Source organism: Hordeum vulgare, chromosome 3H (assembly GCF_904849725.1).
Source record: "Hordeum vulgare subsp. vulgare chromosome 3H, MorexV3_pseudomolecules_assembly, whole genome shotgun sequence".
NCBI lineage: Eukaryota > Viridiplantae > Streptophyta > Magnoliopsida > Poales > Poaceae > Hordeum > Hordeum vulgare.
This window is the reverse complement of record NC_058520.1, coordinates 402,580,151-402,868,508: the sequence shown is the minus strand read 5'-3', so window position 1 is coordinate 402,868,508 and position 288,358 is coordinate 402,580,151. Positions and strand designations below refer to the sequence as shown.

The window sequence follows — 288,358 nt, the reverse complement described above, 5'->3', positions numbered from 1 at the left end:
GCTCTGGCAGCCTTCTTACAAAGATCTCTCAACCCGCCTCAGGCCTAAGCCAAGGCTTATATTGGTCATGTATGTATGAGTCACCGTTTTCCTGACCCGACCCAATAGGGCGGGTCATACCGCAGGTAATATCCCCAACAATCACCGTTTGCGATTAATGCATCACATACATTTTCGTCAAAGGGTCTCTCATTGTAGTGTCGCGTTTGGACCATCCTATAGTAGTGTTGGCAAGATATGGGTAGCCCAAGATGGCGTTGTAGGGCGGGCCTATGTGACGCACGTCGAAGTCGATGAACTATGTGTCGTATTTCATGGGTGTGCCGAAGGTGACAGGAATTCGCACTTGCTCTAAAGGTAGAGTGGATCCGTGAGTCACACCGAAGAACATCCTCATGGGCATCAGCGCTCATAGGGCACCGGAAGCTGGTCTAAGGTGTCGATGGAGAGGACATTGAGGCATGCACCTCCGTTGATGGGTATCTTGGTGACGCCGATGTTGTTGATGGTGAGAGTGCACACCATATATACAGTGCCCACATCCCTTGTGGACTTGGTGTGGTCCTTGGAGTCGCAGGTGACCGTGTACTGTGACCACTTGAGGGGCCTTGGGGCCTTGGGGCCCGGGACAACGTTCACGTCAAAAGACAACTTCTTGAGATGGCGGTTCGAGGTTGGAGCCTAGGATCCACCAAGGATTCATGCCATCTCGTGAGGCTCCTGGTGTTGGAAATATTCCCTAGAGGCAATAATAAATTAGTTATTATCATATTTCCTTGTTCATGATAACCATTTATTATCCGTGCTATAATTGTATTGATTGGAAACTCAAGTACATGTGTGGATACATAGACAACACTGTGTCCCTAGTGAGCGTCTACTGGACTAGCTCGATGATCAAAGATGGCTAAGGTTTCCTAGCCATAGACATGAGTTATAATTTGATAACGGGATCACATCATTAGGAGAATGACGTGATGGACAAGACGCAAAACTTAAGCATAGCATTTGATCGTATCTAGTCTATTGTTGCTGCTTTCTGCATGTCAATGTATCTGTTCCTATGACCATGAGATCATGAAACTCACCAACACCAGAGGAATGCCTTGTGTGTATCAAACGTCACAACGTAACTGAGTGACTATAAATATGCTCTACAGTTATCTCCGAGGGTGTTTGTGGAGTTGGCATGGATCAAGACTAGGATTTGTCCCTCCGTATGACTGGGAGGTATCTCGGGGCCCACTCGGCAATACAACATGACAATGAGCTTGCAAGCAATGCGACTAAGGAGTTAGTCATGGGATCTTATATTATGGAACGAGTAAAGAGACTTTGCGGTAACGAGATTGAACTAGGTATGGAGATATCGGCGATCGAATCTCGGGCAAGTAATATACTGATGGACAAAGGGAACTGCATACGGGATTAAATGAATCCTTGACATCATGGTTCGACTGATAAAGTTCTTTGTAGAATATTGATACGTCTCCAACGTATATATACTTCTTGATTGTTCCATGGTGTTATATTATCATTCTTGGATGTTTTGGAATCATTTTATAGCAACTTTATATCATTTTTTGACGTAGTGCCTACTACTAGTTGTTGTTTTTTGCTTGTTTTTTACTTCACAGAAAATCAATATCAAATGGAGTCCAAATGTCACTAAACTTTTTGTAGATTTTTTTCTACCCAGGAAACATCCAGAGGAGCAAAGAACCACCACAAAGGAGGCCCAGGCTACCCACTAGGCCCGAGGGCATGCCTGCCCCCCTGGGGCGGCTTGGTACCTAGTGGGCACCTCGTGGCCCATCTTGGCATGATTCCAATGCCAAAAATTCCTATATAGAGAGAAACCGACAAAAATAACCCTAGATGAGAAGTTCCACCGCCGCAAGCCTCTCGCACCCTGCCGGAGGGGGAAATCATCTCCGGTGGCCATCTTCATCATCTTGGCACAGGCCATGATGAGGAGGGAGTAGTCCACCCTCAGGGTTGAGGGTTTGTACCAGTAGCTATGTGTTTAATCTCTCTCTCTCTCTCATTTCTTGAGATGTCATGATCTTGATATATCACGGGCCTTGTTAATATAGTTGGATCATATGGTGTTTGTACCATGCTATTGTTGTGATGAATTGAGTCTTTCACTTTAAGATCTCATTATGTTGGATTGAATGTTAAGGTTTGAGATCACATGATATACGTCTTGCATGCAGATACCCGTAGTGACATTGGTGTATTCAAGTGATTCACTTGATATATATTGTGGCATCAACTCGCAGATCCCCGAGGAGACATTGGGGTAATCTAGAATATTGGTTAATTGCATGTTTTGATACTATGTTCTCCGATAGAAATCTTGTTGTGCTACTTGAAGTTCTTTGTGTTGGATTGAGTATTATGAATATGAATTTGTCATGGTGCTTTTTTAGTATGAACTCTTGATAAATTGATAGGAAAGGATAACTTGTTATCTTAGTATGAGCTCTTGGAAAGATTGATCGAAAAGAATAACTTTGAGGTGGTTTCGTACCCTATAAATGATTTCTTCTATGTTCTTCGCTAGATAGGAACTTTGGAGTGATTCTTCATCGCACGTTGAGGGATTGTTATGTGATCCAATTATACTAGCATTCTTGAGAGATTGCACTGGCAAAAGTACGAACCCTAGGCCTCATTTTCAAACATTGCAATACGGGTTATGCTCATTTTTGTTACTTGCTACCTTGCTATCACCATCTCTTTGTCGAACTAGTGCACCTATACAATTTACCATTGTATTTGGTGTGTTGGGGACATAAGAGACTTTTTATTATTTGGTTCTAGGGTTATTTGAGAGAGACCATCTTCATCCTACGCCTCCCAAAGACTGATAAACCTTAGGTAATCCACTTGAGGGAAATTTGCTACTATCCTACAAAACTCCGTGCTTGGAGGACCAACATGAGTCTACAAGAACAAGTTGTGTAGTAGAGATCAAATATGTAGGAACCAATATGGGCATCTAGGTCCCGCTATTGATTATTGATCGTAGAGGTATCCCGGTCATGTCTGCATAGTTCTCGAACCCGCAGGGTCTGCACACTCAATGTTCTATGACGATATAGATATAGTTGAGTTATTGTGTTGGTGATGGAAGGTTGTTTGGAGTCCCGAATGAGATTCCGGACATCACAAGGAGCCCCGAAATAGTCCGGAGGTAAAGATTTATATATGGGAATTCATATTTTTGCTACCGGAAAAGTTTGAGGTCTTTTCGGTATTGTACCAGGAAGCTTCTAGAAGGTTTCGAAAACTTCAGGAGTAGTCCGGAAGTCCACAAATGGTTCGACCACGTCCCAAGGGTTTGCATGGGCCAAGGGGAGGTGCCCTCGCCATATTGGGCCGGGCGGACAATTCCCTCAAGGCCCATGCAGTTGGGAAAGGTGGAAAGTCCACTTTGTATGGAAGGAAACGAGTGTAGGAAATATGCCCTAGAGGCAATGATAAATTAGTTATTATTATCTTTCCTTGCTCATAGTAATCGTTTATTATCCATTCCAGAATTGTATTAATTGGAAACTCAAATACATGTGTGGATACATAGACAACACACTGTCCCTAGTGAGCCTCTAGTTGACTAGTTCGTTGATCAAAGATGGTCAAGGTTTCCTGACCATAGGCAAGTGTAGTCACTTGATAACGGGATCACATCATTAGGAGAATCATGTGATGGACAAGACCCAAACTATGAACGTAACATATTAATCGTGTCATTTCATTACTATTGTTTTCTGCGTGTCAAGTATTTGTTCCTATGACCATGAGATCCCATAACTCACTGGCACCAGAGGAATACCTTGTGTGCATCAAACGTCGCAACGTAACTGCGTGGCTATAAAGGTGCTCTACAAGTATCTCCGAAGGTGTCCGTTTAGTTAGTATGGATCAGGACTGGGATTTGTCACTCCTTGTGACGGAGAGGTATCTCGGGGCCCAATCAGTAATACAACATCACACACAAGCCATGCAAGCAATGTGACTAAGTGTAAGTCACGGGATCATGTATTACGGAACGATTAAAGAGTCTTGCCGGTAACGAGATTGAAATAGATATGCGGATACCAATGATCATATCTCGGGCAAGTAACATACCGAAGGACAAAGGGAATGACATACGAGATTATATGAATCCTTGACACTGAGGTTCAACCGATAAGATCTTCGGAGAATATGTAGGATCCAGTATGGGCAACCAGGTCCCGCTATTGGATATTGACCGAGGAGTACCTTGGAGCATGTCTACATAGTTCTCGAACCTGCAGGGTCTGCACACTTCAGGTTCGATGATGTTTTAGTATAGTTGAGTTATATGCGTGGTTACCGAATGTTGTTCGGAGTACCAGATGAGATCACGGACGTCACGACGGTTTCCTGAATTGTCCGGAGACGAATATTGATATATAGGATGACTTCATTTGGTTACCGGAAATTTTCGGGCATTATCGAGAATGTATCGGAAGTGAAGAATGGGTTCCGGAAGTTCACCGGGAGGGGGGCAACCCTCCCGGGGGAAGCCCAAAGGGCTTATGGGTGGTGCACCAGACCTTAGTGGGCTGGTGGGACAGCCCAAGAAGGCCTATGCGCCGTAGAGAAAAAACGAAAGAAAGAAGAAAAAAAGAAAAGGTGGGAAGGTAAAGAAGGACTCCACTTTCCAGTCCTATTTTGAGTAGGATTGGAGTAGGAGTCCTACTCCCCTCTTGGCCGGCGCTCCCTTGGGGACTTGGTCCCCAAGACAAGTCTCCTCCCCCTCCGTCCTATATATAGTGGTGATTTAGGGCTGATTTGAGACAACTTTTTGCCACGTGCAACTCAGATCTAGACACCATAGTTTTACCTCTAGATCGTATTTCTACGGAGCTTGGGCGGAGCCCTGCAGGAGTAGATCCTTCACCACCACCGGAGCGCCATCACGCTGTCGGAGAACTCATCTACTTCTCCGTCTTGCTTGCTGGATCAAGAAGGCCGAGATCATCGTCGAGCTGTACGTGTGCTGAACGCGGAGGTGCCGTCCGTTCGGCACTAGATCGTGAGACGGATCGCAAGACGATTCGTGCAACGGATCTAGAGACGGTTCGTGGGACGGATCGCGGGACGGTTCGTGGGACGGATCGCGGGACGGTTCGTTGGACGGTTCGTGGGGCGGATCGAGGGACGTGAGGACATTCCACTACATCAACCGCGTTTCTTAACGCTTCCTGTTGTGCGATTTACAAGGGTACGTAGATCCAAATCTCCTCTCGTAGATGGACATCACCATGATAGGTCTTCATGTGTGTAGGAAATTTTTTGTTTCCCATGCAACGTTCCCCAGCAGTGGCATCTTGAGCTAGGTTCATGCGTAGATGTTATCTCGAGTAGAACAGAAAGGGTTTTGTGGACGGCGATGTTCATTTGCTGCCCTCCTTAGTTTTTTCTCGATTCGGCGGTATTCTTGGATTGAAGCGGCCCGGACCGACATTATTCGTATGCTTATGAAAGACTGGTTTCATCGCTTGACATGCAACCTCGTTGCATAAAGATGACTGACGGGTGTTGCTTTCTTCAACTTAAGTTGAATTGGTTTTGACCGAGACGGTCCTTGGAGAGGTTAAATAGCAATTTGCACATCTCTGTTGTGGTTTTTGCGTAAGTAAGATGTGATCTACTAGATACCCATAGCAGCCACGTAAACATGCAACAACAAATTAGAGGACGTCTAACTTGTTTTTGCAGGGTATGCTTGTGATATGATATGGCCAATGACGTGATGTGATATATTGGATGTATGCAATGATCATGTTGTAATAGTTAATATCGACTTGCACGTCGATGGTACGGCAACCGGCAGGAGCCATAGGGTTGTCTTTAAACTAATGTTTGTGTTTGCAGATGCGTTTACTATATTGCTAGGACGTAGCTTTAGTAGTAATAGCATAATTAGCACGACAACCCCGATGGCGACACGTTGATGGAGATTATGGTGTGGCGCCAGTGACAAGAAGATCGTGCCGGTGCTTTGGTGATGGAGATCAAGAAGCACATGATGATGGCCATATCATGTCACTTATGAATTGCATGTGATGTTAGTTAATCCTTTTATGCACCTTATTTTTCTTAGAAAACGACGGTAGCATTATGAGGTGATCTCTCACTAAAATTTCAAGACGAAATTGTGTTCCCCCCGACTGTGAACCGTTGCTACAGCTCGTCGTTTCGAGACACCACGTAATGATCGGGTGTGATAGACTCAACGTCGACATACAATGGGTGCAAAACAATTGCACACGCAGAACACTCGGGTTAAACTTGACGAGCCTAGCATGTGCATACATGGCCTCGGAACACAAGATACCGAAAGGTCAAGAATGAATCGTGTAACTGATATGATTAGCATAGCGATGCTTACCACTGAAACTATTCTCAACTCACGTGATGATCGGACTTGAGTTAGTGGATTCGGATCATGTACCACTCAAATTACTAGAGAGATGTACTTTTTGAGGGGAGTTCTTAAGTAATATGATTAATTGAACTAATTATCATGAACATAGTCTAATGGTCTTTGCGAATTATGATGTAGCTTACGCTATAGCTCTACTGTTTTTATATGTTCCTAGAGAAAATTTAGTTGAAAGTTGATAGTAGCAACTTTGCGGAATGAGTTCGTAAAACCGAGGATTTTCATCATTGCTACGTAGAAGGCTTATGTCCTTAATGCACCACTCGGTGTGCTGCACCTCGAGCATTGTCTGTGGATGTTGCGAACATCTGACATACACGTTTTGATGACTACGAGATAGTTCAGTGCGTAATACTTAATGGCTTAGAAGCAAGGCGCCGAAGACGTTTTGAAACGTCGGGGAACATAAGAGATATTCTAGGAAGTGAAATTGAGATTTCATGCTCGTGCCCTTGTTGAGAGGTGTGAGACCTCCGACAAGATTCTTTGTCTATAAAGTAAAGGAGAAAAGCTCAATCGTTGAGCATGTTCTCAGATTGTCTCAGTACAACAATCGCTTGAATCAAGTGGGAGTTGATCTTCTAGATGAGATAGTGATGGTTCTTCAAAGTCACTGCCACTAAGATGCTAAAGCTTCGTGATTAACTACAACATATCAAGGATAGATATGATGATCCTTGAGTGATTTGTAATGTTTGACACTGCAAAAGTAGAAATCCAGAAGGAGCATCAATTGTTGACGGTTAGTAAAACCACTAGTTTCTAAAAGGGCAAGGGTTAGAAGGGATACTTCATGAAACGGCAAACCAGTTGCTGCTCTAATGAAGAAACCCAAGATTGAACCCAAACCCGAGACTAAGTGCTTCTATTATGAGGGGAACAGTCACTGAGGCGGAGCTACCCTAGATACTTGGTAGATAAGAAGGCTGGCAAAGTCGACAGAAGTATATTTTTGATATACATGATATTGATGTGTACTTTAATAGTACTCCGAGTAGCACAAGGGTATTGGAAACCGGCTCGGTTGCTAAGTGATTAGTAACTCGAAATAATAGCTACAGTATAAACGGGGAGTAGCTAAAGGCGAGGTGACGATAAGTGTTGGAAGTGTTTCCAAGGTTGATGTGATCAAACATCGCACGCTCCCTCTATCATCGGGATTGGTGGTAAAACCTAAATAATTATAATTTGGTGTTTGCGTTGATCATGAACATGATTGGATCGTGTTTATTGCAATTCGATTATTCATTTAAAGAGAATAAAAGTTATTCTATTTGCTTGAATAATTACCCTCAATGGTTTACTGAATCTCGATCATAGTGTTACACATGTTCATAATATTGGTGACAAAAGATACAAAGTAATAATGATAGTACCACTTAGTTGTGGCACCGCTACTTGAGTCATGTTGGTATAAATGCATTAAGAAGGTCCATAGAAATGGATTGTTTGGACTCACTTGATTTTGAATCACTTGAGACATGCAAATCATACCACATGAAACAAGAGAGTAACTTGTTGGGAGTAATAAATTTTTGATGTGTGCAGTCCAATTAGTGCTGAGGCACGCAGTGGATATCGCTATGTTCTTACTTCACTGACGATTTGAGTAGATACAAGAGTATTTACTTGATGAATCACAAGTCCGAAAGATTGAAAAGTTCAAAGCTATTTCAAAGTGAAGATAGTCGTGACAAGAGGATAAGCAGTCTACGATATGATCATAGAGATGAATATCTGAGTTACGAGTTTTGGTACGCAGTTAAGACAATGTGGAAATTGTTTCACAGTTCATGCCACCTAGAACACCATAGTGCGATAATGTGTCTAAACGTCATAGCAGCGCCTATTGGATATAGCGCATATTATGATGTCTCTTATTGAATTACCACTATCGTTTATGGGTTATGCATGACAGACAACCGCATTCACTTTAAATAGGGCACCGCGTATTTCCGTTGAGATGACACAGTATACTATGGTTTGGAGAAGCCTGAGTTGTCGTTTCTTAAAAGTTTGGGGCTGCGACACTTATGTGAAAAAGTTTCAGTCTAATAATCTCGAACCCAAAGCGGATAAATGCATCTTCATGGGATATCCAAAATAGTTGGATACATCTCCTATCTTAGATCCGGAAGCAAAGTATTTGTTTCTAGAAATGGGTCCTTTCTTGAGAAAAGGTTTCTCTCGAAAGAATTGAGTGGGAGGGTGGTGGAACTTGATGAGGTTAGTGAAACTGTCACTTCAACGAGTGTGCAGCAAGGCGCATGAAGATGTTCCTGTGGCGCCTACACCAATTGAAGTGGAAACTCATGATGGTGATCATTGAGCTTTGGATCAAGTTACTACAAACCTCGTAGGTCGACAAGGTCACATACTACTACAGAGTGGTACGGTAACCGTGTCTTGGAGGTCATGTTTTTGAACAACAATGAACCTACGAGCTATGGAGAAGCGATGGTGGGCCCGAATTCTGACAAATGGCTGGAGGCCATGAAATCCGAGAGAGGATCCATGTAGAGTTTGGAAGAACTACTTGATGGTCGTAGGACTATTGAATAAAGATGGATCTTTAAAAGGAAGACATACGATGATGGTGACTGTTCACCATTGGGGAAAGCTCCACTTGTCGCAAAGATGTTTCTGACAAGATCAAAGAGTTGACTATGATGAGACTTTCTCACTCGTAGCGATGCTAAAAGTCTATTGGAATTATGTTAGTAGTTGTTGCATTATTTATGAAATATTGCGCATAGGAAATCAAAACATTGTTTCCTCGACAGTTTCCTTGAGGAAAGATTGTATGTGATACAACCAGAAGGTTTTGTCAATCCTCAGGATACTAACAAGTATGCAAGCACCAGCAATCCTTTTATGGACTGGTTCAAGCATCTCAGAGTTGGAATATACGATTTGATGAGATGATCAAAGCTTTTGGGTTTGTGCAAGGTTTATGAGAAACTTGTATTTCCAAATAAGTGAGTGGGAGCACTATAGAATTTCTGATAAAGTATATGTGGTTGACATATTGTTGATTGGAAGTACTATAGAATTTCTAAAAAGCATAAAGGTTGTTTGAAAGGGGTTTTTTCAAAGGAAGACCTGGATGGAGCTACTTGAACATTGAGCATCAAGATCTATGGAGATAGATCAAAGTGCTAAGCAGAACTTTCAAATGAAATGCATGCCTTGACAAGTTTTTGAAGGAGTTCAAAATAGATCAGCAAAGATGGATTTCTTGGCTATGTTGTAAGGTGTGAATATGAGTAAGACTCAAAAGCCATACCACGGCAGAAGAAAGAGAAAGGACGAAGGTCATCCCGTATGACTTAGCCATAGACTCTACAGTATGCCATGCTATGTACCGCACCTCATGTGTGCCTTGCCACAAGTCTATTAAGAGGTACACAGAGTGATCCAGGATTGAATCACTGAACATCGGTCAAAGTTATCCTTAGTAACTAATGGACTAAGGAATTTTTCTCGGTTATGGAGGTGGTTGAAGAGTTCGTCGTAAAGGGTTACGTTAATACAAGCTTTGACACTAATCCGAATAACTATGAGTAGTAAAACGGATTCGTATAGTAGAGAAGATATTTTGAGTATTTCCGAATAGCACGTAGTAGCAGCATCTATAAGATGACATAAAGATTTGTAAAGCACACAAGGATCTGAAAGTTTCAGAACCGTTGACTAAAACCTCTCTCACAAGCAAGACGTGGTCAGACCCCAGAACTATATGGGTGTTGGGTTCGTTAAAATCACATGGTGATGTGAACTAGATTATTGACTCTAGTGCAAGTGGGAGACTGTTGGAAATATGCCCTAGAGGCAATGATAAATTAGTTATTATTATATTTCCTTGTTCATAATAATCGTTTATTATCCATGCTAGAATTGTATTGATTGGAAACTCAAATACATGTGTGGATACATAGACAACACATTGTCCCTAGTGAGCCTCTAGTTGACTAGTTCGTTGGTCAAAGATGGTCAAGGTTTCCTGACCATACGCAAGTGTTGTCACTTGATAACGGGATAAAATCATTAGGAGAATCATGTGATGGACAAGACCCAAACTATGAACATAGCATATTGATCGTGTCGTTTTATTGCTATTGTTTTCTACGTGTCAAGTATTTGTTCCTATGACCATGAGATCATATAACTCACTGGCACCGGAGGAATACCTTGTGTGCATCAAACGTCGCAACGTAACTGGGTGACTATAAAGGTGCTCTACATGTATCTCCAAAGGTGTCCGTTGAGTTAGTATGGATCATGACTGGGATTTGTCACTCCGTGTGACGGAGAGGTATCTTGGGGCCCACTCGGTAATACAACATCACACACAAGCCTTGCAAGCAATGTGACTAAGTGTAAGTCACGGGATCTTGTATTACGAAACGAGTAAAGAGACTTGCCGGTAACGAGATTGAAATAGGTATGCGGATACCGACAATCGTATCTCGGGCAAGTAACATACCGAAGGACAAAGGGAATGACATACGAGATTATATGGATCCTAGACACTGAGGTTCAACCGATAAAGTCTTCGGAGAATATGTAGGATCCAATATGGGCATCCAGGTCCCGCTATTGTATATTGACCGAGGAGTACCTCGGGGCATGTCTACATAGTTCTCGAACCTGCAGGGTATGCACACTTAATGTTCGGCGTTGTTTTAGTATAGTTGAATTATATGCGTGGTTACCGAATGTTGTTCGGAGTCTCGGATGAGATCACAGATGTCACGAGGGTTTCCGGAATGGTCCGGAGACGGAGATTAATATATAGGATGACTTCATTTGGTTACCGGAAAGTTTTCGAGCATTACCGGGAATGTATCGAGAGTGACGAATGGGTTCCGGAAGTTCACCGGGAGGTGGGGGGAAACCCTCCCTGGGGAAGCCCAAAGGACTTATGGGTGGCACACCAGCCCTTAGTGGGCTGGTGAGACAGCCAAAGAAGGCCTATGCACCATAGAGAAAAAAACAAAGAAAGAAAAAAAAGGTGGGGAAGGAAGAGAAGGACTCCATTTTCCAATACTATTTTAAGTAGGATTGGAGTAGGAGTCCTACTCCCCTCTTGGCCGGCGCCCCATTGGGGACTTGGTCCTCAAGGCAAGTCTGCTCCCCCTCCCTCCTATATATAGCGGTGATTTAGGGCTGATTTGAGACAACTTCTTACCACGTGCAACTCAGATCTAGACACCATTGTTTTACCTCTAGATCGTATTTCTGCGGAGCTCGGGCGGAGCCCTGCAGGAGTAGATCCTTCACCACCACCAGAGCGCCGTCACGCTGCCGGAAAACTCATCTACTTCTCCATCTAGCTTGCTGGATCAAGAAGGCCGAGATCATCGTCGAGCTGTACGTGTGCTGAACACGGAGGTGCCGACCATTCGGCACTAGATTGTGAGACGGATCGCAAGACGATTCGTGCAACAAATCGCGAGACGGTTTATGGGACGGATCACGGGACGGTTGTGGGACGGATCGCGGGATGGTTCATGGGACAGTTCACGGGGCGGATCGAGGGATGTGAGGACGTTCCACTACATCAACCGCATTCCTTAACGCTTCCTGTTGTGCGATCTACAAGGGTACATAGATCCAAATCTCCTCTCATAGATGGACATCACCATGATAGGTCTTCGTGTGCGTAGGAAATTTTTTGTTTCCCATGCAACATTCTCCAACAAGGAGGAGGACTAGGATTCCACCTCCTCCCACCTTGGCTGTGCCCTAGGGCTTGGGGAGTTGTTCCCCACACCCCTCCACCTATATATAGAGGGGAGGGGCGCCCCAAGAGGACACATGAAGCCCATGGCACCCTCTCTCTCCCTAGATCGTTTTCTCCTCCGTTTGCGGTTTCGGTAGCGCTCGACGTAGCCATGCCGGAATAGCACCACCACCACCGGCACCATGTCATCGTGTTGCTGGAGAACTCAACTACTATTTAAACCATGCTCGTTGGATCGAGGTGGTTAAGGCGTCATCAAGCTGTACGTGTGGTGAATGCGGATGCGTTTACCATTGGCACTTGATCGAGACATTCGTGATTGGATCGTGAATCAGATCGTGCTTGGATCGGGAAGACGTTCGACTACATCAACCGCGTTTCTCAATGCTTCCGCTTAGCAATGTACAATGGTATGTATATGCACTCTCCCTTTCAAAGTTTTTGATCTCCATGGACTCATCTTGGTGAGCGTAGGAATTTTTTGTTTCCCATGCAAAGTTCCCCAACACCTGGTAGGCCCCAGCATCCTCATCTGACAAGTTGTCATTGTTGGCATTGGGGCGCGGAGGAATGATGTTGGACTAAGGGTCGGCACGGCGCGGCTTGTACCGCGAGCCTTTGAGATTTTTGTTGCAGTCGTTGCCGCTCTTCTTATTGCTATGGTATCCATAGTGGTCGCCACCACGGCCACCGCCACGACCTATGCAATGACTATTGTGGTTGGGGCGGAGGCGATGCCCTTGATCACGAAGCAACCTGAGCTCGTGGCAGTCCTCGGTGTTGTGGGAGTTCATGTTGTGGTAGGCGCAGAAAGGCTTCTTGGAGGCTTCACCATAGTCACACCCACGCTTGTGCTCGGGCTCCATTTGCAAGCACAACACAACCCTTGCTCTTGTAGTCCATGATCTTGGCCTTGGCGGCATCAGTGGCGGTGTACGGGTCATTGTGGACTAAGAGACGACCCTCTTCAGCCTTCGTGCACTTGTCGGTGAGGTCGAGCAATGTGGCTACCGTGTCGAGCTCGTCACTGATGGCTAGGTTGTCACGCATCTTGACGTTCGTGACACCCATGGAGAACACACAGACGATGGCGGCATCTGATGCCCACAAAATCTTGTTTCGCACCTGGCTAAAGCACTGGATGTATTTGCCGAGGGTCTCGCCTGGTTGTTGGCACACGACATGCAGATCATTGAGGTTGAGGGCTCGCTCGTACGTGCCCTTGAAGTTGGAGACGAACTGCGCGCACAACCTGGACCACGAGGGGATGGAGCCCTTGGGAAGGTTCATCAGCCATGTGCGTGCCGCATCCTTGAGGGCCATGAGTAACCAGTTCGCCATAACTGTGTCATCGCCGCTGATGGCCAAGATGCTGATGGCGTAGATCTATCGGAACTTTGTGGGGTTTTGGGTGCAGTCATAGCATGGAGGCAGCTCCGTCTTGATTGGTGTGGGCTACAACACCCGACGCAACTCCTGGGTGAACGCATGGCACCCTCCGTTGCTGGAGCGCGTGCCACCGGCGAGAGTGGCATGTTTTTAACACTCTATCGCCACAATGTCTTTAAGGGTGCAATACGGGCGCTCACGACGCCTTTTCAGGAGCATGCGCACGTCGGGCTGTATGGGATGTACGATCCTCCAGCTAGGATCCTCATGGGGTGGTGATGATGCTCCGTCGAACGGCACAAGTGCAAGAGCACCAGGGCGCCGCCCGTCGTCCTCGCCGGGCGGTGGTTGAGGAGGAGGAGGTATGTCATGCTCTACCCTTGCGACATGCGAGGGCGATGGAGGCAGGGAGTGGCTCAGAGCCGGAGCATCTCCCACAGTGTTGACTAGCTCGGTGATGCACGTCAACCATGCATCATAGCCAGCCTCCATGGGGCGGTAGCCGAGCAGCTCACGTGGCATGAGGAGCTCGGCTTGTTGAGCCAGTGGGTTGCGTCGGCCATGGGAGGACTCCTTGGTGGTGCGTGCATGCGGTGGAGGCGACTGCATGGATGTATGGGCAGAGGAGGCCCGTGCCTCCACGGCCGCGGGCTCGGTGGTGGTTCCCGCGTGCGTGTGACGATCCGTGTTGACGATGGGCTCGGTGCGGACTATCTCAGCTCTGCGTGCATACCTCTCGCGACGCGCCTCGGTCATGTCGGCTGAGAGCGAAACAAAGGATGAAGATGCACACGCGGCTCCCCTACATGGCGCGCCAAATGTCGGAAGTTGGTTTTTTGCCTAGAGGAACACTGGGGAACTAGGAGCACCTACAACCACGCTTCTCTCCTATGGCCAAGATACGCACATTGAACACAAGAAGGACATCGGAGTTACCCCGGTTCGGGCCACCCTGTGGTGTAAAACCCTAGTCCTGCCTTATGTGTTGTCTTTGTTGGGTTGCACAAGCATTACAAGCTGCGAGGAAGAAGAAGCACTCTTTCGAGGGAATAAATAGGGACTCAATCTTCTTCTCTCTCTATAGTGACTATATGCCCCTCTTATCAATGCCATGGGCCTATATTCCCAAAATATTAGCGGGAAAAGGGCAACTAGAGGGCGGGCATTTGAAGGGGGAAAATCAGCAGTATGTCGTGACAAAGGTGGTCTTCGTTCTACCAAAGGGGTCGTCCATGACGCGCCCGTGGGGTCACCTATAATGTCCTTCCTGGCGACCAGTGTCACCTTAGTCTCCTTGAACTAATTGGGTAAGTGTTGGAAGTCGTTTTCCGGGGTGATAACTGCTTGCCATCCTTTTATCATGAAAGTATATCACCCACGTGGTGGGCGATCATTGTGTGTCGAATCTGGAATAACCCCTTCAAGTGGAGGGCCTCATGGGAAGCAGCCTCGCGACGGATACCTAGAGAGGCATCTTGCTGCTGATGTAAGAGTTTCTGATGAGTCCCTCGTAAAGAGACGTGGATTCTCATGAAGCAGAGTCTCGAGTGGAGGCCTCCGGAGTCTTCCAGTGGGCTAAGCGCCACACTAGGACCTCTTCCATGGATGACTTGGTCGTGTGTAACGCCCAAGATGCGGTCCTATCCTTATTTTGGCACGAGGGCCTCGACAGAGATAGAAACACATCTCGTCGTTTTGCAAGAATGGATATCGTTACAAGTACATGTAATAAAAAGATAAGTATATGGAATTCTCTTACACTCGCCACAAGCTACATCAAAGTCACATAATACAACAACATAATCAATCGTCATGAAGAAGTGCAGGGTCCATCTACGGATGAAAACTAACAATAAACGAACGACGTCATTCCTTGCTATCACAGGCTGCCATCGTGGAACCCATTCTAGATGGATGAAGAAGAAGAAGAAGAAACTCCAAATAGCACAATCAGCACGCTCACGTCAAAGTACCTCTTTACATGTACCTGCAACTCGTGGTGTAGTAATCTATGAGCCATAGGGACTCAACAATCTCATTTCCAAAGGTATCAAGACTAGCAAGCTTAATGGGTGAGGTATGGTTAACGCTTGAGGCTGTAGCAAGCGACTAAGCATTTATTTGGTGGCTAACTTATGAGTACAAGAGTAAAAAAGGGGGATGATCTACACACAGCGGACGTGAACTATTGATGATCAAATGAATGATCCTGAACACCTACTTACATCAGACATAACCCCATCGTGTCCTCGATCAGAGAAGGAGATCACGAAAGAGACAGTCACGGTTACACACTCAGTTGGGAAGTTTTTAATTAACTTTAGTGCAAGATATCCAGAACCGGACCTTAATCAAAGTTTCCATGTTGCCACATAACCACGGGCACGACTTTCCGAAACATTTAACCCTACACGGGTGCTCCAACTAGTCCATCACAAACTACCACACACTGCAAGGGAATAACCTCGATGAGGGAAACCCGTGATCTCCTCGGGTTCCTATTGGAAAACCTCAACCTCAAGATAACCCAAAGCATCCTCGGAATCCCTTGCACAAGACGCTCAAGATAGGTAAAACAAGTCCAGCAAGGCCGCCCGGCGTGTCGGCGATCCCGATAGGAGCCGCGTATCTCGTTCTCAGGACACGACGGATGAGCACTACGTACGGTGGCCGGAAAGATATCCCCCGAGTTGCCTGGCTGGTCCCGCAAGTGGCTCTGTTTGGGACCAACACCAACAACACTGCCCCCCTTTACTATGTTGAATTACTCCTCGGGTAGCGCTAACTCCCTATGCGCCACATTAATACTAGTATTATTATGTTGGGAAAATATAGTACCAAGGTTGAGCCTTGCCAGATGAGTTTTATCTCAAAATGAAAGTCAAGGGGGTCCCCATAACAACCCCAAGCATGTTAGGAGCACTCATTTATGGAACATAACACCTGTAGCCGAATCTAAGGCGACAAAGGTGGAACAAAACACCAGGCTAGAAGGTCAAGCCTTCCACCTTTTACCAAGTATATAGGTGCATTAGTTTAAATATCATTAATATGGTGATATAACAAGGAACCCATGTTAGCACATGGAATCAACTACACTTGCAACTAGAAACGCTATCCAATGGTTAAGCAAGCAGTAACATAGCAAATCAGTGGTTTGCTAGGTTGTAGAAAGGTTGAAGGTTTTCATAGCAATGTTCGGAGCCTGACATTTAACAGGTGGTAGGCAACGACACATAACGAAAGAAACGAGACAACTAGCATGGCAATGATAGTAATGGTATGTAGGGAAATGATCATCTTGACTGAGATCCCGCTTGGAAGAAGAACGACTCCGTGAAGCAGACGAACCGACGTAGTCGAACGGATCCTCACATTCCGACACTCTTGCGGTACTCTATCGAGACGAAGCAAACCGAAAACAAGAATTAACACACGGCAACACCACCACAAAAGCGTTTAGGTACAAGGCAATAATAAATGTTGTTAAACATGGCAAGGGGTGAAGCACAAATGATCTATCTATCTAGGCATTCTAAATGAGGCCAGACACGACCTATAGCATCTCCGAAGCAACCCCACACGTTAAATTCTAAATCTGTCCAGGTTTGTCCTAATCACATTTTATGTTTTTTGAACAGCAAAACAGAGTGGTTCACGTGATTCTACTCGTCGTTCTAGTCCATGTACATATATGGCTCACGTTATTCTACTCGTCGTTCTAGTCCATTTACATATATGGCTCATCTCCAACGGAGCTACAGTTAATTAACTACGAACTAAACCGTTTCTATCACGTCGACACGCAAACTGAAGCAAACAACACAACTAACACCTTCAAATATGAATGCACGTTGGAAAAATATTATTCTACACAAAATTCTACACGTTCTACATATATAATTTGTCGCGATCCGACGCACGGTTTAAAAACTACGGGCGTTTGAAAATATGCATTTCCCTAAAATCCGTGGTAATTGAAAAAAACGAAGGACGTTAAAAAAGCTCTACTCGGGCCGAATTGACCTAATGGGCCTAACACGGGCATGGGCACAAAATTACTAAGAGAAGCCTAGGGCGGAATATACAGGTGTGTAGGGGCTCACCTCGGGCCGAGGCCCGGCTGGAGAGGCGGCGGCTGGGCAGGTCGGGCTAGATCTAGCACAATAGGTCTGGCGGAGGCGCTGGGCCACGGACGGGGCGAGTAGCTGGGCCGGCTGTTGGGCCATGTGCGAGCGAGGCCCACTATAGGCAACGGGGCGTTAGCGAGCGGCAACCTTGCCCGATCAAGATCGGATCGAGGAGAGGGAGCAGCTCCTGCTACCTGGCAATGGGGGGTGAGGCTGGTGCTCCGGTCGGCAGGGACTGGCGGCGGCGGGAGGCGGCCGAGGCCGGAGGCAACGGTGGACATCGGCGGCGGCTAAAGGCCGCGGGGCGCGGCGACCTGCGGGCTCCGGCACTGCAGCAGCTCGGGAGGAGCTCGGACATGGGGGAGATCGAGGCTGTTGCGCCTAGATGGGCCCGACTGTGTTAGAGAGGCTAGGTGAGGAAGAGAGGTGTGAGCAATGAACGGACGAGAGAGACTTGCAGGGTTAGGGAGGCCCCGAGGGCAACAGAATAGAAGGGCAATCTTATGGAGCGTCGGTCTCGGGCTGTCACAACTCTCGTACACTAACAAGAGATCTCGCCCCGGTATCTAAGGGGAAGAGGAAGAAATAGAGCAAATGATGAATCTTAGTTGCTTCTTTGACAAACGAGTGAAACCAATGAATCTTTAAGGTTGCAAAGAGATGAAGAATGATAAGAGAAACAAACAAGAATTCAAACAAAATTGGCAGCACTTCGGTAGGGAAGAGGGCAAAATTTAATAAGATGGAAAGATCTTGGGAAGATTCACAACAGACCAACTAAATTGGTAAGCAAGGAAAGAAAATGATCTTGACAACCTGAGATGATTGATTGAAGAGAGTAACACCACATCAACTCCGGAACAAGAGAATAGAAACCTGAGCATTGGAAAGAAAAGCATGGAGAATAAAATGGCACATCTACCACAATTGAACTAGAAGAGCACCCTTAGAAAGAATAATTGAATGGAGTTGTTGGAAAACCAACAACGAAAATAACAAGCTTGTCGTGGGCTTATGGAAACCATCTCAAATAATGAGGTGACAACCAACTACTAGCGGGAACAATGAATGCTTGGAAGCAACAAGATATGCAAACTTCTTACACCAAGAGGAAACATAGAGGACTTGGATCAATGATAATTACCATAATAGGAACAATCCTTAGGAAAATCTTTAGGTGAAATCCAATCCAAGATAGCTCAATGAAGAAATCATGGGTTGCAAATACCTCATGATCAAAGAATTGGTGGTTTTACATATCTCATTCTTTAAATAACTCCCTTCGAGGCTCCTCCACTAACAAGAATGCTATAACACCACCAGAAAGGATAAAGGAGGAAGAATTGCTCTATGAAATGCAGAGAAAGAATACTTGAGGTTCTCCAACAAGAATCTTGAAGAACACATTGAGAATGAAGAGATCATAATCTGCCTAACAGAAAACTTCAACAAGGCACCGGAATAATTGAGAGACAAACGAAGATAGAACAATTGAGAAAAACTTGAGAATGGAAGCTTAAAGGTGAGAACGTAGAAATCTTCTGAAATGATGACCTTTGGAGGATCGTGAATGAAAACAAATCTAAAATGCACCGGATAGCAAGAAAGGGATAACTCATGATTGGAAATGATTGGAAAGAATAGCACCAAGCTGAAATGACAATCTCACAAGAATGAAGCAAGATTTGGGAAAAACACTCCTCCGGTCTTCCAAGCTGAAAATGATGGCAAGAAGCACCACCAAGAATAAATGAGACACTCCGGAATGATGACAAGGAAAGGTTGAGCCAACGATGAAAAATAAATTTGAAGTGATCTCGGAGAAGGAATATGACTGATGGAATCCATACTTTTGTCACACTTGAAAAGATTTAGAGATCTCCGGAAAATATTAGAAGAGTCAAGTAAGATCCTGGGAAAGAACATGTGGGTTAAGGGCCCACTCAAGGAAACCAACGTTGAAACAATTGACCAGAAAGAGAGATTGCACCTGTACAATTGAAAACTCGATGATGTGAGAACCTGACATAATTGAAAGGATTGAAAACAAGAAGATTCTGAGATATCTTCAACACTCCGGATAGAACAGAGATGGATGAACAAGAAGAGAGGCTTGATAAGAATTTTCAACAGGGGAATCATTGAAAGGACAAAAAGAATATGATGAACTCTGAAAGGTTGAATTGAATCCACGGGAGAAGAAAAACAAGAATGAAGAATGATGACCTGAAACCTCTGAAAATCTTCAAAATGGATCACCGGATACGACACGGAAGAGAAGATAGCGGAAGCAACAGTGAAATGAAATGCACTTGGATGATAATTGGATCATTGAATAAAAAGGGAGGGAGGGCGGGGAAATATAATAACAACCTTGAAGAGATGAGACGAACTCCGGAAAGAAATGAGAGATTGAGCTTGGAAAATTGGGGAGGATAGAATTGACTTGAAGAGAAGCACACCGAATGAAAAGAATTGACATGATGACTCCGGTTGAGTAGAATTTAAAGACAACTTGATTGAGAACAAGAATTTGCATTCCCATAAAAATATGAGAACACCTCTTGGAAAGTTATGAATCCCTATTTGACATCGAAGCAACTCGAATTACCATACTCCAACAAAACAAAGGATGAGGCTTATGAAACAAGCCAGAACAAATTCATGACAGAGATCCGTTTGAGAAAATTTTATTTCGGGGATTTTATTCCGTTTGGACTCCGTTCCAAAATCAGATCTGTAAAGAGCCAAAAACACTGAAAAAACAGGAACTGGCACTTGGCACTGAATTAATAAGTTAGTCCCAAAAAAGATATAAAAGGTACATAAAACATCCAAAGATGACAAGATAACAGCATGAAACCATCAAAAATTATAGATACGTTTGAGACGTATCAAGCATCCCCAAGCTTAACTCCTGCTCGTCCTCGAGTAGGGAAGTGATAAAGAATGATTTTTTTATGCTTTCATGCTACCTAGCATACATGTCCTTTGTAACTCCTCTTATGTGACGAGAATGTTCAGATCCATTAGATTCAAAACAATAGTTTTCTATTGACGTGGAAGCAATAATAATTCAAGCAAACCAGCAAGGTAATCATGAACTTTCAAAATAACAAGGCCAAAAGAAAGTTATCCCTACAAAAGCATATAGTCTCGCTATGCTCTATCATCATTGCACAACGAATTTAAATCATGCACAAACCCGGTATTGGCCAAGTAATTGTTTCACACCTTTACTTTCTCAAACCTTTTCAACTCTCACTCAATACATGAGCGTGAGCCATGGTTTTAGCACTATAAGTGGTGTGGAGTGTGGTGGAGGTTGCAAGACAAAAAAGGAGAAGATGGTCACATTAACTAGGCATATCAATGAGCTGTGGAGATGCTCATCAATAGATATCAATGTGAATGAGTAGGGATTGCCATAAAAATGACGCACTAGAGCTAAGAGTATGTGAAATCTCTTAAAGAAAACTAGTGGGTGTGCATCCAACTTTCTTGCTCACGAAGACCTAAGGCAATTTTGAGGAATCCTATCATTGGAATATACAAGCCAAGTTATACAATGAAAATTTCCCACTAGCTATATGGTGGTGACGAAACGAGAGACTCTCCATCATGAAGATCATGGTGCTTAATATGCACAAGTGTGGAAAGGTGGTAGCATTGTCCTTTCTCTCTTTTTCTCTCATATTTTTTTGGTGGGCTCTTTGGCCTCTTTTTTTTGGTGGGCATCTTTGGCCACTTTTATTTCCTCAAATGGGACAATGCTCCATCAATGATGATCATCACACTTTCAACTCAAAACTTAGAGCAACGATGACTCTATATGGAATGCCTTCGGTTGTGTACCGTGACAATGATCTAGCATGGCATAGACATTAATGGAAACATCATGCTCGCTATCTTACGATCATGCAATGGCAATGTAGACGTGGTGGCACATGTCATGGTGGTAGTTTAATGGCAATATATCTCGGAATGACTTTGAAAAAAAACCATAGTAGGTTGGTATGGTGGCTGTTTTGAGGGAAGCTAATGGTGGGTTTTGTGCACCGGCAAAAGTTGCACGGCACTAAGAAGATAGTGATTGTGGAAGGTGAAGGTGCATCTAAACCATGGACTCAACATTAGTCATGAAGAACTCATATACTTGTTGCAAAAGTTTTATTAGTAATCGAAATACAGCATTTAACGCATACTCCTAGGGGAAGGGTTAATAGGTATAAACCATCGCGCGATCCCGACCGCCAAAGGATGACAATCAAAAGACTAATCATGCTCAGATTTCATCACATAGAGGTTCACCATACGTGCATGCTACGGGAATCACTAACTTCAACACAAGTATTTCTAGATCCATAACACCTTACTAGCATAACTTCAATATTACCACAACCACAACTCAAAACCAATTGAGATGAATCAAACTTCTCTAACTATTCAATGCACATGAAGGTGGAAGTTTTCGTATCCCTTTGGATAACTACCCCTTTTGAGACTACTTTCAAAGCATAGATCAACTACCAAGCCACACACCGCTGTGCTCTAAAAGATATAAGTGAAGCACATAGAGCAAAAGTATCTAGCTCAAAAGATATAAGTGAAGCACAAGTGAGCTGAATTGTCTACCAAAGGATATAAGTGAAGCTCGACAAAATCACGGTGAGTGCATGTATCACTCTCTAGGTGTGCAGCAAGGATGATTGTGACAGACACAAAAAAGACTCCTACGATACAAGACGCTCCAAGCAAAAACACATAACATGTGGTGAATAAAAATATAGCCCCAAGTAACGTTACCGATGGATTGAAGACGAGAGAGGGGATGCCTTCCCGGGGCATCCCCAAGCTTAGGCTTATACGGCATCCTTGAATCTCTTGGGGTGCCTTGGGCATCCCCAAGCTTGAGATCTTGTCACTCTTTATTTTTTTTGTCCATAAGAACTTCACCCAAAACGTGAAAACTTCACAACACGAAACTTAAACAGAAACTCATGATAAAATTAATATAAGAAAGCAAACCACCACTTCCTTAGGTACTGCAGCAAACTTAAATTCTACTTATACTGATGTTGGGTTACTGTATCTTCAATCTTCCATGGCTAATACCCCCCGATACTATCCATAGTTTCATCGAAATAAGCAACCAACACAACAAAAACATAATCTGTTAACAGCAGACCAGTCTGTAGCAATCTGTATATTTCGTATAATTCTGGCACTTCAAAACTTCTGAACAATTACGACAGTCTGAAGAATTTGCATAGCAATCAGCAGAAAAAAGAATCAACTCAAAAACTCTTACAGAAAAAAAATGAAAATTCTTTTCGTGAGCAGAAAGTTTCTGTCTTTTCCAGCATGACCAAACGATCATCCCCAAGGCTAATCATAACGGTTTTGCTTGGCACAAACGCAAAAACAAACACAAAAAACACAATCATAACAGAATTATGAAAGTGTGGAAAACACAAAACAGAAATAAAAAGGATAGATTCGTTGGGTTACCCCAACAAGCGCTTTTGTTTAACGCCCTTAGCTAGGCAAAAAGTGATGGAATCACGTATAGTCATCTTTGGTGCTCAAACCATAGGTAGCCCTCATCATAGATTCATAAGGCAATCTTATTTTCTTTCTAGGAAAGTGCTCCATGCCCTTCTTTAAAGGAAATTGAAATCTAATATTCCCTTCCTTCATATCGATGATAGCACCAATAGTCCTTAGGAAAGGTCTACCAAGAATAATGGGACATGAAGGATTGCAATCTATGTCAAGTACAATGAAATCCACGGGTACATAGTTCTTATTTGCAACAATAAGAACATCATCGATCCTTCCCATGGGTTTCTTGACAGTAGAATCCGCAAGATGCAAATTTAGAGAACACTCTTCAATCTCATGAAAACCAAGAATATCACATAAAGACATTGGAATCGCGGAAACACTAGCACCCAAATCACACAAAGCATTGCACTCATAGTTTTTGATCTTGATTTTGATAGTAGGTTCCCACTCATCATGAAGTTTTCTAGGTATAGAGACTTCTAATTCGAGCTTCTCTTGAAGAGATTTCATCATAGCATCTACGATATGCGCGGTAAAGGCTTTGCTTTGGCTATAAGCCTGTGGAGAGTTTGCAATGGATTGCATCAAAGAAATGAATTCAAACAAGGAACAATTATCATAATTGAATTCCTTGAAATCCAAAGTGGGAGTTTCATTACTACCCAAAATTTTGATTTCTTCTACTCCACTCTCCACACCTTTATCATCAAGATATGTGGACTCCGAATCATTGGGGCGTTTTTCAACCAAAGTGGATTCATATCCAGCCCCTTCATCAATATGTTTGACATGCGAAAACAAAGATTCAAGAGGAGACACACCAAGCACTTTAAGATCTTCGTGATTTGCATCATAAACGCACCCTTTTAAACCATTCATGCTTAGCGCGAATTTGGGCAGTTCTTTCTTTGCTCTCATTCATGGAGACACGCATAGCTTTCAAAGTTTCATCCAAGTTGACCTTGGGAGGAGAACATCTAACTTTCAAAGCATCAATATCACAAGACATCCTATCAACGCTCTTAGCCAAATCGTCTATTTTGAGTAGTTTTCCCTCTATGGACGCATTGAAAATCTTTTGAGAGTTGATGAACTCTTTGATATTACTCTCTAAATCAGAGGGTAATTTGTTGTGATTTCCATAAGTGTTGTTGTAGGAATGGCCATAATTGTTAGAGGAGTTACTAGGAAAAGGCCTAGGAACATAGTTTCCTCTAAAAGCATTGTTATTGCCAAAATTGTTCCTGCCAACAAAATTCATGTCCAAACTAGCGTTGCTACTCTCAATCAAAGAAGATAGTTGCACGTCATTAGGATCTACAGTAGCGTTTCTACAAGCAACCAAATTCATCAACTCGCCCATCTTAGCACTAAGCGAGTTAATTTCTTCTATAGCGTGTACCTTTTTGCTAGCAGGTGACCTTTCAGTGTGCCACTGAGAGTAGTTGGTCATGATATTGTCTAGGAGTTTTGTAGCGTCTCCTAATGTGATTTCCATGAACGTTCCACCTGAGGCGGAGTCCAAGATATTGCGAGAAGCGAAATTCAAGCCAGCGTAAAAGATTTGTATAATCATCCACAAACTCAAGCCATGAGCGGGACAATTTCTAATCATAAGCTTCATCCTCTCTCAAGATTGTGCAACGTGTTCATGATCAAGTTGCTTGAAATTCATGATATCATTACGTAAGGAGATGATCTTAGCCGGCGGAAAATACTTGGATATGTAAGCATCTTTGCACTTATCCCAAGAATCGATACTATTTGTAGGCAAAGAAGAAAACCAAGTTTTTGCGCGATCTCGCAACGAGAAAGGAAAAAAAAGCTTCAACTTAATCACGTCATTATCCACATCTCTTTTCTTTTGCATATCGTAAAGCTCAATGAAGGTATTGAGATGGGATGCGGCATCTTCACTAGGAAGGCCAGAGAATTGCTCTTTCATAACAAGATTCAGCAAAGCTGCGTTGATTTCATACAATTCCGCACTAGTGGCGGGAGCAATCGGAGTACTAATAAAATCATTATTATTAGTGCTCGTTAAGTCGCAAAGTTTGGTGTTTTCAGCCATGATGACTTCAACAAACAAACACGCACACAAGCAAGCAAGAAAACCGGCAAAGGAAAACGGCAAAGGCAAAAGAAAACGAAGAAGGAGAAAGGCAAATGAAAACGGCAAAAGTGAAGTGGGGGAGAGGAAAACGAGAGGCAACTGGCAAAAAAGTAAATGCAAGAGATGAGTTTGTGAGACCTACTTGGATAGATCTCTCCTTCCCTAGCAACAGCGCCAAAAATACTTCTGCTACTGCAACAAAAGACCTTCCAACGGCGCCTGAAACATGCTATGACACCAGGAATCCTTCTGCTACGGCTACGCCTTAAGGGACTTCCTAGGCAAATATGCAAAGGATTTCCCCCGTGGCCTTGGAGCCTTGCGTTGGTGTTCCCTCGAAGCGGAAAGGGTGATGTAGCGCAGCGGTGGTAAGTATTTCCCTCAGTTTGAGAACCAAGATATCGATCAAGTGAAGGAGTATCACAAGTGCATGCACAAACACAAAAAGCTTGCTCCCAACGCTATGAAGGGGTTGTCAATCCCTTATAGATTGTTCGCCAAGTGACAACTGAAAGCAACTAAGTAACAAAGCAAAGTAAAAGCGAAAGTGGAAACGATAGGTGTGGATAGACCCGGGGGCCATAGTGTTCACTAGTGGCTTCTCTCATGAAAGCAAGTAGACGGTGAGTGAACAAATTACTGTCGAGCAATTGATAGAACCGCGCAAAGTCGTGACGTCATCTATGGCAATGATTATATCTATAGGCATCACGTCCAAAACAAGTAGACCGATACTTTCTGCATCTACTACTATTACTCCACACGTCGGCCGCTATCCAGCATGCATCTAGTGTATTAAGTCCAAAAGAACATAGTAACGCCTTAAGCAAGATAACATGATGTAGATGGACAATCTCATATCTACAACAAAGCCCACCTTGTTACCCTTGATGGCAACTACACGATGTGTGCCTTGCTGCCCTTGGGAAAGGTCACCACACGGTAAGAACCCATGACCAAGCACTTCTCCCATTGCAAGAATCATAGATATAGTTGGCCAAACAAAACCCAAGACTCGGAGAGACTTACAAGGATATCAAATCATGCATATAAGAAATCAGCAAAAACTCAAATATATATCATAGATAATCTGATCACAAATACACAATTCATAGGATCTCGACAAACACACCGCCAAAGAGGATTACATCGGATAGATCTCCATGAAGATCATGGAGAACTTTGTATTGAAGATCCAAGAGAGAGAAGAAGCCATCTAGCTACTAACTATGGACCCGTAGGTCTGAAGTGAACTACTCACGAGTCATTGGAGGGGCGATGATGTTGATGTAGAAGCCCTCCAACCTCAAAGTCCCCTCCGGCAGGGCACTGGGAAGGGTCTCCAGATGAGATATCGCGGAAACGGAAGCTTGCGGCGGCGGAAAAGTATTTTCGTGGATCCCTTGATTTTTTCCTGTATTTTACGGAATATATAGGCGAAGGAGCTAGGTGAGGGGGGCGCCAGGGAGGCCACAAGCCTGCTGGCTGCCGCCCCCCCCCCCCCCCTGGTGGCGGATAGGGGGCTTGTTGGCCCCCTGTAGCCCTCCTGGCTTGGCCCTCAAGCCCCCTGATCTTCTTCCGTTCGGGAAAAATTTATTTTGGGGATTTTATTCCGTTTGGACTCCTTTCCAAAATCAGATCTGTAAAGAGCCAAAAACACAGAAAAAATAGGAACTAGCACTTGGCACTGAATTAATAAGTTAGTCCCAAAAGAGATATAAAAGGTACATAAAACATCCAAAGATGACAAGATAACAGCATGAAACCATCAAAAATTATAGATACGTTTGAGACGTATCAAGCATCTGTCTCGGGCTGTCACACCGTGGTACCATGGTTCCACTGGACCGACAAATTCTATTATGTTAACATTGTTGAGAGATTGCACTAGTGAAAGTATGACACCTAGGCTTTATTTCCAAGCATCACAATACCGTTTATGCTCACTTATATTACTTGTTACCTTGTTGTTTTTAATTATTCAGATTATAAAAAAATATGTCTACTATCCATACTACACTTGTATCACCATCTCTTCACCGAACTGGTGAACCTATACAATTTGCCATTGTATTGGGTGTGTTGGGGACACAAGAGATTTCTTGTATTGGATTAGAGGGTTGTTTGATAGATACCATCTTCATCCTACACCTCCCATGGATCGATAAACCTTAGGTCATGCACTTGAGGGAAATTTCCTGTTGTCCTACAAAACTCTGCACTAGGAGGCCCAAAGACGTCTACCAGAATAAATTTGCATAGTAGACATCAACAGGCCACACCATCAAGGTCGTCAACATCGACGACTTCACTCAGGCCATGTCACAAGTTAAGTGGTCCATCGCCAACGCCTATGGTTCAACCATCGTCGATCTCTTCAAAGGACCCGCCACTGATCTTCTGCACCTCATGGTCATGGATTTGTGATCCTTGTATGCCATCGAGCCCCTTTTGTCATTTCTGAAGGTAACGTTCTACGGTGGTGGCATGGGTCCTTAGCTCCAAAGATATCTCATCGACCAAGAGAAGGGCACATACTATGGCTCTTACAAGGGGAAACATCCCATATGCGACATCGGGGAGTGCACCCTAGGCACCACAAATTCCAAGTGGAAGGAGCCCATCCATATCAAGTGAGGCAACATCCTATGAGAATATCATACTTTTTCTAGCTAGCCCCCCCCCTTACCCAGTTTTGTAGTAGCTTTTTCCATGCGACAACCATGGAGTGTTTAGTTGAGCATTCTTCAAGTTTTCAAGCAAATTCCTTGCTTTTCTGTATCTGGTTGTTAGGTTGGTTGGATTGAGCATTTTTCTAGTTTTCAACGGCTATATTTGGTTGTTAGAGTGAGCATAAATGCCTTGTTTCTTTCACTTATTCACAATGTGATGTTCATTATGTGCAAGTATGAACTGTGTGGTTGAATTTCATCAATACCACCTATTATGCCTAGTGTTGTTAACCAGTCGCCTTAACTTCTGATTTAAACATTTATGTCTTGTTTGTGTGTGTTTGGTTGTTAGGTTGGCTGAAATGAGCATTTGTCTAGTTTTAAAGTAGATGCCTTGCTTTTCTGTATCTAGTTATTAGGTTGGTTGCAGTGAGCATTTGTCTAGTTTTCAAGTAGATGCCTTGATTTTGTGTATCTGGTTATTAGGTTGGTTGCACTGAGCATTTGTCCAGTTTCCAATGGTTATATTTGGTTGTTATAGTGAGCATATATGCCTTGTTTATTTCAAGAAGATACCTTATATATTTGGTTGATGTTAAGCCTGTTGTACTTATCATGACTTTCCGTGTACTTTCATAGGACAACAATAGGAGTGGTCGATGTTTTCCATCGAGCTTTTTTTCATCCCTCAGCTTATACTCCATATGTTCCATAACATAGTGCATATTGATTTTTTCAATAGTCAAACTTTGCAAACTATGAACAAATTTGTAGAGAATACTATTTATATATACCACACCAAAATGTAGACAATATCAATGTAAATTTTGTGATGTATCTAATGAAATGGATATGGAATTCTAGATATATATGTGTTTCTCTACAAACTTGGTCAAAGTTAATAAATGTTGACTTCCCAAAGGCTTGATAAATGTTGACTTCCCAAAATGTTTGTACGCAACGAATTCTGAAACTGCATTTTAGCTTCTAATATTGACTTGTTGCTTGTAGGTACATATGCCCTTGGTAAAGATCCACGCCTGGACCCTTTTGCGTGTAGGGCAATGAAATATTCATGAGCCAGCATCAAGTGAGGAAACTGATAAGGATTGTTAAAGAAAATAGAGGAACAATGCCAATTAGACTATATGTTTATGTTCTATCCAACACAACAGTGAGCTGTATGATGGTAACCACAAACTTTGTAGCCTTCTGTTAGTACTGCCCATAATGAGTTGTCACGCAACAATGTGTGGATCTTTTTCTTTTGTAGTGGTTCCCAAAGCAGCTTACTCAAGATTACCTCAGAACGCACATTATTGGTGGACATGCCACTAGTAAAAAATGGCCCATTTGTCCCGGTTCCAGAGGCCCATTAGCCCCGGTTCTTGAACCGGGACTAAATGGTCGGGACTAAAGACCATAACCCTTAGTCCCGGTTCCCTTACAAACCGGGACCGAAGGGTCTCCACGTGGCCTCTGCGGGTAGCCCAGGCAGGGTTCTTTAGTCTCGGTTGGTCACACCAACCGGGACAACATGGCATCCACGCGTCATCATCTGGCCGGAGCTGGTTTTTTGGTTTTTTACTTAATGGGGGGAGGGCTGGGTTTGGGGGGGTGGAGCGTTAATTCAGTGGTTTCATATTGGGTTAGCTAGCTAATAGAGAGAAGTGTCCTTTGTTTCAACATGCTTGGTCGAACAACAAGTTTTCGTATATCTATCCGACGCTATTACATATATACAATATAACATCTTTTACAATTAATCAAAAACATCATCTAATTAAGATCCAATGACAAATCCACATGGCATTCTCTGTCTTTAGGTATGACGTGGTCAACAAAGAATCCCGCCAATTCCTCTTGAATTGTTCGTATGCGATCATATGGTAGGAGTTGATCCGGCATCTCGCAGATCTAATTTAAAGAAGGGGGTCAATAGATGCATATATATGAATAAAACTTAACACAATTGTGAATATTATTTATGTACTTGTAATTGTTTCTCACAGAAGACCCGCTCAGAGGTCGAGTGGCGAATGAACTCGCATACGTAGTATGCACATAAAACAGTGTCTTTTTTCTGGTACATACACTTTACGAGAATAGAGTTCAATCAAACTGATAAGCAAGCATGGTAATGATGTATTGATGAAAATTTGAATCAATTAGAGATGCGCGGAACTAGCTACTACTACTTACTTTAGGGTGCGTAAATCGCAACTCTTTGTTTAGACCGGGAACCATATTGGCGAAATTCGTCCAAACCCTGCCAAGCAAAGAAAATGATTACTTGATATCAGGAAATTAATGAAAGTTGCATGCCGATATGGTCTCGATATATTGACTGGACTTACTTCTTGAGCATTGCAGTAATGTCCTCATAATCCTCTTTGGCTTTATGTCTCGAGTCTAAGACATTTACTACTACCCTGCCAACATCAATGGATAGCAGAATAAAGTGGTCTCTGCGCACGCATATATAACTCATCAATTACATTATTTAATTAACCTCGAGTAAGCAAAACAGAGTTTACAGCAACACTTACTTGAAGTTGTAAGGAAAGACTATTTCCACTTCTTTTTGATGTATAAGGAACGAGTTTAGCAAGTTCTCCTCGGTCTCTTTGATTGAGTTTCGTACTGTCAGTTCATTTACGGCATTTGTGCTAATGAACCCAACATCGATGATTCCTGCTTTTTTTAGTTCGACGATCTTCAATCTGCATAATATATATAGTGAGGATAATTATATATACATGAAATGAACAAGCTGAGCTAGATACTTAACTATAGAACGAATACTTACAGACAGTAGGAAGCCATGAGTTGTTTGTCGAGGGCCAGTTGATTGTATAACTGAAATAACTCCTCAAATTGAATAGTAATCATGGAAAGTCCAATGAATTCATGCTTCGGTTTCACTGCCACATACATAGCTTTTTTCCCAGACTCCCTGCAGGTTTTCATGTACCACTCATGCAATCTGTGCATCATCGTTGTTAGAGAAGGATGACCAGGTTTGACAAGAGGCTTCCCATGCACGTATTTATATTGCTCTTTTGTTACATCATCCCCCAAGTAATCATCAGGATTGGTACCAGGCACCATCTCCGGATGATTACCAACGACGATATCAAGCTCGGGAATTGCTTTCCCACTTCTTCGTTTTGCTAAACTTGCATCACTAGAAGTAGTTCCCGACCGCACCGCTTGTGCGTATGTCTTTTTAAGAATGCGGTCATAGTTGTAATCCGGCAAAGGAGATGGTGGACGCTGCAGTTGATTGATAGTGCGCTCCACTGTCACCGGATCTAGCTTCTCCTTTGGAGGTGGAGTTTTCTTTGCAACATGGGCCCTCAATTCGGCACGACATATCTCCTCGTTTTCCTCCTTGGTCCTCTCATATGGTAACTTTTCCAGAGGCTTGAGAGATGGACCGAATTTCCAGCCTCTGCTTGTACTGCTAGCCGCCGGAGAGAAGGAGGCGTATCTCTTCCGCTTGAGATAAGGAGGCGGACTGCTCTAATGCGCCGAACGAGCCAGAGCAGCGGCGTTTGTCTTCCGACGTTGCCCACGAGTGAAAGGAGGAGGCGGACTGTTCTGACGCGCCGGAGTAGGCGAAGGAGGAGGCGAAGTGGCCTCACACGTCGGAGGAGCTGGGGAAGGAGGCGGAGTGCCCTGATCACTCACCGGAGGAGGAGGAGGAGGAGGGGGAGGAGGCGGAGTGCCCTGACTCGTCGGAGGAGGAGGAAGAGGCGGAGGCGTCCAGTTTGGAAGCTTGATGAACTCCTTCTACCATCAACATGTACTCCCCAGAGCACGAACCAGCTGAATCTCCCCATCACCTATAGGGTGGTCAAGCTCGAGCTCCTCAAAATTCTCCATTACTTGATCGACCATCACAACAACATAGCAATGTGGAATCGGAAGGCAGTGAAAAGTTCTGTTGGGTTGAGGAGGTTCAACAAAGCCGACAGCCGCCATGAAAGTGAGGTTCCGACATTTCATCATAATCTCACAACGTTGAGCCTCCGTGATAGTATCCATGGGGGAGTTAGGAGCCGTGAAGTCATGCTGAACGGGCTCCGTGGAAGCCATGCTGCTTCTCCGCTGAGATGGTGGGGTGCCTTCCAGGATAGCTTCGTGCCGCTGAGATGGTTGACCGGCAGCTCGCTGGCTCTCAAGTTCGTCTAGCTTTTGCAGTCTTGCCTTGATCTGTTGCATGTCGCTCAGCTCCGCTTTCCTCTTTCTCTCCCGGCTTTTGTAACCGCTTGCGTTTGGGAAACCCAAACTTCCACGGAACGGAGCCTGGTGTGCCTCGTGTTCGTCCAGGGTGCTCAGCATTCCCTAGGGCCTTAGTCAGCTCGTTATTCTCTCTGTTTGGAATGAACGTCCCTTCCTGCACTGCAGCGATACACTTCTGAAGCTTGATCATGGGTATTTCAAGTTGCTCATCCGTCCAATGGAACTTCCCTATTTCAGGATCCAAAGTTCCCCCAACCCCGAAGAACCAAGTCCTTGAACGCTCTGGCCAGTTCAATGTACCCCTTTAGCAATCAGGTCATTCTCAACTTTATCCCAGAATGGTCCGGCTTTGAGGTAGCCACCTGACCCCGTGTGATTGTGATACTGCTTCTTTGCGGCATTGTTCTTGTTTGTCTCTGTCATTTTCTTACTCTTCTCTGATGACTTGTATGCCACAAATGCGGGCCAGTGATCTCTTATCTTCTCAAATCGGCCGACGAATTTTGGAGTCTTCCCTTTGTCGACAAACATTGATTTCAAATCATTCCTCCACTTCCCAAATAGATGTTCCATCTTCTTAAGAGCACACGCCTTGACAAGTGGCTCTATAACTGGCTTATTCAGATCTTCCTCTGGCACTAGGGTGAAATTTTCCTTCAGCGCGGTCAAAAGATCATCATTCTGCCTATCGGTGACATAATCACCTTCAGGGATGTCGTCGCCCTTAGGCTTTTTCCACTGCTTGACGCAGATCGGGAGTTGTCCCTAACAATAGCTCCGAAGTGAGCAGAAAATGCGTGATTATTCAGCTTGGGTTAAATCGGTAGGACATCGGCCGCGATTGCTGTGATTGTGAACTTTTCATCCATGCACAACCTTCTCTTAGGGCCTCGTCTCTTTACCGAAGTTTGGCTCGATCCGGAGGGCTATAAAAGAAGAAAGAATGAAGTGTTAATATATGTACATACCTTCGGGCTTAATTAATATATATACCTCGCCGGACTTTGCAACATCTCCCTCCTCCGTTCGGTCATCGGAGCCGTCATCATGGTCTCCTTCTTCCTCCGGCCTTCGGTCATCGGAGCCATCATGATCATGTCCTTCCTCCTCCATTGTTAGATCATACGAGCCATCATCCTCTCCTTCCAGACCATCAGTGTCGTTGAGATACGACAAATAATCACCGAGCATTATCTCCCCCAACAACTGTTCTCTTTGATCCATATACTTTCTGCAAATAATCACCGAGCATTATCTCCCCCAACAACTTTTTATCAGTATAATGAAATTTAATATATTAAGATTTTGTTAAATCTCAGGTACCTCAAATATTTCAAAGCTAGCAACATACAGATATAAAACAACATCGGTCGATCTGGCGAGCTACATTAAAAAACATAATTTCTATCTTTCTTATATTATCCGTTTAGTGCTACATGACTAGAATAGATAACTTTTTCTCTTTCACCTACAAAAATGTCCTTTAAAAATTCCATTTGATATGTATTTTTTTAGACTTTGGCATGTGCCTCCCTGGCGTCGGATGATACTGTCTGGATGCTGCACCATTGGGAACTTTTGTCGAACCGAAGAATCATGCTTTGTACGTTACTACACTTGCACGTTACAAGATATTATTATTGTTCAACTCTCCCATTGCAATGCACGGGCATGCTTACTAGTGATATATAATGCAATAGATATCAAGAGGCAAAAAGTTTTTCTTTCAGTTACAACCAATAATAATCTTAATACATCTCGAATTTCATCTCGAATACATCTCTAGTATAATCTATATATGAACAAAATTTGTATGAACAGCCGTATGCACGGACGGCAGCAGCGACAAGAAAAGCACACGCAGAGGAGGAGCTCACCGAGGCTGACAGGCTCGGGGCGGCGACAACGATGGGCTTGGGGCGGCGACGACAACGGGCTCGGGGCGGCGATGATGACGGGCTCGGGGCGACGGCGATAAGCTCATGGGCGGCGACGTCGACGTGCTCGGGGCGTCGACGGCGGTGAGGAGGACTGGATCGGGGGCGGCAGCGACGGCGACGTGCTCAGGGCGACGGTGACGGGCTCGGGGACGGCGGCGACGATGATGACGAGGACTGGATCGGGGGTGGCGACGACGAGGACTAGCTCGGGGGGCGGCGGCGAGCAATGGGAGAGTTTTGAGGGAAATTTCGACAACTCCCGCCTATATGTGTCTGTCCCGGTTGGTGGCCCGAACCAGCACCAATACCACCCTTTCGTCCCGGTTGAATCCGCAAACCGGGACTAAAGGTCAATTTTCAGTTGCCAAATATCGGGGAAGAAGATACCTTTACTCCCGCTTTGCGGAACCAACTGCGACGAAAGAGTGCCATTTGTCCCGGTTTGTTCCACCAACTGACACTAAGGTCCTTTTCTGGTCCCGGTTTGTGCCACAAACCTACACGAAAGGCCCGTGCCTCGCACAGCCTTGGGGCAGTTAGATGTTTAGTCCCACCTCGCTACCCGAGCGAGAAGTTTGGTGGTTTATAAGCACTTCTGCGCACACTGTCTTGAGCTCCTCTCATATGCAGGCTCTGGGCCTAAACTGTCACTAGTTGTTGGGCTTTGTGCGGGCCTGAGTCCTGGCCCAGCTGTCTAGTTGGGTTTCTAATCGTATTCAGGCCGTGGTGGCCCATTAGTTGACATTTTTTTAAAGAATATAGTTTTTTGTTCCTACTTACTCTTTTTCAGTGATTCTTTCATTTTTTTGGAATTATTTGAACTCCAGACTTTTTGTGTGTTCAAAATGCACCATTCAAAGCCACATCATCAACTTTCAACTATTTCTAACTTCATTTAGTATTTTTCATGCATTTATTGAATTTTTTTTGAGCTAAATGACCCAGAAATTGAAAAGCACTACAAATGAACTCTAAAAATGTTGAAAGTTGGCATGGTATCATCATTTCACTCACATAGCATGTGCTAAAAAGTTGAGAGGGTTGCGGCAAAAACTGGACGCACTTCATGTACAAATCGGACAATATCTTTCGAAGTATGAGGGTTTCATACGAAAACTCATCTATTACAAAAAGGGATTTCAGTTTTTGGAATTATTTGAACTCCAGACCTTTTGTGTGTTCAAAATGCACCATTCAAAGCCACATCGTCAATTTTCAACTATTTCTGACTTCATTTGGTATTTTTCATGCATTTATTGAATTTGTTCTGAGCTAAATGACCCAGAAATTGAAAAGCACTACAAATGAACTCTGAAAATGTTGAAAGTTGGCATGGTATCATCATTTCACCCACATAGCATGTGCTAAAAAGTTCAGAGGGTTGCGGCAAAAACTGGACGCACTTCGTGTACAAATCGGACAATCTCTTTCGAAGTATGAGGGTTTCATACGAAAACTCATCTGTTACAAAAAGGATTTCATTTTTTGGATTTATTTGAACTCCATACCTTTTGCGTGTTCAAAATGCACCATTCAAAGCCACATCATCAATTTTCAACTATTTCTGACTTCATTTGGTATTTTTCATGCATTTATTGATTTTTTGAGCTAAATGACCCAGAAATTGAAAAGCACTACAAATGAACTCTGAAAATGTTGAAAGTTGGCATGGTATCATCATTTCACCCACATAGCATGTGCTAAAAATTTGAGAGGGTTGCGGCAAAAACTGGACGCACTTCGTGTACAAATCAGACAATCTCTTTCGAAGTATGAGGGTTTCATACGAAAACTCATCTATTACAAAAAGGGATTTCGTTTTTTGGAATTATTTGAACTCTAAAACCTTTTGTGTGTTCAAAATGCACCATTCAAAGCCACATCATCAATTTTCAACTATTTCTCACTTCATTTGGTATTTTTCATGCATTTATTGATTTTTTTAGCTAAATAACCCAGAAATGAAAAGCACTACAAATGAACTCTGAAAATGTTGAAACTTGGCATGGTATCATCATTTCACCCACATAGCATGTGCTAAAAAGTTGAGAGGGTTGCGGCAAAAACTGGACGCACTTCGTGTACAAATCGGACAATATCTTTCGAAGTATCAAGGTTTCATACGAAAACTCATCTGTTACAAAAGGGATTTCATTTTTTGGAATTATTTGAACTCCACACCTTTTTTGTGTTGAAAATGCACCATTCAAAGCCATATCATCAATTTTCAGCTATTTCTGACTTCATTTGGTATTTTTCATGCATTTATTGATATATTTTTTAGCTAAATGACCCAGAAATTGGAAAGCACTACAAATGAACTCTGAATAGGTTGAAAGTTGGCATGGTATCATCATTTCACCCACATAGCATTTTGTGTTTGCGCCAAGTAAGACCTTTGGGATGGTCTACGGTGTTTGCAATTTAATTTTGCTGAAAAAACAGAAACTTTCGACCTCAGTCCAAGAATTTCTTAAATTCACTAGAACGTGCTTTTGATATCAATTTTTTACACAAGATTCATATACAATTTAGCCAGATTGTCCTAATTTTTCATAATTTTTGGAGTTACATAAGTATTCGAATTATACATATTACTTCTGACTATTCTGTTTTTGACAGATTCTGTTTTCTTTGTGTTCTTTGCTTATATCGATGTATCTATGGGTTGTATCGGGGGGTATGAACCATGGTGAAGTTTGAATACAGTAAATATTACACCAATATGAATAAAGAATTAGTTCACAACACCATACCTAAAGTGGTGACGAGTAAAGAAAGGGCTAAATAACCATTCAAATTTGGAAACTCTATATAATGGCACAAACAGAAACTAGACATATATAAATTGGTCCAAGCGGTACATAATAATACATGCAAGCAGTACATAATAATATCTAGCATACATATATATACAAGTGTTCGTTGTTCTGAACACTACTCGTCTGAATCTGAATCTAAATCAGATTCTCCCAAAGCTGGTTCTTCGAGGTGACGATGACCATATCTCACAGTACTAATCTTGTGGTACAACTTGTATGCAACGTATGCATCTTTTGCTGCATACTCAAGGTTGATAGGGTCAAGTAGGGTCTGCCCCCACTCCTTCTGCTGAGACTTCAGGAAAGCCTTCTTCATATCATGGTACTCCTCGTCGATCAAGGCGACTGCCATATCATCCATCGAAGTCCTCTGATAATCAAGCTGGAATAGGCCTTGGATATCAATGTGGCACGCAGCTGGTATCTCAATACCAAAGTTATGCCTCATATTCGTCAGGTCGTTCGTTATGTCAACGCTAGTGAAACGTATGCCACTGCGAAGGAAGTCCATGAGTTCTGGACAATGCTTGTCACTACTGCAACATCAACAAATTAAAATGAAACAAATGTTACATACTGCTGCAACAAGGAAAAATGTTTCAATACAACTAAATAGAAACTTATCATAACGATTCAAATGGAACAGATTGCTATTCTATGCAATTTTCATATCCTATGAATTGATCTTTATAGGATTCCAATATTGTAACATATTGCTATCCAATGCAATTTTCATATCCTATGAATTGATCAAGAAACCCTCAATTAACTATCCAGTGGAACACATAAAGAAACTTCATATTGCTATCCAATGGAACCTAGAGAGATCAATATATGCAATTTTCATAACCTTTGGATCAAAGAAAGCCTCAAAACTTACCAATGAAAAATTGTTTCACTACAACTAAAGAGAAATTAATCTTTATAGGATTCCAAAGTTGTAACATATTGCTATCCTATGCAATTTTCATATCCTATGAATTGATCAAGAAACCCTCAATTAACTATATATCCAATGGAACATATATAGAAACTGCATATTGCTATCCAATGGAACCTAGGGAGATCAATATATGCAATTTTCATAACCTTGGATCAAAGAAAGCCTATGTTGTAATATATCCAATGGAACCTAGGGAGATCAATATACTATCCAATGGAACCTAGGGAGATCAATATATCCAATGTTGTAACACATATTGCTATCCTATGCAATTTTCATATCCTTGGATCAAATGGAACCTAGAGAAGATCGATACATGCAATTTTCATAACCTTGGATCAAAGAAAGACACAAAACTTACCTCGCCCATTGGAAGATCAAGACATGTTGTTTGAAACACAGCTGGATGACGGCAACACCTTGATGGTTGGGCGTGAACTCCAGATCAAGCCCCAAGAACACCTCATGCTCCGCCGCGGCGTCAACCCACTCCCGGAACCGTGACAGAAAATTTGGCACCACCCTGCTATCGTTCGTGTACCCGACCCTGAGCCAGGTCGTGCCATGTGCGAGAACCTCTCCGATTAGATATGTCATGGTGGAAGCAGAATAGAAGAAGTGAGGGGAAGAACAGAGGAAGAAGAAGAACAGAGGAGAGGAGAAGAACAGAGAATGGCGGTAGGCTCTACTTCGGTTGCAGTTTTCATCGCTGGAAACGAAGCGGGAGGGCGAACCGTTTGGACCTTTAGTCCCGGGTTGGACGACAAACCGGCACTAAAGGGGTGATTCAAAGGGCCGCCACCCCGGTTTGATCCACCAACCGAGACTAAACGAAGATATGAATGGTTGTAGGAACGCACACCACCACACCTTAGTCTCGGTTTGATCCACCAATCGGCACTAAAGGGTATACGAACGGTTGCCGCCCTATTAATCCTAGTTCTTGACTGGAACCGAGACAAAAGGGGTGAGACGAACCGGGACCAATGTCCCACGATGCACGGCCGACGCCCTGGCCTCACGAACTGGGACCAATGTCACCATAGGAACCGGTTCGTATGTGAACCGGGACTAATAGGATTTCAGGACCTAGACCAAAGCCCTTATTTCTACTAGTGCGCAATGAAGGTTAAAATATATCATTAAGACTACAATGAGTATCGAAAAGTCCTAATGAAGAGAGTGAAGGATGGGCGGACGACCATCACTGGGGGCAGGCATAGAGTCATGTGTGTGTTAGGCATGCAGGAGGGCACAATATGTAAATTCTGCTTCACCTTCTCCAGCAACCAGAATATCTTCCATCTCTCTCTTTACCATCTTTAATACAACAGTGGTTCCATCATTCTTTATTTATCCCTTCTATAGTTTCCCTTTTTTGGCGAATTGATGCTTTTGTAGTTCTTGAGTATATGTACATGTGAATCAAATTATGCATTAGTTATTCTACCTATATATAAACATGGTTCGATATGAAATAAATAATTTCCCAGTTTTAAATTTAAATTCAGTGAATTATGAATGTGATAACCAACAAGTATAGGGGATCGCAACAGTTTTCGAGGGTAGAGTATTGAACCCAAATTTATTGATTCGACTCAAGGGGAAGCCAAAGAATATTCTCAAGTATTAGCAGTTGAGTTGTCAATTCAACCACACCTGCAAGATTTAGTATCTGCAGAAAAGTATCAGTAGCAAAGTAGGGTGATAGCAGCAGTAGCAATAGTAACTAGTAGCAGCAAAGTGACAGCAGTGGCAGCAAAGTAACAGCAGTAGCAACAGAGTAACAGTAGCAGCGGTGACAGCAGTAGCAGCAAAGTAACGTAGCAAGGACCTTCGTATGTGAACCGGGACTAATAGGATTTCAGGACCTAGACCAAAGCCCTCTTTTCTACTAGTGTGCAATGAAGGTTAAAATATATCATTCAGACTACAATGAGTATCGAAAAGTCCTAATGAAGAGAGTGCAGGATGGGCGGACGACCATCACTAGGGGCAGACATAGAGTCATGTGTGTGTTAGGCATGGAGGAGGGCACAATATGTGAATTCTGCTTCACCTTCTCCAGCAACCAGAATATCTTCTGGCTCTCTCTTTACCATCTTTAATACAATAGTGGTTCCATCATTCTTTATTTATCCCTTCTATAGTTTTCCTTTTTTGGCGAATTGATGCTTTTGTAGTTCTTGAGTATATGTACATGTGAATCAAATTATGCATTAGTTATTCAACCTATATTTAAACATGGTTCGATGTGAAATAAATAATTTCCCAGTTTTAAATTTAAATTAAGTGAATTATGAATGTGATAACCCACAAGTATAGGGGATCGCAACAGTTTTCGAGGGTAGAGTATTCAACCCAAATTTATTGATTCGACTCAAGGGGAAGCCAAAGAATATTCTCAAGTATTAGCAGTTGAGTTGTCAATTCAACCACACTTGAAAGATTTAGTATCTGCAACAAAGTATCAGTAGCAAAGTAGGGTGATAGCAGCAGTAGCAACAGTAACCAGTAGTGGCAAAGTGACAGCAGTAGCAGCAAAGTAACAGCAGTAGCGGTGACAGGAGTAGCAACAAAGTAACGTAGCAAGGACCAGTAGGAAAAGACTCGTAGGCATTGGCTCGTTGATGGATGATTATGCCGGATGTTCGTTACTCCTGGCGGGATCTAGACTGGCCCTCTTTTCTACCAGTGTGCAATGAAGGTTAAAATATATCATTGAGACTACAATGAGTATCGAAAAGTCCTAATGAAGAGAGTGAAGGATGGGCGGACAACCATCACTAGGGGCAGGCATAGAGTCATGTGTGCGTTAGGCATGGAGGAGGGCACAATATGTGAATTATTCTTCACTTTCTCCAGCAATCAGAATATCTTCCGGCTCTCTCTTTACCATCTTTAATACAACAGTGGCTCCATCATTCTTTATTTATCCCTTCTATAGTTTTCCTTTTTTGGTGAATTGAAGCTTTTGTAGTTCTTGAGTATATGTACATGTGAATCAAATTATGCATTAGTTTTTCTACCTATATTTAAATATGGCTCGATATGAAATAAATAATTTCCCAGTTTTAAATTTAAATTAAGTAAATTATGAATGTGATAACCCACAAGTATAGGGGGTCGCAATAGTTTTCGAGGGTAGAGTATTCAACCCAAATTTATTGATTCGACTCAAGGGGAAGCCAAAGAATATTCTCAAGTATTAGTTACTCCTGGCGGGATCTAGACTGGCCCCACATATCAATACTAGTCTTTTCTGCGCACTTTGTCCTCACTGATGCGCACCCAGGATCAACTTCCCGGTCAGTCACCCATACTAGAACTACTCCAAGCCGAGCACGCTTAACTTGGGAGTTCTGTTCGAATGGGCTCCCAGAAAAGAAGGAATTCCTTATTGATATGAGTAGTCTATAATCTCTAATATGCCAAGCTATCACATACACCACCACTCAGAGGAACCGACGTCCTCGTCGGGCCACAGGAGCGTTCCCTCTTGGTACAAACGTCTGTTCATCCAGTCCAGTACATGTACCATGCCGTGTGCCACGACGGGTCACAAACGTCATGAATAACATGACCGCACACCTGTCCGCAGACATCCGTGTAACCGCGAGGGTCGGCTCTGATACCAAACTTGTAACGCCCCGGACACACCCGCCGGCGGTCGTTACTCCTGGCGGGATCTAGACTGGCCCCACATATCAATACTAGTCTTTTTTGTGCACTTTGTCCTCACTCATGCGCACCCGGTATTAACTTCCCGGTCGGTCACCCATCCTAGAACTACTCCAAGCCGAGCATGCTTAACTTGGGAGTTCTGTTCGAATGGGCTCCCGAAAAAGAAAGAATTCCTTATTGATATGAGTAGTCTATCATCCCTAATATGCCAGGCTATCACAGGATACTACGGGATATTAAGGTTCTCCTTTTAATAAAGAACTGGACCAACGCATTAACACTTGGTGAATACATGATCTCTGGGAGTGGTTCCGGCTATTGTCACTCCGGGGTTGCCGGGTCATAACACATAGTAGGTGACTACAACTTGCAAGATAGGATCAAGAACACACATATATTGGCGACAACATAATAGGTTCAGATCTGAAATCATGGCACTCGGGCCCTAGTGACAAGCATTACGCATGGCAAAGTAGTAGCAACATCAATCTCAGAACATAGTGGATACTAGGGATCAATCCTCGTCAAAACTAACTCGATTACATGATAGATCTCATCCAACCCATCACCGTCCAGCAAGCCTATGATGAGATTACTCACGAACGGTGAAGAGCATCATGGGATTGGCGATGAATGAAGGTTGATGATGACGATGCCGATGATCTCCCTTCTCCGGAACCCAAAACGGACTCCAGATCTGCCCTCCAAATGAAGAACATGACGTGGCGGCGCCTCCGTATCGTAAAATGCGATGAACTCTTATCCTTGATTTTTTTTTTCCGGGCGAGACGGACTAAATAGATCTGAGATTGGACGCGGTGGAGCGTTGTGGGCCCCACAAGCCTGCCAGGCGTGGCCAGCGGGGCGCGCCTGGTGGGCTTGTGGGCTCCACGCTCCACTTCCTCCGCTGATTCTTGCGCCAGTATTTTTTATATACTCCACAAAAATTATACGTAAATTTGTAGGTCATTCCGAGAACTTTTATTTCTGCGCAAAAACAACACCATGGCAATTTTGCTGAAAACAGCGTTAGTCCGGGTTAGTTCCATTCAAATCATGCAAATTAGAGTCCAAAACAAAGGCAAAAGAGTTTGTAAAAGTAGATACGATGGAGACATATCAACTCCCCCAAGCTTAAAACCTTGCTTGTCCTCAAGCAACTCAGTTGACAAACTGAGAGAGAAAGAAAAACTTTGACAAACTCTATTTGATCTTGTTGTTGCAACTATGTCTAACTCATAACCAGAATTTCAGCAAGATCACCAGTTAACCACATAAGCAAGTGACACAAAGGTCTCACGGTAAACTAATATCAATGGCATAATCAGCTAACGAGCAAATAATAATGAGTTTCAAATACCAACACTTCAATCAAAACAAGCAAGAAGCAAGATTAATAGGTGGTATCTCGCTAGCTCTTTCTGAGACCGCAAAACATAAACGCAGAGCACTTTCAAAGATCAAGGGCTGACTAAACATTGTAATTCATAGCAATGAAGATCCATTCATAGTCATACTCAATATCAATCAAAAGAAAAGCATAAAAATGACAGAGGTGCTCTCTAATTGGTGCTTATAAAAGAGGAGGATGACTCGACAGGAAAATAAATAGACAGGCCATTCGCAGAGGGAAGCATTGATTTGCAGAGGTGCCACAGCTCAAGCTTTGAATATAGATATAATAATTTTGGGTGGCATGCTTTCATTGTCAATGCAATGACTAAGAGTTTTCACCATCTTCCACGCTACACATGCTATAGGCGGTTCCCAAATAGAAAAGTAAAGTTTTGACCCCCCCCCCACCACCACCGATCAATCACACTCCACGACTAGCCGAATCCTCGGGTGCCGTCCATACCAACATCAATCCAGGGGGAGTTTTGTTTGAAATTATCTTTTCGATTTGAGCATGGAACTGGTAATTCCAATTACCGGCCCCTTTCTCATGAATGATAGTGAATAAACACATATCAAGGATACCACGCCTAGCATGGAAGATACTGATAGCCCCCTGTCACCACATGAGCGGTTCGGGCATGCAAAATAGATTATTTCTTGAAGGTTTAGAGGGTGGCACATGCAAATTTACTTGGAACGGCAGGTAGATATCGCATATAGGTAGGTATGGTGTACTCATATGGAACAACTTTGGGTTTATGGAAGTGGATGCACAAGCAGTATTCCCGCTTAGTACAAGTGAAGGCTAGCAAAAGACTGGGAAGCGACCAACTAGAGACAGACAACAGTCATCAAAATGCATTGAGATTACCTAACATTGAATGCAAGCATGAGTAGGAGATAAATCACCATGAACATGAATATCATAGAGGCTATGTTGAATTTGTTTCAACTACATGCGTGAACATGCATCAAGTCAAGTCACTTGAATCATTCAAAGGAGGATACCATCCTATCATACTACATCATAGTCATCTCTAAATTCATGTTGGCAACCAAGACAAACCATTATAAGCTCCTAGCTAATTAAGCATGGCATCAGAAACTATGGTCTCTAAGTTTTCATTGCGAAACATGTCTCTCTCACAACAACGCTGAATCAGGAACGATGAGCTAGTCATATTTACAAAAACAAAATAGATCGAGTTCATACCAGCTTTTCCAGGCTCAGTCACTTCATCATATATCATCATTATTCCTTTCACTTGCACGATAAAATGATGTGAACAATAAGAGTGCTCATGCATTGGACTAAGCTGGAATCTGCAAGCAAACACAAAGGAGAAGACAAAGTAATATGGCTCTTTGACAGATAAACGGGTATGCATGCGAGAGCCACTAAACATTGTAACCATGGTCTTCTACCTTGACCCAAAGAAAAAGAAAACTATTTACACGGGAAAGCTCCCAACAAGCAAAAGAAGAAAAAGAAAATCTTTTTGGGTTTTCTCAAACTAGACAGACACACGAAAAGAAAACGAGAAAAAGAAAATAAACTAGCATGGATGATACAGTGACAAAGTGTGAACTTGTTTTGATGATATTATGGATTATATCGGGGGGTATAAGTCATTGAGAACTTAGAATATAGTACCTCATAAAATAAGTAAATGTGAATCAATTTATAATATAAATGAAAGTTTATGATTTGCCTATTGTACTAACGGATCTCACGAGGTTTCTGTTGAGTTTTTGTGCCGAAGTTTTCAAGTTCTAGGTGATACAATGATGGATAAAGGAATAAGGAGTAGCAATACCCTAAGCTTGGGAATGCCCAAGGAACCACAAGGTAATATTAAAGGAAGACCCAAGCACCTAAACTTGGGGATACCCCGGAAGGCATCCCCTCTTTCATCTCCATTCCATTGGTATGTCACTTGGGGCTACATTTTTATTCATCACATGATATGTGTTTTGCTTGGAGAGTCGTGTATTATAGTATTTTATTTTGGTTTCTCACAATCATTGTTTTTTGTACACACATATTTGATACAGACACATGTTCATCATCATTTGTTAGAATACTCTATGTGCTTCACTTATATCTTTTGAGCTTGGCAGTTGCTCTAGTGCTTCACTTATATCTTTTAGAGCACTGCGACATTTAAATTTTATAGAAATAATTGTACTTTCATGCTTCAATTTAATATTTTTGGGAGTCTGTCAAATACTAATGGTAATATGTACGTGTTATAAGACTAGTCAATAAGGATAGGTATTCAAGGAGGATATGATAGAAACTTTCATGTAGCTCACTAAAGGAGGACTGTTGGTTAACTATATTGATGTAGTAATACGAAAGGACATGGATACATGATTGTTTGTTAGTAGAAATATTGTTATTAAAGCGTGTTATTGATTACTCATCTAAATATTGATTATGACATGATGATGATCTGTGAGCGTTCTTATCTCTGAATGAAATCCTATGTGTTCTTTAGGTTGGAGGCACGCGATGGTTAATTCCTACCAACCTTCTACCTAGGGGTATGCGATATTACTTTGCTTTGAGGATCTAATAAGGCTTTGCAATAAGTATATGAGTTCTTTATGACTAATGTGAATCCATGGATATGCGCACTCTCACCGTTCCATAGTTGCTAGCCTCTTCAGTACCGTGCATTTCCCGTTCTCGCCTCGAGGATTGGTGTAGTTTTTGCCGATGCATTCAAACCCCGTGATATGATACACTCCATCGCACATAAGCCACCGTATATCTTCTTGAAAACATCGACCATACCTACCTATCATGGCATTTCCATAGCCATTCCGAGATATATTGTCATGCAACTTCCACCGTTCCGTCACATGAGTTGTGTGTTCATCATCATATTGCTTTGCATGATCATGTAGCTGGCATAGTATTTGTGGCAAAGCCACTGTTCATCATTACCTACATGTTATGCTAGATTATTGCACATCCTGGTACACTGCCAAAGACATTCATATAGAGTCATCCTGTTGGGGAACGTTGCATGGGAAACAAAAAAAATCCTAAGAACACAAAGACCTATCATGGTGATGATCATCTACGAGAGGGAGATCGGATCCACGTACCCTTGTAGATCGCTAAGCGAGAAGCATTAAGAAACGCGGTTGATGTAGTGGAACGTCTTCGCGATCCAAATCGCCGCCGTCCCACGATCTGTCCTAATCTAGCACCGAACAGACGGCACCTCCGCATTCAGCACACGTACAGCTCGATGACAATCTCCACCTTCTTGATCCAACAAGGGAGATGAACAGGTAGCTGAATTCTCCGGCAGCACGATGGCGTGGCGGTGATGATGGTGGCGCTACTCCGAGAGAGCTTCGTCGTGCCGTACCGATCTAGCTATGATGTGTCACAGAGTAGTGGAGGGAGAGAGGTTTGCACAACCGTGCCGAAGGTAGCTGAAGTGCGACCGTGCCAACGGCGATCTCATCAACCTTGGAACTGTTTCCCACGCACATCGTTACTTCATCCTTCGCCAGCCTTCATTTATACCGCAGTTCCTGTTTTGAGTTGCAAATGTGAGCAACATAACCGATATTAAATACCCACACACTACTACGAGAGCTAGTGAGGTACACATCAATAACATGTATGTCATATATACCTTGTTTGGCGTTGGCCATCTTCTTATTGACCAGATACTTAGGACAACTGCGCTTCCAATGACCAGTCCCCTTGCAATAATAGCACTCGGTTTCCGGCTTAGGTCCAGCCTTGGGTTTCATCGTCGGAGGGGCAACAGCCTTGCCACTCTTCTTGGAGTTACCCTTCTTGCCTTTGTCGTTTTTTTGAAACTAGTGGTCTTATTGACCATCAACACTTGATGTTCTTTCTGGATTTTTGACTCAACGACTTTCAGCATCGCAAATAACTTGCCGGGTGACTTATTCATCCCTTGCATGTTATAGTTCAACACGAAGCTCTTATATGTAGGTGTTAGTGACTGAAGAATTATGTCAGCGATAGCTTCTTGCGGGAGTTCAATCCCCAGCTCAGCTAGATGGTTAGAGTGCCCAGACATTTTGAGCACATGGTCACTAACAGACGAACTCTCTTCCATTTTGCAAGCATAGAACTTATCGGAGGTCTCATACCTCTCGATCCGAGCATTCTTATCAAAGATAAACTTCAACTCCTGGAACATCTCATATGCTCCATGACGTTCAAAACGTCTTTGAAGTCCCGGTTCTAAGACATACAAAACTGCACATTGAACTAGTGAGTAGTCATCCTTACGTGCTTGCCAATTGTTCAAAACATCTTGGTCTGCCGTAGCGGGTGGTGCATTGCCTAGCGCTGCACCAAGCACATATTGCTTTTCGCCAGCTTGGAGGATAAGCCTCAGATTGTGATTACAGTCAACAAAGTTGCTTCCATCATCCTTGAGCTTAGCTTTCTCTAGGAACGTATTAAAATTCAAGGTTGTTACTGCGCGAGCCATTGATCTATAACATAAAATTTTACAAAGATTACTTAGACTATGTTCAAGACAATTGAGTTTAGCTAATCATATTACTAATAAACTCCCACTCAAATAGACATCCCTCTAGTCATTCGAGTGTCGCATGATCCAAATTCACTAACTTAAGTCCGATCATCACGTGAGTTGAGTATAGTTTCAGTGGTGAACATCTCCATGTTGATCATATCAACTATATGATTCATGCTCGACCTTTCGGTCTCTTGTGTTCCGAGGCCATGTATGTACATGCTAGGCTCGTCAAGTTTAACCCGAGTGTCCCGTGTGTGCAACTATTTTGCACCCGTTGTATGTGAACATTGAGTCTATCACACCCGATCATCACGTGGTGTCTCGAAACGACGAACTATCGCAGCAGTGCACAGTCGGGGAGAACACAATTTTATCTTGAAATTTAGTGAGGGATCACCTTATAATGCTACCGTCGTCCTAAGAAAAATAAGATGCATAAAAGGATTAGCACCACAAGCAAATCATAAGTGACATGATATGGCCATGATCTTGTGCTTCTTGATCTCCATCACCAAAATAGTGGCATGATCTTCATCGTCACCGGTGTCGCACCATGATCTTCATCATTATGATCTCCATCATTATGCCGCCATCGAGGTTGTCGTGCTATATATGCTATTACTACTAAAGCTACTACCTAGCAATATAGTAAACGCATCTGCAAGCACAAACGTTAGTTTAAAGGTAACCCTATGGCTCCTGTCGGTTGCCGTAGCATCGACTTGCATGTCGATATTTAACTATTACAACTTGATCATCTCATACATCCAATATATCATATCATGTCTTTGTCCACATCACATCACATGCATACCCTGCAAAAACAAGTGAGACGTCCTCTAATTTGTTGTTGCATGTTTTACGTGGCTGCTATGGGTATCTAGTATGATCGCATCTTACTTACGCAAAGCCACAATGATGATATGCAAATTGCTATTTAACCATCTCCAAGGACCGCCTCGGTCAAATCTGATTCAACTAAAGTTGAAGAAACACACACCTGCCAGTCATCTTTATGCAAAAAGTTGCATGCTGTCGAAGAAACCGGTCTCTCGTAAGCGTACGAGTAAGGTTGGTCTGGGCCGCTTCAATCCAACAATACCACCGAATCAAGAAAAGACTAAGGAGGGCAGCAAATTGAACATCAACGCCCACAAACTCTTTTGTGTTCTACTCTAAATATCATCTACGCATGAACCTAGCTCATGATACCACTATTGGGGAACGTTGCATGGGAAACAAAAAAATTCCTACGCAAACAAGACCTATCATGGTGATGATCATCTACGAGAGAGAGATCGGATCCACATACCCTTGTAGATCGCTAAGCGGGAAGCATTAAGAAATGTGGTTGATGTAGTGGGACGTCTTCGCGATCCAAATCGCCGCCATCCCATGATCCGTCCCGATCTAGCACCGAACGAACGGCACCTCCGTGTTCAGCACACGGACAGCTCAATGACGATCTCCGCCATATTGATCCAGCAAGAGAGACGAAGAGGTAGCTGAATTCTCCTTCAACACGACGGTGTGGCGGTGATGATGGTGGAGCTACTGCGGCAGTGCTTCGTCGTGCCGTACCGATCTAGCTACGATGTATCATGAAGTAGTAGAGGGAGAGAGGTTTGCACAAAGGCTTGAGGTGTAAAAACCCTCTCAAACCTCCACTATATATAGGAGGAACAAGAGGGAGGCTGCCTCGCCTCCTACTCCAAGTAGGAGGGCTCGGGCGAGTGATGAGGACATCAACACCATTGTTACAACCACAGCCCCAGCTACTATACATATTGGACCAGTTACTAGAGCTCGTGCACACCAATTGAATTACCATGTACTTTCGTTTCTTGGGAATACTTCTAATGTTCATGACCATATGATGTTGCCTAAGTTAGGTACTTTTGTTGTGCTCATGAATGAAGGACCTAGCATGGGCAAGAAGGATATTTGTTGGAGCGGGATCAAGCATGGAGAAGAAGGTGCACGCAGGAGAGAACAATGGAGCTTCCACTCGTGATTTTCGCACTCTAAAGCCACCATAAGGAGAGCATGAAGCCTTTGGACGAAATATTCAATACGCCACTTTATAAATTTCGTCCATAGGCTATTACAGGTGTTGCGCCACCTTATTTTTGGGCTAGGCCCATGTAATTTCGAAATACCATAGTATAGTTTGTTTATAGAGTCTGTATGCATGGGGAAACCGAGTTTAGGGCTGTTTTCGGACCCCTCCTCCAAGGGTCACGAAATGCCTCTATTCCCTCATATATACAGCCCTTAGACTTGGGTTTTGTTTAGATTACAAGTTCGCCATAGCTGCAACTTCGCGTTCTTCGTTTGTGTTCTATGACCAGAAAAAGGCGTCACAGTACCCCACCTTCATCAATAAAGCTTTCCTCTTATATTCGCAATATCTTGATTGCCTCTTGGTTTCTTGCTTGTTCTTCGTTTGCGTACAGGAAACAGACCTTCGTGGTCAGGTTGATCATGCTCCTGCGTGGTCAATAACCTCTCGGAGTTGCTTTAATGATTGCTAAGGCGCAACGTCCTCACACGTTCGTAGTCGGATCGTCAAAGTCTACTCCACCAAAATGATACCCACGATCTCATCGAAAGACAGGGACAACTTCACCTCTATCAAGTGGTATCAGATTTCCACATTGCTTGGTGAGATTTTACCAGTTTTTCGTAGTTAGATCGCATTTGTTCTTCATACCTATCGTCCACCAAAAAGCCAAAAAAATAAGGTTAGATCATCATATCCGAACCAATCTGAGCCTTTGCATAGTCTTTTCAGTAGTTTGCTTAGTTGAATTTGTTGTTACATCGTCGTGTTGAGTTGCTGATCTTAGTGTCTTGTTCTTTAGAGTTTCGACTTCTGTTCAAAGGATTGTCACGCCGCCACCGCACCGTATTTCATCGCTGCCATATACCACCTCCACGCTACCATCATCGTTGCTGCCATATACCACCACCACGTTGACTGGCACTCTTTGGCAATAGCTAGACGAATGTTGATTCTGTAACAACAGACCTTCCTCGGCAACAGCGCTAGAAAAATGCTGACTGGCACTCCCTGGCAACGAAACTAGAAGAATGTTGTTGATGGCCCACCAGCGCGTGGGTTCGCAGCAGTTTTTGAGGGTAGAGTATTTGACCCAAATTTGTTGATTCGCCAACAGGAGGTGAGAGGATACTCTCGAGTATTAGCAGCTGAATTTGTCTGATTCAACCGCAACTGAAAGATTAGTATCTGCAAGAAAAGTAGTAGCACCAAAGTAACGAGTAATAGCAGTGGCAAGGAACAGCAGTAGTGACAGCAGTAGCAAGTAGCAACAGTACCAAGCGACAGTAGCAGCAGAGCAAGACAAGTAACAGCGGCAGCAACAGTAGTAACATCAGTAGCAACAGTGGTAACAGCAGTAGCAACAAAGCAAGACAAGTAACAGCAGCAGTGGGACAAACTCGTAGGCAATGGGTAGGTGATTTGTTTGGATGATATTCATCATGCAACAGTTATAACATGGAGAGATATGTGGCTAGCTCCCGTTCGTCAATGTGATGTAGGCATGCATTCCGTGTGTCGTCATACGTGCTTAGGGAAAAGAACTTGCATGACATCTATTGTCCATCCCTCCCGTGGCAGCGGGGTCCAAAAGGAAACTACGGGATATTAAGGTTCTCCTTTCAATAAAGAACCGGATCAACGCATTAGCACTTGGTGAACACATGAACTCCTCAAACTATGGTCATCACCGGGAGTGGTTCCGGTTATTGTCACTCCGGGGTTGCTGGATCATAACACATAGTAGGTAACTACAACTTGCAAGATCGGTTCTAAAACACAAATATATTGGTGGCAACATAATAATTTCAGATCTGAAATCATGGCACTCGGGCCCTGGTGACAAGCATTAAGCATGGAAAAGTAGTAGCAACATCAATCTTAGAACATAGTGGATACTAGGGATCAATCCACGTCAAAACTAACTCGATTACATGATAGATCACATCCTACTCATCACCGTCCAGCGAGCCTATGAATAGATTACTCACAAACGACGAAGAGCTTCATGGAATTGGAGAGGGAAGAAGGTTCATGATGACGATGGCGACGATTTCCCCTCTCCGGAGCCCAAAATGGACTCCAGATCTGCCCTCCAGATGAAGAACAGGTTGTGGCGGCGCCTCCGTATCGTAAACGCGGAAAAATCTTCTCTCTTGATTTTTTCTGGGACGAAAGTGAACTTATAGAGCTAAGATTGGGGGCGGCAGAGCCACGTGGGCCCCACAAGCTTGCCATCCGCCACCATGGGGTGGCGGCTACAGGGCTTGTGATCCGCTGGCCCACCCCCTCAAGTGGATCTTTGCGTAGGTATTTTTCATATTTTCCAAAAATATTCCCCGTAAATTTTCAGGACGTTGTGAGAACTTTGATTTCTGCACAAAAACAACACCAAGGCAATTCTGCTGAAAACAGCATGAGTCCAGGTTAGTTCCATTCAAATCATGCAAATTAGAGTCCAAAATAAGGGCAAAAGAGTTTGGAAAAGTAGATACGATGGAGACGTATCAACTCCCCCAAGCTTAAAACCTTGCTTGTCCTCAAGAAACTCAGTTGACAAACTGAGAGAGAAAGAAAAACTTTGACAAACTCTGTTTGATCTTGTTGTTGCAACTAATAACCGGAATTTCAGCAAGATCACAAGTTAACCACATAAGCAAGTGACACAAAGGTCTCACGGTAAACTAATATCAATGGCATAATCAGCTAACAAGCAAATAATAATGAGTTTCAAATACCAACACTTCAATCAAAACAAGCATGAAGCAATATGAATAGGTGGTATCTCGCTAGCTCTTTCTGAGACCGCAAAACATAAATGCAGAGCACTTTCAAAGATCAAGGGCTGACTAAACATTGTAATTCATAGCAACGAAGATCCAGCCATAGTCATACTCAATATCAATCAAAATCAAAGCATAAAAATGACAGAGGTGCTCTCTAATTGGTGGTTATAAAAGAGGAGGATGACTCGACGGGAAAATAAATAGACACGCCCTTCACAGAGGGAAGCATTGATTTGTAGAGGTGCGAGAGCTCAAGCTTTGAAAAGAGAGATAATAATTTTGGGTGGCATGCTTTCATTGTCAATGCAATGACCAAGAGTTCTCAATATCTTCCATGCTACTCATGCTATAGGCGGTTCCCAAACAGAAAATTTAAAGTTTTAACTCCCCCACCACCAATCAATCACACTTCACGGCTAGCCGAATCCTCAGGTACCGTCCATACTAACATCAATCCGGTGGGAGTCTTGTTTTACAGTTATGTTTTGATTTAAGCGTGGAACTGGACATTCCAATTACCGGCCCCTTTCTCGTGAATGACAGTGAATAAACACATGTCGAGGATAACACTCCTAGCATGGAAGATACCAATAGCCCCACTATCACCACATGAGCGGTTCGGGCATGCAAAACAGATTATTTGTTGAAGGTTTAGATAGTGGCACATGCAAATTTACTTGGAACGGCAGGTAGATACCGCAAATAGGTGGTTATGGTGGACTCTCATGGAAAAAGTTTTGGGTTTGTGGAGGTGGATGCACAAGCAGTATTCCGCTTAGTACAAGTGAAGGCTGGCAAAAGACTGGGAAGCGACCAACTAGAGAGCGACAACAGTCATCAAGATGCAATGAGTTTGACTAACATTGAATGCAAGCATGAACAGGAGATAAATCACCAAGAACACGAACATCATAGAGGCTATGTTGATTTTGTTTCAACTACATGCATGAACATGCGCCAAGTCAGGCCACTTGAATCATTCAAAGGAGAATACCATCCTATCATACTACATCATAGTCATCTCAAAATCTATGTTGGCATTCAAGACAAACCATTATAAGCTCCTGGCTAAGTAAGCATGGCATCAGAAATTATGATCTCTAAGTTGTCATTGCAAACATGGTTCTCTCACAACAAAGCTGAATCTGGGATGACAAGCTAGTCATATTTACAAAAACAAAATAGATAGAGTTCATACCAGCTTTTCAGTCTCAGTCACTTCATCATATATCATTATTATTGCCTTTCACTTGCACGATCGAACGATGTGAACAATAATAAGAGCGCTCGTGCATTGGACTAAGCTGAATCTACAGGCAAACACAAAGGAGAAGACAAAGTAATATGGCTCTTTGAAAGCTAAACAGGTATGCATGCAAGAACCACTAAACATTGTAACCAATATCTTCTACCTTGACCCAAAGAAAAAGGAAACTATTTACACGGGAAAGCTCCCAACAAACAAAAAATAAAGAAAAATATTTTGGGTTTTCTCAAAAGGACACAAACAAGAAAATGAAAATAAACTAGCATGGATGATATAGTGGCAAAGTGTAAACACCCGCTAACAAAGTGAAAGCATAAGCATGAATGTAAAGTCGGTGTGAACACGTACTCCCCCAAGCTTAGGCTTTTGTCCTAGCTTTGTCTACTCCCATGGTGGGAAATAACCAGCTACAGGATACTCTGGAGCAGACAGTGGATGTCACTGTTGTGTGAGCTCCTCTGGCTCCCACTGATAATCTGGCGTCTGGTACTCGACTGGCGGCTCGGGCACGGGCACCTGTGGTTGGGCCAAGCCCCAATATCCGTAGATGTCCGAGGGCATAATAGTGTACCTGCCTGCATGAAGATCGAACAAAGAAGGAGCAGGCAAAGTAATAGTCTCTCGAGTACCCTGACTAAATACCAGGTTGTAAATCATCCGTCTACTAGCATCTCTATCTAGAAAATCATGGCGAACCATGTTGTCAAAATCCAGATATTTCTAAGGGAGAAGCATATCTCCTTCCTCTCCCAGTCTAATGGGTATCTCCAGGTGTCTGGCAAGACGGGTAGCATAGATACCTCCATAGACGACACCCTTGGAACGGTTGGTGTTCAACCGCTGGGCTACTATAGCACCTAGGTTGTAAGTCTTATCATTATAAAGGCCTTCGCGCAAAACCGCAAGGTCTGGAGAACTAAGTGATCCAGCCTCCCCACGGCCAATCAAACATTTTCCCACAAATAGTGAGAAGTACCGAAGCACGGGAAAATGTATGCTAGCAATTCTAGCGTGGGACACTCCTCTCTCCTCTCCAAGAGAAATAGTACCAATGAAATCCAACAAGTCCCATGGACGAGGGTCACGGATATCCCCAACATAATGTAATTTGCATACATTGCAGAAATCCTGTAGTGTCATGCACTGCAGAACATTGTATATCATGAACTCAACCATGGGAGGATTCTTCCTCGGATAAAAGTTGAAGCTTTGAACGAAAATATTGGTGAGGAGGAGGTATTGTGAGCACTTATCTTCAACGAACGCAGTGAGACCTGCGTTCTCCACCAAGTAATAAAAGTCTTCATAAAGCCCAGCGGCGCGCAAAAAATCATCACTTGGCCACTCGCACGCTCGAACTTCTGTGACTTCAGGGACTACGTACTTGGGGTGGTTCTTCTCATCCTTCTTGGGGTTACGAATTGAGGAGCCTCTCAAGAACCTCCTCATCTTTTCCTTTTTCTAGCTCTGAAAAATTCTGAAATTTTTAGACGCTTAGAAAGAAAAGTGAATAAAGATTAACCCAACTTGTAGAAACTACTCCTACTAGTGCCTAGAGTCCATATCATGCGCTAAAACTACTTGGGACCAACTAAAATCAACATTTCTAGCTCAAGAACAGGGTCACCAAGGCAGCAAGAATACGCGAAGGATAAAGCACTAGAGCAAAAAATAATTGGACCAATGGAGGAGTCACCTACCAAGGAGTAATTTCCCCAAAACGGTTCGGAGAATGGTGCTTTGAGAAAAGAGATCGAAAATCACAGCCAAATGAGCAAGAACACGGGTTTGAGCTGCGAAACAATTTTTTTCTGGAGGTGGAAGAAGAGGATGGGAGCTGGAATGAGTGGAGGGGGTCCCTGTGGGCCCCACAAGCTTGCTAGCCGCCACCAGGGGGTGGCGGTGGCAGGGCTTGTGGCCCACTGGTCTGGGCCCCAGGCCTGCTCTCACGCCCAGTATTTTTCAAATATTCCAGAAAAAATCATACTAAATTTTCAGGACCATCGGAGAATTTTATTTTCGAGGTATTTTTCTCCGGGACGCTAAAACACAAAACAGGAAAAGCTAAACTAAACCTATCATTTTTCTTCTAAGCAACATAAAATGAAAGCTCAAAACAGAGGTAGCTGACTCTTTGATTCATCCATTTCATGGTCATCGAAAGAAATCCGTCAATGGGGTTGATCAAGTCCTCATGACAAAAACCTTCTCGAATCGCAAGAGAGAACGGAGGATTTTCAAATAGCTACTAAGTCACCTCAATGGGGATATGTATCTCCCCAGCAAGCAAATCATACTTCATCTTGACACGAGGAATAGGGCATTCAAAGCTCCCAATAAGAATCGATGAAGTCTTTTCGATAGCTTTGATGCAATGTACTTGATATCGTTTCTTCGGAAAGTGCACTGTGTGCTCATTACCGTTGACATGGAAAGTGACATTGCCTTTGTTGCAATCTATAACAGCCCCTGCCGTGTTTAAAAAGGGTCTTCCGAGGATGACAGCCATGGCATCGTCCTCGGGAATATCCAAGATAACAAAGTCTGTTAAGATAGTGGTATTAGCAACCACAACAGGCACATCCTCGCAAATGTCGATAGGGAAAGCAGTTGATTTGTCGGCCATTTGCAGAGAAATTTCAGTAGGTGTCAACTTATCCAATTCAAGTCTACGATAAAGAGAGAGCGGCATAACACTAACACCGGCTCCAAGGTCACATAAGGCAGTTCTTACGTAGTTTCTTTTAATGGAGCAAGGTATAGTGGGCACTCCGGGATCACCAAGTTTCTTAGGAGTTCCACCTTTGAAAGTGTAGTTGGCAAGCATGGTGGAGATCTCAAGATCTGGTATCTTCCGTTTATTAGTCACGATATCTTTCATGTACTTGGCATACAGAGACATCTTGAGCATTTCAGTTAACCGCATCTGCAGAAAGACGGGTCTTATCATCTCAACGAAGCGCTCAAAATCCTCATCATCCTTTTTCTTGGATGGCTTAGGAGGAAAGGGCATAGATCTCTGAACCCATGGCTCCCTTTCTTTACCATGCTTCCTAGCACTGAAGTCATTCTTATCGTATCTCTTAGGTTGTGGGTTATCAGGATTAACCGTAGGTTCAATCTCCACATCCTCAACATTGCTAGGTTGAGCATTATTATGAACATCACTGTCCATATTGTCACCAGGTTCATGTTCATCACCAGATTGTGTTTCTGCATCAGACGCAGAAATATCATTAGGTTCTTTAGGTGTGACAGTATTTGGTGAACTGGCACGTAGGTTTCTATCATCCTTCTTCTTCTCCTTAGGACGACTGGGTATATCAGCATTGATTCCTTGAGAATATTGATCAATTCTCTTAGGATGACCTTCAGGATACAAAGGTTCCTGAGTCATTTTGTCTCCTCTAGTAATGACTTTGACAGAGTTGTCATTTAATTCATTGAGGAGGTCATTTTGAGCTTTAAGTACTTGTTCTACCTGAGTAGTAATCATAGAGGCATGTTTACTCAGAAGCTTCATATCATTGACATTTCTGTCTACACAAGCACTTAAATGGCTAAGCATATGAGCACTTTGTTCCAAATGTCTGCTAACATAATCATTGAAAGTCTGTTGTTTGGCAACAAAGTTGTCAAATTCATCAAAGCATAGGCCAGCAGGTTTATCAAATGGAATATCACTCTCGTCAAACCTACACAAAGAATTCACTTCTACTACTTGTATCGGGTTATCGAGACCATGGATCTCTTCGATAGGTGGTAGATTTTTTACATCTTCAGATCTAATGCCTTTCTCTTGCATAGATTTCTTGGCTTATTGCATATCTCCGGGACTGAGGAATAGAATACCCCTTTTCTTAGGAGTTGGCTTAGGAGGTGGTTCGGGAATAGTCCAAGCATTATCATTGATCAAGATGTTATTCAGTAGGGTCTCAGCTTGTTCTACAGTTCGTTCCCTAAAAACACAACCGGGACAACTATCTAGGTGGTCTCTAGAAGCATCGATTGGTCCATTATAGAAGATATCAAGTATCTCATTCTTCTTAAGAGGGTGATCAGGCAAAGCATTCTGTAGCTGGACGAGCCTCCCCCAAGCTTGTGGGAGAATCTCTTCTTGGAGTTGAGCAAAGTTGTATATTTCCTGCAAGGCAGCTTGCTTCTTATGGGCAGGGAAATATTTCTCACAAAAGTAATAGATCGTATCGTGGGGACTACTCACACATCCAGGAGCAAGAGAGGTGAACCAGGCTTTAGCGTCATCCTTTAGAGAGAAAGGAAACAGCTTAAGGATATAGTACTGGCGGATCTTCTCCTCACTAGTGAAAAGGGTGGCTATATCGTGTAGTTCGGTAAGATGGGCTACGACTTTCTCAAACTCATAACCATGGAAAGGATCAGATTCGGCTAGAGAGATTATCTCAGGATCGACAGAGAATTCATAATCCGTATCGGTGATAAAGATAGGTGAAGTGGCAAACTTCGGGTCATATTTCATCCTAGCTTTCAGAGATTTTTCCTTCCACTTGAGAAGTAATTTCTCAGCGTCATAGGCATCCTTACACGCAAGAAAATCCTCATCTATCTCTCCCTCCATAACATAACCCTCAGGTACATCAGGCAATTCATATCTAGGAGAGCTAGATCTAGCAGGAGCTAAAGCAGGTTCTATCTCAATAGTATCGGTAGTTTCAAAAGCATCACGAGCATTGGCAGTAACTCTAGCATAGTATCAAGCATAGTATCTCTAGCAGTACCAGGCATAGCATCTCTAGCAGTATCATCATAAGCATCATCAAGCACAGGCGACATATCAAGATTTCTAGCAGGAGGTGATGTCGCAAACTTACTCATAACTGAAAGTGAATCAAGTGCAGAGCTAGATGGCAATTCCCTACCTCCCCTCGTAGTTGAGGACAAGACTTTGGTTTTTGGATCCTTCAGATTCTTCATAGTGATCAGCAGATATAAATCCCAAGTAACTCAGAGAATATAGCAATACCTCCCCGGCAACGACAGCAGAAAAATGCTGATTGACACTCTCTCGTAATAGCTAGACGGATGCTGATTCTGTAACAACAGACCTTCCCCGGCAACGGCGCCAGAAAAATGCTGACTGGCACTCCCCGGCAACGAAACTAGAAGAATATTGTTGACGGCCCACCAGCGCGTGGGTTCGTAGCAGTTTTCGAGGGTAGAGTATTCGACCCAAATTTGTTTATTCGCCAACAGGAGGTGAGAGGATACTCTCGAGTATTAGCAGCCGAATTTGTCTGATTCAACCGCACCTGAAAGATTAGTATCTACAAGCAAAGTAGTAGCACCAAAGTAACGAGTAATAGCAGTGGCAAGGAACAGCAGTAGTGACAACAGTAGCAAGTAGCAACAGTAGAAAGCGACAGTACCAGCAGAGCAAGACAAGTAACAGCAGCAACAACAGTAGTAACATCAGTAGCAACAGTGGTAACAGCAGTAGCAACAAAGCAAGACAAGTAACAGCAGCAGTGGGACAAACTCGTAGGCAATGGGTCGGTGATTTGTTTGGATGTTATTCATCATGCAACAGTTATAACATGGAGAGATATGTGGCTAGCTCCCGTTCGTCAATGTGATGTAGGCATGCATTCCGTGTGTCGTCATACGTGCTTAGGGAAAAGAACTTGCATGACAGCTATTGTCCATCCCTCCCGTGGCAGTGGGGTCCAAAAGGAAACTACGGGATATTAAGGTTCTCCTTTTAATAAAGAACCAGACCAAAGCATTAGCACTTGGTAAACACATGAAGTCCTCAAACTATGGTCATCACCAGGAGTGGTTCCGGTTATTGTCACTCCGGGGTTGCCGGATCATAACACATAGTAGGTAACTACAACTTGCAAGATCGGATCTAAAACACACATATATTGGTGGCAACATAATAATTTCAGATCTGAAATCATGGCACTTGGGCCCTAGTGACAAGCATTAAGCATGGCAAAGTAGTAGCAACATCAATCTCAGAACATAGTGGATACTAAGGATCAATCCCCGTCAAAACTAACTCGATTACATGATAGATCTCATCCTACTCATCACCGCCCAGCGAGCCTACGAATAGATTACTCACGAACAATGAAGAGCTTCATGGAATTGGAGAGGGAAGAAGGTTGATGATGATGATGGCGAAGATTTCCCCTCTCCAGAGCCCAAAACGGACTCCAGATCTGCCCTCCAGATGAAGAACAGGTTGTGGTGGCGCCTCCGTATCGTAAACGCGACGAAATCTTCTCTCTTGATTTTTTCTGGGACGAAAGTGAACTTATAGAGCTGGGATTGGGGGCGGCAGAGCCAAGTGGGCCCCACAAGTTTGCCATCCGCCGCCAGGGGGTGGCGGCTACAGGGCTTGTGGCCCACTGGCGCACCCCCTCAGGTGGATATTTACGCATGTATTTTTCATATTTTCCAAAAATATTCCCCATAAATTTTCAGGACGTTCTGAGAACTTTGATTTCTGCACAAAAATAACACCAAGGCAATTCTGCTGAAAACAGCGTCAGTCCAGGTTAGTTCCATTCAAATCATGCAAATTAGAGTCCAAAACAAGGGCAAAAGAGTTTGGAAAACTAGATACAATGGAGACGTATCACATGCCACCATTATCATTGCTGCCATATACCACCACCATATACCCACCACAATCCTAGTTTCTTTTTTCTTAGGTTAATTTCGAGATCTATTTGATTTCGCTTCCGCGTTTCCTTACCTGAGTAGGTTTCGAAAAAAAAGAGTGTGGCACGCTTTCGAGAGCACTTTTTAGGAAAAAAAATTGAGGGGTGAAATTTATTTCCCTATCGTTTTATTAGGCTTTTTAGAGAGTTTTGAGATACTCGCCATCATAAAGATTTTTGTCGTAATTTTGAAATAAAAATAAAATTACTCCAGAATTGCTCCAGAAATAAAAACAATTGTCAATTTTTTTTCGTGCCTATCCTGTTTTTGGTGCTTCGGAAGAGTTTTGAGACACTCGCCATTATAGTGATTTTCTGAAGAAGAAAAAAGCGCAGAAAAATAAGAGCGCAAAAAAAGAGAGAATTTTTTTTCAGAGTGGCTCTTCCCTTGATTAGTACGTGTTGGTGTGACTTCATTGGTGTTCTAGGCTCACGTCTCTAGTACGGTCTAGCCTAGGACCAGCACAGTACCGTCGTTGAGCGTCTTTTCAATTTTGCATCTCTGAACTGATTATTGCTGACCATTCTTACTACCATATTATAAGCCTTCCCAGCTCCACATACATCTACATCATGTGTTTGACACCACGTGGCAATCGCTCTATCCAAGCTTTGAGAGTTTTGACTACACCGGTTGCCGATCGCCACCTGCTGCTGGGTAAGAATTGGTAAGAAATTGAGATTTGCTTGACGGATTTGTGACACATGACCACCACCATCACCACTTCCTAGTAGTCTGTAGGTTCATATCCTCTGTGTTCCTATTGCTGCTAACCATGCCAGGATCACACGACGAGGAGATCGACTGGGAGAACCTGACCTACCGGGAGCTCCATGATAAATTTCAGCAAATGATGTCAGAGCACGTACAGGATTTCGTGACCACCTTTGGAGAGGCCATGGACAAGCTCGAAGGTATGGAGAAGAAATTCGACACCAAGATGAATGCCAAGTTTAATAAGGTGCTTGCCCGTTTACCACCAGCAGTTGCAGCTTCTGTCCCTCTTCAACCACAACCACAACGGCTACGAGCGCGACGTGTGCCTGTCGGCCATGTGTAGAATTTTGGTGTTGTTGCTACTGCTGCTGCTGCTGCTCCTCCAGCTGCTACTACCGATGTTTCTATAACTGAGCAGAATGAGGATTATGATGATGATTATGATGGTGATTACGATGATGAGGGAGAGGTTGCTCCAGTTCAGCCCCAGGAAGAACAACCACCACGACAAGACGCCAGTCGTCCACATGGATACAATCGCACTGGTAGGGATGCACCACACCCTCAGGTACGGGATCATGACCATCTCCCTAAACTTAAATTGAATATTCCTACTTCTGATGGTCGATATGTTCCTCATATATATCTTACTTGGGAGTTAGAAATAGAGCAATGTTTTACATGCTTGCAATTTCCTGAAGATAGACGTGTTGCTGCTGTTGTTTGTTCTTTCACTAGTTTTGCTTGTGTTTGGTGGTCTGAATATTATCAAATACATCATGCTAATATTCCAATTACTTGGGCTGCTTTGAAAACTGCTATGTGTACTCATTGGGTTCCACCATATTATCAACTTGAATTACTTCAAAACTTACAACGTTTAAGACAAGGAAAAAAGTCTGTAGAAGAATATTATTAGGAATTACAAACTGGAATGATTAGATGTGGTATTGTTGAGGACAATGAAGCTATGCTTGCACGTTTTATGGGTGGATTAAATACAGATATTCAAACTATTCTAGAATATAAGGATTATAACACTATCACTCGTTTATTCCATCTTGCTTGCAAAGCTGAACGTGAAGTGCAGGATCGACACGCATTGGCGAGAACTAATTTTTCTGCAAGTCGCACTTCCTCATGGATGCCACGAACCACATCTACTTCCACACGCCCTCTTACATCAACACCGCCTGCTTCAGCCGCCAATTCCACCAGAGATACCAGGAAACATGCCCCTGCCCCACGTTTCGTCAATAGCACACCTTCCGGGCCCGCACAGAGCTCTTCTTCATCCATGGCATCCACAGGGCAAACGAATGGGGTTATTTGTCATCGTTGCAAGGGTGGAGGTCATTATGCGAGAGAGTGCCCATCCAAGCGCGTGATGATTATTACTGAGGATGGTGGATATGACTCCGCTAGTGATTATGACGAGGAGACTCTGACTCTTATTGCAAGTGAAGAACGAGGTGTTGATGATACTGAACAAGAGACACACTACATGGCTGCTGACTACGCTGACAGGTATGAAAGCTTAGTTGCTCAACGTGTTTTAAGTGTGCAGGTAACACAAGCTGAGCAAAATCAGAGGTACAACTTGTTCCATACAAAGAGCGTTGTAAAGGAACATTCTGTTCGTGTCATCATTGATGGAGGGAGTTGCAACAACTTAGCTAGCATGGAGATGGTGAAGAAGTTGTATCTCACCAGCAGACCACATCCTCATCCTTATTACATCCAGTGGTTCAACGATAGTGGCAAGGTTAAAGTAACACGTACTGTTCGTGTGCATTTTAGCATTGCTACATATTCTGATTTTGTTGATTGTGATGTGGTACCCATGCAATCATGTTTCATTTTACTTGGTAGACCATGGAATTTTGATAAAAATTATGTACACCATGATAGAACAAATCAGTATACTCTTATTCATAAGGATCAAAATATAACTTTGTTTCCTATGTCTCCTGAACATATTATGAAAGATGACATTGCTAGAGCTAGTAAAGCAATACAGTTCTACATAAGAGTGAAAATCAGATTGTAGCAAAGGAATTTGAGCAACACAATAAGCCTACTAAATCATCATCTAGTGTTGCATCTGAAATCAAACTGAAGAGTGGTTGTTTACTTGCCACTAAATCTGATATTACTGATTTGGATATTACTACATCTGTTTGCTATGCTTTCATATGCAAAGAGGTATTATTTTCATTTGAGGACATGCCACCCTCTTTGCCTCCTGATGTCATTAACATTTGCAGGAGTTCGCTAACGTCTTTCCACAAGACATGCCACTGGGATTACCACCTATTAGAGGGATTGAGCATCAGATTGACTTAATTCCCGATGCATCACTACCCAACCGGGCACCATACCGTACCAATCCAAAGGAGACGAAGGAGATTATGCGTCAAGTACAGGAGCTGCTCGACAAAGGTTATATACATGAATCTCTTAGTCCTTGTGTTGTTCCTATTATTCTAGTGCTGAAAAAGGATGGTACATCGCGTATGTGTGTTGATTGTAGAGGCATTAATAATATAACTATTCGTTATCGTCATCCTATTCCTAGACTAGATGATATGCTTGATGAATTAAGTGGCTCTACAAATTTCTCCAAAGTTGATTTGCGTAGTGGATACCATCAAATTCGCATGAAATTGGGAGATGAATGCAAAACGGCATTTGAAACTAAGTTTGGATTATATGAGTGGTTAGTTATGCCTTTTGGATTGACTAATGCACTTAGCACTTTCATGAGATTAATGAATGAGGTTTTACGTGCTTTCATTGGACGATTTGTGGTAGTCTACTTTGATGATATACTGATTTATAGTAGATCTTTGGAGGAACACTTGGATCATTTGTGTGTTGTTTTTACTGCTCTACGTGATGCACGTCTATTTGGTAACCTTGGGAAGTGCACCTTTTGCACTGACCGAGTATCTTTTCTTGGCTATGTTGTTACTCCACAGGGAATTGAAGTTGATAAAGCCAAGATTGAAGCTATTGAGAGTTGGCTGCAGCCCAAAACGGTCACACAAGTGAGGAGTTTCCTTGGACTCGCCGGGTTTTATAGGCGTTGTTGAGAGATTTCAGCACCATTGCTGCACCTCTCAATGAGCTTACAAAAAAGAATGTGCCTTATTCTTGGAGTACAGCACAGGAAGAAGCCTTCACGGTTTTGAAAGATAAGTTAACTCATGCTCCTTTACTCCAACTTCCTGATTTTAATAAGACTTTCGATCTTCAATGTGATGCTAGTGGAATTGGATTAGGAGGTGTGTTATTACAAGATGGTAAACCTGTTGCATACTCTTCTAAAAAATTAAGTGGGCCAAGTTTGAATTATTCTACTTATGATAAGGAATTCTATGCTCTTGTTCGGACTTTCGAAACATGGCAACATTATTTATGGCCCAAAGAATTTGCCATACATTCTGATCATGAATCTTTGAAACATATTAAAACTCAAGCAAAACTGAACCGTAGACATGCTAAATGGGTTGAATTCATTGAGACTTTTCTGTACGTCATTAAACACAAGAAGGGTAAAGAAAATGTTATTGCTGATGCTTTTTCTCGTCGTTATACTATGCTTTCACAACTTGACTTTAAAATATTTTGTTTGGAGACCATCAAAGATCAATATGTGCATGATGCTGATTTCAAAGATGTATTGGAAAATTGTAAAGAAGGGAGAACATGGAACAAGTTCATCATTAATAATGGATTTTTTGTTTCATGCTAACAAGATATGCATTCCAGCTAGCTCCGTTCATCTTTTGTTGTTACAGGAGACGCATGGAGGAGGATTGATGGGACACTTTGGCGTAAAGAAGACGGAGAACGTACTTGCTACAAATTTCTTTTGGCCAAGGATGCGACGGGATGTTGAGCGTTTTGTTGCTCGCTGCACGACATGTCAAAAAGCTAAGTCACGACTCAATCCTCATGGTTTATATATGCCTTTGCATGTACCTAGTGTTCCTTGGGAGGATATATCTATGGACTTTGTTTTAGGTTTACCTCGAACAAAGAAGGGGAGGGATAGCATATTTGTTGTCGTGGACAGATTTTCAAAAATGGCACACTTTATACCATGTCATAAAAGTGATGATGCCGCTAATGTGGCTGATTTGTTCTTTCGTGAAATTATTCGCTTGCATGGTGTGCCAAATACGATTGTTTCAGATCATGATGCTAAATTTCTTAGCCACTTTTGGTGATGTTTATGGGCTAAGTTGCGAGAAAATTCTTTTTTAGTACTACATGTCACCCCCAAACTGAAGGACAAATTGAAGTAGTCAATGGATCTTTGTCTACTATGCTTAGGGATGTTTTGAAGAACAATCTAAAACTGTGGGAAGAATGCTTGCCTCATATTGAATTTGCTTATAATCGTTCGCTGCATTCTACTACAAAGATGTGTCCTTTTGAAGTTGTGTATGGTTTCCTACCTCGTGCACCTATTGATTTGTTACCTCGTGCACCTATTGATTTGTTACCTCTTGCATCTTCGGAGAAGGTTAATTTTGATGCTAAAGAACGTGCTGATTTGATATTAAACATGCATGAGTTAAGTAAGGAAAACATTGAGCGCATGAATGCTAAATATAAACTTGCTGGAGATAAGGGTAGAAAACATGTGTCTTTGCACCTGGAGATCTTGTTTGGTTGCATTTGCGTAAGGATAGGTTTCCTGATTTGCGCAAGTCAAAACTAATGTCACGTGTTGATGGTCCTTTCAAAGTGTTAGAGAAAATAAATCATAATGCATATAGACTTGAGTTGCGTGCAGATTTTGGGGTTAGTCCCACTTTTAGCATTGCAGATTTGAAGCCATATTTGGGTGAGGAAGATGAGATTTCGTCGAGGACGACTTTAGTTCAAGAAGGGGAGAATGATGAGGACATCAACACCATTGTTACAACCACAGCCCCAACTGCTATACATACTGGACCAGTTACTAGAGCTCGTGCACGCCAATTGAATTACCAGGTACTTTCGTTTCTTGGGAATACTTTTAATGTTCAAGAACATATGATGCTGGCTAAGTTAGATACTTTTGTTCTGCTCATGAATAAAGGACCTAGCATGGACAAGAAGGATATCCGTTGGAGTGGATCAAGCATGGAGAAGAAGGTGCACGCGCGGGAGAGAACAATGGAGCTTCCACTCGTGATTTTCGCACTCTAAAGCCACCATAAGGAGAGCATGAAGGCTTTGGACGAAATATTCAAGACGCCACTTTATAAATTTCGTCCATAGGCTATTATAGGTGTTGCGCCACCTCATTTTTGGGTCAGGCCCATGTAATTTCGAAATACCATAATATAGGCTATTTTTAGAGTCCGTATGTGTTGGGAAACCAAGTTTAGGGTTGTTTTCGGACCCCTCCTCCAAGGGTCACGAAATTCCCTCATATATACAGCCCTTAGGGCACCGTTGATACTTGGATTCTGTTCAGATTACAAGTTCGCCATAGCTGCAACTTCGCGTTCTTCGTTTGTGTTCTACGACCAGACAAAGGCATCACAGAACCCCACCTTCATCAATAAAGCTTTCCTCTTATATTCGCAATATCTTGATTGCATCTTGGTTTCTTGCTTGTTCTTCATTTTCGTGCAGCAAACAGTCCTTCGTGGTTAGGTTGATCATGCTCCGACATGGTCAATAACCTCTCGGAGTTGGTTTAGTGATTGCTAAGGCGCGACGTCCTCACACGTTCGTAGTCGGATCGTCAAAGTCTACTCCACCAAAACGATACCCACGATCTCATCGAAACACAGGGACAACTTCGCCTCTATCAGCAAGCCAAGGAGGAAGGTCTCCTCCTCCAATTCGGTTTGGTGGAGGAGTGCTTTCCTTCTTGTCCACCTCCTCTCCTTTCTTTCCTTTCCTTTTTTTGCTTCAGCCAAAATAGTCCTATTGGGCTGCCCTCACCATTCCACTAAGTGCTAGTGCACCACCCATGGGCCTATTAGGTCCTCTCCCGGGTGGGTGGACCCTCCAGGTAAAACCCTGGAACCCATTCGTCACTCCCGGTACTTTACCGGTAATGCCCGAAATCTTTTCGGAAGCCAAATGCAACAATACTATATATCAATCTTCGTTTCTGGACCATTACGGAGACACTCGTGACGTCCGAGATCTCATCCGGGACTCCGAACAACATTCGGTTACCAACATCAATAATTTAACTATATCGAAAATGTCACCGAACCTTAAGTGTGTAGACCCTGCGGGTTCGAGAACTATGTAGACATGACCGAGACACTCCCCGGCCAATATCCAATAGCAGGACCTCGACGTCCATATTGGATCCTACATATTCTATGAAGATCTTATCGGTTGAACCTCTATGTCAAGGATTCACACATGCATTTATGTTTCCATTCAATAAAATTATAGCATGGATAATAAACGATTATCTTGAAACCAGAAATATAATTATTATTATTTTATTATTGCCTCTAGGGCATATTTCCAACAACTATTTGTGGCAAAGTCATCGTTCGTCATTACCTACATGTTATGCTAGATTATTGCACATCCTGGTACACTGCCAAAGACATTCATATAGAGTCATCTTGTATAGTAGTTTTTCATATCGAGTTGTAAGTAAATAAAAGTATGATGATCATCATTATTATGACATTATTTCAGTGAGGAAAGGATGATGGAGACTATGATTCCCCCACAAGCGGGGATGAGACTCAAGACAAAAAATAGAAAAAAAGTGAAAAAAAAGATAAAAGGAGAAAAAGAAAGGAAAAAAGAAAAAAGAAAAATTTAAAACACGAACATATTTTAAACTACCACACAAAATTTGAAAAGAAATATTTTTTTGAAATTTTTGAACAGTTTTTCGAACTGATGAGAATTGTGGAAACGTAAACCTTTTTTAAAATCGGTGAACATATTTCAAAAACGGGATTTTTTTTAAATCTGAATGTTTTCTAAAAAGTAATGAATTTTTTAACAAAAACATTCCGAATAATTTTTGAAAGACAAGAACAAAATTCAAAAACACAAATATTATTTGAATTTGAGAACAACTTTGAAAACAAATCATTTTTTGAGAAATCTTGGAAATTTGAACCAAAACACCTCGAACATTTTTTTGGAAAAACACGAGCAATTTTTGGAAATGCCAAATATTTATGTTTTCTCAAATTTCCTACGATTTTTCGGATACGTGAACATTTTTTTAAATAAACCTGAAAAAGAAAATGATTTTTTTCAAAAAGGAAGAACACCCCGCGTGTGCATCAATGTGATGCATGGAGCCATACTATTAAATAACAATCCAAGCAAAGTGCCAAAGTAGTTGCTAAGTGCTACAAAATCTAGTGGCTTGGAAGTCGTGGTTATGAAACCGAATCCGTTAGTATGGAACATTGTCTTTTTAAGTAAAAACCCTAGTATATGAAAGAAACAAAAATGTGATTTTGTTCTTGTGGAATAAGAAGCCCTCGTATCATGGAACCTTCTAGAAGGTTCCTAAAATTGGATACGGTTAGTGTTCTATAAAAATTACCCCTTTTCCCCACCCACCCGTCCCGGGTCGGCCCCGCACGTGATGGGGAGGGAACCCTAGCCGTCGTCGGCCTCCTTTCCTCCTCCCGCCCCTTCCTTCCCCGTCACCACCACACTGTGCGCCCCGGCAAAGCCTGGCCAGCACCAGTGACGGCGGGCCTCCTCGCCCCCTCGCGTGTGGCGCCGGTGTGGGCCGCTTCCACGGGCCAAGGCGTCGTGTTTGTAGGTTGCGGTAGGTCCCCTTCCAACGACCAACGACTTGTGGCTTCCATGGCGCGTTGGGTTGCTAGCTGGAGGGGCGTGTTTGCTGCTACCTACGACCGATCTGGCGCTAGGAGCTATGTGCGGCGCAAGGCCCTCGGCCGCTACGGGGCGTGGACAGCGGTGGCGGCCGACCATGGTGGCCCGATGATGTTTGATGGCGACGGGTGTTGCTGACGGCTACTGGATCTCCCGGGGTGGCCGGGCGTGTTTGGGCAGGCGGCGATGGACGTTGTGGATCTGATTCGGGGGCTCGTCCATCTGTCGTCTTGTGGGCAACACGGGTTGTGGTGGTGCAGGCCAACAGTTGTCGGTGGCTTCGGGTGTCGGTGGTGGTACGGCATGGTGGTGTGCCCTGTAGGGAGGGTCCGATAGTATGGCCGTGGTGATCGGCTTAACCGGGGTACGGGTGGAGCAGGTCAGTTGGGGCGGCAACACTCTGTGGTGGTCATGCCCCATCGGTGGCGCAGCATGGCAGATGTGATCTTCCTTCTCCTCGGTCGAGAATGGCTATGATCAAGAGCGTGTTCTTGGGAGGATATAATCGGGGGACAAGGCATGTCGGAGTTGCTGCTCCATGTAGGTAAGATTGGGCTCGATCCGATATGTACCCGCGGTCAGCGATGTCCCTTCCTCCGTGGGTACGGTGGTCGTTGTTCGTGGTCGGGACTTCACTGTACCGCTGGGCAACACGGAGTCGAGGGCCAAAGACATGGCGTTGTCTGAGTGTGCTCAGCGACGACCGTCGGGAATCATGGAGGTGTGTCTCCCCTAGTCCATTGGGATTTGCACGGGACACAGGGCTAAGCCCCTACTGTGGTGGCGTCGGCCCAGCTATGTAGGCTCATGCCGGGCTAGGAATGAAAGATGTGGACTTTCGCTCTTCCTACCGTGGCTGGTACTCTGTGGTGTGGGTGGTGGGTGAGGTCTTGGACTTGGATGCCGGAGCGGCGGCTTCTGATGGAGGTTTGCATGGTTAGCTCTCTGGCGGGCGCCATGTCGACAGTTGTGGCTTCCTTCTTGGTCGTGCGGGCGAGGAGAGAGGTAGCAGTTGGTGGCTTGGGCACGTCCTCTGCTAGACATCACCCAGATCTGGATCTGGGGTCTGGGCATACCGCGCTTGCCCTAGGGCCTCGGTGGCTTAGGATGGGGTGCCGAGCGAAAGCTCCGCGGTTTTGCACCGGCGACGGTGACGCTTGCGGGCGCCTTTCTCTTCTTGAAGACGTCACCGTGGATCTCCTCGCTGCATCAGAGTTCCGGGTGAAGATCCTTGCCCGATGGGGCTAGGCAGCGACGACGCTCTGCACCGTTCTCTCTCTTGGGAACGTTGTTTAGGAGGTTAGGCGCCCTAGCGTGTTGCGTTATTGTGCTCCATTTTCCCTGTGTTCTTTTTCGGTAGCGTAGTTGCTTGTCTTCTTCGCGATTCGGGTAGCCTAAGATCTGCTTTGTAAAAGGATCATCTCATCACCATCTATCGCTCGTCCGTGTACCTCATTCGGTTTGTGCCTTTATTTTTTTTAAAGCACAAAAGCCTTTGAGAGAGAGCAGATGCGGATTATGAAGTGTGTACGCGAAACTGAGCAAGGCCATCGCGTCCCTCGCTCGCTCCACTGTGTGAAGGGCCGGCAGTTTAATGCAAAGCGTGTTACATAGGAAATCATGCAAAATCCATTGACCCTACCAAATTTTCCACGTACGTGAAAAATAGTAAAACGAGGAATCTATTAGGCCCTGTTGGAAACCACAATAGATTATGAAGATAGATTATATAATTTGATTTATAAAAAAAATCTAGGTCGATATATTTGGACGCCAAATTATATAAACTGTAATCTAGATTTTTCCATTGCATAATGACCTGTCTGGTCTGCGCGCTCGCTGAGAAAAAAAAAGGAGGAGGGTGGCGGTGGCAAAAATTAGTAATTACCTTCAACTTTACAAGGATAATGGGTCATTAGCAATTCATAATCTGACTTTAACTGTGGTAAAGTAGTTTGTGAGTTTTTAATAATCTATCAATCTAGTTTTTATAATCTACAACATAATTTATCATGTTTGAAGACAGTATAGATTATAAAAACTGAATTATTATAATGTGAGTAGTTTCAAACAGGACCTTAAAGATGCTCTTACGCCACGGAGCCACGAGTAAAGAGATGCCCAAGTGCATCGAGCAGCTCTCCTAGGATGTGTTGTGCGCAGCATTTTTTTTTCTCAAATACGTACGAGTGTGCGTATCATATATTAAAGAAGAAAAAGGAAGACTCCCTCCACATTGTTAGATACAAAGGTATTTACATGTAGCTCAATGCCACATCAGGATGTATATGACGTTAGTGTCCACTTGTTTCATATATGTCATCCACTTAAAAAGGCTCATATGGTGTTCATGAAAATCCAATAAAATTAAGTGGACTAATTGGACAACCCATCAAAGCCCAGGATGCCAACGGCTGACCATTTGTTGTTTGCATCTTTTCTCAAACACAACTCCAATTTCACATCCTAGGCCTTGTCCACGTCGTTGTCGTCGAGCTAGAGAGCTAGCGGCTGGCCTGTTGCAGCTGCACGACGCCGCGCACCAGCCGCCTAATGTTGACTGCGAACTGGGTGACTGCGGGCAGGGGGCTATGGATTGTGGGCTAGGTGCGGTGGCGCCGGGAACAACATGCACTCTCACCTTTCACTTGTATCAAGCTCGAAGGCTTGACCAATGGTGAGTTTGGAGACACCCGTCTTCCCTGCACCCATTCCCTTTCTCTTCGTCGTTGGCTTAGTTGCTCTCCAAGGAGCGGTGCTACACGCCGGCGCCACCGGTGCTTTCACCCTCGACCGACCGTTGTCCAGCAGCTAAAGGTCGCTGGTGTCCACGAATGGCAGGTTGGCGTTGGGATTTTTTCACCCAGGTACGTGCAACAATCTCACATAGTAGCTAGGATCGTCTTCGTATTTCAAAGACATCGCGGGATGCAACTGATGGCTAACCATTGTTTGTTTGGTGAAATGTGTGACCACACATGGGCGTCAGATAAGCCACGTAAACGTTAACCGAACAATGACAAAATTCCATATAAGAAATTGTGGACAGTGCAGACAAGTCTCGTAATGCCCAACAAACTGTCCATTTACATCTTGAATGCCACATCATTATGTAAGTGTTTTGTACTACTCGCTACTATCCATGATATCAACCCAGCTACAAACTCCCAACAGGTCGGCCTACTTTCAATCTCACGGCTCACCTCGTATGCATTGCAGCATGTGCCATGTAGAGGATGTTGCACGAGATAAATACACATAAAGTCATTGTATTCAAGTCAAAAGCACAATGCAATCATTGGATTTTAAAATACGTTCATTATGCTCATTGTGTACGTGTTGAGATGACTATACGGTTACTGATTGTCGTATAGTTTTGTATTCTGTTGAGTTGACCGATCAAACATCATTGACAATTTTATGAAAAACCCTCGAATTGTTCCCACCACCTCCACTTCCTCGACCACGAAACCGATGCTGCGCGTCCCCGAGCGCGAGGCATTTCGACGCGCCGAGCAGGGCGACCGCACGGAGGTACGGGTCAGGACAGGGCTTGGAGCGGCCCTCGCCGCAATCCTCGCCGGCGACGACGAGCTGGAAGAAGTCCGCAAGCCCGAGGATCCCGTTGGTGACTGTGCGCCTGCTTCTCGGCGAAGAAGGCGTCGAGCCGCGCCTGCAGCCAGTCCGGGAACAGGAAGCGACCGATGTGGGGCGCGCCGCCGTTGAAGGCCAGGCCCTGCAGCAGGTCCGAGAAGGCGTGGTGGTGGACCGGATCGGACACGCACAGCTTGGGACACGCAGTTCCTCGTCAGGAAGCGGCGCCCAGGAACTCCAAAGTGCTTGTTTCAGACTTCCACTGCCTCTGAATATAATCGTGGTTCTCGTGAGAGGAACAGAAACACATGACTAGCCACATTGCATAGCAATGTGTAGAGCATGGAAATTCTCACATTCTTTCCAGATAATTGCCTAAAGATTACCTTTGACTCTTTAATGCTACTCGACTTGCCAACAATTATGATAAGAATTTAGACCCTGTTTGAAACAATTCAGATTATATAATTCAGTTTTTATAACCTATTCTATCTCCAAACATGACAGATTATGGTGTAGGTTACAAAAACTAGATGAACAGATTATTAAACACTCATAATTTATTCTACCCCAGGTAAAATCAGATTATGGATTGCTAATGACCCATTATCTTCGTAAAGTTGGAGATAATTACATTCCTGCCACCGTCATCCCCTCTTTTTAAAAAAGCAAAGGATACAAATGTCATTATGTAATGTAAAATCTGAATTACAGTTTATATAATCTGACCTCCAAACATGTCCACATAGATTATTTTTATAAACCAGATTTTATAATTTATCTTTATAATTCAAATTATTATAATCTATTATGGTTCCAAACAGGACCTTACTTGGAGTACATTGAACTCACACTGATCAAAATTTGCTGCTATTGTTACTGTGTTGATCACTGAACTTCTTGATCTGTTGTGTTGATAACAGTACTTCTTGACCTGTTGTGTTGATCAGCAGTTCCTCCTACTCAATTATCATTTTTTACCATTGTTTTTGTGTTCAGTTACCATTGTTGCTGTCTTAACCGAACCTGAATTCAGTTACCACTGTTGGTAACTGAACCTGAATTCTTCTTCTCTCTAGAATTACCGTCGATCTGCAGCTCTTGGTCTGTTGTTGCCCTTGCCATGCTGATCTATTGTTCATCTGTTGTTTTTTGTGCCAGTTAACAGAGGAGGCAATGACAGCCGCCACTGCTGCCAATCAACAAAGGAGGTTAGGATAGCTGGGCGAGGTGACGAGGTGGGGCGTCGCAGATTGGCAGCCGTCGGGATCGCTGGGGCCGGAGAAGGGGAGGAGGACAAAGCAGAGGGGGGCGGGGCGTGATTAACAGGGGCGGCGAGGTGGGCTCAGGGGGGCAGCGCAGATTGAAGCGGCGGCGCGGGTGGGTGCGCAGGGCGCTGGGCCCTGCGGCGGCTGCCGGCGGTGGCTGGAGCTCGTTCCTGCCGCACGCGATGGTGGAAGGAAGAAGAGGCAATGGTGATTTGCAGGGACTTTAAGATCGCAAGGTTTATTTTGCAAAACAAAAATGAACTAATCTATGGACATATTTTTTTTATGAGCTTTGCTACATCTACGTAAGTTTTTAACGTAAACTTACGTTTAAGATGATATGGTGTGAGTTGGTTGGAAGATAAAAACAACGCAGGCCCACACCTGAAAATCAGGGGCCGGTGATTGGTTAAGGAAGTAAGGAACGTAAGTTTACGTTAGTTAAACTTACGTAGATATAGCATTTTTGTTTTTTATTCACCCACTGATAGGTGGGTCCCACATGACATACAGACTATTTGACCGGTCAACATTGCTTATGTGGATAGGTTGACCAGTCAAGAGTCAATTGACAGAGTAGAGAGCTATACGGTGAGTCAGTGACCGTATAATCATTTCAGCAAGTATATAATGACCATAATGAGTGTATTTTAAAGTTCAATGACCGTAATGTGTTTTGGACTCAAATACAGTGTGTGCGAGTATATTTATCTCATGTTGCACCATCGAAAACGATCGTGTTGCCATATGGAGAGAGGTTTATATGGGATTTAATTTGGAAGTCGAAGGTTCCACCCACTGTGAAGAATTGCGCTTGGAGGTTGATCACTGATACTTTGCCAACATGGAATAATAGACACAAACGGACCCTGGAAACATGCAGCACGTGTCCAATTTGTGGATGGGGGAGTGAGGATAATTTTCACCCTTTCGTTGTTTGCACGCGTGCAAAGGAGTTGTGGACATCCATGTCTAATGTCTGGGATATACCTAAGGTACGATCTGTTCAGAATGTTGGGAAAGAGTGGCTTTTTCAACTAGTGAACCCCATGACTCCTAGCCAAAGATGTAAGGTGTTAATGCTAATCTGGAGGATATGGTTCATCAGAAATGAGATTGTGCATGACAAACAACCCCCCGCCGGTGGAAGCCTCTAAAACCTTTTTGCTCAGCTACTATGATTCTGTGTATGATCTGCTTGCCCCACGCCAGTCACTAATTAGTTTGGTATTCCACCTGGCCTGTTGTCGCATGCTCCTGCAAATTCACTGATCCCGTGGACAAAACCACCCGATGGCTGGTGCAAACTCAATACTGCTGGTTCCTTTTCTTCAAATTCTGCTGGTTCGGATATGATACTAAGGAACCATGAAGGGAGTATTGTGTTCTCAGCCACGAGAAGCCTTGGTGTGTGCAGAGATGAGTTGGAAGCTGAACTACATGCAATAATGGAAGGATTATCATCAGCCCTGCAGAGAGTGAATCAGCCCTTGCTTGTGGAAACTGATTCTTATTCGGCCTACAAGATAATCAAGAGCTTGGAATGTGACAGATCTGCTTATGCGCCTCTAGTTAGAGAGATTAAGCTAAATTTGTCATTTTGTGAAACTTGTGTTACTCATGCCACCTGTAATCAGAATAAAGTTGGCAGGAGTCTTGCTAGTTTTGGTCGGATAGAAGGTAGAACGATGACCTGGATTGAATCCGGGCCACCTGCTGTTCTTGAGCTAGTCACTGCTGATTGTAATCATGTGTTGGTCTGAGTAATACAAATGTTTTTCCTGCAAAAAAAAAACTGTCGTGTTGCGGTGTGTCAGCATTTTCCGTGGCAAACTGTGCCGACATCTTGCAGATGGAAATCGGCGTCCCGGCCAGCGCAAACACAATGAGAAGTGGAATCCACCAAACCCGTTTATAAGCACGGTTGAAAGTACAACGCACACACGGACACACTTGTAACCACACGATAGTACAAAGCTTGATCGTAGCTTTCAGAACAGCAAACTCGCGAAATTAAATAAATGCACCTGCTTCAGTAGCCAGTACCCCTACGCCAAGTAGTAGTAGTAGCAGTCTTCAACGAAACCCAAACCGCGGTATAAATACGGAAATGCTGAGGCCAGGCAATGCCCTGCCCGGGCGCGCCTACTGGCCGGCGGCAAAGGCCTCGACGGGGAAGGTCTTGGTGACGCCGGCGAGGCTCCTGAAGACGATCTTGCCGGTGGGCGGATCGTCGACAGTGATCTCGTTGACCGGCGGCCACAGCATGAGCTCCTTGGCCTTGACACCCTTGAGCTTCTTGATGCATTTGGTCTTGACGTAGCCGGTGATCTCCACGTCGTAGCTCACCTGCTTGCTCACCATCTTAAAACGGTGCTCCACCTTCTTCTGCTGCGCGATCCACATGTAGCCGGTGGCGCGCACGAAGCCGACCTCGATGACGTCCGCCAGAGGCAGCAGGCCCAGCGGCAGCCCGAACTCCTCCAGCAGCGACGTGGCCAGCTTCAGGCCTTCCTCGTGCCCCTTCTTCACCATTGCTCCCTCCCTCTCGGCCATGGCTAGCTGCTAACTTCGCTAATTAGGTGGTCTTGCTAGCTCGCTCGCGTCGTGTGTGCTTCTGTCTGAGGTTGCGTTGCATCCGTTGGGGATTTATAAGGTTTGGAGAAGCAGGTGGCATGACCAAATGAGTCATGTCACGGACTCTGTATCCTCGAATTCATCGTTGGGTTTTAGGAGTCTAGCTTTAGCAGGAGGAGGTTCGGCGTGATGATCATGGCGAAGGGAGGGATCGTGTTGTCCACTTCTGTGTGTTGCGACTTGAAATGTTTGCTTTGTGGAGTCCGAAGAGCCGGCAACGCGCGAGTGTGGTATTTCGTTCCCCTTAAGAAATTGCACAATGGCTGACAGACTGACAATGAGACGCTGTGAGGCTACAAAATGGACCGTTGCTACTCCATTGGCCAGTTTTGCACCGTGAGAACTGTTGGGATAATTCAGTTTCGCAAATAACGCTGCCATGACAGCCGTTTTCACTGCCATGGCAGCCAAAGTCGCTAGGTGTCATTTCTCTTCAGTAGTTTCAGTTTCCAGTTAAGATTTCTGTTAGCTGCAGGAGAGCACGTTTCAAGTGCACGTTAGCTATATTAGCAGACTTATCCTTGCGTCGCAACGGAAGAGAAAAAAAATTATAATATTTTCGTGACCATGAAAATATTTTGCTGCATCACCTATATCATTTTGGCAAACATTTTATTCTATTTCATTTGCTTTTTAATACATAAACATTTAAAAAATTCATGAACACTGTTTTATTTTCCTGACATTTGTTTTCGAAATGCAAACATTTTTTTGAAAAATAAGAACAGTTTCTGAAACAAAAACATATTAAGATTTATTGAAAAATTCTCATGCTTTAAATTTTAGGAATTTTTTTGAAGTACCAAAATATTTAAAGGATAAAAAATGGAAATGTAAGAGAGAAAAAAACGAATTTTGAAAACAGGCTGCCCGCACATGGGCCGGCCCAAATGGAAAAGAGGAAAAGAAAGATTTGTTATGATCATGTTTTGAATAATTTCCTTCTCAATGTACCTTTGAGAAATTTTACTTGTGAGAAATTTACAACAATATCTTTATATCAATGATTGTATAAAATTAAGCAAGCCTTTGTTGTTATTAGTATGATGCAAGTTTTGTATTACTTTGTTGCATTTTTCCTAGTTCATCTAGTAATTATTTCTAGTATTACTTGTGTTTTGTTTTCCTTATATATGATGTTTAACTTGTTGTGATTGATTTTCTTGTTAATTTTTAGTGTTATCTAATTACTGCAGCTTCTATTTTGATTTTCTAGGAGCATGGGTATGGGATTAGTGTATCTTCTTATTTAATTTTTGTGAATCTTTGAGAGTTCAATTTAACCGTATTGTCTTAAAAAAATCCCCAAGGCTATTGTTTCAAGGTTGAAGAGATTTGTTGATGTACCTGTTAATGCATTTGTCACTCTGGAAGCTATGGATGAGGGTGTGCATGTGATTACTCCATCTTCATACTCTATGTGCAAGCAAGATGGGAGGATGGTGATTGAGAACACTACTTTCAACAAGTTCATTTTAGCTGCTTCTCTTGTTAAGGACAATGTTGTTGTGATCACATTCAAGGAGAACAACGACCACTTAGTAAGCATTGTGTTTCGATGGATTATCTAGGTGCAAGTGTTGGTGGTAGGAGGAATGACAATTTGTGGTTCTCCGCTCGATCTTTTGGATGCCTAACGTCTTACTTATGTGTAAGTATATATGAAACTTCCTGTCGAACTATGTTCGGATCCTTTGTTATGTATGAATGTATCTTAAGTTATGTACTGCTGGATTGTAATGATAACTTATGCTTGGTACTCCGTCCATTCACTTATACAAGACCACTATAAAAAATACATTCTCTATGCATATAAGGCCACAAATGCTAACTGAGGCAAAAAAAATTGATATTTCCTCGTATTAACACTTGTTTAATGCTTGCATGTATATAGTCATAATGACGTTTAGCTACTTTCTTATCATTCCTTCCTTGTATGCATGCAGCACATTAATGATCCCGGTTAAGGAAAACAAAATTTGGCTTGCAAAATAGTCATTCATTATACCTTGATACTTGTAATTTGAGTTTGTGACCTTGTATAAGGGAATGGAGGGAGTACTATATTTTTGTGTAATGTTTTTATTGGATGAATTGGGTAGCAATGAAATGTATTTTATCTGCCATTTTCTAATGGTTTTTCATGTTGGTAACTGTTTCTATCACTTTTTTATGTTTATTTTTGGGTGGCCAACTTTTTATTATTGATCTTTTATATAAATCATATCAATAGTTGATTAGTGCCACCCTACAATTTTGGTGCTTTCTTTGTTAGTTCAATTTTTGGTGTTACCTCAGAGCGTTTTCCTCTTTTTTGGATACAAATTTCTTATAAATCTATAATTTTAAAAAAAGATTGAAAAACTTTGTAATCTGGAAGAAGGTTTTATTTAGCTTAGCATTTTTTCAATTCTTTTGATTTCTCAAAGTCTTTTTTGCTTAGTATTTTGTTAAAGGAGCAACGTATTTGCAACATTTACATTACGATCTTTCTAAAAAAAAACCCTACTAATTCATTATTTGAATATGAGTCATTCCTTTTATGCTTTAAGATTCATGTTTTATTTTCTCATTAAATTTTTTTGATTCCTTTTTTGGGATGTCTCGTATGTGGAAAGGTATCTCTATGGTGATGTGAGCGTTTTACCAAAATCCTTCCCTCCTTTCTTTGTGCTCTAGCGGATCCATACCTCCTCTCCACCGGACGTTTCCTCCTCTCTAGCGACTAGCCCCTTGTTCCTGGGAGTCCACCTTCACCAGATTCGTGCTCTACATAGATCCTGGCTCCTTGCTTCTCGATTCTGCAGTTTTTCCAGGTTGGTTCTCCTCCTTTCAGTAATGAACCAGTTGCTTGTGTTTTCAAACCATATGAATCAGCCTGCACATTCGGGTATTTTGGTTATTTTGGTTCGGGTAGTTCGGTTTATGGGTAATTCGGATATTTGAAAATGGGAACCAAAATTATTTCTGTCAAAAAAAATACCTGAACCCAAAACTACCCAAAATTTCGGTTCATGTAATTCAGGTACCCAAAACACGTAAAATATTCTGAGCATACATCAACTTTTGATATGAATAACTCGAATAGTATGGGTGTTTTTGATAATATGAGTATTTTAGTTAGTATGGATAACAAGTTAGTGTACTAATAGCATGAAAATTTTGGACAGTATGAATAATTTGGGTAGTATGGGTATTTCGGGTTTTCCACACTAAACCCGAACCCTAACCCGAAAACCGAATAGTCAAGAAATGAGAACCGAACCCTTACCGATAACCGAATTACCTCACAATTGGGGTAATTCGGTTCGGTTCAGGTTCGGGTAGCGGGTTCGGATACCCAAACGCCCAAGGTGACATAGGAATTAATGTTCTCCGCTGCAAATATGTACAAGTGTGCTCATTAATTGAACTCGTTTTAGGTAGTTTTCATGGCAAGAACCATTTGATTTCATGGTTGATTCCTGCAGTTGGCTTATCTACAGCTCCAAACACTACTTGAATCTGGAAATTTGTCATCAGCCAATTTCTTTGTCGTCTGCTGGGTGATGGCAAAGATCTTCTTTGCCGTGAGGTTCAACAAAACAGACGGCAAAGATATGGCTGATGATAAAGGGTCTTTTTGCCATCAACCAAATCTTTGTCATCTGCCAGCGGATGGCAAAGAAGGGCAAGGCAAACCGCAAAGGGCACATACCCCCCCCCACTTTGTCGTCCGCTAGCAGACGACAAAGAAGGGGCAGACAAACGGCAAAGGCAATTCCCTAACGGCTGACGCCACCCCCGCCCCCACCCCTCTTTGCCGCCGCAGATGGCAAAGAGGCTCCTAAGCCAATGCTCGTTACCCCCTAGCCCAGACCCCTCTCTCTCTTGTCCCCCCCGCTCTTTCTCTCTCTTTGTGTCCACCCACACGTGCCTCCCCTCACCACCTCCCCGATCCCCTTCTCCTCCACCACCACATCACCCGCACGCGCACAACCCCGGTGCCCCACCGCCCCCGCGCTCTACCCTGCCACCTCGTCGTCGCACCGTCCCGCCACCTCACGCGCAACCCCGGCGCCCCTTCCCCGCCACCTTGCAGGTGACCGGCGCGCGCGCAGCCCCGTTGCCCCACCGCCCCCACGCTATGCCCCACCACCTTGCAACTACCCTGCCCCGCCACCTCGCGCGCAGACTCAGCACCCCTGCCCCGACACCTCCCCGTCGCTCGGTGCGTGCGCAGCCCCGGCGCCCCACCGCCCCGCGCTCTGCCCCGTCACCTCGCCACCGACCTTCCCCCGCCACCTGGCGCGCAGCCCTGGCGCCCCATCGCCCCGGCGCCTCCGCGCTTTGCCGGGCCGGCGCCCCACCGGCCTGGCGCCCCCACGCTTTGTTGGCCCGGAGCCCTGGCGCCCCCCACCCCGGTGAGTTTTTTCTTCTATTTTTCAATTTTTTTCTGTTTAATTTTTAGGTTATACTAGACTTAGTGGTAGGTTATATTAGATTAGATTTTTCTGTTTAAGTGTTAGGTTATATTAGATTTAGTGGTAGGTTATTTTTTTCTGTTTAGTGGTAGGTTATATTAAGGAGTAGAAAAAAGATGAAGAAGAAAAGAAGAATAAGTAGAAGAAGGAATAAGAAGAGGAGGAGGAGGAAGAGGAGAAGAGGAGGAGGAGAAGAGCAGAAGAAAGTGTTGGAAATATGCCCTAGAGGCAATAATAAATTGGTTATTATTATATTTCTTTATTCATGATAATCGTTTATTATCCATGCTAGAATTGTATTGATTGGAAACTCAAATACATGTGTGGATACATAGACAACACACTATCCCTAGTGATCCTCTAGTTGACTAGCTCGATGCAAGCTTTGACACTAATCCGAATAACTATGAGTAGTAAACCGGATTCGTATAGTGGAACAGTCATTTGGAATAGTTCCAAATGGTGCGTGGTAGCAGCATCTATAGGACATACAGATTTGTAAAGCACACATGGATCTGAAAGGTTCAGACCCATTGACTAAAACCTCTCTCACAAACAAGGTATGATCAAACCTCATAACTATATGGGTGTTAGATTCCTTGCAATCACATAGTGATGTGAACTAGATTATTGACTCTAGTGCAAGTGGGAGACTATTGGAAATATGCCCTAGAGGCAATAATAAATTGATTATTATTATATTTCTTTATTCATGATAATCTTTTATTACCCATGCTAGAATTGTATTGATTGGAAACTCAAATACATGTGTGGATACATAGACAACACACTGTCCCTAGTGAGCCTCTAGTTGACTAGCTCGTCGATCAAAGATGGCCAAGGTTTCCTGGCCATTGGCAAGTGTTGTCACTTGATAACGGGATCACATCATTAGGAGAATGATGTGATGGAAAGACCCAAAACTATAAACGTAGCATATGATCGTGCAGTTTATTGCTACAGTTTTTTGCATGTCAATGTATCAGTTCCTATGACGATGAAATCATGTAACTCCCGGACACCGGAGGAATACCTTGTGTCTATCAAACGTCGCAACGTAACTGGGTGAATGTAAAGGTGCTCTACTGGTATCTCCAAAGGTGTTTGCTGGGTTGGCATGGATCAAGACTCGGATTTGTCACTCCATGTGACACAGAGGTATCTCTGGGACCACTCGGTAATACAACATCACAACAAGCCTTGAAAGCAACGTGACTAAGGAATTAGTTACGGGATCTTGTATTACGGAACGATTAAAGAGACTTGCCGGTAACGGGGTTGAACTAGGTATCGAGATACCGACAATCGAATCTCGGGCAAGTAACATACCGAAGGACAAAGGGAACAACATACAGGATTAACTGGATCCTTGACATAGAGGTTCAATCGATAGAGATATTCGTATAATATGTGGGAGCCAATACGTACATCCAGGTGCCGCTATTGGTTATTGACCGGAGAGTGTCTCAGGTCATATTTGCACAGTTCTCGAACCCGCAGGGTGTGCACACTTAAGGTTCGGTGACGTTCCGGTATGGTTGAGTTATATGTGTTGGTGACCGAAGTTTTGTCCGGAGTCCCGGATGAGATCCTGGACGTCACGAGGAGTTCCGGAATTGTCCGGAAATGAAGATTGATATATAGGAAGTTGGTATTTGGATTCCGGAAGGTTTTTGGGCATTGCCGCAGTGTACAGGGAGTGGCGAATGGGTTCCGGGGGCCCACTGGGTGGGCCCACAACGCCCCAAGGGGTCCACATGGGTTTATTGGATGCGTAATAAGTCTTATTGGGCTTACAAGTCATCCAAGGAAAGCCCATGAGGAAAAAGGTGGAAAATCCAAAAGAGGTGGGAAATTAAGGAAGGAGTCCTAATCCAAGTGGGATTGGAGGATGACTCCTCCCTCCTCCACTTCGGTCGAGGCAAGGAGGCTCTCCTTGAGCTTCAAGCCTAGACCCTCCCTCCTCCTATATATACTAGAGGGTTTAGGTATTTTTGAGACATAACTTTGCTACGTGCAACCCTAAACCTCTACTTCGTAGTTCTTCCTCTAGATCGGTTTTCTGCGGAGATCGGGTGGAGCCCTGCAGGAATAGATCACCACCACCATCGGAGCACCGTCACGCTGCCGGGGAACTCATCTACATCCCCGTATCTCTTGCTGGATCTAGAAGGCGGAGATCGACATCGAGTTGTACGTGTGCGGAACGCGAAGGTGTCGTCCGTTCGACACTTGATCGGGACGGATTTTGGGACGGATCATCAGACGGTTCATGGGATGGTTCGTGGGACGGATCGTGAAGACGTACCACTAAATCAACCACGTTTATTAACACTTCCGCTTAGCGATCTATAAGGGTATGTGGATCCGATCTCCCTCTCGTAGATGATCATCACCATGATAGATCTTCATGTGCGTAGAAAATTTTGTTTCCCATGCTACGTTCCCCAACAGTGGTATCAGAGCTAGGTTCATGTGTAGATGATATCTCGAGTAGAACACAAAAGAGTTTGTGGTCGTTGATGTTTAATTTTCTGCCCTCCTTAGTCTTTTCTTGATTCGACGGTATTGTCGGATTGAAGAGGCCCGGACCAACCTTACTCGTACGCTTATGACAGACTGGTTTCATCGACTAACATGCAACATGTTGCATAAAGATGACTGGCGGGTCTCTGTTTCTTAAATTTTAGTTGAATCGGATTTGACCGAGGCGGTCCTTGGAGAAGGTTAAATAGAAATTTGCATATCACCGTTGTGGCTTTGCGTAAGTAAGATGCGATCATACTAGATACCCATAGCAGCCACGTAAAACATGCAACAACAAATTAGAGGACGTCTAACTTGTTTTTGCAGGGTATGCATGTGATGTGATATGGCCAAAGACATGATATGATATATTGGATGAATGAGATGATCATGTTGTAATAGTTAAATATCGACTTGCACGTCGCTGCTACGGCAACCGGCAGGAGCCATAGGGTTGTCTTTAAACTAGTGTTTGTGCTTGCAGATGTGTTTACTATATTGCTAGGTAGTAGCTTTAGTAGTAATAGCATAGATAGCAAGACAACCTCGGTGGCGGCACAATGATAAAGATCATGATGATGGAGATCATGGTGTGGCTCCGGTGACGATGAAGATCATGACGGTGCTTTGGTGATGGAGATCAAGAAGCACAAGATCATAGCCATATCATGTCACTTATGATTTGCATGTGATGTTAATCCTTTTATGCACCTAATTTTGCTTAGAATGACGGTAGCATTATAAGGTGATCCCTCACTAAAATTTCAAGATAAAATTGTGTTCTCCTCAACTGTGCACCGTTGCGACAGTTCGTCGTTTCGAGACACCACGTGAGGATAGGGTGTGATAGACTCAACGTTCACATACAACGGGTGCAAAACAGTTGCACACGCGGAACACTCGGGTTAAACTTGACAAGCCTAGCATGTACAGACATGGCCTCGGAACACAAGAGACCGAAAGGTTGAGCATGAATCATATAGTTAATATGATCAACATGAAGATGTTCACCACTCAAACTATACTCAACTCACATGATGATCAGACTTGAGTTAGTGGATTTGGATCATGCACCACTCGAATGACTAGAGGGATGTCTATTTTAGTGGGAGTTATTAGTAATATGATTAGCTAAACTCAATTATCATGAACATAGTCAAAAGGTATTTGCAAATAATGTTGTAGCTTGCGTTGTACCTCTACTAATTTTTATATGTTCCTAGAGAAAATTTAGTTGAAAGATGATAGTAGCAATTATGCGGACTGGGTCCGTAAACTGAGGATTGTCCTCATTGCTATGCAGAAGGCTTATGTACTTAATGCACCGCTCGGTGTGCTGAACCTCGAGCGTCGTGTGTGGATGTTTCGAACATCCGACATACACATATTTGATGACTACGTGATAGTTCAGTGTGTAATGCTTAATGGCTTAGAATTGAGGCGCCAAAGACGTTTTGAACATCACGGAGCATATGAGATGTTCCAAGAGATGAAATTGGGATTTAATGCTCGTGCCCTTGTTGAGAGGTATGAGACCTCCGACAAGATTATTTGTGTACAAAGTAAGGGAGAAAAGCTCAATCGTTGAGCATGTGCTCAGATTGTCTGAGTGCTACAATCGCTTGAATCGAGTGCGAGTTGATCTTCCAGATGAGATAGTGATGGTTCTCCAAAAGTCACTGCCACCAAGCTACTAGAGTTTCGTGATGAACTATAACATATCAAGGATAGATATGATGATCCTTGAGCTATTCGCAATGTTTGACACTGCGAAAGTAGAAATCAAGTAGGAGCATCAATTGTTGATGGTTAGTAAAACCACTAGTTTCAAGGAAGGCAATGGCAAGAAGGGATACTCCATGAAACAGCAAACCAGTTGCTGCTCTAGTGAAGAAACCGAAGGTTGAACCCAAACCCGAGACTAAGTGCTTATGTTATAAGGGGAACGATCACTAAGGCGGAACAACACTAGAAACTTGGTAAATGAGAAGGCTGGCAAAGTTGGCAAAAGTATATTGGATATACGAGAGATTGATGTGTACTTTACTAGTACTCCTAGTAGCACGGGGGTATTAGATATTGGTTCGGTTGCTAAGTGTTAGTAACTCTAAATAAAAGCTACGGAATAAATGAAGACTAGCTAAAGGCGAGGTGACGATATGTCTTGGAAGTGTTTCCAAGGTTGATGTGATCAAACATCCCACACTCCCTCTACCATCGGGATTAGTGTTAAACCTAAATAATTGTTATTTGGTATTTGCGTTGAGCATGAACATGATTAGATTGTGTGTATTGCAATACGATTATTCATTTAAAGAGAATTATTCTATTTTCTTGAATAAATACCTTCAATGGTTTATTGAATCTCGGTTGTAGTGATACACGTGTGCAGAACGCGGAGGTGTCGTCCGTTCGACACTTGATCGGGACGGATCGCGAGACGGTTTGTGGGACGGTTCATGGGACGGATCGTGAAGACGTACCACTACATCAACTGTGTTTATTAACGCTTCCACTTAGCGATCTACAAGGGTATGTGGATCCGATCTCCCTCTTGTAGATGATCATCACCATGATAGGTCTTCGTGTGCGTAGGATTTTTTTTGTTTCCCATGCAACGTTCCCCAACAGTGGCATCATGAGCTAGGTTCATGCATAGATGTAATCTCGAGTAGAACACAAAAGGTTTTGTGGGCGTTGATGTTCGATTTGGTGCCATCCTTAGTATTTTCTAGATTCAGCGGTATTGTTGGATTGAAGCGGCCCGGAACAACCTTACGCGTACGCTTACGAGAGACCGGTTTCATCGACTAATAGGCAACTTGTTGTATAAAGATGACTGACAGGTGTCTGTTTCTTCAACTTTAGTTGAATTGGATTTGACCGAGGCGGTCCTTGGAGAAGGTTAGATATCAATTTGCACATCACCGTTGTGGTTTTGCGTAAGTAAGATGCGATCATACTAGATACCCATAGCAGCCACGTAAAACAAGCAACAACAAATTAGAGGACGTCTAACTTGTTTTTGCAGAGTATGCATGTGATGTGATATGGCGAAAGACATGATGTTATATATTGGATGTATGAGATGATCATGTTGTAATAGTTAAATATCGACTTGCACGTCGATGCTACGAGAACTGGCAGGAGCCATAGGGTTGCCTTTAAACTAACGTTTGTGCTTGCAGATGCATTTACTATATTGCTAGGATTGTAGCTTTAGTAGTAATAGCATAGATAGCACGACAACGTCGATGGCGGCACGATGATGGAGATCATGGTTTGGCGCTGGTGACGATGAAGATCATGTCGGTGCTTTGGTTATGGAGATCAAGAAGCACAAGATCATGGCCATATCATGTCACTTATGAATTGCATGTGATGTTAATCCTTTTATGCACCTTATCTTTCTTAGAACGATGGTAGCATTATAAGGTGATACCTCACTAAAATTTCAAGATAAAATTGTGTTCTCCCCGACTGTGCACCGTTGCGACAATTCGTCGTTTCGAGACACCACGTGATGATCGTGTGTGATAGACTCAACGTTCACATACAACGGGTCCAAAACAGTTGCACACGCGGAACACTCGGGTTAAATTTGACGAGCCTAGAAGACATGGCCTTGGAACACAAGAGACCGAAAGGTCGAGCGTGAACCATATAGTTGATATGATCAACATGGAGATGTTCACCGCTGAAACTATACTCAACTCATGTGATGATCGGACTTGAGTTAGTGGATTTGGATCATGCGCCACTCGAATGACTAGAGGGATGTCTATTTGAGTGGGAGTTCTTAAGTAATATGATTAATTGAACTAATTATCATCAGCATAGTCTAAATGTCTTTCCAAATTATGTTGTAGCTTGCGTTCTAGCTCTACTGTTTTTATATGTTCCTAGAGAAAATTTAGTTGAAAGATGATAGTAGCAATTTTGCAGACTGAATCCGTAAACTGAGGGTTGTCCTCATTGCTGCGCAGAAGTCTTATGTCCTTAATGCACTGCTTGGTGTGCTGCACCTCGAGCGTCATTTGTGGATGTTGCGAACATCTGGCATGCACGTTTTTTATGACTACGTGATAGTTCAGTGCGTCATACTTAACGGCTTAGAATTGAGGCATTGAAGACGTTTTGAATGTCAGGGAACATATGAGATGTTCTAAGATATGAAATTGGGATTTCATGCTCGTGCCCTTGTTGAGAGGTAGGAGACCTCCGACACGATTCTTTGTCTACAAAATAAAGTAGAAAAGCTCCATCGTTGAGCAAGTGCTCACATTGTCTGAGTACAACAATCGCTTGAATCAAGTGGGAGTTAATCTTCCAGATGAGAGAGTGATGGTTCTCCAAAGTCACTGCCACCAAGCTACTAGAGCTTCGTGATCAACTATAGCATATCAAGGATAGATATGATGATCCTTGAGCGATTCACGATGTTTGACACTGCGAAAGTAGAAATCAAGTAGGAGCATCAATTCTTGATGGTTAGTAAAACCACTAGTTTCAATAAGGGCAAGGGCTAGAAGGGATACTTGATGAAACAGCAAACCAGTTGCTTCTCTAATGAAGAAACCCAAGGTTGAACCCAAACCCGAGACTAAGTGCTTCGGTTATGAGGGGAACGATCAGTGAGGCAGAAATACCCTAGATACTTGGTAGATGAGAAGGCTGGCAAAGTCGACAAAAGTATATTTGATATACATGATATTGATGTGTACTTTACTAGTACTCCTAGTAGCACGAGGGTATTAGATACCGGTTCAGTTGCTAAGTGTTAGTAACTCGAAATAAAAGCTAAGGAATAACGGAGACGAGCTAAAGGCGAGGTGACGATATGTGTTGGAATTGTTTCCAAGGTTGATGTGATCAAACATCGCACACTCCCTCTACCATCGGGATTAGTGTTAAAACTAAATAATTGTTATTTGGTGTTTGCGTTGAGCATGAACATGATTAGATCGTGTATATTGCAATACGATTATTCATTTAAAGAGAATAATGGTTATTCTATTTGCTTGAATAAATACCTTCAATGGTTTATTGAATCTCGATTATAGTGATAGACATGTTCATAATACTGATACCAAAAGATACAAAGTAGTAATGATAGTACCACTTACTAGTGGCACTGCCGCTTGAGTCATGTTGGTATAAAATGCATGAAGAAGCTCCATGCAGATGGATCTTGGTACTTACTCATTTTTGAAAATTTTGAGACATGCAAACCATGCCTATTGGTATAAATGCATGAAGAAACTCCATGCAGATGGATCGTTTGGACTCACTTGATTTTGAATCACTTGAGGCATGCAAATCATATACATGGGCAAGATGACTGAAGGCCTCGTTTTTTCGGTGAGATGGAACAAGAAAGTAACTTGCTGGAAGTAATACATTTTGATGTATGCAGTCCAATGAGTGCTGAGGCACGCAGTGGAGATCATTATGTTCTTACTTCACTGACGATTTGAGTAGATACATGAGTATTTGCTTGATGAATCACAAGTCTTAAATATTGAAAAGTTCAAGTTGTTTCAGAGTGAAGATCATCGTGACAAGAAGACAAAATGTCTATGATATGATCATAGAGATGAATATTTGAGTTGTGAGTTTTGGTACACAGTTAAGACAATGTGGAAATTGTTTCGCAATTCATGCCACCTAGAACACCATAGTGTGATGGTGTGTCCGAACGTCATAGCCACGCCCTATTGGATATAGCGCATACTATGATGTCTCTTATCGAAATCACTATCGTTTTGGGTTAGGCATTAGAGACAATCGCATTCACTTTAAATAGGGCACCACGTAATTTCATTGAGATGACACCGTATGAACTATGGTGTGGAGAAACCTAAGCTGTCGTTTCTTGAAAGTTTGGGGCTACGACGCTTATGTGAAAAGGTTTCAGTCTGATAATCTCGAACCCAAAGCGGATAAATGCATCTTCATATGATACCCAAAACAGTTGGGTACATCTCCTATCTCAGATCCGGAAGCAAAGTGTTTGTTTCTAGAAACGCGTCTTTCTCGAGGAAAAGTTTCTCTTGAAAGAATTGAGTGGGAGCATGGTGGAAACTTGATGAGGTTATTGAACCGTCACTTCAACCAATGTGTAGCAGGGCGCAGGAAGTTGTTCCTGTGGCTCCTACACCAATTGAAGTGGAAGCTAATGATAGTGATCATGAAACTTTGGATCAAATTACTACAAACCTCATAAGTCGACAAGGTCACATACTTCTATAGAGTGGTGCGGTAACCCTGTCTTGGAGGTCATGTTGTTGGACAAAAATGAACCTACGAGCTATGGAGAAGGGATGGTGGGCCCGGATTCCGGCAAATGGGTGGAGGCCATGAAATCCAAGAGAGGGTCCATGTATGAAAACAAAGTGTAGACATTGGAAGAACTATTTGATGGTCGTAAGACTGTTAAGTACAAACGGATCTTTAAAAGGAAGACTGACGATGATGGTGAAAAGTCACCATTAAGAAAAGCTCGACTTGTCGCAAAGATGTTTCCGACAAGTTCAAAGAGTTCACTATGATGAGACTTTCTCACTCATAGCGATGTTAAAAGTTTGTTGGAATTATGTTAGCAGTTGCTGCATTATTTATGAAATATTGCACATAGGAGGTGAAAACATTGTTTCCTCGACGGTTTCCTTGAGGAAAGGTTGTATGTGATACAACCAGAAGGTTTTGTCGATCCTAAGGATGCTAACAAGTATGCAAGCTCCAGCGATTCTTCTATGGACTAGTGCAAGCATCTCGGAGTTGGAATATACGCTTTGATCAGATGATCAAAGCTTTTGGATTTATACAAGGTTTATGAGAAACTTGTATTTCCAAAGAAGTGAGTGGGAGCACTATAGAATTTCTGATAAGTATATGTGGTTGACATATTGTTGATCGGAAATAATGTTGAATTTCCGGAAGCATAAAGGGTTGTTTGAAAGGTGTTTTTCAAAGGAAAACCTGGATTAAGCTACTAGAACATTGTGCATCAAGATCTATGGCGATAGATCAAGACGCTTAATAAGAACTTTCAACGAAATGCATGCCTTGACATGTTTTCGAAGGAGTTCAAAATAGATCAGCAAAGAAGGAGTTCTTGGCTGTGTTGCAAGGTGTGAATTTGAGTAAGACTCAAAACCCGAGAACAACAGAAGAAAGAGAAAGGACGAAGGTCATCCCCTATGCCTTATCCGTAGGCTCTAAAGTATGCCATGTTGTATACTGCACCTCATGTGTGTCTTGCCATGAGTATGTCAAGGAGTACAAAAGTGATCCACAATGGATTACTGGACAGCGGTCAAAGTATCCTTAGTAACTACTGGACTAAGGATTTTTTTTCTCGATTATGGAGGTGATTGAAGAGTTCGTCGTAAAGGGTTACGTCGGTGCAAGCTTTGACACTAATCCGAATAACTATGAGTAGTAAACAGGATTCGTATAGTGGAGCAGTCATTTGGAATAGTTCCAAATGGTGCGTGGTAGGAGCATCTATAGGACATAGAGATTTGTAAAGCACACATGTATCTGAAAGGTTCAGACCCATTGACTAAAACCCATCTCACAAACAAGGTATGATCAAACCCCATAACTGTATGGGTGTTAGATTCCTTGCAATCACATAGTGATGTGAACTAGATTATTGACTCTAGTGCAAGTGGGAGACTATTGGAAATATGCCCTAGAGGCAATAATAAATTGGTTATTATTATATTTCTTTATTCTTGATAATCGTTTATTATCCATGCTAGAATTGTATTGATTGGAAACTCAAATACATGTGTGGATACATAGACAACACACTGTCCCTAGTGAGCCTCTAGTTGACTAGCTCGTTGATCTAAGATGGTCAAGGTTTCCTGGCCATTGGCAAGTGTTGTCACTTGATAACAGGATCAAATCATTAGGAGAATGATGTGATGGACAAGACCCAAAACTATAAACGTAGCACATGATCGTGTCAGTTTATTGCTACTATTTTCTGCATGTCAATGTATCAGTTCCTATGACCATGAAATCATGCAACTCCCGGACACCGAAGGAATACCTTGTGTGTATCAAACATCGCAACTTAACTGGGTGAATATAACGGTGCTCTACAGGTATCTCCAAAAATTTCTGTTGGGTTGGCATGGATCAAGACTGGGATTTGTCACTCAGTGTGACGGAGAGGTATCTCGGGGCCCACTCGGTAATACAACATCACAACAAGCCTTGAAAGCAATGTGACTAAGGAGTTAGTTACGGGATCTTCTATTATGGAACGATTAAAGAGACTTGCCGGTAACGAGGTTGAACTAGGTATGGAGATACCGACGATCGAATCTCGGGCAAGTAACATACCGAAGGGCAAAGGGAACAGCATACGGGATTAACTGAATCCTTGACATAGAGGTTCAAGCGATAGAGATCTTCGTAGAATATGTGCGAGCCAATATGGACATCCAGGTCCCGCTATTGGTTATTGACTGGAGAGTGTCTCAGGTCATGTTTGCATAGTTCTCGAACCCACTGGGTGTGCACACTTAAGGTTCGGTGACGTTTCAGTATGGTTGAGTTATATGTGTTGGTGACCGAAGTTTTGTTCGGAGTCCCGAATGAGATCCCTGACGTCACGAGGACTTCCGGAATGGTCCGAAACGAAGATTGATATATAGGAAGTTGGTATTTGGATTCCGGAAGGTTTTTGGGCATTGCCGGCAGTGTACCGGGAGTGACGAATGGGTTCCGGGGGCCCACTGGGTGGGCCCACAATGCCCCAAGGGGTCCACATGGGTTTATTGGCTGCGTAATAAGGCTTATTGGGCTGACAACTCATCCAAGGAAAGCCCATGAGGACAAAGGTGGAAAATCCAAAAGAGGTGGGAAATTAAGGAAGGAGTCCTAATCCAAGTGGGATTGGAAGAGGACTCCTCCCTCCTCCACTTCAGTCGAGACAAGGAGGCTCTCCTTGAGCCTCAAGCCTAGCTCCTCCCTCCTCCTATATATACTAGAGTGTTTAGGTCTTTTTGATACATAACTTTGCCACGTGCAACCCTAAACCTCTACTGTACTTGTGCGGAACGTAGAGGTGCCGTCCGTTCGACACTTGATCGGGACGGATCGTGGGACGGATCGTGAGACAGTTCGTGGGACGGATCATGATACGGTTCGTGGGACGGATCGTGAAGACGTACCACTACATCAAGCGCGTTTTTGATGCTTCCGCTTAGTGTTCTACAAGGTTATGTGGATTCGATCTCCCTCTTGTAGATGATCATCACCATGATAGGTCTTCGTGTGCGTAGAAATTTTTGTTTCCCATGCTAATTTCCCCAACAGAAAGAAGAGGAAAAAGGAAAAGAAGAAGAAGAAGAGGAGGAGGAGGAGGAGGAGAAGGAAAGAAGAAGAAGAAGAAGTAGAAGAAGAGGAGAAGAAGAAGAAGAAGAAGAGGATAAGGAAATAAGAAGAAGAAGAAGAGGAACTGTCAATGCTTTATGTGAAGTGTTGTCATTAGTAATATTATTTTGTCATAGTTTGAACTGTGAATGCTTCATGTGATGTGATGTTCTAAAAAAATTCACTCGGTAAAATTTACAGGCTTTGTGTTATTTCATCTCCTTGGAGTCATCGTCATTGAAGACTTGGTTCCGTGATCACGCCATTGTTTGACTACTTCCTCTATAGCCGAGGGTGGGCTACGAATCCACCTTCACCTCCTACGCTCTTTTAATCATGTCAGTAGATTTCATTTTCATGCTAAGTCGTGTAACCTAGGCGTCTCACGCCCGAAAGGTTGCATCGATAAATATGCATTCAGTTGCATATTTATCACTGTAACTCATTCGGATTGTCCAACGATTTTGACGGACAGCACGAGTATGTGTAGAGTGAGTATGTTCTCCAGGCTCTACCCAATTCCAAGACAAAATTTCGGTAGCGCCTCCCCGTTGTTCTATGGATGCACATTCTCTTGGATTTTTGTCGAGACGTGTATTTGGGGAATAGTGGGGACGTGCTGCTGAAATTTTGTCTCGGAATGGGGTAGAGCATGGAGAACGTAGTCACTCTACACATACTCGGGTGGGATTAGGACCTATCTTTACCTATTAACAGGTAGGTTGCATGGACGTAATAAAATTAACAAACTAGATTAACTGATGAATATACATGCTAAATTATATATATATATATATGTATGTATGTATGTATGTATGTATATATATATATCGTGTCTTTAGTAGCTAGGCATGATGAGTGATCGTGCGTGAATGTACACCGATCACACTAGTCACAAAGAGATGACCAAAGAATGGTTTGTAAAAACCAGTGAGTTTGTGAAAGACGCATTTGCAAATGGCCAAGAAACAAACTGGTGCCCCTGTCCTGGGTGCGACAACTATAAAAAGCGGACAGAGATTGAAATGATTAAATACATGCACATGAGGGGTTTTAGGCCTAATTATATGGCGTGGACAATTCATGGTGAGTCTAGACGACGCACCAGAGCTGAGGTGGTTCATCGTTGCACCGACGAGCATGGTACCGAGATCGACAACATGGTGCAAGACTTTGATGATGCTCAAGATTCGGACGATGAGATGGAGGAATCAACAAAGGCCTTCTACGAAATCTTGGGGTCTTCAAAACGTCTTCTCCACGAGCACACCGAGCTTTCTTAGTTGGATACCATTGCACAAGTAATGGCTCTTGAGGCTCAGTTCAACTTGGGAAGGGAATGCTATGACATGATGATGACACTATTTGGACGCTTTCTACCAAAGGCCATGTCATTCGTGCAAACCTGTAACAGTCGGACAAAATACTCCGTGTACTTAAGATGCCCTATGAGAAGATACATGCATGTGAGAAAGGATGTGCCTTATTTAGGAAGGAGTATGCGGACTTGGACTATTGTCGCATTTGCAAGTCTTCGAATTATGTTGTGGTAGACAACGGTATGTGTGAGAAGAGCCATACCGAAATCCCAGTTAATGTTCTTTGGTATATGCCAATCATACCAAGGCTTCAATGTTTTTTCATGGTCGAAGAGATGACCAGACAGATGACATGGCACAAATTGGGCAAAAGAACCGAACTAGATGCAGATGAGAATAAGATGGCGGTACACACATCACATGGGGAAGTGTGGAACGGCTTTGATGCATTACATCTGGATAAAGTGGCAGATCCAAGGCATCCTCGAGTCTGCATCGCCACAGATGGGTTCAATCCTTTTGGTATGACGGCAACCCAATACAGTTGTTGGCATGTATTTGTTATTCCACTCAATCTCCCCCTGGACAGATTATGCAAAGAAAGAATATATTCCTGACATTGATAATTCCAGTGCCCAACTATCCGGGGAAGAATATGAATGTGTACATGCAGCTACTTAAGGATGCATTGCAAGAATCTTGGGATAATGGGGTCAAGACATATGACGCCGCTAGAAAAGAAAACTTCAAAATGCATGTCTCGTACATGTACTCGATGCATGACTTACCGGCGTATGCACTATTCTCTCGATGGTGTGTCCATGGAAGGTTCTCGTGCCCCATGTGCAAGGAAGCTCTTCAGTTTCATTGGTTGCAGCAGGGTCGGAAGTATTCTTGCTTTGACTTGCATAGACAGTTCTTGGATCCTCACCATTATTTCAGAAAAGACAAGAAGAACTTTACCAAAGGTAAAGTTGTCAAAACATCAGCACCACCTGTGTTGATAGGCCAACAGATCCTGGATTAGTTAAACACTCTCGAGCCTAATATAGAGCGTCCAAGGTTTTTCAAGGGGCATAATTCAGAACATGTGTGGACTCACCAGCCATGTTTGTGGGATCTGCCTTACTTCAAAGACCTCCTTCCACACAACATCGACATGATGCACACTAAAAAAGAATCAAAGAAAACATATTTGGTACATTTTTCGGCATAGAGGGCAAGGTAAAGGATAATCCTAAGGCTAGAGTCGATCAAGAAACTCTATGTCATAGACCATTAAAAACATGCGCCAATCGAAAGGAAATCAGAATTGGTCGAAGCCAATGGCCTGGTTCAATCTTGGAAGACTAGACTTGAGGGTAATTATCTTATGGGTAAAAATGCACTTGATGTTCCCTGATGAGTATGCAACGAATCTAAAGAGGGGAGCGAGTCTTGAAAAATTGAAAATATTTGGTCTCAAGAGTCATGATTGGCACATATGGCTTGAGCGGGTAATGTCGATGATGTTACGTGGCTTTATACCTGAGGATGAATGGCTAGTACTCGCAGAGCTGAGCTAATTCTTCCGTGTTCTTTGTGCGAAAGAACCATCTCCTGTCGTGGTAGATGACATGGAGGAGTTGGCACCGGAGTTGCTCTGCAAGTTAGAGAAGATCTTTCCACCGGACTTCTTTAATCCAATGCAACATTTGATTTTACATCTCCCGACCGAGGCAAGATTGGGTGGGCCCATGCAAAACCGTTGGTGCTTTGCAATTGAGAGGATGCAGAAGATGCTTCGAGCTAAATGTAGAAATAAACGTAAAATTGAAGCATCGATGGCCGACGCATTCATTACTGGCAAGGTGGCAAACTTCGTGATAGCACACTACTAAGCCAAAAATCATCATTTGCATAATCCGAAGCCTCGGTACAATGATGGTGACCCTAAAAAGGTGGATCCAATCTCAGCCTATTCAAAGGGAAGCTCGCACCAGCCGGCGCTTCGAAACCAATAGCGTTGCATGTCGAAGAATTGTGGACCATTTCATTGTATATCTTCAACAACCTAACAGAAGTGCGGCCGTATATCGAGTAAGTTCTCGGTACATTTTGATTCCTTTGAACTGCTCTTATTCCCGGATTTCGATACAGTCGATACGTCGCCAAATTCTCAGATGGAGAGGTCATCCAAATTGATTTCGTCGAAGAGTATGAGCTTATGGCAAAGCATGGAGGTGGCTATCCCGGTTTGATCTCTTGGTTCAAACAAACAGTAATTATCAATAATGGACCATTTCATTTCTTGGTCTAATTTGCGGATAATGCAACAATCATTTCGTACTAAACTTGTAGGCTAATTCAGAGTCTATGGACGCCAAATTGAGACAAGATGCCAATGGTTTTGACTTCATTTGAGAAATATAACATCAACGGGTATCGCTTTCATACCTTTGGCAAAGAGATAACTATGCCCGACCGGAAATCTACAAATTGTGGTGTCTCTGCTATCGGCGAAGGAGGTACCAAGTATTATGGAAGAGTTGAAGCAATTTCTGAACTTAAATTCTATGGTGAAAATCCATCGAACGTCGTAGTCTTCAAATGTTATTGGTTCCAACCGAAGGAGACTAGAAGGACTCATGAGCATATAGGGCTAGTCGAAATCAAGCAAAGCACCCATTTAGATGTTCCCGATTTCTATAATACGGCTCAATAGGCGACCCAAGTTTTCTATCTACCGTGGGCCTGCCAAACTAATAAGAATCTGAATGGTTGGGATGTTGTTTATGAAGTGTCGCCATATGCTAGACCACCTCCCCCATATCAAGAGAATTATGAACCTCACATTAACCCACACACATATGACAAAGAATTCTTCCAAAAAACATGTCTTTCAAAGAAATGTTTCACGAGCCGTTGTACTTCACCCCAGAACATGGAAGTAGACACCGAGAGTGAATCTGAACTCACCCTTTAGCCGGAACCAACAAACTAGAACTAGAAGAGGTTACTACTGTGGATGACATGTCAATGCTTGACCGATTACAGAAAGGCCTTCCACAAGTTGATGTTGGTGAACCCGATGAGCACGTCATTCATGAAGACACACGTGATAGTGACGATGATGATGCATTTATTGATCCAGGCTATTATTAGTTTGTATGCATCCCAACTTAAATTATATATGTACATATTATTATTCATATGAGGTATTTAATTTTTTATGTTGTACTGATTTCTTTTACTCTTTATCATGGCTGGTGTCGAAAGATGGTGGGCACGGGTCTAGAATGCTCGGCGGCTCACGCGAGGGGTACTTCCATTCCACCCCAGTCTCTGTGTAGAATCTTGGCAAACAGTCTGGGGACACACGCGGGTGCTTATTCTTCGGTGTTGTTACCCACCGGGAGAGGAGGTCGAGCAGGTGGGAAGAATGCGAAGGCTACACGACGTGGCCGTGGGAGAGGTAGAAAGACTACTACGCCGTCCTCGCCGCCACCCCTAGCTGATTCACCCGAGCATAGGACTACTATGGTGGAACCGTTTTAGGTGGAGGGTACAGTAACCCTGGTCCAGGACCCTTGGGTCGACGGGCATTAGACCCGTGAGACTCCGGTTCCTAAGGCTTCGGCCCACGAGACTCCTGTACCAAGGTCTACATCCCAGGAGACTCCCGCCCCACAGGCTTCGGCCAACGCGGAGACGTCCGGATGGGATACCTGGCCGGATCGGACCGAGGGGGCGAGTAGCCATTCTAATGGAGGCGGGGAGGCCGGTGATGAGTCTACCGATAGTGAGGGCGAGGTGGTTGAGGGGGTCACAGTGTATGAGCATGGTAGTACATGTCTCCCAGTCGTGTCGGCGGCCCGCGTGCAGAGGCCATGGATTAGGCCTGAAGGGGAGAAGTAAGTGCATTTACTCTTTTTGCAACCTTTTCCTTCAAGTTTCTTCAAATATCTAATGTGTTGGTCTTGTCATACTTTAGGTGTTGGGATCACCCCCTTGGAGTCCGAAAGACGAACACCGTCCTTGGTGTGCTTTGCCGGGAAAATTTCCCGGGGATTGTAACATTGTCCGGTGAGGGTGAGCTTCCTACACTAGGATTTACCTAGGAGAACTACGAGGCTGCCCAGGCCCCGTCGGAGGATATTATCGATGGTGTCATGTGCCACACGAGGGCCGAGATGGTGATCAACAGATTTTGGGTAATTTCTCCTTTTACACAATCTAAAATTAACAATATAGCTAGTTATTGTACTAATCAATGTTGCCTTGTTTGATTGCAAACCTTCTACAAGTGTGAAGAGGGATATGAGGAGGCGGCGGCCAACATTATCGAGGCCGAGTGCAAGCGGATATTACACAACTTACGCCACGAGCCTCGGCCGTGGGCTATTCGATACTACTACGCCATGCATGGTGTTAAGAAGGACAAGAAGTTGTGCCGTGAAAAGTATCTGAAGAAGGAGCAGTAACTGAAGGTAATTACCTATTCTTAAAGCCTTGTACGTAGTTTTATTGATTTGATTCATAGGCGTACCGCTCAAATTTCTCCTTAATAACATATAGGTGCCCCCGAGATGGTGTGTGGATTAGATGGATTGTTGGGAGGCATTGGTGGATGAGTGGTGCACACGCCAATGGCTAGCCGTCCACGATAATGCGAAGGACCGGCGTGGCCAAATGGTTGGCATGCCACACTATCAAGGCAACACCAACTTATTTCAGTTCGGACGGAATTGGGTATGTGGTTTTCTTCATGATTCATGCAATTCAGTCTTCATGCTAGCTTGAACCCTTTACTAATAATTTGTTCCTCTCTTTTAGGCGCATCACAATAAGACGGAGGTGCCACATTTGTACGACCTCTATGGCATGGCCCATACTGCCTCCTACAAGAAGGCCAAGGCATTCTCCAAGTACGACCTCGATCATTGAGAGAATTTCACCAACATCTCCTCCCACCACAAGCTTGGGAGATACAAGGACGAGGGGAAGAAGAGGAGAGAGGAGGACTTTAACCTGAGTCAGGAACCTTTGGATCCAGAGCTGGTGATGATATCTGGTGGCGGGAGGCCCCATGGCTCGATAGCCAGTGGAGATGGACTAATACATTGTCCTCTCACTCTCCCGGAGATCAAGGCGCGCCAGACGAGCTCCTGTCGTGAGATAAGGCCTCGTCCACAGCGAGTCAATCTCACCATCGAGGTTAGTTATATGGAGAATGTGTGTGTGGCCATCGATGATTACAATGCTAACAAGGAGTGGTGTTGCAGGCTGCTCTTCAGAAAGAGAGAGTGGCAACCCAGACGCTTCTGGAGGAGATGGACCGGGCCACGAAGGAGAACACGACTTGGTTTGAAGGAGGAGAGGGCATGGAATGAGGTGGCTAACCGATTCATGTACGATCTCCTTGTGGTAAGTTTCTTTTTCACATTAGCCAAATCGTGCATGTAATGTCCGTTTCATTACTAACTGATATGACTAACCCTTGAAAACCAAATGTCCAGTCTATGTGCCTCCAGGACGGCCAGACCCCTCCGCCGATGCTGGACATTTCAGGGGTTGGAATGGTGAGTTTCATTTCAATGCTCATTAGTTACTAGTATGAACATTTGAGTGTCATCATGTTAAGGAGACATTGCAAAATATATTTGGTGCAAAATAACTCCCGAGTCGCATCCCACACATCTTCTCCACGACAACCTTCTCCAAGTGAACCTAGCCATAAAAACCCCCATGATTCACATCCTTGATGACGACGATGGTAAGTTTTCCATAGTGTTGTGTGGCATACTTAGCTCATAACTTAGCTAATTATCTTTCTTCTTCTCGTTTTATTCTCCAAAATGCATACCTAGCTCATTATCCTCCAAAATGACATAATTAGCTTATTTAGTTCATTTATGACATAATTAGCTTAGTTATGTCAAAAATAGCACAAGAACCTTGGTTAGCTCATAACTTAGCGTATCTTCCTCCAATATGACATAATAAGCTCAAAATAACATAAGTAATCATCTTCACCTTCTTCTTCTCCTTTTTCTTTTTCTTCTCCTTCTTCTAGTCTTCTTCTCCTCCTACTTCTTCTTCTAGTTTTATTCTCCAAAATGGTATACTTAGCTAATTATCCTCTAATATGACATAATTAGCTTATTTAGTTCATTTATGACATAATTAGCTTAGTTAGGTCCAAATAGCACAAGAACCTTGGATAGGTCATAACTTAGCGTAACTTCCTCCAAAATGAGATAATAAGCTCAAAACAAGATAAGTAATCATCTCCACCTTCTTCTTCCTTTTCTCCTCCTTCTTCTAGTCTTATCCTCCTCCTCATCCTTGTGCTTCTAGTTTTATTCTCCAAAATGATATACTTAGCTAATTATCCTCCAAAATGACATAAATAGCTTCTTAAGTTCATTTATGACATAAGTAGCTTAGTTAGGTCGAAATAGCACAAGAACCTTGGTTAGCTCATAACTTAGTGTATATTCCTCCAAAATTACACAATAAGCTCAAAACAAGATAAGTAATCATCTTCACCTTCTTCTTCTCCTTCTTCTTTTTCTCCTCCTTCTAGTCTTCTCCTCCTCATTTTCTTCTTCTAGTTTTATACTCCTAAATGAAATACTTAGTTAATTATCCTCTAAAATGACATAATTAGCTTATTTAGTCCATTTATGACATAATTAGCTTATTTAGTCCATTTATGACATAATTAGCTTAGTTAGGTCAAAAATAGCAAAAGAACCTTAGTTAGCTCGTAACTTAGCGTATATTCCTCCAAAATGAGATAATAATCTAAAAATAACATAAGTAATCATCTTCACTTTCTTCTTCTCCCTCTTCTTCTTTTTCTCCTCCTTCTAGTCTTCTCCTCCTCCTCCTTCTTCTAGTTTTATTCTCTGAAATGATATACTTAGCTAATTATCCTCCAAAAGGACATAATTAGCTTATTTACTTCATTTATGACATAATTAGCTTAGTTAGGTCGAAAATAGCACAATAACCTTGGTTAGTTCATAACTTAGTGCATCTTTCTCCAAAATGACATAATAAGCTCAAAACAAGATAATTAATCATCGTCACCTTCTTCTTCTCCTTCTTCTAGTCTTCTCCTCCTCCTCCCCCTTCCTCTTCTTCTAGTTTTATTCTACAAAATGACATCCTTAGCTAATTATCCTCCAAAATGACAAAATTAGCTTATTTAGTTCATTTATGACATACTTAGCTTGGTTAGGTCAAAAATAGCACAAGAACCTTTGTTAGCTCATAACTTAGCGTATCTTCCTCCAAAATGACATAATAAGCTCAAAATAACATAAGTAATCATCTTCTCCTTATTCTTCTTTTTATCCTCCTTCTTGTAGTTTCTACTCCTCCTCCACCTTCTTCTTCTAGTTTTATTCTCCAAAATGACATACTTAGCTAATTATTCTCTAAAATGACATAATTAGCTTATTTAGTTCATTTATGACATAATTAGCTTAGTTAGGTTAAAAATAGCACAAGAACCATGGTTAGCAAGTAACTTAGTGTATCTTCCTCCAAAATGACATAATAAGCTCAAAACAAGATGAGTAATCATCTTCACCTTCTTCTTGTCCTTCCTCTTGTTTTTCTCCTCCTTCTTCCAGTCTTCTCCTCCTCCTCCTTCTTCCTCTTCTAGTTTTATTCTCCAAAATGACATACTTAGCTAATTATCCTCCAAAATAACATAATTAGCTTTATTTAGTTCATTTATGACATAATTAGCTTAGTTAGGTCAAAAATTGCACAAGAACCTTGATTAGCACATAACTTAGCGTATCTTCCTCCAAAATGACATAATAAGCTCAAAATAACATAAGTAATCATCTTCACCTTCTTCTTCTCCTTCTTCTTCTTTTTCTCCTCCTTCTTCTAGTATTCTCCTCCTCCTTCTTCTTCTAGTTTTATTCTCCAAAATTACATACTTAGCTAATTATCCTCTAAAATTACATAATTAGCTTAGTTAGGTCAAAAATAGCACATCTTAGCACATAATTATCCTCTAAAAAACAAGAACCTTGGTTAGCTCATAACTTAGCACATCTTCCTCCAAAATAACATAATAAGCTCAAAATAACATAAGTAATCATCTTCACCTTCTTCTTTTTTTTCCTCCTTCTAGTCTTCTCCCCCTCCTACTTCTTCTAGTTTTATTCTCCAAAATGACATACTTAGCTAATTATCCTCCAAAATGACAAAATTAGCTTATTTAGTTTATTTATGACATAATTAGCTTAGTTAGGTCAAAAATAGCACAAGAACCTTGCTTAGCTCATAACTTAGCATATTTTTTCCAAAATGACATAATAAGCTCAAAATAACATAAGTAATCATCTTCACCTTCTTCTTGTCCTTCTTTTTCTCTTCCTTCTAGTATTCTCCTCCTCCTCCTTCTTCTAGTTTTATTCTCCATAATGACATAGTTTGCTAATTATCCTCTAAAATGACATAATTATCTTATTTAGTTCATTTATGACATAATTAGCTTAGTTAGGTCGAAAATAGCACAAGAACCTTGGTTTGCTCATAACTTAGCACATCTTCCTCCAAAATGACATAATAAGCTCAAAATAACATAAGTAATCATCTTCACCTTCTTCTTATCCTTCTTCTTCTTCTTCTTCTTCTCCTCCTTCTAGTCTTCACCTCCTTGTTCTTCTTCTTCTTCTAGTTTTATTCTCCAAAATGACATACTTAGCTAATTATCCTCCAAAATGACATATTTAGCTTATTTAGTTCATTTATGACATAGTTAGCTAATTATCCTCCAAAATGACATACTTAGCTAATTATCCTCCAAACATGCAACTCAAACCAATCATGATCATCAACCAACCTATAGGACAAAACGGATCTACTCAAACATCGTAGGATAGCCATACATTATTGGGAAATAATATATAGAGTCGAGCACCATATTTAAGTAAATATTACAGCAGGGAGAAGGGGTGTTACACCGCTGCATAGAAGGGGGGAGAGTTGGTGATGACAGCGGCGAAGTTGTTGGTGTAGATCGTTGTCACGATGATGGCCCCGGTGGTGTTCCGGTGCCACCGGGATAGAGGGGAAGAGAGCCCCCCCTTCTTATTATTCCTTGGCCTCCCCCTAGACAGGGGGAGGGTTTCCTCTCTGGTCCTTGGCCTCCATGGAGGCGGAGGGGCTAGAGCCCCTCCAAGATTGGATCTCTCTCTCTGTTTCTTTCCGTTTATGCGTTCCAGATTCTATCGTTTCATCGTTTCTTATATTCTCAAAGATTCGTAACTCAGATTGGTCTGAAATTTGAACACGATTTTTATCCGGATAATAGCTTTCTTGCGGCGAAAGAAGGGCACCAACCGCCTTACGGGGTCCTACCCCTAGTTCGCGCCCCTATGGCTTGTGGGCCCCTCGATCACCGCCTTCTGTTGATTCCACTTCCCAAAATTCACATATATTTGAAAACAAATCTCCGTAAGTTTTTATCCCGTTTGGACTTCGTTTGATATGGCTTTTCTGCGAAATAAAAAACATGCAACAAACAAGAACTCGCACTAGGCATTGGATCAATATGTTAGTCCCAAAAATAGTATAAAAAGTTGCCAAAAGTATATGAAAAGATTGTTATAAAACAATCAAAAATTATGGATATGACGGAGACGTATCAGCATCCCCAAGCTTAATTCTTGTTCGTCCTCGAGTAGGTAAATGATAAAAAAGACACTTTTTGATGTGGAATGCTACCTAGCATAATCTTTATCATATAATCTAACCATGACATGAATATCAAGATACGAGTGATTCAAAGCAATAGTCTATCATTTGACATTAAGACAATAATACTTCAAGCATACTAATAAAGCAATCATGTCTTCTCAAAATATCATGGCTACAAGAAAGTTATCCCTACAAAATCGTATAGTCTGGCTATGTTCCATCTTCATCACACAAAGTATTAAATAATGCACAACCTCGGTTTTAGCGAAGCAATTGTTTCATACTTTAGTATTCTCAAACTTTTTCAACTTTCACGCAATACATGAGCGTGATCCATGGGTATAGCACTATAGGTGTAATAGAATATGGTGGAGGTTGTGGAGAACACAAAAAGAAGGACATAGTCTTACAACAACTAGGCGTACCAATAGGCTATGGAGATTCCCATCAATAGATATCAATGTGAGTGGGTAAGGATTGCCATGCAACGGCTGCACTAGAGCTAGAAGTGTTTGAAAGCTCAAAAAGAAACTAAGTGGGTGTGCATCCAACTCGCTTGCTCACAAAGACCTAGGGCAATTTGAGGAAGCCCATCACTGCAATATACAAGCCAAGTTCTATAATGAAAAATTCCCACTCGTATATGAAAGAGACAATATAGGAGACTCTCTATCATGAAGATCATGGTGCTACTTTCAAGCACAAGTGTGGAAAAAGGAATAGTAGCATTGCCCCTTCTCTCTTTTCTCTCATTTTTTTTATATTTATTTTCTCCTTTTTTGGTGAGCTTCTTTGGCCTTTTTTTATTTGGGGTTCTTTGGCTCTTTTATTTTTCATAAAGTCCGGAGACTCATCCCAATGAGGGAATCATAGCTTCCATCATCCTTTTCTCACATGGGACAATGCTCTAATAATGATGATCATGACACTTTTATTTACTTACAACTCAAGAATTACAACTCGATATTAGAGCAAAATATGACTCTATATGAATGCCTCCGATAGTGTACCGGGATGTGCAATGATCTAGCGTAGCAATGATATCATAAAAATGGACAAGCCATGAAAACATCATGCTAGCTATCTTACGATTATGCAAATCAATATGACAATGATGGTGCATGTCATAATAAACGGAACAATGGAAGTTGCATGGAAATATATCTTGATATGGATATGGAAATGCCATAATAGGTAGGTATGGTGGCTGTTCTGAGGAAGGTATATGGTGGCTATTTTGAGGAAGGTGGGTTTAATGAACCAACGAAAGTTGCACGGTACTAGAGAGGCTAGCAAATGTGGAAGGCTGAGAGTGCGTATAATCCATGGACTCAACATTAGTCACAAAGAACTCACATAGTTATTGCAAAAAGTTATTAGTCATTGAAACAAGGCACTACACGCATGCTCCTAGGGGAAGGGTTGGTAGGATTTAACCATCGCGTGATCCCGACCTCCACACAAAGGATGACAATCAATAAATAAATAATGCTCCGACTTCTACGGTTCACCATACGTGCATGCTACGAGAATCACAAACTTTAACACAAATATTTCTACCAATATACAATTACTCACTAGCATGACTCTAATATCACCATCTTTATATCGGAAAACTATTGCAAGGAATCAAACATATCATACTTAGTGATCTACAAGTGTTATGTAGGATTTTATGACTAACCATGTGGATGACCAACTCCTGTTAACTCTCTAAGCAGATATAAGTGAAGCATGAGAGTTTAATTCTTTCTACAAAAGACATGCCCACGCACTAACAAATATAAGTGAAGCAAAAGAGCATTCTACAAATGGTGGTTTTCTATGTGTAGAGAAACAGGCAATCCAAACTTCAGATGATATAAGTGAAGCACATGAAGCATTCTATAAAGCCATACTCAAAAGATATAAGTGGTGTGAAAAGAGCCTTCTATAAATAAACCAAGGAATTTATCATACCAGCATGGTGCATTATTAAAAGAAAAATAAAAAGCACACAACACTCCAAGATTTACGCATATCATGTGACGAATAAAAATATAGCTCCAAGTAAAATTACCGACGGTTGTTAGAAGAAAGAGGGGATGCCTTCCGGGGCATCCCCAAGCTTAGTTTCTTGGGAGTCCTTGAATATTACCTTGGGGTGCCTCGAGCATCCCCAAGCTTAGGCTCTTACCACTCGTTATTCCATTATCCATCGTGATCTCACCCAAAACTTGAAAAATTCAATCACACAAAACTTAACAAAACCCTCGAGAGATCTGTTAGTAATGGTAAAGCAAATTACATCTTTAAGTACTATTTCCAACCAATTCATATTTTGTTTTTGCATTGTATCTACTGTAATATAACTTTTCCAGGGCATATACCACCGATACAATCAATAGTTTCATCAAAACGAGCAAAACAATGCATCGAAAACAGAATCTGTCAAAACAGGACAGTGTGTAGTAATGTGTACATTCACCATACTTCTGTAACTCTAACCATTCTGAAAAATTAGGAAAAAATAAAAAATTGCATAGTAGTAATGTATAAAAATCTTACAAACTTTTGACATTCGAGTAAAAAATTCAAATTCACGCACTACAACCATAGATTTTGTTTTTGCACTCCACACACCAAACAAGCAATCTAATCATCCTAAAGGCAAATCTTGACACATTATTTTTATAATACAATGGATTTATACAAGGGGTAATTATTTTTGTTCAAAAGTTTCTGTAATTAAGATTCACAAGGTTTCCATGGGCATGAACAAAGTTCAAGGCATGCTCCCATTTTAACTATGCTCGTCTCTCTCACTTTCACTTTTATTTTTGAAAAAGTTTTAGGTTCCCCTATTTTTTAACTATATAAAAGCATACAACAGAATAAAATGACTCTATGAAACATTCGGGTTGTATCACTGGCAGCGCTTTCTTTAAAGCCATTAATCTAGGCATAAAGTGCTCAAGTAATTGATCCACCCGAATCCCAAGGTATATCAAAACCAATTTTAATTAACAATGATTTGTAATTTAGTAGTGAGCACAAAGTAACATATATCACACAAAAACAAAGTCTAACTCTCTTCCTATGCATCGGCATGTCACAAAAGAACAATTCATGCACACAAAGTAAAAGCCAATGCATAGTATAACAATTTCTTGCAATTTTATCGTATTGGAAACATAGAGAGGTGGAGATGCAGTTCTTCTCTCATAATAATTGCAAGTAGGAGCAGAAAGCACATGCATATTATATCTATCAAAATCATCATGTGTAATTGTAAAAGGCAACCCATCTATATAATCCTTAATAAGTGCGAACTTCTCCAATACAGAGTAGTTGGGATAATTCAAAAAGATAATAGGACTATCATGTGTGGGTGCAATAGCAACAACTTCATTCTTAACATAAGGAACTATAGCAAGTTCATCTCCATAATCATCATTCATATTTGCATCATGGCCACAAGCATAGCAAGAATCAAGTTCATCAAAAGGGATATTTCAAATGAATCCATGGGATCATAGCAATTACATAGCATTCGTTCATCGCTAAGCACGAAGGGAAATTAAACAATGTATGAGTTGAAGAGTTACTCTCATTAGATGGTGGGCACGGGTAGCTAATCCGCTCTTCCTCCTTTTGTTCTTCGCTCTCCTCCTCATATTTTTCATCCAATGAGCTCATAGTGTCATCAGTTTATTATTACATAGATTTCTGCAAAATATTAGTCTCCTCTTGGACAGCGTATGAGTCCTCAATATATGGCTTAACATAAGCATTAGAAGCATAGTTTTCATAGCAATATTTAAGTATGGCAAAACTTTCAGATTTGTAAAGAGTAGCATCATACTTTTCAATCAAAGAAGCAATTTCATAGGCACCCTTAAACGCAACAAATTCTTCAATTTTCTCAATATCATAGTAATTATAAACACCATTGGCATAAGAAGATACGACTACATTATCCTAAAACTCACATTGATAGGGAAGGTGTTTTTTAGGGTCTTCGGAACAACAAGTACAATCATAAATTTCACATAAATTCCAAGCATAGCATTGCAAAGTATTAATATGATGCCATAAAATTTTCCCTTTTTGAGATAAGCGGTGTCACACATAATAAGCATGCTCATTTAATGATTTTCCCTCAACTAAGCTAGTTGGGGTTTCAGCACGAGCACAAATGGATCGAAGATGACCCAAGTAATATGCTTTAGTTGTACGGAACACTAGTGGTTCCTCAACTTTTGGAGCAGCAAGTACATCTCTTTTTTTGGTATTTTGCGTTTCCTACTCATAACTAAAGATAGAAAACAAGCTAAACAACAAATAAAATCTACTTGGTGATAAAGCAAACAAGCACACACGAGACTATTCACCCCACGCTATTGCTCCGCGGCAACGACGCCAGAAAAAGGTCTTGATAACCCACAAGTATAGGGGATTAATTGTAGCCTTTCTCTATAAGTAAGAGTTTCGAACCCAACGAGGAGCTAAAGGTAGAACAAATATTCCCTCAAGTTCTATCGACCACCGATACAACTCTACACACGCTTAATGTTCGCTTTACCTAGAACAAGTATGAAACTAGAAGTACTTTGTAGGCATGATAGGATAGGTTTGCAAGAAAATAAAGAACACGTAAATAAAAACTATAGGCTTCTAAGATAAAGAAACAACTAAGTTGGTCTTAGTAGAGATCTTTTTGTCACAGGAAGGTTATTTGTACCTAGGCAATTGATAACTAGACCGGTAATCATCATTGCAATTTTATATGAGGGAGAGGCATAAGCTAACATATTTTCTATACTTGGATCATATGCACTTATGATTGGAACTCTAGCAAGAATCTGTAACTACTAAATATCATTAAGGTAAAACCCAACCATAGCATTATAAGGTATCAAGTCCTCTTTACTCCCATATGCAACAACCCACCTACTCGGGTTTATGCTTCTGTCACTCAAGCAACCCACCATAGGCAAATCATGAACACATTGCAACACCCTACAGCGAGGATCCCTCACGCTTTCCCGACACGGAGAGCACCATAGGACAACACCAATAATAAAACATGCAACTCAAACCAATCATGATCATCAATCAACCCATAGGACAAACGGATCTACTCAAACATCATAGGATAGCCATACATCATTGGGAATTAATATATAGCATTGAGCACCATATTTGAGTAGAGATTACAGCGGGGAGAAGGGGTGTTACACTGCTGCATAGAAGGGGAGAGAGTTGGTGATGATGGCAGTGAAGTTGTTGGTGTAGATCGTCGACACGATGATAGCCTCGGCGGCATTCCGGTGCCATCGAGAGAGAGCCGCACTCCTTCTTATTCTTCCTTGGCCTCCACCTAGATGGGAGGAGGGTTTCCCCTCGGGTCCTTGGCCTCCATGGCGCCCCACTGAGATTGGATATCTCTCTGTGTTTATTTTTGTTTCTGCGTTATTCTACGTTCCAGATTCTGGCGTTTCATCGTTTCTTATATTTCCGGAGATGCGTAAATCTGATTGGGTTGAAATTTAAACACATTTTTATCCGGATATTAGCTTTCTTGTGGCGAAAGAAGGACACCAATCGCCTTACGGGGTGGCCACAAGACAGCGCGGCACACCCTACCCCCTAGGTCGCGCCCCTATGGCTTGTGGGCTCCTCGGGCACCGCCTTCTATTTATTCCACTTCCCAAAATTCACATATATTCCAGAAAAAATCTCCGTAAGTTTTTATCCCGTTTGGACTTTGTTTGATATGGATTTTCTACAAAACAGAAAACATGCAACAAACACGAACTCGCACTGGGCACTGGAACAATATGTTAGTCCCAAAAATAGTATAAAAAGTTGCCAAAAGTATAAACTTATAGAATATTGGCATGAAACAATCAAAAATTATAGATACGACGGAGACGTATCGTTAGCTCATGACTTAGTGTATCTTCCTTCAAAATGACGTAATAAGCTCAAAATAAGATAAATAATCATCTTCACCTTCTGCTCCTCCTCCTCCTTCTTCTTCTAGTCTTCTCCTCCTCCTCCTCCTCCTCCTTCTAGTTTTATTCTCCAAAATGACATACTTAGCTAATTGTCCTCTAAAATGACATAATTATCTTATTTAGTTCATTTATGACATAATTAGCTTAGTTAGGTCAAAAATGAAACCAAGAACCTTGGTTAGCTCATAACTTCGCGTATCTTCCTCCAAAATGACATAATAAGCTCAAAATAAGATAAGTAATCATCTTCACCTTCTTCTTCTCCTCCTTCTTCTTCTTCTTCTCCTTCTTCATCTGGTCTTCTCGTCCTCCTCCTCCTCCTTCTCATAGTTTTATTCTCCAAAATGATATACTTAGCTAATTATCCTCTAAAATGGCATAATTAGCTTATTTAGTTCATTTATGACATAATTAGTTAGGTCAAGAATAGCACAAGAACTTTGGTTAGCTCATAACTTAGCGTATCTTCCTCCAAAATGACATAATAAGCTCAAAATAAGATAAGTAATCATCTTCACCTTCTTCTTCTCCTTGTTCTTCTTCTTCTCCTTCTTCTTCTCCTTCTTCTTCTCCTTCTTCTTCTTGTCTTCTCCTCCTTCTTCTCTTTCTCCTCCTTCTTGTACTTCTCCTCCTCCTTCTTCTTCTTTTTCTTCTTCTAGTTTTCTTCTTCTTTTTCTTCTTCTTTTTATAGTTTTCTTCTTCTTCTAGTTTTATTTTTCTTCTTCTTCTAACTTTCTTGTTTTCATTTTGCAGATTTGATTCACTTCACGGAAGGTGACATTCATGGAAGCCAGCACTGATGGACTGCTACTGTTTATTTTCTATTTTGATTTGTATTGATAAAGAGTGTGAAACTATGTGTATGTATGGAGATAAGATAAGTATGTGTATGTATGATGATTGAAACTATGTGTGTGTATTTGTAGCTAGCCTATTGGTTGTCTTGCTCTTATATGATGTTCGATACATGGCTTATATGTTGCTTATATGATATGTGTATTTTGTAACTTTGTGTCAGTGTTATAAATTATATATATCATATGTGTATTTTTAAAATGCAGGGAAATATCTAAAAGCAAACAAAACAGTGGTAATGCTAGGGGGTTTTTGTTGGGGAACATCGCATGGGAAACAAAAAATTTCCTACGCGCACGAAGACCTATCATGGTGATGTCCATCTACGAGAGGGGATATTTGATCTACATACCCTTGTAGATCGCACAACAGAAGCGTTAGTGAACGCGGTTGATGTAGTGGAACGTCCTCACGTCCCTCGATCCGCCCCGCGAACCGTCCCGCGATCAGTCCCACGATCTAGTGCCGAATGGACGGTACCTCCGCGTTCAGCACACGTACAGCTCGACGATGATCTCGGCCTTCTTGATCCAGCAAGAGAGACGGAGAGGTAGATGAGTTCTCCGGCAGAGTGACGGCGCTCCCGAGGTTGGTGGTGATCTAATCTCAACAGGGCTCCGCCCGAGCTCCGCAGAAACGCGATCTAGAGGTAAAACCGTGGAGATATGTGGTCGGGTTGCCGTGGCAAAGTTGTCTCAAATCAGCCGTAAAACCTCCGTATATATAGGAGGAAGAGGGGGAGCCTTGCCTTGGGTTCCAAGGACCCCCAAGGGGTTCGGCCGAGCCAAGGGGGGGAGTCCTCCCCTTCCAAACCGAATCCAACTAGGTTTGGAAGGAGGAGTCCTTCCCCCTTTTCCCACCTCCTCTTTTTTTTCTTTTTCTCTTTGATTTTCTCCCTCTAGCGCATAGGGCCTTCTTGGGTTGTCCCACCAGCCCACTAAGGGCTGGTGCGCCACCCCCAAGGCCTATGGGCTTCCCCGGGGTGGGCTCCCCCCCCCCCCCGGTGAACACCCGGAACCCATTCGTCATTCCCGGTACATTCCCGGTAACTCCGAAAACCTTCCGGTAATCAAATGAGGTCATCCTATATATCAATCTTCGTTTCCGGACCATTCCGGAAACCCTCGTGACGTCCGTGATCTCATCCGGGACTCCGAACAACATTCGGTAACCAACCATATAACTCAAATACGCATAAAACAACGTCGAACCTTAAGTGTGCAGACCGTGCGGGTTCAAGAACTATGTAGACATGACCCGAGTGACTCCTCGGTCAATATCCAATAGCGGGACCTGGATGCCCATATTGGATCCTACCTATTCTACGAAGATCTTATCGTTTGAACCTCAGTGCCAAGGATTCATATAATCCCGTATGACATTCCCTTTGTCCTTCGGTATGTTACTTGCCCGAGATTCGATCGTCAGTATCCGCATACCTATTTCAATCTCGTTTACTGGCAAGTCTCTTTACTCGTTCCGTAATACAAGATACCGCAATTTACACTAAGTCACATTGCTTGCAAGGCTTGTGTGTGATGTTGTATTACCGAGTGGGCCCCGAGATACCTCTCCGTCATACGGAGTGACAAATCCCAGTCTTGATCCATACTAACTCAACGAACACCTTCGGAGATACCTGTAGAGCATCTTTATAGTCACCCAGTTACGTTGCGACGTTTGATACACACAAAGAATTCCTCCGGTGTCAGTGAGTTATATGATCTCATGGTCAGAGGAACAAATACTTGACACGCAGAAAACAGTAGCAACAAAATGACACGATCAACATGCTACGTCTATTAGTTTGGGTCTAGTCCATCACATGATTCTCCTAATGATGTGATCCCGTTATCAAGTGACAACACTTGCCTATGGTCAGGAAACCTTGACCATCTTTGATCAACGAGCTAGTCAACTAGAGGCTTACTAGGGACAGTGTTTTGTCTATGTATCCACACATGCACTGTGTTTCCAATCAATACAATTATAGCATGGATAATAAATGATTATCATGAACAAAGAAATATAATAATAACTAATTTATTATTGCCTCTAGGGCATATTTCCAACAGTCTCCCACTTGCAATAGAGTCAATAATCTAGTTCACATCACCATGTGATTCCAACGAATCCAACACCCATATAATTATGGGGTCTGATCACATCTTGCTCGTGAGAGAGGTTTTAGTCACGGTTCTGAAACTTTCAGATCCGTGTGTTCTTTACAAATCTTTATGTCATCTTATAGATGCTGCTACTATGTTCTATTCGGAAATACTCCAAATATCTACTCTACTATACGAATCCGTTTCACTACTCATAGTTATTCTGATTAGTGTCAAAGCTTGCATCGACGTAAACCTTTACGACGAACTTCTTAACCACCTCCATAATCGAGAAAAATTCCTTAGTCCATCAGTTACTAAGGATAAATTTTGACCACTGCTAGTGGTTCAATCATGGATCACTCTCTGTACCTCTCAACAAACTTTGAGTCAAGGCACACATCAGGTGCGGTACCCAGCATGGCATACTTCAGATACTACGGCCAAGGCATAGAAGACGACCTTCGTCTATTCTCTTTATTCTGCCGGGGTCGGGTGTTGAGTCTTACTCAAATTCACACCTTACAACGCAACCAAGAACTCCTTCTTTGCTGATCTATTTTGAACTCCTTCAAAAACTTGTCAAGGCATGCATCTTGTTGAAACTTCTATCAAGCGCTTTCGATCTATCTCCATAGATCTTTGATGCTCAACGTTCAAGTAGCGCAATCCAGGTATTCCTTTGAAAACTCCTTTCAAACAACCTTGTATGCTTTACAGAAATTCTACATTACTTCTGATCCACAATATGTCAACCACATATACTTATCAAAAATTCTATAGTGCTCCCACTCACTTATTTGGAAATACAAGTTTCTCATAAACCTTGTACAAACCCAAAATCTTTGATCATGTCATCAAAGTGTATATTCCAACTCCGAGATGCTTGCACCAGTCCATTGAAGGATCGCTGGAGCTTGCATACTTGCTAGTATCTTTAGGATCGACAAAACCTCCTGGTTGTATCACATACAATGTTTGCTCAAGGAAACCGTCGAGGAAACAATGTTTTGACATCCTATGTGCAATATTTCATAAATAATGCATCAACTACTAACATAATTCTAACAGACTTTTAGCATCGTTACGAGTGAGAAAGTCTCATCATAGTCAACTGTTTGATCTCGTCGGAAACATCTTTGCGACAAGTCGAGCTTTTCTTAATAGTGACTTATCACCATCGTCGTCTGTCTTCCTTTTAAAGATCCATCTTTACTCAATAGTCCTACGACCATCAAGTAGTTCTTCCAAAGTCTACACTTTGTTTTCATACATGGATCCTCTCTCGGATTTCAAGGCCTCCAGCCATTTGTCGGAATCCGAGCCCACCATCGCTTCTCCACAGCTCGTAGGTTCATTATTGTTCAACAACATGACCTCCAAGACAGGGTTACCATACCACTCTGTAGTAGTACACGACCTTGTCGACCTACGAGGTTTGTAGTAACTTGATCCGAAGCTCATTGATCACCATCATCAGCTTCCACTTCAATTGGTGTAGGCGCCACAGGAACAACTTCCTGTGCCCTGCTACACACTAGTCGAAGTGATGGTTCAATAACCTCATCAAGTTCTATCACCCTCCCACTCAATTCTTTCGAGAGAAACCTTTCCTCGAGAAAGGATCCGTTTCTAGAAACAAACACTTTGCTTTCGGATCTGAGATAGGAGATGTACCCAACTGTTTTGGATATCCTGTGAAGATGCATTTATCCGCTTTGGGTTCGAGCTTATCAGACTGAAACTTTTTCACATAAGTGTCGAAACCCCAAACTTTCAAGAAACGACAGTTTAGATTTCTCTAAACCTCAGTCTATACTGTGTCATCTCAACGGAAATACGCGGTGCCCTATTTAAAGTGAATGCGGTTGTCTCTAATGCATAACCCATAAATGTAGTGGTAATTCGATAAGAGACATCGTAGCATGCACCATACCAAATAGTGCGTGGCTATGACGTTCAGACACATCATCACACTATGATGTTCCAGGTGGCATGAACTGCGAAACAATTTCCACATTGTCTTAACTGCGTACCAAAACTCGTAACTCAGATATTCATTTCTATGATCATATCGTAGACAGTTTATCCTTTTGTTACGACGAACTTCACTCTGAAACAGAATTGAACTTTTCAATATTTCAGACTTGTGATTCATTAAGCAAATACTCTTGTATCTGCTCAAATCTTCATTGAAGTAAGAACATAATGATATCCATTGCGTGCCTCAGCACCCATTGGACTGCATACATCAAAATGTATCACTTCCAACAAGTTACTATCTTGTTTCATCTCAATGAAAAACAAGGCCTTGCTCATGTGGTATGATTTGCATGTCACTAGTGATTCAAAATCAAGTGAGTATAAAGATCCATCAGCATGGAGCCTCTTCATGCAATTTATACCAACATCACTCAAGCGGCAGTGCCACAAGTAAGTGGTACTATCATCATTACCTCGTGTCTTTTGGCACCAATATCATGAACATGTGTAACACTACGATCGAGATTCAATAAACCATTGAAGGTGATTATTCAAGCAAATAGAGTAACCATTATTCTCTTTAAATGAATAATCGTATTGCAATAAACACGATCTAATCATGTTCATGCTTAACGCAAGCACCAAATAAAAATTATTTAGGTTTAACACCAATCCCGATGGTAGAGGGAGCGTGCGACGTTTTGATCATATCAATCTTGGAAACACTTCCAACACGTATCGTCACCTCGCCTTTAGCTAGTCTCCGTTTATGCCGTAGCTATCATTTCGTGTTACTAATCACTTAGCAACCGAACCGGTATCCAATACCCTCGTGCTACTAGGAGTACTAGTAAAGTACACATCAATATCATGTATATCAAATATACTTATTTCGACTTTTGCCAGCCTTCTTATCTACCAAGTATCTAGAGTTGCTCCGCCTCAGTGACTGTTCCCCTCATTACAGAAGCACTTAGCCTCGGGTTTGGGTTTAATCTTGGGTCTCTTCATTAGTGCAGCAACTGTTTTGCCGTTTCACGAAGTATCCCTTCTAGCCCTTGCCTTTCTTGAAACTTATTGGTTTTACTAACCATCAACTATTGATGCTCCTTCTTGATTTCTACTTTCGTAGTGTTAAACATCGCGAATCGCTCAAGGATCATCGTATCTATCCTTGATATGTTATAGTTCATCACGAAGCTCTCACAGCTTGGTGGCAGTGACTTTGGAGAACCATCACTATCTCATCTGGAAGATTAACTCCCACTTGATTCAAGCGATTGTCGTACTCACACAATCTGAGCACATGCTCAACGATTGAGTTTTTCTCCTTTACTTTGTGGACAAAGAATCTTGTCGGAGGTCTCGTACCTCTTAACAAGGGCACAAGCATGAAATCACAATTTCATCTCTTTAGAACATCACTTATGTTCCGTGACGTTTCAAAACGTCTTCGGCGCCTTGCTTCTAAGCCATTAAGTATTTTGCACTAAACTATCATGTAGCCATCAGAAACGTGTATGTGGATGTTCATAGCATCTACAGACGACGCTTGAGGTGCAGCACACCGAGTGGTGCATTAAGGACATAAGCCTTCTGCGCAGCAACAAGGACAATCCTGTGCAAAGTTTCCTACTATCAACTTTCGACTAAATTTTCTCTAGTAACATACAAAAAACAGTAGAGCTTTAGACCATGTTCATGACAATTAGTTCAATTAATCATATTACTTAAGAACTCCCACTCAAAAAGTACATCTCTCTACTCATTTGAGTGGTACATGATCCAAATCCACTATCCCAAGTCCGATCATCACGTGAGTCGAGAATAGTTTCAGTGGTAAACATCTCTATGCTAATCATATCAACTATACGATTCATGCTCGGCCTTTCGGTCTCATGTGTTCCGAGGCCATGTCTGCACATTCTAGGCTCGTGAAGGTTAACCCGAGTGTTCCGCGTGTGCAACTGTTTTGCACCCGTTGTATGTGAACGTTGAGTCTATCACACCCGATCATCATGTGGTGTCTCGAAACGAAGAACTGTCGCAACGATGCACAGTCGGGGAGAACACAATTTCGTCTTGAAATTTTAGTGAGAGATCACCTCATAATGCTACCGTCGTTCTAAGCAAGATAAGGTGCATAAAGGATTAACATCACATGCCATTCATAAGTGACATGATATGGCCATCATCATGTGCTTCTTGATCTCCATCACCAAAGCACCGGCACGATCTTCTTGTCACCGGCGTCACACCATGATCTCCATCATCATGATCTCCATCAACGTGTCGCCATCGGGGTTGTCGTGCTACTCATGCTATTACTACTAAAGCTGCGTCCTAGCAATATAGTAAACGCATCTGCAAGCACAAACGTTAGTTTAAAGACAACCCTATGGCTCCTGCCGGTTGCCGTACCATCGACGTGCAAGTCGATATTAACTATTACAACATGATGATCTCATACATCCAATATATCACATCACATCGTTTGCCATATCACATCACAAGCATACCCTGCAAAAACAAGTTAGACGTCCTCTAATTGTTGTTGCATGTTTTACGTGGTGACCATGGGTATCTAGTAGGATCGCATCTTACTTACGCAAACACCACAACGGAGATATATGAATTGCTATTTAACCTCATCCAAGGATCTCCTCGGTCAAATCTGATTCAACTAAAGTTGGAGAAACCGACACTCGTCGGTCATCTTTGAGCAACGGAGTTACTCGTAGCGATGAAACCAGTCTCTCGTAAGCGTACGATTAATGTCGGTCCGAGCCGCTTCGATCCAACAATACCGCGGAATCAAGAAAGGACTAAGGAGGGCAGCAAAACGCACATCACCGCCCACAAAAACTTTTGTGTTCTACTCGAGATTACATCTACGCATGAACCTAGCTCATGATGCCACTGTTGGGGAACGTCGCATGGGAAACAAAAAATTTCCTACGCGCACGAAGACCTATCATGGTGATGTCCATCTACGAGAGGGGATATTCGATCTACGTACCCTTGTGGATCACACAGCAGAAGCGTTAGTGAACGCGGTTGATGTAGTGGAACGTCCTCACGTCCCTCGATCCGCCCCGCGAACCGTCCCGCGATCAGTCCCACGATCTAGTGCCGAACGGACGGCACCTCCGCGTTCAGCACACGTACAACTCGACGATGATCTCGGCCGTCTTGATCTAGCAAGAGAGACGGAGAGGTAGATGAGTTCTCCGGCAGCGTGACGGCGCTCCAGAGGTTGGTAGTGATCTAATCTCAGCAGGGCTCTGCCCGAGCTCCGCAGAAACGCGATCTAGAGGTAAAACCGTGGAGATATGTGGTCGGGCTGCCGTGGCAAAGTTGTCTCAAATCAGCCCTAAAACCTCCGTATATATAGGGGGAAGAGGGGGAGCCTTGCCTTGGGGTCGAAGGACCCCCAAGGGGTTCGGCCGAGCCAAGGGGGGGAGTCCTCCCCTTCCAAACCGAATCCAACTAGGTTTGGAAGGAGGAGTCCTTCCCCCTTTTCCCACCTCCTCTTTTTTTCTTTTTCTCTTTGATTTTCTTCCTATGGTGCATAGGGCCTTCTTGGGCTGTCCCACCAGCCCACTAAGGGATGGTGCGCCACCCCCAAGGCCTATAGGCTTCCCCGGGGTGGGTTGCCCCCCCCGGCGAACACCCGAAACCCATTCGTCATTCCCGGTACATTCCCGGTAACTCCGAAAACCTTCCGGTAATCAAATGAAGTCATCCTATATATCAATCTTCATTTCCGGACCATTCCGAAAACCCTCGTGACGTCCGTGATCTCATCCGGGACTCCGAACAACATTCGGTAACCAACCATATAACTCAAATACGCATAAAACAACGTCAAACCTTAAGTGTGCAGACCCTGCGGCTTCGAGAACTATGTAGACATGACCCGAGTGACTCCTCGGTCAATATCCAATAGCGGGACCTGGATGCCCATATTGGATCCTACATATTCTACAAAGATCTTATCGTTTGAACCTCAGTGCCAAGGATTCATATAATCCCGTATGCCATTCCCTTTGTCCTTCGGTATGTTACTTGCCCGAGATTCGATCGTCAGTATCCGCATACCTATTTCAATCTTGTTTACCGGCAAGTCTCTTTACTCGTTCCATAATACAAGATACCGCAACTTACACTAAGTCACATTGCTTGCAAGGCTTGTGTGTGATGTTGTATTACCGAGTGGGCCCCGAGATACCTCTCCGTCATACGGAGTGACAAATCCCAGTCTTGATCCATACTAACTCAACGAACACCTTCGGAGATACCTGTAGAGCATATTTATAGTCACCCAGTTACGTTGCGACGTTTGATGCACACAAAGAATTCCTCCGGTGTCAGTGAGTTATATGATCTCATGGTCATAGGAACAAATACTTGACACGCAGAAAACAGTAGCAACAAAATGACACGATCAACATGCTACGTCTATTAGTTTGGGTCTAGTCCATCACATGATTCTCCTAATGATGTGATCCCGTTATCAAGTGACAACACTTGCCTATGGTCAGGAAACCTTGACCATCTTTGATCAACGAGCTAGTCAACTAGAGGCTTACTAGGGACAGTGTTTTGTCTATGTATCCACATGCATTGTGTTTCCAATCAATACAATTATAGCATGGATAATAAACGATTATCATGAACAAAGAAATATAATAATAACTAATTTATTATTGCCTCTAGGGCATATTTCCAACAGTTTTGTCGTCTACCAGCGCATGGCAAAGGTGGCACGTGTCACCACCCGTGGAACCTGGGGCAACCGACTAGACTATATGGCCACTTTGTTGTCCATAGTAGACGGCAAAGGGGGACACCAGGAAGACGGCAAAGGAGGGGCGCCTTGCGAACGGCAAAGGGTGGCAACAAGGTAGGTGATAGAGGAGGGGCGCCTCAGGCGGTTCCTGGCATACGAAAAAGCGTGGCCACAAGGCAAACGACAAAGGTGTGGTCGTGGCTGACGGCAAAGGTGTGGCCCCGACAGACGACAAAGGTGGCATGCAAGGCAGACGACAGATACTCCGTTAGCCACCTAACGGAGTAGGTGCGCGTGGGCTGTCATCTAATATATTTGTCGTATGCTTTCCATCGACGACGGATGGAAATTTCCTTTGTCGTCCGCTGCCTACCGGCAGACGACAAAGAAGGCCCTTTACCGGCGCAAGCAACCGTAGATGTTTTGCCGACTGCCGGCGGACGACAAAGGGCTTTGCCATCTGTGGAGTATCCCTTTGCCGTCTGCCATGACAGATGGCAAAGTAGCGGATTCCTCTAGTGAAATAGACCTCTATACGTGTAACTCGTGATGTGGATCTCAATTTTAGGTACTTTTCATGACAAGAACCATTTGATTTCATGGTTGATTCTTGCACCTCGCTTGTCTGCAACCCCAAATAGACCTGTGTAGATGTAATTTGTGTTGTAGTTCTTAGTTCATGTGATTTGTACCTAACTTAAGTAAATATAAGTAGAATTTTTTATGGCTTTTTAATTTTCAATCTGATATGCGAGGTTTCACCCAATCAATGTTTATTCCATAAATATGTGATACATCTCCAACATATCTATAATTTTTGGTTGTTCCATGCTATAATATTATCATTCTACGATACTTTTTGGGTGTTTATATACCAATTAATATTATTTTGGGGCATTAACTTATTGAGCTACTCCGTAGTGACACTTGATGTTTTCCGCATTTTTTTGGCTTTTTTGGTTTATAGTACCAAACAAAGTTCAATTTACCAAAACTTTTTTATGTTTTTTTTCTGTACCAAAAGAAGACCTCGAAGCATAGAGAGGAGACCACACGCTGTACGAGGGAGGTAGCACACAACAGGGCGCGCCTAGGGAGTGGTCGTGCCCTGATGTGTGCTCCCCCCTATGTGGCCCCTCATGCACCTCTTTGTCCTATAATTCTAAAATACCCCCAAAACCCTAGGGAGCCACTCACAATACTTTTTCCGCCGCTACAAGTCTCTGTTCCACCGTGAGTCCATCTGGAGCCCTTTTCTAGTGCCCTACCGGAGGGGGGATTGATGACGGAGGACCTCTACATCAACCTTGCTACTTCCATGGTGATGTGTGAGTATTTTACCACAGACCTGCGGGGCTGTAGCTAGTACCTAGATGGCTATCTCTCTCTTGATCTTCAATACAATGATCATTGTATCTTTGCTTTGATCTATCCAATGTAATCCTATTTTGCAGTGCGTTTGTTGGGATCCGATGAATTGTGGGTTTATGTTCAGATTATTCATGATAAAGATATGATTCTTCTCTAAGTTCTAATTATGATTCTTATTTGCATGGTTATCATAGCTTCGTAAATCTCTCTCACCTATTGAAATAGTTTGGCCAACTAGATTGATATTTCCTGGCGGGTGCGTTGTAGTGAGTTCAATCTAACGGGTTTCTATATCCCAGCAATAGAAGGGGACAAGACACATCTTTTTATTGTTTCTACTAAGGATAAAACGATGGGTTTAATTCATACTGGTTGAGTTCTTTTGTCTACACCATCTCATCGTTCTCCAAGCATTACTTTGTTTGTCATGAACTTAATACGTGGAGAGGCAAGCATAGCAGCGCTCTTGAAGTGGAGTAATAGTAATAGGTGCAAGCAATAGTCGACCTATTTTCTTATGGAAATGATGCCTATAAACATATGATCATTGTCGCGAATATTGCATAACTATGCGTTTTTCTATCAATTGCCCAACAAAATTTGTTTACCCACCGTATGCCTACTACATGAGAGATGCCATTAGGGAAAACTATGGCCCCAGGGTCTATTCAGTTTTAAGTTTAGAAACACTACAATACCTTGTTGCCTTAATTTACTTTTCAATTTGCAACTTCTTTCTACGCACTTTACTTGCTTGCAAATAACGATTCCATGGGGATAAACAACCATCTTGCGCGCGTTGGGTGCGAGTGTTTGTTTCTTCTGTGTGCAGTCGCTGAAAACAGGGGCCTGTTGTTACTCCTATCTGTTCGATAAACCTTTTTCTTTACTGAGGGAAGCACTTACTTATATTATGTTGCATCACACATTCCTCTTAAGGGAAACCCAACGCAGATCACAAGCATCAGGAAGGATTACTGGCATCGTTGCCGGGGAGTATCATCAACCTACTATCAAGTAACTTCACACAAAGTATCATACACTTGTTTTTCTTTTTATTTGCTATTTTTCCTATCTCGCTCCATAAAAAACAAAAATATTTATCTTTGCTTATTACTAGCTTACTTCTTTGTTTGCTTGAAAGTTGATATCATGTCTGAATTTGAAAAAGTCATCGCCGAGAATGCTAGTAATAGCACTAATGAGTGAGAAGAGGAGAAACCAAAATTTGTCAATTCTACTAATGATCCTCCTAAAAGTCAAGTTGCCCATAGTGATACTCACACATTTCTAAAATCAAAAATCTATCAAGTGGGTAGTGGGAATATTATTGGAAATCATGTTATTCAAGAATTTTTTGAGTATTCGGTAGCTTCTCATCATATTAAAGGAACCATACTTGATGAAACAAATTGCTATATGGATGCCATTGCTATACTTATATTAAAGTTATGGAGAAAGTTTTTGCTTCTTCATCCTATGCTTGAAAAGATATTTTTTGGATTCCCTTGCATACAAGATCTCGAGATTAAGAAAATTGCTATTAATATCCTTATGCATGAGTTTGGTTGTATAGTGCAGGAAGCTGGAGATATTTTCACCTTCTATTGAATAAAATTTGAACATCTCCTTGTAGAAGTGATATTCCATAATAGGGATGCTATATGTAAGTTGGAGTCTAATGACCGTCAAGGGTTTAGTGAGAATATGAGGAGGAAGGTTCCTCCCAAAGAATTAATGACCTTCAAGGAGCCACGTCGTGGCCGAGGAGTAGGGTCCCCTCCCACGCCTAGTGGCAGTCCTCATTCTCCGCGCTATGGGATAAGACAGTGACACTCTCACGTAATAATGAGTGGGTTGTATACGCCCGGGGCCCCCGAAGTGGACGCCAACGAGGAGTTGTGTCGTGGTCGCGGAGGAGGGTCCCCTCCTACACCTAGTGGTAGTCCTCATGCTCCGTGCTAGGGAAGAAGGGGAAGGAAACACCCCGAGGTCCGCATTTATTTTAGGTTAACCTGTGCTGGGCACAGTGGTCGCTTTTATTCTTTCCTGTATTCGACTTGCGAACGAGCACACCAGGTTTTCCCGTGTTGGATACGGCAGTCGCACCTCCCCTTTTTGGGCTTCCAAACAAGTTAGCTTTGGGTTTTCTGGTGAAGGTCTTGTTTTTCTGGTTTCCGCGGAGCTTCATTGGTTTTTCGTCCTCTTACCGCGCCCAAATGCAAGTGGGCTAGCGTGTACCGTTCAAAATAGGGTGTTTTCTCTATAGGAATTCCCTCAAGGTCCTCGTGAGGCAAGCCCCGCAAGCAGCAACCGCTCTCACGAGCCGTTCGCGCAGAGAAGGCAAGCCCTTGAGCACCATGCATCAAGAGCCCACACATCCATGCTCGAGCGCTGGGCCCTAACACCACGAGGCATCGGAGCGACCACTGAGGAGGTGCAAGCTTGACAAGGAGTACCAGGGAGAAACTTATTTTCGACCAAAAATAGCATTCGATTTAAAGCATGAAGGACATAATCCTTTTTTACACGCCCCAACGGGGCCATCATGTTGCATTAAAGGAAAGGGAGATAACGCAAAAGAAGGAAGATTAGGCTCCCGAAGCGCCACCACCTAGCGGCTGGAACGAGTCCGTCGCGAGGTCACCAGCCTCGCGAGGCTCGCACCGACAAACCGTTATCAAGGACTTCAAGGCACCCCCACGGGGCCGCGATGAGAAGTTGCCCACATGCTTCCCAGGGAAGGACGATCACGTCAGCGCGAGGCAACGACGTGCCCAGGTAAGGGCAAATACTAAGAAGCGCTCGGGGCTGCCCCCAAGGCCTCGCCATGCATCGGGAGTGAAGGCCTCGGGAGCCATGTGATACGTCCCAAACGTAACTATGATTTCTATTGTTCCATGCTCTTTTGGGTGACATTGTTATATGTTTTGCTACACTTTCATACCTTTTTTACACATATTTGGACTAACCTACTAACTCAGTGCACCTAGTGTCAGTTTCAGTCTGCTGATGTCGTTCTGCAGGGACTTTTACCCCAATTTACAGAGCCCCAAAAATTCCGAGAAAAATATATAAAAATCAGCTTGACGGAAGCTTCACGAGCACCAAAGGTGGGCCAGAGGGGAGCCAGGGCCTGCCGAGGCGGCCACCCTACGCGGCCCCCTCCTAGCCGCACCACCAGGCCGCCTGGGTGGGGCCCACCCCCTCCGGTGCCCTCCTTTGGCCAATATTTACCTCTCCGATGGGAAACCCTGAGATAAGATCCAGAATCGCGAATTTCTCCACCGTTCCGCCGCCGCAGCGCTTCCAAGATCGGGAGCGCCACAAGACCTCTTCCCGGCACCCTGTCGGAGGGAGGATTGACCTCCAGGAGCTTCTCCACCACCATGGAAGCTTCCCGGACGTGCCGTTAGTATTCCTCCTTGGACCATGAGTCCATGACCAGTAGCTATGTGATGTCTTCTCTCCAATCTTGTGCTTCAATGCTTAGTCCTTGTGAGCTGCCCTACATGATCAAGGCATCAACGTAATTTATCTGCTGTTACTATGCTTGGTTTGCTCGGATTCAATGGATTATGAGATTATGTTCACATTGTGATGAGTTATATATTTGGTTCTCCTTTTATATTATGTTGTTGAGTAATTCATGCATGTTCACCATTGCTTTTTATTGCTTTGGCCGAGTAGTAGATTGTAACTCCAAGAGGGAGCGTTATGTATGATTGTGGATTCATGCCCCTTGATGTCTAGCTTGAGTGACAAAAACATGATACTAGGGGATGTGCTCTTGCCAACAGGGAGAAAACAACGGTGCTTGTGATCACGGTTGCAAGGATTGTTTACCTTACGCAAAGTTCGTTAATGCAGTTGTCCGTTGCTTTGAGTTAACACTTTAAATGGGGCTCGCAACTTAATACCATAGAGATGTTCTAGATAGATATCTCAAGGTGGATGATTATAGAGTAGATGTTGATGGATAAACGGTCTACTTGTGTTGGCGTACTTCCCATTACTTTTGAGCCTCTAACTTCCTAGTAGCATGATTAGCATTGTGGTGCGTTTATAATTCTGTCAATTGCCCAACTCTAATTTGTTTACCCAGCATAGTTGTTTATCGTCTTTTGGGAGAGAGACATCACTAGTGAACATCATGGGACTCTGGTCCATATTGCCACCACTGTTTACACTTCCATCATTTACTGCTTTTATTTACTTTTCTGTTGCAATCACTATCGCTATTCCCGCTTGTGTTTTGATCCTTTGCAAACTACAAGGCCGGAGAGATTGACAACCTCTCTAAACTCGTTGGGAACAAAGTTATTTGTTGTATGTGCAGGTCCACGTCTTCTACTAGCGCCAAAGCAGCGGACACCTACTTGTTGATCCTCAGAGTCCTCCTGGTTCGATAAACCTTACAGTCCCCATGTAAGGGAAGTCTGCTACTAACTACATCTCCACCTTCCACTTGGGGTAACCAGCGAGGGGCGAGAAGTATATCCATCAACTCGTCATCAAACAAATTTCTAGTGTCGTTGCTGGGGACTCCAGTCTTCAAGATAGGGGAGTTGCACACTATCTTTTACCTTTGATTTTAGTCTTGTTAGTTTGCTTTCTAGTTTTTTCTTTATAGTCTTATACCAAAAACTAAAAAAAAGTAGTTACTTTGCTTTGTTTAGTCAGTATGTCTAAGTCCTTTGCCTTTGGTGTTGCACCCGAAGGAGAGATTCTTACCTTCAAACAAAGGGTTGGAGAAAGTGTAGTGCCCCAAGTGTAAAGCATTCCCTTTTTTTGTAACCTTCCATGTGGGACCACCTTGGCATTGTCATGAGAGCTATCTATGCATGTACGATTTCATGTGTCACCTTGTGTTTTTCTTCTTTTGCATGCATGCATCCATGCCATACCATTCTTGACATACCTTATGATGGCATGTGTTCACTTGTGAAGTTGTGTTTGGATACATTGTGGTTTTATGTGGTGATGCTCATGAGGTGATGGACTATGTAGTAGTTGTGGTGGTTCTTTCATTGTAACCACTTTGGGTTGCAAACCCCTTTCCCTCTTTTAATCTCATGTTCAAAATTCCATCTTCCCTAAATCTGGTTTTAAAATGTCTTGGGTTTAGAGTAAATTGTGGAGATGATGATGTGCTGATTTGGAGTTTTATTCTTGGACTTGAGGGTGCATATAAATCACAAAACAGAATAAATAAATGCTGTTTTGGATTTATGAAAATAGCCCCATAAATGTTGGAAGTATTTTATTTAAATAGCTGGTTCATTTTCACGTCCACGGCAATTTTCCATTTGATTTTATCCCTTTTATTTTGCCATGTGCCTATTTTCCTTTTCCCTGTTTTAATTAAATAGGTAGCAGTCCAGGGTGCTCTCTTCTCTATATGGCGCACCTAAGTGGGCTTACTCCCACTTAGAGGCCCATCTCCTCTCCCCTCAGAGCCCATGCGGCGTCCCTCTCCCTCACTAACACCGTCTCCCCCCCCCCTCTCTGCTTTCCCGTCAGACGCCAGACAGAGAGCACGCGCGACGCCGTGAGGCACTAACGTCGAGGGGACCCCTACATAACCTCGGCGTCCGTGCCTCCCTCTCCTAGGGTTCCCTTCTTCCTCAGTCGCCGCCGCCACCTCTCCATCTCTTCTTCTTCCTCCCCTCCTCTGGTAAGTCTTGTAGCTAGCCAGAGAAGCCTCCACCGTCGATCGTCGTCCTCTTGTCGTCCTCTCGTCGTCCTCCGGTGCCGCGGCCATGTCAAGGGGCTCGGGGTTGGTGCCCGCGCCCCATTTTTGCCCTTGGTGAGGTCAAGGAGCCTCCTCACCGACGGCAGGGATGATGTCTTCGCCGCGGACCCGAAGCCCCCCCCCCCCTCGTACTGCTTCGTTCTGCTTCCAGGAGGTCTCCATCACCGGTCTGCTTCCTCTCGATCGCCTCTTCCTCCGTTCGGTCCTCTCCTTCCTTCCCCAAGGTGAGGTACCTTCCCCCATTCCTTCTTCCCCCGTAGATCAGTCGGATCCGAGGTAGATCTCGTCGTGTTCCTCTGTGATGCAGTTCGTCAGAGACGTAGCAAGGTGATGTGTGTGCAGTAGCAGTAGCGTGGTACGGCATGTGTGTTGTCAATGTGTGGTAGTAGTAGAGCAGGAGCTCGTCTCCCTGGCGTAGATCCCTCCGGTAGCAGCTGCAGCAGCAGGGCATGCCGACCTCCCTGTCGCCATGCTCTCTGCCGAAGCAGAGCAGCAGATCGATGTTTGTGTGTTTGTATGTTGGGTGCAGTGGTGTTGTGTGGCGCAGAACAGGGGGCCCTCCCCCTCGTAGCGCCATACCATGGGCTGTTGTAGATCGCCCTCACGTAGCGCAGTAGTTGCAGGTTCACTCCGGCTTCTTCCCTGACGCCGGCGTGCAGAGCCCAGTTGCAAGTGCTAGGGATCGCTTATCTGTATAGATTCCTCTATACTAGAAGTGACCGATTCGTAGCCTAGTGGTAGTGGGGTGTTGTTTCCTGTTGAGAGGGCGCGGGTTCGATCACCCCTCAGCACACCTTTTGTTTTTCGATTTATACTGCACAGTAGCCACCAGGGACAAGTTATCCTGTGAGATCCACTCTCTCCGTTGAACACAGTGGTAGTAGCCTGGTGGATTGGGCTCTGTTGTTGAACCAGGGGCACTGGGGTTCGATCCGAGGCCTATCCTTTTATTTTTTTTCCTTCATTTCTTTATTTTTTCCCTTTGCAATTCCTTGCTACACCTTGTGCCAAAATAAGAGGCATGAAGGTGTGATCTTATTTTTTTCCTCTTTCCTGTCTTGTATAGGTAGTGGAGCAGGTAACAATGTGTATGTGTGTTCATATGTGAGTGTGTGGTCAAGCTAGCACAAGTGTGTGTGTAGGCACACACCCTAAGGGAGAATGTGGTGCTTGTTTTTATTTCTAGATGATGTTCATATCTATGTTGGGTGTCTTGTGTTAGTAGTTTTAGATGCATGAGTTGTGGTGTGTGCATATGTGAATCACACACATGGGCTTGGCTCATGTGGCACCTAGTAGGAGTATATGTATGTGGTGCTCCATGTTTCCTTGCATAGTAGTTTTTCCTTCATGTTATTCCTTGGATCAAGTGTAGTGATGTGGTTGTGTGGTGTTGTATGTGTGTGGATAAAACAGCCCCACTTGCAACTTGTGCACCTCCTCATGTTCATATGAGTGAGGGCATGATGTGTGTGTGTGTGGGTGATCTAGTGAGAGAAGTGCTTGTGATGTTGTTGTGCATGACACAAACATGGGGTTCAAACCCTCATGTCCATATTGTCTTTGTGCACATGAGGATAGCTATGTGGTAGTTGATCTAGTGTGTGCACATGAAATGTTGCACTATTCAATTTGTAGGAATCTATGTAGTTTTTCCTTCCTAGTTTCTGGCCACTTTCTCCAAACAAGTGTATGCATATTTTATATGTTTTTGGGGTAGAATCTCCCAAGGAATCCATTGGTGCACTCAGGTTTTACATTGGAACATTTTCTGGAGATGACATATTTTCATTTTCTTCTATGTTTAGAGCTTGGTTCCATGAGTTGTGGAGAGTCTTTGTGATTGTTTCTTGGTTGTGGTAGTAGAGGGTGACCCCCTCTACCTCTTGTTGGTTTCATATCATGATTAGGATTCCATAGGTGCAAGTTATGCCCACTCAAAGTAGGCATGTGGCTGAAATTCCAGATTAGTGAAAATCTGAGATTTTCACTAAGTGTGAGAATCTGTTTATATTTTGTTCTCATGTTGATGAGGTTGTGCAGGTCAATGTGTTGTGATCTAGCCTTAGCTTTCAACTTTAAAGTTGGACCTGATATGTTTGTCTATCTCCCTGTAAAATTTAATTTCATTTGGAGTCCTGTAGGTATTGTTTTGGCTGCTTCCAAAATGCTTCAGAGCATAGACAGAAAGTGAGAATCTGGAATTTTCACTAAGTCCCTGAAAACTGATATTTTTGGGCAAGTTTGCAGCCTTGTATCTTTCTGTGTTTAACTCCTTTTTGTGTGATTCTTGCTTGTGCTTGTAGTATTCTTGGATAGCTACAGCCACATATATTATTTTTCATGTTTGGGTGGCTGTAGGTGCTTTGCATGTAGCTTACAAAGTGCTATGATGCAGTTTATGGCAGATTATGTAGTTTTGTCATTTTGATGTTTGTGAGTGCTTAGTTGATGTTGTGGTGTTCTTCTTTGCTCCACCTCATCCATGATGGTTTGTTTTATGTCTTGGCAACCTGGAAATACCAGAGTTGTGCCATTTGAGTGTGTGGTGATGATTGTGACACGTAGGGCTTCATATCTTGTTTCGTTGATTCCCGTTGATCCGTAGCTCCGATTGTAATGTTCTTTATATGCTTTTGCATCGTTTTCTCGAGACGCATCTGATCATGTCATTATCATGCATGTCAAAACAGGTTAGCATGCAGTTCTGTCCAGGAACATGTATTTACTCCTTATGCTTGTGCTAGTTATAGAAATAGTGATGCACGCTGATATTCATCTCATGCATCATGTGCTTGTTGCATCTTGAGGTGCTGTTGTTCATTGGATGTTATTCTTATGTTGGGTATCACCAGCATCGGAGAACGAATAAGTGGAGTCAGGGGAGTACGTGTAGGACGATCAAGAACCATTCCAAGTTGAGGATATCGCAGGCAAGATGATATGACCTTGATTCCATCTCTAGACTTGTTATGCTAGATTACGTTTCCTTGTCATATGCTCGCTGCCTACCACTGAAATATTTGCCTCTTGATATGCCATGAACCCAAACACTGATCCCTTCCTAGCAAACTTGAATGGCTAAGTAGGCTTTGCTGAGTTACTAATGTTAGCGTTGCTAGATGCAGGTGCTTGAACTCATGTGACAACATGAGCTTGATATCATTATCTTAAATTCTGTTATTTATTTTAATGCACCTATATACTTGGTAAATAACGGAAGGCCTAGCCTTTTGCCGGGTGCTTTGTTCCGTTATTGCCGTCATAGTTACCGTCTACCGGTGTTTGATTCCATATTGATCGCTCCTAACACGTTCGGGGTTGTTATGGGGACCCCCTTGATAAATCGTGTAGTGTTAAGACTTGTCCGGCAGGACCCAACATTGGTGTTAATTTGCTAATCACTTAATAATAATCTGCGTAGGGAGTGATCACCCCGAGGATCTTTAATCAACAACCCGGGCCAGTGCTCCTCATGAGTGTTTGTCCAAAATGGACAGACTGCGGGGGCCACCACAGGGAAACTTGAGGTTTGGCTCGTGTAGGCTTTTCCATCCGTCGTGTCCTCAGACTGAGATACGCGGCTCTTATCGGGGTCGTCGACACGACGGGAGGTCCTGCTAGTCTTGCCTTACCTTAGCGATATATCTTGCGTATAGGAATCCCAGTGAAGCTTTGGTTCTCCCCAGAGTTGAGGTTTTCCTCTAAGGAATCCGACGAGATCACGAGATTCGTGATAGAGGATTACTTTGCGGCCCATGTACGTTTGTGATGGACTAGTTGGAGCACCCCCGCAGGGTTTAATGTTTCGGAAAGCCGTGCCCGCGGTTATGTCGCGACTTGGAATATTTTGTTAACATCCGGTATTAGATAACTTAAATAAAAGCTAATAAAATTGCCAACCCTGTGCGTAACCGTGACTGTCCCCTCGAAGATCTCTATTCGATCGGGAACACGGTGGGGTTATGAATGATGTAGGTAGGTGTTCAGGATCACTTAGTGATCAAGTATTCTCGACCGTTAGTATAGTCCACCTTCATAAATGTTCTACGTAAGTTAGCCACCATATCAAGCTTAGGATGTTGCAACTTAAACACTCTACCCTATCCAACCTAATAACTTGACTAGTTCTGGCACCAAGGTCTTAGATTGCTGAGTCCACGTGGCTCACGGATTCCCCCACAATACCAACAGGTTCAGGTACCCCAGAGACAGGTGATCCCGACGGCACGCAGCTAGCGTGGCAGTACGATGAGGAGACAGACCGCCTGTACGTGAACTATCCAGAATATTGAGGCGTGGTCGTGATCGTGGGCCAGCAGGCTGGGTAGCATAGCCATTTCCCTTGTTTTGTAGTCCGTAGTGGAACTACTTTGATTGTATGCGTGATGTACTCTGATATATTTATGAGAAGGCAATTGAACCCCTGATTGTCTATCTGTGTTATTATGTATGTGATGTGATACCTTGTTTGCGAGACGCTTAGATGCCCTCCTTTCCAATTCGGGGCCTCGATCCCCAGATCGGAAAGGACCGCATCTTGGTCGTTACAAGTTGGTAATCAGAGCCTTACGACCATATGAGCCTTTGTGTGATCGTACTTGGCCGAGTCGAGTCTAGAAAATGTTTTGAGTCTTAGTTATATCGGAGAGTAGGATTCTTTTTTCTCCTCTTCCATGCTCTGGTGAGGTTCCCGACTTAGGAAATATTTAATTCTACTCCTTTTCTCGCTCAATTTTTTTTAGGATCACGCGGGTATTTGTGAAATCTATATGATTTTGATGTGACGGAGTCCTGTCTGGGTGCCTCCTGTCTGCTTTGATTTTCTTCCAGGGAGTTGAGCTCCAGGGGATTCTCGCGCACATCGCCATCATTTAGATTTCTGAGTATCTAAGAACGAAGGGTGTTCGTTATTGCTTCAATACCGGTAGTGGCGAGATAACCCCGATCTCCCCACTACTGGTGCAGATTGTTCGGGGGTACTACCACACTTGGTATCGTAGTGATCACGAGGATATGTTGTAGATGAAGGTCCGAGATGCTGGTTGTGTGTTGAAGGATGTGATACAGGTGACGGGTTAGTTTAGGAGTTGTGTGATATAATCCTTGTATCCGTGTACCAGATTGCATGACCAGTTATTTCGGAAATTCATAGGTGGGATTTCAAGTAGTATCTTATAGGACTATCTTCCTACAGGTGTATGGTCAAGGTTGGGATTCGATGTTCAGTGGGTTCGTTTGTTGACGGTCGTCTTACAGCGGTTCTCGTTGTATCTTAAAGAGTCCTTGTAGCTCGCTATGACTCGGGGATACTTCGTATGTCGTGTGCACTGCCTTGCATAGGATGTCTACTGTAAATGTGAGCCCGTGCGATCTTATCCACGAAGATATCGGATGAAATATCGATCATATGTTTGTTCCGAGCAGTTCTAGCTCACACTTGTTTGAAGTGGTCTTAATCGGAATTTTGTCGTCCGTCACTTTGAGGAAGCATTCTTACTATTTTTGTTCGAGTGCAATTGCTTTATTCCTGTTCAGATATATCTTCAATTATTCTGTGGGCTAATATGTTGTCCGTCTTTAGGATGGCTCCACCAACTCATCAGAACCCAGGGCGTGAGGATATGCCACCTCCACCTCCTCCTCCGGAGAATCCTCCGCCGCCGCCTCCTCCTGCAGAGGCCTGGCAAGCGGTGATGGCTGCTACTAATGCAAACACCCAGATGCTGCTACAGTTGCTGCAAGAGAGAGCCAACCAACAGCAAGGAAATTTTCAGCATGGTGGCAATCAGTTTGCGAGTCTGGGTCAGTTCCTGTCGAACTAGCCAAAGACATTCACTTCTTGCGACCAGCCATTTGATGCAGAGGACTGGATCCATGATATGAACAAGCATTTCGAGTGTAGCAATGTGCGTCCGGAGGATTATGTCAAGTTTGCAACATTCCAGTTGAAGGGGCAGGCTTCTATATGGTGGCAGCAGCTGAAGGACTCTAGAGGCGCTAGGGGGATTTCTTGGGATGAGTTCTGTCGTGACTTCAGGTCCCACTACATCCCTTCCAGCTTTGTAGAGGAGATGCGTGAGAAGTTCAGGTGTTTGAAGCAGGGTGGCAATTCCGTGTACAAGTACAACGTTGAGTTCCACGAGCTGGCCCGTTACGTGCTGCAGGATATCCCGGATCAGAAGAGGAAGATTTATCAGTTCACAGGTGGCTTGAAAGAAGATTTTTAGTTAGCTCTTTCCTTGCACGATCCTGAGGAGTTCGACAAGTTCTACAACCTAGCTCTCAGAGCAGAGGCAGCCTTGCTCAGTGTGGAGAATTCTAAGAAGCGCTTCAGAGATTCCAGCTCTTCCTCGACTCAGGTGGTTCAGAAGCAACAGAAGTTCTGGGTGTCTCCTCCTCCTCCTCGGCACTCGCAGCAGCTCAAGCACTCTGGTGGTCATGGTTCTTCCCACCCACCCAACCCTGTCTTCCAGCAAAGATACCAGCATCAGAAGCAAGGGCCTCCTCAGACTCAGTACCGGCAGCCAGCAGATGTCACTTGTCACAAGTGTGGGCAGAAGGGTCAATATGCCAACAAGTGTACTTCTCAGCTCCGACTGCCGCCTCCTCCTCCAGGAAAACCTCCAAGCAACACTCTTGTCAAGTTCAACCCCAGATCAGCTCGAGTCAACATGGTGAACGCAGCTGAGGCAGACAATTCCTTTGATGTGATCATGGGTAACCTCCTCGTTAACGATATTCCTGCTAAAGTGTTATTTGATTCTGGTGCTTCGCATTGCTTCGTGTCATATCCATTTGCATCCAAGCATAATCTGCGTCAGGAGCAGTTGCCTAAGCCATTGGCAGTCGTTTCTCCTGCAAAGCATTTGAGTTCTAGTTTGTTCATTCCTGATATTTCTGTCAAGATGGGTGCGTATGCTTTTCTGGCGTCTCCTATTGTCTTGGGCAATTCCGAAATCGACTTGATTCTTGGTATGGACTGGCTGGCCATGAACAAGGTGTCAATTGATTGTGAAGCTAAAGAAGTGAAGCTTACCCACTCTTCGAAGGACGTGATTATATTTGTGGCGCGCGATGATACAATCCGTCTGTTCTGTTTGAATGAAAAGGGTGAGATCAATCCTATTTCGCAAGTCCGAGTGGTCTACGAATATGAAGATGTGTTTCCTGAAGAGCTGCCAGGCATGCCTCCACACCGTGAAGTTGAGTTGTCATTGAGCTTGAGCCAGGCACAGAGCCAGTGTGTGAACGGTCGTACAAGCTGGGTCCAGAAGAATGGAAGGAACTTAAGAGGCAACTCGATGAGCAGGAGCGTTTGGGTTTGATTAGACCGAACTTGTCTCCGTGGGGCTGTGGAGTTCTGTTTGTCAAGAAGAAGGATGGCACGGACCGGTTGTGTGTCGATTACCGTCCATTGAACAAGAAGACAATCAGGAACAAATATCCACTTCCGAACATAACTGAGTTGTTCGAATAGTTGAAAGGTGCTAAGGTCTTCTCCAAGCTTGATCTCAGAATGGGCTATCATCAAATTCGTATTCGCGAGGAAGATATTCTGAAGATTGCCTTCGGGGCTAGTTTTAGCTCGTATGAGTATACGGTCATGTCTTTTGGTCTGGCAAATGCTCCTCCGACTATCTGTCGATTGATGAACTATATATTCTCTCCGTTCAAGAATGACTTTGTCTTGCTCTATCTCGACGACATTCTGGTCTTTTCTGAAACTGAGGAAGAAGATGAAGAACATCTCAGGTTGGTGCTTGATAAACTGAGAGAGTACAAGTTGTATGCCAAGTTTTCCAAGTGTGAGTTCTGGCTGAAAGAAGTAGTTTATCTTGGGCAGATTATCTCTGTCGAGGGCATTAAAGTTGATCCGTCCAAAGTCAGGCCATTGTTGAATGGGAGCCTCCGCAGAATGTGAAGCAGCTTCGAAGCTTTCTCGGGCTTGCTGGATATTGAAGAAGGTTCGTTGAGAACTTCTCCAAGATCGCCAAGCCGCTCTCAGGTCTTCTTTAGAAGGGTGTTAAGTATGCTTGGTCTCCAGAGTGCCAACTGACCTTCAATACACTCAAAGAGAAGCTTACCTCCACTCCAGTCTTGGTCCCTCCGGATGATTCCAAGCCGTACCAGGTCTTCTACGACGCTTATCTCCAGGGTCTTGGTGCAGTCCTGATGCAAGATAAGAAGGTGGTTGCTTATACCTCCAGGTAGTTGAAGCCAGCGGAGAAGAACTATCTTGTGCATGATCTTGAGCTAGCAGCTGTGGTACACGCTCTAATGACTTGGAGACACCTCTTGTTGGAACGTAAGGTTGAAGTTTTCACCGATCACAAGAGTCTCAAGTACATCTTCACTCAGCCTAACTTGAATCTTCGGCAAACACGTTGGGTGGAAATGCTCCAGGATTTTAATCCGAGTGTTGAGTACACGCCAGGCAAAGCTAATGTCGTGGCAGATGCTTTGAGCAGGAAGGCATATTGCAATAGTCTGATTCTGCAACCTCTCCAGCCTGGTCTTTGTGAGTCTTTCAGGAAGCTCAACCTTCAGCTAGTACCTCAGGGATTTCTTGCAAACCTTCAGATCTCTCCTACCTTGGAAGATCAGGTCCGAGCAGCACAGCTTCTTGACGCTATGGTGAAGAAGGTCAAGATTGGCGTGGGAAAGTGTCTTCCTAAGTATAAGTGCTTCACTTTCGATGCTAGAGACACGTTGTTTTTCGAGGATCGCCTTGTCGTCCCGAAAGGTGATCTCAGGAAGGTAATCGTGGAGGAAGCTCATAACTCTCTGCTCTCTATTCATCCTGGAAGCTCCAAAATGTACCACGACTTGAAGCAGACCTTCTGGTGGACTCGTATGAAGCGTGAGATTGCTCAGTTCGTAAATGAATATGATGTATGTCGAAGGGTGGAAGCAGAACATCAATGCCCAGCAGGCCTTTTGCAGCCTTTGCCGATTCCCGAGTGGAAGTTCGATCACATTGAGATGGATTTCGTCATCGGGTTTCTGAAGTCCAAGAAGGCTAATGATGCTATCTTCGTCGTCATCGACAAGTTGAGTAAAGTGGCTCATTTTCTTCCAGTCAAGGAGTCCATTTCAGCAGCTCAGTGGCAGAGCTGTACACCTACAGGATTGTCTCTTTGCATGGTGTGCCTATGATAATCTCTTCATATCGCGGAAGTATCTTCACTTCCAAGTTCTAGGACTCCTTTCAGTCTGCTATGGGCACGAAGATCCGCTTCAGCACAACGTTCCATCCTCAGACTAGTGGTCAAGTGGAGAGAGTGAATCAAGTTCTTGAGGATATGCTCAGAGCCTGTGTTAACTCTTTTGGCATGAAGTGGGAAGATTGTCTGCCTTCCGCAGAGTTCTCGTATAACAACAGTTATCAAGCTAGTTCTGGCAAGGCTCCATTTGAAATTCTCTATGGCAGGAAGTGTCGTACTCCACTCAACTGGTCCGAAACCGGCGATTGTCAGATCCTTGGGTATGATTTGATAGAAGAAGCTGAGGGGATGTGTCAGATCATTCGCGACAACCTCAGAGCAGCTCAGTCCCGTCAGAAGAGCTATTATGATAGCAAGCACCGTGACATGTCTTATGAGCTTCATGACTTCGTCTATCTCAAGTTGTCGCCTATGAAGGGTATGCAACGCTTTGGCATCAAAGGCAAGCTTGCGCCTCATTTCGTTGGTCCGTTCAGAGTGGTTGGCAAGAGAGGCGACCTTGCGTACCAGCTCGAGCTTCCGTCAACCTTTGCAAATGTCCATGATGTGTTCCATGTTTCTCAGCTTCGGAGGTGCTTCAAGACCCCCTAGCGCACTGTTCATCTTCAAGACATCAACCTTTAGCCTGACCTTTCTTATCGTGAGCATCCAGTTGCGGTTCTCGAGGCGACTAAGCGCAAGACCCGTAACAAGTCTGTCAAATTTCTCAAAGTGCAGTGGTCACACCATTCCGATAAAGAGGCTACGTGGGAACGCGAGGACCACCTCCGTTCTGAATTTCCCGATTTCTTTCAGTCTTAGATGTCGAGGATGATACCTTCTTTGTAGTGTGGGAGAGTTTGTAGTGCCCCAAGTGTAAAGCCTTCCCTTTTTTGTAACCTTCCATGTGGGACCACCTTGGCATTGTCATGAGAGCTATCTATGCATGTATGATTTCATGTGTCACCTTGTATTTTTCTTCTTTTGCATGCATGCATCCATGCCATACCATTCTTGCCATACCTTATGATGGCATGTGTTCACTTGTGAAGTTGTGTTTGGATACATTCTAGTTTTATGTGGTGATGCTCATGAGGTGATGGAGTGTGTAGTAGTTGTGTGGTTCTTTCCTTCAAACCACTTTGGGTTGCAAACCCCTTTCCCTCTTTTAATCTCATGTTCAAATTTCCATCTTCCCCAAATCTGGTTTTAAAATGTGTTGGATTTAGAGTAAATTGTGGAGATGATGATGTGCTGATTTGGAGTTTTATTCTTGGACTTGAGGTTCCATATAAATCACAAAACAGAATAAATAAATGTTGTTTTGGATTTATGAAAATAGCCCCATAAATGTTGGAAGTATTTTATTTAAATAGCTGGTTCATTTTTAGGTCTAGGGCAATTTTCCATTTGATTTTATCCCTTTTATTTTTCCCTGTGCCTATTTTCCTTTTCCCTGTTTTAATTAAATAGGTAGCAGTCCAGGGTGCTCTCTTCTCTATCTGGCGCACCTAAGTAGGCTTACTCCCAGTTAGAGGCCCATCTCCTCTCCCCTCAGAGCCCACGCGGCGTCCCTCTCCCTCACTGACGTCGTCTTCCCCCCTCTCTGCTTTCCCGTCAGACGCCAGAGAGAGAGCATGCGCGACAGCGTGACGCACTAACGTCGAGGGGACCCCTACATAACCTCGGCGTCCGTGCCTCCCTCTCCTAGGGTTCCCTTCTTCCTCAACCGCCACCGCCACCTCTCCCCATATCCATCTCTTCTTCTTCCTCCCCTCCTCTGGTAAGTCATGTAGCTAGCCACAGAAGCCTCCGTCGTCGATCGCCGTCCTCTCCTCGTCCTCCGGTGCCGTGGCCATGTCCAGGGGCTCGGGGTTGGTGCCCGCGCCCCATTTTTGCCCTCGGTGAGGTCGAGGAGCCTCCTCACCGACGGCAGGGACAACGTCTTTGCCGCGGACCCGAAGCCCCCCCCCCTTGTACTGCTTCGTTCTGCTTCTAGGAGGTCTCCGTCGCCGGTCTGCTTCCCCTCCGTCGCCTCTTCCTTCGTTCGGTCCTCTCCTTCCTTCCCCAAGGTGAGGTACCTTCCCCCTTCCTTCTTCCCCCATAGATCGGTCGGATCCGAGGTAGAGCTTGGCGTGTTCCTCTCTGATGCAGTTCGTCATAGCCGTAGCAAGGTGATGTGTGTGCAGTAGCAGTAGCATGGTACGGCATGCGTGTTTTCGATGTGTGGTAGTAGTAGAGCAGGAGCTCGTCTCCTTGGCGTGGATCCCTCCGGTAGCAGCTGCAGCAGCAGGGCATGCCGACCTCCCTGTCGCCATGCTCTCTGCCGAAGCAGAGCAGCAGATCGATGTTTGTGTGTGTGTATGTTGGGTGAAGTGGTGTTGTGTGGCACAGAGCAGGGGCCCCCTCCCCCTCGTAGCGCCATCCCATCGACTGTTGTAGATCGCCCTCGCGTAGCGCAGTAGTTGCAGGTTCACTCCGGCATCTTCCCTGACGCCGGCGTGCAGAGCCCAGTTGCAGGTGCTAGGGATCGCTTATCTGTATAGATTCCTCTATACTAGAAGTGACCGATTTGTAGCCTAGTGGTAGTGGGGTGTTGTTGCCTATTGAGAGGGCGCGGGTTCGATCCCCCTTGGCACACCTTTTGTTTTTCGATTTATACTGCACAGTAGCCACCAGGGACAAGTTATCCTGTGAGATCCACTCTCTTTGTCGAACACAGTGGCAGTAGCCTGGTGGATTGGGCTCTGTGGTTGAACCAGGGGCACTCGGGTTCGATCCCAGGCCTATCCTTTTATTTTTTTCCTTCCTTTCTTTATTTTTTTTCCTTTGCAATTGCTTGCTACACCTTGTTCCTAAATAAGAGGCATGAAGGTGTGATCTTATTTTTTTTCCCTTTCCTGTCTTGTATAGGTAGTGGAGTAGGTAACAATGTGTATGTGTGTTCATATGTGAGTGTGTGGTCAAGCTAGCACAAGTGTGTGTGTAGGCACACACCCTAAGGGAGAATGTGGTGCTTGTTGTTATTGCTAGATGGTGTTCATATCTATGTTGGGTGTCTTGTGTTAGTAGTTTTAGATGCATGAGTTGTGGTGTGTGCAGATGTGAACCACACACATGGGCTTGGCTCATGTGGCACCTAGTAGGAGTATATGTATGTGGTGCTCCATGTTTCCTTGCATAGTAGTTTTTCCTTCATGTTGTTCCTTGGATCAAGTGTAGTGATGTGGTTGCGTGGTGTTGTATGTGTGTGGAGAAAACAGCCCCACTTGCAACTTGTGCACCTCCTCATGTTCATATGAGTGAGGGCATGATGTGTGTGTGGGTGTGGGTGATCTAGTGAGAGAAGTGCTTGTGATGTTGTTGTGCATGACACAAACATGGGGTTCAAACCCTCATGTCCATATTGTCTTTGTGCACATGAGCATAGCCATGTGGTAGTTGATCTAGTGTGTGCACATGAAATGTTGCACTATTCAATTTGTAGGAATATATGTAGTTTTTCCTTCCTAGTTTGTGGCCACTTGCTCCAAACAAGTGTATGCATATTTTATATGTTTTTGGGGTAGAATATCCCAAGGAATCCATTGGTGAACTCGGTTTTGCCATTGGAACATTTTTTGGAAATGACATATTTTCATTTTCTTCTATGTTTAGAGCTTGGTTCCACGAATTGTGGAGAGTCTTTGTGATTGTTTCTTGGTTGTGGTAGTAGAGGGTGACCCCCTCTACCTCTTGTTGGTTTCATCTCATGATTAAGATTCCATAGATGCAAGTTATGCCCACTCAAAGTAGGCATGTGGCTGAAATTCCGTACTAGTGAAAATCTGAGATTTTCACTAAGTCTGAGAATCTGTTTATATTTTCTTCTCCTGTTGATGAGGTTGTGCAGGTCAATGTGTTGTGATAAAGCCTTAGCTTTCAACTTGAAACTTGGACCTGATATGTTTTCCTAGCTCCGTGTAAAAGTTAATTTAATTTGGAGTCCTGTAGGTATTGTTTTGGCTGCTGTCAAAATGCTTCAGAGCATAGACAGATAGTGAGAATCTGGAATTTTCACTAAGTCCCTGAAAACTGATATTTTTGGGCAAGTTTGCAGCCTTGTATCTTTCTATGTTTAATTCCTTTTCGTGTGATTCTTGCTTGTGCTTGTAGTATTATTGGATAGCTACATCCACATATATTATTTGTCATGTTTGGGTGGCTGTAGGTGCTTTGCATGTAGCTCACAAAGTGTTATGATGCAGTTTATGGCAGATTATGTAGTTTTGTCATTTTGATGTTTGTGAGTGCTTAGTTGATGTTGTGGTGTTCTTATTTGCTCCACCTCATCCATGATGGTTTGTTTTATGTCTTGGCAACCTGGAAATACCAGAGTTGTGCCATTTGAGTGTGTGGTGATGATTGTGACACGTACGGCTTCATATCTTGTTTCGTTGATTCCCGTTGATCCGCAGCTCAGATTGTAATGTTCTTTATATGCTTTTGCATCGTTTTATCGAGGCGCATCTGATCATGTGATTCTAATGCATGTCAAAATAGGTTAGCATGCAGTTCTGTCCAGGAACATGTATTTACTCCTTATGCTTGTGCTAGTGATAGAAATAGTGATGCATGCTCATATTCATCTCATGCATCATGTGCTTGTTGCATCTTGAGGTGCTGTTGTTCATTGGATGTTATTATTTTGTTGGGTAGCACCGGGATCGTAGAATGAATACGTGGAGTCAGGGGAGTACGTGCAGGACAATCGAGAACCATTCCAAGCTGAGGATATCGCAGGCAAGATGATATGACCTTGATTCCATCTCTAGACTTGTTATGCTAGATTACATTTCCTTGTCATATGCTCGCTGCCTACCACTGAAATATTTGCCTCTTGATATGCCATGAACCCAAACACTGATCCCTTCCTAGCAAACTTGAATGGCTAAGTAGGCTTTGCTCAGTTACTAATGTTTGCGTTGCTAGATGCAGGTGCTTGAACTCATGTGACAACATGAGCTTGATATCATTATCTTAAATTTTCTTATTTATTTTAATGCACCTATATACTTGGTAAATAACGGAAGGCCTAGCCTTTTGCCGGGTGCTTTGTTCCGTTATTGCCGCCATAGTTACCGGCTACCGGTGTTTGATTCCATATTGATCGCTCCTAACACGTTCGGGGTTGTTATGGGGACCCCCTTGATAAATCGCGTAGTGCTAAGACTTGTCCGGCAGGACCCAACATTGGTGTTAATTTGCTAATCACTTAATAATAATCTGCATAGGGAATGATCACCCCGAGGATCTTTAATCAACAACCCGGGCAAGTGCTCCTCATGAGTGTTGGTCCGAAATGGACAGACTGCGGGGGCCACCACAGGGAAACTTGAGGTTTGGCTCGTGTAGGCTTTTCCATTCGTTGTGTCCTCAGACTGAGATACGCGGCTCTTATCGGGGTCGTCGACACGACGGGAGGTCCTGCTAGTCTTGCCTTACCTTAGCGATATATCTTGCGTATAGGAGTCCCAGTGAAGCTTTGGTTCTCCCCAGAGTTGAGGTTTTCCTCTAAGGAATCCAACGAGATCACGAGATTCGTGATAGAGGATTACTTTGCGGCCCGTGTACGTTTGTGATGGACTAGTTGGAGCACCCCTGCAGGGTTTAATCTTTCGGAAAGCCGTGCCCGCGGTTATGTGGCAACTTGGAATATTTTGTTAATATCCGGTATTAGATAACTTAAATAAAAGCTAATAAAATTGCCAACCGTGTGTGTAACCGTGACTGTCCCCTCGAAGATCTCTCTTCGATCAGGAACACGGTGGGGTTATGAATGACGTAGGTAGGTGTTCAGGATCACTTAGTGATCAAGTATTCTCGACCGTTAGTATAGTCCACCTTCATAAATGTTCTACGTAAGTTAGCCACCATATCAAGCTTAGGATGCTGCAACTTAAACACTCTACCCTATCCAACCTAATAACTTGACTAGTTCTGGCACCAAGGTCTTAGATTGCTGAGTCCCCGTGGCTCACGGATTCCTCCACAATACCAATAGGTTCAGGTACCCCAGAGATAGGTGATCCCGACGGCACGTAGCTGGCGTGGCAGTACGATGAGGAGACAGACCGCATGTACGTGAACTATCCAGAATATTGAGGCGTGGTCGTGATCGTGGGCCAGCAGGCAGGGTAGCATAGCCATTTCCCTTGTTTTGTAGTCCATAGCGGAACTACTTTGATTGTATGTGTGATGTACTCTGATATATTTATGAGAAGGCAATTGAACCCCTGATTGTCTATCTGTATTATTATGTACGTGATGTGATACCTTATTTGTGAGATGCTTAGATGCGCTCCTTTCCAATTCGGGGCCTCGATCCCCAGATCGGAAAGGACCGCATCTTGGTTGTTATAGAAAGTTTGAAAGATGCTTGGTATAGAAATAAAGATTCTCAAGATAGAGCCACCAAGAAGCAATCCACCACTATTTTGCTTAGAATTTTTTATGTTGGTATTACTTCTTGGAATATGTTTGTTCTAGACACAACAATAGGTGGGAATTTCTTGGAAGCTCCCATTGGAGACGCTCTTAACGTTATGGAAAATCTTGTCGGAATCCCACCTATTGTTGACATAAAGGATGATATCACTTTAGCTCACATTATGAGTAAACTTGAGAATATAGAGCTAGAGATGCCAAGCAAGAGTAAAATAAATTAAGTAGATCATAGGATTCAAGGGAACTTAAATAGGCTTGATAACTCCATGCACAAAATTTACAAAACTTTGGAGACCCTTAAATCTCATGATGTGGATCCTTCTAGGATTGATAAGATAGAGGATATTATTGAAACTTTAGGAACTACTCTATCCTCCATCAAGACTAAAAAGGTAGAAACCCCCGCAAGTAAGGAACCTAAGTTCGTTCACGTACCCAAGGTTCCTCAACCCAAAACGAGTATACCTATTGCTAAGGGTGTTGAAACTGTGAAGACCTTGGAAGGGATACCTCTCTTAAATAGAATTGGAAATGAAATTCTAATTGGTCTTACTACCTTTGCTTTTGTTCCTAGAAATGTTGCCACTAGACCTATCTTTGAGAGTCCTCTTAAGATTAGTTGTACTATTGAAGAGCTTTTTGGTGATCTTTGTGATGGTTCAATTGATACAACTTGATCTTTTTGCATCATGCCTAGCTCAAAGGCATAAAAGAAAGCGCTTGTTGGGAGACAACCCAATTTGTTTTTTACTTTTAGTTTTAGCGGTCTTGGTGCTTGTTATTACCATAGCAACATCATTGTATCTTTATTTTCAAGCTTTGTGCCAAGTTTTAGCCTCCGATTGCAAGAAACTTCAAAAGTTGTGACATGTTGTCCAGAAACAGATTCTGTCTGCTTGACGGAAAAATTCGCCAAACATCACCATATCTGATTTTTTTGACAGTATCCTCTATATAATTGTCTTTCTGGCCTCTATTCTGAGTTTTTTTATTTGAGTTGCAGAACTGCCCCGAAACAATTATTTACTACCTGTTGGTCTGTTTCTCACAGATTCTGCCACGTTTTGCGTTTTCATTGTTTTGCAAATCTTAAGCTTGATTTTTCTTTGCAAAAAACTTTTGGAAATCTTGATAAACAGTATTTCTTCATGAAAATATTTATTTCCAGTAGAGAATAAATTATTTTATTATGGGCACTAACCACTCTAATCATCTTATGATGAGTTTCGTATGAAGGGAGTTTTCAAGTGTGCGATGGAAGATGATGAAAGAAGATCCAAGAGTGTCAAGCGCTCAAACTTGGGGATGCCCCCATGCACCCCCAAGAAATATTCAAGGAGACTCAAGCGTCTAAGCTTGGGGATACCCCCGTGCATCCCCTTCTCCATCAACAATCATGAATCGTCCTTCTCCATGCTATATTTTTATCACTTCATATGTTATGTGCTATGCTTGGAGCGTCCCACTCTTTACTTTTTAGTTTGTTTTAGTTTTGCTTGCTGTTCATAACAAGTTGGAACCTAGCCTCCTTTGTTTGGGAGAGAAACACGCTTCACTCCACCCTAGAACACAACATAGGTTTTCATGCTTATCTTTTTGTGTGTTCTTTATCTTTTCATAGCTGCTGTCATCCTTAGTTCTTACTTTTCATGCTTTATCTTTTTAAGAGATTTTATTTAGGTTGCTTTTGGAACTATCTTGAGTTATCATGCTTGTCTTGTTTAGAGAGTTGGCTTGTTGCACTCAGTTGTGTGTCTTGCATGAGTAGGTAACTGAGGCTGCTATATTTAAGTATAGTCGTAACTTGCAATAGTTTTGAGGTATTGATTTGAGTAAAGTTTGGACTATTGGTGTCAAGACCTTGAGCCTATTAGTGATATGTGTCATATTTTTGAAAATCCTTGTGTATTTTCAAAAACTAAAAAAATAGTTGAGAACTCTAGCTACTAGATGAATCGCTAACCTCTGGAGGGGTTGGAATATATAGAGTACCCTCACGTTATCATGGGTCGAGGATGCGCAAGGATAACCAAACCCCCAAACACTCCTCCTCGGGGTACTTGTCTCTTTGTGAATCTCCTGACTAGATAGAGAGTTACCGATAATAAGTGCATGAGTTCTTCGGACTAATGCGAGTATTCGATTTTTGGCACTTCCACCATCCATATTTTGCTAGCCTCTTTGGTACCGTGCATTGCCCTTTCACATCTAGAGAGTTGGTGCAAACTTCGCCCATGCATCAAAACACTTGGTATGATACGCTCTGTCATCATAAGCCTCATTATATCTTTCCTGAAAACAGCCAATATACCTACCTATTAAGGCATTTCCATAGCCTTTCCGAGATACATTGTCATGCAACATCCACCACCTCATGGCTTGATCTTCATTTCATACATGCTTTTTCTTGATCGAGGAGCCGCATGCTAGTTGGGCCTTGCCCTTATTATTGCTACATGACGCGCTAGTTTCATTGCATATCCTGCTACAATGGCAGAGGCATACATTTGCATATATCATGCTAGTTTTCATTTGTCTTTATGTTGAGTACTTCTTATAAAGTGTGAAGATCTTCTTTGTATTCTTGTAAAACATAGAGTGTTGCCCTTAAGTGAGAAAAAGATCCCAAAGAGGACAAATTAAAAGATCCCAAAAGAGGAAACATGAAAAGATCCCGAAGAGGACAAATGAGAGATAAATAGAAAGAGACAAAGAGGCCACAAAAAATAAAAAAAGGAAATAAGAAAAAAAAAAAAGAAAAAAAGAGAGAAAGGGGCAACACTACTATTCCTTTTGAAAGATCCACACTTGTACTCCATTGTTATATTTGTACTACATAGAGATATCATTCATGCATAACTATGTGGGGACCCTTACACTATAGAACTTGGCTTGTATATTTCAATGATGAGCCTCCTCAAATGAGCTCTAGGTCTTCATGAACAAGAAAGTGGGACGCACCCCCACTAGTTCCATTGGAGAGCTTACCTTACCTCATATGTGCATCAGTTGCATGGCAATCTCTACTCCTCACATCATATCCATCATTTGGCTTTCTCTCGCCTCTAGTTGTCCTCACTGATGTGAGCCTTTCATACCTTTTTGTCTTCCTTCCCCATCATTATTCTCTTTGCCATCCTAAGTGCCAACATATCTTGCTTGCGCTCACCCATTGCATGAGTGCTCAAAGTCGAAATAGAGAGGATCATTTTGACTTGTGCCTGACTACTGGTCTGGGGATGAGTCAAAATAAGATTCCGAAGGAGACCAAGTGTGAAGTTTTAGTAGATTGAGTTCTCAATTAAACTTTATAATATATTTTATGCTCTAAACCCATCTCCCACTTCTTGCACGCAAACACCATTTGGAGACATTCGAGTCACGGACAGCGAGAGCTCTTGCACCTTTATGTTCTTACTTTGCTACTTTTAATACTAAATATAGACTCTTGCTCGTTATTGTCTTGACTTGAATTGCATATCTTACTTCCTTTAATTTGAAGTTCTTTTATGTGTGTTAGCATGTCACCAGAGAAATTATTTGTGTTATCATTTACATACTCGAGGACGAGCAGGAATTAAGCTTGGGGATGTTGATACGTCCCAAACGTATCTATAATTTATGTTTGTTCCATGCTCTTTTGGGTGAAATTGTTATATGTTTTGCTACACTTTCATACCTTTTTAAACATATTTGGACTAACCTAGTAACTCAGCGCACCTAGTGCTAGTTTCTGTCTGCTGATGTCTTTTTTGCAAGGACTTTTACCCCAATTTACACAGCCCCAAAAATTCCGAGAAAAATATATAAAAATCAGCGTGACGGAAGCTTCACAAGCACCAAAGGTGGGCCAGAGGGGAGGCAGGGCCTGCCCAGGAGGCCACCCTGCGCGGCCCCCCTCTTGGTCGCGCCACCAAGCCGCCTGGGTGGGGCCCACCCCCTCTGGTGCCCTCCTTGAGCCTATATTTACCTCTCCAATGGGAAATCCTGAGATAGGATCCAGAATCGTGAATTTCTCCACCGTTCCGTCGTCGCAGCGCTTCCGAGATAGGGAGCGCGAGAAGACCTCTTCCCGGCACCCTGCCGGAGGGAGGATTGACCTCCGGGAGCTTCTCCACCCATGGACGCTTCTCGGACGTGTCGTGAGTAGTCCTCCTTGGACCATGAGTCCATGACCAGTATCTATGTGATGTCTTGTGTCCAATCTTGTGCTTCAATGCTTAGCCCTTGTGAGCTACCCTACATGATCAAGGCATCTATGTAATTTATCTATTGTTGCTATGCTTGGTTTGCTGGGATCCGATGGATTATGAGATTATGTTCAGATTGTGATGAGTTATATATTTGGTTCTCCTTTTATATTACGTTCTTGAGTAATTCATGCATGTTCTATGTTGCTTTTTATTGCTTTGACCGAGTAGTAGATTGTAATTCAAGAGGGAGCGTTATGCATGATTGTGGGTTCATGCCCCCTGATGTATAGCTTGAGTGACAGAAACATGAGACTAGGGGATGTGATGTTGCCACCAGGGAGAAAACAACGGTACTTGTGAGCATGGTTGCAAGTATTGTTTACCTTACGCAAAGTTCTTTAATGCAGTTGTCCGTTGCTTTGAGTTGACACTTTGGGTGGGGCTCGCAACTTAATACCAGCGAGATGTTCTCGATAGATATCTCAAGGTGGATGATTAGAGAGTAGATGCTGATGGATAAACGGTCTATTTGTCTTGGCGTACTGCCCATTACTTTTGAGCCTCTAACTTTCTAGTAGCATGATTGGCATTGCGGTGCATTTATAATTTTGTCAATTGCCCACCTGTAATTTGTTTACCCAATATAGTTGTTTATCGTCTTTTGGGAGGGAGACATCACTAGTGAACATCATGTGACTCTGGTCCATATTACCACCATTGTTTACACCTCCATCATTTACTGCTTTTATTTACTTTTCCGTTGCTATCACTATCGCTATTCCCGCTTGTGTTTTGATCCTTTGCAAACTACAAAGTCAAAGAGATTGACAACCTCTCTGAACTCGTTGGGAGCAAAGTTATTTTTTGTGTGTGCAGGTCCACGTCTTGTGCTAGCGCCAGAGCAGCGAACACCTACTTGTTGATCCTTGGAGTCCTCCTGGTTCGATAAACCTTACAACCCCCGTGTAAGGGAAATTTGATGCTGACTACATCTCCACCTTCCACTTGGGGTAACCAACGAGGGGCGAGAAGTATATCCATCAACTCGTCATCACCATGCACCACGGGGGCCCCGGCTGGGACATAGGAAACACGCGAGGGGTAGCGAAGGACCTCATGAAGGGAGCAAGGACACACCAAGAGTAACAGGCATCCACTACTCAAAACAAAGGTATATTACAAAACGTCTGACGCCCTTTTCAGGGCAGCGTGATTCTTGATGGAAAGGGAAAGGGAAAGAAAAGCCTAGGCGGAAGGAAGAACCAGTGTGGTGGCGGCTCCTCCCCCCAAGGGTGGTGGTTTTATAGCCATGGCCACGGTCCCCGAGGCGTCGTGGGAAGTGGAGGCGACAAGCACTCCATCGTGCGCCACGTGCCATGACTGGCATGCGAACGTTACGGCTTGCATCGCCTCATTCCCCCGATCGATCGCTCCTTGTGTGTCGCGGGCCCACGGGCAGTCTTATGCAATAAGGTTGGCGCGAGTGGGTGGCGTCGGTCAAGAGAGCAATGATGGCAGACGTTGTGCGGAGGCTTTACATCAATTCACTCGGAGCGGTTCCCGAAGCATTGCGGGAAGGAAGAGTTCCACGACACGACGGGTGCCACGCGTCGAGCCGGGCCCGCAGGCGATTGGGGCCCACGTCGCTTCACCCTCACCAGGCGGAGTCGTGCACAACACGGTCTTGAGGGTACTCGGGCTCGTTGGCTTGCGGCCGCAGACGCGACGCAATTGGGCAAGCCTGGTTCGGCCCATCGGAAAGCTCGGCAAGGAAGACCCTCGCGAGGGGTCGCCCGCTGCAAGGGCGCGTCTCGATGCCACCCTTGAGGCTCTCTTGAGGTGGGCTTGTCGAGGGCGACATGGCAGGGCCCCACGGTCCTGCGCCTCACCGTGGGTGATGCAGGTTGCGCAGGCGACGCAGTAGTCGGTGCCAGCGGGCGCGGACAGAGAAGCTTTCCCCTTTGGTGTTAAGGGAGCCAAGCTAGTTGCGGGTTCCCAAAGCAACCCCAAAGGTTTCCCGATCTGTGCAAGTGAGCTAAGCTGGGGGCTCGGCAGGACGGAGGTCACCCCCGAGCCCGCCAACGCATGATGGAGAAGGGCTTTTGCAGGTGAAGACCACCTTTGTTAGGGAGGGCCGCAGTCTTGTCCCCTTTCAAAATGGTTGTTGTGGCTACCCTCCCTACCAATTGTGTTTTCGGGGAAGAGGACCAAGGCGAGCATAAGAGAGAGGCCCGGCCTCCATGGGAGGGGATCAGCCCCCCACTATCTCAACTAGGGTAAGAATCTGCCTTTGTACTCGTCTTCCACCTCAACAAATCTATACTAGCAGGAGTAAGGTTTTACACCACAAGGTGGCCCGAATCTGGGTAAACTGTCGTGCAACCGAGTTCGCTTCCCTTAGCTAGAGCCACCGGAGGGTCGCCGTGAAGTTGAGAGGAAGAATAGGGTAGGAAGGCGAGCGCACCCCAGAGTTCGAACCTTTTTCTTGGGTCTGCGGAGCCCCGATTCCGACAGCCGACGGCTGCACATTCACTTCACGGATCTTATCACCGTCGCTCATAGAGACGACTGATGAAGAACGTCATCGCGAGAAGGAAACAACAAGGACTTGGATGATTGATGTCGTCATAGTCCAGGTTTAGGTCCGACCTCCTTTTTTCTAAATGAAAATTGTCCGGAATGTGATGAATGTACTCAAGTTTGCATGAATATTCGGTTTGCATGAGTTTCATCCACGCTATCCACATTGCCCTAGGGCTGGCTGGTAGGGCGTGTGGAGCCCCTACTTGTGCACAAGCCGCCGCTTGCAACGCACAATCGAACACGGAGGAGGCATTGGCTGCGCACGCTATCGCAGAAGAGAACGCCAGCTACGTGTCCTACACATTGTTTGGTCGTGTCGGTGAGAGCCGACAACGGGGAGGGGGGGATTCTTTTCCATCATGGACCCCACGTCCACCGGCGATGGATAGGTCGCAGACTCTGTCGAGAATGAGTAGGGCATGGGAGGCGACATGGCCTTTTGTCCTATATGGGCTCGTCCATATTCCATATTGTACTCTTCCTCGTGGACGGCGGCACTTTCACTTCACGAGCCTTATCGATGTCCCTCAGAGAGACAACCGATGAAGAATGTCGCCGTCAGAAGGAAACAAAAAGGACTTGGATGATTGACGCCCTCGTAATCCAGGTTTAGGTCCGACATTCTCTTTTTTAAATGAAAATTGTCCGGAATGTAATGAATGTATTTCGGTTTGTATAAATATTCGGTTTGCATGAATTTCATTCAGTCTATTCAAACTTAGCTTAAATTGTACGCGGATAACATTAAATTGTATGCAGATAACATTGAATGACCGACTTTTGGATGCGTATCCGGACGAACGAACATGATGTCTGGTTTGCTGGTAGCGTTCGAGAGACAGTGATTTGGGCCAATGCCCGCCCGGTCCGGTACCACCATGTCTGATTGGCAGAGCATCGTCAGGCCGATGAGAGAAGTTGGTTCCGTCGGTGCAACCCCCACCCGCAAGCGAGAGAGAGCAAGAATCTAGCCCGAGACATTGCCCGGAAAAGCTGACCGGATAAAAGGCGTAAATCTCGTCCCACACCTTATAAAGCTCACTGTCACTGACTGGTTAGCTAGCTCACTCTGCCCCGCCGTCCTCAACTCCTCACTCCATAGCGACGAGCGAGCAATGGCCCCCGAGCGGCCGGGGCACAAGCTATGCCTCTTCCTCCTCGCGGCCTTGGCGTGCTCGCTGCACGCAGGCGCCGCCGCGGAGAGCACGTCCACCCTGGCAATCCGGCACAAGCTGCCGTCGAAGCCGAGGCACGGCAACACGAGGCAGCAGCACCGACCGGGTCCGCGCGCGAACGGCGGGATGGCGTCGTGCAACATGTTCCAGGGCAGCTGGACGTACGACGACGCGCTGGCGGTGTACGACGCGGCGAGCTGCCCCTTCGTGGAGCCGGAGTTCGACTGCCAGAAGTACGGCCGCCCCGACAAGCTCTACCTCAAGTACCGGTGGCGCCCCGCCTCCTGCGAGCTCCCGAGGTATGTATGCATGCACGCACGCACGCACGCGATGCCGCGATTCAATGGAAGGTCGCTGACGAGACGGCGCATCGCTCATGGCTGGCCGCGCTGCGCACCAGGTTCGACGGGCGAGACTTGCTGAGCAGATGGAAGGGGAAGAAGATACTGTTCGTGGGGGACTCCATCAGCCTGAACCAGTGGGAGTCGCTGGTGTGCATGCTGCACGCGGCCGCGCCGGCCTCCAGGACCAGCTACAGCAGGGGCAACCCCGTGTCCACCGTCACGTTCCAGGTCCGTGCCGTCCCTGTACATTCCAGCTCAGATTTGGTGTCAGTCACTAGCGATTCCTCCCTTCTAGTCTTGTACCGCATCAGCACGCGGAAGAAAGTACTGTAGCACACACGACATTCTGGTTAGGTTAGGTTCTACTAGTAGTAGTGATAACTTGTGAAAGCATGAATCGGCCAAACTGTTTTGTTGACACTAGTAGGAGTAGTTCCCTAACGACGAGTGGTTGATAGATTATGCACAGCCGCACGCACTTTCGAAAAGGGACGTGCTTTGTGATGGCCTTTTGGTGCCCCAGCCGCTGGCTTCGGGGCACCACCGGCGGAACAGCGTGTTTGTGTCCTCTCCCAAGCCAAGACCCAAGGGATGGAAGTAGAAAGTAGCTCCCCGCCGTCCGCGTAGCCAAACCCACAAAGCTCTCGTGGGGGGTGTTGGGGCGGGGGTTGTGGGTGTGGGAACCAGGCGCCATGGGCGACAGCGCAGAGGGGCACCACTTGTCCCTATCCGCCACCATCTCGCGTTCCACTTCTTTCTTTGGTGTTTTGCTGATTGGTAGCATCGTCCCGTGATCCACTGAAACAAACCAGGGTCAAACTCTTTGCTCCTCCAGATGCAAGACAATCTTCTTTTTTCTATAGACCCCAGATTCCATTTGGGAGAGACTTGGCACATGAGAATTTCTTGGCTCCACCAGATCGGTATTTTCTGGGTGTTAAATCTGGCTTGTAGGCGCACGTGATCGATTACAGCATATTAGTACTCTCTTCGTTCCATAATGTAAGATCATTTTGACACTACAGAATACTCCCTTGATTCCATAGTGTAAGACCATTTTTGACACTACAAAATACTTCCTCCATCACATAATGTAAGATCATTTTTGACACTATAAAGTACTCGCTCCATTTCATAATGTAAGACCATATTTGACACTATAAAATATTCCCTTCATCACATAATACATAATGTAAGATCATTTTTGACACTACAAAGTACTTCCTCCATCCCATAATGTATGACCATTCTTGACACTACATTAACGTAAAAGATGATTTTACATTATAAGACAGGGGGAGTACTTCTTTAGCTTGTTTGCTGGTTGAAATAAAAAACGAACACCAAAGACAAGTCGTTGGCCATGCGGTTCTCCAAAGATCACATACGCACATTAACAACCTCAAGGATGCGGGTGTGAACACAATATTATCCCACACGAGATCTAACACTGGTCGAAGAAAGAACCACATTCATAAGATTAGCATAACAATGGATGGATCACCGACATGATGAAAAAGGAGACTGTGGTCCATTGTCATTTCTCCGAGACCATTTAGAGGAGGCCATGCCATTTGCTAACCCGATCCTAAGGGGAATTGATGACTACATCCTTGAGCGTGAGATGTTTCATGCGATATCATATATGCCTTCCAAGAAGACGTCGGGTCCTGATGGCTTCACGTGAGTGTTCTTCAAAGTGAAAGTGTGTTGGGGCATCATTCGACAAGAGGTGACGCAAGTAATCCATAAGTTTCCACATCCGAATAGCGAAAGATTTCATTGGTTTAACTCCATGAACGATGCCTTGTTGTCAAATAAACAAGGGGTTGCGGAAATCGTGAACTATCATCTATTTAGTTCTATTCACGCCATTGATCATAGCTAAGGTCCTTGCTCTCTAACTTTCCCGTATATGAATGATCTTGCATGTTAGAATTAATGGGCTTGATCCATGAGCATGTACTTTTTTGAAAACTCCTAAATAAATCCCAAAGGCCCATGTATAAATGCCAGGAAGAGGAGTGCAATCTTTAGTCTCATACAATTAGTGAAGGTAGTGTGAAACCAACTTATATAGTGGAGTCTCCTCGCTCCACTTAGTGATTGGTATGTATGAGGAGAGCAAGAGAACCTGACACGGGGTCGAGCCATGATGAAGGGCGTGGGTGTATGAGGAGAGCAAGAGAACCCGACACGGGATCGAGCCATGGTGAAGGGCGTGGGTGTACGACATTCACATGAATAGTCCACTGAGATCTAGTATGTGGCCTTACATGAGCGCAATTTTCTTTTGTTGTTTTATTTTTTGGTTTCTTGGCCGGTAGTTTGGATTGTTATCGTGACATGAGATCGCATGACACACCAAAATCGGGTTAGGGTTTCTTGCCCCATCTTGCTATCTGCGTCGTCACTCTACTCCACCCTGAATGCAAGTTAACTAGCGAGCGAGAGATCATGTCTCGGTAACCTCTCACTCTTGTGATCTTGCACGGAGAGATAGAGAACTAGCTTTCCATGCTCTCACTTGTTGTTAAAAAATCCACTTTAGTACTCGCATGCCGGAGATAATCTCTCATGAAGATGGGAGGAAGTTCCAGGAAGTCAATACTATCTTTGTGGGATGCATTTGGTGTGTTCTTGTTGACCGTCTGCATGATGTGTGCATGCACATACAATGGAAGCACTTGTGGGATACACTGAATGCTAATGTCGGTGCAACAGATTCAGTCAGTGAACTGTACATCATGTAGACCTTCCATGACTACAAGATGATGAATAATTGGTCTGTAGTTGAACAAGCTCATGAGGTACGGTGCACAAGGAACTTGGACTCCTTAAATGTATCTTACCTCACAAGTATATGGTTGGGTGCATGATTAGGAAGTTTCCTCCTTCGCGGAAGAGTTTCGACACTACTCTAAAGGATAAGAGATAGTGGATATGAGTTGAAAATCTGATAGTGTCTTTTGATGTTGAAGAAAACGCTCAGGCCAAAGACACTAACGAGAAAGGGGGCGAGAGCCAATCTCGCGTCAATATGATGTAGAGAAACTCATAGAATGTGAATAAAGGAAAGAACGAGCCTACCATCAACAAGCTTGTCAGGACTACTACCTTCAAGAAGAAGAAGGAGAACAAAATTGAGCTAAATTACTTTACCTGTGGGAAGCCTAACCACTTTTTCAAGCAAAGCCTAGAACATGCAGACCACGGACGGAAAACAGGTTCCAAGGTTGTCAACGTCGTGACCACTAGTAGTACTAATGGTGTCGATGTCAAATCTGAAAGACCATATTACCCACGTTCAGGTTCAAGCCCTCTCTCTAGGGGTACACCCTACTCCTACTCATGTTGTATTGGATTGAAGGGGTGTACATGGTATAAAGATGATCTCTAGTATGATAGGTATATTGTGGGTTTGATTGTAAGGTGCCCTAGCGGCTAGACATGCCTTGGCTTATAAAGGATATCGAGGCCTAGGGTTACATGAATCATAGTCGTCAAAGGCGATTGGAGAGTCCTAATATATCCGATCTTCTTGCCTTGGTCGTCAAGATGTCGTTTCCTTCCTTCTAGAGGGCCCGCATGACGGATTAATGGTTGGGATTGCGCTGCGGCCTAAGGGGCCTCGGGCTGGCCTGGTGGGCCAACTTCCGATCGCATGAGGCACCCTTGGCCCGTTACGCCGTCAGTAACCCTTGGAATTAGTCCTTTGAGCTCGGTTGCTTCCTGGTTGAGGTCGAACTGTGCATGTTGTCTTGTGAAAAGCGATGGCGAGGTCTTGACGAGTTCCTAAACTTTGAACATGATGTCGCCGGCAACCTCTTCGTGAAGTCGAGGAATAACGCCGTTCATCGGGCTTCAAAGCAAGAATGGTAAATATGAAGTGTTTGTGTTTCGAGGTTTGTGCATATTGTATAGTGTAAATCACGAATAGGGTGTTTTGGTGACGAACTTCATGAAGCCTTTTCTTTTTGAAAAATTCAAAATTCAAACCTTTTGACTTTAAAAAAAATATGGAAAAAATATGCAACTACAAGGATGAAATGTATTTGTGTGTAAATATTCAGGATGGAATACCTTTAAATGCGACATGTACGAAAAAGACAAATTTCTGAACTTTGAGGATGAATAGTATCTTGTGTTAAAAAGCGAATTTCAACGTATTTCGTCCTAAAAATTTACACATATGTATGTTCTGCCTCCATGTATATCTTTTTTTGTTTCATGTATTTTTGAATTGTAAAATATGTATTTGGATGAATTTTGTGTTTTTCAAAAACCAGCTCCAAAAATCATTTTTGGTAAATCACAGAGTAAAAAAATGTTAATTCATTTGGACGCAAATAAGTTTTAATAACGAATGTACAAAAATTCTAAAAAAATGTATTTTAGTTCATGCATTTGTGCATTGTAAAGCATAAAGTAAAAAATTTAAACCGTCAATTCATTTAGAAAAAAGTTTGTATAATTAAATTTGAAAGATTCCAGAACAACGGTGAAGCGCTTGTGTCATGAGGTTTGTGCATTATGTTTAAACTCAATCATGGAATCCTCTAAACTGTACATACGGCAGAGTCCGGTGATTGAAGATGATGCCCAACGGCCGGTAATGCTTGGATTTGCCATATATGTACCATCGGATTGGCCAATGCTCAACATTCAAAGTAATTGACACCGCAGTCATGCCGTTTGATGGAAAAGATGGTCCAGTGCATTAAAACACCTATATGTTTGGTGCCGATTCTTCCCACTAGACGGCAATTAGCACTGCAGATGGTACTACTAGCAATAATCTCACCCCAGCTTGGCAAGATGTCCTAGCCTTGTGTTTTTTTCTTGTTCTTTGGATTGTCCTAGCCTTGTGGTTGCCCTCCTTGTGCGCAACCAGACTTGAATGTACCCAACGCCAAAAGAATCAAGCCCGTTTTGTGGGTGCCAACCCATGATTTCCGGCAATACCGCGGGGCCGTGTAATAGCCATATGCAGCACACGCCCGATCTGCAATCAGACTGCTTTGCAGTTCACTACCGGCAATCACTCTGCTTTGCAGTTTACCAACTTGCAAAGTCACGGACAGTTTAGACAGTTTAGAGATGGAATCATCTGAAATAGCCCTAAACCATGGTCCACGAGCTGGCGTTTGGTCTTATCCGGCCATCGCAGGCACCGCATCGATGACATCGCACCTGCCGTTTCATTATTCAGAGCGACAGTGAGACGCACAGGTAGCCGCGGACGCAGACAAGCAGAGACGTATCGGTGTATCTGCCGGTTTTATGGCCGCGTCCGCCGTATCGGCGCCGACAGTTTTGGAGACTTGCGCATGTTGACGGTCCGATGTGACCGTGCATGGAGTAATTATACGTAGGGTGGTACGTCGAGGTGCACGGCACGGCGTGATCCGCCACAAAGTTTGGTGCCGGACGGGGCGCGCTGGCGGCTGACGTGCGCTTGCCGTCTCGTGCAGGACTACGGGGTGTCGGTGGCGTACTACCGGAGCACCTACCTGGTGGACATCGTTGAGGAGTCGATCGGCCGGGTGTTGAAGCTCGACTCCATCTCCGGCGACGCCTGGCTCGGCACCGACATGCTCGTCTTCAACACTTGGCACTGGTGGACCCACACCGGCAGGGACCAACCGTAAGACGGAGCTACCCTTTCTTGCACAGGCTTATAGTACTGTAGTAGGAGCACATAGAATCATGCTTGTGTTTATTGATGATGGCACTTGTATTTCTTTTCTTGAAATGATACCAGATGGGACTATGTGCAAGATGGGGCTCAGGTCATGAAGGACATGGACCGGCTCACGGCCTTCTCCAAGGGGATGTCCACATGGGCCAGATGGGTGGACTCCAACGTCGACACCTCCAAGACCAAGGTCTATTTCCAGGGAATCTCTCCGACCCACTACAAGTAAGATAAGCAAGCCCAATTCCTTCATGGTCATAGTCATAGAGTGCAAGGATTAAGAAGACTGCTCTGTTGAAAATACAGTGGAGCGCAGTGGGGGGAGAGCTCCAGCAGCTGCGCGCACCAGACGCAGCCGATCGCGGGGCCGGCGTATCCGGGCGGGCCGCTCCCGGCGCAGGGCGCGGTGAGGAGCGCGCTGGGCGGCATGTCGAAGCCGGTGTTCCTGCTGGACATCACGCTGCTGTCGCAGCTGAGGAGGGACGCGCACCCGTCCGCGTACAGTGGGGGGCACCCGGGAAACGACTGCAGCCACTGGTGCCTTGCCGGCCTGCCCGACACCTGGAACCATATCCTCTACGCGTCGCTCCTTGCATAGGCTTGGACGCGCGTGCCCGCAAGTTTTGGCAAGCTGCTGCTGCTCTGTCTTCTTTCACAGTAAGGTTAATTCTTTTACGGGTGAGTGTTTAGATTGGTGATTCAATTGGTGTTCAATACCAGGGTGATCAAACAGAAAATATGATTCGGTTGTCCCCTCACAATTTCAACCTAGACGATCTTACACAACCAAAAAGCAAAGGTATTTTATTTGGTTGTGGGAAACATCTCGTTGTTTGTTTGGGGAGTAAGGATATAGACCCGCAAATTTGCTTATAGTCCACGGACACAAATACGGAATCTGTTCATCCAACATTGTCAGCATACATTTAAAACACTTTTCAAACATATCAAATGAATTTCATGCAAACCGGCTTTCATACAAACTAGAACACATTTGTTACAATTTAAATATTTATTTATTAAAAAAGAGCCGATCCTGCGGCGACGACGTTAGTCCACTTCCTTTGTATTCCGCATGGACGACCACATCCTTCATCTATCGTCTTCATGAACATATGTGGGTCCAAAGAACATAAAATGAAGATGGAGTCTCCCACGATGAAGAGTAGGACATGGGAGACGGACCGGCTCACATGAGACACCATGCCCTCCGCCTCCATGCCCTACTCATCCTTGTAGGAGTTCGCGACATGTTCGTCACCGGTCTAGGTGGACGTGGATGGTTCATCACGTTCCACCTGCCACATGTGTCCTCGAAAGTTGGACGACATTCCGTATGATGTGCTGCTTGCGGTGTTTGAATGGGATATGTATTTAGGGTAGGGTCACAGGCTTGACCTAAGTGTCCTACCTAAGGGTACCTCTTTATTAGCTGGAGAGTCATTAAGAAGATTTGGACTGAATGGTACCTCATTATTAGCTAGAGAGTCACTCGGTAAGAAGCCACTCGGAAGATAATCCCCTTCACTCGACAACCAACTTCTACTCGGAAGACACAAGTCGACGCAGAAGACCAGAAGCCACCTCCAAGGAGGCCAACGAACGAGCGCTCAATTAATGGTCATGAATAGCATTAATTACATACATACGTTATCAGTAACGTACACCTTTAAACCTTATTGATCGAACCCTTAGATGTTGGGGCCTTGATGAGGGGTAGCGCACTCTATATAAGCCACCCCTCCCCTCTGGCACAAGGGTTCGCACCCCCTGTAACACACATTCCACACTTCAAGAGCTCCCGAGCACTGAGGCGTAGGGCTGTTACCTCTACGAGAGGGGCCTGAATTCATACATCTTGCGTACAAGCTTGCCGTAGCTAGGATTCTGCCCTCTCCATTCGTACCCTACACATCTACTGTCAGGTTTATTCCCACGATAGTTGGCGCCCACCGTGGGGTAGGCGTCTAAGCGACTTACGACAAGTTTGCAAATCTCACTTTCCGTCATGTCTTCCGGCTGCGATTCGTTCAAGGGTGCGAGATCCGTTTTGGCGCGCTCATCTTCGTCGCCGATGACTCGGCATGGCTTCAGGAGGCGCCTCTCGACATTGAGGCGCCTCTCGACATTGAGGCGCTTCCGATCCATGGAGCAACGCACTTCCGTGCAAGCTCCTTCGACGTACTCCTTCGACAGCCGTCGACTCCGCTGTCGACCGTTCACTCTGCTGTTCGTCATCACAACCAATCCGGTCGCTCATGACTCCACCGATGGGTGAAGCACGTAGTGGCTCGCCAGGCGTCATCTTCGTCTACTCCGCAGGTTGCTGCCATCGAGCCTGCTGAACCCCTTCGGGACCCGATCCGCTCGGCGTCAGATCAGTGTGATGCTCCTTCCAAGTGCGAGAGCTGCAATCCAGCAGTGGAGGTCTTCATGGTGGGTTCTGCGGAGAGCCCACCTGGGTTTGGTCGCGGCGAACCGTCGACTGGTCATGGCCATCGTCGTCCTCCAACTTCCAATCGGCGTTAGCGACAACACTTCTCGAGCAGTCGACACGACAACATTGAGGTATATCGTACCCCCATACCTAACATTGCAGCCGCAACTAAGATAGTAGATTCTATTCAGCCATTAGATTCAGAGGGCGGTAGAGGCTTAGAGCAGATTCACACTTTGCTTCAAGCAGCACAGTAACATAATTCAGATGTATCGCAGTCGCTCAATAGGTTACACAACAATTCACCCAGAGCAGATACAGTCCGTTCAGTTTACAGTGCAGGGTCGCCAGCGTTACAGGGACAGGGGTTACCGAGAGAACCAACACAGAGACCAGGAACCGAACCAGTTCCCTCCTCGTTATCACCGTGATGACCGCCGTCGGGTGCATTCTCCTCCGAGGAGCGGTACGTATGTGTCCCGACACTACGATGGCCGGCGCCCATCCGATGATGAGCGGAATCCAGGGTTTGATGCGAGAAATGTACTCGTGCAGAGAAGGATCGACAGGGGCAGAGCTCACAAAGATGGTTTCGACTATGATATTCCCCCCAACTCTGCAGTTTCTGGTCCCGAGTGCTTCAGTAGAGCAATCCTTTGTGCTGATATTCCCCCCAACTTCAGGTTGGCGGCTGGAATTAGCAAGTTCATAGGAGAATCCAAGCCAGAAACATGACTTGGCGACTACCGAGTGGCTGTGCAGATTGGCGGAGGCAATGACAGCGTCACCATGAAGCATTTGCCTCTAATGTTGGATGGTTCCGCCAGGGCGTGGCTGAATCAGTTGGCTCCTTCTAGCATCTACTGCTGGGAGGATCTCGCTGGAGTGTTCATCAAGACATTTGAAGGCACATGCAAGCGTCCAACCGGTCTGTCCGAGTTGCAACTTTGTGTGCAGAATTCAAATGAGTCTTTGAGAGACTACATTCAGCGGTGGACCACCCTCCATCACATGATGGAGAATGTTTCTGAGCACCAGGCAGTTTGTGCCTTCAAAGCTGGCGTCAGATACAGAGAGTTGTACTTGAAGTTCGGTCGTACAAGCGACATGTCCATGAGTAAGATGATGGATATTGCTGCCCGATACACCAACGGCGAATAAGAAGACCGCATCCGCAGCAGTAAAGGGAAAGGAGTCGACAATGATGCCAGCAACAATTCCAATCGGAAGCATAAGTGCAAGGCTGATGGTTCCACTCCAGTAGAAGCAGCCGCTCTGGCGGCACAAGGAAAATACAAGGGAAAGTCCAAAGGACAGTTTCCCCCCAAGAAGTCCAAGGGTCAGTCGGATGTCCTGGATTAGCCATGTGTACTTCACACGAAGAAAGGCGAAGACGGCAACCTGATATTGCCTAAGCACACCACTCGTCAGTGCAGACTATTGATCCAACAATTTAAATAGGATCAATCGAGTGAAAAAGATCCTGAAAAGGATAACGACGAAGAGAAAGATGATTTCCCAAAGGTTCAAGCAACCCTGATGTTTTTTGCTGACGTCGAGAGTAGGAGTCGATTGAAGGTCATCAACAGAGAAGTCAATATGGCTATGCCCTCCACCCCCACATACCTCAAGTGGTCGCAAACGCCCATAACATGTGATCAGTCGGATCACCCACCTCTTGTCGCTACCCCTGGTCGACAGGCTCTGGTGGTCGACCCAATTGTGGAGGGTGCTCGGCTTTGCAAGGTCCCGATGGATGGAGGGAGCGGACTCAACATTCTGTATGCAGAATCTCTTAAGGGGATGGTCATTCCGATGTCCCGACTCAACAAGAGCACTATGAAGTTTCATGGAGTCATTCCAGGAAAGAAGGCCAAGTCACTCGGCCAGATTGCTTTGGACGTCGTTGTTGGCTCCGACAAGAACTTTCGCAGGGAGAAGTTGACATTTGAGGTGGTAGATTTCCATAGTGCATACCATGCCATCCTTGGCCGTCCGGCCTATGCTCATTTCATGGCCCGACCATGTTACATGTATCTGAAGATGAAGATGCCACGACCCAAGGGAGTCATTACAGTCACACGGAATCGACGGAGAGCTGAAGAGTGCTTGCAACAAGGCTCTAAAATTGTTGATCAGCAGATGGCTGTGATTGAACTCGAGGAATATCGGAAGAATGCTGATCCTGCTGACCTGATGCGCTCCAAGAAGCCCGCTTCTGAGTCTGCTTTCCAGTGGGCAGGTGAAGTTAAGCCAGTGAGTATCCACCCAACAGATACCAATGCTGCTCCGACTAACATATCCACAACACTCGACAACAAATAGGAAGCCGAGCTCATCCAGTTCCTTCGTGAGAACTGGGACATCTTCGCATGGAATCCTGCTGACATGTCGGGTGTACCCAGGGAGCTGGCTGAGCACCGCTTGAGAGTGGATCCGAAGGCAAGGCCTGTCAAGGAACCTTTGCGACGGTCCATAGAGGAAAAGAGAAAAACAATCGGCGAAGAGGTGGCACGACTCTTGGAGGCCAAATTCATTCGCGAGGTCTACCACTCCGAGTGGCCCGCGAATGTCGTCATGGTCCCCAAGAAGGACAAAACCCTTCGTATTTGTATCGACTTCAAGAACATTAATAAGGTATGCCCGAAAGATCACTTCCCGCTCCCTCGCATTGATTAAATTGACGATTCGATTGTGGGGTGTGAGCGTTTATATTTTCTTGATGCTTATTCTGTCTACCATCAAATCCGTCTGTTTGGTCCAAACGAAATAAAAACGGCCTTCATCACCCCTTTTGGGTGTTTCTGTTATATCACCATGCCTTTTGGTCCGAAGAATGCCGGTGCAACTTTCATGCGTATGATCCAGAAGTGCCTACTTGATCAGATCAGTTGGAATGTTGAAGCATACATGGATTATATTGTGGTTAAGTCATGCAAAGGTTCCGACCTGCTCACTGACCTAGCAGAGATGTTCGCCAACCTGAGGAAGTACGACATTAAGCTAAACCCAGATAAGTGCACTTTCCGAGTCCTTGGCGGCAACTTACTCGGTGTCCTCATTTCCGAATGTGGGATTGACGTTAACCTCGAGAAGGTCGGCGCCATCGTCCGGATGCAAAGCCCCGTGCGGTGAACGACGTACAGAAGATCACGTGTTGTCTGGCAGCATTGAGTCGGTTCATCTCTCGTCTCGGTGAGAAGGCATTGCCTTTATACCAACTGATGAAAAAAAATCAGATGTGTTCGAGTGGAATGACGAAGCAGAAGCAACGTTTGTCGAGCTAAAAGCTCCGCTTTCCACCCAGCCGGTGCTTCCTACTCCACACATCAAATAATCACTACTCTTATACATCACAGCTAACAATCAGGTCGTGAGAACGGTTTTGACCGTCAAGAGAGAAGAAGATGGCAAAGCCTACAAGGTCCAGTGCCCAGTATATTACATTTTTGATGTTTTGACCCCTTTGAAGCAAAGGTATCCCCATTACCAGAAGCTTCTTTATGGAATATACTTGTCAGCGAAGAAGGTGGCGCATTACTTTCAAGATCATTCTATATCAGTCGTCGGTGATGCCACACTATCAGAGATTCTACACAATCGAGATACATCGGGCCGAGTTGCTATATGGGTCATGGAGATGCTATATTTGGACATCAAATTTGAGGCAAAGAAAGCTATCAAGTCTCATGCCCTTGCTGATTTCATGGCCGAGTGGGTGGAACAACAGCAACCAGCTCAAATTCACTCGGCACACTGGACTATGTTCTTTGATGGCTCCAAAATGTTAAATGGGTCCGGTGCTGGTGTGGTGTTGGTGTCTCCAACATGCGACAAGCTTAATTATGTCATCCAAATTCATTTCTATTCCTCCAACAATGAGGCTGAGTATGAAGCCCTCCTCTATGGGTTGCATATGGCCATCTCACTCGGCATCCGACGCCTGATGGTATACGGCGACTCAGATTTGGTGGTCAATCAGGTGATGAAGGAATGGGATGTCAGGAACCCCGCCATGACCGGATACTGCAATGCAGTAAGCAAACTTGAAAAGAAGTTTGAAGGTCTGGAGCTCCACCATGTTCGCCGACTGAAAGACCAAGCAGCTGATGAATTGGCCAAGATTGGATCCACTCGGAAACCTATCCCCAGCATTGTGTTCCTCAAGCACTTGCATACTCATTCGGTGCAAGAGGATACTTTTACTGAAGAGCCCCCACAATCGGTGAGCACCTCCAATCCGACTGAGATTGATGTCCCAGCAGTGATTGATCTAGTTATGGAAATCTTGGTGATCACACTCGAGTGGACAATACCATACATCGCATACATCTTGAGAAGAGAACTCCTTGAAGATGAAGCCGAAGCCAAGTAGATTGTCCGCAGATCGAAAGCTTTTACTGTGATGGGCGATCGGCTATACAGAGAAAGTGTCATCAGCATAGCTCAACGGTGCATCTCCTCTGAGGAGGGCCAACTGATTCTGGAAGAAATCCACTCGGGGACCTGTGGTCACCATGTGTCCTCTCGGACCGTTGTTGCCAAAGCATACCGAGCTGGGTTCTTCTGGCCACGTGCCAATGAGATGGCCAAAGATATCGTTGATCACTGCGAAGGTTTCCAATTCTATTCCAATCTGTCCCACAAGCCCGCGTCTGCCTTGAAGACCATCCCACTCGTCTGGCCATTTGTTGTTTGGGGTCTGGATATGGTCGGCCCCTTCCGAATAGGTCAGAGTGGATTTACACACTTACTTGTTGCAGTCGACAATTTTACTAAATGGATTGAAGCCAAGCCAATAAAGAAGTCGGACTCGCGCACCGCCATCAAGTTCATGAGAGATATAGCATTTTGGTATGGAGTTCCTCACAACATGATAACGGACAATGGCTCCAACTTCGATGCAGAAGAGTTCATGCGCTTTTGCTCTGCTCAAGGCACTCGGGTGGATTATGCGTCCGTTGCACCCCCCCAAACCAATGGACAAGTTGAGCGGGCAAACGGGCTTATACTTCAAGGGTTGAAACCACGACTCATGCGAAACTTGGAACATGCAGCTGGAGCCTGGGTAACAAAGCTGCCGTCTATTTAGTGGGGCTTGAGAACAACCCCTAACCAGTCGACTGGACGCACGCCCTTCTTCCTGGTGTATGGAGCTGAAGCTGTCGTGTAGAGTGATGTCCTTCATAACTCTCCTCGTGTGGAGTTGTACTCAAAAGCTGAAGCTGAACAGGAGCGGTAAGATGGATTGGATCTCTTGGAGGAAGAGCGTGAGATGGCCTTGATTCGGTCGACTGCATATCAACAGGATCTTCGTCACTTCCAAGCAAGACATGTCAGGAGTCGGGTATTCCTCGAAGGCGATCTGGTGCTCCGGGTGGATCAGCAAAGACCTCACAAGTTAGCCCCTACGTGGGAGGGACCATTCGTCGTCACCAAGGTACTGAACAACAGCGCTTATCATCTCTACAACCTCAAGAAGAGAGCCCATGAACCCCGAGCTTGGAATGCAGACCTGCTTCGATGATTTTATGCTTGACAAACAGTCGGATTGATGTAATAAGAGAGTTTACTGAACATTGTTGCTTGTTGAAGTCATAATTTCTTCAATTTGTGTCGATTCCGATCGAGCAGTTTCTCACCCAAAACATACTCTGAGTGAAGAGCAATCCTCTCACTCTAGGGCTTAGCTGCGAACCAGTCTTCGCCTAAGTATAGAAACTACTCCGAGTGAAGAGCGATCCTCTCACTCGGGGGCTTAGCTGCGAACCACTCTTCGCCTAAGTATAGAAACTACTCCGAGTGAAGAGCGATCCTCTCACTCGAGGGCTTAGCTGTGAACCAGTTTTGCCTAAGTTCAAAAAAACCTTCCGAGTGAATAACAAACTATTCACTCGGATGCTTAGCTGCGAACATCACCTAAGTATAGAAATCACTCCGAGTGAAGAGCAATCCTCTCACTTGGAAGCTTAGCTGCAAACATGTTTCGCCTAAGTTAAAAACCCTTCTGAGTGAATAACAAACTATTCACTCGGATGCTTAGCTGCAAACCAGTCTTCGCCTAACTAGAGAAATCACTTCGAGTTAAGAGCAATCCTCTCACTCTGGAGCTTAGATACGAACATGCTTCGCCTAAGTTAAAAAAACCATTCCGAGTGAATAACAAACTATTCACTTAGATGCTTAGCTGCGAAGTAGTCTTCGCCTAAGTATAAGAAATCACTCCAAGTGAAGAGAAATCCTCTCACTCGGGGGCTTAGCCGCGAGTAAATTGCCGAAGTTAATTTTTTTTCCGAATGAATAGCAACCTATTCACTCGAGAACATTTAAAAATCAAGCAAATCTCAAATGCAGATAAATTCAAAAGAATCCGGCAAGGATCAAAGTCATCCATGCAGACGGAAAGTACTCGGGCTCCACACCCAAACGAAGTTTTAACGATGCAGAAACACTCGGCATACTGAGGCGAATTAAAGTTTTTGCAGTGACCATAGTTTCATCTCAAGGATGCCCAGGACTTGCAGGCTCGACGAAGGTATCAAGGTCGATCCCATCACCAATGCGAGTCGCTGCGTTGATGAAGCTCTCCATAAAATTTTCAAACTAGAGATTCTTCGTATTCGCCACCTAGAGTGCCTTCAACTTGTCTTCTCTTGCTTCCTTACAATGGACTCTCACGAGTGAAAGGGTGACATCAGCTCCGCATCTCGCAGTGGACTTCTTCCATGCCTGCTCCCTGTCGGGAATCTGACCCAGGCGGCTCATCACAGCTTCCAGATCAATTTGGAAAGTGTCTTCAGGCCAGAACTCCTTGTCAATCTTCCCCACAGCAGCTCGTAGTCGGGCAATGTACCCCTGAACCTTCAGGAGGCGAGCGTTGAGATGGAACATGTCTACGGCCATAGCATCTGGAACAAGCGACTTGGTGGGATCCAGATACGGCTCCACCTCAAAAGTCTCCTTCTCGAAGTGTGGGCAGAATTCTGTGCGTAGGGGAAAATGAAAAATCAGTCACAATTAATTCGGTAAAGTTCGTAAATATTCACTCGGTGAAGAAAGCATACCAATAAGCGTCGCAAGCATCTTGGTCAGAAAGTCCTTCACAAACTTTTCCATGGCGTTTCCTCTCTTCGCCATTTGATCAAGCTTTTCCCCCCACTCAAGTCGTTCTTTCTTCAACTTCGCGTTTTCGTGTTCCAACTTACCAACGTCCGACAGCTTCTTCTCAGCAGCCTCAAACATTTCCTTAAGCTCTGCAAGGACCTTGTCCTTGTCTTCAAGTGTCTTCTTCAAGGCATCATAGTGATTGGTCTTCACCGCCAAATCCAGTTGAAGCTGGTTCATTTCTGACTCCACCTTGGTGTACTTAGATCCAATTTCACAGGCTTTCTGAAAAACATCAAGAGAATAATTCAGTCGACACTAGTATTTTTTCTACTTCCGAGTGGAGAAACACAGTTCATTCAACCAAATAACGGCTCGCCGCACCCACCCAAGTTCTTAAGACTAATGCCCTTCATAAACGATTGACATTAGTCTCAGGGACTACACCCAGTGGGTGCACTTAGCGTGCTCCCACTGGATATGAAACCACTCGACCAGGTCCGTCCTAGCCGATTCACAAAAAATAAACAGAGCGTGTTTTCCAATTAGACCCTTGTCGAGGCAAGCACTCGACTACGGTCTTGGGGACTACACCCAACGGGTGCACTCAGCGTGCCCCCACTGGATACAAAGCCACCCGACCAGGTCCGGCCTGGCCAAGTCAAAAAAAAAGAGAATAACTTTCCAGATCAGACCCCTGCCGATGCAAGCATTCGACATCAGTCTCGGGGACTACACCCAGTGGGTTCACTCAGCGTGCCCCCACTGGAATAAAGACAAACTACCATACAACATACCCCGAGTGGGTGTAAAAGCAAGATTGACAAGTCTCAATCAAAAAGAAAGATTGACAAGATTCAATCAGAAATTAATTTACAATGTCACTTACTCAGATGTTCGCCTTGTATGCCTCTTTTAACCGCTGCATCATCAGTGTGGCTTGGATCATAGGATCTTTTGCGGGTCCAATCTGATCCTCTGGGACATGTTGCATATAATATGCAAGTGTCGAAGGAGTCGGTATCGCAGCAGTGATAACGCGAGTTACCAAAGGAGGTGCAGTCGGCATAGTTGTCACAATAGTCGATCCAGTTGGAGGAGTTGTAATTAGAGCAGTCGAATCGGTGGAGGAACACTCGACACAAGTGCTACAGGCGTGCCGTGAGTCTGTTCCGCAGCCATACACTATGTTTCTTGTTCATCATCCAAGAGAATGACATCTTAGGCTGTCAATCGACACTGTCGGTTAGTTTAGTCGATAGATTTAGTCTAGAAAATAGAGTAAAATGAACACTTATCATACCTTGTTGAGGAGCAGGCATGTCCACAACGTCGAGGTCCATGGGATCTTCTTCAGCTCCAACCGGCGTCGTCACCGAGGTAGCAACTCTGGCACGTCAATTTCACTCGGTCGTTAGAGATACACAAAGTCACAATGATAAAAGAAAGAAAGAGACTAATACTCACGATGAAGCACCTGGCACGGCAATCCCCATGGGGGACAGAGCCTTCCAAGGCTTGGGCGCATCAGGATTGGGCTGTTTGGCAACCTTTTCTGCACTACAGTTGCAACATCTCGGTCACGCTTCACGTTCCTGCTGCTGGATGCTAAGGTTTTTCTCAGAGCAGCCGTTGGATCATGGCGATGCTTAGACCACGATTCGGGGCGTGGAGGAGACTGATTTTCTTCCTCACTGTCATCCGAGTCATCTTCACTGTCCTCGCTATCGTCAGCGTAATCGTTGTCGACGTTGACACCTTCACTTTCCCCTCCGATGTCAAACTGTTCCCCGTTGGGTATGGGAGAATGCAAGTTCGTCCACTCCTGCAAGGAACAAAAGCAACAAAACCATTCGGTCAAATGTTGAGTCACTCGACAGAGACATGAAAGCAATCGGAAAGGATACAACATACCAGTTTCCGTGGTTTATTCTCAGCAGAATAAGGTGCAACTCGCTTGGATCCTATGGGATTGTCACAAAGTCCGGTGATGCTCCTAATCCACTGGGCTACAGTTTCATCCGAAACCTCCTCGGGATGCAACCAAGTGGAATCTCCAGGGTCCAAGTAGTGCCACATGGCGTGGTCTCTCGCCTGGAGAGGCTGGATGCGCCAGCCAAGGAATGTCTCGAGTAGATCCATTCCAGTAACTCCGCCTCGGACGAAGTTAATCACTTCGGCCACCAACATCTCCACCTCAGCCTTCTCATCTTCAAACACGTTTATCGATCTAGGAGCAGTCGGACAATCTAACGTGAAAGGAGGAAGGCTAGTCGACTTGTTCGGAGACGCAACGCCATTGCAATAGAACCTTGACGACTGCCAAGTCCGGACCGATTCAGGGAGGGTCATTTGGGGATACATACTCCTACCCCTCTTTTGGATCCCTAAACCGCCGCATAACTGGATGATGTGAGTCCTACTGTCACTCAGGTTCGCTTTCCTCACCGTTTGAGATCACACAGAGAAGATGTGCTTGAACAACCCCCAGTTGGGAGGACAACCCAGGAAACACTCGCATAGTGTGACAAATGCAGATAGATATGCAACGGTGTTTGGAGGAAGGTGATGAAGTTGTGCTCCAAAATAATAGAGAAAGTCGTGGATAAAAGGATGCGGGGGCAGAGAGAAACCTCGCTCAATGTGGTTCAGGAGAAGGATCGTTCCCCTTCACGGGGCTCCGGCTCGAGCTCTCCTTCTGGCAGCCTCCAAGATTTTTCGGCCACCATCCCATGCTCCACGAGCTCCAGGACATCTTATTTCTTGACGGTGGACGGGAGAAAGTCCCCCTGAATCCACCCCGGCGGTAGTGCAGTTCGACCACCTATTTTCTTCGTCTTCCTACCATTCTTGGCGCGCTCGAGCTTGGAGGTCTTACTCTTTGTCATGGCCGCAGCGGCGGAGACGAACCCAAGTAGCGCCTGTGGAATGGAGGTGGAAGGAAAGCACTGCCTCAACCCTAGCGCCGACCGGATTTATATAATCGCCCGAGTGAGTCGCTGACTGGTGGCCCCCCAGATATCTGCCTATCCCGATAACAGAGGAGATGTGACACATGGCAATAATGACGGCACGATAATCGAGGCGTTGTTGCCCCACTTGCCCTGGCAGTTGCGTCATTACCGCGCAGCGTGCGAAACTCGATCTTTCGAATCCCGTAAAATCCGGACCTGATGAAGTGATCCGTCACATCCCAAAATCTCGTCAGTCACTCAGAGTAACTCCAAGCACTTAAATTCACTCGGACATGCTTCGCAGCGGAATCGATCAAGGCGAATGACGAAGATTTCAGTCGACACAAAGTTCTGTCAAATCCAGAAGTATGTTCAAGACCAGTATGGCTCAACAGAATCCACATCGACCCCTTACTCACTCGAACCCCGATTCATTCGGGGGCTGATGATGGGGATATGTATCTAGGGTAGGGTCACAAGCCTGACCTAAGTGTCCTACCTAAGGGTACCTCATTATTAGCTGGAGAGTCACTAAGAAGATTTCGACTGAAGGGTACCTCATTATTAGCTCAAGAGCCACTCGGTAAGAAGCCACTCGGAAGATATTCCCCTTCACTCGACAACCAACTTCCACTCAAAAGACACCAATCGACGCACAAGACCAGAAGCCACCTCCAAGGAGGCCAACGGGCAAGCGCTCAACTAATGGTCACGAATAGCATTAATTACATACATATGTTATCAGTAACGTACACCATTAAACCTTATTGATCGAACCCTTAGGTGTTGGGGCCTTGATGAGGGGTAGCACACTCTATATAAGCCACCCCTCCCCTCTGGCACAAGGGTTTGCACCCCCGTAACACACATTCCACACCGCAAGAGCTCCCGAGCACTAAGACATAGGGCTGTTACCTCTACGAGAGGGGCCTGAACTCATACATCTTGCGTACAAGCTTGCCGCAGCTAGGACTCTGCCCTCTCCATTCATACCCTACACCTCTAGTGTTAGGGTTATTACCACGATAGTGTTATCCTCCATTGTCGTCCGCGTCGCCAGTACGTGCTCACGTGCTATTGCCTCTTCGTCCGCGTGCATCGACTATTCGTTAGGAGCGGTGCGGGGTGCACTTGCAGCCTCGTAGAGCGCGTGCTGCTCTCGAACAAAGTTCGGATTCTTCAAAACCATGGCAGTCATGGCCTCCTAGCTTGCGCGTTCGTTGTAGGCCCGACCCTCCACTAGCCGATGCTGCTTGAGGAGGAACAAGCAAGTTGTAGCTCTGGTCCTCCTGCACTTCCTGGAAATCTGACATAATAGTCAGCGCACGCTGTTCCTTCTCCGGCATGGCATCATCATAGTGCGCATGCGCCTGCTCCATGGTCAAGGCGACAAGCATAGGCTCGGCCAACAGTGCGGTGTCCTCGTCTGAGCCCATCTCCATCGTGGGATCGTTGTTAGAGACCTCAGGTGAGCCAGCTGGCATGCCCTGCTCGATCCTCTTGCGCGGTGGGCTTGACAGGCGGCTGCAAAGGCATCCATCTCTTGCTTCATCTCCGATGAAATACTATCCCATAGAGCGTACCTGCTCGTGATCATGACAGATGTGGTTCAAGGAAGGAGGATGTGGAGCGCAGATGTTTTGGTGTGGACTTAACCGGATGTGGCCGCCTTTAAATAGCGGATTCCCGTGAGGCCAAGAGTTCGGGTGTGTCAATGCGTGGCATCGGAGTTGGTTCCTCGGGTGGCCAGCCTAATTAATGGCGGTGATGTGGCATGGTAGATATTTGGCCCGTCCCCGTCCAGGAAACTCCTCTGTGGCAATGGACATTTGCAAACTCCAAAGATGCATCGTGGGAGGAGCTCTCGACCAACGTGCGACATCAATCTCATTGCAGTGAGAGGTCGCGTCCGCTATGGGCCGACATCAATGCGAATCAGACGCTCTACAACAACATGAATGCATGCAGTTGGCCACAAGCGAGAACGCCCGCGGGCACTGGTAGAGGTTCTCGGATGGGTCAAGATAGTCAAGCACGGGCAACAGTCTGGATAACCGCAAAGGCCCACCACTTTGTCTCTGGTTTGCGAGAAACAACGTATCTGAATCGGCGTGTGGACTGATATATGATCGTGTTGGATGGCAGAACACGTTCAGACCGCACGGTCCAAACGGTTGTGGGTGGTTTGAGGATCGGCATTGGAGATTTAAAAAAAAGGAGGAATACCTCCGGCGTGTGCATCAAAAAGATGCATGCGACCCCTATATTAATGAAAGCAACAAAATAGTTTGTAGTTCAAAACAAGCTCACACAGAGCTGGAAAATAAACCAAAAGTAAATAAAGATGGCACAACTTGTGAAAATAGGACTAGATGCGTGATGAGCCGCAAGTATTGGGGATCGCAACAGTCTTCGCAGATAGTATTACACCCTAATTTATTGATTCGACACAAGGGAACCCAAAGAATATTTATTGGTCTTATCATCTGAGTTATCAATTCAACCACACCTGGGATATCTTTGTGCAGCAAAGATTTTAGTAGCACAAAAAATAGTAGTAGTAATGGTAATAGCAGCAGTTTTGTAGTTGTTGTAATAGTAGCAGCAACAATATTAGCTTAGCAAGATTCATTATAAAAAAGCATAGGCGCGTGGATTGGTGATGGATAATGATTTAGATGACATCAATCATGTGACACTTGCACACTAAAGCGACACAGAACTAACTCCAATTCATCAATGTAATGTAGGCATGTATTCCGTACATAGTCATACATGCTTGCGATAAGAACTTGCATGACATCTTTTGTCCTACCCTCCCGTGGCAGAGAGGTCCATAAGGAAATCAAAAAGATTTTATGACCTCCTTTTAATAGAGAACTGGACCTAAACATTAACACATGGTGAATACATGAACTCAAACCATGACAATCATCGGAAAGAATCCTTGATAAATCTTTGGGCTATGCGGGTCATGACACGTAATGAGTGCATACCACTTGCAAGATAGGATCTAAACACTTTCATATTCATAGAAAACATAATAGGTTCATATATGAAATCATGGCACGTAGGCCCTCATGACAAGCATTAAGCATAACAAAGTCATAGCAATATCAATCTCATAAATAGTGAATACTAGGATCAAGCCCTATCAAAATAACTCGATTACATGAACAATCTCATCTAATCCCATCACCGCCAAGCAAGTCTACAAAGGAATTACTCACTACTGGCGGTGAGCATCATGGAATTATTGATGAGAGGGTTGGTGATGACGACAACGATGAATCCCCCTCTCCGTAGCTCCAAACGGACTCCAGATCAGCCTTTCTAAGGAAGAACACAAGGTGGCGGTAGCTCCATCTCGTAAAACACGATGAAAACTTCTCTCCTATTTTTGTCTTCGTAATTGTGAATTTATAGGACTGGAATTAGGGTCGGAGGAGCCATGCGGTGCCCCAAGCCATCAGGGCATGCCTAGGGGCGTGGGCGCGCCCTGTTGGCTTGGCACCAACACGTGCCCCCCTATGGTGGATCTTTGCTCCAATAATTTTTACATTTCTAAGAAAAAATCCACAACAAATTTTGTTCGATTCCAAGAACTTTTATTTCTGCACCAAAAAACACTATGGCAGTTGTGCGAAAACAATGTGAGTCCTTGGTTAGTTTCATTAAATTCATGCAAATTAGGGTCCAAAACAAGAGAAAAAGTGTTTGGAAAAGTAGATATGTTTGGGACGTATCAACTCCCCCAAGCTTAACTCATTTCTTGTTCTTACGTAATCTAGTTGATAAACTGAAAGTGATAAAGAAAACTTTTACAAACTCTTTTGTTCTCGTTGCTATATATATGCTTAGCTAGTTTTCATGTTTTCAACATAAATCATAAATAACCATATCCATGATAACAATTAAATATCATGTTCGCTCATGGCAATAACATAACCAACTAGCGAGCAATAATAAGATATCTCACATGCCAATAATTTGTCAAAAGAATCATGATATAATAAGATGACATGGCATCTCGCTAGTCCTTCCCGAGACCACAAAACATAAAAGCAGAGCACCTCTGAGATTCAAGCAGCGACTAAGCATTGTAATTCAGAATAGAAAATATCCACTCATGCTCACATCCAACATTAACTATACTCAATGCATAAGAATGACAATAGTGCTCTCGGGTCTAGTGCTTTTAGTAGGAAGATGATCACTCAAATAAAAGAAAATATCATCAAAGTAAATAGAATGGACCTTCGTAGAGGGAAACATTGATTTGCACACGTGCCAGAGCTAAAGGTTTAAAGCAGAGATGAAATTGTAATTTTGGGTGGCATGCTTTTCCTGTCAAGGTCACAATAGAGTTTTCATTATCTTTCGTGCTAAACACATTATTAGCGATTCCCTAATAGAAATATAAAGTTTACCGCTATCCACCATCCATACACAAGTCATGGCTGACCGAATAACGGGTGCCCTCCAACATATCAACTCTCCTAATAATTTTATTTATTTATTTTTGATTATGCGGGACCGAGCATCCTTTTTACCAGCCTCTCTTGTGCAATGATAGGTCAACAAACGTCCATGTTGAGAATAGCCCGCTTAGCCTGGAAGGTAGCGACCGCCCCATCGCTCCATGAGCCGTACGAGCACACAAAAGAGATGTTTATTTGAATGTTTAGAGGTGGCACATGCAAATTTACTTGGAACGACAAGGTAATACCGCATACAGGTGGAAATGATGGACTAATTTGGCACAACTTGGGTTTAGTAGTTTGGATGCACAAGTAGTATTCCCTCTTAGTACACGTGAAGGCTAGCAATATATTGAGAAGCGACTAGCTAGAGAGCGAAAACAGTAACAATCATGCATTGCAAATATTTAACATTGAACATTAGCAGGAGTAGGATATAGGCACTCTGAATTTTAATATCATGAAATCTGCATTGGTTTTGAATCAACTACATGTTTGCACATGGGCCAAGTCAAGCCGCTCAAATTACTCAGAGGGAAATACCATACTACCATACCACATCATAACCATTTTAATGCGTGTTGACACATAAAATTAATCATTATTCACTCCTAGCTATTTAAGCATGGCATGAGCAACAATGATCTCTAATTGTCATCATAAACATGTTTACTCCTAATATGCTGAATCAATATGAACAAGCTAGACATATTTACGAAAATGGAAAACAAGAGGAGTTCATACCAGCTTCCTTTACCACGATCAGTTCATCAAATATCATCATTATTTCCTTCCACTTGCATGTCCAAATGATGTGATAATAATAACAGTGGAAGTGTGCCGTGGACTAAGCTGGAATCTGCAAAAGAGTTTATACAAAGGAGAAGACAAGTAATATGGGCTCTTCTCTTAAATCAACATTAATGCATATGTGAGCTACTCAACATTTTCATCCTCGTCTTATCATTTCAATGACTCAATAAAAGGGAAAGGAATTCAGAGAAATACACTGAAATATTTTTGGCGTTTTTGGTTTTTATGAAGGAAGCAAAGAGACAAAGGAAAACAAAAATAAGAAGAACTATTTACACGGAAAAGCTCCCAACAAGCAAGATAAATCTTTTTTGGGGTTTCTTTTAATATCGCAAATTAACTAAAAAAGAAACAAAAACTAAAAAGAAGTGACAAATATTTTTGGATTTTCAAAGTTTTTCGAACACACAAGAAGAAAGAAAAAATAAAAAACTAACATGGATATGCAATGAAAGAGGGTGAACACGGACAGTTGATATGAAGTGTGTGAACATGAATATAATGTCGGTGAGAAATATGTACTCCCCCAAGCTTATAATTTTGCCTAGCTTGGTGATCACCATGGCTCGTATAGATAATAATCAAAGTTGTAGCTTGTAGAGGCATTCTGTGTCGCCCCCACAACTATATTGTACTCCCGCACTTCGTTCTCGGGAACACAATATCTCCGTTTGTTCTGAAAGTCAAAGAGAGCAGGCACAGACAACGTAACATAGACATGGTTATATTGATCAAATATTAATTTATACTCATAACGCTGAGCACCGTCCTTAATAAAATCAGGACGCCGCATGGCTTCAAAATCTAAATATCTCTCACGCAGCATAGGGTCATTAGGTCAAGGTGAGACTCCTAGTTTTGCAGCTACGCGGGAGGCATAAATTCCTCTATACATATGAACATTATCCGCGTTAAGATGTAGTCCACGGGAAACAATTTCCCCAAGGTTATACTATTTGTCACCTGTTACCGTAGTGTAAATGATGCTCAAGTCAATAGCGCACAGTGCACTACAATCTTGCTTCCCACAATACATTTCACATTAAATAATGCAAAGTAGCGGATAGAGGGGAATTGTATACTTTTTATTCTAGCATGTGTCACTCCTCTATCCTCTCCAACGCAAAGACTCCCAAGGAACATATTATAATCACATTTTTGTGGTTTGTCACGGGAGCCCCAATATGGAAGTTTGCATGCATCACAAAATTCTTCAAGAGTCATACTATAAGAGTTATCATTGATATTAAACAACACTCTAGAAGTATGGGAGTGATATTGAAACATTTGTGTAAATGAACAAGCAAGATCATTCATATTAAACAACACTCTAGAAGTGCTTCTATAGATGAAATTGGTAGCAACCACTTAGATGCCTAGAAGCCATATCAAGCATTCATACTACTTGGAACTCAAATAATTCAACATGCAAGCTCATTTTAGTAGAACCAAGTGCAATAAAATATGAGAAATATAATAGACTAAAGAAAAGAGTAATTGGAGCAATGTGAGAGTCACATACCAAGGAGAAATCCCTAAAAATAGTTTCAGAAACGGAGTTCTAAGCAAAGAGATCAAAAATCTCAAGTTTGTGAGCAAGAACACGAGAGAGAGAGAGCAACCAGAAACTTTTTCTAGAGGTAGGAGAAAGAGTGAACTCAATGGATAAGTGAGGGGGTCCCTCTGGGCCTAGCAAGCCATTAGGGCGCCTAGGGGGGTGGGCGCGCCCTGTTGGCTTGGCACCAACGCGTGCACCCCCTAGTTGTTCTCAACACCAGAAATTTTCAAATGTTCCAGAAAAAATCATGTTAAAATTTTGTGGCATTTTGAGAATTTTTATTTTTGGGTCATTTGTATCACGCGGGAAATTCAGGAAACTAGATAATCATGGCATTTATTTTATTTAACTTAGAATAACAAAGAATAAATTAATGATACAGAAAGTTGTGCTTACTAACCATCGACCACATATCTTTGAAAAAGGATCCATTAATAAGGTTGATCAAGTCTTATTAATAAACGTTTCCAATTGACATGAAACCGAATAATTTTTGTAAAACAATAAGTTATCTCAATGGGCATTTGCATATCCGCAATAATACGGATATCATATTTCTTCTTTGTTGTAGGAAGAGGGAATTTAAAACCTCCAATAGTGATTGTGGCAATTGTCTCAATGACATTAATGTTATTTACCGAAGCTTGTTTCTTCAGAAAATTGCACCGAATGTTGGTTGCCATTGACATGAAAATTGACCTTGCTGTTGTTGCAATCCATAATATCCCCTGCAGTATTTAATAAGGGTCTACGAAGGATAATCGACATGTTGTCATCCTTGGGCATCTCAAGAATAACAAGGACTGTTAAGATAGTAACATTTGCAACCACAACAGGAACATCCTCACAAATTCCAATAGGTAAGGCATTGGATTTATCATCCATTTGTGGAGATATCTCAATAGGTGTAATCTTATTCAAATCAATTCTTTTATATTAAGAGAAAGGCATAACACTAACACCGGCTCCTAGATCACATAAAGCAGTTTTAACATAACTTCATTTAATGGAGCAAGCTATTGTGGGTATACACGGATCTCCCAATTTCTTAGGCACTCGTCCATCGAAATAATATTTAGCAAGCATGGTGGCAATTTCAGTTTCATGTATCTTTCTGTTGTTGGTAATAATGTCCTTCATATACTTAGCACATGGAGGCATCTTCAAAGTATCACTCAAGCGAGTGCGTAAAAAGATAGTTCTAATCATTTTAGCAAAGCATTCAAACTCCTCTTCGTCCTTACTCATGGAAGGCTTATGAGGGAAAAGTATGGGTTTCTGAACCCATGGATCTCTTTCTTTACCATGTTTTCTAGTAACAAAGACTTTCTTCTCATAGCATTTATTTTTAGGATGTGGTTTATCAAGATCTTCAACAGGTTCTATTTCCACACCATTATCAAGTTATGTATTACTATCTGGTTGAGCATCTACGCGAACATCATCATTATCATTATCATTGTCATTATCACTAGGTAAATGTTCACTACCAGGTTGTGTCTCAAGATCAGAAATAGAAACATCATTATGATTTTCAGCAGGTTTTTCTATAACAGGTTCACTAGAAGCATGCAAAGTCCTATCATTTTCTTTTTTATTTTTCTTCCTAGATGTACTAGGTGCATCAACTTTAACTCTCTAAGAATCTTCTTCAATTATTTTAGGGTGACCTTCAAGACAAAGAGGTTCATGAGTCATTCTACGTCCTCTAGTCATTACTCTAACAATATGGTCATTCATGTTCTCATTTAATTCAACACGCAAATCATTTTGTGACTTAGCTACTTGGTCTAGTTGAGTATGAACCATGGAAGCATGTTTACCTAGACCTTTAACATCATTAGCAATTCTAAACATCAAGTTCCTCAAGCAATCTGTCATCATATCATTATGTTGTAATTGATCTTTGACATAATTATTGAACTGCTCTTGCTTGACAATGTACTTATCAAATTCATCCATAGATTGACTAGAAGTTTTAGTGTAAGGTATATCACTTGCATCAAATCTACAGAGAGAATTTACCTCTACTACTTGTGTAGGGATGTCAAGTCCATGTATCTCTTCAATAGGTGGTAAATTCTTGACATTAGTTCATAGTCCTTTTAGGTTCTTGCATATCTTCTAGAGTGAGGAATAGAATACCTCTCTTCTTTTGAATAGGTTTTGGCGGTGGTTAAGGGAGTGTCCAATCATCAACATTTTGCAATATGTTATTTAATAATTCTTCAGCTTGACCAATAGTTGGTTCCCTGAAAACACAACCGGCACACCTATCTAGGTTGCCCCGAGAAGCATCGGTTAGTCTATTATAAAAGATATCAAGTATTTAATTTTTCTCAAGAGGGTGATCAGGAAAGCCCTAAGTAGGTGCACAAGCCTCCCCCAAGCTTGTGGGAATTTCTTTTCTTCAATTTGCACAAATTTAATCATTTCCTGTAAGCGGCTTGTTTTTTACGAGCAAGAAAATATTTTTGAGTGAAAGAATATATCATATCCGGGGGTCTACGCACACAACCAGGAGCAAGAGTGAGGAACCATCACTATTCCTAAAAAGCTTACATGTAGAATATTACATTGAAAAGACCTCGATGACGCCTAGAGGGGGGGGGGTGAATAGGCTATTTAAAAACTTCTTCGGATTTGGCTTGAACCTAATGCGGAAATAAACTAAGAGGGTACTTGTCAAGCACAAATCCTAAATGCACTAGGCACTGCAACGTGTATCAACAACACGATCTACCAAGATGGACACAATACATTTACTAACAAACACAACTAAGTTACACAAACTTACTTGAGCTATATCACACAACAAGTAGGTGAACAACACAAGATACTAGATCACACTATATCACACGATATATCAAAAGCTGCAACTATGAACGTGTGGATATAGAAGGTATGCTTGGATAATTAATCTTGTACAAGAAATAGCCAACACAATATAATGAGCACACACAATATGCAATGTATGTATGCTCAAGTAACACAAGTAAACCACAAGTAAGGAGTTAGAGTTAAGGATAACCAAGGTCACTGAGATGAAGATGTATCCCGATGTTCACTTCCTTGGAGGGAAGCTAGTCACCGTTAGAGAGGTGGATGTTACCACGAAGGCACACCAACGCCACGAAGGCTCACCCAATTCTCCCTTTGAGATAACACCACGAAGGCGTTTCTCAACCACTAGCGGTAAGCCTTTGAGGTGGCTTCCAAACCCTCACAAACTTTTCCGGGGGTAATCACACGGATTGATTCCTCTCCGAAGAACTCCTACCGCCTAGGAGTCTCCAACCTCCAAGAGTAACAAGATCACGGGAAATGCTCAAAACTTGCTCAAATCTCAAATAGCTTGGGTTGAGAGAAGGAGAGGGAGACGATCTATCTTTTGATTGGTACAACTCTCAAAGGGGCTCACAAATGCTCTTGGGATCTAAGATTTGGTGTGAGGAAATGTGTGTGAGGTGGAAATGTGTTCTTATGAGGATGTGGCTGTGTTGAACACCCTCTCACGAAGTGGGAGAGGGGTATATATAGTGGGGAGTGCAAAACAGCCGTTGGGGACACTTTAAGTCACCCAAGGTCCGGAAGTCTGGCAGTTTCCGGAAGTCCGGCGTCCGCAAGGGGTCGGACGTCCGACAGGGGTCGGTCGTCCGAGGGCTGTAGGTATGACTGGAACCCCTGTGAATTGAACAGCGACCGGACGTCCGGAGAAGACCGGAAATCCGAGTTATTCGACTCAACTTCTACTAGTGGGAGGTTCCGAATTTCTGAAAGGGGACGGACTTCCGGGCCTCGGACGTCCGGAGGGAGCCGGAAATCCAAGTTATAGAGCTCATGTTCTTCTGGTGCAGGGCTCCGGATTTCCGAAGCTGGTCAGACGTCCGGCCCTCGGATGTCCGGAGGGAGCCGGAAATCCGAGTTATATGACTCAAATACTTCTGGTGGAGGGTTTCGGATTTCCGGAGCCTGTCGGTCGTCCGACCCTGGACCGGCCCTCGGACGTCCGGAGGGAGCCGGAAGTCCGAGGCAATGGACCTGTTTTGAGATAGGAGCAGAGTAGAGAATATGTGGTATTGAGTAGGATAGTGAATATCTAGTTTGAGCAAGTTCATCACAAAAACCTGTGATCCTCTCTTAATAGTGCGGGATCCCTCACGACTCAAGAATTGTAAAAGGGATACCGATGATCCATACTTGAGTGTGTACTTTTATTCGCTGATCATCACTCCGCACCGCTAACATCAAAGTAACTGATACCTTGAGTTAGCCCTTTCACTTGAGCTTGATGTTGTTGTTCCTTCTTGGCTCAATGTTGAAAGCAAGACATGATGAAGTCTTCAAGTAGCTCTCCCGTACACAATGTGGAAAGCCTAGCTTATATAATTATCTTCATTTGTCCACCATGTCAAGATCCACAAGGATCAAGCATGTAGTGCTCAGGAATGCTTATCTTGATCTTGTCCTTGTTAGCACATGAGCTTGTCCTTATCAAAACATGATCATTCACAATAGCTTAAAAGGGTTAGTGATTAATTATCTATATGTGTGTTGTCAGCAACACCAAAACATGATTAAGGGCATGACTGCACTTTCAATTTCCCCCTTTTTGGTAGTTGATGACAACATACATATAGCTCTCAACAATAGTAATAGACATGTGTGGCTTAGGAGAGTTTTGTTACGATGCTTGTGAAGCTCCCCCTTATATATGCATAGTAAAATAGGTAAGTGCGGGAGTTCCCCCTTAATGTGTGCATTGAAGATAATAGCATGATATAACACCATAATAGTTCAACAATACATAGCATATCATATGAATCAATAAGAGAGCATAAAACTCCACATGATAGTTCAACAATACATCATCCATAGGTGATGGCATAGCACACCATCCATAAGTATTGTTACATGATGATACATCATTAAGTTCAACATAATACATCATACCAACATTGTGAGAGGAACTAAAATCGAAAACTAAGATAAGATAATGTTCTCCCCCTTTGGCATCAAGGACCAAAAAGGAGGGAAAACCGGCAATGCTATCACATACTCAAGGATCACCCTCATCAATATCATCATTAATCAGGCATCATCCTCAACATCATCATCCTCATCATCAGGCAAACCACTGCCACCAGCCTCGTCAAGGAAATCAGCCCACTCAGGACCAGATAGGAAGCCAAAGTCAGAAGGAGGAGCAGCAGGAGGGGCCTCATCATCACTCACATCAAGAGCGCCCGAGGCTCTCAGACGAGCCTTGAGGGCATTTTTGGAGGAGACTAAGCGAGAAACCACATCATGGGTTTGACCACACTGGAAAGAGAGGGCCTTCATCATAGCAGAATGTGCCTTGCCAAGGAATTTGGAAATGCGACCGAGAGGAGCGGAGCTAGATGAGGGGGTGGCTGACTGGGCAGTAGTGCAGCGAGTGGATGTGGAGGATGGGGCTTTCTTGGGAGCATAGTTATCCGCCATGTGAGCGGGAATGACCCACTTGCGATGTGTGTAAGTGACAACAACAGAGAAATCAACAACATAATTAATAAGAGCCTGGATGAAGGAGGCATGAGGAAAGGCTCGCTTGTATTGAAAGCTAGCAAGACGAATCTCATGCCATAGAAAGTGAGGCACATTAATTTTGCTCTTGGGGTGCTCGTACAAGTGAGACATGATGTCAATACAGTAGCCACTACAAGAGCCCTTATCACCCATCTTGGGATAGATGGTGCGGATGAGACACTGAAAGATGATAAAGTAAGGTGAGTGCTAGATGGATACATGGTTAAGATCCTTCATGCGTTCATCCGCATCAAGCTCACTGAGTGGTTTGAGAAGATACCCACACGCCTCAATGGACTTAGGTGCATGGTTAGGATCATTCCTATGTATTTTGAAACCGGAGTTGGGGAAACCAAGTGCGGCAATAAATGTATCATAAGAAGCTGTGAAGCGAACGTCAGAGGTGATCCAGCTGACAGTGTGGTTTGGAGCAAAGTAGCATGTGGCATAGAACTGGTGAATGGCAGCAGCATTAAAATCGCGATGAAAAGCAAACGGGGCGGCAAGCCCCAATGCCTCAATAAGCTCAATGGCACCCGGGTATTTCGCCGGGTGCATGCGAATATGCTCAAGATCTATGTAAAGATGAACAGAGAGACCCTTAGGAACTATGACTGTAGTAAAAATGTCCGCCCGGACGTGTGTGCGGAAACGTGAGTCCGTAGAGTCACGTACGACAGCGAATTGATCAATGTCGCGACGAAAAGTGAGGTATGTAGACTTGGCAAGTGTAGTGAAGTTTGTGATAGCACGACCTAAGGTAGCAAGGGGTTCTAATGAGATGCGACGAGATTCACCTGCGGGATGAGCAGGAGGAGGTGGTGGCATGTAGGACACCCTGCGAGTCCCGGGCTTTGGCTTGGACCTCCGATCGGCGGGCTGGTCAGCAAGGTCCTCGGCGGCAAGCTCATCCTCGAAGTCGGAGTCATCACCATCAGACGACGAGGGGAGCTGTGGACACGAAGAACGCCGGGCAGCCCGTTTGAGGGGACGACGTGGCCCTTCCGAGTCCGACCCCGTGCTAGTAGGGGCGCGAGAGGATGAGCCAGCAACGTTCTTCCATGCGGCGAGCTTGACCTTGGGCATGGTGCACAACAACCTACACGGATGGAAACCCCAAATGAGGAACGAACATGGTCAAACCATAGGAACGAACACGTGGACTTGGGAGAGAGGGAACCAAACGCGAGGGGAACAGAGGAGATACCTGTAGACGGATCCCGCGGAGGAAGAAGAGGAAGAAGAGAAGGATCCGCGGAGGAGATCGGGCAGATCTCGGGAGTGGCGGCGCTGGTGAGCGCTCCTGGAGCTGGCGGCGTCGGCGGCAGGGGAAAAAGGGGGCGCGTGAGGGCTAGGGCAAAGCCCAGCCCCGCGCCCAGCTATTTATAGGCCCCGATGCGTCGGACGTCCGACAGACGTCGGACGTTCGGAGAGGATTGTTCCGTCGGACGACCGACACTGGTCGGACGACCGGAATGAGATTTGCCGCCGGACGTCCGAGACACGTCGGACGACCGAGAGAGAGGAGGAGGCAGAAGCTGATTCTGGATTTTTTTATGATGAGGTGATACTAAGTATTCTCGCATGTGTAGCAGCCGAAGAGACATCTCAACTAACATATTTTGGACATGGTCTGATGTAAGTCTTTTAATACGATTACTACGATAAATGTGGGACCAAAATACGTCAAACGCATGAGTGCATAGAATCATGCACAAGTTATCCTCTTATAAGAGCAAGGCACATGACACAAGGGTCATGGCACAAATTTGTCTCATTCATATGACCATGAAGAGCTAAGAGAACACCAACACTAAGAATTTCATCAATGTGATTGACAAGGACATGCAGGAAATTACAAAGTGGAAAAAGTATTATGTTCATGCCATGATGCAACCTACACAGTGTTGACTCTAATATTGTACATGCATGAAGTAAATACTTGTTACTGGAAAAGCATTAGTATGACGTAGAAGTAGCCGAGTCCTGTCTTGACTCTAATTTCTTCGTGACTAGCACCATCTTTTTCTGAGAATAAGTCAAGATAGCAATGCTTCTCCAAAGTACCTAAACCACCAATTAAGCACAATATGGTCCCCAAACTTATTGGGTCCGAAGTAGTTAGTCCAACTACAATATATATATAGGGTAAGATCACTCAATTATGTGCATATAGATATAAGTTTTACTTTCAAGCACACCCTAACCTTTTTAATGAATACGTCTAATTTACCATATACATATATTAGATCAAAGATACGATAGACATGGCATGTGCATCTACACATAGTAGATATGCCTACACAATCCTATCAAAATCCAAGGATATACAATTTGGACAAATGAACACATAATTTTCTATTACAGAACATTCATGTCATCCAAAATGGATCAGGGTGACAAATCAGCACATGGTAGCACCCCAAGTTCAACACATGAACTGGTCAAGGCATCAAGCCATGTAAGGCATGCATTTTGCAAAACCTTACATGCATGTCTCACCCCAGTAGATTTATAAGTGTAGGTAATATGATTATAACTCCCACAACATTATGAAATAAGTAGTGCGAGCTCTACCGGGAGGCACATGAATTTCTCCGCACGTTATGTAGGTCAACTGAAGATAGAGCCGAAATAAAATGACCATGAAAAAACACTACCAAGCCATATATACCATGTGTGAGAGGACACAGTGACATTTAGAGTTATAAGTGGTGGTAGGTGCCAAACGAGCACAAGAATCGTTTTATACTAACATAGGTGTGATATGGGAGTTCAACCATAAGCATAATGTTTAGATGACATACGTTAACATCCCAATTAGTTAGATCATAGTGTGGAGGATTAATTCGAAATACATGCATCAACAATGCCCTTCTTTTAGATATGATCTAGGGGCTAAGCCATGAGCATTGGTGTAGCAGGACATTATACTCACGCACATATAAGGAATTTAGATACCAATAGGGCTTATTATGCGAATTAAGATATGTGGAGCATGACACACCACACAGTTATAGGATAACCACATGTGGTGGATTCTGAGTGGCATACATCGGATGTTTTGTCTTACCAGGGGATGTGACATGCACAAAGCATATCATCCTCACATAATGTGATAAACCATGTATTTATCATACAAGGCAATCAGTCATCCAACTAAGGTGATAAGTGGATGCCAATTTAAACTTCGGATGGCCTTGACATCAAACTAATTGATTGGATAATCTTGCACCGAATACTACATGGAGTCCAACACATATGTACACATTTTGGGTTAGTGGTGTGCGTAGAGCAGAACACTCCCCCTTAATGTGATGAGCTATTAACGTTGCAAAAGACCCACACAGCGGTGCAACTAGGATGCAAGTAATGATCAGGACTACAAACAACTATATGACATACATAACGACCTACACATGATAGATAACATATAACAATCATACTAGTAGGCGCAACATGTCAAAGTACATGCTAGGAACCAAACCTAAACATGAGAGGGAGTGGGGCAGGGAACTTTCAATGTAAACAATTTAAGTACAAGTCACCGCAAAGAGGTACATTGGATATGGGATATGGGCTCGATAATCCAAGTGACTTGGCTTGAGAAGATACGAATGATGAAGAGTCCTCAAATCTTCATTGTGTATCCAAGTCTCCAATGTCCTCCAGAGTCGCCTATTGATCAAGTTTGAGCTTGTTAGTCCCCAATTACGTTGGGTCCTAAGAAGTTAGTCACAATAGGCTTGGCAACCCAAATGGTTCTTTTTCTTGACACCATTTTGAGTTCCAACAAACTTGGCAAACACATTGCCAACCTTATCCTTCCCAAGGGAATAGCTATCATCAATAGTGATTGGGTTGGATAAGTTACCTCTCGTGCAAGACGAAGCGACGTGACGCTTCTCACGACATAAGTAGCAACATCTACCCTTTGTTTTCTTCCCAGTTGATTTCTCACCTCGGGGAGTGTTGGCTTGGGTCTTATTGGGAAGAGGCCTTCCTTGAACTTGTAGGTGAGTGTGTGATTGAGTTTGTGGCCGCTTCCCTTGTTGCTTGTGACTTTGAGACTTCGTCTTCATAGGGCAAGATCTAACATGGCGCCCTTTAACTTTGCACTTGAAGCAAATGATTTTGGCCGAATTCTTATCTCGTTCTAGGACACTCTTGTTCTTGTTTGAGTTTACTCCAACATCATTTTTGTCATTCGGAGATGTTTGCTCACACAGGACGTTGTTGAGTGTGGACATCCCTTCATGACACTGTTCCAAGTCTTTCTTCAAAGAAGTGACTTGGGCCTTGAGCTCTTTGATTTCCTCTGCACGGTTAGTGTCAATAAACGTACTAGAGGAAGTGTAAGTTTCATTGTTAGAGCAACCAGGCAAGGAAAGTAATTCATCACACGAGGTAGCAACGTTATGAGTAGACGAATTACGAGATCTGGCACATGGAGATATAGTACTTTGATTAGAAGTGGTGCCATTGTCCACATGAGGTTCACTTGATGTTACCTTGGTGATGATAGCCTCATGAGCTAACTTTTGCACATTATGGGATGTTAGAAGATCGGCATGAGAGCTTGTGAGCATTGCATGGTTTTCTTCCAACTTCCCATAATTGCTAGTTAGTAAATCAAATTGAGCACGTAGCTCAACATTCTCCTTCAATGTTGATACTTCAAAAGAGATAGGGTTAGGTATACAAGTATCATCAACAATATGAGAGGAGTAAGTAGCGATTAGAGACTTCTCATGAGTAGATTGAAGCTCCTCATAGATCTTAGAGGTTTTGATGAGCTCTCCCTTGACATTCTTGCATTCAAGGAGAAGGACCTCAAAATCCTTTTTAAGTTTATCATGAGCAACTTCAATCTCTCCTTTTGAAGATCTTAAGTCTCTACATGCTTGGTGACTCTTCTCAAGTTCATGTTCAAGTTGTTCACTTTTAGCTTGATCATGATTAAGTGAATCATTACAATTTTCAAAGTAAGCAAGAATATCTTGGAATCTTTGAAGAGCGTTATTTTTAGCTTTATGAAGAATTTTGCTGATCACATAGATGTTTTCAGTCAAGTCATCATCATCATCCTCATCGCAAATACCATCGTTATTGCACAGGGAAGATGATACCTCATTATTACCTCTTGCCATGAGGCACATGTGAACTGGAGGAGTTGATGATGATTCTTTTGGCGAATCAGATTCTTCATTAGTCAAAAGTACTTCATATTTCTTGGTTTCCCCTAAATGATTAGTCATAGAACAACTAGGGAGAAACAAGATATTTTGATCAAGAGGACACGGGAAAGCAGGCGTATCACCACAGACATTTGTCGAGGGATCTTTAGGTGAAATGCATGACCTATCAGCACAGTAATTTACACTATGTGTGGTGCTAGATATGCTCGTGTCCATGGAGGCTAGGACATTTTCATCAACATGTATTTCTTTACTCACCATATCGTTACCTTGTGAGATTGAAGATGCTGAGGTGTGCAAGCAATCGGATATGGAAGTAGTGGTGGACTCTTTATGATCGAAAAGAGTGAAGAGCTCATGCACCAACTCCTTCATCATAATATCGTCTTCATCAAGATTGGACCCACCATATATATCTTCAAGTTTAGTCCAAACTTCATGAGATGACTTGCAAGTCGAGATAGACTTAAACACTTCAGGACTTATGGTTCGATGAATGGCAAGAAAAGCCTCACAATCAAGATACATTTCATTAGTAGATGAAGATGCATCATTCCTTTTGTCGGCAATCCCTACAAGAAAAATTCGTAAAGTATTTGGGCCCATGGCCCGAAAGTGATGAAGCATACGAATTCTCCATAGGGTATAATTTGTGCCATCAAAGTCAAAGGTGTCATTGTGCACTAATCCAATAGTCGACATCGATACTCTCTAGGTTGTGAAACCTAACTAAAGAGAGGCCTTGCTCTGATACCAATTGAAAAGACCTCGATGACACCTAGAGGGGGGGGGGGGTGAATAGGCTATTTAAAAACTTCTTCGGATTTGGCTAGAACCTAATGCGGAAATAAACTGAGAGGGTACTTGTCAAGCACAAATCCTGAATGCACTAGGCACTACAACGTGTATCAACAACACGATCTACCAAGATGGACACAATACAGTTACTAACAAACACAAGTAAGTTACACAAACTTACTTGAGCTATATCACACGACAAGTAGGTGAACAACACAAGATACTAGATCACACTATATCACACGATATATCAAAAGCTGCAAGTATGAACGTGTGGATATAGAAGGTATGCTTGGATGATTAATCTTGTACAAGAAATAGCCAACAGAATATAATGAGCACAAACAATATGCAATGTATGTATGCTCAAGTAACACAAGTAAACCACAAGTAAGGAGTTAGAGTTAAGGATAACCAAGGTCACTGAGACGAAGATGTATCCCGATGTTCACTTCCTTGGAGGGAAGCTAGTCACCGTTAGAGAGGTGGATGTTACCACGAAGGCACACCAAAGCCACGAAGGCTCACCCTATTCTCCCTTTGAGATAACATCACGAAGGCATTTCTCAACCACTAGTGGTAAGCCTTTGAGGTGGCTTCCAAACCCTCGCAAACTTTTCCGGGGGTAATCACACGGATTGATTCCTCTCCGAAGAACTCCTACCGCCTAGGAGTCTCCAACCTCCAAGAGTAACAAGATCACTGGAAATGCTCAAAACTTGCTCAAATCTCAAATAGCTTGGGTTGAGAGAAGGAGAGGGAGACGATCTATCTTTTGATTGGCACAACTCTCAAAGGGGCTCACAAATGCTCTTGGGATCTAAGATTTGGTGTGAGAAAATGTGTTCTTATGAGGATATGGCTGTGTTGAACACCCTCTCACGAAGTGGGAGAGGGGTATATATAGTGGGGAGTGTAAAACAGCCGTTGGGGACACTTTAAGTCACACAGGGTCCGGACGTCCGGCAGTTTCCGGAAGTCCGGGCGTCCGCAAGAGGTCGGACGTCCGACAGGGGTCGGTCGTCTGAGGGCTGTAGATTTGACTGGAACCCCTGTGAATTGAACAACGACCGGACGTCCGGAGAAGACCGGAAATCCGAGTTATTCGACTCAACTTCTACTAGTGGGAGGTTCCGGATTTCCGAAAGGGGACGGACGTCCGGAGGGAGCCGGAAATCCGAGTTATAGAGCTCATGTTCTTCTGGTGCAGGGCTCCGGATTTCCGAAGCTGGTCGGACGTCCGGCCCTCGGATGTCCGGAGGGAGCCGGAAATCCGAGTTATATGACTCAAATACTTCTGGTGGAGGGCTCCGGATTTCCGGAGCCTGTCGGTCGTCCGACCCTGGACCGGCCCTCGGACGTCCGGAGGGAGCCGGAAGTCCGAGGCAATGGACCTGTTTTGAGATAGGAGCAGAGTAGAGAATATGTGGTATTGAGTAGGAGAGTGAATATCTAGTTTGAGCAAGTTCATGACAAAAACCAGTGATCCCCTCTTAATAGTGCGGGATCCCTAACGACTCAAGAATTGTAAAAGGGATACCGATGATCCATACTTGAGTGTGTACTTTTATTCGCTGATCATCACTCCGCACCGCTAACATCAAAGTAACTGATACCTTGAGTTAGCCCTTTCACTTGAGCTTGATGTTGTTGTTCCTTCTTGGCTGAATGTTGAAAGCAAGACATGATGAAGTCTTCAAGTAGCTCTCCCGTACACAATGTGGAAAGCCTAGCTTATATATTTATCTTTATTTGTCCACCATGTGAACATCCACAAGGATCAAGCATGTAGTGCTCAGGAATGCTTATCTTGATCTTGTGCTTGTTAGCACATGAGCTTGTCCTTATCAACACATGATCATTCACAATAGCTTAAAAGGGTTAGTGATTAATTATCTATATGTGTGTTGTCAGCAACACCAAAACATGATTAAGGGCATGACTGCACTTTCAACATGTAGCGGTTCTAATATGGCAAGTGCTACTATTAATTAGTAGCAGTGCTGGGTGACGACAAGCACTACTTCTAATCGTATTAGCAGTAGCGCTTGCTATTGGCCAACGCTGCTACTTTGGCAGCCCAGACCTACCACTCCCTTGCCCAACTTAGCAGTAGCGCCTATTATCGACACGCACTACTGCTAAGACGTACCATATATTCTTCTTATTCCTCGCACCCCTCTCACTCTCTCGTCACTCTCTCCCTCTACACTCTCGCCCGCACACCCTCTGGCCACACTCGTCGGCCAACCCCCACACACGCGGCCGCCCTTCCCCACCTCTCGGCTCTCCCCCCGCTGTCGCCCTCCCCCACCTCCCAGCCCTCCCCCCGCGGACACCCTCCCGTGCATGTCGGCCCTGCTCATGCGGCCGCCCTCTCCCACATCCCGGCCCTCCTGACGTGCTTCCTCATCCCGGTCGTCCACCGCCACCGCAGGTAGCCTCTCGTCCTCCACACGTAGCCCCGACTAGTTTTTCTTGTAGATGAGAAAAGTTTAGGTATTGAATTTCCTAGGACATCATTAATATGAATTTGTAGTAAAAATATTAAGTCTAGTATTTTTTAGTAAAAAAATTACGTCTACAAATTTTTCGTGAAAAAATAAGGTCTATTTGGACATGTGTGTATGTTACTTCAGGAAACACCTCTGAGTGGCATATGTTTTAACGGAATGTTGATTCATTTACGTTCCGGCAAATTTTAGGTGCTCGATATGGCTTGTTGTTAGAAAAGGTCATGCCCAAATTTTGGCATAACTTGTGGCAGAAAGTAGGAAATATTCAGTGCTTGTGATTTGGCAATATATAGGCCATTCAGAGATTTTCATTATTATTTTCACATTTTCATTATCATTTTCCACTAGGATGAGCAATGCTTATAGGGTTGACTTCCAATCTGTCGAAGATCCTTCTATGACATTATGTATGTTCTTGATGGAGGAATACCGACTGTTGCGGAGGGGGTCGCTTCCTCTTCTTTTATTCTTGCAATATATACCCCGGTTGTTGGGGGGATAACACCGGGGTAGCCTCATGTCCCTTCATGACTATTTTCAAAAACAAGGGGGCCGGCTCGGCTCCTCAAGCACTGCCACCAGCGAGCCGGCTCCAGTTGGCTCGATCGTCTCTTGTTGGCTCAGCTAGTTCGAGGAGGGACCCTCGTCCCTCCGACCCCGGGCCACCCTTCTTCCTCCTCTAGCCATCAGCTCAAGGAGCACCATTGTAGCCCTCGTCTACCATATAACCATTTTAGCACGACTAGGGGTGTTACCTTCCATGGAGGGCCCCGAACCTGGGTACATTGCGTGTCACCACTGCTTATTCCCAATCCCACTCCCGAAGTCCGATGACGCATATTGGCCCCAACCACACGAGATAAGCCACCCCATGGCATTTGCTGTGACAAAATAATGATAGTTGGCGCCCATCATGGGGCCGTCCGCAGCATCGGCCGAAGACACACTCCAGGGGGGACACCTCGCGACTCCACCCGAGTGCATCGCGCCCGGGCTTCTCTACACCCTCGCGCCACCCGCTCCCGCAGATGAAGGCACATGACGCGGCGTCGACCCCGTCTGCTTCGTAGGCGGCGCTGTTGTTCTGCTTGACACGCTGCCGAGCGATAGTAACCTCGTCGACATCGGGAGCCTCTACGAGCTCTTTGGCGAGCTATGCATAAGCTACTCGTCCGCCTTCAGTGAATACGCTGACGAGGTGCTTGCCATCTCGGACCCGCTGCCATCGGCCGACGACGTGTTCCCCAGCGAATTCAGCAATCTTTGTGACCACTTTGTAGAGCTGCGCATCAGCGCCGCTCCCGTCTCTGACGAGTACCTCAATGTGGTGCTCGATGTCTCCGATCCGCTGCCTTCCCTCGACAGCAGTGCTTCGGGCGACGCCAGTCGCCTTCACCTCTACGTTGAGGTGATGGTCACCGGCTCCTCCTCCAGCTCGGGGTGCTCCAAGGATGGAGTGGTGGCGGTGACGGCTACAGCCCCCGAGGGCCCGTCCGACCTCTTGCGCGCCACCATGAAAGGTATACGAACCCCCATCTCGCCATCTGCCAACCCGACCACTGCCACGACTGAGCTCGAGGTGTCCCGCAAGCAGATGTTTGCGAAGGATAGTGCCCTTGCCACCACGCAGTGCCGGAGCGAGTCCATGCAGCGCGAGTACAACACCGTCTATGACATCACCCCGGATGGTAACGAGCCCAACCGGCACGGTGAGGTGCGTCCGCGCGACCGCGCTGTTTTCGACATTCTCGATGGGAACTTCCCCACCTAGAACACACCCCCGGCCAACCTCAAGTCCGCCGGCGTAGGCATGGCTGACCTAGTCAGCTTGGAGGGAGAGGAGCGCACGCTGCAGGAGTAGCGTGTCCGCAAGCTCATCAACACCGCCAACGCCCTCCAAGCCGAGTTCCAGCCGATCCAGGCCGGCTCCGTATCCTCCCATGTCCGGGGTAACGACGGGGCTCGGGGTACGCAACAGGCTTCCTCCCCCACGGCTCTGGCCTCCATGCTAGCCGGGGCTGAGACGACTGTCCTCGATGCCCTGAGGATCAACCTGCGATCACTAGCGCGCGGAATGACCAACAGGAAGCTGGCCGGCTCCGAATGGACGCGCGCACCCCGCGTCAGGACAGGGCCACTAAAGTCGGCCCAATGGTGCGGCCTAGGCTCGCCACCCGGGTGGGCCCCCGCATCCAAGACGAGACCGATGCTCACCACGGCCTCGACTAGCTAGAGTTCAACATCGTGGAGGAGGAAGGTCCAATAAGCCCGTCCTCCTTCGCCCCTCGCATCCGCAATGAGCAGTTCCCCTTCGGCTTGACATTGCCATCCGACACCCCCAATTACAACGGCTCTGCTAAGCCGAAGGACTGGCTGGTTGACTACACCACCACAGTCAGCATCGCCCGGGGCAACAAGCACGTGGTGGTGCGCTACGTCCCACTCATGCTGCTTGGCTCGGCCTGAACATGCCTCAACAGCCAGGTGGCCGGCAGCAAAAACACATGGATCGACTTCGAAGTGGCGTTCGTGCGCAACTTCACTCGCACCTGCTAGCGTTCAGGTCGCCCCCGCGAGCAGGCCATGTTCATCTTGGGCCTGGACGAGTCTATACGCGATTACCTCACACACTGGACTGAGTTGAGAAACTCCTCCAAAGGAGTGCACGAGGTCCACACGATCCAGTACTTCTCCTAGGGCTGCTGCGACGGTACCCTGCTCAAGCACAAGCTCATGTGCTCTGAGCCGGCCTCCTTGGTGGACCTCATGATCAAGGCAGACAAGTACGCCACCGCCGACTCCGCCATGCGCGCCATGGTCGATGCAACCGGCAAAGCCTTGCCGGCACGTTCGGTTGCCCAAAAGCCGTTCGGTGATAGCCGGCCCCAGTAGAACAATGACCACAACGGTAAGCGCAAGCAAGAACAGCCGGACCCGTGCTACAACAACCAGTTGGTGGCAACCACAGAGGAAGAGCATCCGGCTGGCTAGGGCGCGCCACAACGACAGCGCACAGGTAAGTCTTCCTGGCTGCCCAAGCTCACCTTCGAGCAGATGCTTGGCACACCGTGCAAGATGCAAAGCGGCACGAAGCCGGCTACGCACATTCTCCGTGAGTGCAGCTTCTCCCAGCGGTTGGCTCGGGGTGAGGGCCTTCCGGTTCCTCGCCCTCCGAGCCAGCGGGCTCCGGCTCCCAGCGATGGCCGGATCCTCGTCCGCTTCCGTGAGTAGAACAGAGCATACAACATCTTCACCAGCAAGGATGATGTCAAGCACGTCGAGCGCAAGCGCCGACACATGGTTAATGCCACGGTATCCTTCGTCCATTAGTACACGCATTGGTGTGAGAAGCCCATCACTTGGACCGGGGCGACCACCCGGCTGTGATGCCAAACCCTCACACCTACGCCCTTGTCCTCGAGCCCACCATCGCATCTTAGAACTTCACACGCTATTTCTCACGGGTGTTGGTAAATGGCGGCAACAACATTAACATTCTCTATCGCGACACCCTGCTCAAGATTGGTCTCAAGGAGACCCACCTGCAGCCGACCCACATGATTTTCCATGGTACCATGCGGGGGCAGTCTTGCTCCCGCATTGGCAAGATCCAGCTCGACGTTCTCTTCGGCGCAAAGAGCCACTTTCCGCCTGAGCCGGTGTGGTTTGAGGTGGTGAACCTAAGAAGCCCCTACCACGTGCTTCTTGGCCGATCGGCTCTGGCCAAGTTCATGTTGGTTCCCCACTACACCTTTATAAGATGCCTTAGGAACCTGCGTTCGTCCTCCCCCCTTTGCACCAAAGGGGAAACTACTTCGTCCTGTTGTCCGCTGCCCGCCTATCCTTCCTCCACGTCATCCTTGAATCTTCAGGCTGGGCCTCTCCTTGGAATATCCACCGCTTCGGAGGGGTCCTGAAGAGGCCCCCTGCGGGTCCTGATGCCGTTCCTCCTCGTGAGGCTTGTCCCCTCACGAGGGCTTGTCCTCAGTGATGTCGGGCCCGTTGGTATTAGGTCGATGAAGTGGGCCAGCCCTAGGCCACAGGCAAGCAGGTCTGGGTACCCCCATTCCGAGAACGTCGACCGAGCTCCCGGAGGGCCCAGAGGACAACGAAGAGGATGAAGGCGACGATGAGGAGACGAGGGAAGCGAGGAGGAGCGTGGAGACGAGGCGGAATCTTCACCGTGTGATGAAGTGTGGGTCAAGACCCGTTCCAAGGTGCGCCGGGACCTTGGAGTCCGCACAGGTGCCCCGAAGACTCTATTGACAATGAGGCCGAGTGCACCGGCCATGCCGACTCGCAACTCCAAGCGAGGTCGGAGCAAGCCTTAGGAGCTGCCTGAGCAGGCCGCCAAGCAACCAAAGATCTCGAGCTCCAAGCCTCGTAAGGCCGTTCTACCATGCATCAAGGTCGACGTGCCTGTGGCTTCGGCGTAAGTATGTTTACCGAGTGGTTTGTCTTAGTTTGAATAATGCCTTCCGAGTGATGATCAGGATTTGTGTTTCTGTTGTAGGCCTGATACTTCGTCTGCTTCACTGGATCCCAAGACCTCTCACATAGGTAGAGCTGACGTTGATGTCGCTTCATCAAAACGTAACCCTTGAGTTTTTCCTATAAATGATTCAAAATTCGAGCTTTTGATATTCGAGTGGTATTTGGACTGTCTTGTGGACATGTGCAGGGCCGTGAGACGTGATTGAACTGGACTCTGATGTCCCTTCTGCGGTTGGAGAAGTGCTGAAGCAGGCTTCGACTCCCAGCGAGGTGAGCATTAAGGCCAAGACTCTTGTGGTGTAGGAGGTCGCTTTGGATGGGGCGTCACTCGAACAATATCTGTTGACCACTTCATCGTCCGACCCTAAGGATCACAACATCTTCCAGCTCGACCCAACACCAAAAGGCCAGGAGGGGGTGCGCAAGGAGGCCTTGGCTCAGCTGGACATGATGGTTGGGCGATTGAAGGAAGCGTACGACGTGAGTGAAGCCGTGGCAAAGAACATCCGAGTAACTACTTCACACACGTATTTGTTTTGAATCTAATCCTTAGTAGGAATCCTGAGTGGGCATGCCCAGAAGCACACCCGCTGGGTATTAGTGGGAGCACGCTGAGCGCACCCACTGGGTGTACTTCCCAAGGCTATCATCGACTGTGTCAGTCGGCGGTAGTATTTTTTGTTTGTATGTTTGACTGAGTCCAGTAGGGTGCGGAGCCCGTTTCTATCTTCCATCAGTCTAGTGGGGGCGCGCTGAGCGCACCCACTCGGTGTAGTCCCCGAGGCTACTATCGAATGGAGCAGTCAGCAATAGTCTCAGTTTCTTTGTTTCGATTGATAGAGTCTGTTCAGGTACGGATTGCTTATCCTCTATCATTCCAGTGGGGGCGTGCTGAGCACACCCATTGTGTGTAGTCCCCGAGACTACCGTCGACTGTGCCAATCAGCGGTAGTCTTAGAGTCACGACATAATGTTATGCCTTTCTTGTATTTGTTGACCGCAAACTGCTTGTGGGTCCGTGGGCTATGATGAAGCCATGGAAAAAGAGTTGCAGGAACTCCGACCGAGCCTCGATGCGGAGAAAGCAAGGAGCAAGCGACTCGAGCAGGAAAAGCGAATAGCTGAAGGTATGTCCTCGCCATCCGGCTGACGATCCATTAGGTTGTCTTTTCTTATGTGACTGAGGCTATCTTTTCATATCACCTTTTTGAGAGGCGGAAGAATTCCATTTCTCTAGTGACCATGAAGGAAGCCCTCAAGAAGAGAGATGAAGAACTTGCATCCGCTTGGAAGGATATCAAGCAAAAAAACCCACATAGCTGAGGCCAATCTCAAGATGGTTGGCAGTTTAGAGGAAGATAATTGGCTTTTGAAAGCCGGTGCGGAGAAGACCACAGCGGAGCTTGCCGAGCTGAAGAAGCATTACGCCGAGTGGGTAACCAACCTCGAGAAAGAGACTACTAAGAAAGCTGAGCTGGAGAAGTTCGTCGAGGACTTCAGCGTGGAGCTATGTGAGAAGTTCAAAGGTATGTCGAGCATCCGAATAATTCCCCATGATCATTCTAAAATTTCCGACTAAGTTTCTCATCCTCTGTTTTTTTTCGAGTGTAGCCTTTGATACCGATGTTGAAGAAGAGACAACACGGATAGAGAAGGAGCTTGATCCCAAGAGAGGCCTTCTCAAGGACCGCGTTGCCTTGTCTCTCCTTAAGCTGGAGGATCGCGTCGATTATGTAATGGCTTGCTTCAAGCTACTTCAGTCGGCCGTTGGAGAGATTGACCAGGAGAAGGCACCTGAAGATGCTCCCGGGAAGGATGCCCACTCCATCGTGAACCGTGTGAAGGCCATTCCCAATGAACTCAAGTCGTGGAAGAAGTCATCAACAAGGGCAGGAGATGACATTGCCCTTTCGCTCGTCCGCATCCATTGCAAGGGGGTGGATGAGGAGAAGGTGGAGAATCTTCGGGTTGCCAACCGCAAAACCGCCAAGTTTGAAGACTTCATGGAGATGTTCATGACGACAGACACACGGATCACAAAGGGAATCGATCTTGACACCTTCATGGAAGCGGTGGCATCTTCGCCTCCGAATGATGCTCGGAGGTAAAATACTTAAGCTTTAATTTGCCTCGGGATACCGAGTGATTTTATGTAACCTCAAACTTCGAGTGGGCTCTGGGCCCTCTCTTTTGCATACCTCTAGCTGAATTTGATCCCGTTTATGCGCAGTTGATTTTGGATCTTATTTGCTAGGTCGTCTTTATTTGGGGTTGTTTATACTCGGTCGAAAGCTGGTTCGCGTCCGAGTCTCCGAGTGTGGAAGTTGTCCTCACTCGGGATTGTTTGTGACTTAGGCAAAAGGTGGTTTGCAGATAAGCCCCCAAGTGTGGAGGTTGTCCTCAGTCGAGATTGTTTGTGACTTAGGCAAAAGCTGGTTCGCGGCTAAGCCCACGAGTGTAGAGGTTGTCCTCACTCGGGCTCACTTGGAGGCGATGCTCAGCAAGCTCGATGGGAACCCCCAGCATGTCAGACGACTTCCATGCGAAGATATCCCAGTTCTCAAGGAGGAACTGGGTGATCTCATCTTCCTATTTCTCTCCGAGTGAGGTGGAGATGTTGGTCGCAGAAGCACTCAGATCAGTGGGGTGGACGTGGACTTGCTTCGTCTCATCACCCGACTGAAAAGCAGATTCAGTAGCTGGCCGCTTTGACTTGAGAAGATTTGTGGTGTCCTCTGCCTTCTTGTACCCATCGAGCTAAACTGCGAGGACCTGCTCATTGGCGATCCTAGATCCTTGCTCGAGGCACTCCCCTGACATCTTAAGCTTAAGATACACGTAACATGGGCGGGCCATGAAAGGAGCGTAGACGGGCCTACCCAGGATGGAGTGATAGGCACTATATAATTCAACCATTTCGAAGGTGAACCTCTCCTTGCGAAAAAAATTCTCGCCGCCGAATATGACGCTCAAAGTGATCTGGCTGAGTGATTCGGCCTTCTCCCCGGGGATGACCCCGTGAAACTGCATGTTACTCTTGATCAACCGGGACAACGGGATATCCATGGCTTTGAGAGTGTCCACGTAGATGATGTTGAGGCTGCTGCCTTCGTCCATGAGGAATTTCCACAGTCAAAACATGTTGACCGCGGGATCGACCACTAACGCCTGCCTCCCACGGGTGGCTATTTGGAGGGGTGGTCCGACTGGTTTAATGTGACGCGCGTCTTCGCCCAGTTGAGGTACGTTGTGAGAGCCGGGGCTGCCATCTTCACCTCCCGATTGATAACCTTCAATCGGCTCTTGCTCTCGACGTCAGCGAAGATCATGAAGGTCGCCTCAATGTTTGGATACCTGGAGGGATCAACTAGGTCGTCCTCATCTTCCTTGTCACCAAAGGCCTCTCCACCCATCTCCTTCTAGAGCAAACGACACTCGTGAGCTATGTGCTTGGCAGGGATGGTCTCCCCCTCCTTGTATTTGCGAAAATGAATTGGACACGGCTGGTCCAAAAGGCTACTCTTGGACTCGACCTTCTTTTTGCCAGCCCAGTCCTTCTTCCTCTTCTTGAATTTATTATGGCTCTACCCTGAGATAGTAGCTACTTCGGCATTACCTGATTGGTCGCCTTTTCGCTTGTGCTTCTTCCCAGCGTTTCCCGACTGAGGGGTTTTGCTCGCTTGGCCTTTGTCGCTGCGGAGGCGGTCTTCTTCTTCGCTATTTGCATACCGATGGGCGATCTACATGGCCCGACTGAGGGACAGGTCCCTGATCGGTCAAACTTGAGAATGAGCTCTCGATACCGCGTGTCCGCTTTGAAAGCGCACACGACCTGGTGCTCGGGACATTCTCAACGGTGTTGTGAAGTGTGGTCCACCGCAGGATGTACTTCTTTAGAGTCTCGTTGCTCTTATAGAAACAATGTGGTAGCTCTGTTAGGCTGCTTGGCGCTTGTATGTGCCCTCGAAGGTCTTGACGAATACTCGGGCGAGATCTCCCTAGACGTGGATGTTGCTGAAGGGCATATGGTTGAGCCATGCCGTCGCGGACCCCTCTAACATGAGGGAAGATGCTTCATAGCGACGTAATCGTCGCGGCCGCCGATCTGGACGGCCACTCGGTAGTCTTCCAGCGAGGTCTGTGGCTTCGTTTCGCCATTGAAATTTCCGATCCCTCTGGCCAATCGGTAGTTGGAGGGGATTTCGGCCTCTCGGATGTCTCGGCCAAAGCACTCTAGGCCGGACACTCCCCGGCTAGCTCGTGATCGATCCACGTGTTGTGTGATTATAGAAGGAGCGTTGAACTCGGGGGCCTAGTAGTAGTCGCCCTCATTACCCCGACGCTGATTGGGGCTTGGCCTGCGGTCATGAGGACGACGACTCAGAGAGCCACTTCCTTGGGGAGGTGACCTGCTTCGGTCTTGGTGACCTTGCCTCTAGTCTCCATGCGGGCCTCTCAAAAGAGGACGAGAGCTTTGGTGCCGTCTGTGCATGTGCGGGCCATGAGCCGACTACACGATGTCCGCCCGGACGGACTTGCTATGAATGCGATGTCGCGAGTGCGACACTTCGGAATCCTCGTGCATGGCAGTCTTCAACAGAGCCTAGATCTGTCGAATGCCTTCCCCGGCCGCACTATCACTCAACGGAATTGAATCAGCGATCCGAGTGGGGGCGGCCAGGTTCAGCAGAGGTGTCCGCATCACCTCGATGTGACATTGGCGGTAGTTCGGAAATAACCGCTTGCAACTGCGGCTGGAGCTCGGCTGGTCCCTCGGGGCCCGAGCATCGAGCGATCGTTGGAGTCGTTGGAGTCGCTCGCGCTCGGCCAGATAGGACAGACGCGCGTTCTCCAACGCGATCTTCTCTGGGGTGTTTCCGGTGATGCAGGTTCGGAGAGCTTGATCACTCCTCCGCCGAAGTTCCTCCCACTGCTGCTCAGTGAGTGGCTGCGGAACATGGTGGCTACCGTCGCCAGGGCAACGCTCTTCACCATCACGTATGGGAGAATTCTTCGCAACGTAACTTGTGTTGCCTCCCCTCTAGCGCCGGCCATCAAGATATCGGCGGCACCCTTGCTGCTTTCGCAATCAGAATCGCCCAGTGACTCCTCGCTTTATGGCCTAATTGGCCATGGAGAAGAGGCTGACGGTGGGGTCATCAGAGTTGAGCATGGCCACCTGCCCAGAAATGGCCTAATTGGCCATGGAGTGCTTGATCCACCACTACATCCGTGAGCGCTTGGAGCGCTTGCGGCGAATAGCTGCGGAGCATGAGGGTGCTGAGTGATACGGCAGCGACGGCTTCAAGACGAGAACTCTGTCCACGGCTACGCTGAAATGTGACGTACCTCATGCAGGGAGGGCGTCGGTGTCCAGTGGTGCATCCTGCAACCACGCTGAGTCGTCGACAATGAAGCTAAGGGAACCGAAGAGGATCTCTCCGCTGAGTGTTATCCTATTGATGAAAAATGCTATAAATCTCCAACAGTGCTGGATTTGCTAGACGCGCAGCCCCACGGTGGGCGCCAACTATCATTGGAATGACCCTCACAATAGTACCTAGGGGTACAAAGAAAGGGGTGAAGTCTAACTAGGCGCAGTGGATACATTCGGATGTAAGAGTTCATGCCCAGTAGGAAGTGGTAATATCCCTACGTCTCGCGCCTTGGGGCTGATGTTTGCTTATGGAGTAGAAAACAATACAAGGTGCTAACCCATTGAGATGGAGCCCGGAAGTGGCTTATATAGTACATGCCACGACCGACCGAGCTTCATTACAAGGTAATTAATGCTAATAAATAGGGAAGTTACTAGAAATGGCCGCTATAACTCTCGGGGTTACTGGTAGCGTGGGCCTTCACTGCACTTCATGTGATGGATTAAGTCCTTAGGCATTGCAGCCTCTTTCGTGCCTTCGCCTTGCTGTGGTCCGAGTGCCAGGATGCATCCGACTGATACAAGGTGATCCGAGTGACTCAAGGTAGGCCGAGTGACAATTGCTGAACCGAGTGAGGTCGAGGCTACAATAGTGACTTTAAGGACACTGATGTCCGTAAAGGGTCCTAGGTGGGCCTAGGGTAGTAGGTCCGTAGACCTACCCCTAATGTAAAACCCCATCCGTAGCCCCCCGAATCGGTTGAGGTTTTGCAGACCGAGTGAATGACTTCCTTCGATGTCTCCAGTGTATTGGAGATTCTTGGGCTGTAGCTCGGGGCTGTGTCATTCGGACTCTCGGTGAACCTATTCAAGAGTGACGAATTCCGACTGCCTCATCATACGGATATGCCCATAGTAGGTAGAGATCAATTATATTCCGGGAAGATAGATTGCACGAGTTGGGTGAATGAGAGCCCTGAACTCTACATGCTCAATCGGTGAGTTGAGATGGATCCCCACTCGCATTGAGGCAAGGATGATCAGGTTGTCCTCACTGATTCCCCGAATGATCGGGGTCCCGCGGGAGGGATGAGCTAATATAACATTCGGCTCACCTCGTCACACTGGTATGAGGCGGTGGGTACAAAATCCATTCACGGTATGAGGCGGACAGTTTTATCCGCAGTTTTTAAATTGAGGGATCGTGCGCACTGGTGGCGGTTTCAGTGGAGAAGCACGTAGTGGAAGTAGTGGGGTGATGCCCTGATTTCCTTGTCTGTGATGTCACCGTCATGCTACGGTGCACGCCATCCTAGGGATACTGCAGATCGTCCTCGGGCCGGCGATGTACTTGATGGGGAATCTTGTCGTTGGGTATTTAAGGCGCGAGGTCGAAGGGAGACGAGACCGCGCCTCACAATTGGGTTCTTTCCATCTCCGCTTCTTGCTCTTGCCACAGAAAACAACAACCGCCGGTTGCCTCTATTGATTCCCGGCCCCGACCTCTCCGCCGCCAAACATGGTAAAGGGAGCGACATCGAAGGCCGAGCGGGCCAAGAATGGGTCGCATGGATCCTCCTCGAGCGTCAGAGTGCTCCCGCGAGGATGGATCGATTGCGACTACATGCCGTCCTGAGTCTCGAAGGGGCAGCTGCTGGAGCTCGAGGGCGAAGGCTTGGTCGATCGAGGGAGATGGCGACTACCCGGGGATGGCGAGATAGAGCGAGCGCCCTAGAACGACGAGCGAGTGCTCTTGGTCACCCACATCGAGAGAGGTTTTTGTCTGCCTCCGCATCCCTTTTTCCAAGCGTTTCGTATCTAGCTGCATTTGTGACTCTATGTGAGAATTTCTTCGGGTGTCACCCGCATCAGGGTTTGTTCAAGCGCATGTTCACATGTCGAGTGATGAACAAGAATAAGTCTTCCTCCTCGGGGGTAAGAACCAATGTAGCGCAGCTTTGTGGTGGCTTAGGCATTCAGCTCAGTGGTAAAAGTAGCTTCCCCCAGATGAGTTTCCCGGACTCGGTGAAGAGCTGGTAGGACTCTTGGTTTTATTGCCAAGACGTCCCAGTCGGCAAGGGTCACTCGGGCCTCCCGCCCTATACTGTTGATAGGATCCACCCGACCCGCACCTTGACCTTGTCCAAGGAGGAGAAGACCGATGCAGATATCATGATGACAGCAGTTGTTTCCTTGATCGAGAAGGGCGTGAACAGGATGGACCTCCTAGAGGTCTTCTTCTAGCGTAGGATCCAGGATCTTCAGGCCAGAGTCCACCCAATGTTGAAATATGAAGGGTCGGATGATCTCACTCGGGTCCATCCTGAGGAGCTCGGGGAAGAGGCGGTGGAGAATATACTCAAGGGCATTACCCGAGTGAGAGATAACCCCACGGGCTCTAGGCAGGTGCTTCATTTCACGTGGATAATCAGCCAAATGAGGTGAGTCCTTGAGCATCTGTTCTGAGTGAATTTATCCGTTGTTTCAACTCCCATTTGTGATTTTGCTTCCTTCATTTAACAGGCTTTCACGAGGCTGGTTAGTTCCATGCCGGTGGTTGACCGCTCGCCCATTGACATGGAGAGTGACGCTGAAAGCCAAGATGGCGAGCTCTAGGAGGGCTCGGAGGATGACGAAGAGGATGAAGGCGACAATGAGGAGACGGAGGAAAGCGAGGATAAGCATGGAGATGAGGAGGAATCTTCTCCGTCTGACGAAGTCTAGGTCGATACCCGTTCCAAGGCGCGCCATGACCCTGGAGTCCGCACAGGCGCCCCAAAGACTCTATTGACGGTGAGGCCGAGTGCATAGGCCATGCCGACTCGCAGCTCCAAGCGGGGTCGGAGCGAGCCCGAGGCGCTGCCCGAGCAGGCTGCCACACAACCTAAGATCTCAATCTCCAAATCTCGTAAGGCCATTCTACCATGCATCAAGGTCGACGTGCCTGTGGCTTCGGCGTAATTATCTTTACCGAGTGGTTTATCCCAGTTTGAATAATGCCTTCCGAGTGATGATCGGGCTTTGTTTTTTCTGTTGTAGGGCTAATACTTCGACTGCTTCACTGGATCCCAATACCTCTAACAAATGTAGAGCTAACGTTGATGTCGCTTCATCGAAAGCTAACCCTTGAGCTTTTTAGCAATTCATTTGAAATTCAGGCTTTGCATATTTAAGTGGTATTTGGAGTATGTTGTGGACATGTGTAGAGCAGTAGGACGTGATTGAACTGGACACTGATGTCCCTTCTACAGTTGGAGAATTACAGAAGTTGGCTCTGACTCCCAAACGAGTGGTTCGGGAGGTCGCTTCGGCTCGGCCATCACTCGGACAACATTCGTTGACCACTTCGTCGTTTGACTCTAAGGATCACAACATGTGCCAGCTCCACCCTACCCAGGAAGACTAGGAGGGGGCGCGCAAGGAGGTCTTGCCTTAGCTGGACGTGATGGTTGGGCGATTGAAGGAAGCATACGACGCGAGTGAAGCCATGGCAAAGAACATTCCGGTAATTCCTTTACACACGTATTTGTTTTTGAATCTGATCCTTGGTAGGAATACTGAGTGGGCATGCCTAGAGGCACACCCATTTGGTGTTAGTGGGAGCACGGTAAGCGCACTCACTGGCTGTAGTCTCTGAGGTTACCGTCGATTGTGTCAGTTGGCGGTAGTCTTTTTTCTTTTTATGTTTGATAGAGTCCAGTAGGGTGCGGAGGCCTTTTATTTCTTCCATCTTTCCAGTGGGGGCGCGCTGGGCACACCCACCGGGTGTAGCCCCCAGGCTACTATCGACTAGAGCAGTTGGCAGTAGTCATACATATCCCTTATCCTCTATCGTTCCAGTGGCGGTGCACTGAGCGCACCCATTGGGTGTAGTCGCCGAGGCTACCATTGAGTGTGGCAGTCGTCCGTAGTCTTAGAGTCGCGACATAATGTTATGCCTTTCTTGTATTTATTCACTGCAGACTGGTTGTGGGCTCGTGGTATGCGATGACTCCATGAAAAATGAGTTACGGGAACTCCGACTGAGGCTCGACGCGGAGAAAGCCAGGATCAAACAACTGGATTAGGAAAAGGGAACAACTGAAGGTATGTCCTCGCCATCTGACTGACACTCCATTAGGTTGTCTTTTCTTATCCGACTGAGGCTGTCTTGTTAGATCACCTTTGTGAGAGGCTGAAGAATTCTATTTCTCTAGTGACCATGAAGGAAGCCCTCGAGAAGAGGGACGAAGAACTCACATCCGCTTGGAAGGATATCAAGCAAAAAATCCAGGCAGTTGAGCCCAAGCTCAAGACGATTGACACTTTGGAGGAAGAGAATCGGCTTCTGAAAGCCGGTGTGGAGAAGACTACGGTGGATCTTGCCGAGCTGAAGAAGCATTACACCGAGTGGGGAACCAACGTCGAGAAAGCCACTTCAAAGAAAGCTGAGATGGAGAAGTTCGTCGAGGAGTTCAGCGTGGAGCTTTGTGAGAAGCTCAAAGGTATGTCGAGCGTCCGAATACTTCCCCATATTCATTCTGAAATTTCTGAGTAACATTTCTCATCCTCCGTTTTCCGCCGAGTGTAGCCTTTGCTGCCGATGTTGTAGAAGAGACGACACGAATAGAGAAGGAGCTTGATCCCAAGAGAGGGCTTCTCAAAGATAGCGCTACCTTATCTCTCCTCAGGCTTGAGGATCACATCGATTATGTAATGGCTTGCTTCAAGCTGCTTCAGTTGGCCGTTGAAGAGATTGATGATACGTCTCCAACGTATCTATAATTTTTTATGGTTCCATGCTATTATCTTGTCAAACTTTGGATGTTTTGTATGCCTTTCATATCTTTTTTGGGACTAACTTGTTAACTCAGTGCCAAGTGCCAGTTCCTGTTTTTTCCGTGTTTTTGACCCTCTTCAGAGGAGAATATTAAACGGAGTCCAAACGGAATAAAATCTCCAAAAAGATTTTTCCGGAACAGAAGATACGCAGGGAGCTTGAGAACCAAGGCAGAGGGCACCAGGGGAGGCCACAAGCCCCCTAGGTGCGGCTAGGGGGGCCCACGCCTAGCAGGCTTGTGGGCCCCCTGTGGCTCCTCTGCCCTACTTCTTCCGCCTATAAATCCCCGAAAAATCCAAAACCACGAGAGAGATCCACGAAAATACTTTTCCGCCACCGCAAGCTTCTGTCTTCTCAAGATCCCATCCGGGGCATGTTCTGGTGTCCTCCGGAGGGGGGATTCGGATACGCAGGGCTTCTTCATCAACACCATTGCCTCTTCGATGATGCGTGAGTAGTTCGCCGTAGACCTTCGGGTCCATAGCTAGCAGCTAGATGGCTTCTTCTCTCTCTTGGATCTCCAATACAAAGTTCTCCATGATCTTCATGGAGATCTATCCGATGTAATCTTCTTTTGCGGTGTGTTTGTCGAGATCCGATGAATTGTGGATTTATGATCAGATTATCTATGAATCTTATTTGAGTTTCTTCTGATCTCTTATATGCATGATTTCATATCCTTGAAATTCTCTTCGAGTTGTGGGTTTTGTTTGGCCAACTTGATCTATGATTCTTGCAATGGGAGAAGTGCTTGGTTTTGGGTTCATACCATGCGGTGACCTCACCCAGTGACAGAAGGGGTAGCAAGGCACACGTCATGTTGTTGCCATCAAGGGTAGAAAGATGGGGTTTATATCTATTGCATGAAATTATCCCTCTACATCATGTCATCTTGCTTAAGGCGTTACTCTGTTTGTCATGAACTCAATACACTAGATGCATGCTGGATAGCGGTCGATGTGTGGAGTAATAGTAGTAGATGCAGAAAGTATCGGTCTACTTGTCTCGGACATGATGCCTATATTGTTGGGGAACGTCGCATGGGAAACAAAAATTTTCCTACGCGCACGAAGACCTATCATGATGATGTCCATCTACGAGAGAGGATGTGTGATCTACGTACCCTTGTAGACCGTACAGCAGAAGCGTTAGTGAACGCGGTTGATGTAGTCGAACGTCCTCATGTCCCTCGATCCGCCCCGCGAACTATCCCGCGATCAGTCCCACGATCTAGTGCCGAACGGACGGCACCTCCGCGTTCAACACACGTACACCTCGACGATGATCTCGGCCTTCTTGATCCAGCAAGAGAGACGGAGAGGTAGAAGATTTCTTCGGCAGCGTGACGGCGCTTCGGAGGTTGGTGATGATCTCGTCTCAGCAGGGCTCCGCCCGAGCTCCGCAGAAACGCGATCTAGAGGAAAAACCATGGAGGTATGTGGTCGGGCTGCCGTGGAAAAGTCGTCTCAAATCAGCCCTAAAACCTCCGTATATATAGGTGGGAGAGGGGGGACCTTGCCTTGGGGCTCAAGGAGCCCCAAGGGGGTCGGCCGAGCCAAAAGGGGGGAAGGACTCCCCCCCAAACCGAGTCCTACTTGGTTTGGTGGGTGGAGTCCTTCTTTCCTTTCCCACCTCCTCCTTTTTCTTTTCTTTTCTCTTTGATTTTTCTTCCAATGCGCATAGGGCCCTTTTGGGCTGTCCCACCAACCCACTAAGGGATGGTGCGCCACCCTCAAGGCCTATGGGCTTCCCCGGGGTGGGTTGCCCCCCCGGTGAACACCCGGAACCCATTCGTCATTCCCGGTACATTCCCGGTAACTCCGAAAACCTTTCGGTAATCAAATGAGGTCATCCTATATATCAATCTTCGTTTCCGGACCATTCCGGAAACCCTCGTGATGTCCGTGATCTCACCCGGGACTCCGAACAACATTCGATAACCAACCATATAAATCAAATACGCATAAAACAACGTCGAACCTTAAGTGTGCAGACCCTGCGGGTTCGAGAACTATGTAGACATGACCCGAGAGACTCCTCGGTCAATATCCAATAGCGGGACCTGGATGCCCATATTGGATCCTACATATTCTACGAAGATCTTACCGTTTGAACCTCAGTGCCAAGGATTCATATAATCCCATATGTCATTCCCTTTGTCCTTCGGTATGTTAATTGCCCGAGATTCGATCGTCGGTATCTGCATACCTATTTCAATCTCGTTTACTCGCAAGTCTCTTTACTCGTTCCGTAATACAAGATCCCGCAACTTACACTAAGTCACATTGCTTGCAAGGCTTGTGTGTGATGTTGTGTTATCGAGTGGGCCCCGAGATACCTCTCCGTCACACGGAGTGACAAATCCCAGTCTCGATCCATACTAACTCAACTAACACCTTCGGAGATACCCGTAGAGCATCTTTATAGTCACCCAGTTACGTTGTGACGTTTGATACACACAAAGCATTCCTACGGTGTCAGTGAGTTATATGATCTCATGGTCATAGGAACAAATACTTGACACGCAGAAAACAGTAGCAACAAAATGACACGATCAACATGCTACGTCTATTAGTTTGGGTCTAGTCCATCACATGATTCTCCTAATGATGTGATCCCGTTATCAAGTAACAACACTTGCCTATGGCCAGGAAACCTTGGCCATCTTTGATCAACGAGCTAGTCAACTAGAGGCTTACTAGGGACAGTGTTTTGTCTATGTATCCACACAAGTATTGTGTTTCCAATCAATACAATTATAGCATGTATAATAAACCATTATCATGAACAAAGAAATATAATAATAACTAATTTATTATTGCCTCTAGGGCATATTTCCAACAGTCTCCCACTTGCACTAGAGTCAATAATCTAGTTCACATCACCATATGATTCCAACGAATCCAACACCCATATAGTCACGGGGTCTGATCACGTCTTGCTCATGAGAGAGGTTTTAGTCAACGGTTCTGAAATTTTCAGATCCGTGTGTTCTTTACAAATCTTTATGTCATCTTACACATGCTGCTACTATGTGCTATTCGGAAATACTCCAAATATATGCTCTACTATACGAATCCGTTTCACTACTCATAGTTATTCGGATTAGTGTCAAAGCTTACATCGACGTAACCCTTTACGCCGAACTCTTTAACCACCTCCATAATCGAGAAAAATTTCTTAGTCCATCAGTTACTAAGGATAAATTTTGACCGCTGCTAGTGATTCAATCATGGATCACTCTCTGTACCTCTCAACAGACTTGGTGCAAGGCACACATCAGGTGCGGTACTCAGCATGGCATACTTTAGAGTCTACGGCTAAGGCATAGAAGATGACCTTCGTCTATTCTCTTTATTCTGCCGTGATCGGGTTTTGAGTCTTACTCAAATTCACACCTTACAACGCAACCAAGAACTCCTTCTTTGCTGATCTATTTTGAACTCCTTCAAAACTTGTCAAGGCATGCATCTTGTTGAAACTTCCATTAAGGGCTTTCGATCTATCTCCATAGATCTTTGATGCTCAACGTTCAAGTAGCTCAATCCAGGTATTCGTTTGAAAACTCCTTTCAAACAACCTTGTATGCTTTACAGAAATTCTACATTACTTCTGATCCACAATATGTCAACCACATATACTTATCAGAAATTCTATAGTGCTCCCACTCACTTCTTTGGAAATACAAGTTTCTCACAAACTTTGTACAAACCCAAAATCTTTGATCATCTCATCAAAGTGTATATTCCAACTCCGAGATGCTTGCACCAGTCCATTTAAGGATCGCTGGAGCTTGCATACTTGCTAGTATCTTTAGGATCGACAAAACCTCATGGTTGTATCTCATGCAATGTTTGCTCAAGGAAACCGTCGAGGAAACAATGTTTTCACATCCTACATGCAATATTTCATAAATAATGCAGCAACTACTAACATAATTCTAACAGACTTTTAGCATCGCTACGAGTGAGAAAGTCTCATCATAGTCAACTGTCTGATCTTGTCGGAAACATCTTTGCGACAAGTCGAGCTTTTCTTAATAGTGACTTATCACTATCACCGTCTCTCTTCCTTTTAGAGATCCATCTTTACTCAATAGTCCTATGCCCATCAAGTAGTTCTTCGAAAGTCTACACTTTGTTTTCATACATGGATCCTCTCTCGGATTTCATGGCTTCCAGCCATTTGTCGGTATCTGGGCCCACCATTGCTTTCTCCATAACTCGTAGGTTCACTGTTACTCAACAACATGACCTCCAAGACAGGGTTACCGTACCACTCTGTAGTAGTGCGCGACCTTGTCAACCTGCGAGGCTTGTAGTAACTTGATCCGATGCTCGATGATCACCATCATCAGCTTTCACTTCAATTGGTGTAGGCGCCACAGGAACAACTTCCTGCGCCCTGCTACACACTGGTCGAAGTGATGGTTCAATAACCTCATCAAGTTCTACCACCCTCCCACTCAATTCTTTCGAGAGAAACCTTTCCTCGAGAAAGGATCCGTTTCTAGAAACAAACACTTTGCTTTCGGATCTGAGATAGGAGATGTACCCAACTGTTTTGGATATCCTATGAAGATGCATTTATCCGCTTTGGGTTCGAGCTTATCAGACTGAAACTTTTTCACATAAGTGTCGAAGCCGCAAACTTTCAAGAAACGACAGTTTAGATTTCTCTAAACCTCAGTCTATACTGTGTCATCTCAACGGAAATACGCGGTGCCCTATTTAAAGTGAATGCGGTTGTCTCTAATGCATAACCCATAAACGATAGTGGTAATTCGATAAGAGACATCATAGCATGCACCATACCAAATAGTGCGTGGCTATGACGTTCAGACACATCATCACACTATGATGTTCTAGGTGGCATGAACCGCGAAACAATTTCCACATTGTCTTAACTGCGTACCAAAACTCGTAAGTCAGATATTCATTTCTATGATCATATCGTAGACAGTTTATCCTCTTTTACGACGTACTTCACTCCGAAACAGAATTGAACTTTTCAATTTTTCAGACTTGTGATTCATTAAGCAAATACTCTAGTATCTACTCAAATCATCATTGAACTAAGAACACAATGATATCCACTGCGTGCCTTAGCACCCATTGGACTGCATACATCAAAATGTATCACTTCCAACAAGTTACTATCTTATTTCATCTCAATGAAAACAAGGCCTTGCTCATGTGGTATGATTTGCATGTCCTAAGTGATTCAAAATCAAGTGAGTATAAAGATCCATCAGCATGGAGACTCTTCATGCAATTTATACCAACATGACTCAAGCGGCAGTGCCACAAGTAAGTGGTACTATCATCATTACCTCGTATCTCTTGGCACCAATATCATGAACATGTGTAACACTACGATCGAGATTCAATAAACCATTGAAGGTGATTATTCAAGAAAATAGAGTAACCATTATTCTCTTTAAATGAATAATCGTATTGCAATAAACACGATCCAATCATGTTCATGCTTAACGCAAGCACCAAATAACAATTATTTAGGTTTAACACCAATCCCGATGGTAGAGGGAGCGTGCGACGTTTGATCATATCAACCTTGAAACACTTCCAACACGCATCGTCACCTCGCCTTTAGCTAGTCTCCATTTATGCCGTAGCTTTCATTTCGTGTTACTAATCACTTAGCAACCGAACCGGTATCCAATACCCTCATGCTACTAGGAGTACTAGTAAAGTACACATCAACATAATGTATATCAAATATACTTCTTTTGACTTTTGCCAGCCTTCTTATCTACCAAGTATCGAGAGTTGCTCCGCCTCAGTGACTGTTCCCCTCATTACATAAGCACTTAGTCTCGGGTTTGGGTTTAATCTTGGGTCTCTTCATTAGTGTAGCAACTGTTTTGCCGTTTCACGAAGTATCCCTTCTAGCCCTTGCCTTTCTTGAAACTTAGTGGTTTTACAAACCATCAACTATTGATGCTCCTTCTTGATTTCTACTTTCGCAGTGTCAAACATCGCGAATCGCTCAAGGATCATTGTATCTATCCTTGATATGTTATAGTTCATCACGAAGCTCTCACAGCTTGGTGGCAGTGACTTTGGAGAACCATCACTATCTCATCTGGAAGATTAACTCCCACTTGATTCAAGTGATTGTCGTACTCAGACAATCTGAGCACACGCTCAACGATTGAGCTTTTCTCCTTTACTTTGTGGACAAAGAATCTTGTCGGAGGTCTCGTACCTCTCAACAAGGGCACGAGCATGAAATCACAGTTTCATCTCTTTAGAACATCACTTATGTTCCATGACGTTTCAAAACGTCTTCGGTGCCTTGCTTCTAAGCCATTAAGTATTTTGCACTGAACTATCGTGTAGTCATCAGAAACGTGTATGTCGGATGTTCACAGCATCCACAGACGACGCTCGAGGTGCAGCACACCGAGTGGTGCATTAAGGACATAAGCCTTCTGCGCAGCAACGAGGACAATCCTCTTCAAAGTTTGCTACTATCAACTTTCAACTAAATTTTCTCTAGGAACATATAAAAACAGTAGAGCTATAGCGCAAGCTACATCGTAATTCTCAAAGACCATTAGACTATGTTCATGACAATTAGTTCAATTAATCATATTACTTAAGAACTCCCACTCAAAAAGTACATCTCTCTAGTCATTTGAGTGGTTCATGATCCACTTACACTAGCTCAAGTCCGATCATCACGTGAGTTGAGTACAGTTTCAGTGGTAAGCATCCCTATGCTAATCATATCATCTATATGATTCATGATCGACCTTTCGGTCTCATGTGTTCCGAGGCCATGTCTGCACATGCTAGGCTCGTCAAGCTTAACCCGAGTGTTCCGCGTGCGCAACTGTTTTGCACCCATTGTATGTGAACGTTGAGTCTATCACACCCGATCATCACATGGTGTCTCGAAACGACGAACTGTAGCAACACTGCACAGTCGGGGAGAACACAATTTCGTCTTGAAATTTTAGTGAGAGATCACCTCATAATGCTACCGTCTTTCTAAGCAAAATAAGGTGCATAAAAGGATTAACATCACATGCAATTCATAAGTGACATGATATGGCCATCATCACGTGCTTCTTGATCTCCATCACCAAAGCACCGGCACGATCTTCTTGTCACCGGCGCCACACCATGATCTCCATCAACGTGTCGCCATCGGGGTTGTCGTGCTACTCATGCTATTACTACTAAAGGTACATCCTAGCAAAATAGTAAACGCATCTGCAAGCACAAACATTAGTATAAACACAACCCTATGGCTCCTGCCGGTTGCCGTACCATCGACGTGCAAGTCGATATTTTCTATTACAACATGATCATCTCATACATCCAATATATCACATCACATTGTTGGCCATATCACATCACAAGCATACCCTGCAAAAACAAGTTAGACGTCCTCTAATTTTGTTGTTGCATGTTTTACGTGGTGACCATGGGTATCTAGTAGGATCGCATCTTACTTACGCAAACACCACAACGGAGATATATGAGTTGCTATTTAACCTCATCTAAGGACCTCCTCGGTCAAATCCGATTCAACTAAAGTTGGAGAAACCGACACTTGCCAGTCATCTTTGAGCAACGGGGTTACTCGTAGCGATGAAACTAGTCTCTCGTAAGCGTATGAGTAATGTCGGTCCAAGCCGCTTCAATCCAACAATACCGCGGAATCAAGAAAAGACTAAGGAGGGCAGCAAAACGCACATCACCGCCCACAAAAACTTTTGTGTTCTACTCGAGAAGACATCTACGCATGAACCTGGCTCATGATGCCACTGTTGGGGAACGTCGCATGGGAAACAAAAATTTTCCTACCCGCACGAAGACCTATCATGGTGATGTCCATCTACGAGAGAGGATGTGTGATCTACGTACCCTTGTAGACTGTACATCAGAAGCGTTAGTGAACGCTGTTGATGTAGTGGAACGTCCTCACGTCCCTCGATCCGCCCCGCGAACTATCCCGTGATCAGTCCCACGATCTAGTGCCGAACGGATGGCACCTCCGCGTTCAGCACACGTACAGCTCGATGATGATCTCGGCCTTCTTGATCCAGCAAGAGAGACGGAGAGGTAGAAGAGTTCTCCGGCAGCGTGACGGCGCTTCGGAGGTTGGTGATGATCTCGTCTCAGCAGGGCTCCGCCCGAGCTTCGCAGAAACGCGATCTAGAGGAAAAACCGTGGAGGTATGTGGTCGGGCTGCCATGGAAAAGTCATCTCAAATCAGCCCTAAAACCTCCGTATATATAGGTGGGAGAGGAGGGACCTTGCCTTGGGGCTCAAGGAGCCCCAAGGGGGTCGCCCGAGCCAAAAGGGGGGAAGGACTCCCCCCCAAACCGAGTCCTACTTGGTTTGGTGGGTGGAGTCCTTCTTTCCTTTCCCACCTCCTCCTTTTTTTTTCTTTTCTCTTTGATTTTTCTTCCAATGCGCATAGGGCCCTTTTGGGCTGTCCCACCAGCCTACTAAGGGCTGGTGCGCCACCCTCCAGGCCTATGGGCTTCCCCGGGGTGGGTTGCCCCCCCGGTGAACACCCGGAACCCATTCTTCATTCCTGCTACATTCCCGGTAACTCCGAAAACCTTCCGGTAATCAAATGAGGTCATCCTATATATCAATCTTCGTTTCCGGACAATTCCGGAAACCCTCGTGACATCCGTGATCTCATCCGGGACTCCGAACAACATTCAGTAACCAACCGTATAACTCAAATACGCATAAAACAACGTCGAACCTTAAGTGTGCACACCCTGCGGGTCGAGAACTATGTAGACATGACCCGAGAGACTCCTCGGTCAATATCCAATAGCAGGACCTGGATGCCCATATTGGATCCTACATATTCTACGAAGATCTTATCATTTGAACCTCAGTGCCAAGGATTCATATAATCCCGTATGTCATTCCCTTTGTCCTTCGGTATGTTACTTGCCCGAGATTCGATCGTCGGTATCTGCATACCTATTTCAATCTCGTTTACTCGCAAGTCTCTTTACTCGTTCTGTAATACAAGATCCCGCAACTTACACTAAGTCACATTGCTTGCAAGGCTTGTGTGTGATGTTGTGTTATCGAGTGGGCCCCGAGATACCTCTCCGTCACACGAAGTGACAAATCCCAGTCTCGATCCATACTAACTCAACTAACACCTTCGGAGATACCTGTAGAGCATCTTTATAGTCACCCAGTTACGTTGCGACGTTTGATACACACAAAGCATTCCTCCGGTGTCACTGAGTTATATGATCTCATGGTCATAGGAACAAATACTTGACACGCAGAAAATAGTAGCAACAAAATGACACGATCAACATGCTATGTCTATTAGTTTGGGTCTAGTCCATCACATGATTCTCCTAATGATGTGAGCCCGTTATCAAGTAACAACACTTGCCTATGGACAGGAAACCTTGGCCATCTTTGATCAACGAGCTAGTCAACTAGAGGCTTACTAGGGATAGTGTTTTGTCTATGTATCCACACAAGTATTGTGTTTCCAATCAATACAATTATAGCATGGATAATAAACGATTATCAGGAACAAAGAAATATAATAATAACTAATTTATTATTGCCTCTAGGGCATATTTCCAACATATATGTATGATCATTGCCTTAGATATCATCATGACTTTGCGTGGTTCTATCAATTGCTCGACAGTAATTCGTTCACCCACCGTAATATTTGCTATTTTGAGAGAAGCCTCTAGTGAACACTATGGCCCCTGGGTCTACTTCACATCATATTTTCAGCCCTACACTTTTACCTTGTTGCACTTTCCGCCTTTAGATCTCACCTTGCAATCAATCGTGAAGGGATTGACAACCCCTTTGTAGCGTTGGGTGCAAGTTTGCTGTTTTTGCACAGGTACATCGGTGCTTCATCTTGATACTCCTACTGATTGATACCTTGGTTCTCAAACTGAGGGAAATACATACTGCTATTGTGTTGCATCACCCTTTCCTCTTCAAGGGAAAAAACCAACGCAAGCTCAAGAGGTAGCAAGAAGAATATCTAGCGCCGTTGCCGGGGAGCATCAAGTGAAGATTGTCCAAGTAAGTGTCGCAAACTCATCTCTTGCATTTACTTTTTTGCCTCTCGTTTTCCTCTCCCCCACTTCTGAAAAAGAAAAATTTACAAAAATATTTGCCTTTTTCGTTCGCCCTTTTCTTTCGCTTGCTTTCTGTTTGCTTGTGTGCTTGTCTGCTTGCTGAAGTCACCATGACTGAAAACACCAAACTTTGTGATTTCTCGAATACTAATAATAATGATTTTATTAGTACTCCGATTGCTCCCGCCACTAGTGCGGAATCATATGAAATCAATGCTGCTTTGCTGAATCTTGTTATGAAAGAGCAATTCTCCGGCCTTCCTAGGGAAGATGCCGCATCCCATCTTAATACCTTCATTGAGTTATGCGATATGCAAAAGAAGAAAGATGTGGATAATGATGTGATTAAATTGATGCTATTTCCATTCTCACTGCGAGATAGAGCAAAAACTTGGTTTTCAACTTTGCCCAAAAATAGTATTGGTTCTTGGAACAAGTGCAAAGATGCTTATATATCCAAGTATTTTCCGATGGATAAGATTATCTATCTCTGTAATGATATCATGAAATTTAAGCAACTTGATCATGAACATGTTGCACAATCTTGGGAGGGAATGAAATTGATGATTAGAAATTGTCCTGCTCATGGCTTGAGTCTTTGGATGATTATACAAATCTTCTACACTGGTTTGAAGTTTGCTTCTAGAAATATCTTGGACTCCGCCTCCGGTGGAACTTTCATGGAAATCACATTAGGGGAAGCCACAAAACTCCTAGACAATATCATGACAAACTATTCTTAGTGGCACATTGAAAGGTCACCTACTAGTAAAAAGGTACACGCTATAGAAGAAATTAACTCGTTGAGTGCTAAGATGGATGAGTTAATGAAATTGTTTGCTAGTAAAAGTGCTCCTTTATATCCAAATTATATGCCCTTGCCTTCCTTGATTGAGAGTAGCAATGAAAGCTTGGATGTTAATTTTTTTGGTAGGAATAATTTTGGCAACAACAATGCTTTTAGAGGAAACTATATTCCTAGGCCTTTTCCTAGTAATCCCTCTAATAACATTGGCAACTCCTACAACAATGCTCATGGAAATTACAATAAATTACCCTCTAATCTAGAGAGTAATATTAAAGAGTTTATCAACTCAAAAAATATTTTCAATACTTCCATAGAAGAAAAACTACTCAAAATTGATGATTTGGCTAGGAGCGCTGATAGAATGTCTCTTGATATTGATGCTTTGAAAGTTAGATGTGCTCCTCCCAAGATCAATATGGATGAAACTTTGAAAGCTATGCGTGTTTCCATGAATGAGAGTAAAGAAAGAACCACCCAAATTCGTGCTAGACATGAATGGCTTAAAAAGGCGTGTTCTCGTGATGAGAATCACGAAGATCTTAAAGTGCTTGGTGTGACTCCGATTGAATCCTTGTTTTCTAGTGTCAAACCTAATGATGATGGGGCTGGATATGAATCCACCTTGGTTGAAAAATGCCCCAATGATTCGGAGTCTATCTATCTTGATGCTAAAAGCATTGAAAGTGGAGTAGAGGATATCAAAACTTTGAGTAGTAATGAAACTACTACTTTGGATTTCAAGGAATTCAATTATGATAGTTGGTCTTTTATTGAATGTATTTCCTTGATGCAATCCATGCTAAACTCTCCACACGCTTATATTAAAAACAAGGCTTTTACTGATCATACCGTCGATGTTATGATGAAATCTCTTGAAGAGAAACTTGAATTGGAAGTTTCTATTCCTAGAAAACTTCATGATGAGTGGGAACCTACTATCAAAATCAAGATCAAAACTATGAATGCAATGCTTTGTGTGATTTGGGTGCTAGTGTTTTCGCGATTCCAAAGGCTTTATGTGTTGTTCTAGGCTTTAATGAGATTGATGAGTGCTCTCTTAATTTGTATCTTGCGGATTCTACTGTTAAGAAACCTATGGGAAGGATCAATGATGTTCTTATTATTGCAAATAGGAACTATGTACCCGTAGATTTCATTGTGCTTGATATTGATTGCAATCCTACATGTCCTATCATTCTTGGTAGACCTTTCCTAAGGACTATTGGTGCTGTCATCGATATGAAGGAAGGGAATATTAGATTTCAATTTACTTTAAAGAAGGGCATGGAACATTTTCCTAGAAAGAAAATAAGATTGCCTTATAAATCCATGATGAGGGCTACTTATGGTTTGAGTACCAAAGACGACGATACGTGATTCTATCGCCTTATGCGTAGCTAAGGGTGTTAAACAATAGCGCTTGTTGGGAGGCAACCCAATGAATTTATCTTTGCTTTTTTGCTTTCTGTTTTGTTGCATTCACACCGTCATAATTCTGTTATGTTTGTGTATTTTGTGTTTCTTTTTGTGTTTGAGCCAAGTAAACCTTTATGACTAGTTTGGTGATGGTTGTTTGATCCTGCTGGAAAAAGACAGAAACTTTTCGGTCACAAAATTATTTTTGATTTTTATCCATAAAGAGATTTTGAGTTTATTCTTTTTGCTGCTGGTTGATATGCCAATTTCCCAAACTGTCGTAATTTTTCAGAATTGTTGAGATACCAGAAGTATACGAAGTACACAGATTGCTACAGATTCTGTTTTTGTTGTGTTGATTGCTTATTTTGATGAAACTATGGATAGTATCAGGGGGTATTAGCCATGGAAAAGTGAGAATACAGTAATATAACACCAATATAAATATAAATCAAGTTTGCTACAGTACCTAAAGAGGTGGTAGTTTGTTTTCTTGTGCTAATGATATCACGAGTTTCTTTTTAAGTTTTGTGTTGTGAAGTTTTCAAGTTTTGGGTGATGTTCACATGGACAAAGGGATAAAGAGTGGAAAGAGCTCAAGCTTGGGGATGCCCAAGGCTTCCCAAGCCAAATTCAAGGACACCAAAAAGCCTAAGCTTGCGGATGCCCCGGGAAGGCATCCCCTCTTTCGTCTTCAATCCATCGTTAACATTACTTGGAGCTATATTTTTATTCAACACATGATATGTGTTTTGCTTGGAGCGTCGTGTATTATAGGAGTCTTTTATTTTTGTTGTGTCACAATCATCCTTGCTGCACACATTTTGAGAGAGACATGCACTCATCGTGAATTTTCTAGAATACTCATTGGGCTTCGCTTATATCTTTTGAGTTAGGCAATTTAGCTCACATGTGCTTCACTTATATCTTTTGAGCTAGATAAATTTGCTATAAGTGCTTCACTTTGATATTTTAGAGCACGGCGGTGTCATATTTTGGAGAAATAAGAACTCTCGATCTTCACTTATATCTTTTTGAGAGTGCTCTCTCTAAGTAACTTGGTAGTTGGCTTATGCTATGAAAGTAGTCCCAAAGGTGATAGGCACCCAAAGAGGATACAATAAAACTTCCATATTCATGTGCATTGATTAGAAAGAGAAGTTTGATTCCTCTCAAATAGTTTTGAGACATGGATTTGGTAATATTAAGAGTTATGTTAGTAGGGTGTTGTGAATCTAGTAATACTTGTGTTGAAGTTAGTGATTCCCGTAACATGCACGTATGGTGAACCGCTATGTTAGGAAGTCGGAGCAAAATTGATATATTGATTGTCATCCTTTGTGTTGCGGTTGGGATCGCGCGATGGTTAACACCTACCAACCCTTCCCCTGGGAGTATGCGTTTAGCACTTTGTTTTGATTACTAATAAAAACTTTCGCAATAAGTATGTGAGTTCTTCATGACTAATGTGATTCCATGGTATAGATGCACTTTCACCTTCCACGATTGCTAGCCTCTCTAGTGCCGCGCAACTTTCGCTGGTACACAAAACCAACATATACCTTCCTCAAAACAGCCAACATACCTACCTATTATGGCACTTTCATAGCCATTCCGAGATATATTGCCATGCAACTCCCACCGTTCCGTCTCATGACATGTGCTGTCACTTCTATATTGCCATTGCATGATCGTAAGATAGCTAGCGAGATGTTTCAACGTCATACGCCAAGCTAGATCGTTGCACATCCCGGTACACTGCCGGAGGCATTTCCTATAGAGTCCTCATCGTTCTAAGCATTGAGCTTTGAGTAAATTAAATTGTGATGATCATCATTATTATAGCATTGTCCCATGTGAGGAAATAAAAAAAGAGGCCAAAGTTGCCCACAAAAAAAAGAGATATGGAAAGAGGCCAAGGAGACCAAACAAAAAAAGGAGAGAAAATGAGAGAAGGGACAATGCTACTATCTTTTTCCACACTTGTGCTTCATAATAGCACCATGTTCTTCATGATTGAGAGTCTCTTGTTTTGTCACCACCATATGCTAGTGGGAATCTTCATTATATAACTTGGCTTGTATATTCCAATGATGGGCTTCCTCAAAATTGCCCTAGGTCTTCGTGAGCAAGCAAGTTGGATGCACACCCACTAGTTCTCCTTTTGAGCTTTCACATACTTATAACTCTAAGTGCATCCAATGCATGGTAATACATACTCTTTCACATTGATATCTATTGATGAGCATCTCCATAGTCCTTTGATACGCCGAGTCGATGTGACCATCTCCTCCTTTTTGTCTCACAACCTCCACCACACTCTATTCCACCTATAGTGCTATATCCATGGATCACGCTCATGTATTGCGTGAGAGTTGAAAAAGGTTTGAGAAAGTAAGAGTGCGAAAACAATTACTTGGCCAATACCGGGGTTTGCATGATTTAAAATAGTTGTGTGGGGATGATGGAGCATATCCAGACTATATGATTTTATAGGGATACTTTTCTTTGGCCTTGCTAGTTTGCTTGAAGTATTATTGTTTTCATTTCAATAGCAAACTATTGTTTTGAATCTTACGGATCTGAACATTCATGTCACATGAAAGAAGTTACAAAGGACAAATATGCTAGGTAGCATTCCACATCAAAAAATCAGTCTTTATCACTTCCCTACTCGAGGACGAGCATGAGTTAAGCTTGGGGATGCTTGATACGTCTCCAACGTATCTATAGTTTTTGATGGTTCCATGCTATTATCTTGTAAAACTTTGGATGTTTTGTATGCCTTTCATATATTTTTTGGGACTAACTTATTAACTCAGAGCCAAGTGCCAGTTCCTGTTTTTCTGTGTTTTTGACCCTTTTCATAGGAGAATATTAAACGGAGTCCAAATGGAATAAAACCTCCGAAAAGATTTTTTCCGGAACAGAAGATACGCATGGAGCTTGAGAACCAAGGCAGAGGGCACTAGGGGAGGCCACAAGCCCCCTAGGAGTAGCCAGGGGGCCCCGCGCCTAGCAGGCTTGTGGCCCCCTATGGCTCCTCTGCCCTACTTCTTCCGCCTATAAATCCCCGAAAAATCCAAAACCACGAGAGAGATCCACGAAAATACTTTTCTGCCACCGCAAGGTTCTGTCTCCGCAAGATCCCATCTGGGGCACGTTTTGGTGCCCTACCGGAGGGGGGATTCGGATATGGAGGGCTTCTTCATCGACACCATTGCCTCTCCGATGATGTGTGAGTAGTTCACCATAGACCTTCGGGTCCATAGCTAGTAGCTAGATGGCTTAGTCTCTCTCTTGGATCTTCAATACAAAGTTCTCCATGATCTTCATGGAGATCTATCCGATGTAATCTTCTTTTGCGGTGTGTTTGTCGAGATCCGATGAATTGTGTATTTATGATCAGATTATCTATAATTCTTATTTGAGTTTCTTCTGATCTCTTATATGCATGATTTCATATCCTTGTAATTCTCTTCGAGTTGTGGGTTTTGTTTGGCTAACTTGATCTATGATTCTTGCAATGGGAGAAGTGTTTGGTTTTGGGTTCATACCATGCAGTGACCTCACCCAGTGCCAGAAGGGGTAGCGAGGCACGCATCGTGTTGTTGCCATCAATGGTAAAAAGATGGGGTTTATATCTATTGCATGAATTTATCTCTCAACATCATGTCATCTTGCTTAAGGCGTTACTCTGTTTGTCATGAACTCAGTACACTAGATGCATGCTGGATAGCCGGCGATGTGTGGAGTAATAGTAGTAGATGCAGAAAGTATCGGTCTACTTGTCTCGACAGTAATTTGTTCACCCACCGTAATATTTGCTATTTTGAGAGAAGCCTCTAGTGAACACTATGGCCCCCGGGTCTACTTCACATCATATTTCCAGCCTTACACTTTTACCTTGTCGCACTTTCCTCCTTCAAATCTCACCTTGCAATCAATCGTGAAGGGATTGACAACCCCTTTGTAGCGTTGGGTGCAAGTTTGCTGTTTTTGCGCAGGTACATCGGTGCTTCATCTTGATACTTGAAAGGATCGATATGGTTGACTTGAGGGGGGGGGTGAATTGGCAACGACCACTTTTTAATTAATCTTAGCAAGTTAGGGTAAGAAACATACGTGTTCACAAAAATAGCACCAACGGGGTGAACCTATATGAAGTAAGAGATAGACAACAACATAAGCATACACGAAGTAAAGGTTAGAGATAACCACAAGTGGAACCAATGAAGACGAGGATGTGTTACCGAAGTTCCTTCCCTTTGACAGGAAGTAGATCTCCGTTGGAGCGGTGTGGAGGAACAATGCTCCCCAATAAGCCACTAGGGCCACCGTATTCTCCTCACGCCCTCACACGATGCAAGGTATCGTGATTCCACTATAGGTGCCCTTGAAGGCGGCGAGTGAACCTTTACAAACAAGGTTGGGGAAAACTCCACACAAAGCTTTGAGGCTCCCAACAAGACCACGAAGCTGACCACAATGGGATGTGGCTCCGAGGTGACCTCAACCGTCTAGGATGCTCAAACACCCAGGAGTAACAAGATCTGCAAGGGATTCGTGGGGGAATCAACTTTAGGCCTTCTCAACCAATCCCTAAAGAATCAACAAGTTTGATTGGCTAGGGAGAGAGATCGGGCACTTCTGAGATTAGGGAGCAACAATGGAGCTTGGGAGGGTCAAAAGTAGGGTTCCACAGCAAGAAGAACCCCTTATATAGTGGGGGAAAATCCAACCGTTTTCCCACTCATAGCTCGAGCCTAGCGGTACTACCGCTGGCTGCAGCGGTACTACCGCTGGCACTCTTGCGGTACTACCGCTCGCAGCAGCGGTACTACCGTTGGGCCCATGATAGTGCATAAACACTACTGGGCCAACCACCGCCAAGAAAGTCTTCGCAAAAAGTTCCGTCGAAGTACAGCCGCTAGGAAGGAGGTACTAAGCTCCTGAAGCGGTACAACCGCTGACCAGGGGCGGTACTACCGACAGCACTAGCGGTACTACCGCTAGGCCCAGCGGTACTACTGCTAGGCACATCGGTACTACCGCTGAGGGACCATTTGCATAGATGAGATAAACACAGAGGCGGGAGCCACTCCAAAGTTGAAGTTAAGGGGAAAGGAGATAAAGTGTGTGCGTGCAAAATTGATTCCACCCAAACCTTTCCACTACGGGTCCCCTCTTAATAGTACGACGTTCCTGTGACTCAAAGAAACAGAATCGTAGAGTTGTCTTGTGCCGTTGACATGTGTTATCTGAAATCTTAACACACACGATTAGTCTTTTGCGGTACTGTCATCAATCACCAAAATTACTTAGGCATAAACTATGCCCTAACAATCTCCCCGTTTTTGGTGGATTGATGATAATACCGGATTTGCACAGTGAATAGCATGTGAACATAAAGATAGTGGTATATAAAAATAAGGAGCATATGACTCACAGCATAAGATAGAAATAAATCTTACACTAGTTCAAGTCTCACATCACACAAAGCAAAGATAGAAAATAAAAGCAAACCAAGTTCAATGCAAACACGATAAGATAAGCAAAGCTAAGCAAAGCTCAAATCTCAAATCCAAGTCCTAGACTCTCTCCCCCTTTGGCACAAGACACCAAAAAGGGGCACACCTAATGACACAGGTGGTTACTCCTCATCCTCATCAACCCCAGACCCGTCCGTGGCATCCGGATCGTCCTGCTCCTCCTCATTGTCCTCCTCAGACGCCTCCTCCTCTGCATCAGACCTTTGATAACCTTGAGCCCGCATCCAAGCAGACTCTGGAGTGATGTCGTCCTCTGAGCCGCTGGAGATATCAACAACAAGTGTCCTCAGGACACGCTTGTGCCTCTGACGGTTCTCCTTCTGGGCCACATGAGTCTGATACTGTCCCATGGCCTGCATACAGAAGAGAGTCTTCAATTTATCCTTCAGTTTTACTGCCCAAGATGCCATAGCAGAAGAGTGGGACTGAGAAGCGGTGCCTCTTTCAGCAGCAGTCTCTGTGTCAGTGTCCATGTGCTAAGACGAAGTTGATGGGTTGGCCCATTTGTCCTTGATGCGGAGCCTGATAGGATCGTGCACAAAGTAATCAGCCTAAAGGTGGAACTCCTCAATCAAATAGGTGTCGTGCCACTTCTGGCGAATATAGGCAAACAAGTAGGGCCCGTGGATGGGAACCTTGCGGTTCATGATGCAGTTCCAGAGCTCATTGAACATCATGTCAGACATATCGAGAGGGACAGACTCCTTAGTCATAGCCTCCTCACAAAGCAGAAGCATCTCAGCTAGATAACCATGCACCTCTCAAAGTTGCCAATGCGAGGAAAGAGAGTGTTGCGGGAGATCCGATGCATGATATCCAGATGCTTGGGGAGCACACCTTTCCTCACATAAAGTTGCTGCAGTCTGTCCTTAGCGGCAGCCGTATCAGTTGAAGCTGGAGCATGAGGACGCGACCCAAGAGGATTGTCACCGCCCTGAAAGTCAACCTTGAGAAGCTTCATGAATTCTGAGCAGGAACCTATCATCTTCTTAGTAGCAGTCATCCAAGTCATGGTGCGCTCTTCATCACGCGAGAAGTGAACAGTGACATAGAATTGGGCGACAACGTCTGGATCAAAGTCACGCTTGAAGGTGATGATCTCCTTAAGGCCAAGCTTGTCAATCAAAGAGAGAGCCTCACCAAAGTAATCCTGGTTCCACTGAAGGTGAGCCAAGTCAATCCACTGAACTGGAACAAACATCTTCTTGAAGTTATTGATGATGTCGCAATAGATCCTGAAGTGATCCCGTGACCAAACATGCTCGATATCCTTGATCACAGCCTTCTCTTCTATATAGTGATTTTTGGTGCGGAACCGCAGAAAATCCTTAGGGGGCATAGTGCGAACGTTGACCCCCTTGTCCTTGTGAGCTGCCTTCTTGAAAGACTACTTTTTGGATTGCAGACCGGAAGTGGTGGAGCCCTCTGGAGCCTCTTGATTGCGATACTGTTTTGACTGGGTGTCCCGTGGGGGATTCGAGCGGCGAGCACCACCTGTGACACACAAGACACACCCCGAAAAAGAGCGACAGAAGGAGTCAAGGCAAAGAACAAAAAGAGGCATAAAAGTAAACTCACGTTGCCAATAAAATGAAAAGAAAAAATATCCTCCTGGTGGTAGTACCGCTACCCCTGGCAGTAGTACCGCTGGGGTCCTAGCGGTAGTACCGCTACCCCTGGCGATAGTACCGTTGGGGTCCTAGCGGTAGTACCGCTACCCGTGGCGGTAGTACCGCTGGGATCCTAGCAGTAGTACCGCTACCCCTGGCGGTAATACCGCTAGGGGGTTGACTTTCAGATCTGAATAAGAAAAAAGACCCATAGGAACGGTTAGATTTGATTTACGAGGGCCATGGGTACTGCGTATAATCACTACAAAAACCACCATAGCCCTAAACACATGAGGATCCCAAGAATCATCTAGATAAAAACATGCCTAGTCAAGAGGATTCAAGTTTTAGATCTAATCCATAATAAGAGGAGAAGTGCTTGATTTAAAACATGAAGAACCTAGAGCATGGCAATAGAAATGCAATGAATCATAGGACCTACACTCCCCTAGAATATCTCCTTCGTTCCATCCAAGAACAAAGCACAACCATAGCCATGGATCCAAATCACCAATGCTCCTAACCCTAGAACAAGAAAACACCAACCAAGAGAATAAAGGGAGGAGCTTTACCGGAGTCCATGGCACTTGCTGGAGGAAGGAGGAGTGGAGCAAACCCTCCAACTCAACGGAGAGAAGGGGCTCCACAGATAGAGATCCAAATAGGGGGAGTTCGGGGTTGGGGAGGGAAGAGCCACTAGGAATAAGAAAGAGGGCAGGAAAAAACGGGCTCCCCCTCCTTTATATAGTCCAAGGGGTACGGGCCAGCGATAGTACCACTGGGGTCCTGGCGGTAGTACCGCTACCAGGTGGTAGTACCGCTGTGGTCCTGGCGGTAGTACCGCTCCCCTTGGCGGTAGTACCGCTCCCCCTTGAGACAACCCTAAAAGTCCTAGTCAGGTCGTGGTAGATTAGGGTCCTGGAGGTAGTACCGCTATCCCGAGCGGTAGTACCACTGGGGTCCTCGCGGTAGTACCGCTACCCCTGGCGGTAGTACCGCTGCAAATGGCACAACGAGACATAGGAGATGAGAAAGACGTGGGCAAACGACAAGTCATTGTAATAAGAAGATAACACTAGCAAGATATACTGACTCGTCATTTTGTATCCTTTCTTCCATATGAGAGAAAGGTGGGGGCGATGGCCGAGGCCACCTATGTTTGAGACAAAGGTATGACACCACGAAGAATTATCCTTGGGTTCATGACCAACGATCGTCTTTGAGGCACAAGTGCCATTTGGTAATGGCTAAAGTGAAAGACTAGATCAATTTATGCATAATGGGGGGAGGAAGAGTTCATTGAGAGAACAACACTCCCCCTATGTCCATGCCTACATCTAGAACAAGATCGAATGCATATTGAGGTGCACAGTGCCTAGCTTCAATCCACATTACTTGAATCAATGATATTTAGCTCATGCCTTAACTCCCGGAACCTTGCTTCATCTAGGGACTTGAAAATATCTGCAAGTTGCTCTTCAGTGTGGATGAAGTGAATCTCAATACCACCAAGCTTGATATGTTCACGAATGAAGTGATGGCGAATATCAATATGCTTGGTCTTGCTATGTTGCACTGGGTTGAGGGAAATCTTGATAGCACTTTTATTGTCACATAGAAGAGGCACTTTGTCACAAGTGACACTGTAATCCTTTAAAGTTTGCCTCATCCATAGCAATTGTGGACAACAACTTGCAGCTGCCACATACTCAGCTTCGGTGGATGATAGTGAGACACAATTCTGCTTCTTTGAAGACCAACTTACGAGTAAGCGACCAAGGAATTGGCATCCTCCTGAAGTTGACTTCCTCTCCACACAATCTCCTGCCCAATCTGAGTCAGAATAGCCAACTAGGTTGAAGTTTGCTCCTTTGGGATACCATAGACCAAAGTTTGGGGTATGAGCCAAATATAAAAAGATTCACTTAACAGCCATATAATGACTTTCTTTTGGTGCGGATTGAAACCGTGCACATATCCCTACGCTCAACATAATATCTGGTCTAGATGCACAAAGGTAAAGGAGGGATCCAATCATGGAGCGATATACCTTTTGATCCACTGCTTTACCATTGGGATCACTGTCAAGCTTGCATCTTGTTGGCATGGGGAACTTGACCGGCTTGACATATTCAAGCTCGAACCGTTTGAGCATGTCTTGAGTGTACTTGGCTTGATTGATGAAGGTCCCTTCTAGGCCTTGTTTAATCTCGAAGCCGAGGAAGAACTTCAAATCTCCCATCATGGACATCTCAAATTTCTCGGTCATTAGTACAACAAATTCTTCATTGAAGGAAATGTTAGGAGAACTGAAATTAATATCATCAACATATAGTTGGCATATGAACAAATCCCCTTTAACCCTCTTAGTAAAAAGAGTGGGATCTATCTTCCCAATTTCAAACCCACGATCTTGTAAAAACTCAGTAAGATACTCATACCACGCACACGGGGATTGTTTAAGGCCATAGAGTGCCTTATTAAGTTTGTACACATGATTGGGGAGCTTGGGATGTTCGAATCCCGGGGGTTGTTTGACATACACCAACTCATTTAAAGGACCATTAAGAAAGGCACTTTTCACATCCATTTGCTGTAATTTGAAATTATGATGAGAAGCAAATGCAAGCAACATGCGAATAGATTCTAGATGAGCAACAGGGGCAAAGGTTTCACCGTAGTCGATACCCTCGACTTGGGAGAGGCCTTGAGCCACCAATCTTGCCTTGTTTCGAATCACAATCCCATTGGCATCTTGCTTGTTTTTGAATATCCATTTGGTCCCGATGACATTATGTTCCTCCTTTGGTCTTGGCACTAAATCCCAGACTTGGTTACGCCCGAAGTTGTTAAGTTCTTCATGCATGTCCATAAGCCAATCCTCATCATCGAGCACTTCCCGTACCTGTTGAGGTTCACAATACGAAACAAACGCGTGATGCTCACAATAATTCCAAATCTGTTGACGGGTGGATACTCCCTTTTTTAAACTGCCAAGTACATTATTCATAAGATGTGACTTCACTCTCAGCTTGTTCGCAATCTTGGCTGCTCGACGCTCCAAGAGTTCTTCATTGGATAACGAGGGAGCATCGACTTGTTTACTTTGCATGCCCTTGCGTTTGAACCTCCCTTGGCACCGGCTGTTGGTGCTATAGAAGGGAATTGCGAGACAGTATCCTGATCATCTTGACTTTCGACTTGAGCAGGTTCACTTGTTTGTCCTTGTACTTGTGGTTACTCTTGATCTTGATCTTGTGCTTCTACTAGGTCTGGATCTTGTGGTTGCACTTGATCTTGATCATGAGCAGGTTCAGAACCTTGGGTAAGTGCTTGAATATCATGGGACACACCATCATTGTTGGACAATTGATCTTGACCTTGAGCTTGTTCATCTTGTTGAGAGTCTTCTCTTTGTTCATCGGAAGCGTGTGGGGCTTGTGGGGGTGATGGCTCCACTTGAGTAGAGCATTGTCCTTCTCCTTCGGCCACAAGGGGTTCCTCAATGGGGAGTATTTGACCAATCCCCATTCTTCTTATGGCTTGGGGAGGAATTTCATCACCTACATCACAAAGACCACTTTGCTCCACTTGGGAGCCATTATTTTCATCAAATTCCACGTTACACGTCTCCTCAATGAGTCCGGTGGACTTGTTGAGGCCACGGTAAGCATGAGAGTTTGTAGCATAACCAACAAATATGGCCTCATGTGCTCTAGAATCAAATTTAGCTAAACGTGCACCTTTCTTGAGAATGAAACACTTACAACCAAATACCCGTAAGTACTTGAGATTGGGTTTTTTTCCAGTGAGAATCTCATATGGAGTCTTGTTCAAGCCTTTGCGGATATAGAGCCGATTGGACGCATGACATGATGTGTTGATGGCCTCTGCCCAAAAGTTATATGGAGATTTGAATTCCGCCGTCATTGTTCTTGCAGCGTCCATCAAGGTCCGGTTCTTCCTTTCTGCCATGCCATTTTGTTGAGGGTTATATGGTGCTGAATATTGATGTTTTATTCCCTCATCACCTAGAAACTCATCCAAGGTGTAGTTCTTGAACTCGGTGCCGTTGTCACTTCTAATCATCGTTGTGACTTCTAATCATCAAGATCTTTGCTTCATGTTGACGTTGAGCTTCATTAGCAAAGTTGATGACAGTTTGTTGAGTCTCACTCTTCCTTCTGAAGAAATATACCCAGGTGTATCTTGAGTAGTCATCAACAATCACCAAGCAGTACTTTCTGCCTCCAAGACTATCAAATGATGGAGGGCCGAAAAGATCCATATGGAGGAGCTCCAATGGCCTCTTAGTGTAAATGAGAGTCGTTCGACGATGAGTAGTTTCATGAATCTTTCCTTCAATGCAGGCACTCCAAGCACAGTCTCTAGCAAAACTCACATTTGTTAGTCCACGAATATGGTCCCCTTTTAGAAGACTTTGTAAAGATCTCATATTGACATGAGCTAGTCGGCGATGCCAAAGCCAGCCCACATCAACTTTAGCCATTAAACACGTCGCAGTCTTAGTGGGTCGCTTTGAGAAGTTCACCACATAAAGACCATTCTCGACATATCCAACATAGGCTACTTTAAGAGTCTTGCTCCACAGGAGAACCACAGTATCAAGATTAAAGAATGTGGAAAAACCCATAATTGCAAGTTGACGAACCGAAAGTAAATTGTAGGCAAGAGACTCAACAAGCATGACCTTCTCAATAGATAATTCTTGAGAGATGACCACCTTACCAAATCCCAATACCTTTAACGAGGATGCATTGGCGAATTGGACATGGGTGGGCATAGATGGAGAAGGATGCACATCCACCACTAAGTCCTTGTTCCGGTCATATGATTTGTTGCTCCGCTATTGAGCAACCATGACACCCCACCGGAAGCAAACTCCTGCAATAGATCAAGGCTTGGTTTTAGGTACCCATTTTTAATGGGTCCTTTAATGTTAGAGACAAGGGTTTTAGGAACCCAGATAGCCCATTCAATGGACTCATAGTAGGAACCAACAAATCTGGCATAAACATGCCCATCACTAGGACGACATAAGACATAGGAAGAATTGAGTTTACCGGCTGTGTTGGTAGGAATGGTTTTGCCCTTCTTGACGTTACTATCGTCCACCTTGTTCCTGTTCACCTCCTGAGTCCCTTCGCCCTCTTTGACAAAGATGTCCATGAGGATAGGGGATCATTTGTTCCTGTTCGTCCTTTTTCCTTTTGACTTGGAGGTAAGTCCAAGTCCCTCCTTTCCTACAACACCCTTTTGATTGCTCAAGAGGTCGTTCAGGATCTTCTCACCTTGTACGCATGCCACAAGGCCCTTCTCAAGTTTCTCCTTTAACTTGGCATTTTCCTCCACAAGATGTACATGCTCACAACAAGGATTAGTTGTACAATCATTATCAATTAACACAAAGGGAGGACAAGTAGAGATCTCCTTGGTAAGCTTTGCTTGTAGTTGATCATGAGACTCTTTCAGAGAGAAATGAACACCTTTCAAGACCTTGTAAGCCTTTTCAAGTGTGTCAAACTCCACTTTGAGTCTGTCATGGCCAACCCCAAGAGCATACTTCTCAGACTTAAGCATACGAGTAAGAACAGTATCATGATCTAGTTTCTTTTTCATTTTAGCGTAGTCATCGTTGTATGACTCCTCAAGAGCCAAACAAAGAGTGTGCTCCTTTTCTAGAGCAATAGATAATTCAGCAATTTCATCGGCATAGTCACGACTGTGTCCCTGAAGCTCGGAGATGGTCTCCTCATGAGACTCGATGGGGTCATTGGCCTCACCCAGTTGTTCCAAGAGAGCAACAAAGTGCTTCTTGGATTCTCCCTTAATAGTGCACAGAAACTTGTCAAGATCATGCTCATTAAGTTCCCCAACATCACTATCATCAACACAATTTAACAATGAAGGATCAGTAGCGATGTTGGTCTTAATGATGGGGGTTACCTGATTGATACCTTTTGCCATGAGGCACTTGGTGATGTGGTTCTCGTTGGGGGTCTTGAAGAGAGACACCTTCTGGGGAGAGGGAGTGGCAATAGCAACAATTGCCGTTGCCACTGTATCATCATCATCATCATCATCGGAAGGGTACTCTTCAAGGGCCACCATGCCATTTGGGTGAGGTTTCTTCACAAAGTTGTTCTTGATTGGGAATGACTTGGTTTTGTCTTTGCGAATGAGCTTGCCCCTGTTGTCTTCCCTTTTCTCATAGGGACATTCGGCCACAAAGTGACTCACGTTACCACAGTTATAGCATGTCCTCACTCGTTGCTTGGGTTTGAACCCACTTGAGTTGTTCTTGGTGAAGGTGGGTCTTGAGTTCCTCTTGTTTCCCCAGAATTGCCTTGACGCAAGAGCCATGTGCTCATGATAGGCATACTTCATGTCTTCAAGGCAGCTCTCCTCTTCCTCATCCTCTTCTTCTTCTTCAAACGTTGCTTTTGCCTTTAACGCAAGGTTGGGTGAAGCTGTCTTTGAGCGAACACGAGCACGTGCATTGTCAGCTATTTCGTTCATGATTGACACTGGAATGATTTCATCCAACATCTCACTGGAAGACAAGGAGTGGAAGTCTGGTCGCTGACGAATGACAGATGACATGGCTTTATTGAAAGGCGTGATGGCTTTGAGAAACTTGCGCTTGACCCATGTATCATCCACATCCTTGCTCCCATGGTCCTTGAGTGCCACAACAATAGCAGTCACCCTCCGATAGTGATCACGAGGGTCCTCGTCTTCCTTCATCACAAACTCATCGGCCGTATCAAGTATTACTTCATTGTTGGACCGTTGAATGCTTGAGCTTCCCTTGTACAACACCATAATGTGCTCCCAACAGTCCTTGGCCAAAGTGAAGGGACGCAAGTGAGGAAGATCTTCAGGTGGCACTGCGGACTGGAGAATAAACAAAGCAGAGTGATTGTATTGATTGTCTGCATCTTCTCTTGGAGTGAGGTTGCTTGGATCATGGGGATAATATCCTTGCTCGATGATTCTCCAAAAATTTGTTGAGCTGTGATTCAAATGAGACTTAATAGAAAATACCCAGTTAGCAAAATCACCTTTTACAAGCTTAGGAGGAGGACCAACAAGATTAAGACGCGGTGTGGGAACCGGTCCTCCATAGACTAAGGGTGGTGGAATAGATGCATACGTCCCATTCCCATCATTTTCGAGAGGATGGGAAGGTTGCATACCTTTAGCCGTTTCCCTGACGGAATTGGCCTCCGAATCCGTGGTGGTGGGTTTAACCACCAATGCCGGTTCGAGAGAGTTTTTAATTCCCTCAATTAACTCTTTAAGCATGGTCTTGACCTCGTTCATCATGGACGTCTTGACTGCGGCCATAGCCGTAGTCAAGTCGTCCCTTGTCATCGAAGTCAAGTCCATGCCCTCGGTTTGTGCACGGGGAACTCCCTCATCATCTTCCATACTCTTCGGGTGGTTAAACCCTTAATAAAGAGACGTGGCTTTGATACCAATTGAAAGGATCGATATGGTTGACTAGAGGGGGTGAATAGGGAACGACCACTTTTTAATTAATCTTAGCAAGTTAGGGTAAGCAACATACGGGTTCACAATAATAGCACCAACGGGGTGAAACTATATGAAGCTAACAACGAGAACTACTAAGACAAGTAAGAAATAGACAACAACATAAGCATACACGAAGTAAAGGTTAGAGATAACCACAAGTGGAACCAATGAAGATGAGGATCTGTTACCGAAGTTCCTTCCCTTTGACAAGAAGTACGTCTCCGTTGGAGCGGTGTGGAGGCACAATGATCCCCAATAAGCCACTAGGGCCACCGTATTCTCCTCATGCCCTCACATGATGCAAAGTACCGTGATTCCACTATAGGTGCCCTTGAAGGCGGCGACCGAACCTTTAGAAACAAGGTTGGGGCAAACTCCACAGAGAGCTTGAAGGCTCCCAACAAGACCACGAAGCTTCACCACAATGGAATGTGGCTCCGAGGTGACCTCAACCGTTTAGGATGCTCAAACACCCAAGAGTAACAAGATCTGCAAGGGATTGGTGGGGGAATCAACTTTTCTCTTGGTGGAAGTGTAGATCTAGGCCTTCTCAACCAATCCATAAAGAATCAACAAGTTTGATTGGCTAGGGAGAGAGATCGGGCACTTTTGAGCTTAGGGAGCAACAATGGAGCTTGGGAGGGTCAAAAGTAGGGTTCCACAACAAGAAGAACCCCTTATATAGTGGGGGGGGGGGGAATCCAACCGTTTTCCCACTCACAGCCCGAGCCTAGCGGTACTACTGCTGGCTGCAGCGGTACTACCGCTGGCACTCCAGCGGGACTACCGCTGGCACTCCAGCGGTACTACCGCTGGCAGCAGTGGTACTACCGCTGGCACTCCAGCGGTACTACCGCTGGGCCCATGATAGTGCATAAACACTACTGGGCCAATCACCGCCAAGAAAGTCTTCGCAAAAAGGTCCGTCGAAGTACAGCCGCTAGGAAGGCGGTACTAAGCTCCTGGAGCGGTACTACCGCTAACCAGGGGCGGTACTACCACCAGCACTGCGGTACTACCGCCAGCACTAGCGGTACAACCGCTAGGGCTAGCAGTACTATCGCTAGGCACAGCGGTACTACCGCTGAGGGACCATTTGCTTAGATGAGATAAACACAGAGGCGGGAGCCACTCCAAAGTTGCATGTAAGGGGAAAGGAGATAAAGTGTGTGCGTGCAAAATTGATTCCACCCAAACCTTTCCACTACGGGTCCCCTCTTAATAGTACGACGTTCCTATGACTCAAACAAAGAGAATCGTAGAGTACACCATGCTTCTGGTCCATGGAAAGAGGGGGCGAGTCGTCTTGTGCCGTTGACATGTGTTATCTGAAATCTTAACACACACGATTAGTCCTTTGCGGTACTGTCATCAATCACCAAAATTACTTAGGCATAAACTATGCCCTAACAATACTCCTACTGGATTGATAATTTGGTTCTCAAACTGAGGGAAATACTTACTGCTAATGTGCTGCATCACCCTTTCCTCTTCAAGGGAAAAAACCAATGTAAGCTCAAGAGGTAGTAATTGACCAGAGGAAGGTGCCTGAAGATGCTCCCATGAAGGATGCCCAATCCGTCGGGAACCGTGTGAAGGCCATTCCCAATTAACTCAATCATGGAAGAAGTCGTCAGCAAGGGCAGGAGCTGACATTTCCCTTTCGCTCGTCCGCATCCATTGCAAGGGGGTGGACAAGGAGAAGCTGAAGAATCTATGGGTCGTCTACCGCAAAAGCGCCAAGTTTGAAGACTTCATGGAGATGTTCATGGCGGCAGCCACACGGATCACAGAGGCAATCGATCTTGACACCTTTGTTGAAGCGGCGGAGTCTTCGGCCTCCGAGTGATGCTCGAAGAAAAACCACTTAAGCTCTAATTTGCATCGGGATACCGAGTGATTTTATGTAACCTCAAACTTTGAGTGGGCTCTGGGCCCTCTCTTTCTTTAGCTGAATTTGATCGCGTTTATCCGCAATTGATTTGGATCTAATTTGCTTGGCCGCCTTTATTTGGGGGGTTTTTAAACTCGATCAAAAGCTAGTTCGCGTTCGAGTCTCCGAGTGTGGAAGTTGTCTTCACTCGAGATTGTTCGTGACTTAGGAAAAAGTTAGTTCGCGTCTAAGATCCCGAGTATGGAGGTTGTCCTCACCCGGGATCGTTTGTGACTTAGGCGATAGCTGGTTCGCTGCTAAAACCCCGAGTGTGGAGGTTGTCCTCACTCGGGCTCATTGTGACTTAGGCTAAAACCGGTTCCCGGATAAGTCCCCGAGTGTGGAGGTTGTCCTCACTTGGGATAGTTTGAGACTTAGGCGAAAGCTGGTTTGCGGCTAAGCCCACAAGTGTGGAGGTTGTCCCACACTCGGGATCATTTCTCCCTAGGCGAAAGAGGAATCAAAGCTTGGGATGATTGTCCTGTTCATGCTGGCGTCCGAATGAAGATCATGCCTCCATTTAGAACCACTTTAACTTAGGCGAAGGCTGGTTCACGGCTAAGCCCCCGAGTGTGGAGGCTGTCCTCACTCGACGAAGGGTTTACCTTAGGCGAAACAGGTTTGCTACCAAGAAATGTTTGTTTTGTTCATCTTGGCGTCTGAATGAAGATCTTGCCTTCATTCAGAACCACTTTAACTTAGGCGAAGGCTGGTTGGCAGCTAAGCCCCCGAGTGTGGAGGTTTCCACAATCACTCGGGAATGGTTTACCTTAGGCGAAACAGGTGCTACCAAGAAATGTTTGTTTTGTTCATCTTGGCGTCCGAAGTAAGATCTTGCCTTGATTCCAAACCACTTTAATGTAGGGGAAGGCTAGTTCGCAGCTAAGCCACCAAGTGTGAAGGTTTCCACGATCACTCGGGTGAAACAGGTTAGTTACGATGATGGTTTTGTTCTTGCGAACATGGTTTAGGCGAAAACTGATTCATAGCTAAGCCCCCCGAGTGAGGAGATTCTCCGCACTCGAGGCATGTTTTACCTTAAGCAAAAACAGGTTCACAGTACTGGGGGTGTTTTCCACCCGAGTGAAGTGTTTGAAGATAGTATAAGAAAGTAAGCACTTTATTATTCTATTCATTCAGATTCATTACAGGCATGAAAAAAGGGAAGTTCTATGTGTATAACTTGTGGAGCAGGTCCGCGTTCCAGGTTCTGGGTTCATCCGCATTGTTATTGATGATGTACAGTATATAAGCTCCATTGTGCAGGAGTTTGGAGATGGTGAATGACCCTTGCCATGGGGGTGCCAGCTTGTGGGGTTTCTGTTGGTCTAGTCGAAGGACCAGATCCCCCTCTTGAAACGCTCGACCCTTGACTTGTTTGTCATGGTAGCATTGAAGGTCTTGCTAGTACGATGGACCGAATGAGGGCTAGCTCCCTCTCTTCCTCCAGAGATCCAAATTGTCTTGCGTGCTGCTTCAGCTTCGGCTTCGTTGTACTGCTCCACTCGGGGAGAGTTGTGACGTAAGTCACTCGGTAGGACGACTTCTGACCCATACACCGTGAACAATGGAGTACACCTGGTTGAATGATTCGGATTCGTTTGAAAACCTCACATGTTGTCATATTTCCAGGAAAGATGCCAGGGGGTGGCTTAGTTCATGGTTTCGGGCCGATGGGCACCGACTGCGTCTGGGAACGGGTGCAGGCCTAACACACATGACACTGATCTACCGAGGTCCAGGGCTCTCCGGTGAGGTAAAACCCCTAGTCATGCTGGTGTGACCATATGGTAATCACAATAGAAATGGTGCTCCCTATGTTGTTCGTGAGGAGGGAGACACAACTCTAGCTACCGGTCTCGCTGCCTCGGTGGTGTTCTACCTGGGGGGTTGGATTGGTCGAATATCTGCCAACCCCTCTCGTGGGTGATGTGGTTTGGCTTTATAGTCCAGCCAGAAGTGTATAGTGGTAAGGGCACGACAGGAGGTGGGGCCGTCTGCCAGCCCCTCTCGCTAGTTGTGGGGCTCGCCGGCTGTCAGGTCTTGTCTAGCACTGTCGGGACCCGGATCCTAAGCCATAGGAATCCAGCCTGTAACACAACGCATCCCTTTGCGGTCTCACGCATGGTTAATCCCACGGCTGCCCCCTTACCTTAACCGGGACCGTTTGCGCCTTTTGACTCACGTATGCATTTGTGTCGCTAGAATTCCAATGTCAAAGAACCCGGGTCGACATAACTAGTCATAAACTCAAGTGGCTCAAGTGTACAGAGACAGGCATACATAACCTAGCAAAGCAGGTGTAGGTCATCAGCGAATGTAGATGAGTCGTAGCAAGCTACAAGGACTCCATTACACAGCGTGAGATTTCCCCGTAGGGACAGACACAACAACTAAGAAGGATACATGCCGGTCAACCAATGTGTCCGGAGCAGTAGCGAACTACCAAGGCTCATGGGAAGCACAAAGGGGCATTTCTGTGTATAGAGAGATACTAAGGCATACGACTAGGTGTCGAATCCCATACATATCACAGTGCATCACACGTATGCATGACATCCTTGATATGCATAGATACAACAATGGCATCACAACATAACCATACAACATCACAACCTTTATTTAGAAGACTCGGAAGAGTCTTGCATAATATGTTCATACAGGCAGGGGTCACATGACCCGACACTCAAGACATACAAGCAGAGTCATACAAACCAATGTAAGAATAAAAGATGTCTAAGTACAGACAGTTGAAAGGAAAAGGCATAATGCCTGACTATCTACAGATCCCTTCTGAAAGGGGCTAGGTCGTAGCTGAGACACCAGCTACTCGTCATCATCGATGTCTAGATAGAACCCACCTGTTGGCTCGTGGGTATGCTCTGCAACAATTATTAAGCAAACATGAGTACAAGAGTACTCAGCAAGACTTTAGAACAGATCTATCTACTCATGCACACGTATCAACAAAGGGGGTTGTGGTGTTTCTTGCAGCAGCCAGCTTTGACTGTTGGCTAGACTAAACTACAACCTTAAATAGTCTTAAACAACTTTGATAAGTCGTACACGAGTCCACTACCACCACAACAATACACTATCATGAACTCCTTTCCGTCTCCCTACGGAAATACCCTACATGATACTCACGCTTATCTTGATACTTTTATGAGTAGCCATTAAAGTTGTCTATGAGCAACATATGTCTCCAAGTAGTCCATATCCGCGGACGCGGCTATTCGAATAGATCATAACCCTGCAGGTGTGTACTTCTTCACACACGCTCTCGCCACTTATCACCATGTGTACGTCATGCACCTCGACAACCTTCAAGCGGAAGCCCAGCGAGGGAGTCGGCCATGACCGTTAACCACACTAATACCTAGTCCAGGTTTATCGCCTATTTGAGAGTGAACCCGCACGGAAGTCCGGCCGAGGTTTCTGCCACGGCCCCAAACGATGTGCGCAGGGGTCCCAAGCGCACCATCCGGGTGCCACTTGGTACACCGTGCCACTGCCTACCGCATCATAGCCCAAATCTAAGGTCAGCACTATGCACGACCTCCAGCATGGCTATAAACACCAGAAACTACTTGCAACTCGTGGACTGAGTACTAGGCAATTCATAAGACAAGAGGGTCAATTAAGTATCCCAACGTGTGGTAGTATCTAGTCTTGGATTACATGCACGGAACTCAGTTCCTAAGGACGGTTCCAATGAAACAACCCGCCATGTACTCCTACATAGCTTTTCATCGGTAACTTTACCAAATCAGGTTCCACACTCATTCTTAGTCACTAGAACACATTCATCCATTCATGTTCATCACCCAGATGAAACAGACTTGACACAACTCTAGGCATACCAAGCATAGAAGGAAAAGGCACATCATGGCTCAACCAACTACCAGGTATGCTAGGTTGCAAGGTTTGGCTATTTACTGTGACAATGACAGGTCATGCAAAGGAATAGGTTCAGCTACCGAAGTAAATCATTTCAAATATTTTGTCCTAATGCAATAAATGGGAGAAGGAGCAAGAATGTGGGATTATATCGGGATGGTCAAAAGAGTGCTTGCCTTGTTGCTCAGCAGAGGGATTAAATCTGTCAGTCAGATATTCAGACGTATCCGGAAGGGCAGAGCCTACCGAAATAATAACGAAAATCAATAACATTCATATGCAACAATATGATGCATGATCATGGCATGAAATAAAATGTAGCATGAGCTAGTGTGGCTATCAACCTTAGTATGAATCTGATTTGAATTCAAAATTCAAATATTAATTAAAGTGATATATTTATCAAATTCATTTAATTGATTTGACCTGATGCTGTTTCATAACTTTGTTTTTCATGCATGAAAGTAGCACCATTGTGTTCATTGAATTTTTCTGATCAATTTGCATATATTATCTGTCAAATTTGGAGTTATATTCAATTTTCTATGAATTTCCAAAGTTTTGCACTTATTCTGGAATTATTATAAAAGATAATTATTATTCTTGCATGAGCATGACATCAGCTGGTCAATCCGGCCGTTGAAAGTCAAACCTGACCAGTGGGACCCACTGGTCAGTGACTCTGGCCAGATTTTAATTAAACTTTAAGTGAATTAGTTAATTATTAGGGACAGGCCCACATGTGAGTGACTAATTAGGGTTTTAATTAATTAATTAATTCCATTAGTTCAAACCTAACTTCTCAGGGGTTGGCCCCACCTTTCATAGACCCACGGGGTCAAACCCACCGGCGATGGGGTCAAACCCACCGGCAGCGAGCCTCCGGTGACTTGAGGGACGGTGGAGGGCATCGGAAAGGCGTCTGCGATGACCAAACGCGCGGCGAAGGGCACTGGGAGAATGGCCACTCGATGGCGCATCCATTTTTGCTATGCTCATGGGTTCAAACGGCCGGAGATGACGCCGGCGATTAGCCCGGCGACTGCCGGAGCTCGGGCAACATCGAGGTCATCGATCCAGAGGGCAAAAGGGACGAGGCTTGGCTCCTACAACATCTACAAGACGCACTAAAGCCGATGGTGGTCTCAGATGGACCAACCCATCATCGGAGCATCACCGGCGACGAGCTCCCGCGACGGACCTTGTTGGGCTCCGGTGGAATCGGGCGCTAGGGTACGTGATCGAGGGGGAAACGAGGGGGAAACCGTCCTGAGCTCACAGGGATTGCAGAGACGTCTTGAGCAGGTTCGGGGACGGTCTGGAGAGGGAGAACGACAGCGGCGAACTTCGGGGATCCGAGAAGGAAGACGATGGCGTCAGGGAGATGCAGGGCTCGAGGGATTGTTTCCTTGGGCAGAGACGACGTGCTGGACGAGGCAGAGCAAACGCCGTGCTCAGGGAGGCTTGAGGTGGCCGGAGGCGATGGCTAGCTCGAGCTTGGGCTCGGCTCTAATGGCGGACGAGAGGAGGGGCGCAGGGGGGTGAATGAGGAGAGGGAGAGAGCTGGAATGGGTCCTCGGAGGTTATCCCTTCGCGTTCAGCGTGACGGGGAGGACGGGCAGGCACCCAGGTGCGTGGCCGCGCCGGAGAGAGCGGCGACCACCTCCAGCTGCCAACTGGCGCGAGGAAGACGATAGGAAGAAGAGCTGGGCTAGGCCAGGTAAGCGTTAGATAGGTTTTTTCCTATTTTCTTTCTTTTCCGTTTTTGTTAAAACCTTTGTGATATTTGTTTCATTTTATTTTTGCCTCTAAACTATTTCTAAAATAGTGAAAATAATGTTGGAGTGTTGTTTGTAATATTTCCAAACGTACATAAAAGATTCAACATTTTATGAAATTCTGAAATATTTGAAATCACCCCTATAGTTGATTTCAGTGGCTTTTGTGTTTAAAATAAAATACCAAAATTATTTTTTAAAAGAAATCCACCCCTGAATTGTTGTTTCCAATATTGATCAAAAATAGTGGACTTTTTTTAAGGCCATTTTGAGTTTATTGATTTGTCACAATTTTGAATTGGTTTGAATATGGAGTTGCTAGGGTTTTTCTCTTTTATTTCCATTTTCACTTTTAATGCAATAATAAACATGAGCACAATCTTGCTAGACTTCAAAGGGGTAGGTAGGGATGTGTGACAGCCCGAGACCGACGTTCCAGAAGATTCCCCTTTATGTCCGTTTTCGTCGTGTGGTTATTTCATTTTGTGGCCTCTTCATTTAGTTTGCATCATCGCATCATGCATGGCATCAGGTCAACTGTATTTTGTCGGTGTTGCTTGATGCTCCGTGTTGTTGGGTGTTAGTGCTTTGTGAGTGTGATGTCGTTTGTTGGCGTGATGAGAGTGGGTGCGTGAGAGCCACCGCTAAACGCTGTTGCACCGCGGACCTAAAACCTTCTCTTTCCTCTCTTATTCTTTTTGTGGTTTTGCTAAAGTTTCCGTTTTAACCCCGTCAAAAGATTCATCCTCTTCTAAAAGATCCTTTCATTAAATGTGGGGGTAACCCCTTGGGTTTCCTTTATTTTTTCCCTTTGTTTATTTTTCTAAAAGAGTCTCATTTCTTTTCTCCTTTAAAGAGCCTTTATTTTAGTCTTTAAATAAAAGGGGTTTAAATTTTATTCTTGTGTGAAAAGGGTTTTATTTTAATTCTTAAGAAAAGGTTTCATTTTTATTTCTTTAAAAATGCCCAAAACTATTTCTTATAGTGGGGTTTGTTTTAAAGGAGTTAAAAAAGTATTTTTTTTATCGTTGTTATAAAAAATCCTTTCCTTTGGTGTTGTTGTTTTCTTTTAAAAAAAGAGGGAAAAAACAGTAGGGGGAGGGAGCAGGCCGAGCCGAGCAGGCCAAGGCCCAGCTTCCCCCTGCCCTAGCGCCATCTAGCCTCGCCCGATCGCCCCTGTCTCGTTCCCAGCCCCACGCGCGCCGTCTTCCTCGCGTCTCCCCCGTGCGCAGCCCCCTCCTCGTCGAGCCCGCGCCGGCCCCTGCACCCACGCAGTCGCTCGCCTCCCCAGTCGCCGCCCACCTGCCGTTTTGCCGCCGGAGATCCTTCCGCGCAGCCGCCCGTGCTCGTTCCGGCCGGATCCCGCCGCCCCAAGCGTCCGTGCTCCCCTCGACGCCCTGGTCGCCCGCGCCTCCTCGCCGCCGTGCACGCCATGGCCGGCCTCCTCCTCCCCGCGCGCAAGCTCCACCCTCGGCCTCGCCCCATGTGCCGCCCTCGCTCCCGCCGCCTTCCGTGCCTCCTCCTCCTCCCCTCTCTGCTCCACCCTGTGCCGCCCACGAGCTGCTCTCCCCGCGCGCCCGAGCCCTCGGCCTCGTCCCTCGCAACCTCGCTCGCCAAGGAGCATCTTCCATGCCCGAAGCCAGCATGCCCTAGGTCGCCGCCCAGCCCGCCGGCCGTTCCCCTTGGATCCCCGCGCCGATTGCAGGCCTCCCGTCCTCGCTGCTCGCCTCCCTGCGCTGCGCCTGCCGCCGTGCTTGCCTCCTCGTGCCGCCCCGCTGTGCCCGCCGACATGGCCGCCGTCTGCTGCTGCAAGGGCCCCCTGCCGGATGTCAACGAAGGTCAGGACCCGCCGGCCTCGTCCCGTGCTTGCTGCCATGGCCCGGCCTCCTCCTCCTCGTTGCTGTCGCGAGCTGTTGCCGTCGGATGCTTGCCTGTTGCTGGCTGTTGCCGTTGCTGCTAGCTGAAGCCTGAAGCGATGCTGTTGCTGGTTGCTTATGCTGCTGTAGCTTGCTTTGCTGCTGCTAGCTTGCCTGATGTTGCCCTGTTGCTGTTGATGTGGCTGCCGAGTTGTTGTGCCGTGCTGTTGCTGTCCATAGTTGTTGTCCGATGCTGTGCTTGTTGCTGCCAGCTAGCTTGCTTGTGCCTAGTTGCTGTTGCTAAATGCTTAGTTGTTGTTTGCTGCTGCTTTGCATTGCTGCTAGGTGTAGCTGCTGCTTGTGTATGCCTTGCGAGCTGCTGTTTGCTGTAGATGCTGCTGCTTTGCTAGCTGAAGCTTTTGCTGTTAGATGCTAGTCTAGGTTGCTAGTGGCTTGCGGTTTGCCCGCTTTCGCTAGCCGTGTTGCTGCTGCTTGCCGTCGCCGCGTGCCCCATCCCCTCCTTCATGGAACCGTCAAGATCGCGAGAACAACTACATCCTCGACGACCCCCGGAACCGTGTTCGACTACCGAAGCCGAAGACCTGTGAACCAACGCCAAGAGAACGACTACCGTCGACGAGACCCGAGTTCCTCGACGACTACGACTTCCACGACGTCCGCTCCGAACCGAACCCTCCGATATGCACGCGTCGAAGGTACACCGTTCGAACGTGTCGGGACCATGTGCATGTGATGTTTGAGATGTATTGTATGTTTGCGCCTTATGTTGCCCGTTGCACGTGTACCTCTTTTGTTGTGCCCCGACATATGGGAACCTGGTAATCGGGGTCACCCCACCTTTATTTAACGTTCCTGCACATGCTTCGTATACGTTGGCACGATATCTCGACGAGTTATCGGGATAGGAACGTTGCCGTGGCTTCGTTTTCGTCTTGCCGCCATGGTTCTCTCTCGCCCGCCGTGGCGACACATGTTTCTTTATCTTCTTGCCCATGGTGTTGAACTTGCATGCATGACTCATACATGGCATATAATCTTGTGTTGCATGTCTCTTGTGCCGTAGCTCCGATCTATGCTCCGCGTGTTAACCGTCTAGGATGCCATGTAGGACCATCGCTTCACCCTTGCCATGTTAACCACAATTCAATATTGCTATGTAAATCAAACGGGAGTGAACTAATAATTAAACGTGGAGTTTCGTCGATATGTAACCCGTTGCATATCGAGCTTCACTTAATGTGTAGTGTTTGCGTGAGGTGAATTGCCATGCCATCCATTGCATTTGAACCTGTTCATGCATCATAGTAGGTTGTGCATCATGTTGTGCATCGTGTGGTGAATATTTGTGTTGATGTTGTTTCCGGTTTGCTCCGCCTCGATAGAGTTCCGCAAGCGTGTCGGAATGTGAGGACCCGTTCGACTACGTGCATCGCCGACTTCTCGGAGTTGTTCTTCTTCCAAGCGGGATCTCAGGCAAGATGACCATTTCCCCATATACCATTAATATCATTGCCATGCTAGTTTTACTGTTTCTACCGTTTATGTCTCGTTGCCTACCACTTGTTATATATGAGCCTCTCAACAATGCCATGAAACCTTCAACTGTTCAACCTAGCAATCCACTGATTGGCTATGGTACTGCTGGCTTAACCTTGTTGTTAGCGTTGCTAGTTGTAGGTGCAGTTGCTTCCATGTGATAACATGGGTTCCTTGTTATATCACCATATTAAATGCTAATTATTTTAATGCACCTATATACTTGGTAAAAGGTGGAAGGCTCGGCCTTTTCTAGCCTGGTGTTTTGTTCCACCTTTGCCCCCTTAGTTTTCGGCTACCGGTGTTATGTTCCATAAATGAGCGCTCCTAACACGATCGGGGTTGTTATGGGGACCCCCTTGATAATTCGTTTTAGATTAAAGCTGGTCCGGCAAGGCCCAACCTTGGTACTACATTTACCTAATAACTAATGAACTGCATAGGGACTAATTAACCCGAGGATAATTTAATCAACCCCCGGACCAGTGCTCCTCATGAGTGTTGGTCCCACCTGAGCGATGTCCGGCGCCCCTCTGGTCACCCAGAGGTTTAGCGATCCCGATGTCTAGCTCATCCGTCGTGTCCTGAGAACGAGGTACGCGACTCCTATCGGGATCGTCGACACTTCGGGCGGCCTTCCTGGATTAGTTTTACCTTTGACGGAATATCTTGTGCATCGGGATTCCGGTGATGCTTTGGGTAATCTCAGAGTTGAGGTTTTCCACTAGGGAATCCGACGAGATCACGAGCTTCGTGATTGAGGATTTCTATGAGGCTTGTGGTAATTTGTGATGGACTAGTTGGAGCACCCCTGCAGGGTTAAATCTTTTCGGAAAGCCATGCCCACGGTTATGTGGCAACGAGAAAGCTTTGTTTAACACTGGTTCTAGATAACTTGAAGTTAACTTAATTAAAATATGCCAACTATGTGCGTAACCGTGACTGTCTCTTTCGTGAGTTCCTTCTCCGATCGAGGACACGGTGGGGTTATGTCCGACGTAGGTAGGTGTTCAGGATCATTCATTTGATCATTAGTAGTTCACGTCTGTTATGCGTAGATCATCCCTCTCTTTATTCTTGTACTCGTAAGTTTATCCACCAGATATATATGCTTAGCCGCTGCTGCAACCTCACCACTTAACCATGCCTCACCCAATAAGCTTCGCTAGTCTTGATACCTTTGGAAATGGGATTGCTGAGTCCCGTGTGCCTCACAGATTACTACAACACCAGTTGCAGGTACAGGTAAAGGTTACTTGACGCGAGCGCGTTGATTGTTCATTTGGAGTTGCTTCTTCTTCTTCTTCTTCTTCTTCTTCATTGATCTAGGATGGGTTCCAGGCCGGCAACCTGGGATAGCAAGGATGGACATCATTCTTCTTTTCTCATTTGTTTTCATCCGTAGTCGGACCCTGCTCTTACTCTTGATGATTATGTAATGTACTGATGTGACTCTGATGTAGCTTGTGGCGAGTGTAAGCCAATTCTATTATATATCTCTTCTTTTCAGTACATGTACTTGTAACGATATCCATTCTTGCGACACGACGAGATGCGCTTCTATCCCTGACGTGGCCTCGTGCTAAATTGAGGATAGGGTCGCATCTTGGGCGTGACAAGTTGGTATTAGAGCAGTACCGACCTAGGAGCCCCCTTGATTGATCGAACTTGGCCGAGTCGAGTCTAGTGAAAAACTGCTTTGCGTCTAGTTATATATCGGAGAGTGGGATTCTTTTTCTCCTCTTCTATGCTCTGGTGAAGATTCTTGACGTAATAATTTATTCTACTCCTCTTCTCACTCAAATTTTTTTAGGATCACACGGATATTCTTGGAATCTATATGATGCCGATGTGACGGAGTTCTGTCTTGGTGCCTCCTGTCTGACTTGATTTTCTTCCGGGGAGTTGAGCTCCAGGGGATTCTTGAGCACATTGTTATCATTCAGATTTCTTAATATCTCAAGACGAAGGATGTTCGTAATTGCTTCAATACTAGTAGTGGCGAGATAACCCCGATGCCCCAGTACTGGTGCAGATTGTTCGGGAGTACTGCCATACTTTGTATCGTTGTGATCACGAGGGTCTGTAGTAGATGAGGTCCGAGATTCTGGTCGTGTGTTGACGGATGTGATACAGGTGACGGGTTAGTATAGGAGTTGTGTGATATTACTCCTTGTATCCGTGTACCAGATTGCATTACCAGATATTTCGGGAATTCATAGGAGGGAATTCAAGTAGTTTCTTATAGGACAATCTTCCAACAAAAGCATGATGTTAGGTTGGGGTTCGACATCTAGTGGATTCGTTTGTTGACGGTCGACTTACAGCGGTACACGTTGTGTCTTAAAGAGTACTTGTAGCTTGCTACGACTCGGGGACGCTTCGTATGTCGGGTGCACTGCCTTGCACTTGATGGCTATTGTAAAATCGAGCCCGTGCGATCCTGTCTACGAAAATAGTGGACGAAATCTTTCTCATGAGTTTGTTCTGGCTTGTTTCATAAGCCTCATCCCTTTGTTTTGTTGATTACGGTAATTTGAGTTGCTTCGACGTCAAGTGGTGATTTCAGATCTTTCCTAATCTGTGTTGTCATATTTTTATGTGAGAAAGCAAATTCTTTTGTTCGTTCAAATTTTCATATCAATTCTTGTCTACCGGAGTTGTCGTATCAATTCTTTTCCAACCGGTGTGCTTCTCTGCAAGTGAATTCAATCCTCTCCAATTTTTGCAAGATCATTCTCTCATTTATTTCCGGAGTTCGTCTCATGTGTCCCAGTTGTCTTTGTTTTTCCCCGCCCTCCCACCCTTTTCTTCAGTGATTCAATTTTCATCCAAGAGTTTTCTCTTCTTTGTGCTTCCGCTATCTGTTATTTTCTCTCTTACCCGGTGATTCATTGTGAAGATTCTCAGGAGATTCGTGTCATATTTATTCATTCTTGTCATCTTTTCTGGTGAATTCAGTTTAAGCTATCTGTGTTCACTATATACTATTCATCCCTGTAATTCTTTCCTATGTTGGAAATTCTTGTCAGTCTTCTTGTTATTCATTCCTCTCTTTTCTATCCGGAGCGTTGAAGCTATCGTAGAAGTTCTTGTTTCCAATCTTTTAATTATTTCGAGGTTCTCAACCTCATCTAGTTCTATTCATACCGGTGCAATATCTCTCTTCTAAGCAATCTTTTCTAACGGTGATTTCTTTGAGTGGGCCCATAACCCACAGGTTATTTCCCAGGATCTTTCCTGGCACTTTTAATCTTTTCTAGAGACCTCTAAATCTTTTCAACTATGACGTAAGTATGATTTCCATCAGTCATATTACTTCTTCAAGATCTATTTGAATTAAGTCTCATATTTGTCTCAACCTTGCATTCTTCTTTAGTCCGAAGTGTCTCATTAATTCTTCGTGGTGTTCTCCTTCTCATTCTCAGCTTGCTATCCGAAGGAGTGTTTCTCTCTATCTTGGTTCATTCTTTTGAAGATTCATCATTTCAGCTTTGTGTCATAATCTTAATTGTTGTCAATCGTGGGTATCCCTTTCTTGCTATCCGGTGCTTTTCTGAGTTGTTTTCAGTTCTCGATCCTACGAAGGCCATCATTTCAGAAGATTCTTCGTTCTCAGCTTTCAGCTTTCATCCTCAATTCTTCTCAATTGTTGTCTCTTCGTTCGTCTCTTAATTATTCTGGTGTCTTGTTAAGTTTTCTTCCCTCAGGTGGCTCATGATCTCTTCATTCTCATGTATCTCCATTCATGCATGGTTGCCTCATTCGTTTCAATTTTCACCGGTGTCTCTTTCAAGATATCTTCTAGTTTGTGCTCATATCTCTTCTCAATCATTTCAAGAAGATTAAGTCGTTTGCTAAATCCGTTGATTGTCGTCAATTTAACTTGATGAAGGATAAGCATAACATAATTCTTATTCCTGTTTCATTATGATCTCAATTCTTCTTGCGGAGTGGCTCATGATATCAATTCCTTTTTCTCAAGTGTTATTATCTTTTCTTTTCCGGAGTTCCAAGTTTTATCAAGTATCTCTTTGTGAAGCTTCATCTAAATCTTGGCAAGGTCATAATCTGATTCTTTTCTACCTCCATATCGTTGCATCATTCATTTGTATACGGAGGTCCGTCATGGTGGTTCATCAAGGTTTCAATCCATTGTCACGTGTTCTTCAAGATTCTATTGGAGTACCTCAAGTATTCTTTCTCTTGCATCTCCAGTGCAATTGTTCTTCCTTTATCCTTGGAGGTGGTATTATAGCCTTCTTGTTAGTGTAGGAGCCTCGAAGAGTTTTCCTTTCAAGAATGAGATAATTAAATCCATCAGTCTTTGATCATGAGATATTTTCAACCCATGATTTCTTCATTGAGCTATCTTGGTTTGGATTCACCTAAAGCTTTTCCTATGGATTGTTGCTATCATGGTGCTTGTCATTAATCCAAGTTCTCAATGTATCCTCTTGGTGTAAGAAATTGTTCATATCTTGTTTCTCCCAATCTATCCTTGTTTCGTTTAGTGGTTGGTTGTCACCTCATAAATGTTGAGATGATCTTCATAAGCCCATTACTATCTTGTTCTTCGTTATTGATTTTCCAACTGCTACGTCAATTCTCTGTCCGGAGGCTCTTCAATTCTATTGTGATGATAGTTGTCATTGTGTTCTTCATTCTCTTCTCCCGCTTGAGCTAGTTCCTATTCTATTGTTTCGGAGGCATTGTGATGTTGCTCCTTTGAGTCAATTATGTTGTTCTACCAAGATCATGTTGTTCCCTTGCTCTACTTAGTTGTTTGTTATGAATATTGTCTAATTCTCCTATCTTATCGAATTTTTTGTCCCATTTTCCTACCGAAGTGGTGCCGAAATTTTCCGTTAATTCTTGCCTCTTTCTCATATCATTCCTCATCTCGTTGCAACCATCAAGGATCGTTGGTTTCACTCGTCTATCAAAGAAGCGACTAAGTTTTTACCTCTTGTTCTTTCTCATACTCTCCCCCCCCCTTTAATTCTTGGATCTCGGGGCAAGATCCTCTTGTAGTGTAGGAGAGTTGTGACAACCCGAGACTGACGTTCCAGAAGATTCCCCTTTATTTCCATGTCCGTAGTGTGGTTATTTTATTTTGTGGCCTCTTCATTTAGTTTGCATCATCACATCATGCCTGGCATCATGTCAGCTGTGTTTTGTCGGTGTTGCTTGTTGCTCCATGTTGTTGGGTGTTAGTGCTTTTTGAGTGTGAGGTCGTTTGTTGGCGTGATGAGAGTGGGTGCGTGAGAGCCACCGCTAAATCCTATTGCACCGCGGACCTAAAACCTTCTCTTTCATCTCTTATTCTTTTTGTGGTTTTTGCTAAACTTTCCGTTTTAACCCCATCAAAAGATTCGTCTTCTTTTAAAAGATCCTTTCATTAAATGTGGGGGCAACCCCTTGGGTTTCCTTTATTTTTCCTTTGTTTATTTTTCTATAACAGTCTCATTTCTTTTCTCCTTTAAAGAGCCTTTTTTGTCTTTAAATAAAAGGGGTTTAAATTTTATTATTTTGTGAAAAGGGTTTTATTTTAATTCTTAAGAAAAGGTTTCATTTTTATTTCTTTAAAAATGCCCAAAACTATTTCTTATAGTGGGGTTTGTTTTAAAGGAGTTAAAAAAGTATTTTTTATCTTTGTTATAAAAAATCCTTTCCTTTGGTGTTGTTGTTTTCTTTGAAAAAAAGAGGGGAAAAATAATAGGGGGAGGGAGCAGGCCGAGCCGAGCACGCCAAGGCCCAGCTTCCCCCTGCCCTAGCGCCCTCCAGCCTTGCCCGATCCCCCGTGTCTCGTTCCCAGCCCAACGCGCGTCGTCTTCCTCGCATCTCCTCCGCGCGCAGCTCCCTCCACCACACGCCCGTGCCATCCCCTGCACCCGCGCAGTCGCCGGCCTCCCCGGTCGCCGCCCACCTGCCGTTTTGCCGCCGGAGATCCTTCCACGCAGCCGCCCGTGGCCGTTCCGGCCGGATCCCGCCGCCCCAAGCGTTCGTGCTCCCCTCGACGCCCTGGTCGCCCGCGCCTCCTCGCCACCGTGCATGCCATGGCCAGCCTCCTCCTCCCCTCGCGCAAGCTCCGCCCTCGGCCTCGTCCCACACGCCGCCCTCGCTCCCGTCGCCTGTCGTGCCTCCTCCTCCCCTCTGTGCTCCACCCCGTTCCGCCCGTGAGCTACTCTCCCCGCGCGCCCGAGCCCTCGGCCTCTTCCCTCGCAACCTCGCTCGCCAGGGAGCATCTCCCATGCCCGAAGCCAGCATGTCCTAGGTCGTCGCCCAGCCCGCCGGCCGTTCCACTCGGATCCCCGCGCCGCCTGCAGGCCTCCTGTCCTCGCTGCTCGCCTCCCCGCGCTGCGCCTGCCGCCGTGCTTGCCTCCTCATGCCGCCCCGCTGTGCCCGCCGACATGGCCGCCGCCTGCTGCTGCAAGGGCCCCCTGCCGGATGTCAACAGATGTCAGGACCCGCCGGCCTCGTCCCGTGCTTGCTGCCATGGCCCGGCCTCCTCCTCCTCGTTGCTGTCGCGTGCTGTTGCCGCCGGATGCTTGCCTGTCACTGGCTGTTGCCGTTGCTGCTAGCTGAAGCCTGAAGCGATGATGTTGCTGGTTGCTTATGATGTTGTAGCTTGCTTTGCTGCTGCTAGCTTGCCTGATGCTGCCCTGTTGCTGTTGATGTGGCTGCCGAGTTGCTGTGTCGTGCTGTTGCTGTCCATAGCTGCTGGCCGATGTTGTGCTTGTTGCTGCCAGCTAGCTTGCTTGTGCTTAGTTGCTGTTGCTAGATGCTTAGTTGTTGTTTGTTGCTGCTTTGCATTGCTGCTAGGTGTAGCTGCTGCTTGTGTATGCCTTGCGAGATGTCGTTTGCTGTAGATGCTGCTGCTTTGCTAGCTGAAGCTTTTGTTGTTAGTTGCTAGTCTAGGTTGCTAGTGGCTTGCGGTTTGCCTGCTTTCGCTAGCCATGTTGCTGCCGCTTGCCGTCGCCGCGTGCCCCATCCCCTCCTTCATGGAACTGTCAAGATCGTGAGAACAACTACGTCCTCGACGACCCCCGGAACCGTGTTCGACTACCGATGCCGAAGACCCGTGAACCAACGCCAAGAGAACGACTACGGTCGACGAGACCCGAGTTCCTCGACGACCACGACGTCCGCTCCGAACCGAACCCCTCCGATATGCACGCGTCGAAGGTACACCGTTCGAACGTGTCGGGACCATGTGCATGTGATGTTTGAGATGTATTGTATGTTTGCGCCTTATGTTGCCCGTTGCACGTGTACCTCTTTTGTGTTGCCCCGACATATGGGAACCTGTTAATCGGGGTCACCCCACCTTTATTTAACGTTCCTGCACATGCTTCGTATACGTTGGCACGATATCTCGACGAGTTATCGGGATAGGAACGTTGTCGTGGCTTCGTTTTCGTCTTGCCGCCATGGTTCTCTCTCGCCCGCCGTGGCGACACATGTTTCTTTATCTTCTTGCCCATGGTGTTGAACTTGCATGCATGACTCATACATGGCATATAATCTTGTGTTGCATGTCTCTTGTGCTGTAGCTTCGATCTATGCTCTGCGTGTTAACCGTCTAGGATGCCATGTAGGACCATCGCTTCAACCTTGCCATGTTAACCACAATTCAATATTGTTGTGTAAGTCAAACGGGAGTGAACTAATAATTAAACTTGGAGTTTCGTCGATATGTAACTCGTTGCATATCGAGCTTCACTTAATGTGTAGTGTTTGCGTGAGGTGAATTGCCAGGTCATCCCTAGCATTTGAACCTATTCATGCATCATAGTAGGTTGTGCATCATGTTGTGCATCGTGTGGTGCATATTTGTGTTGATGTTGTTTCCGGTTTGCTCCGCCTCGATAGAGTTCCGCAAGCGTGTTGGAATGTGAGGATCCGTTCGACTACGTGGTTCCCCAACTTCTCGGAGTTGTTCTTCTTCCAAGCGGGATCTCAGGCAAGATGACCATTTCCCTAGATACCATTACTATCATTCCCATGCTAGTTTTACCGTTTCTACCGTTTGCGTCTCGTTACCTACCACTTGTTATATATGAGCCTCTCAACAATGCCATGAAACTTTCAACTATCCAACCTAGCAAACCACTCATTGGCTATGTTACTGCTTGCTTAACCTTGTTGTTAGCGTTGCTAGTTGCATGTGCAGTTGCTTCCATGTGATAACATGGGTTCCTTGTTATATCACCATATTAAATGCTAATTATTTTAATGCACCTATATACTTGCTAAAAGGTGGAAGGCTCGGCCTTCTCTAGCCTGGTATTTTGTTCCACCTTTTCCCCCTTAGTTTTCGGCTACCGGTGTTATGTTCCATAAATGAGCGCTCCTAACACGATCAGGGTTGTTATGGGGATCCCCTTGATAATTTGTTTTAGATTAAAGTTGGTCTGGCAAGGCCCAACTTTGGTACTACATTTGCCTAATAACTAATGAACTGCATAGGGAGTAATTAACCTGAGGATAATTTAATCCACCCCCGGACCAGTGCTCGTCATGAGTGTTGGTCCCACCTGAGCGATGTCCAGCGCTCCTCTGGTCACTCAGAGGTTTAGCGATCCCGGCGTCTAGCTCATCCGTCGTGTCCTGAGAACGAGGTACGCGACTCCTATCGGGATCGTCGACACGTCGGGCCTTGCTGGATTAGTTTTACCTTTGACGGAATATCTTGTGCATCGGGATTCCCGTGATGCTTTGGGTAATCTCAGAGTTGAGGTTTTCCACTAGAGAATCCGACGAGATCGCGAGCTTCGTGATTAAGGATTTCTATGCGGCTTGTGGTAATTTGTGATGGACTAGTTGGAGCACCCCCGCAGGGTTAAATCTTTCCGGAAAGTCGTGCCCGCGGTTATGTGGCAACGTGGAAGCTTTGTTTAACACTGGTTCTAGATAACTTGAAGTTAACTTAATTAAAATATGCCAACTGTGTGTGTAACCGTGACTGTCTTTTGTGAGTTCCTTCTCCGATCGAGGACACGGTGGGGTTATGTCCGATGTAGGTAGGTGTTCAGGATCATTCATTTGATCATCAGTAGTTCACGTCCGTCATGCATAGATCATCCCTCTCTTTATTCCTGTACTCGTAAGTTTAGCCACCAGATATATATGCTTAGCCGCTGCTGCAACCTCACCACTTAACCATGCCTCACCCAATAAGCTTTGCTAGTCTTGATACCTTTGTAAATGGGATTGCTGAGTCCCCTGTGGCTCATAGATTACTACAACACCAGTTGCAGGTACAGATAAAGGTTACTTGACGCGAGCGCGTTGATTGTTCATTTGGAGTTGCTTCTTCTTCTTCTTCTTCTTCGATCTAGGATGGGTTCCAGGTCGGTAGCATGGGATAGCAAGGATGGACGTCGTTCTTCTTTTCTCGTTTGTTTTCCTCCTTGGTTGGACCCTGCTCTTACTCTTGATGATTATGCAATGTATTGATGTGACTCTGATGTAGCTTGTGGCGAGTGTAAGCCAATTCTATTATATATCTCTTCTTTTCAGTACATGTACTTGTAACGATATCCATTCTTGCGACACGATGAGATGCGCTTCTATCCCTGACGAGGCCTCGTGCTAAATTGAGGATAGGGTCGCATCTTGGGCATGACAAGATGTGACAAGCGCGGTGCCCGCCGGCCGTTTGCATCAGCGGCTGACGCGAATCATCAGAGCGCAAGCAAGTTGGGTACATGGCTACATGGCCGTCTCGCCCGGTCAGTGTCGCCGATGACGGGGGCCCTGTAACCTCGATGACCCTTTCATCATCGTGCCACGGCCACGCCGAGTATGTCATCGTGTACTACCGCCGTGATAGCCTCTGCATCATTTGTCTTGTCTTGTCTTTGTACAGGACTACGGCCGTCCGGCTGGCGGCGGGCCAGCAGGCCTGCCCAATCCCGCCAGTCGACCTGGTGCGCATTGGCCAGTCGGGCCGGTTATCGCCAGCCGGCCAGGCGCACGCTTGGCAAAACGGGCCGGCTACCGCCAGCCGACCCCCAATGTCTTGGAGACGGCTAATCTCTGCTCTTGGTATACCGAGGGGTAATATCCCTATCACCACAAGACGGATGGTAATTCTTCGACCCAAGCGCCAACGGCATATTTGAGGTCTCTCATCAGCCGGAGCTTCAGTCCTTGAAGTATCATGCCATTCGCCCATTCCGCCTGCCCATTCGATTGCGGCTGCGCCACGGAGGCATAGTTAACCCGATTGTCGTGGGAGTGGCAGAACTCACGGAACTTATCCGAGTCGAAGTTGGTTCCATTGTCGGTGATGATGTCGTGAGGGACTCCGAATCTGAAGATAATCTGCCGAATGAAGCTGACGGCAGTCACCGCGTCCAATTTTTTGATGGGTTTAGCTTTGACCCACATGGTGAACTTATCCACCACGACTAGCAGGTGGGTGAATCTTCTTGACCCGGTGTGCAAAGGGCCGACCATGTTGAGGCTCCATACGGCGAATGGCCAAGTGAGCAGAATTGTCTTCAGTGCGGATGCAGCCTTGTGCGATTGATTCTTGTAGAACTGGCACCCGATAGACAGGTCCACCAAGTCCCTTGCCCTTCACTGGCTCGAGGCCAATAAAAACATGATTGGAAGGCATTTGCCACCAGGGTCTGAGAGGGTGCATGGTGTCCACAAGTTCTCGAGTGGATCTAGTGCAAGATTTGTAGTCCTTCCTCCGGATAGATGCACTTTTGGCTGACTCCTGTAATGCTCTTCTTGTACAGTTTGTCTCTGAGTACTTCGAAAGCTTTAGACCGCCAAACGATTTGGCGGGCTTCCTCTTCGATATCAGGAAGCTCTTGCCAGATCAAGTAAGCTAGATAAGGGGTTGACCATTAGGGAGTGATGACCAACATCTCATGGAAGAGGTCAATCACGGCCGGGACGTCGATCTTAGTCAGATTAGACGAACCGATTTCTTGTGCGGGCTCTTCAGTGAAGGGATCCTCCTTGACCGAGGGGGTGCATAGGTGCTCGAGGAACACGCCCTTCAAAACGATCTTCCAAGTGGATCCGATCTTTGCCAAGTCGTCGGCCGCTTGGTTCTTAGCTCGGGGCACATGGTGTAATTCCAACCCTTTGAAGTTTTTCTCCATCTTTCTGACCACGTTGCAGTAGACTATCATTGCTGGGCTTTGGATATCCCATTCCTTCATTACTTGGTTGACAACGAGATCCGAGTCACCATAAACAATCAACCGGCGGATGCCGAGTGGGATGGCCATGCTAAGCCCATACAGGAGGGCCTTGTACTCGACCTCATTGTTGGACGAATCAAAGTGGATTTGGAGCACGTATGTCAATCAATCTCCCCTGGGGAAAATGAGGACCACTCCAGCCCCTGAGCCACAGAGCATTTTGGATCCATCAAAGAACATGGTCCAATGCTCAGGGACGACTGGAGCCGGCTGCTCTGGCTCTACCCACTCGGCAAGAAAATCTGCTAGGGTCTGAGACTTGATTGCTTTCTTGGCTTCAAACTTGATCTCCAGTGGTAGGAGCTCAATTGCCCATTTGGCCACTCATCCGGTTGCATCCCGATTATGCAAAATTTCTTCCAAGGGAGCGTCATCGATGATAGTGACCAAGTGGTCTTGAAAATAGTAGACCACCTTCTTCGCCGTCATGTAGATCCCATAGACTAGGTTCTCGTAGTGTGGATACCTTTGTTTTGAAGGGGTTAGCACTTCGGAAATGTAGTAGATGGGCCTTTGTACCTTGTACGCTTTGTCTGCTTCTTCATGCTCTACGGTGAGGACAGTGCTAACACTTAGCTAGTGGTAGCGATGTACACGAGGAAGGGCTCTCGGCTGCTCGGAGCATCCAACACTGGCTGGGTGGAAAGTAGAGCTTTGAGTTGGTCGAATGCGACCTGTGCTTCATTGGTCCACTCGAATCTGTCGGATTTCTTCATCAATCGGTAAAGAGGGAGGGACTTCTCACCGAGTCCTGACATGAAGCGACTGAGTGCCGCAAAGCAGCCCGTAAGCCTCATGAATGCGCTCTGGCCGTCACATATGGACGATGGCTCCCATCTTGTCGGGATTGGCATCGATACCTCGTCCAGAAACATGGAAATCGAGTAGCTTATTAGCCGGGACACCGAAGGTGCACTTGGCTGGACTGAGCTTAATCCCGAAGCATCGAAGGTTTGTGAAGGTTTCGGCGAGGTCGGCCTGGAGGTCGGAATCATTCCTCGACTGGATTAAGCCGAGTGACACCGCGGTCGGGGAAGGCATTCGACAGATCCAGGCTCTGTTGAAGACAGCTATGTGGCGGAATTTAGTAGTGTCGTAGTCGCGACATTGCATTCACAGCAAGTCCGTCCCAGTGGACACCGTGTAGTCGGCTCATAGCCCGCACATGCACGGGTGGCGCCAAAGGTGTCCTCCTCTTCCGAGAGGCCCGCATGAAGACTGCAGGCAAGGTCACCGAGACCGAAGCAGGTCACCTCCCCAGGGAAGTGGCTCTCTCGGTCGTCGTCCTCATGACCACATGCCAAGCCCCAATCAGTGTCGGAATAAAGAGGGCGACGACTACCGCCCTCCCCCTCGAGTTCAACGCTTGATCTATAATCACACAAGACATGGTTGATCAATCGCGAGCTGGCTGGGGAGTGTCCGGCCTCGAGTGCTTCGGTTGACACATCCGAGAGGCCGAAAGCCCGTCCAACTACCGGTTGGCCACACAGATCGGAATGTTCAATGGCGAGTCGAAGCCAGAGACCTGGCTGGAAGACTACCAAGTGGCCGTCCAGATCGGGGGTGGTGAGAATTACGTCCCTATGAAGCATCTATGCCTCATGTTGGAGGGGTCCACGAGGGCATGGCTCAACCAACTGTCCTCCATCAGCATCCACAGTTGGGGCGATCTCACCCGAGTGTTCGTCAAGACCTTCAAGGGCACATATAAGCGCCCACGCGGCCTGACGGAGTTGCAACATTGTGTCCAAAAGAGCAACAAAACTCATAGGGAGTACATCCAGCGGTGAACCACACTTCACAACACCGTTGAGAATGTCACCAAGCACCAGGCCGTGTGCACTCGGTATTGGGAGATCATTCTAAAGTTTGGCCGATCAGGGGACCTGTCCCTCAGTCAGGCCATGGAGATCGCCAATCGGTACGCGAATGGCGAAGAAGAAGACCGCCTCTGCAGCGACAAAGGTCGAGCCAGCGAAACCCCTCAGTCAGGCAACGCTAGGAAGAAGCAGAAGTGAAAAGGCGACCAATCGGCCAAAGCCAGAATAAATCCAAGAAGAAGAAGAAGGACTAGCTTGGCAAAAAGAAGGCCGAGTCTAAGAGCATCCTTTTGGACCAGCCGTTTCCAATTCATTCTCGCAAAGACGAGGATGGGGAGACCATCCCCACCAAGCACACAGCTCGCGACCGCCGTTTGCTCTAGAAGCAGATGGGCGGAGAGCCCTCCGGGGACAAGGAAGATGAGGATGACCCAGCGGACGCCTCCGGGTATCCGAACATTGAGTTGACCCTCATGAGCTTCGTTGACGTCGAGAGCAAGAGCCGATTGAAGTTTGTCAATCGAGAGTTGAACATGGCAGCCCCGGCTGTCACAAAGTACCTCGACCGGGCGAAGACACCCGTCACATTCAACTAGTCAGACCACCCCGCCAACATAGTCAACCCTCGGAGGCAGCCTTTAGTGGTCGATCCCGCGGTCAACTGGTTCCGACTGCGGAAAGTCCTCATGGACGGAGATAGCAGCCTCACACTACAGGAATCAGCTTCTTAGCCATCTTCCATAACAGACGGCAAGGAGAACTCCGCCGACGCCATTGATCAATCCACACACGGCAAAGAGAACACCTGTCGGCAAAGATTCTGCGTCAGCTTATGACGACATTGTAGCTTCTTTGCCGTCAGCCTACCTCTATAATGAAATATTGTCAAATTTTTGTTTATTTTTTCTATTTCACAACACATATATATATATATATATATAATTCATAGCACATATATGATATATAGGTCACAACACATATATGATATACGTACAAAGTTCATCAATGCCATTTGTTCATCAATGTACATCCCATATATCGAAAGAACCAACACATACAAAGTTTCATCCATATATACATACATATAGTTCCACATATATTGTTCATCCATATATACATATACATATAGTTCCACATTGTTCATCAGCTCAAATAAAAACTAGAACTAAAGCACTCCAATGCCAGCTCCCATGCATGTAGTACATCCAATCTGCAAAATGGGAATACGAAAGTCAGAAGAAGAAGAACAACAACATATATATGACAAATAAGCTAAAGTGAAGAAGAAAGACAAGAAGAAAGAAGAGAAGAAGGAGAAGAAAAACAAGAATAAGGAGGAGGAGGAGGAGGAGAAGGAGAAGGAGAAGGAGGAGGAGGAGGAGAAGAGGAAAAGAAGAAGGAGAAGAAGGAGGAGAGAAGAAGAATGAGAAGAAGGAGGGCTCCTTCTCCTTCTTCTTCTCTCCTTCTTCTCCTCCTCCTTCTTCTCCTTCTCCTTCTCTTCTTTTTCTCTTATTATTTTTCTTCTTCCTTTTCATTTCTCCTCTTCTCCTCTTCTTGGAGCTAAATTAGCTAACTATGTCTTTTTGGAGCTAAATGGGCTAATTATGTCATTATAGAGGAAAACAAGCAAAGTATATAATATTAATGAGCTAACCAAGGTTCTTATGATGTTTTTTAGGAGCTTAATTAGTCATTTTAATTAGCTAACCAAGGATCTTATGATGTCTTTACCTAACTAAGAAAATTATTTCATTTTGGAGGATAATTAGCTAAGTATGTCTTTGTTAGGGAGAATAAGCTAAATTGAAGAAGAAAGAGAAGAAGCAAGAAGAGAATAAGGAGAAGAAAAAGAAGAAGGAGGAGAAGACGAAGGAGAAGAAGGAGGCGAGAAGAAGTAGAAGAAGAAGGAGAAGAAAAAGGAGGAGAGAAGAAGGAGAAGAAGGAGGGCTCCTTCTCCTCCTCCTCCTTCTCCTTCTTCTTCTCTTCTTCATCTCTACTTCTTCTCTTCTTCTTCTTCTTCCTTCTTTTTATTCTTCCTCTTTCTTCTCTTCTTCTCCTCTTCTTATTCTTCTTCTTCTTCTTCTCCTCCTCCTCCTCCTCTTCTCTTCTTCTTCCTCTTCTTCTTCTTCTTCTTCTTCTTCCTCTTATTTCTATTTCTATTTTTCTTTATCCTCTTCTTCTACTCATTCTTCTTTTCTTCCTTTTTCTCTACTTCTCCTTCTTATTTTTTTCTTCTTATCTTCTTCTCTTAGGCCTTATGATGCCATTTAGGAAAGAACTTAGCTAAGTAGAGGTCATTTTTTATTAAATAGGCCATTTTGGAGCTAACTAAGCTAATTATGTCATTTTAGAGGATAATTAGCTAAGTTGTGAGCTAACCAAGGTTCTTATGATGTTTTTACCCTAACTAAGCTAATTATCTCATTTTGGAGGATAATTAGCTAAGTATCTCTTTGTTGGGGAAAATAAGCTAAATTGAAGAAGAAAGAGAAGAAGCAAGAAGAGAAGAAGGAGAAGAAAAAGAAGAAGGAGAAGGAGGCGGAAACGAAGAAGGTGAAGAAGGAGGAGAGAAGAGGGAGAAGAAGAAGGAGGGAGAAGAAGAAGGAGGAGAGAAGAAGTAGAAGAAGGAGGGCTCTTTCTCCTCCTCCTCCTTCTCCTTATTCTTCTCTTCATATTCTTATTCCATCCTTTCATTTTTTTTCTCTTTCTTCTCCTCTTCTCCTCTTCTTCTTCTTCTTATACTCCTCCTCCTCCTCTTCTCGTCTTCCTCTTCTTCTTCTTCTTCTTCTTCTTCTTCTTCTTCCTCTTATTTCTCTTTCTTAATTTCTTTATCCTCTTGTTCTACTTATTCTTCTTTTCTTCTTTTTTATCTTCTTCTCCTCTTATTTTTTTCTTCTTCTATTCTTCTCTTGGGCCTTATTATGTCATTTAGAAGAGAACTTAGCTAAGTATAGGTCACTTTTTTAAATCTGCCATTTTGGAGCTAACTAAGTTAATTATGTCATTTTGGAGGATAATTAGCTAAGTTGTGAGCAAACCAAGGTTCTGTAGTGCCCCAGATGTAAACCTTGCCATTTTTGGAACCTATCTCATGTTGGTCCACCTTGTCATGCTATGAGAGAGCCCATTCTCATTATTTCATGTGTTGTCACCTTATTATTTTTCTCTTCCTTGCATGCATGCATTCCATATCATGCCATGTGTTCTTGTTGTTGCATTGTGTTCTTGTGATTTCATGTGTTGCCTTGTGATGATGTGCATGTGGTGTATAGCTTGTGTGGGGTGATGCATGTGATACTATTTGCATAGGTTTCAAACCATCCTCCCTCTCTCTCTAAATCCTACTCTATGTCAAGTTGCACTTCTTCCTTTCCCCTTTTAAAAATACTCATGTGTTAGCTTTGATTTGTGGTGGCTGAGAGATGTGAATTGCTGGTTTTGAATGGGTGTTTTAAAGGTGCATAAAATTACAAAGCAGGTCAACCAATATTTTTTTGTGAAATATTATCTGCTCCTAAAAATCTTGATCTTATTTTAGTTAAATAGGTCATATTTTATATGACCAGGGGGTATTTTCTTTTGAATTTAACCCAGTAGTTTTTGCCTTGTATTATTTGTTTTGTTTCTGGGCTTTCTTTAAAGTAGAATAGGTACAGGGTTCCTTTTCTTTTTCTGGCGCACTAAGTGGGCTCCCTCCCACTTAGCGGCCCATCTCCCCCCTCCCTCGCGCATAGGAGCCCAACCCCGCTCCTCCTTCTCCCACCTGACGCCGTTCCCTCCCAGTGCGTTCTTTTCCGTCAGGCAGAGAGAGAGCGAGCAGTAACGCCGTGCACAAACGTCGAGGTCCCCCCATATAACGTGGCGTCCATGCCTTCCCCCTCTCATAGGGTTCCTCACCATTCCCTCCTGCCGCCGCCACCTCTCCCCATCTCCATCTCATCTTCTTCCTCCCTCCTGTGGTAAGTTCTGTAGATAGGCCAGAGAAGGTGCCCGTGTCTACCCCGCCATGATCGTCGTCTCCGACGCCGTCCGCCATGTCCGGGAGCTCGGGGTGGTTCCTCACGATCCATTCCCGGCGCTAGGAGCCCCGGGGATCGACCACACCGACGGCCCCGAGCTCACCAAGGTCGTGCTTCTTGTGTTCTGTGTCTCCCTCTTCTTCGGTTCTGCACAGCGATGTCTTCGACTTCTTCTTCCCCTCCGGGCGGCCTCCTCATTCAGATCGGCCCCTCTTCCTCCCATGGTGAGACCTAGCACCTCCCCTTCCTTCTTCCCCCCTAGATCCGCCGAATCCGAGGAAAACCTGCCGCCGTGTTCCCTCTGTAGTAGTTCGTCAGTACTGCAGCTGATGTTGGTGCAGTGGGGTGGCGATCCCGTGGTGTGCAGTAGTAGTAGTAGCTGTTGTAGCAGCGGTAGATGTAGTTCTTTCAGGCGCAGCAGCAACAACGGTCTTCCTGTCGTGTAGACCATGCCGACCCCCCCTGTCGCCATGATCTCTGCCGAGCAGAGTACTTGCAGGTGCTCCGCTGCCGTGTGATGATGTGTGTGTGCGTGCTTCTTGCTAGGTGATGTAGTGGATGTGTGTGTGTATTGGGAAGAGGGGTTCCTCCCCCTCTTAGTGCCTCGTTGCATGTGGTGGTGGCTCCTTCGGTGGCGCAGCAGCAGTAGCAGCACGGCAAGGCGCCGGCGCTCCTTCTCTATCGCCGGCGCGTCTGTCAGTTATCGTGTTCGCGTCTGTCAGCAGCAGTAGTATACCTTGATCGCAACCCTCCTCTGTTCAAGCATCGTAGCGTAGCCTAGTGGTATGTGGTGTGGTGTGCCTGTGGTGAGGGCGCGGGTTCGATCCCCCCTCAGCGCTATTTTTTGTTCCTGATTTTGTTACCTGAACAGTAGCCAGCAGAGAGCATACCCTGCTCCCTTTCCCTTATCTATCGAGCAAGGGCCTCTCAGCCCAATGGTGTGCTGCAGAGTTGCACACCAGAGGCACGGGGGTTCGACCACCAGGGTGCCCTTTTTTCTTTCTTTTCCCTGTTACTTATTTTTCCTTCTTGCTCTTTTGCTTGCCTGATATTTGTGCATTAAACTTAGATGGCAGAGGGCATTTTATTGTTTTTCTTTGCTGCTATAGAATGGCCATATGATATGATGTGTGGATGTGTTCTTGTGAGAGGTATGTGTGTGTGTGTGTGCACTTGATGCTTGACAAATGTGCATGTGTGTGTGTGGTGCCTCCATTGTAGTTCTTGCAAGTGTAGGTGTTGCGTGTTCTTTTGCTTGTGTGTCTAGATAGGTGGCAAGATATGGGCATGTGCGTGTGAGTGTTGCACACACATGAGGTGGTGCTAGTGTAGGTATGCATGTGTATGTAAGTGCCTTATGCAGGTGTTAGCATTCTATTGTGTTGCTAGCATGTGTATGTGGTGTGGTTTCTTCTAGGTGATATGCATATGAGTTGATGTTATGAATTGGATAAAAACAACCCCACATTGCAACACTTGTGCACCTTCACATGTCCATATGTGAGAGGGCATGGTGATTTGTATGTGTGGATAATTTGGTAGAAGTGGTTGTGAAGTTGATGTGCATGACACAAACATGGGGTTCAAACCCCCATGTCACTTTGTCATTGTGCACATGAGCTCAACCATGTAGTAGTTGATATAGTGAAACTACATGAAATGATGCACTATTCACTAGTCATGATTTGGAGTAGTTTCCTCTTCCTTAATTTGTGGTCACTTGTTCCAAGTAAGTGCCCAAATATTATATATGATTTCGTGGTAGAATTTCCCAAGGAATCCATTGGTGAACTCAGATTTGCCATTGGAACATTTTTTTGGAAAAGTCATAGTTGCATTTTCTTCTAAGTTTAGAGCTTGGTTCCATGCATGGTGATGTGCTCTTGTATTTGATTCTTGGTTGTGGTAGTAGAGGGTGACCCCCTCTACCACATGTGGGTTTCAATTCATGATTTGGAATCCATGTGTGCAAGTTGTGCCCATCCAAAGTATACATGTGGCTGGAAATTCCAGCTTAGTGAAATCTGGAATTTCACAAAGTCTGAGAATCTGGAAACATTTTCTTCTCGTGTAGATGAGGTTGTGTTGGTCATTGTGTTGTGATATATCCTTAGTTCAGTGCTAGGAATTTGGACCTGATTTGTTTGTGAATCTCACTGTTATATTTCATCCCATTTGGAGTCCTGTAGGTTATGTTTTGGATGCTGTCAAAAAGCTTCGGAACGAAGACAGAAAGTCAGGTGCAGGAATTTTCACTAAGTCCGTGAGATCTGATGGTTTTGGGAAAGTTTGCAGCCTTGTAACTTCCTGTGCTTGATTCCTTTTGGTGTGATTCTTGCTGGTGCTTGTAGTATTCTTGGTTTTCTACAGCCACATATATTAATTGTCATATTTGGAGGGCTGTAGCTATGTTGCATGTAGCTCACAAAGTGCTAAGAAACAGATTATGGCAGATTATGTAGTTTTGTCATTTTGATGATTGTGGGTGCGTAGTTGATGTTTTGGTGTTCTTACTTGCTCCAATCCATTCATGTTGTGTTGTTATATGTCTTGGCAACCTGGAAATACTAGATTTGAGCCAATTGAGTGCGTGGTGATGATTTTGACACGTAGGGCTTCATATCTTGTTTCGTTGATTCCCGTTGATCCGTAGCTCCGATGGTAATGTTCTTTATATGGTTTTGCATCGTTTTCACGAGACGCATCTGGTCATGTCATTCTCATGCATGTCAAAATAGCTTAAGGTACAGTTCTGTCCAGAAACTTGTAGTAGCTTCTTTTGCTTGTGCAAGTGATCGAAATAGTGATGCATGCTCATTTTCATCTCATGCATCATGTGCTTGTTGCATCTTGAGGTGCTGTTGTTCATTGGATGTTATTCTTATGTTGGGTAGCACCAGGATCGGAGAACGAGTACGTGGATTCGGGAGAGTATGTGCAGGACGAACAAGAACCATTCCAAGCTGAGGATATCACATGCAAGATGATATGACCTTGATTCCATCTCTAGACTTGTTATGCTAGTTTGCGTTTCCATGTCATATTGCTCGCTGCATACCACTGAAATATTTGCCTCTTTATTTGCCATGAACCCAAACACTGATCCCTTCCTAGCAAAACTTGAATGGCTAAGTAGGCTTTGCTCAGCTACTAATGTTAGCGTTGCTAGATGCAGATGGTTTGACTCATGTGATAACATGAGCTTGATATCATTATCTTAAATTCAGTTATTTAATTAATGCATCTATATATTTGGTAAATGAAGGGAGGCCTAGCCTTTTGCCGGGTGCTTTGTTCCGTTATTGCCGCCTTAGTTACCGGCTACCGGTGTTTGATTCCATAATGATCGCTCCTAACATGTTCGGGGTTGTTATGGGGACCCCCTTGATAAATCGCGTAGTGCTAAGGCTTGTCCGGCAGGACCCAACATTGGTGTTAATTTGCTAATCACTTAATAATAAACTGCATAGGGAATAGCTACCCCGAGGGTTTTAATGAACAACCCGAGCCAGTGCTCCTCATGAGTGTTGGTCCAACCCAGAGCAGCTAATTACGCTCCCCGGGGCAACTCGGTGTTTTGGCGTGATAACCATCACTCATCCGGCGTGTCCTGAGACTGAGATACGCGGCTCTTATCAGGGTCGTCGACACGTCGGGAGGTCCTACTAGTCTTGCCTTACCTGAGCAATATATCTTGCGTATAGGAATCCCAGTGAAGCTCTGGTTTTCCCCAGAGTTGAGGTTTTCCTCTAAGGAATCCGACGAGATCACGAGATTCGTGATAGGGGATTACTTTGCGGCCTGTGTACGTTTGTGATGGACTAGTTGGAGCACCCCTGCAGGGTTTAATCTTTCGGAAAGCCGTGCCCGCGGTTATGTGGAAACATGGGATATTTCGTTAACATCCGGTATTAGTTAACTTAAACATAAGCTAATAAAATTGCCAACTGTGTGCGTACCCATGACTGTCCCCTCGAAGATCTCTCTTCGATCGGGAACACGGTGGGGTTATGAATGTCGTAGGTAGGTGTTCAGGATCACTTAGTGATCAAGTAATTGTCGACCGCTAGAATATTCCACCTTCATAAATGCTACGTAAGATAGCCACCAAATCAAACTTAGGATGTTGCAACCTTAAACACTTCACCTTATCGTACCTAATAACTTGACTAGTTCTCGCACCAAGGTCTTGGATTGCTGAGACCCCGTGGCTCACGGATTCCTCCAAAATCCCAACAGGTTCAGGTACCCAGAGACAGATGATCCCGACGGCACTCAGCTGGCGTGGCAGTACGACGAGGAGACAGACCGCCTTTACGTGAACTATCCAGAAGATTGAGGCGTGGTCTTGATCGTGGGCCTGCAGGCAGGGTAGCATAGCATTTCTATGTTTTGTAGTCCGTAGCGGACCTACCTTGGTTGTATGTGTGATGTACTCTGAGATATTTATGAGAAGACAATTGGATCCCTGATTGTCTATCTTTATTATTATTTATGTGCTGTGTTACCCGTTTGCGAGACGCTTAGATGCGCTCCTTTCCAATTCGGGGCCTCGATCCCCAGATCAGAAAGGATCGCATCTTGGTCGTTACAAGTCGGTAATCAGGGCCTTACGACCATAGGAGCCTTTGTGTGATCGTACTTGGCCGAGTCGAGTCTAGAAAATGTTTTGAGTCTTAGTTATATTGGAGAGTAGGATTCTTTTTTCTCCTCTTCTATGCTCTGGTGAGGTTCCCGTCTTAGGAAATCTTTAACTCTACTCCTTTTCTCGCTTAAATTTTTTTTAGGATCACGCGGGTATTTGTGAAGTCTATATGATTTCGATGTGATGGATTCCTGTCCTGGTGCCTCCTATCTGCTCTAAGTATCAGGGGAGTTGAGCTCCGGGGGATTCTTGCGCACATCACCATCATTCAGATTTCCGAGTATCTAAAAACGGAGGGTGTTCGTTATTGCTTCAATACTGGTAGTGGTGAGATAACCCCGATGTCCCCAGTACTGGTGCAGATTGTTCGGGGGTATTACCACACTTGGTATCGTTGTGATCACGAGGATCTGTTGTAGATGAAGGTCCGAGATGCTGGTTGTGTGTTGAAGGATGTGATACAGGTGACGGGTTAGTTTAGGAGTTGTGTGAAATACTCCTTGTATCCGTGTACCAGATTGCATGACCAGTTATTTCGGGAATTCATAGGTGGGATATCAATTAGTATCTTATAGGACTATCTTCCTACAGACGCTTGATTGAGCTTTGGGGAATCACGATCATATGTTTGTTCCGAGAAATTCTAGCTCACACTTGTTTGCAGTATTCCTTATCGGAATTTTGTCGTTCGTCACTTTGAGGATGCATTCTTGCTATGTTGTTCAAGTGTAATTGCTAAATTCTGTTCAGATATTCTGTCTTTGATTCAGCAATATCTTCAATTATTCTGTGGGCTGATATGCTGTCCGTCTTCAGGATGGCTCCACCGACTCGTCAGACCCCAGGGCGTGAGGATATGCCGCCTCCACCACCTCCTCCTCCGCCGCCTGCACCGCCTCCTCCCTCAGAGGCCTGGCAAGCGATGATGGCAGCTACTAATGCAAACACCCAGATGTTGATTCAGTTGCTGCAAGAGAGAGCCAACCAACAGCCAGACAATGTTCAACATGGTGGAAATCAATTTGCGAGTCTGAGCCAGTTCCTGTCAAACTAGCCTAAGATGTTCACTTCTTGGGACCAGCCATTTGATGCAGAAGATTGGATCCGTGATATGAACAAACATTTTGAGTTTAGCAATGTACGTCCGGATGACTATGTCAAGTTTGCAACGTTTCAGTTGAAGGGGCAGGCTTCTATATAGTGGCAGCAGCTCAAGGACTCGAGAGGCGCCAGGGTGATGTCTTGGGACGAGTTTTTCCGTGACTTCAGGTCCCACTATATCCCTTCCAGTTTTGTGGAGGAGATGCGTGAGAAGTTCAGGCGTTTGAAGCAGGGCAGCAATTCTGTGTACAAGTACAATGTCGAGTTCCACGAGCTGGCCCGTTATGCGCTGCAGGATATCCCGGATCAGAAGAGCAAGATCTACCAGTTCAGGGGTGGCTTGAATGAAGACTTGTAGTTAGCTCTGGCCTTGCACGATCTTGAGGAGTTTGACAAGTTCTACAACCTAGCTCTCAGAGCACAGGCAGCCTTGCTTAGGGTGGAAAATTCCAAGAAGCGCTTCAGAGATTCCAGCTCTTCCTCGACTCAGGTGGTTCAGAAGCAACAGAGGTTTTGGGTTTCTCCTCCTCCTCCTCGGCACTCACAGCAGCTTAAGCACTCAGGTGGTCGTGGTTCTTCCCACCCACCCAACCCTGGCTTCCAGCAGAGATAACAGCATCAGAAGCAAGGGCCTCCTCAGACTCAGTACCGGAAGCCAGCAGATGTCACTTGTCACAAATGTGGGCAGAAGGGTCACTATGCCAACAAATGTACTTCTCAGCTCCGACTGCCGCCTCCTCCTCCAGGCAAAGCTCCAAGCAATGCTCTTGTCAAGTTCAACCCTAGATCAGCTCGAGTCAACATGGTGAACGCAGCTGAAGCAGACAACTCCTCGGATGTGATCATGGGTAACCTCCTCGTCAATGATATTCCTGCTAAAGTGTTATTTGATTCTGGTGCATCGCATTGCTTCATCTCCAAGCCTTTCATAGCTAAGCATGATATTCCTGCAATTCATGTGGATAGTCCCTTCCGTGTGGTTTCTCCGGGCATGCGCATGAGTTCGTACATCAGGGTTTCGGATGCTTCTGTCAAGATAGGCAGTTATTCTTTTCTGGCGTCTCCTATTTTCTTGGGCAATTCCGACATCGACTTGATTCTTGGTATGAACTGGTTGGCCATGAACAAGGCGTCAATTGATTGTGCAGCCAAAGAAGTGAAGCTAACCCACTCTTCGGAGGATGTGATTATATTCACGGCACGCGATGATACAATCCGTCTGTTCTCCTTGAATGAAAAGAGTGAGATCAATCCTATTGAGCAAGTCCCAGTGGTCTGCGAATATCAAGATGTGTTTCCTGAAGAACTGCCAGGAATTGCTCCGCACCGTGAAGTTGAGTTTGTCATTGAGCTTGAGCCAGGCACAGAGCCAGTGTGCAAACGGCCGTACAAGTTGGGTCCAGAAGAATAATTGAAGGAACTTAAGAGGCAACTCGATGAGCAGGAGCGTTTGGGTTTGATCAGACCGAGCTCGTCTCCGTGGGGCTGTGGTGTTCTGTTTGTCAAGAAGAAGGATGGCTCGGACCGGCTGTGTGTCGATTACGGTCCATTGAACAAGAAGACAATGAAGAACAAATATCCACTTCCGAACATAACTGAGTTGTTCGAACAGTTGAAAGGTGCTAAAGTATTCTCCAAGCTTGATCTCAGAATGGGCTATCATCAAATTCGCATTCGCGAGGAAGACATTCCGAAGACGGCATTCAAGACTAGTTTTGGCTCGTATGAGTATACGGTTACGTCTTTTGGTCTGGAAAATACTCCTCCGACATTCTGTCGATTGATGAACTATATTTTCTCTCCATACAAGAATGAATATGTCTTGCTCTATCTCCATGACATTCTGGTCTTTTCTGAGACTGAGGAAGATCATGAAGTACATCTCAGATTGGTGCTTGATAAGCTCAGAGAGTACAAGATATATGCCAAGTTTTCCAAGTGCGAGTTCTGGCTGAAAGAAGTGGTTTATCTTGGGCATATTATCTCTGCCGAGGGCATTAAGGTTGATCCGTCCAAGGTTCAAGCCATTGTCGAATGGGAGCCTCCGCAGAATCTGAAGCAGCTTCGAAGCTTTCTCGGGCTTGCTGGATATTGCAGAAGGTTCGTTGAGAACTTCTCCAAGATCGCCAAGCCGCTCTCTAGTCTTCTTCAGAAGGGTGTTAAGTATGCTTGGTCTCCAGAGTGACAACTGGCTTTCGATACACTCAAAGAGAAGCTTATCTCCACTCTGGTTTTGGCCCCACCGGATTATTCCAAGCCGTACCAGGTCTTTTGCGACGCTTCTGTCCAGAGTCTTGGTGCAGTCTTGATGTAAGATAAAAAGGTGGTTGCTTATACCTCCAGGCAGTTGAAGCCTGCGGAGAAGAACTATCCTGTGCACGATCTCGAGCTAGCAGCTGTTGTACATGCCTTGATGACTTGGAGACATCTCTTGTTGGAACGTAAGGTTGAAGTTTTCACCGATCACAAGAGTCTCAAGTACATCTTCACTCAGCCTAACTTGAATCTTCGGCAAACACGTTGGGTGGAAATGCTCCAGGATTTTAATCCGAGTGTTGAGTACACGCCAGGCAAGGCAAATGTTGTGGCAGATGCTTTGAGCAGGAAGGCATATTGCAACAGTCTGATTCTGCAACCTCTCCAGCCGGGTCTTTGTGAGTCTTTCAGGAAGCTCAACCTTCAGCTAGCACCTCAGGGATTTCTTGCGAACCTTCAGATCTCTCCTACCTTGGAAGATCAGGTCAGAGCAGCTCAGCTTCTTGACGCTATGGTGAAGAAGGTCAAGATTGGCGTGGGAAAGAGTCTCCCCAAGTATAAGTGCTTCACTGTTGATGCCAGGGACACGTTGTTTTTCGAGGATCGCCTTGTCGTCCCGAAAGGTGATCTCAGGAAGGTGATCATGGAAGAAGCTCATAACTCTCTGCTCTCTATTCATCCTGGAAGCTCCAAAATGTACCATGACTTGAAGCAGACATTCTGGTGGACTCGTATGAAACGTGAGATTGCTCAGTTCATAAACGAGTGTGATGTATGTCGAAGAGTGAAAGCAGAACATCAACGCCCAGCAGGCCTCTTGCAGTCTTTGCCGATTCCCGAGAGGAAGTTTGATCACATTGAGATGGATTTCGTCACCGGGTTTCCGGAGTCCAAGAAGGGCAATGATGCTATCTTCGTCGTCATCGACAAATTGAGCAAAGTGGCTCATTTCCTTCCAGTCAAGGAGTCCATTTCAGCAGCTCAGCTGGCAGTGTTGTACACCTCCAGGATTGTCTCTTTGTACGGCGTGCCTATGATGATATCTTCAGATCGCGGAAGTATCTTCACTTCCAAGTTCTGGGACTCCTTTCAGTCTGCTATGGGCACAAAGATCCGCTTCAGCACAGCGTTCCATCCTCAGACTAGTGGTCAAGTGGAGAGAGTGAATCAAGTTCTTGAGGATATGCTAAGAGCCTGTGTTATCTCTTTTGGCATGAAGTGGGAAGATTGTCTGCCTTTCGCGGAGTTCTCGTATAACAACAGTTATCAAGCTAGTTATGGCAAGGCTCCGTTTGAAATTCTTTATGGCAGGAAGTGTCGTACTCCGCTCAACTGGTCCGAGACTGGCGAGCGTCAGATCCTTGGCAATGATATGATAGAAGAAGCTAAGGAGATGTGTCGGATCATTCGCGACAACCTCAGAGCAGCTCAGTCCCGTCAGAAGGGCTATTATGATAGCAAGCACCGTGACATGTCTTATGAGCTTGATGACTTTGTCTATCTCAAGGTGTCGCCTATGAAGGGTATGCAGCGCTTTGGCATCAAAGGCAAGCTTGCGCCTCGTTTCGTTGGTCCGTTCACAGTGGTTGGCAAGAGAGGCGACCTTGCGTACCAGCTCGAGCTCCCGTCAACCTTTGCAAATGTCCATGATGTGTTCCATGTTTCTCAGCTTCAGAGGTGTTTCAAGACCCCCGAGCGCACTGTGCATCTTCAAGACATCGACCTTCAGCCTGACCTTTCTTATCATGAGCATCCAGTTGTGGTTCTCGAGGCGACTGAGCGCAAGACCCGTAACAAGACTGTCAAATTTCTCAAAGTGCAGTGGTATCACCATTCCGATAAAGAGGCTACGTGGGAACGCGAGGATCACCTCCGTTCCGAATTTCCCGATTTCTTTCAGTCTTAGATCTCGAGGGCGAGATCTTCTTTGTAGTGTGGGAGAGTTTGTAGTGCCCCAGATGTAAACCTTGCCATATTTGGAACCTATCTCATGTGGGTCCACCTTGTCATGCTATGACAGAGCCCATGCTCATTATTTCATGTGTTGTCACCTTATTATTTTTTATCTTCCTTGCATGCATGCATTCCATATCATGCCATGTGTTCTTGTTGTTGCATTGTGTTCTTGTGATTTCATGTGTTGCCTTGTGATGATGTGCATGTGGTGTATAGCTTGTGTGGGGTGATGCATGTGATAGTATTTGCATAGGTTTCAAACCATCCTCCCTCTCTCTCTAAATCCTACTCTATGTCAAGTTGCACTTCTTCCTTTCCCCTTTTAAACATGCTCATGTGTTAGCTTTGATTTGTGGTGGTTGAGAGATGTGAATTGCTGGTTTTGAATGGGTGTTTTAAAGGTGCATAAAATTACAAAGCAGATCAACCAGTACTGTTTTGTGAAATATTATCTGCTCCTAAAAATCTTGATCTTATTTTAGTTAAATAGGTCATATTTTATATGACCAGGGGGTATTTTCTTTTGAATTTAACCCAGTAGTTTTTGCCTTGTATTATTTGTTTTGTTTCTGGGCTTTCTTTAAAATAGAACAGGTGCAGGGTTCCTTTTCTTTTTCTAGCGCACTAAGTGGGCTCAATCCCACTTAGCGGCCCATCTCCCCCCTCCCTCGCCCATAGGAGCCCAACCCCGCTCCTCCTTCTCCCACCTAATGTCGTTCCCTCCCAGTGTGTTCTTTTCCGTCAGGCAGAGAGAGAGCGAGCAGTAACGCCATGCACAAACGTCGAGGTCCTCCCATATAACGTGGCGTCCGTGCCTTCCCCGTCGCATAGGTTTCCTCTCCATTCCCTCCTGCCGCCGCCACCTCTCCCCATCTCCATCTCATCTTTTTCCTCCCTCCTCTGGTAAGTTCTGTAGATAGGCCAGAGAAGGTGCCCACGTCTACCCCGCCGTCATCGTCGTCTCCGACGCCGTCTGCCATGTCCGGGAGCTCGGGGTGGTTCCCCGCGATCCATTCCCAGCGCTAGGAGCCCCGGGGATCGACCACACCGACGGCCCCGAGCTCACTAACGCCGTGCTCCTTGTGTTCTGCTTCTCCCTCTTCTTCGGTTCTGCACAGCGACGTCTTCGACTTCTTCTTCCCCTCTGGCCGGCCTCCTCCTTCAGATCGGCCCCTCTTCCTCCCAAGGTGAGACCTAGCACCTCCCCTTCCTTCTTCCCCCCTAGATCGATCGGATCCGAGGAAAACCTGTCGCCGTGTTCCCTCTGTTGTAGTTTGTCAGTACTGCAGCTGATGTTTTTGCAGTGGGGTGGCGATCCCGTGGTGTGCAGTAGTAGTAGTAGTTGTTGTAGCAGCGGTAGATGAAGTTCTTTCAGGCGCAGCAGCAGCAATGGTCTTGCTGTCGTGCAGAGCATGCCGACCCCCCCTGTCGCCATGATCTCTGCCGAGTAGAGTACTTGCAGGTGCTCCGCTGCCGTGTGATGATGATGTGTGTGTGTGTGCTTCTTGCTAGGTGATGTAGTGGATGTGTGTGTGTTGGGAAGAGGGGTTCCTCCCCTCTTAGTGCCTCGTTGCATGTGGTGGTGGCTCTTTCGGTGGCGTAGCATCAGTAGCAGCACGGCGAGGCACCGGCGCTCCTTCTCTGTCTTCGGCGCGTTTGTCAGTTATCGTGTTCGCGTCTGTCAGCAGCAGTAGTATACCTTGATCGTAGCGTAGCCCAGTGGTATGTGGTGTGGTGTGCCTGTGGTGAGGGCGCGGGTTTGATCCCCCTCGGCGCTATTTTTTGTTCCTGATTTTGTTACCTGCACAGTAGCCAGCAGAGAGCATACCCTGCTCCCTTGCCCTTATCTGTCGAGCAAGGGCCTCTCAGCCTAGTGGTGTGTTGTAGAGTTGCACACCAGAGGCACACGGGTTCGACCCCCAGGGTGCCCTTTTTTCTTTATTTTCCCTGTTATTTATTTTTCCTTTTTGCTCTTTTGCTTGCCTGATGTTTGTGCATTAAACTTAGATGGCAGAGGGCATTTTATTGTTTTTCTTTGCTGCTATAGAATGGCCATATGATGTGATGTGTGGATGTGTTCTTGTGAGAGGTATGTGTGTGTGTGTGTGCACACTTGATGCTTGCCAAATGTGCATGTGTATGTGTGGTGCCTCCATTGTAGTTGTTGCAAGTGTAGGTGTTGCGTGTTCTTTTGCTTGTGTGTCTAGATAGGTGGCAAGATATGGCATGTGTGTGTGAGTGTTACACACACATGAGGTGCTGCTAGTGTAGGTATGCTTGTGTGTGTAAGTGCCTTATGCAGGTGTTAGCATTCTATTGTGTTGCTAGCATGTGTATGTGGTGTGGTTTCTTCTAGGTGATATGCATATGAGTTGATGTTATTCATTGGATAAAAACAACCCCACATTGCAACACTTGTGCACCTTCACATGTCCATATGTGAGTGGGCATGGTGATTTGTATGTGTGGATAGTTTGGTAGAAGTGGTTGTGAAGTTGATGTGCATGACACAAACATGGGGTTCAAACCACCATGTCACTTTGTCATTGTGCACATGAGCTCAACCATGTAGTAGTTGATATAGTGAAACTACATGAAATGATGCACTATTCACTAGTCATGATTTGGAGTAGTTTCCTCTTCCTTAATTTGTGGTCACTTGTTCCAAGTAAGTGCCCACATATTATATATGATTTTGTTGTAGAATTTCCCAAGGAATCCATTGGTGAACTCAGATTTGACATTGGAACATTTTCTGGAAAAGTCATAGTTGCATTTTCTTCTAAGTTTAGAGCTTGGTTCCATGCATGGTGATGTGCTCTTGTATTTGATTCTTGGTTGTGGTAGTAGAGGGTGACCCCCTCTACCACATGTGGGTTTCAATTCATGATTTGGAATCCATGTGTGCAAGTTGTCCCATCCAAAGTAGACATGTGGCTGGAAATTCCAGCTTAGTGAAATCTGGAATTTCACTAATTCTGAGAATCTGGAAACATTTTCTTCTCCTGTAGATGAGGTTGTGCTGGTCATTGTGTTGCGATATAGACTTAGTTCAGTTCTAGGAATTTGGACCTGATATGTTTGTGAATATTCCTGTTAAATTTCATTCCATTTGGAGTCCTGTAGGTTATGTCTTGGATGCTGTCAAAAAGCTTCAGAACAAAGACAGAAAGTCAGGTGCAGGAATTTTCACTAAGTCCCTGAGATCTGATGGTTTTGGGAAAGTTTGCAGCCTTTTATCTTCCTGTGCTTGATTCCTTTTGGTGTGGTTCTTTCTTGTGCTTGTAGTATTCTTGGTTTTCTACAGCCACGTATATTATTTGTCATATTTGGAGGGCTGTAGCTATGTTGCATGTAGCTCACAAAGTGCTAAGATGCAGGTTATGGCAGATTATGTAGTTTTGTCATTTTGATGATTGTGGGTGCGTAATTGATGTTGTGGTGTTCGTCCTTGCTCCAACCCATTCATGTTGGGTTGTTATATGTCTTGGCAACCTGGAAATACCAGATTTGTGCCAATTGAGTGTGTGGTGATGATTTTGACACGTAGGGCTTCATATCTTGTTTCGTTGATTCCCGTTGATCCGTAGCTCCGATGGTAATGTTCTTTATATGGTTTTGCATCGTTTTCACGAGACACATCTGGTCATGTCATTCTCATGCCTGTCAAAATATCTTAGGGTACAGTACTGTCCAGAAACTTGTAGTAGCTTCTTTTGCTTGTGCTAGTGATAGAAATAGTGATGCATGCTCATTTTCATCTCATGCATCATGTGCATGTTGCATCTTGAGGTGCTTTTGTTCATTGGATGTTATTCTTATGTTGGGTAGTACCGGGATCGGAGAACGAGTACGTGGATTCGGGAGAGTACGTGCAGGACGAACAAGAACCATTCCAAGCTGAGGATATCACAGGCAGGAAGATATGACCTTGATTCCATCTCTAGACTTGTTATGCTAGTTTGCATTTCCATGTCATATTGCTCGCTGCCTACCACTGAAATATTTGCCTCTTGATATTCCATGAACCCAAACACTGATCCCTTCCTAGCAAAACTTGAATGGCTAACTAGGCTTTTCTCAGCTACTAATGTTTGCGTTGCTAGATGTAGGTGCTTTGACTCATGTGATAACATGAGCTTGATATCATTATCTTAAATTCTGTTATTTAATTAATGCATCTATATACTTGGTAAATGACGGGAGGCCTAGCCTTTTGCCGGGTGCTTTGTTCCGTTATTGCTGCCTTAGTTACCGGCTACCGGTGTTTGATTCCATAATGACCGCTCCTAACACGTTCGGGGTTGTTATGGGGACCCCCTCGATAAATCGCGTAGTGCTAAGGCTTGTCTGGCAGGACCCAACATTGGTGTTAATTTGCTAATCACTTAATAGTAAACTGCATAGGGAATAGCTACCCCGAGGATTCTAATCAACAACCCGGGCCAGTGCTCCTCATGAGTGTTGGTCCAACCTAGAGCAGCTTATTACGCTCCCCGGGGCAACTCGGTGTTTTGGCGTGGTAACCATCGCTCATCCGGCGTGTCCTGAGACTGAGATACGCGGCTCTTATCAGGGTCGTCGACACGTCGGGCGGTCCTGCTAGTCTTGCCTTACCTGAGCGATATATCTTGCGTATAGGAATCCCAGTGAAGCTTTGGTTTTCCCCAGAGTTGAGGTTTTCCTCTAAGGAATCCGACGAGATCACGAGATTCGTGATAGGGGATTACTTTGCGGCCTGTGTACGTTTGTGATGGACTAGTTGGAGCACCCCTGCAGGGTTTAATCTTTCAGAAAGTCGTGCCCGCGGTTATGTGGCAACTTGGAATATTTTGTTAACATCCGGTATTAGATAACTTAAACATAAGCTAATAAAATTGTCAACTGTGTGCGTACCCGTGACTGTCCCCTCGAAGATCTCTCTTCGATCGGGAACACGGTGGGGTTATGAATGTCGTAGGTAGGTGTTCAAGATCACTTAGTGATCAAGTAATTGTCGACCGCTAGAATAGTCCACCTTCATAAATGCTACGTAAGATAGCCACCAAATCAAGCTTAGGATGCTGCAACCTTAAACACTTCACCTTATCCTACCTTATAACTTTACTAGTTCTCGCACCAAGGTCTTGGATTGTTGAGTCCCCGTGGCTCACGGATTCCTCCAAAATCCCAACAGGTTCAGGTACCCCAGAGATAGATGATCCCGACGGCACTCAGCTGGCGTGGCAGTACGACGAGGAGACAGACCGCCTTTACGTGAACTATCCAGAAGATTGAGGCGTGGTCGTGATCGTGGGCCTGCAGGCAGCGTAGCATAGCATTTCTATGTTTTGTAGTCCGTAGCGGAACTACCTTGGTTGTATGTGTGATGTACTCTGAGATATTTATGAGAAGACAATTGAATACCTGATTGTGTATCTTTATTTTTATGTATGTGCTGTGTTACCCGTTTGCGAGACGCTTAGATGCGCTCCTTTCCAATTCGGGGCCTCGATCCCCAGATCGGAAAGGACCGCATCTTGGTCGTTACAGGTTCTTATGATGTTTTTCCCATAACTAAGCTAATTATGTCATTTTGGAGGATAATTAGCTAAGAATGTCTTTGTTGGGGAAAATAAGCTAAATTGAAGAAGAAAGAGAAGAAGCAAGAAGAGAAGAAGGAGAAGAAAACGAAGAAGGAGAAGGAGGAGGAGAAGAAGAAGGAGAAGAAGGAGGAGAGAAGAAGGAGAAGAAGGAGGATAAGAAGGAGGGAGAAGAAGAAGGAGGAGAGAAGAAGGAGAAGAGGAGAGCTCCTTCTCCTCCTCCTCCTTCTCCTTCTTTTTATCTTCTTATTCTCTTGTTCTTCTCTTCTTCTTCTTCTTCCTTCTTTTCATTTTTCCTCTTTCTTCTCCTCTTCTCTTCTTCTTCTTCTTCTTCTTCTTCTTCTTCTTCTCCTCCTCCTCCTCCTCCTCCTCTCCTCTCCTCTTCTTCCTCCTCTTCTTCTTCTTCTTCTTCCTCTTATTTCTATTTCTTTTTTTTCTTTATCCTCTTCTTCTACTTATTCTTCTTTTCTTCTTTTTCTCTTCTTATCCTTCTTATTTTTTTCTTCTTCTCTTCTTCTCTTAGGCCTTATTATGTCATTTAGGAGAGAAATTAGCTAAGTATAGGTCATTTTTTATTAAATAGGCCATTTTGGATCTAACTAAGCTAATTATGTCATTTTGGAGGATAACTAGCTAAGTTGTGAGCTAACCAAGGTTCTTATGATGTTTTTACCCTAACTAAGCTAATTATGTCATTTTGAAGGATAATTAGATAATTAGAAAAAGAAGTAGGAGAAGGAGGAGGAGGAGGAGAAGGAGATGAAGGAGGAGAGAAGAAGGAGAAGAAGGAGAAGAAGGAGGGAGAAGAAGAAGGAGGAGAGAAGAAGGAGAAGAAGGAGGGCTCCTTCTCCTCGTCCTCCTTCTCCTTCTTCTTCTCTTCTTCTTCTTCTTCTTCTTCTTCTTCTTCCTTCTTTTCATTTTTCCTCTTTCATCTCCTCTTCTCCTTTTCTTCTTCTTCTTCTCCTCCTCCTCATCCTCCTCCTCCTCTTCTCCTCTTCTTCCTCCTCTTCTTGTTCTTCTTCTTCCTCTTATTTCTATTTCTATTTATCTTTATCCTCTTCTTCTACTTATTCTTCTTTTCTTCTTATTTTCTCTTCTTCTCCTTCTTATTTTCTACTTCATCTCTTATTCTTTTAGGCCTTATTATGTCATTTAGGAGAGAACTTAGCTAAGTATAGGTCATTTTTTATTAAATAGGCCATTTTGGAGCTAATCTAATTATGTCATTTTGGAGGATAATTAGCTAAGTTGTGAGCTAACCAAGGTTCTTATGATGTTTTTACCCTAACTAAGCTAATTATGTCATTTTGGAGGATAATTAGCTAAGTATGTATTTGTTGGGGGAAAATAAGCTAAATTGAAGAAGAAAGAGAAGAAGCAAGAAGAGAAGAAGGAGAATAAAAACAAGAAGGAGAAGGAGGAGGAGGAGAAGAAGGAGAACAAGGAGGAGAGAAGAAGGAGAAGAAGAAGGAGAAGATGGAGGGAGAAGAAGAAGGAGAGAAGAAGGATAAGAAGGAGAAGAAGGAGGGCTCCTTATCCTCCTCCTCCTCCTTCTCCTTCTTCTTCTCTTCTTCTTCTCTTCTTGTTCTCTTCTTCTTGTTCTTCCTTCTTTTCATTTTTCCTCTTTCTTCTCCTCTTCTCCTCTTCTTCTTCTTATTCTTCTTCTCCTCCTCCTCCTCCTCCTCCTCTTCTTCTTCTTCTTCTTCCTATTGTTTCTATTTCTATTTTTCTTTATCCTCTTCTTCTACTTATTCTTCTTTTCTTCCTTATTCTCTTCTTCTCCTTCTTCTTTTTTTATTCGTTTGTTCTTCTCTTAGGCCTTATTATGTCATTTATGAGAGAACTTAGCTAAGTATAGGTCATTTTTTATTAAATAGGCCATTTTGGAGCTAACTATGCTAATTATGTCATTTTGGAGGATAATTAGCTAAGTTGTGAGCTAACCAAGGTTCTTATGATGTTTTTACCTAACTAAGCTAATTATTTCATTTTGGAGGATAATTAGCTAAGTATGTCTTTGTTGGGGAAAATAAGCTAAATTAAAGAAGAAAGAGAAGAAGCAAGAAGAGAAGAAGGAGAAGAAAAAGAAGAAGGAGAAGGAGGAAGAGAAGAAGAAGGAGAAGAAGAAGGAGAAGAAGAAGGAGAAGAAGGAGGGAGAAGAAGAAGGAGGAGATAAGAAGGATAAGTACAAGGGCTCATCCTCCTCCTACTCCTTCTCCTTCTTCTTCTTCTCTTCTTCTTATCTTCTTCTTCTTCTTCCTTCTTTTCATTTTTCCTCTTTCTTCTCCTCTTATCCTCTTCTTCTTCTTCTTATCCTCCTCCTCCTCCTCCTCCTCCTCTTCTCCTCTTCTTCCTCTTCTTCTTCTTCTTCTTATTTCTATTTCTATTTTTCTTTATCCTCTTCTTCTACTTCTTATTCTTTTCTTCTTTTTTCTCTTCTTCTTCTTCTTCTTTTTTCTTCTATTTAGGAGAGAACTTAGCTAAGTATAGGTCATTTTTACTAAATAGGCCATTTTGGAGCTAACTAAGCTAATTACGTCATTTAGGTGGAAGCCTAGCTAACTATAGGTCCTTTCCGAGCTAACTTGGGTAAAATAGGTCATTTTGGAGCAAACTATGCTTATTAAGCTATTTTGGAGCTAGCTAAGCTAATTATAGGCCATTTTATACCTAAGTTAGGGGAACAGGTCATCTTGGAGCTACGTAAGCCTTATTATGTCATTTAGGAGAGAACTTAGCTACGTATATGTCATTTTTTTATTAAATAGGTCATCTTGGAGCTAACTAAGCTAATTATGTCATTTAGATGGAAGCCAAGCTAACTATATGTCGTTTTTAAGCTAACTTGGGTTAAATATGTCATTTTAGAGGAGGAGTAGTAGAAGAAGAAGAAATCAAGAAGAAGGAGAAGACGAAGAAGGAGGAGAAGGACCTTCTGCTCCTTCTGCTCCTTCTCCTCCTCCTCCTTCTCCTTCATCTCCTCCTCCTCCTTCTCCTTCTTCTTCTCTTCTTTTTCTTCCTTCTTTTCATTTTTCCTATTTTTTCTCCTCTTCTCCTCTTCTTGGAGCTAAAATATCTAATTATGTCAAAAATGAACTAGATAAAACTTACCGTCGTGGTCACCAAGGAGGAGAAACACCAGGGTTGCTCGCGCCGGCTTCCTTTGGAGACGGTTGCCCTCGAGAAGTGTCGTGCGATGCCGCTCGGGAGTTATTCTGCAGAAAAGTTATTTTGCAATGTCTCAGTTAGCATGATGAGACTCAACTGTTAATACGAGTTTATAATGACCATTCAAATGAAACTCTCCGTGCCAATCGCACAGAAGACGAGCATTGGCGGAGGGACTTGACCGTTCTTCTCGCACGGACTCTCAAGAGTCGGTCATATTAGTTAGTAATGAAACAGACATTACACACAAGATTTGGCTAATGTGAAAAAAACTTACCATAAAAAGCTTGTACAGGGCCCGTTGACCCGCGTCATTCCGGGCCCTCTCCTCCTCAATCATTCGTGCCATGGTCCGGTCCCTCTCCTCAAGAGCAGCCTGAAGAGCAGCCTGACTTGCCAATCTCTCTATCTCGAGAGCAGCCTGGTTTGCCGCTCTCTCTTTCTGAAGAGCAGCCTGCAACACCATTCCTCGTTACCACAGTAATGATCGATGGTCGCACACATAATGAAATGGATGAAAGTTTTCTGAGTCCGTACAACTAACCTCGATGGCAAGATCGACTGGCCGTGGACGAGGCGTTATCTCAGGACAGGAGATCGACTGGCGCGCCTTTATCTCTGGGAGAGTGAGTGGACAACGTATTATCCCATCTCCAATGGCTATCGAGCCATGGGGCCTCCCGTCACCAGATATCATCACCAGCTCTAGATCCAAAGGTTCCTCGCTCGGGTTAAAGTCCTCCCCTTTCCTAGCCTTCCCCGTGTCCCTGTATGTCACAAGCTTGTGGTGGGATGATATGTTGGTGATGTTATTTGGATCATCCAGGTCAGACTCAGAGAATGCCTTCGCCTTCTTGTAGGAGGCACCATGGGCCATGCAATAAAGGTCGTACAAGTGTGGCATCTCCATCTTATTGTGATGCGCCTAAAAGAGAGGAACAAAGTATTAGTAAGGGGCTCAAGCTAGCATGAAGAATGAATTGCATGAATCATGAAGCAAACACCATACCCAGTTTCGTCCGAACTGAAGTAAGTTGGCGCTGCCTTGATGGTGTGGCACACCAACCATTTGGCTACGCCGTTCCTTCGCATTGTCGTGGACGGCTCGCGAGTTCCCTGTGCACCACTCATCCACCAACACCTCCCAACAATCCATCTTATCTGCACACCATCTCGGAGGGACCTATAAGTTATTAGAAAGAATTTTGAGCGCTACGCCTATGAATCAAATCAAGAAAACTACGTAGAAGGCCTTAAGAATAAGTAATTACCTTCATGTAATGCTCCTTCTTCAGATACTTTCAGCGGCACTCCTTCTTCTGCTTCTTAATACCACGCATGGCGTAGTAGTCTCGAATAGCCTACGGCCGAGCCTCGTGGCATAAGTTATGTAATAACTGCCTACACTCGGCCTCGAGAACCTTGGCCGCCTCCTCCTCATATCCCTCCTCACACCTATAGAAGGTGTGCAGTCAAACGAGACAACACCGATTAGTACAATAATTAGCTATATTGTTAATTTTAGATTGTGTAAAAGGATAATTTACCCAAAAGCTTTTCATCACCATCTCGGCCCTCGTGTGGCACAAGACACCATCTGTAATTTCCTCCGACGGGGCCTCTGCAGCCTGGTAGTGCTCCGAGGAAAATCCTAGTGTAGGAACCTGACCCTCACCAGGCAACGTGACAAACCCTGGAAAATTTGTCCGGCGAAGCACACCAATGACGCAGTTCGGCTTGCGAACTCCACCATGGTGTTTCTATCCCCTGCAGTATGGTAAGGTCAATGCATTAGATATTTTAAGAAACTTGAAGGCAAAAGCTTAATCTCGAGCCTCTGCTCGCGGGTAGCCGGCATGACCGGGAGACATGTACTACCACGCTTGTACATGGTGGCCCCGTCCTCCTGCACGTCGCCCTCGGTATCCATAAACTCATCCCCACCATCAACAGAACACCCACCCGTACCCTCGGTCCAATCCGGCACCTCGGTCCGATCCGGCGAGGCACCCCATCGGGACCTCTCCATGTCGGCCGAAGCGTGTGTGGCAGGAGTCTCCTGGGACGTAGCCTCACGAACCAGAGTCTCGTGGGCCGAAGGCACCTCGACCCGAGGTTGATCCTGGACCAGAGTCTCATGGGCCGAATGCCCGTCCACCTGAGGCTCCTCGACCGGAGTCCCCGTAGCCTCCTCCTCAAACGGGTCCACCATAGTAGTCCTATGCTCGGGTGAATGAGGTGGTGGTGGTGGTGAGGACAACGCAACAGTCCGCCTACCTCTTCCGCGGCCACCACCTCTCCCTGTAACCTTCCCCTTCTTCCCTACCAGACTAGCACCTCTCCCAGTGGGCAATGCCGCCAACGAAGAAGCACCCGCGGGTGGTGTCGTCAGACTGTCTTCCAAGGCTCTAGGGGTGGAATGGAAGTACCACCCCTCGTGCGGGCCGCCGAAGAAGAACTCGTCGAGTGATCTGGACCCGCGCCCACCATCTTTCAACATCTGCTGACCTGCCATGATAAAGATTAAGAGAAATTAGTACAACATAAAAAAATTGAAAAGCTAAGAACTAAATAACAACTACAATAACATCAACCACTACTACAACAACTACTACAACAACTACAATAAGAACAACTACAATCCATAGCATAGTTCCATAACACATATCCATAGCATAGTTCCTTAACAAATATGCATAGCATAGTTACATAACAAAGATGATATACAATGAACAAAGCGAGCATCTTCTAAGGCAGCTCAGCCGCCATCCATTTCTCTTCTAGATTCGCCACTGATCGCAATATCTTTGCCATAATTTTTAAAACAAGCGACAGGTTATAGTTCCTACAATTGGTTTTTTAGTTACCACCTATATGCAGCTAGGGTGCATATATATATATAGTTGATCCCTGCAATACTATATATATATATAGTTGATCCTTGCAATACTATTTTTATTTGTCTCAATATGAACACATGTCACTTGACCATACATACCACCTCATGAACTCCACTACTTATATTTCTCTCAACATGCATGGAAAATGCTACATATTATACTTTATAAATATTTTACAAAAAGTTATAATCAAGTTCAATAGAGCATATGTATTTACATTTTTCGATCTCATATTCATATTCCGGATAACCAAATCTCAACAAAATATATATACTGCAAGCAATTCCAAAATATATATACTACATTCATTGCAAGAAAATCTCAACAAAATGTTAGAATTACAATTTCTTTATAGATCCATATATAAGGGTGGGGGTGTGGGGGCTCACCGGCAGGGGCGACTGTGGCGTCGTGGGCGGCAGGGCTGGGGATGTTGGGGCGGCGAGGGGGCGCCCGGGATGTTGGGGCTGTGGTGCGGCGCTGGGGGCTGTGGGGCACCGGGGCGGTGGGGCGGCGGTGGCGGGGCTGTGGGGCACCGGGGCGGTGCCAAGGGCGCGTGGGGCGGCGCGATGGTGGTGGCGGTGGTGGGCGTCGGGGGAGGAGTGGAAGAGAAGAAGAGAAGAAGAGAGTGAGAGAGAGAGGGCCGAGGTGGGGGCGGGACGGCCGTTACAAAATACTACGGCTTTGTCGTTTACTTGCGAACGACAAAGGGTCTAGACTCTTTGCCGTCTGCCTCCGGTCTCTTTGCCATCCGCCAGCAGACGGCAAAGAAGGTACTGTAGTTTGACCTAGCATTCCCTCTGTCAGGTGGGCCTAGTCCAAAGCTTTGCCATCTGCTGTCCTAATCTTTACCGTCAGCCGCTGACGACAAAGAAGTGACTGATGGCAAAGACATTCTATGCCATCAGCTTGTTCTTTGCCATCAGCTTTTTGGCACTGGACGGCAAAGACACTCTTTGCAGTCAGCTAGCAGACGACACAGATTTAGCAGACGGCAAAAAAATGAATTCCAGTAGTGTCAACATCATCTACGTGGACACTCTAAGAGCCATGGGCATCCCGTTGTCCCGGCTGAGCAAGAGTAACATGTAGTTTCACGGGGTCATTCCCAGGAAGAAGGCTAAATCACTTGGCTAGATCACTTGGAGCATCGTATTCGGCAGCGAGAATTTTTTCGCAAGGAGAGGTTGACCTTCGACGTGCCCGCCTACGCACGTTTCATGGCCCGCCCATGTTACGTGTATCTTAAGCTTAAGATGCTAGGGCCGAAAGGCGTGATCCCGGTGACTCGCAATCGGAAGGTTGCCGAGGAGTGTCTCCAGCAAGGCTCTAGTATCGCCAACGAGCAGGTCCTCGCAGCTGATCTTGATGGGTACAAGAAGGCAGTGGACACCGCAGATCTGCTCATGTCCAAGCGGCCTGCTACTAAATCCGCTTTTCAGTTGGCCGGTGAGACAAAGCACGTCCGCATCCACCCCAATTATCTGAGTGCTTCTGCAACCAACATCTCCACTTCACTCGGAGAGAAATAGGAAGCCGAGCTCATCCAGTTCCTCCGTGAGAACTAGGATATCTTCGCATGGTAGCCGTCTCACTTGCCGGGGGTTCCCAAGGAGCTGGCTGAGCATCGCCTTCGAGTGGACCCGAAGATCAAGCACGTCAAGGAACATCTGTGCCTATCCTCCATGGAGAAGCGTAGAGAAATCGGCAAGGAGATCGTTCGGCTCCTAGCTGTCGAGTTCATCCACGAGGTCTATGATAGGTCTCCAACATATCTATAATTTTTTATTTTTCCATGCTATTATATTATGTGTTTTGGATGTTTTATATTATTTTTGGGACTAACTTGTTAATGTAGAGCCTAGTGCCAGTTTCTGTTTTCCCCATGTTTTTTAGTATTGCAGATAAGGAATATTAAACGGAGTCCAAACGGAACAAAATCTCTGGAAAGAGTTTTCTTGGACTAGAAGACACCTAAGAGACTTGGAATAGGGGGCAGGGCACCTGCCAGGAGGCCACAAGCCTGCAGGGCACGCCCTAGTTGATTGGCCACGCCCCGTGGCTTCTTGGTCACTGGGTCCCCTACAGGCCTCCTAACCCTATTCTTTGGCCTATAAATTCCCAAATATTCCCGTATCGCTAAAAAGATCCACGAAAATACTTTTACGCTGCGGGGAGCCTCTGTTCCCATCAGATCCAATCTGGGAACATTTTCCGATAATCTGCTAGAGAGGGAATTAATCACAGAGGGCATCTACATCAAATCCATTGCCCCTCCGATGATGTGTGAGTAGTTCACCACACACCTACGAGTCCATAGCTAGTAGCTAGATTGCTTCTTATCTCTCTTTGATCTTCAATACCATGTTCTTCATGATCTTCATGGAGATCTATCTGATGTAATACTCTTTTGCAGTGTGTTTGTCGAGATCCGATGAATCGTGAGTTTATGTTGAGATTATCTATGAATATTATTTGAGTCTATTCTCAATTCTTATATGCATGATTTTATATCTTTGAAAATCTCTTCGAATTATTGGTTTGGTTTGGCCAACTAGATTGGTAATTCTTGCAATGGGATAAGTGCTTAGTTTTGAGTTCAACCTTCCGGCATCCTCACCCAGTGACATAGTAGGGGTGGTGTCGTGGTTTTTTCACGGTAGTTGTCCTCTTACAAGGACTTAGGTGTGAGGCCATCGCAACCATGTGGCGGCTTGAGAGGGGTTGATCGGAATCGAGAGATGCGAGTTTACCCATGTTCGGCCCCTCCGAAGGAGGTAAAAGCCTACGTCCTGCTTGTGTTTCATTGATGAAGATGATGATCTCGATTACAAGGGTGCAGACTTGGAAACTCTAATCTCGTGGGTGTCTAATCTGTCTATCTCATGATTTGTCTTGTCTAGACCTAAGTTGTGAATCTGTCTATTGAGACGTCTAAAAATCTGACCCTCTTGGGGTGTCTCGCCCCTCCTTATATAAGCTGAAGGGGCGGATTACATATAGAGTCCAAGTCGGATTTAGGCGTAACCTATTATGACTCTCCATCACGGGCTTCTCTTCATGGATTTCTGAGTCCCAGGCAGCTTACAACCGGGCTGCTGAGTCCCGGGCGACTTCCGACCACGCGGCTTACAACTGGGCTGCTGAGTCCCGGGCGGCTTACAAACGGGCTGCTGAGTCCCGGGCGGCTTACGACCGAGCGGCTTACAACCGGGCTGCTGAGTCCCGGGCGGCTTACGACCGGGCGTTTTACAACCGGGCTTCTCTTCGAGACTCATCTTCAGGGACTCATCTCTGGAACTTGAATGTCTGACGGGACATAACTGTCTGCCAAGTCATAACTGTCTGCCCAGTCATAATCGTGTGCCGGGTCATAACTGTCTGCCGAGTCATAGCTGTCTGCCCAATCATAACCGTCTGCCGGGTCATAACTGTCTGTTGGGTCATACCGCGGGGTATATCCCCGACATTAGCCCCCAGGTTAGCTTGAATTTATTCATGGTAAGCTCCTTAGATAAGAATAATAAATATGTTAAGGGACCGGCTTGCTCCTCTGGCCGGCTTGACTTAATGAAGTGGCTCCTTGAAAAATCCGGGTTTCTTCTTCATATTAACGAGCCGTCTTCACAATCATCTTGTTGGTACGTGTCCTTTGAAATAAAATACATATGCCATTGAGTCGGCCTCCAATGCTTTGGCTTGATGAAAGTTTGGGGAATAAGAAATCCACACAATGTTGAACCAGCTTCTCTTGCTTCGGCGGGATATGATTGACAATGGCGGGTCATGATTGCTAATGGCGGGTCATGATTATTGGTAGTGCCCCGTCAAACAATTGAACTCCAGTTGACTATATCAAATTATTGAGGATAAAGAAACCCGTGTGATGTTGAGCCGGTCTCCCAATACTTCACCTTCAAGAAGAAATGAAATGTGCTCTTCAATTTTTTTTATATATCCATATTACCTGTAGCCCCCAAGGTCCGGGTCATCAGTGTGTGATGGGCCGGGTCTTCAATTTGAACCTCATGATCTGTGAAACAACTTAGTGATGTAGCCCCCAAGTGTCGGGTTGTCTTGCCTGCGGTAACCTGGGACTTTAGAAATTATGATCTGAATAGTGTAGCCCCCAAGTGACGGGTCAATTTCTTGCGGTGACTCGGGACTTCCACATTCTTCTCCTTTGAAAATAAAACATCATATGATGTAGCCCCCAATGGCCAGGTCATTATGCAATAATGAGTAGAGACTTTGTAAATCTGATGATGGAACCTTGAGCAGCAATGTGTAGCCCCCAAGGACCGGGTCATTATAAAAATGATGAGCCGGTTCTTCCTTGAATCCATACTTGAATAAAAAGCGACTTGTAGCCGGGTCTGTTGATGATGTGATCATTTGAAAAGCGGATTTCATTAGCCCCCAAGTGTCATGGCGCATGCTTGCAGCAACATGGGACTTTCATACTTTGATGTAATCTTGATTTGAATAATGTAGCCCCCAAGTGTCGGGTCGTGTGACTGCAGCGACCCGGGACTATTCCTTCCATTATTGAATAAAATCATATCCACTGTGTGAGCTGATGATGCCTTTGTGATAAAAGTAATCCTTGACCGTGGTTTGCAATGTAACCCGGCAAATATATCCTTGAGAAATCCATATGTTTGAGAAATCCATAAGTGTTGTAGTTTACTACGGAGCACAAGTTGAAGAAATCCAAGGGCCGGTCAATTAGATCACCCCACATTATATCTAATAGGGCGGCTCTTCCAAAATAGTCAATTCTTTCGAGGTGGCTTAAAAACCCCGATCATTTAACACTGGTTATGATAAACCATGATGAAAATCCAGCCAAATTGGCTATTCAAAGATTTATTTGCACCTGGAAGAATTTATGGTTTGACCCGGTTTGAAGACCGGCATGATATGTATGTATGATGCATGATGCAACGCAAGATGATGCATGTATATGACAGAATAGTGTTGATTACACCATAGCCGGCTCAGTGAGTCTCGCGGGTAAGACAAGCTCTCAAGGCTCTAGTGGTACCCAAAAGAGGTTAAGCCGGATCAGTGAGTCACGGCGACCGGCTCAGTGAGTCGCGGCGAGTTATAAAACTTTTTATGAAAACTTTATGGCAGTGCCACAAAGATAATCATAAAATTCGTCGGCTTGATGAGTCGCGACAGGACAAGACGAGTTTGCAAAACTCTAGTGTTACCCCAAGAAGGCTTTTGCAACAGCTTGAATTATTTAGACCGACTGATCAGGCGTGAGTCAGGCTTCAGTGAAGCAGGTTCAATGAACCAATGGTTTGTCTATTTTCCATGCGTTCGCTCTTGTCAGTACCTTTCATGTTTTAACCAAGGCAAGTTCAGGGTCCAAAAGCGGATTGACTCGCCAAGAGTACATGGGACCATAGGGCGATTTGTACAACACACAGTCCAGTATAACCATTTGTAATGCGTTAATTTTTCGCTAGCCAAGAGGGTATTCAGGCTGAACTCACTGAGTGGAAGCCCCCAACTGACCTATGATTAGGGAAAAAGCCAGACATAGGATTGCAGAAGCGTATACGCTCTTACTGCAAAACAACTTGGCAGCTAGTAGCCCCAAGTAAGTTGGTTTAATCCTCAAAACCATATAAGGCGCCCATGTTTGAACCATGCAACGTGGCAACTTTGGTCCTCTTTGGCTTACCAGTATCCAGTTTTGAAATAAGTGCATCATGGCGACTTATGCTCTTTGATACTGATAGCGCCATGATTGGACGGCTTATGAGTCATCCGCCAATAAGGTCGGGCACCCATGTTTGGGCGGTCACAACATGGCAACTTGCCTTCTTAGGCGATCTTTAAATCATTTCGTCAATGAGACATCAGCCCCAAGACCGGCTTAATTTCCGTGTAATGACCCGGGGTTCTTGAATTATTCAGCGTGGTTGGATCTGACAAACCATGTCTGTGTAGCCCCCGAGTTTTAAGTCGACTCAAGGAGGCGGCTTGAGAATCTCCATACTTGACTGTGGCATAAGCCGACAGAAAAATATACTGGTAGCCGCTCCATCTCTGAGATATAAAGCCACTGATGTGTTGACGTAGATTGGACCGTGGGGATGGCGTCTTGCGCACGTCTGTTGGACGGTTTTTATAAGTGAGCACTCCACGATATGTTGATGTCGTCCGGACCGCGAGGGCGGCTTCTTGCATCCGTCTGTTGGGTGTCTTGTACAGACAAGCACTGCACCAGCGGGTTGATATAAACCGGACCATGGGGCGGGTCTTGAACACGTCCGTTGGGTGGCTCGTATAGGCGATCGTGGCACCGGCGTGTTGATTTTGTTCAAACCACAGAGGCGGAATCTTGCGCGCGTCCGTTGGGCGGGTCGAGCGGACAGACACGGCCCCTCCGTGTTGGTGTAGACTGAAACGCAGGGGCGGCCGGCTCGCATGCTTGTCCATTGAGTAGCGTGGCACAAACGAACGCGAATGTAAAATGATGACGGTGCGCTCCATATCCATGGTATAGTGCAACTGTTGTTTTGAATAATTGCCTTGATGTTTTTGTACGTAAAGGTCATGTCTGTAGGGCGGTGGGCTGTGCGTGCTTTTAGAGGCGGTCCATCCAACGGATGCCGGTGCGACCTTCGGGCGTCATTGTAAACTGGACCGCAGAGACATCGACTTGTACTTCCGCCCGTCGGTTAATGTGGCACAAACAGATTTCATCGACGCAAGATGATCCTGGTGTGCATGCCAGTGTCGTATCTTTTCCAGAACAGGTGTGCGTGTGTTGTCCATCATCCGTCAGGTCTGCGGTTCTTGATTTGCTTCCTCCACGGTTGTGAGAATCTCAAGTTTGTTTGAAAATGGCCACGCCATGCCCTGCCTTCACAAACTGCATAGGCCTTGTATGTCCGGTGA

At 44.9% G+C, this 288,358-nt stretch overlaps 2 protein-coding genes across 2 annotated transcripts; one reads left to right on the top strand and one right to left on the bottom strand.

The window, feature by feature from the left end:
- Positions 1-75,858: 75,858 nt before the first annotated feature.
- LOC123440046 lies at positions 75,859-76,526 on the bottom strand. Its single transcript, XM_045116640.1, has one exon. It carries the CDS (start codon positions 76,488-76,490, stop codon positions 76,080-76,082), a length of 411 nt encoding a protein of 136 aa, XP_044972575.1. The 5' UTR covers positions 76,491-76,526; the 3' UTR covers positions 75,859-76,079.
- A 73,680-nt stretch (positions 76,527-150,206) lies between these two features.
- On the top strand, positions 150,207-157,359 carry LOC123443990 (protein trichome birefringence-like 38). The gene is made up of 5 exons (XM_045120577.1): positions 150,207-150,794; positions 150,896-151,067; positions 156,314-156,486; positions 156,604-156,762; positions 156,844-157,359. The coding sequence occupies exons 1-5, from the start codon at positions 150,436-150,438 to the stop codon at positions 157,133-157,135; spliced, it is 1,155 nt and encodes a 384-aa protein (XP_044976512.1). The 5' UTR covers positions 150,207-150,435; the 3' UTR covers positions 157,136-157,359.
- Positions 157,360-288,358: the final 130,999 nt, after the last annotated feature.

What these genes read in the sequence shown, in the direction of transcription:
- LOC123443990 (XM_045120577.1), top strand. Translation starts at nt 150,436, where the DNA reads ATGGCCCCCGAGCGGCCGGGGCACAAGCTATGCCTCTTCCTCCTCGCG. An exon ending in TGTCCACCGTCACGTTCCAG is followed by an intron (nt 151,068 to 156,313) that starts GTCCGTGCCGTC and finishes CGTCTCGTGCAG; the next exon opens with GACTACGGGGTGTCGGTGGC. An exon ending in ATCTCTCCGACCCACTACAA is followed by an intron (nt 156,763 to 156,843) that starts GTAAGATAAGCA and finishes TTGAAAATACAG; the next exon opens with TGGAGCGCAGTGGGGGGAGA.
- LOC123440046 (XM_045116640.1), bottom strand. Translation starts at nt 76,490, where the DNA reads ATGGCCGAGAGGGAGGGAGCAATGGTGAAGAAGGGGCACGAGGAAGGC.